At 42.1% G+C, this 287,585-nt stretch overlaps 10 protein-coding genes and 1 long non-coding RNA gene across 35 annotated transcripts in view; 10 read left to right on the forward strand and 1 right to left on the reverse strand.

The window, feature by feature from the left end:
* Positions 1–23,127, forward strand: part of LOC308234155 — a 94,145-nt gene extending 71,018 nt beyond the window's left edge. The window contains exon 3 of the long non-coding RNA XR_013959032.1: positions 22,173–23,127. This is a non-coding gene — a long non-coding RNA (uncharacterized lncRNA). The remainder of the gene's footprint in view (positions 1–22,172) is intronic.
* Positions 13,704–30,121, reverse strand: SCD (stearoyl-CoA desaturase). Its single transcript, XM_080641494.1, has 6 exons — positions 29,700–30,121; positions 28,875–29,169; positions 24,815–24,945; positions 23,140–23,345; positions 21,444–21,676; positions 13,704–18,137 (listed from the first exon to the last, which is right to left on the reverse strand). The coding sequence occupies exons 1-6, from the start codon at positions 29,724–29,726 to the stop codon at positions 17,938–17,940; spliced, it is 1,092 nt and encodes a 363-aa protein (XP_080497620.1). The 5' UTR covers positions 29,727–30,121; the 3' UTR covers positions 13,704–17,937.
* Positions 30,122–58,880: 28,759 nt separating this feature from the next.
* On the forward strand, positions 58,881–82,350 carry PKD2L1 (polycystin 2 like 1, transient receptor potential cation channel; the record flags this gene model as incomplete). Its single annotated transcript, XM_080687771.1, is given in 16 exon segments — positions 58,881–59,115; positions 59,601–59,714; positions 73,415–73,542; positions 73,990–74,243; positions 75,316–75,628; positions 75,630–75,932; positions 76,577–76,747; positions 76,926–77,107; positions 77,423–77,543; positions 78,644–78,742; positions 78,947–79,068; positions 80,254–80,380; positions 81,378–81,496; positions 81,745–81,872; positions 82,178–82,203; positions 82,207–82,350. Coding segments are annotated over 16 exon segments (2,586 nt in total).
* A 2,443-nt stretch (positions 82,351–84,793) lies between these two features.
* Positions 84,794–93,502, forward strand: BLOC1S2 (biogenesis of lysosomal organelles complex 1 subunit 2). The gene is made up of 5 exons (XM_080687772.1): positions 84,794–85,157; positions 85,527–85,643; positions 88,490–88,609; positions 89,315–89,419; positions 90,987–93,502. Exons 1-5 carry the CDS (start codon positions 85,037–85,039, stop codon positions 91,016–91,018), a joined length of 495 nt encoding a protein of 164 aa, XP_080543898.1. The 5' UTR covers positions 84,794–85,036; the 3' UTR covers positions 91,019–93,502.
* A 329-nt stretch (positions 93,503–93,831) lies between these two features.
* On the forward strand, positions 93,832–118,921 carry CWF19L1 (CWF19 like cell cycle control factor 1). Of its 13 annotated transcripts, none has more exons than XM_080642626.1 (14): positions 93,832–93,939; positions 97,054–97,138; positions 98,134–98,212; positions 98,709–98,810; positions 101,033–101,247; positions 103,374–103,492; positions 106,779–106,863; positions 107,955–108,095; positions 108,879–108,990; positions 109,948–110,027; positions 113,618–113,827; positions 114,643–114,762; positions 115,307–115,404; positions 118,483–118,921. In XM_080642626.1, exons 1-14 carry the CDS (start codon positions 93,917–93,919, stop codon positions 118,625–118,627), a joined length of 1,614 nt encoding a protein of 537 aa, XP_080498752.1. In that variant the 5' UTR covers positions 93,832–93,916; the 3' UTR covers positions 118,628–118,921. The 13 variants fall into 13 exon arrangements, with proteins under 13 accessions (XP_080498752.1, XP_080498760.1, XP_080498764.1 ...); XM_080642634.1 differs by having other exon boundaries at positions 93,841–93,939; positions 98,150–98,212; XM_080642638.1 differs by having other exon boundaries at positions 93,844–93,939; positions 101,033–101,219.
* Positions 118,922–121,217: 2,296 nt separating this feature from the next.
* Positions 121,218–160,376, forward strand: CHUK (component of inhibitor of nuclear factor kappa B kinase complex). Of its 4 annotated transcripts, XR_013959108.1 has the most exons (22): positions 121,218–121,416; positions 128,838–128,932; positions 130,872–130,986; positions 132,196–132,265; positions 133,038–133,126; positions 134,310–134,399; positions 134,539–134,663; positions 134,852–134,959; positions 136,235–136,370; positions 140,256–140,450; positions 141,410–141,512; positions 148,581–148,704; positions 149,101–149,252; positions 151,441–151,502; positions 152,459–152,568; positions 153,185–153,234; positions 155,135–155,231; positions 155,524–155,671; positions 156,157–156,293; positions 156,886–157,120; positions 158,357–158,456; positions 159,189–160,376. XR_013959108.1 is itself a non-coding variant. In XM_080642640.1 (21 exons), exons 1-21 carry the CDS (start codon positions 121,312–121,314, stop codon positions 159,216–159,218), a joined length of 2,241 nt encoding a protein of 746 aa, XP_080498766.1. In that variant the 5' UTR covers positions 121,218–121,311; the 3' UTR covers positions 159,219–160,376. The 4 variants fall into 4 exon arrangements, 3 of the variants coding, with proteins under 3 accessions (XP_080498766.1, XP_080498768.1, XP_080498767.1); XM_080642640.1 differs by lacking the exon at positions 156,886–157,120; XM_080642642.1 differs by lacking the exon at positions 156,886–157,120 and having other exon boundaries at positions 156,157–156,276.
* LOC308234402 (eukaryotic translation initiation factor 1-like) lies at positions 125,442–126,737 on the forward strand (the record flags this gene model as incomplete). Its single annotated transcript, XM_080642045.1, has 2 exons — positions 125,442–125,530; positions 125,804–126,737. The coding sequence occupies 2 exons, from the start codon at positions 125,442–125,444 to the stop codon at positions 126,057–126,059; spliced, it is 345 nt and encodes a 114-aa protein (XP_080498171.1). The 3' UTR covers positions 126,060–126,737.
* A 2,094-nt stretch (positions 160,377–162,470) lies between the features above and the next one.
* ERLIN1 (ER lipid raft associated 1) lies at positions 162,471–201,531 on the forward strand. Of its 2 annotated transcripts, XM_080642644.1 has the most exons (12): positions 162,487–162,579; positions 162,892–163,014; positions 164,645–164,726; positions 168,337–168,383; positions 170,345–170,406; positions 173,006–173,131; positions 175,869–175,942; positions 184,448–184,506; positions 187,275–187,366; positions 195,412–195,501; positions 196,409–196,488; positions 199,292–201,531. In XM_080642644.1, the coding sequence occupies exons 2-12, from the start codon at positions 162,902–162,904 to the stop codon at positions 199,514–199,516; spliced, it is 1,050 nt and encodes a 349-aa protein (XP_080498770.1). In that variant the 5' UTR covers positions 162,487–162,579; positions 162,892–162,901; the 3' UTR covers positions 199,517–201,531. The 2 variants fall into 2 exon arrangements, with proteins under 2 accessions (XP_080498771.1, XP_080498770.1); XM_080642645.1 differs by lacking the exons at positions 168,337–168,383; positions 170,345–170,406 and having other exon boundaries at positions 162,471–162,579.
* Positions 201,532–209,233: 7,702 nt separating this feature from the next.
* LOC308234159 (cytochrome P450 2C44-like) lies at positions 209,234–225,637 on the forward strand. 4 transcript variants are annotated; one of them, XM_080641504.1, is made up of 9 exons: positions 209,234–209,468; positions 211,305–211,467; positions 213,752–213,901; positions 214,834–214,994; positions 215,481–215,657; positions 217,380–217,521; positions 218,674–218,861; positions 223,583–223,724; positions 224,997–225,637. In XM_080641504.1, the coding sequence occupies exons 1-9, from the start codon at positions 209,289–209,291 to the stop codon at positions 225,176–225,178; spliced, it is 1,485 nt and encodes a 494-aa protein (XP_080497630.1). In that variant the 5' UTR covers positions 209,234–209,288; the 3' UTR covers positions 225,179–225,637. The 4 variants fall into 4 exon arrangements, with proteins under 4 accessions (XP_080497630.1, XP_080497632.1, XP_080497631.1 ...); XM_080641506.1 differs by lacking the exon at positions 211,305–211,467 and having other exon boundaries at positions 209,237–209,468; XM_080641505.1 differs by lacking the exon at positions 223,583–223,724 and having other exon boundaries at positions 209,251–209,468; positions 224,997–225,631.
* Positions 225,638–233,235: 7,598 nt separating this feature from the next.
* CPN1 (carboxypeptidase N subunit 1) lies at positions 233,236–262,188 on the forward strand. 6 transcript variants are annotated; one of them, XM_080641926.1, is made up of 10 exons: positions 233,272–233,754; positions 238,279–238,475; positions 244,002–244,157; positions 245,861–246,043; positions 247,583–247,694; positions 250,248–250,387; positions 252,504–252,603; positions 254,418–254,569; positions 255,146–255,264; positions 257,687–258,957. In XM_080641926.1, exons 1-9 carry the CDS (start codon positions 233,532–233,534, stop codon positions 255,230–255,232), a joined length of 1,350 nt encoding a protein of 449 aa, XP_080498052.1. In that variant the 5' UTR covers positions 233,272–233,531; the 3' UTR covers positions 255,233–255,264; positions 257,687–258,957. The 6 variants fall into 6 exon arrangements, with proteins under 6 accessions (XP_080498055.1, XP_080498053.1, XP_080498052.1 ...); XM_080641924.1 differs by having other exon boundaries at positions 254,418–254,756; positions 257,687–258,951; XM_080641927.1 differs by lacking the exon at positions 254,418–254,569 and having other exon boundaries at positions 233,237–233,754; positions 257,687–262,188.
* Positions 262,189–273,200: 11,012 nt separating this feature from the next.
* DNMBP (dynamin binding protein) overlaps positions 273,201–287,585 on the forward strand; it is a gene marked incomplete at its 5' end in the record, with an annotated part of 95,390 nt that continues 81,005 nt past the window's right edge. The window contains one exon of the mRNA XM_080640062.1: positions 273,201–273,306. The remainder of the gene's footprint in view (positions 273,307–287,585) is intronic.

The following is a 287,585-nucleotide window of genomic DNA, read 5'->3' on the forward strand; positions in this document are numbered from 1 at the left end:
AGGCATTTTATCAGTGTGGAGCAAATAAATCAATTCTGTGCAATTAAGTAAACATAGGTAATAGTTATAATTCTGTTCTTCCGGAAGTGCCATTTAGCTGAAGGCACTTCAACTCTATCATTATCATGATCAAATAACAGATTTGATTTGTAAAGTTAAGTTGAAGAAACCACTTAGAAAACCAAGCAAAAGAAAAAGCCATGGAAAAATAAAATAAAAAGGTTAAAAAGCATAAAGGATCAATTCTGGAGATTAGAGAGAGTGAGAAAGAACAAAGAAAATGAAGGTGAAGAAAGTAATTAATTTGTTCCCACCATCTCCACCACCACCTGGAATTCTCAGGACAAGCATTTCTAGACTGAAAGAATTCAAATGACCTTAATCCTGGATGAAAATGGATCCATACCAAAGCACATCACCAGGAAATTTTGGAAAACTGAGGACAAAGAGAATATCTTAAAAATAGTATTTTTAAAAATGAGACTAGTCGAGAATGGACTTCTTTTTTTTTTTTTTTTTAATTAATCCTCACCCAAGGATAGTTTTCCATTTATTTTTAGAGAGAGTGGAAAGGAGGGGGAGTAACAGAGGGGAAAACATTGATGTGAGACACATCGATTGGTTGCCTCCCACAGGCACTCCGACACGGGGATGGAGCCTAAAACCAAGGTATATCCTTGATCGGATTTGAACCCAGAACCCTTCAGTCCTCAGGCTGACACTCTATCCACTGAGCCAAACTGGCTAGGGGGGGAAATGAATTTCTTTAAAATAAGGAGAAACCAAGAAAGAGGAACACAAAGGATCCAGGAGCAGGGAATCCAACGTAGGAGGGTAGAAAAGAGCTTGTTTGTTTATTTGTTTGTTTGTTTGTTGGTTTGTTTTGAAAAGAGCATCTTTAGAATGATGTTGAAGAGAATTCCCAGGACAACACCTGGGCAGCAGGCTTAGCAACCATTCCAGGTTGGAGCAGGTGAGAAGGCTTCAGGAGAGATTTCTTTAATAAGATGAAATTGATAGAATACCCAAGGTGACCAAATGTATTGAAAAGAGATGTAGACAACTGGTTGATAAGTACATAGAAAACTTAAAAAAAAAAAAAAAGACGTATGAGATCCAGAGAAAACAAAAAGTTGTGTAAGAGAGAAATCACTTATCTATTACATGTCTATGTGTGAACAATATTTGCATAGTGATAGTAATATAAACACTGAATAGTGATATGACTAAAAATTACAACACAACTCTATTGAGAGGTCACGGAGAGTGAAGCATGCTCATGCCCATGTGAATGAGTGAGTATGTGGTAGTGGTGCTGGTGAAAAAGGTGAAATGCTCATCTTCCATGGTGGGCAGTCAATAACGCATAAACATTTTTAAAATCAGTTAGTAGCCATATAAGCATGTCATTTAGAGATACAGAGGTAAATGCCAAAAGAGTCAGCTAAGAAGAGTTGAAAATGGTTACTTCTGTCCAACTGGCATGGCTCAGTGATTGAGCATCAACCTATGAACCAGGAAGTCATGGTTTGATTCCCGGTCAAGGCATATACCTGGGTTGCCGGCTCATTCCCCAGTGGGAGGTGTGCAGGAGGCAGCCGATCAATGATTCTCTCATCATTGATGTTTCTATCTCTGTCTCTCTCCCCTTCCTCTCTGTAATCAATAAAAATATATAATTTTTTTAAAAAGAAATAAAATGGTTACCGCTGAGGGGCAGAAAATAGTGACAAGAGGTGGATTGGGTACTGTTTTCAAAATAAGCCTTATAAAAATATTTGACTCTTTAAACTATGTACAAGTGTAACTTAGGTATAAAATAAACACAAAATGCAAATGAACTATCAGAGACTTTTCAAGTAAACAGACCCCATTAGGTCACAGCTCCCACCCATCCAAATATCAAAACTAGATAGTCTCTCCTAATGTAATTCCCTTTTCTTACATTCCATTTAATATCTTGATTCCTAATGCAACTTCTACTACTGCTTTCTCTAGGTCTCCTCCTTTAGAAGCAGGACTGGTCTCAGGGTTCATCTGCTTTTGGCAAGTACTCACATTTGCCAAATCTTTAACACTTGGGTAACAGACTATTTTGTTACTCTTTCACCTCACAAGGTGAAACATCCACCTGCAGGTTAGAACATCCACCTGCAGACCGAAGGGTTGCAGGTTCAATTCCTGGTCAAGGGCATGTATCTCTGTTGCAGGTTCCCCAGCCCAGGTAGAGATGAGTCAGGGAGGCAGCCAATCAATGTTTCTCTCTATCTCTCTTTCCCTTCCTCCATCCACCTTTCCACTCTCTAGAAATCAATGGAAAAAATATCCTTGGGTGAGGATTTTCTTTTAAAAAGTCAAAAGACAACCCACAAAATGAGAAAAATATTTGCAAATTATATGTCTGATAAGGAAGTAGTATCCAGAATATACAAAGAACTCTCATAATTCAACAATTTAAAAGAATAATTCAATTCTTAAATGGACAAAGAATTTGAATATACATTTCTCCAAAGAAGATATGCAAATGGCCAGTAAACACATGAAAAGATGCTCAACATCATTTGTCATTAGGGAAATGCCAATGTGTGGGAGAAAGACATTTTCTTCTACCCTTCTAGGTTATTCAGGCTGGTCTAAGAATTACACTGACATGAGAGAGTAACAAGAGAAAATAACCAAGTTGGATTATATACCCACATGTGGGAACCCCCACATACATGAGAGAGTCAGAGGCCCCATATACAGGAGAGGTTCAAAACAGAAAGGTAAATGAAGTATATGTGACTTCCTGAGCTAAAGAGTGAGGTCAGGAGCCTGAGGCTACAGAGGGAAGGAAGGTCATTTGCAGGACAATAAGAAGAGCAGATGTTCAGTAATTAGATGTTTTCCATGCCTTATACAGATCATAAAGTATTTCTGGCCCTAGCCAGTTTGGCTCAGTGGATAGAACGTTGGCCTGCAGACTGAAGGGTTCCAGGTTCTATTCCAGTCAAGGGTACATGCCTTGGTTGTGGGCTTGATCCCCAGTAGGGTGTGTGCAGGAGGCAGCCGATCAATGATTCTCTCTCATCATTGATGTTTCTGTCTCTCCCTCTCCCTTCCTCTCTGAAATCAATAAAAATATATTTTTTTAAAAAGTATTTCTGGTGATAACTCTTATTATGGGCAAGGCCCCCAATTTAAATTACTTAAGGGAGAGGTAAAAGTTTCTCTTGAGCCTGCAGGGCCTTGCTTGCCTTCAGCTCAAAATAATCCATGTGCCAAGTAGCACAACTTGGAGAGGCCTGTTCTGAACTCCTTCACCAATCAAAATTGTCAAGTGGCAATCAAAACCATAATGAGATACTACTTGACACTCACAACTCAGTATTGCTATAATGAAAAAGACACTGACTAATGTTGGTAAGGATGCAAAGAAATTGAAATCCTCATACACTGCCGGTAAAAATGTAAAATGCTGCTGCATTTAAAAACTGCTTGGCAGTTTCTCAAAGGTTAAACATAGAGTTACCATATGACCGAGCAATTCCTCTAGCTATATATCCAAGAGAACTGAAAATATATATAAACACAAAAACTGATACATAAATGTTGATAGCAGAATGATTCACAATAGCCAAAAAAGTAGAACTGACCCAAGTATTCATCAACTGGTGAATGGATAAACAAAATGTGGTATATGAATACAATAGAATATTATTCAGCAACTAAAAAAATGAAAAATTAATATACGCTACAACATGGATGAACCTTGAAAATACGCTAAGTGAAAAAAGCTAGTCAGAGAGGACTGCATATTGGATGATTCCATTTATATGAATAGGGAAATCTACAGAGAAAAAAGTGAAATAGTGAGTAGGACTAGAAGGGGTGTCATTGGAACAATATAAGGAGTAATTACTAATGGATAGGGGGTTCTTTTGGGGAAGTAAAATGTCCTAAAATTGATTGTGCTGGTAGTTGCACAAACTCTGTGAATATCCTTCAAACCTTTGAACTATACATTTTAAATGGTTAAGTTTTATGGTGTGTGAATTATATCTCAGTAAAGCTGTTATGAAAAAATTGGAGGGCCCTAAAGAGTTTTTGTTTATGTGGGTTCTATCTATCAAACATTCACCACATTGGAAATTAGAACATAAATGTTTTAAGTATTTATTTGTTTGAAATAATAATAGACCTATTGGGATATAGCTAGATTGAAAACATTTATTCTACAGACTGGAAATAAAACTTAACGCCTATCACCTTCTGTTATAAAGGGCTTTAATGTACTTGAAATCGTAGTCTTAAAACTAGGTGGAACCTAAGAGGTAGTCCATTACTCACCACAGGAACCTCCTCACGCATTTGGGACAGGTTGGACAATTCTGGTGAGAAATGCTTACCCTTTCCAAGGTATCATAAAAGCTCAAGCTATTTTGACTTGAACTGGATCCTACCTTCCCCGTTCTCCACAGCCACTCTCATTCCTTCATTCTTCTTTATTCACTCCTCAGGAACAATAGGAATAGGTCTATTTCCTCTTCTATGGCATATTTTAAATCAGCTGCCCAGCCCTCCTAAACTTTCCTTTTTTCAGTCTAAAAGTACTCAGTTCTTCAATTGTCTTTTCTGTATGGACCCCCTCCACTGATTTTTGTTTGTCTGGTTTGTTTGTATTTTGGTGGGCCAGGTGTGGTCTTTCCACACCTTTCCAAGTCTTGCTTCCAATCTCACCTGCTCCATGCAGTGGTTCTGGGTCACCCTTCCCCATGGATTGAATTCTTCTTGTATACCAGGCACCGTACTCTCTAGTGTCATTTAATTCCCAGAAGAACCCTATGAAGTAGGTACCATCAATATCCCCCACCTTTTAAGGCGCTACAGTTTTAGGATTTGGGGTAATTGTATACAGTTAACTACTACCCCAACAAGATGTAGAATAGCTCCCTCACCCTAAAAGTTCCCTAATGCCTTTTTGCAGTCACATGTGATTTTTAAAAAATGAAACAATTTTGTACATACTATTTTTTAACCCGAATGCTTAACAAGTGTTGAATATGTTTTAATGGCAATTAATATATTTTTACAATATAATGTTAATGTCTGCATAGTAGTCCATTAAATGAATGTTTCATAATGTATTTAACCAATATCCTTTTGTCAGATATCTTTTTTCTTTTCTTTTTAATAATGTCCTGCTCCCTGTTCCTGGAATTTTCTACTTTTGTTATACCATTCTAGTGGCCTATTTTTCATATCTGATACTTTTTAGTCTGTTTTGCTAACTCTGTGTCTTCTTTCTACCTGTTAAGTGTTGGTATTTCCCACGATTCTGTCTTTCAACCTTCTTGCTTCTAGAATCCCTTCCTAAGTAATAGATTTTCTGCTTAGTTTCACTTTAAGCTCTTTGGATTTCATCTCTACTTTTCTGAACACCACAATCCTTATTCCCAACTGTCTACTGGGAATTATTTCCACGTGGATATTCTTCTTGCAACTCAAACTCCACATGTAAAAAATTGAACTATCCCACCCTACCAGAAATTAAACTGTTCCCTTTCCAAAATCTACATCTCATTATTTTTAAACTTTTACTACCTATTTCAGTTAGCAGAGTGCTACCCTTCCAGCACTCAGGCCAGAAACCTCCGTCATCTTTGACTCTTCTCCCCCATCTCACATATCCAATCAATTAAGTGCTATTGCTTTTCTGCCCAAAAGCCTCTCAGCGTGTGCCCTTCCTTTGCACTTCCACCAGTGCCACCCTAGATTCTAGGTCCCAGGACCTCCTTACTCATCTTCCAGTCCTATTCTGGTCCGCCTTTGATCTGCTCTTTATGTTGCTACCAGAGTTAACTTTCCAAAACATGGAAGAGAAAAAACTTTTTCCTCTCTTGCTTGAAAAATACGTGATGGCTCCCTATCTGTTACAGACGCAAGTCTAAACTTTCCACGCAGGCTTTCAAGGCTTCTTCTCCACGTTTCCCTCCCACTCACTTTCCTGCTCGGGTTACATCAGCTACGAACGTTCCTGAACGCACGTTCCAGCCTCTGCTCTACCTGTGCCTACCCAGTCTTGCTGGTTCTTTGCTCTCTCGCCTCTTCCCTGATAGATGTTTGCACTATTGCAGACAAAACAGAAAATCAGCCCTGCCTACTGGCCTGGCCTGGCCTGGTTAGCAAGGTCTCACCTCAAAGGCAGTAGTGGATTAAGAGCCCTTATGGATAATCCCGAGTTAGGGAGGGGCTCGGCAGGGAGGGAGGCTAAAATCTCGCTTTACACTTTTTTCTTCACAGCGGAGAAGCGTTGGGTACGTGCTTGGACGGAACCGTGTTCTCTATTCCGAGGTAAACTCTCCTGGAGTTCTATAGTGCAGATGTGTCTCCTCCTCAACCGGACGGTAGCTATTTCAGCATGTTCCCCATTCTAGAGAAGAGCACCATGAGAGAGATTTAGGAGAGCACAACTCTTGAGTCAGGCTCCCCTCCCCATCAGAGGCGACCGCAGACCTCTGATTCAAAGAGAGAGAGAGGCTGTAAAGATAGCACCTCCTGATTGGAGCAGACAGAGTCAGACAAGCTTGGGGGCTGCTGATTGGCTCCGCCTGAGTCAGGCGCTGTTGGGCTGTTGTAAATGTAAATAGCTCTGTGACCGGTAGTAACCCCGGGTGAGAAGGGTGGAGAGGGAGGCTCTGCCTCACCATTCACGTTTGCTATGCGAGCCAGGCCCAGACAGGCAAACCCTTTAGCAGAGGGGGCTGGGCTGGACGAGGCTAGAGGTGGTGTCTTTGCTGATCTTAAGCTTGAGCTGAGTGAAACACCCACTCGCAGGTCTGAGCCAGGGCTGGCAGCTTGCACACACAGCTGCTTCCTTCCTGCACTTAGCTTTGACTATTTAAGAGGGTTTAATGGCATGTTCCGTGTGAGGACGGAGGTGCTGGAGGGTGTTAGGAGGGTAGTTTTATGGGCTAACATTAATGGCTGTGGTGGGTGTGCCACAGGGAGATGGAGCCTGTCCTGCCTGTTCCTGGCCATGGAATCCTATTTGTGGAAAAGGCAGGAGGGAGGCAGAGTGTGAGGCCAGAGGGTTCCTGCTGCTGAGCTTTGCCTGATGATAATCTTTCTACTGGAGGTGCAGCTTCTATCCTCTACACCAAGGGCTCTGGAAGTAGGGAGGAGGAAAGGAACAAATGGGTTCAAGTTAAAAATAAAGGATGACCTTCACCAACTGTTGGTGGGAATGTAAAATGCAGCAGCCACTGTAGAAAAGTTGGGTGGTTCCACAAAAAGTTAAGCATAGAATTGCCACGTGACCCAGCAACCCCACTCCTAGCTATACATTCAAATGAATTGAAAACGTACTCACATACACACCAGTGTTCATAGCAACACTATTCCTAATAGCCAAAAGGGGGAAACAACTCAAATATTCATCAACAGATGAAGAGAGAAACCAATTGTGTCATATATATACAATAAAATATTATTGGGCAACAAAAAGGAGAGAAGTACTGATACATGCTAAAATGTGGATGAACCTCCAAAGCATTATGTTAAGAGGAGGAAGCCAGACACAGAAGGTCATATGTTGTAGGATTCATTTATATAAACTACCCCTGAATAGGTAAATCCGTAGAGATAGAAAGCAGACTGGTGGTTGCCAGGGTCTAGGAGAAAAGCAGAAAATGGAGAGTGAGCATTTAACAAGTGCAACGTTTTCCTTCGGGGTAAGGAAAAGGTTTTGGATCTAGATCAGGGGTGGGCAAACTTTTTGACTCGAGGGCCACAATGGGTTCTTAAACTGGACTGGAGGGCCGGAACAAAAGCATGGATGGAGTGTTTGTGTGAACTAATATAAATTCAAAGTAAAGGAGCGGAGGGGAGAGCAAGAGAACCGGATAGAACAGCCGGATCCGGCCCGCGGGCGGTAGTTTGCCCAAGGCTGCTCTAGATAGAGGTAGTGGTTGCAGAACATTGTGAATGAACTCAAATATCACTTTAAAATGGTTAATTTTATGTTATGTGAATTTTACTTCAATTTTTATATAGAACACGGAAAGACTGAAAGGGGAAGCCTTACTACTGTGCAGAATTCTCTTAGGAAGGAATAGACGGACAGTAATGAGACCTTCTGAGCCCTCCCCTGCCTTTCACTTTCACTTTCTTCTCAGGGCTCATTTGCTCTTGTTGAGCACAAACTCTAAAGCCTGGCATGGCGCTGGCTGCTCGCTGCTCCTATGGGAAATGGCCAGGGGGGAGAGGACCTCTTTGGCCCTTCTGAAACCATCCTCGCTGGGCCCAGAACCGTGGTGAGTCAGCACAGCAGACACTTGGCCTTTGTGAGTTCACTCTGGCTGGGCTGGACTGGATGGGGGAGGGACAGGCCTGGGTCCTGAAAAGGGGAAGGCTCTGCCTCACAACCCACTACAGAACCTCCGCTCCTTGGAGCCTGCAATTAAGGCCTGTGGCATTTGCCCCAAAGTCAGTATACAAGAATCAGCTCTTTGCCTGCAGCATAGAAAGTTAACTACAGGTCACCACTACCGCGCCCTGTGACATTTCCCACAATTTGGCAGAGAGAATTTAAAACAAGAGATCTTTCAATAATTTTATCAAGCATTGATTGTTTAGATGCAGGAGATATTTCTTAAGAAAATGCCCTGAAGGATCTCAAAACCTGACAGCAGGGTGGAGTATTGTTTGGAAAAGTATAGAGGAAATGTCAAGTACGTTTCTACGGTGTGAGAGGAGAGCCTAAAACTCAGGTGTGGTTGAATGTTAAAATGGGTAATCAGGTGGAGTGAGTTGGGTTCTGCCAGAACAGAGGCCACTTCTGAAATTTAACTTTGCATAAATTAAGCTCCCTGCCATTACCACCAGGCTTTGCCGGAGTATAATTAAATATCACCAGGCATCTACTTGAATGTATGAGGGATTATGCATACTGGGTTTATCTAGTTTGTCATCTATTCCACACCCAATATAGAATTCCTAAAGACAGTTCTCTCTCACAGCTTACTTTCTCTTCAAATAAACTCAGTTATCTCATCAATAAAATTGGGGTAATACTATCACCTGCTTCTGATACAGTGTGATAAGGCACTGCCAAGTGTGCCATACAATGCCTGGCTATGGGAAGTGTTGTTATTATCACTGTGTCCACAGGTCTGCTACACTCAGAGCTGGGATTTTTCTGCATTGAAAGGCTGTTAGATCTGTGTCTATGCGGTGGCCTCAATCCCTTTAACTAATGTATAAAGCAAGAATATCCTCCTAGACTCTCTAGTTTATAGCAGTTTGCCTTTTCTCATGAGGCTGGTATCTGTCTCCTTGAAGTTTGAGGGTAGAAACCACATCACTATATAAGAAAATATGGAGTGCTTCTTGATTATATTGGGTTTGAATCTTAGCTATTTACAATTAGTGGTAAAAACATTACACACATGGAATTTTTTTCTCATACTTTTTATTGAGATATATTTCATATCCCATAAAATTACCCTTTCAAGCAGGGGTGGGGAACCTCCGGCCCGCAGGTCATATAAGTCCTGCGAAATCATTTGGTCTGGCCCTGCCAAGACATTAGGGGTGAGTTAATTAAATGTTTGACCAAATATAGCAGGCTAATTTTTAAGTTGATAATTTAGTATGGCCCAAGAATGATGTTATAAATACCCAAATGGCCCTTGGCAGAAAAAAGGGTTCCCCACCCCTGCTTTAAAGTAATGATTCAGTTTTCACATGTTCAGAGTTGTGCAACCATCACAATATGTAACTAAACATTTTCATTGTCCTTCCAAAAATGGCCACTCGTTCCCTTCCCCCACCCTCTAGCAACACCAGTCTGCTTTCTATTCTGGACAGTCCATGTAAATGGGATTATACCATATGTGTTCTTTGTGTATGGCTTTGTTCCCTTAGAATATTTTCAAAGTTCATATATTTTGTAGTGTCATCAATATTTCATTCCTTTTTTCTGGCTTAGTAATATTTCATTATATGGCGATAACTGATTGTATTTATTCATCTGTTATAGACATTTAGGTTGTTTGTCCATTTTGGCTATTATATAGTATATGATCCTGCTACAAACTTTCATGTACAAGTGTGGACATATGCTTTCAATTCTCTTTGGTATATGCGTGGGATTAGCTGGGTCAAACTCTATGTTTTAACCTTTTGAGGAACTGCCAAACTGTTTCCCAAAGCAGCTGCACAATTTTAGATTCCCCCACAGTGTATGAAGGTTCCCATTTCTCTACATCCTCACCAACACTTAGCTGTCTTCTTTATTGTAACCATTCTAGTGAGTATGAAGTAGTATCTCATTGTAGTTCTAATTGGCATTTCCTTGAGAACTAATAATGTTGAGCATCTTTGCATGTGCTTATTGGTCATTTGTATATCTTCTTTGGAGATATGTCTATTCAAATACTTTGCCTACTTTTTTATTTTTAAATATATTTTTATTGATTTCACAGAGGAAGGGAGAGGGAGAGATAGAAACATCAATGATGAGAGAGAATCATTGATCGGCTGCCTCCTGCATGCCCCTACTGGGGATCGAGCCTGCAACCTGGGCATGTGCCCTGACTGGGAATTGAATGGTGACCTCCTGATTCATAGGTCAAGGCTCAACCACTAAGCCACATGTGCTGGGCAACTTTGCCTATTTTTTTTTTTTTTTATATATTTTATTGATTTTTTACAGAGAGGAAGGGAGAGGGACAGAGAGCTAGAAACATCGATGAGAGAGAAACATCGATCAGCCACCTCCTGCACACCCCCTACTGGGGATGTGCCCACAACCAAGGTACATGCCCTTGACCGGAATCGAACCTGGGACCCTTCAGTCCGCAGGCTGACGCTCTATCCACTGAGCCAAACCGGTTTCGGCAACTTTGCCTATTTTTAAATTGAGTTGTCTTTGTTATAAAAGTTCCTTTTATATTCTGGGTACTAGTCTCTTATCAGATATATGACTTGCAAATATATTCTCTCGTGGTTGTCTTTTTACTTTTTTGATAGTATCTTTTGAAGCACAAATTTTTAAATTTTGATGAAGTCCAATTTATTTTTTTCTTTGGTTGCTAAGTTTTTGGTGTCATATCTAAGAAACCACTGCCTAATCCAAGGTTATAGACTTATACCTTTGTTTTCTCTTCAGAGTTTTATAATTTTAGCTGATCCATTTTGAGTTACTTTTTATATATGATGTCAGGTAGTGGGCCAACTTCATTCTTTTGCTCGTGGATTTCCAATTATCCTAACACCAGCTATGGAAAAAATAAACAAACCCACTATCTTTTCCTCATTGAACTGTCTAGGAACCTTTGTCAATATCAGTTGACTGTAAATGAATGGGTTTATTTTTACACTCTTAATTCTATTCCATTGAGGCATATGCCCACCCTTATACCTGTAGTACATTGTCTCCATTACTGACCCTTTGCAGTAATTTTGAAATCAGGAAATGTGAGCCCTGGCGAGTGTGACTCAGTCGGTTGGATATCATCCTGTGCACCAAAAGGTTGCCTTTTGATTTCCTGTCAGGGTACATGTCCAGGTTGCAGGCTCGATTCCCAGTAGGGGTGTGTGCAGGAGGCAGTCAATTGACATTTTGCTACCCTATTGCTGTTTCTCCCTCTCCTTTCCTCTCTCTTTAATAAAAAAAATGTTTAAATCAAGAAATGTGAATCCTCTAACTTTTTGCTTCTTTTTCAAGTCTGTTTTGACTATTCTGAGTCCCTTGCATTTCTGTATAAATTCTAGGATCAGCTATCAATTTCTGTAAAAAAAAAAAAAAAAAAAAAGGCAGTTGACATTTTGATAAATATTGCATTGAATCAGTAGATAGTTTGAGTTGTATTACCAACTTTGAAGTATTCTAATCCATGAACATGAAATTTCTTTCCATTATTTAGGTCTTCTTTAATTTCTTTCAATAACATTTTATAATTTACAATATACCATTCTTATGTACTTTTGATTTATTTCTATTCACCTATTCTTTTTAATGCTATAAATGGAAATCTTTTAACTTTATTTGCATAGTATTTGTTTCTATTTAATATAAATACAATTGATTTTTGTATATTGAGCTTGTACCCTGCAACCTTACTGAACTTGTCCTAATAGTTTTAATAGTTTAATAGTTAGTTCCAATAGTTTTTTGTGAGGATTCTCTAGGGTTTTTTAATATAAAAAATCATGTCCTCTGCATACAGCAATCGTCTTACTTCTTCCTTTTCAATCTGGATGTCTTTTATTTCTTTTCATGCCCTGGCAGTTTTTTTTGTTTTTTGTTTTTTTTTAGGAACTATCTTGGTTTTTCCTCTAGGAAAAACTGGTGGCCATTGGGTATCAGAAATTTGATCCCTGTGCTCTTCCCTATTATTTCCTTACATTATTTTTGTTCTTTGTCGCATGATTAAATCTTGATTATTAAATAGAGCCTTAACCTCTTCATATACCCATACAGAACATGTCAAAAACAAGAATTCATTAGTTTGCCCCCAAGTGCTATTTTACAATTCACCCTTAAAGGTAAACTCATACTCATTTCATTTCTCTTTCCCTCTCAATCTTGAACTCAACTGAACATATTAATCAAGTTTTAAGAATTCTTCCCTTTTCTTCTTTCTTGGAACTTTTGCATATAGGAATAAAAAGACAGCTCCAGGGTGAAATAACAAACATGAGCTATAGAATGTCTGAAGAAAGCATAGCAGTCTGTTTAACCAGAGGGAGGACAGCCAGGTATAAAACAGGAGGAAATGAAAAGTAGCAGAGCTTAGTGAGGATAAATTATTTTAACTTAGATGCAGGTTAATTGGAAATAAAACACTTGGAAGGAACAGCGCAATTATAGAACTGAAAAAAAAAAAGAAAAGAAAAAAAAAGTCCAGCCTGAACATTTTAAGCAAAACAGGGAAAGGGGTGGAAAGCCAGATATTGATGAAGAAAATGCCACCATCAACTTAATTAAGGTCTGGCAAGACCTCAATGAATATAGATTTGACTTTGGACATATTGACATAACCTGAGAGAATCTTGCTTCTTGTTCAAGGTGAGGGCAACCTTACATTAGAAAGTAGGAATTGGTTCTAGGAAACTCTTGGAAGCCTAAGTATTGGCTCCTGTTGGAGGATAGGGCTTCTTCCAACTGTAAAATGTCAGCCTTCTCTTTTCCACCTGAGGATTCTCAGATAAAGTAGTAAAAGTTAAAGCCTTTTCCACCTTGTGTTTGTCCTTTCTTCCTGCTGTTGTCAATCAGCACTTCCAGGAAGCCACTTTATTCCAGGGTTGACTACATTTTGGAGGAATGACCTGGACAGCCCAGCCTAGGCTGCATGATAAAAACCTGCTTTTCCAGGGTGATTTTCCTGCTGCTAACTTCCTCTTGGGTCCATGTGACCATGTGACACACAAGAGACCTGGCCAGGGCCAAATGCCAGGGCCAAAGTGTCAGCTGGTATTAATGTGGTTGGTTTAATGGCAGCAGACTGCTGGTTTCCTGCTGCCAAGACTGAATTTAACCTAAAGTTACCCTTAGAAAAGACAGGGCGGGTTACTGGGGTATATGAGTCAATCATTGAGCTTTTACTTCTGTGTTACTCTTAAAGGTACAGGAACAGGACCTAGATATCATGGTGGACCATAGAGATAAGTCCCAGGAGACTTTGAATCACACCCAAAAACTCCCAGACACAATGCAATCAGATTCACTTCACTTTTATTATGAACAAACACAATGTTAGATAAGTACAACTAACTTCAGAGTTATTAATAGAAATTATTCCAAAATTATTCTTAGGTCACAAATAACTACTATCCCACATTAAAAAAAAAAAAAAAAAGGAAAAATCCCACCCAATCAAGGAAATCAAGGAACAGGTATCCTGTGTCTGTTTCCATAACAATGAGTTTATGCACTTTCAAATTTTGTCTGGCTAGTTATCTACCACTTATCCAATGGATTTATTCAATTTCTCAGAGAAAACCATAGATTAATGATAGCATCTGGGACACATGGTTCACGGTGGACACAAATTCATGGTGGATACTGCTACTATAAAAATACTCAGGACTTAAGAGAATTTCTCTGCTGAAGGGTCCCAAAATGCTTTATATAAAGCATTAGTCACACCTCAAAACTGCTCTTTGAGGTAGGTCAGTATTATTACCCCCATTTTAACAGAAGGAAAACTGAGGCACATTTTTGTTAAGAGACTTGCCCAGGGTCACATAGCAAGTCAGTGGCACAGTGGTAAGGAGAGGCCTTGGCCTTAACCACCTGGGTAAAGTTGATATCTTGCTTTCTTTAACCTTTCATGCTGACCCATTTGAGCTATACTTACAGAGAATACACTCAGGATACTAGAAAACCAAGGAGAAAAAGTTTCCATTTTAAATGCTACAAGCATCTTTTAATCTAAATAAAAAATCAAATACATTCAAATTACTTCCACCCTCCATCAAATGTGGGCACTTAATAAACACAGACCTAAGAAAAGTTTCCAAAATGAAGCCCAGGAGGGAATCCTGGGAACAGCTGTTCTGCTAATTCTCCAGCCAGGCCCCCTTTTCCACCAGCCACTTCTGCAAGCTCTCAGGTGCAAAGGAACTCCACAGAGGAGCGAGGAGGGAGTGAGAGCAGGCTCATATGCAACACTGATTAGAAAACATGTAAGGCACCCAAATAAGTTGTCAGCACACCCACAAAGCAAGGACTGTTAGAAATTCACACTTGATCAAATCCGGGTTTTTGAATCATTAATGCATTATTTGAATTCAGCTTTAGAATCTTGAGAAGTGTTCCTTATTCAGCAGAGACCTCCCCCCGTCCCCCTAACCCCCCACACACATCCACATATACACTAGGGCCCTCAGCCTGAGGACCCCAATCAGCCTTGTGTAGGTAGGGTCATGGTGTGGATCAGATCCATGGAACATGATTAGAATAGAAAGATAAAGTTGTTTTTGATCATAAATTATAAAGTAGGCATCTGGTGACCTGTGGAGTTAAAACTATCCAATAGACATTTCCCAGGGGTAGGTGCACAGGTCAACAGATCAAAACTATAGTGATCTTCCGTTTGATTCTTTTCTACTGAGAGGAACAGCTCAAAAGACAAAGATGCCTTTAGACCAGGCTTACCCCTGTAGCCTCTATCTATTCAGCAAATACAAAAGGAAAGGCCCTCCTCCCTTCCACCATTTGGTTTCAACAGTGGACAGAGCATTTGGTATCATACATTTCCAATCTTGATAAAGAAAAGCCAGGCTTCTGCATTGATGACTGAGGTACAGGGACAGGAGTGGCCCAAAGTTCTCAAAACACTGATTTTTTTTTTTTTTCAGACCTCTTCTACACTATTGTCTACTCTAGGCTGTGTTGTAGGGAATGCTGGTTAGTTTGCTGAACAGAGACGCTGTTCAGCAAAGTTCATGGCATCTCAGATCCCAAGTCCCAGCCAAAGCTTTGCAGTGTACCCTGGCTCCAGGGAATGAACAGGGCCTTCTTTCAAGTGAGGCACTTTGGAACTTGCCTTTGTTTCTTGTGCTTCCCAGTGAAGGCTAGGCTCCCTCCTACTTCTACCAGCATTGCAGTCAGCTGGGAGCACAGACTAAAGCTGGGCAGGGTAAATAAGCAAGCAGGGGGCGTCCAGTATGTTCTCTGGTTCTGACCCAGACAGAGGAGACTGAAAACAAACTCTCTTTTGCTCCAGGGCTGGCTCACTAGCATGATGCAAGCATTCGGCTTGGCTGTGCCTCATGAGAGAGAGAGAGAGAGAGAGAGAGAGAGAGAGAGAGAGAGAGAGAGAGAGAGAGAGAGCCTGAGCCAGGGATGTTTCTAGTAGGGTTTGCCAGCCTTGTCTTGAGTCATCACTGTGGCAAGGGATAATAGGACTGTAGGTGGAGAGACTCTGGAGGCCAGGTGAAAGTGGCAGCTAGGGCAGCTTTATAAAGAGAAACAGTGGTTCAGTGACCCTGAGCATTCTGTCTGCCTGGACAGCAATAGCCATCACTGCCTCTGAATACACAAAGGAGGCTGCCTGTCCAGAGAAAAAAGAAAACGTCAGGGGACAGATAGAACCGGTAGGAGAACTGGACAGATTGGTAGAGCCAGGAATCAATAACCAGGGTAAAGACTTGTACTTGCCCCCAGGCAGTTCTATATTTAGGCTTAGATCAGTGATTTTCAACCGTTGTGCCACAAGCATTTTTAAAACATGCAGCACCTGACTATTTAGTCAGGGGCACTGACCTCTTTTTCCTTAGATTGTCAAATATAAAAATGACAAGAGCCAGCACAACAATAGCCATCTGGTTTGAATCACTCAAAAGTTACCTTTTGTTGTTGTTAGATTGGCAAACATACTTTTTGGTGTGCTGCAGAATTTTAGTCATTAGTTTATGTGTGCCATGAGAGGAAAGAGATTGAAAACCACTGGGTTACCTGTTAGCAGAAGGAATGAGTGAAACAGTCCGACACTATGGCAAAAAGCCTCGTTTTCACTTATTCCAAGGAGAAATGGGAGTCAATGAGTGAACCTAACAACTAACTTGTTTGGATAACCAGCTTTCCTATTATGACACCCAATAATTTACTTAGTAAGCTTCTGAATCCAAATCCCCAGACAATGCATTCTCAAAGTCCTTATTCTGTAAAATAATCTCTCAGGAACTGCCCACAGACCCTGTTCTTCAACCTCTCCATCCCCTATCCTCTTCTTCAAGCATCCCTCTTTCAGAGGGAAATACTCTGAGTGAATTAATATTCTAGGCAAAGTATATCTGTGTGTGTGTGTATATATATATATATATATATATATATATATATATATATATGTATTTGTTTAACCTACCTCCTAAAATCCTTCTTTTTTTGGAATGCTCACCATTATACCACCAATACATTCCTTTTTTGGATGTCTGGAAATGCTGCAGCTACCTCATTAACTGAGTAGAGCTGACCAATATTCCAAGGGTCAGATGGCAAAGTAGAAAGATGAAAGAATTTTGATGATTCCATGAGCTGCTGGATTCATCAATTCTGGAAACAACCAACCTCAAGACTTTCTGATATATGAAATAAGAAATTTTCCTGTTATTAAAGGAAAAAAAAACGCCATTGAAGATCATTTGTATTACAAACTAAATGCTTCTTCTTTATCTCCAGCCTAGAGTCTATTGGGACCTAAGGTTTGCTCCTGTGGTCTAGCATTGCCAAGCTCCATGGCCATTCCCTACTCACAGTCAGGAGAGAAAGGAAGCGTGCTGGGTGGTGGGGCTCAATGGCCGCAGTGGGCGGGCAGCTGTATGTTTGATCACATCAGGAGCTTCTTCTTGCTTTGTTTCCCACCTTACTTATCAATCGTACCATACATGCTAACTCTCTCCCCTGACAATTTACCTGCTTTAGAAGCTTTGTGACAAATAAAGTTGTTTTTCCATTCCATCTAGCAAAAGTCTGAAATGAAAATAACTAAGAGGGGTCTTCCCAGAAGATTTTGTCAAATCTCTAGCTTAAGCCACCTACCTTGAAGCTTAGAACATCTCAAGGAAAGAGTTATCTGGGGCAAAGCCATTAGTTTGGGATGATAGAAAGGTTGTCTAGACTTCAGAAGCTGGATACCCACCTATGCCTCACCAGCTGCTTGTCTGGGAGGCAATGAGGGAGAAGAGAAAGGAAGGTGACAGGAAAAAAGCAAAGAAAAGGACAATGGGTCTAGAAGACAGGGAAGAAAAGAGAAGAAAGAAGAGTATCAGCTTAGCATCATGAAGGCAGAGTTGTTGGCTTTCAATACTTTTGAATTTTAAAAGAATACTGGAATGGGTTAACCTCATCATCTTTAGCATCCTGGTAGCATTATTCAGTAGTTAATAAAAAGAACATTAAAACTCTGCCTGGCTGGCTTTTGAAAAGGAAAATGGAGGACCCAAAACTCAGCCACTCTTGTAGCTTTCATCTCCAGTTCTTTTAATCTTGGCCAAGACGGCCGCCTTGGACACTTTCTTCCGGTCGTAAGCCAGCCCAAGGGCAGCCATGCAATCGATGAAGAACGTGGTTAGGTTGATGTGCCAGCGGTACTCACTGGCGGAGTAGTCATAGGGAAAGGAGTGATGGTAGTTGTGGAAGCCCTCACCTGAAACCGAAAAACAAAGAAAAAAGTTATGGAGCTCTACGGTGAATTGCTGTCTTCCTAATCTTGGAACATCAGTTACCTAGCAGAGTACCTCCAACCTAGTAGATAACTTGCTGTTGTTGAATGAATGAATGAAACTAGTCTCTTCTACTCTGAACCCCAAATAGATCCACTCAGAGGCTTCTTAAGAAACAAATGGGGAGCCCTGGCCAGTATTTCTCAGTGGTTAGAGCATCTATCCTCGCATCAAAGGGTCTCAGGTTCCATTTCCAGTCAAGGGCATGTACCTGGATTTCAGGTTCGATCTCCCTGCTGCAGCAGGAGGCAACCAATCAATGTGTCTCTCTCACATCTATGTTTCTCTCTGTCTCTACCTCTCTTCCTCCTTCCCTCCCTTCAACTCTCTCTAAAATCAATGGAAAAATATCTTTGGTGAAGATTAAAAAAAGAAAGAAAGAAAGAAATGAAAAGGGAGACCTTGGTCACCCATGGATTTCTGGGAGCCATTGTGCAAGGACTGGCAGTTTCTCTCAGAGGATAAGATGACTAAAAAGAAACTATCACTGGAAATGGATTTTAGATCGGAAAATCCCAGAGCTTCACTAAATATTGGTCTGATATCCTCAAGGCTCTGTGTGTGTGTGTGTGTGTGTGTGTGTGTGTGTGCATGTGCATGCTAGGGTGGAAGTGGAGAGAGTCTAGAATGAAGAACTTTTGCTGTGTTTCTTACAAAGGTGAGCAAGGGAGCACACCTGCACTGGAATTACCTACAAGCGTGAGAGAGAACAGAATTGGGCAGCAACAGCCGAAAGTCAAAAGAAAGGAGGCCCAGCCCAGGGCTCGAGTGTCCTCGGCCACTACTGGTTCAGGAGACTCTCTGACTTCGAATTCTTTGAGCTTTGACCCTGGTGTGGTGGTGATGCAGATAAAACAGAAGCTCTCTGAGGGAGTCAGAGGCAAAATGCTTAGAAACGCCCTCTAACTTCTGAGATGAGCGTTTCATTTTGCTGGATGGAGAACAAAACCAAAATTCTGGATTCAGGATAATTTCTGTAATGGATAAAACTTTGGAAACTCCACAGAGAGTTCTCCAATCATTGGCAGAACTCTTTTTTCTGAACCACATTCAACAATAACAATACTGACCCTTATGAGGCTGGGGTAAAGCCGGGTAAAAAATAGCTAGTAAAAGAGCATATCGAGTCCTTTGAAGATAAAAGAACCTCAGTAGAGCCATAATGATATTAATAACAAGCAAGTAAAGGAAGTCCTGCAAAGTAAATGACACCATCCAAGACACCTCAAGGTGTGTCCTCTCTCTCTAACATGGACCCTCTGTGACAGTGTGAACTGAGTAGGAGGATGGAATGATCCCAAGGCTAAAGGTACTGACAGAGGATTTCTCATTTCCATCAATGGCTTTGCACCAGGCTCTCTATATAAAGCACTAGCCAGGCCTATACTTATCAGATTGAAAACTGAATCAGACACACACATAGCCAACGGCGGGGGTGGAGGGGGGGGGGCGGGGAGGAAGGAGAGTCAACAGGGAGAAGAAGGACAAGACTTTGCAACTGGGGCAGCAAGATACAGCCCAAGAAAGGCTCAAGAGAGGTCAGCTTTGTCAGAGAGAAGATGAGCATGTGACTGGGGGAGGTAATTCAAGAAGATTAGAAAGGCAGGAAGAGAGCTAGAGGAGAACAAAAGGGGAGGTGATAAGGGAGGAGAGCAGCAGGTACAGAGAAATAAATAACTGAGACAAAATAAGATATTGGGAGCCACTTTGTTTTCTGTGGGGGTTGTTTGGTTGGTTGTTTTTTTGCACAAGGGAGCCACTTGGAACTAGTGATCAGAAAGAGGCTGCAGTTAGGGAAGCTCACTGTAGACCCATTTGCAGTACAGGACAAATCTCATTCCAGAAACTTCCATTTCTATGAAAATCTCAGACTTACATGCCGACCAGGTCAGTGGTTGGCAAACTGCGGCTCACGAGCCACATGCGGCTCGCAAGCCACGGTTTGCCACTCTGTTGACTAATGAGTTTGCCGACCACTGGGATAGGGGCTTAATCACAAGGAACAACAACAGCCTGTAACTATTGGAATCGAGAGTCTAGTAGGTCAGTGGTCGGCAAACTCATTAGTCAACAGAGCAGCAAACCGCGAGCCGCAGTTTGCCGACTTTTCTAAAGTTCTGAACTCGCGAGCCGCAGTTTGCCAACCACTGGCCTAGGTGGTTTATTTCAAACATGGTTCAGAGTAAAAACATGCACAATGGTAGATGGTGCCTGAAAGGAGAGGGGAGAGGCATGAAAGTTAAAAAGAGAGGGAAAAAATACTATTTGAGTACAGACAGTACCTAGTGAAGATGGTCAGGGTTGAGACTATAAAGAGAAAAGGGTGAATTTAGGCCATGATATGCATAAACACATGGAACAGTGAGGTTGCCTGGTTATATTGTGTAACCAATAGTACTGATCAACGGTGAGGAACAAGAGGCCACTGGGTTTCCTTAAGGAAGGCTAATTCCAGGCCTTAGGGATGGTCTCTATGTAGTTGAAAACAGTGACAGAAAACAACAACAACTGGAGACAGATTGTAGAACTCTGGCTATTAGAACTCAAAGTATAGAGAAATAACTTCATAAATAGGAAGCATTAGATCAGTTAGCAGGCACTTGTGATTAAACTAACTGCTTTCTCAGGGGTTCCCTAAGCCATTCTCAGCACAGAAGAAAGCAGAAGAGAGAAAAATCAAGGACAGGAGACAAGAATGGTATGGCCACCAACAGTTGCTTTGCTGTCCTTCAGATTGGCATCACCAGGCAATAAGGCATGGCATACACTTAACGTATGGCCTATCTGAATATAGCAAAAAGGTATATAAAAGAGAAGTTTACTGAATGAAATTACAAGTATTAATTCTACGTTTGATATGACATATACACCACTAGGCATATTGGCCACCCTGAGGGCCCTGTTCTATTTATATCGATTTATACTTCCCTACAGTCCAGCCTAGACGTGACTGGAAAAAAGAAAACCCAAAGGGGCTCATTATCTATAACATTTGGGAATTGTTTAAGAACATGGAATAAAGGCATTGTTACATTTAACCTTTCCTTTTTATATAAGACTTGTTGCCTGGCTCTCAAGAGTTTTCTAATATATTGCCCCTTAGTTCTAGAGTGGAAAAACAGATAGAAAGAGGCCATAAAACAAGTTAATCTGGTTTTTCTGGTTCCCAGCCTAATAATACCCAAACAGCAGACCACTAGATGTGGTCTGGCTGTGGACTGCTGACTTACCCACAGCTCCCAGTGAAACCAGGATATTCTCCCGTGGGTTAATGTTCTTGTCGTAAGGACGATATCCGTAGAGGTGGGCAGCACTATTCACCAGCCAGGTGGCATTGAGCACAATGGCATACCGCAAGAAAGTGGCAACATACAAGCTGTGTTTAAAAGTTTCACCCCAGAAATACCAGGGCACAAGTGTGGGCAGGATGAAGCACATCAGCAGGACAGCGGGCTTGTAATACCTACATTGAGAGATCATACACCAAGTCAGCAGAGAGGACTTAGACCTACCTGATTTCCATCATCACTGGGTTGGGCTGTCTTTCCTTCTACATTGTGAGGACAGTGTGGCAAATAGAGCAAGAGGGATGGGGTGGGAAATCTTGTGAGAATGTAGTGTCATTATCTCACTTTTTAGATGAGGTAATGAGGGGTTAAATGACTTTTCTAGGATTGCACCACAAGGAACCAGTGGAGCAAGGATTGGAATGCTGATCTCCTAATTTGAAAGTCATTGACTTTTTTTTTTTTTTTTTTTTACTATAGCACAATTTCATGTGAGTAAAATAGGCAAGTTCCAGACTACAAACGAATACACTGAATTCTCCTGCTGTTTTTCCATTCTGTCTTTGGGCTCCTTTCTCTTTCCAATCAATGTTCTTTGCAGAGTCCATGTTTAGTGTCTTGCCTCTATTTCCTGCCAGCCAGCCTCTAACCACTCCTTTTCTTTTCCCTCAGGATCTTTGATGCCTCCATATCTCCGATCCTCTGAAGGTCCTGTCCCATTACTCAATCTCTCCTTGAAGTTAAGGAGACCAGACCATCGACTTGATTTCCTGCGTCTCTTCAGCAGTCAAGCCTTATGCTCTTATACCATTGGTATTCCTGCACCCAACTCCTTTCCATTCTTGCCGCTGCTTCCCTAGCATGGGTCCTCACTGCCTCCTAATTTGTGGCCCTGCTTCTCACCTCTTTGGCTCATTGGTTTCTTCACCTGTCATGAGAGTGATCTTTCTGAAGCACACCTCCAACCATCACAGATTCCCAATCAAAAAACCTGTAATGGTTTCCTATTGCCTATCAAATTAAATCCTAAGTCTGCTTTTAATGGCCCCAGTCTCCCTCTCTAGTCTTAATCCTACCACACCCTGTACTTCAAGCAAAAGGACTCTGTTGCTAGAACATACTTCAGGCTTAGGTCATTCTGTTCTGTTTGTACTGTTTGTCCCTCTCCCATGACACCTGTGAAAATCTCTATCCATCAGTGGATTCCAAAGCTACTTGCTTCACACACCGTTCCCTAACGCTCCCCACTAAGCAGTCTCCCTCTCCTTTGTGTCTCTTACTGGTACAGAAAATATTTTGCCATGTATCATACGTATTCAGACACTTGGCTTATCCTTTTACTCGCCAGTAGGCTACAAACTCCTTGAAGGTAAGGACTATGACACAGTCATCTTTGTATCCATGACTTCCTAGGTCAGTAAACATTAGTTGAATTTTATTGGCTTAATTAAGAAGTTCAGAAAGAATAATATTCTATGGCTGTAGACTTGGGGACTCTTAAAAATTAGGGTTTTAAATTATGATTTTTGAATATAGAAACCCAGTAAATTTCCCAGCTTATGTTTCTAAGTCCTGGGAGAAAAGGGGTGAGGGGGTTTCCCAAACACCAAGTGTCCAGCTCCATCCCCACTCCACTCACCTCCTCTGGAACATCAGCAGCTTCTCAGCTTTTAGGTCAGACAAGTCTAGCAAACTACCCTTCTCTTTGACAGCTGGGTGTTTGCGCACAAGCAGCCAACCCACATGGGAGAAGAAAAAGCCACGTCGGGCATTGTGGGGATCAGCATCTGTTTCTGAAAACTTGTGGTGAACACGGTGATCTCGGGCCCATTCATAAGCATCATTCTGGAGGGACAGAGAAGAAGACTGTAGGCCTGAGGAGAGACACCCTCTTAGGGGAATCCCAGTGGATAGACATCTTCAAGAGCCCATAACTCTCAGCCCAACCTCACAAAATACCCAGGAGCTGGGGCTCCAAAGGAGGGTCACGGAGTAGCCGCCTCTTTTCCCCCAACTTGCCACTGAAGCTTAATTGGAAAAGCAACTTAAAGTCCCAGGACCATATAAATAGGACTGGTTGCTTCATAAAGATTATACAGTGGGCAGAATGGAGGTAGATCATAGAGCTCAAACAATTTCATTAGGAGAGAACCTTGCAATTCCTCCAGCAAGTAATGTTGGAAAAGGTCTTTGTGGGGTGCCCAATTCCTGCGCAGGGAGAACAAGGCAGACAGCCTTGCATCCTAGGGCCCTGGTCAGAGGATAAAGCTGCAGGGAGCTTCGTTCTGATGCCTTGGCAAGAGACAGCTTACAACTCAGCAAGACCAGGCACATGAATCATGAGCATGGCCACATTCCCAAATGACCTCTGGGACTCTTTCCATCCCTTAAAGAAGGTGTCAATATTTCTTTCTTACCTTTGTCCCAATATCAGGAGCCCTCAAGGTATAAAGTAATAAGGCACAGATGATTATGTAACTATGGTAAATACCTGGAATACTGCCATGAAGAAGGGAACAAGTTCGGTGGCCTCTTTTTCCCCCCTCTGCTCCGAGCTAAGCCCCACATCACAAGCTATCCTTTGCCCATTGCCACCACTTAATAGCTATGCGTTCCCTTTCCCCAGTTTCCTTCATTCTGTCTCTGCTATAAACTTTCTGACTCAACAAACTTCCATACTTGACTTAGTCAGCCTGGCAGCCCAAGACAGGACCATATTGTTGGCCTCCCTAACCTCTCCAATGCATAATTTTCTTATCTAGAAAATGGGAATAAGAATAGTTCCCACCTCCTAACAGAATTTAATGAGGTAATCTATGTCAAGTGCTTAGAATAGTACCAGGCACATACTCAGTGCTATAAGTATTTGCTGTCATCGCCGGAAAACAACAGAATTCCTGAGTCTGTGAAACATCCACTTCAGTCCCATCATGGTGGAACCCTAAGCTATTCACCTAAAATGGTAAGTCTATTGTCCAATGCCTACCCAGGAAATCAGCAGCATAAACTAAGGCTTATGCCTTGTAGACCCTGAGCATGAAGGACCCCAACAGCCAGACTGTGTGATAACAAAGGAACCATAGGAATAGAGAGGAATAAATATTTCCTAGTTATTTCCTATTTCTCTTTTCTAGACTCAGAAATGTGCCCATGCTTTATGGACTTAAGGACTGAGCCTGCACCTGAGGTGACCACCAGGAGAGAGGAAAGTGAAATGGTTGTCCAGGTGTTGCTCCTCTGCAGGTGCTGATCTCCTCCATCCGCCCCATCACTGATAGAGTGAAGGGAAGGGCTGAGCAGAGCCGGCTTCCTACCTGGAATGCCATTGTGTTGGCGATGATCAAGAAGACCCGCAGAGGCAGCCGAGCTTTGTAGCTCCGGTGACTCCACAGGCGATGGGCTCCTGCCGTTATACCCAGAGCACTGATGATGTAGTAGGAGAACCCTGCCAGGCAGAAACAGTGAGAGGTCAATAATCTGGAAAAACATCCACATGTGGTTCTCTGTATGTTGGCTGTGTCTTCAGAGGCTTTGGGGGAGGATCGGCTTTTCCCTGAAGTGCAGAGACACCTTGGCCTCTTAGGTCTCTCCAATTTTATTACTTGAAAAAAACCATCACCTCTCACCCTCTCCACCTAGGAATTGGAATAAGCAAAGAAGTTTCAGGAACTTTGATTTCAGAGAGGAACGGAAAGGGAGAGAGAGATAGAAACATCTACGATGAGAGAATCACTGATTGGTTGTCTCCTATGTGCCACATATTGGGGATCAAGCCCACAACCTGGGCATGTGCCCCAACCAGGAATTGAACCGTGACCTAGTTCATAGATTGGCAATCAACCACTGAGTCATGCCAGCCGGGCTGTTTAGGAACTTTAGAAAGGCAGGACAGGGAAGAGAGAGCTTGCTACCCAGCCACTGGTCACTCTCAGTCATGAGGACGGTTATCTCAAGTCCCATCTCCTTTGAACTTCAGCTAAGCTTCCCCCAGTTTTTAAGGACCACAGACCACTCCTACAGAGCTTAGGACCCATAACCAAGGGTGGTCTTAAACAATTTAATAGTCAGGATAGTCTGGGCACTCATCAATCCAAGGGGCTCTGGGTTCTAGAGGACACCCAGGGGCTCAGAACTATGGCTATTTACCAACTGGTACAAAAGCATTTCAGTATTTTAGCAGGCAGTGTGACCATATCAGGGGACAATCTGCCCTTCACATAAGTCTTATCTGCACAGCTTAGCTAAGAATTTTATATTCTCTGATTTTCTGGATCCTTTGAATGGCCTTTAATAGCCTCACTTTGCAGTTGAAAAAAAAAAAAAAGACGCTCAGAGAGGTTATGTTTATCTATGGTCACAGTAAGAAATTGAGCCATAGTTTGAAACTAAAAGTTCTGTCAACAAGCATTCATATTCCAACTATACCATCCAGCTCCCCAGGATATGTACATAGTTCCTGCGTCTCTCCTTTGCCACACCCCTGTCAGCCCCTACTCTCTCTGGCAAGGCTAATTTTAGATGATGGTGGGATATGCTCAGAGCTGCTGGTGGAACACCCCAACACTGTCCTCCCTCACCTTCCTGGAGGCCTGCCAGGTCAGGAGGTGCCAGCTATAATCTCTAACTGGGCAGTGGGTTGCTGGGTGTACCCATATTCCTCTGTTTAGTAGCTCTAGGAGGCAGGGGCTGAGTGAGGCCTTGGTAGAGCAGTTGACTGTTGACAATGTTTCATTCCTAGGGATACAGCTCAAAACAATGGATCCTCAGTGGCCACAGAATTTAGTTGCAGTTGGAGACACCCCATGTTGTAACAAACTGTCCTGTGTTCTTCTCCAGCCACAGATAGCAGTTTCCTAAACAACTCCCCCACCCCCACCCTATCTTCCTCCACCCTAACCCTAACCCTCCTACAGGATCCCACAGAGAGCCGTGGAGCCAGAGTCTAAAAAGTTCTGTCTCTAATCCCTTTGCTACGAGATTTGCTGGCCTTAAGCTATGTGATTGTATGCTCCCAGATGCAAAATCTACCTGCATCTGCAGCTGGAAGAATGACAGTTGAGCCACAACCACACGAATGAATGAGGAAGAAAAACGGCTTTGGGCAAGAAAACAGAAGCGCTTGGCTCAAAATGAAGGAAGCTACTAGGATTGTTTCATGCCACAGATGACCCTGTGAGCTAACTCAGAAAGCACTTAAGATCCTAGTGTTAACAGGGGAACTGGGAAAAGAATCCAAGCATTCTATTGCCTTTTCTATTAACACCTCTAAGCCTATCAACTAGAAGGAGGCTCATTCTCTACTAATGTCCAAATTGATGGTTAAGCAAAATCTCACAGCTTTGGCCCTAAGGGAAGGGAAATTTTGCCTCTTGGCCCTCAGTGATGCCAGAGATATGCCTTCAGGCTGCCCCTAAGGGCCCTTCTGGGAGACTCTCTAAATTGCTCAGACCCAAGAAATGCTGTAATCACAACCAGTTGTTAATTTAATACTGTCCTTGGGGATAAAAGAAAAGGCTGAGGCCAAGCTCCTAAACTCTAAAAGTGGGACCCCTGATGGTCCCTCTCTCTTTCTTGTTTCTTAAGACAGAGGAGTTCTGTTATCCCCATACCAGGATGGTTATCGGTCAGCTAAGCCATCTACCACAAGACCCAGGGAAAGGAGTACAAAAGGTCACCATCTGGTCTCTGTGTGCCACATTTCTCTGCCCAAAGGCACATGGCAGGGCACATAAAGGTAGTGGGCACAGCCTTGGATTGGGGATCGCACTCTGACCCCTGCTCCAGCAGCCCAGGGTGGGGAGCAAGCAGAAGCAGTCTGGCCAAACTCTGGACTTAACCAGGCCTACAGGGAGTGCTGAGGCTGGAAGGGACTTGCGGGCTACAAAACTACTTGTGAAGACTCCTCTTTTGGGTAGGAGGGTAGAGAACTGAAGTTTGGCTGGGAACTCAGAGGGGCTGGAGAACAGATGTGCCCCTCCCCTCACAAAGAGAAGAGCCCTTCCTGGTCTGCAGAAGAGCTCATTTCCTGCACCTGCGCAGCCTCAGCAATGAGACACCTGTAACCTAAGGAGCACTACCTTCCTGATCCTAAAAAAAGGACTGTTGTCCCCGTTTGTACCTGGAAAGATGGAGATCCTGAGAGAAGGGATCTACCCAGTTGCATTTCACTGTCTGAGGCACTGAGAGCATTTCCCAACACGAAGCTCTAAGGACCAGATCCCACCACCGTTAGACGTAAGGGGTCCTAGGAGATTCAGCTAAAACTCGGCCTACTAGCCCTTCTACACAACTATCCTCCAAGAGTGCAGCTCTCAGCAAGCACCCCGCACCCGAGACTACTCTGGAAACCCTAATGTAGTTTCCCAGAGAGAATTCAGTTCACCACCCTCAGAGAGTGGCCATGTGGGGCCCCTGGGTCCTTAGAGTTCCCTCATCTCCCCTCCCCAACTCAGGCTTATGATGGCAGAGGTGAAAATGCCTGCAAAGCGCATGTGTGTTCCCAGGGGGCAGGGCGCTGCTATCAGCTCATTCCCATGGATCCCTGAAAAAGCTGAGCTAAGGGCAGGTCAGGGACAGAATTGGGAACTGCCTCCCTCACTGCAGCAGCCTCAAGGCTGGGGCTGCTTAGGGCTCTTCTCTGGCCTGGTCTGGCTGTCCAGGCAAGGAGAGACTTCATGGCACCAGGAGACAGGAGCTGGAGCAGGCTAGATGGGGAGTGGGACATGAAACAGTGCTTCCACCTTATTTCAATCAAAGGACTTTTCCCTGAGTGGTGCGTACGGTGCCCTGGAGACCTACAGGGAGTCACAGAGCATCACATCTGTTTACCTTGTTTCTTACAGGAGCTTCATCTTTCTCTCTAACAAAGGAGGCTTGGGGGCCAAGGGTCAGGGCAAACACTTTTGTGGGTAATCACCTCTCGGTTCCTCCCTCTCCTACTCTCTTCCTGAGCAGTTTTTCTTGCGTTCCCACGTCTGTGTTCAGCATATACCCCTGAAACCACTGGTCTCACCCCATGTTCCTATGCTCCCAGCTAGGGGCCTTGATTCTTTTGTGGATGGTGGGGCTGGGACAAGCAGCCAAGCAAATGTCTTGAAACAGAAAAGCTCTTTCAGGGAAAGCTGACTCCATGGCACAGGTCTGCCCACTTCAAAGCCTACAGCACATGGTCTCAGGGCTCCCTCCCCAGCACCCGGTGAAAAGACCCCCAGCACTGCCACCCCTGCTTCCCCGCCCCCCTGGCCTCTGCTCCCAGTCCACTCAGCCTCTCGGAAATTGTGGGGGCCAGTACTTCTGTTCCAGGTAAGCTCCTATCTTACTAAAGGGTGGAGAGAACCTGGCGTCTTGGGTCAGGAGGGCAGGAAACACTCTTACCCCAGAGCCAGGTGTAGATCTTGCAAGTGGGGATCAGTATGATCCCGTACAGGGCTCCCAAGTGTAGCAGAGTCATAAGGATGATGTTCCTCCAAACATACTCAAGCTTGGGCCTCGGGCCCTCCTTATCCTTGTAACTTGGGTCATAGATGTCGTCTTTCATTTCGGGGCGGATGTCTTCTTCCACGTGTAGGAGATTCTTCTCCAAGTTGCCTTCTCCATTCTGCAGGACCCTGGCGGCAGGCTCTGTGATGGTGGTGGTGGTGGTGGTGGTGGCTGTGTAGGAGCTAGAGATCTGGCAGGGAGAGGAAGCGGAGGGTCAGGAGAGAGGAGACTGCACGTGGAGGTAGCAGGGGCCACGTCACTCTCTAATCCAGCTGGAGGAAGAGTGAAGGATTGGCACAGACCCTGCCCCAATACCCAGGGTCACCGAAGGCGGGGTCCAACCCAGATGAAAGAAAAGGAAGTCCCCAGGAACTATGCAGATAGATTGGGGAGGGGGTGAAACCTCAAGGTGAAGGGGCAACAGGAAGGAGTAAAACACTTTCACCCATTCGGACACACAAAGGAACACCCGCAGGCATACAGACGTAAGGGTGCCGCCACGATCCGGTTTTTCTTTTAAGCGTAGGAAACAAAAGTTCGGAAACCAAGTCCCCAAATTACAATGCAGATTCCCAACAAATGAAGGCAGTACAACTCGCAAAAGATGGCTCTGTCCTCCGCGGGGATCTCAACTCCTCCATCCACGAGTCACCCAGAAGCCCAGCCAGCTCCGGCGGCCCCATGGTCAGGGAGCCAAGGAGCCAATGCGGGGAAACTCACCTCCTCCTGCAGCAAGTGGGCCGGCATCTGGGCTCTCTGATGCCTGGGGTCACTCTCCCAGGGCTGAGGCTGCGGAGCTGAGTTCGGGACAGCCGGGGCAGCGGAGAGATTTCGGTGGCTGAGCCCGCGTTTGCGCTCGGATGGGTTGGCCGTGCGCGCTGGATCGGTGTCGGTGGACCCGGTGCGTGGATCTCCCAAGGCTGGGGATTTAAAGGCTAGAGCTGGCAGAGGATGACCGTGTCCCGTATTTCCTCAGACTCCTTTTATTCGCTGCCAACAGGGGCAAAGTGCGCAGAGTTGGCTCGCTGTGGGACCCCCGCATGGGCGGAGAGGGGAGGAGACAGAGACGAGGCGTGCTAGGGGCAGGACACGCAAAACCTGGATGCTGCAGACATACCGCGGCTCAGCAGCCGCAGCGCCAGCCCCTGGGGAAATGCTAATGGGCTTCTGTAGACTCTGGAGCGTCATTGGCCAAAGGGAATTTGGTGCCACCTCGTCCTGCCGTTGCCATTGGCTCGGCGCAATCTGCTGTTCCCTCTGCCGCGAGCTCCTCGCTCCCCCTCCCATCCCTTTCTTCTCCGCTTCTCTTCCACCGGCCGCCCGGCCTCTCCGCCCGGCACCCCGCGGCCTCGGAGGCGCTGAGGAGCTTTCTCTCTGCAAGACCGAGAGGACCCCGTCCGGGAATGGGGGGTGGGTACCAGCACTTCGCGAATGGATGGGCACTGGGGAAGTTTCACAGAAAACAGTAGAGAAGCCATGGGGGTGACCCCTACGCACAACTCCATTCTGCTTTCCCTACCCTTCCCAGAGACGCGTGCGGAGAGAAGACGTGGCTTTAAACCTGGGGGTGGGATCGCATTCGGGAGGCCGGTGCAGCCCGCCGCCCTCCGCAGCGAGCGCGGGGGACTGGGTCCGCCGCAGAACAACCGCTCTGCCCCTCCCACCGGCTCGGTGAAGCTAACCCGGGACCCCGGGACCGCGGGACCCCCCCGAGTCTTGGGGCGGGCGGTAGAGCAGACGCACGCCCATCCTCGTATGTGTGGACCTGCACGCGCGCACGAGGTTCAGCCGTAGGCAACGCCCAGCGGGGTCGGTCACCGCCAGGCACCAGGGAGCCATCCCATCCCTATGTCCACGCCTACAGACCGCGAGCGGGTGGGGGATGAGGGGGAATGTTTTGGAGATACTTCAGATAGTTGGGTTGTAATTTCCTTACTGGGAAAAATGCAGGAAGCATAGACATGTGCCTGTTCCCAAAGCAGGAGAAGGGGTTATATGAAGCAAGTATAGCTAACAGGTATGGAATTATTACTGCAAGCCAAGTCACACGAATCATTTTATTTAATCCTTACTGTGACCCTATGAGGTGGCTAGTCCATATCCCCGTTTACAGGTGAGAAAGGAGAGACACGGAGAGATTAAAATGAGTTAGGAGCTGAGCCCAGAAGCTTGATGCTGGAGTGCGAACTGTATTCCCCTGTGCAGAAGCCCAGGTTCTTGAGCTGCTCTGACCTCTCTGATGGCACATGCCCCTCAGGCCCCCCTGTCTTTTCTAGGCTGGTGGGAGCCTCATCGTGAGAGCAAGCTGAGAACCGGGCAGGCTGTGCGTTCTCCCAGCCTCCTTGGAGAGCTATGCCTCCCCAAACACTAGCCCAGGATTATTCTGGGAAGAAGGGAAAGTCAGACTTGTGTGTCAACAATTGGCTTCTCAGGAAGAGAGGCACCTGGGATTGCCTGGGAGGAGGACTAAGAAGCTTCTTGTTGGCCACTGGTCTCAGGGTCAGGCCAACTCTCTGGTCAGTCACCATATACATCCATTCCAGTCCTGGCTCCCCGTCCAGTACAGAACTTTTATTTCATGTATTTATTGATGGATTTGAGAGAGAGGGAAGGAGAAACACTGATTTGTTGTTCCACTTATTTATGCATTCATCGGTTGATTCTTGTACATGCCCTGACCAGGGATCGAACCCAGAACCTTGGCATATCAGGACAATGCTCTAACCAACTCAGCTACCCTGCCAGGGCCAGTGCAGAGGTTTTGAATGGGACTAGATATGGGCAGCTTGTCTTGTCATGGCTCAGAAATGCTTGGCATGTGGAAGAGAAATCTCCTCTTCAGACTCTCTCTGCATGTTTGATTTTGTCTAATTCCTCTACCAACTACAGGGTTACTCTTCTAGGGAGAAGACTCACTGTTTCTTTTGGGGGTATACTTTTAATTGTGGCTGAAGGTGCCTTTACCATTGAGACGAGCTTTCTTTCTCTTTAATGCCTAAGTATATTTGACCTTGCTTCCTCCAGACCCTGGACTTCATCAGGGAACAATCTGAAAAACTCAAGGTTTCCTGGAAACTGCTCTCCTCGCCCTTAAACTCTGATAGACACTATTGCTGGTATTGCTTAGTGCTGCTGTTAGTACTTAGTAATAATTCAGTTTCTGCCAGAGAAAGGGGAGGCCTGCCAAGACAAAAATGTAGAACTGGAGTATTTTATTTATCTCTAAAGATAAGATGCTACCCTGTGGGACAAACTCTGGGAATCTAGAGAAGGTCTGCCTTGGGGAGAGAGTTTCAGGGAGAAATGTTCAGAGCCATCTCACTGTTGATAACTACGACAGAAAGGTCACTGGTTTCCTAGCTTGCGTTCCTCCCCAAAGTTCATCCAGGGCATATCACATGACTATGAAATGTGCCACCCATTACTTTAAAACTCTCAGTAACTTGCTATTGCCCACGGAATACGCTGCATGGTTCAAGTAATATGGGAAAGCATGAGCCTTGATATCAAGAAGTATTAGGCCTGCCCTAGCTAGTTTGGCTCAGTGGATAAATTATCGGTCTGTGGATTGAAATCAATAAAAATGTTTATATAGCCCAGCCAGCATGGCTCAGTAGGTCGCGCATCAACCTATGAACCAGGAGGTCAGGGTTCGATTCCCAGGCGAGGCATATGCCCGGGTTGCAGGCTGGATCCCCAGTGTGGGGCCTATAGGAGGCAGCCAAGCAATGATTCTCTCTCATCATTGATGTTTCTATCTCTCCCTCTCCCTTCTTCTCTGAAATCAATAAAAACATATTTTTTTAAAAATAGTAAAAAAATATATAAAAAAGTATTAGGCCAATGGTAAAGTGGAAGCTGTAAATAAGTGTGTGGTTGATATTTGTATGCCATAGAGTTTCCATATAAGAGGATAGATAATTTAGTATATAAGTACAAAATATACTTGGGAGGTGGAGATTGGAACTAAAACCTTCCTCTATGAAAAGAGGTACAAGGCACCATGGCAATTTTTAAACTTCATTTTGATTCTTGAACTCAAAAGAGCAAGAAGAAACAGAGCCCCTTTAGCCATCTTACATGAATAAGGTGCCAACAGCAAGAAGTCACAGAGAGCCATCTCCCTGTTCATTCAGGCTGGCCCAAGTGCTTCTGGGCTTGGCTACTATAGACAAGGGATTCTCACATTCAGGACAGAGCCGGAAATGCAAATCTGTGCTTGGGAAAGTTCTCTGGTTCACCCCCGAGTCTCTGGGTGTCCTGGTGCTCTGAGCCTGAAAACCCCGAGGCCTTCTTATCCAGAATAGCCAGGTAACATAATGGACCCAAACCGGTATTTCACTGCATCCGTTTGCCAAAATTATAATGGTTTCTCAGCCATAGCCTTGGGAAATTGTCACTGCTTTTTAACATGAACCTGATGAAAACATAATTTAGAATGGAACGATACAGTGTTTGCGTTTGTTTCAGCTACCATGCCCTTTTTCTTTATTAGTATAAGAAAATGAGAAGTGCTTATGCTGAGGGGGAAAGCTACCTCAAATTAATCATATGAAAATATTTTTACTGTTTCCTTACCTGGGAAGTCGATTCTCCTTGGAGCACAGATCACCTCCACTCCTGTGGATTGGTAATACTATGGCTCTCAAGTGACAATGGTCAAACCAACACACTAACTTGTATTCTACATTTGTTTCTTGGTCTAAAATATATTTTATTGATTTTTTTACAGAGAGGAAGGGAGAGGGAAATGAAACAAATTGTCCCAACCGTTATCACAACAAACAGCCACTATGTATAAGAGGCTCATCCAGACTGATAAACTTCGCTGAAGCTCAGAATGATAAGAGAGCAAAGGAACTGGATGGGCACTTCATAAGAGAAGACATACAGATGGCAATCAAACACGTAAACGTTACTAATTATTCAGAACAAAATAATAATGATCTGTAACTCATCTTTGGTAGGAGGGTAAATTGATTCACAAACATATTCATCACAACATTATTTACAATATTAAAATAATTACAATATTTTAAAAACAATTTACAGTATTAAAATAAAATAAAACCTATGATACAGTTTTTTGCTTGTTTTAAATATATTTTTATTGATTTCAGAGAGAAGAGAGAAGGAGAAAGAGAGATAGAAACTTCAATGATGAGAATCATTAACTGGCTGCCTCCTGCACACCCCCTACTGGGGATCAAGCCCACAACCCGGGCATGTGCCCTTGACGGAATCAAACCCGGGACACTTAAGTCTGCAGGCCGACGCTCTGTCTACTGAGCCAAACCGGCTAGGGCTGTTTGTTTTTATTATTGGTAGTATTATAGATGTTTCCCATTGTCTCCCTTTTTGTCCCCCTCCACCCAAACCCTGTCCCATCCCACCTTTGCCATACTATTGTCTGCGTCCATGGGTTATGCTCATACACATATATGTTCTTTGGTTAATCTCTTTCTATCCCTTCCCACCCCACACCCCCACTGAGATCTGTTATTTTGTTCGATGCATCCATATCTCTGGATCTATTTTGCTCATCGGTTTATTTTGTTCCTTAGATTCCACATAAAAGTGAGATCATGTAACATTTGTCTTTCTCTAACTGGCTTATTCCACTTAGCATAATAATCTCTAGGTCCATCCAGGCTGTCTCAAAGAATAAGAGCTCCTTCTTTTTTACAGCCCCATAGTATTCCATTGTGTAAATGTAAAACAGCTTTTTTTAAAAATATATATATTTTATTGATTTTTTACAGAGAGGAAGGGAGAGGGAAAGAGAGTTAGAAACATCGATGAGAAAGAAACATCTATCAGCTGCCTCTTGCACACCCCCTACTGGGAATGTGCCCGCAACCAAGGTACATGCCCTTGACCAGATTCAAACCTGGGACCTTTCAGTCCACAGGCCGACGCTCCATCCACTGAGCCAAACCGGTTAGGGCTGTACCACAGCTTTTTTATCCACTCATCTGCTGATGGGCAGTTGGGCTGTTTCCAGATCCTAACTATTGTAAATTGTGCTGCTATGAACATAGGGGTGCATATATCCTTTCTGATCGGTGTTTCTGATTTCTTGGGATATAATCCTGGAAGTGGGATTACTGGGAGTTCCATTTTCAGTTTTTTGAGGAAACTCCATACTGTTTTCCACAGTGGCTGCACCAGTCTGCATTCCCACCAGCAGTGGACTAGGGTTTCTTTTTCTCCACATCCTCACCAGCACTTGTCGTTTATTGATGGTAACCATTCTGTCAGACATGAGGTGATACCTCCTTCTAGTTTTAATTTGCATCTCTTGGATGATTAGTGACAAGGAACATTTTTTCATATGTCTATTGGCCATCTGTGTGTCCTCTTTGGAGAAGTGTCTATTCTGGTCTTTTGCCCATTTATTAATTGGATTTTTTGTCTTCCTGGTGTTGAGTTGTATGAATTCTTTGTATATTTTGAAAATTAACCCCTTATCAGTTGTACTATTGGTAAATATGTTCTCCCATACAGTGGGCTCCCTTTTCATTTTGTTGATGGTTTCTTTTGCTGTGCAGAAGCTTTTTATTTTGAGGTAGCCCCATTTGTTTATTTTCCCCTTAGTTTTCTTTGCCCTAGGAGATGTATCCGTAAACCTTTTGCTAGGAGAGATGCATATGGTTTCTTCTGGGATTTTTTTGGTTTCACGTCTTACATTTAAGTCTTTTATCTATTTTTAATTTATTCTTATGTATGGTGTAAGTTGGTGGTCTAGTTCCATTTTTTTTTTTTTTTTGCATGTACCTGTCCAGTTTTCCCAACACCATTTTAAAAAAATACATTTTTATTGATTTCAGAAAGGAAGTGAGAGGGAGAGAGAAAGAGAGAAACATCAATGATGGGAGAGAATCATTGATTGGCTGCCTCCTGCACACCCCCCACTGGGGATTGAGCCCACAACCCAAACATGTGCCCTTGACTGGAATTGAACCGGGAACCCTTCAGTCCCTCTATCCACTGAGCCTAACCAGCTAGGGCCCCAACACTATTTATTGAAGAGACTGTCTTTACTCCATTGAGTAAACATACCATTGTATGCTCTTGCCTCCTTTGTCAAATATTAATTGAGCATAATAGCTTGGGTTGATTTCTGGTGTTTCTGTTCTGTTCCATTGATCTATATGCCTGTTCTTATGCCAGTACCAGGCTGTTTTGATTACACTGGCTTTGTAGTATAGTTTGATATCTGGTATCGTGATCCCTCCAACTTTGTTCTTCTTTCTCAAGATTGCTGTGGCTCTTCAGGATCTTTTTGGATTCCATATAAATTTTTGGAATATTTGTTCTAGATCTGTGAAATATGCCATTGGTGCTTTAATAGGGATTGCATTTAATCTGTAGATTGCTTTGGGTAGTATGGACATTGTGATGATGTTCATTCCACCAATCCATGAACATAGTATATTCTTCCACTTGTTTTTTCTCCCTTTATCTCTTTTTTCAATGTCCTGTAGTTTTCTGAGTACAGGTCTTTTATCTCCTTGGTTAAGTTTATTCCCAGGCATCTTATTTTTGTTGTTCTTGCAATGGTAAATGGGATTGCTTTTTTAGTTTCTCTTTCTGAGAGTTCATTATTGGTGTATAAAAATGTCGATGTCCAGGTGTTAATTTTGTATCCTGCTACTTTGGCAAATTTGTTTATTAAATGTAGTAGTTTTTAAAAATATATATTTTTATTGACTTTAGAGAGAGAGAAAGGGAGGGGGAGAGAGAAACATTGATCAGTTGCCTTTCATATGTGCCCAATCAGGGGACTGGACCTGAAACCTGGGCATGTGCCCTGACCGGGAATTGAACTGGTGACCTTTTGGTGCCTGGGATGACACTCAACCAACTGAGTCACACCAGCCAGGGCCTATGATACAGCTTTATGCAGCCAACACCAATAAAAACATTGTGTAAGAAATATTTCTAATGACATGGGAAAATGTTCATGCTATAATGTTAACAAGGTAGGACAAAAACATATATTTATGTGATCACAACTATGTAAAACAACATTGGTAAAGGGAGAAAATAAAGAACTATTAGGCTGAGATACTGGTCCTGAAAATTTACTGAAACACTCGCTAACGTTGGTCAATTTACTTTGTTCTGTGAGCTTCAATTTCCTCATTTTGTAATGTGAGGATAATAATACTATTTGTTTTGTAAAATTGTTGTGAGAGTCACAGGAATGTAAAATACAGCATAGGGAATATGGTCAATGATATTGTGATTATATATAGTGTCAAGTGGGTGATCACTTTGTAAGTTATAGAAATGTCTAATCATTATATTGTACACCTGAAACTAATATAATATTGCATGTCAACTATAAATAAAATAAAGTAAAAACTTTTTTTAAAAGATCACCTCTAAAAAGAACCCAAAATTGTTGTGAATATTAATGTATTAAGGTGCTTAATACACTATTAGATACATAGTAAGTTGCAATTATAGTATTCAAAGTGCTCCTGTTTCAGCTTTAATTCTCACTACCTGCTTGGTATAACTTATACCTTCATCAAACTGCTCTTTTATTGATTTCTAAACATGCTCCATTTCCCCAGCTTTTTCTCCCCCTCAATTCTGCCTGTCAAAATATTACTTATCCTTGCCCTGGCTGGTGTGACTTAGTTGGTTGGAGCATTGTTCTGTGGATCAAAGGGTCTTGAGTTCAGTTCTCTGTGGGGGCACATGTCTGGGTTTCGGGTTCAGTCCCCTGATTGGGGCTGTGCGAGTGGCTGGGTCAATGTTTTCTCTCTTGCATCGGTCTCTCTCTCTCTCTCTCTCTCTCTCTCTCTCTCTCTCTCTCTCTCTCTCTCTCTCTCCTGGGGTCTCCAGAGAGCTTACCCCATTGTTTACGGTACTTCTTACACAGATTTAAAAATAATTACCTGCATGTATCTTATTTCTCCTATCGAACTTCAAGCTCCTAGAGACAGGGCCCTGCTGCCAAAATTGTTAAGTGAATTTAGAAAACTCACAAATACAAAGTCCATATAAAAATTGTTTTATTCTATATACTATTACAGAGCAATTGGAGAATGAAATTTAAAATATACTGTTTGCAATACATCAGAAATATCAATACAAAGGAATAAATCTAACAAAATATGCAGGATACCTACTCTGAAACCTACAAAACATTGCTGAGAGAAATTTTTAAAGAAATGGAGACATAACATGTTCATGGATAGGAGGACTCAATGCTAATCTATAGATTAATTTAATCCTTATAAAAATCCAGCAGGGCCCTAGCTGGTTTGGCTCAGTGAGTAGAGTGTCAGCCTTTGGACTGAAGGGTCCCCGGTTCGATTCCGGCCAAGGGCACATGCCTGGGTTGCGGGCATGATCCCCATGTGAGGCGTGCAGGAGGCAGCCCATCAATGATTTCTCTCATCATTGATGTTTCTATCTCTCTCTCCCTCTCCCTTCCTCTCTGAAATCAATGAAAATATATTCAAATAAAATCCAGCAGGTTTCTTTGAAGAGACAGACAAGCTGATTCTAAAATTTAAATGAAAATGCAAAGGGTCTGGAATAGCCAAAATAATCTTGCAAAAGAAAAATAAAGTTGGTGGGATTAAACTATTTTATTTCAGGATGTACCATAAAGTTAAAATAGTCAAGATAGCGTGGTATTAGCAAAAGTGAACACAAATAGATTAATGAAACAGATTAGAAATTTTAGAAATATACCAACATATATATGGTTAACTGATGTTTTTATAAAGTTCCCTTGTCAATACAATGTGGAGGGGAAATTCTATTTAACAAATATTTCTGGAAAAACTTATTTTCATATACAATAAGTAAACCTCAACCTCTTGCTTACTCTAGAGACAAAGATTAATTGGAGAGGGGTCATAGAGGTAAATGTACAACCCACAATCATAAAGTGTCTATATTAAACCACAGGAAACATCTTGGTGACCTTGGGGTAGGTAGGCAAAGATTTTTTGGTCAGGACACAAAAGCAATGACCATGCCCTGACCGGTTTGGCTTAGTGGATAGAGCATCGGCCTGCAGACTGAAGGGTCCCAAGTTCGATTCCAGTGAAGGGCATGTACCTTGGTTGTGGGCACATCCCCAGCAGGAGGTGTGCAGAAGGCAGCTAATCGATGTTTCTCTCTCATTGATGTTTCTAACTCTCTTTCCCTCTCCCTTCCTCTCTGTAAAAAATCAATAAAATATATATATTTTAAAAAGCAATGACCATAATTTTTAAATGGATAAATTAAACTTTATGAAAGTTCAAATTTTCTGCTATCAAAAGGAACTATTCAGAAAATAAATACCCAAGCCAGATAATGAGAACATATATCACAACACATGAAAATATAAATGACTGAATTAAAAATGGCAAATGATTTGAACAGACATTTCACAAAAAATGATATAGAAATGGCCAATAAGCACATGAAAAATTGTTCATTGTTAGTCTTACATGTGACGCACAAAGCATAAGCAACAAGGAAAAAATAGACAGATTGGACTTCATCACAATTTAAAAATTTGTGCTTCAGAGGACATTATCAAGAAAGTAAAAAGATAACCCGCAAAATGGGAGAAAATGTCTACATATCATACCTGATAAGAGACATACCTAGAACATCTGAAGAACTCTTACAACTCAATTGTAAAAAGCCAATAATCTAATTAAAAATTGAATACACATTTCTCTAAAGAAAATTCACAAATGGCCTATCTATATCTATATCTATAAAACCCTCATATGCAAATAGACCGAACAGCAGAACAACCGAACAACCAAACAACCGGTCGCTATGATGTGCGCTGACCACCAGGAGGTGTGCGGAACATGTCGGGCATCAGCCGCAGTGGAATGGTGGAGCAGGTGAGTGGGGGCGCCAGACCAAGGCAGGGTGCTGGTCACTGTCATCAGGGCAAGCCTCTAGTGGTTACTGAAAATTCTTTGCTCCCACACACCACAGTCCCGCCAGGCGCTCGCCCCGTGTGCTCGCCTTCAGCAGGTGCGAGGGGCAGCTGCCAGCCCCAATCACTCCTCAGGGCTTCTCCACCTCCCGCTGCTCCTGAGGAGCAATTGGGGCTGGCAGCCGCCACTCGCACCCACTGCTGGCAACGGTCCCGCTCACTGCTGGTGCTGGAGCTGCTGCTTGCACTCACTGCCGGCGCCGGCCCCTTTCGCACCCGCAGCCGACGCCGGAGCCGCTGCTCGCACCTGCTGCTGGTGCTCAGTGCCAGTCCCGATCACTTGGCACTGTCAGCGGGTGTGAGTAGCTGCTGCCAGCCTGATTGCGCCTGAGGGCTTCTCCACCTCCCCCTGATCCTGAGGGGTGATTGGGGCAGCAGCCGCCACTCGCACCTGCTGACGGCACAGGCCCCACTCACGCTGTTGCTGGTGCCAATCCCAATCGCTCCACGCCGTCAGCAGGTGTGAGTGGGGCTGGCACCATCAGCACGTGGGAGCGGCAGCAGCAGGAGCAGGGCTGGCGGCAGACGGGACTGGGGGCCGTGGTGGGAGGGGCCAGGCAGGAGTGTGGAGGATGGGCTGAGACCCACCCCTGTGCCCACTGCAGCCTCGCAGCCCACAGTTCATTTCAAGGTGCACGAATTCGTGCACTGGGCCCCTAGTAAGCAGATGAAAAGATGCTCAACATTGTTAGTCATCAGGGAAATGCAAGTCAAAACCAAAATGAGATACTCTATACTCACTGGGATGGCTATATTAAAAAAGATAATAACAAGTGTTGGTGAGGATGTGGAGAAATTGGAACATTCATCACTGCTGGTGGGAATGTGAAATGGTACAGCCACTTTTGAGAACAATTTGGCAGCACCTCCAAAGGTTAGACATGAAACTACCATCTGACTCAGCAATTCTACTCCCAGGTATATAATTAAGAGAAATGAAAACATATGTCCACACAAAAACTTGTACACACATTTATAGCAGCATTATTTATAAGAGCCAAAAAGCAGAAACAACCAAATGTCCATCAACTGACTGAAGGATAAATAAGACAAAGGAGTATTATTCAGCAATGAAAAAAATGAAATGTTGGTACATGCCACAACATAAATGAATGCTAAGTGAAGGAAACAGGTCACAGAGGACCACATATTGTATGATTCCATTTATATAACACTAGAGGCCTGGTGCACAAAATTTTTGCATGGGGTGGGGGGGTCCCTCAGCCCAGCCTGCACCCTCTTGCAATCTGGGGCCCTTCAGGGGATGTCTGACTGCAGGTTTAGGCCCCAAACCTGCAGTAGGACATCCCTCTCACAATCCGGGACCACTGGCTCCTAACCACTTGCCTGCCTGCCTGCCTGCCCGATTGCCCCTAACCACTCACCTGCCTGCCTGATCATCCTTAACCACCTCTGCCTCAGCCCCTGCCACCATGGCTTCATCTGGAAGGACATCCAGAATGACATCCACAAGGTCATTCCGGTCTGGTCTAATTAGCATATTACACTTTTATTATTATAGATGTCCAAAATATGGAAATCTATAGAAATGTAAGGTAGATTAATGATTGCCTAAGGCTTGGAGGGCGTAGTGTGGAAGGTGTAGGGGGTGAAGAGTACAGGGTTTTCTTTTTGGGGTAATGAAAATGTTCTAACGTTGATTGTGGCATTGATCTAACAATGATTGATGCACAATATACTAAAAGCCACTGAATTGTAAAATTTAAATTGATAAATTTGTATGGTAGGACAATTACATCACCATAAAGCTATTAAAACAAAAACTATGAGATACCACTACACATTATAATGACTAATTTTAAGAAGACAGAACCACTAAGTGTAGGTAGTCATGTGGAACAATTGAAACTCTCCTGTATCGCTGGTGGAACATAAGATGGTACAACTACTTTGGAAATACTAGTAGTTTGGCAGTTTCTTGTAACATTAAACATTCATCTATGCTAAGATCTAGTGATTCTCTTCCCAGAAATTTCCTTAGGTGAAATAAAAATGTATGTCCACAAAATGACTTGCCCTAGAAAATTCATTGCAGTTAAGATGTATTATAGCCTCAAATGGGACACATCCCAAAACTTCACCAATAAAAAACAAATAAACAATTGATGGCATAGTCATACAATAGATACTCAGAATCAAAGAGAATGAATTATATATACATGCAACAACATGAGTGATTCTCAAAAACGTGCTCACCAAGGATGTTAATCACCACAGGTACATATTGACTGATTCCGTTTGTATGAAATCCAGTAGCAGGAAAAGCCAATCTGTAAGAAGAGAAGTCAGAACATGGTTCCCTAGGATAGTATGATTTGATTTGGAAAGGGACCCGAGGGAAGATTGTGGTGATTGAAATGTTCTATATTTTGTTTTGGCTGCTGGTTACCTGACTATATACAGTTGTCAAGATTCATAAAACTGAACACTATGATCTGCACTTTTTTTTTATCTGCACATTTTATTGTACGGTAATTATACCTCAACTTAACTAGAAGGGGTTGGGAACCAGAGTATGAGCCCAGGAAAAGGAGTCCTAAAATTTGCTTCATTCATTGCAATAAATATTTACTGAGCCCCTGCTATAGAGCAGGCACTGTTCTGGGAGCTGGGGACACTGGTGAATAAGCCCCAGGTTCTTGGAGCTTATATTCTGGTGGGACGGACAATGAAAGTAAATAGATATATAAGGTGAAGAGGAAAAAAAAAAAGGATAAAGGGATTTAGAGTAAAATGTTCTACTAAATGTAGAAACTGGAGATTCTAGGCATCATCTTTGCTCAAGAGAAACCCAAAATCCATTTGTGTTTTGCTTTTTTAATTGCTGCCCACTTGCCCTACAAGCTTGGGGCTTCCATGTTTGTGCCTAATAATTCTCCTAATAGTTCCCACTTGGCTGCGATTCTTCTAGCTCCCCTTGGGCCACAAATATGGTAATCAGGACTTGCACTCCAGCATGTTCCCAGGGCGGGGCTGAGTGTCCCTCAGGTGATTTCTAGAGTATTCCTTAGAGCAGGGATCACCAGAGAGGCCTGCCTGGTTTCACATTCCATCCTGACCTCTTCAAGGGGTGGGAGTCTTTCTGAGGAATTCTGTGGCCTAGCTCTTTTTTAAAAAATATATTTGTATTGATTTCAGAGAGGAAGGGAGAGGGAGAGAGAGATAGAAACATCAATGATGAGAGAGAATCATTGATTGGCTGCCTCCTGCACACCCCACACTGGGGATCGAGCCCACAACCCGGGCATATGCCCTGACTGGGAATCAAACTGGTGACCTCCTGTCCTGGGTCAACGCTCAACCGCTGAGCCACACTCAGCTGGGCTGTGGCCTAGCTCTTATTTAATTTTGCACCTGTGCAGTTGCATTGATCTGATCTTTGTCTCACAGAGACACCTGACCGGAAGGAGGACAGTTTGAGCAGTTCTCCACCTTTTCCCACTGCTAAGGAGGCAAACATGTTGATTGTCCTGTCAAAATTTCCTTCTACCTACAGAGAAAATATGTGACCCAAGCAGGTTACTGTCAAGACAGGTGAGAGAGAGAGAGAGAGAGAGAGAGAGCTATGCCTCTTGAATGCGGAGGCACTTCTCGGAGTGGCCTCAGCACTCTCCTCCCCCTTGCGGGGAGGCCTCTCTTTAATGACCTCACTGCTCCGTGCATGGATTGGGTTTCCCACTCTAAGCAGCCAGCGACAGTGACAGTGCGGTGGACTTCCTAGGATGCCCCGACCTCTTGGAATGGGGAGCTGTCCAGGCATGGTGGGCGGGGAGGGTGGCCCACTCCCAGAGCTTTCAGATGGAAGCAGATTTGTGGGACATTGTTGCTTCTCTCTTTCTCACTTCCTGTGGCTGTGAGTCACTGTTGCCTGTCAAATCATCTGCCATGTCTATTTAGTAAGATGTTCCCTTTTATTGACCCTGCCTTGGCCTGGGCAAGGGTTTCGAAATGTCTGGGCAGACTCACTTTATTAGGTGTCTCTGCTTTCTAGATTCATGTTGAAGGCCCCAGAATCCTGGGTGTTATAATACAGATGCTGCATTGTTTTGTGGCTGACAAAACAATCAACACCCTTTGTAGGTTTTAGTTGTTTTCCCTATGTCACAGTAGGCAAGGGGTGACACAGTAGCCGACCGTGCTCAGAAAATAAGCGGACACTTGGCAGGATGGAAAATAACAAGATTCCGGAGCCTGCTTCTTTCTCTTCCAACTGTAGTCTCTGACTTGCTTTTTCAATGCTTTCATCCTCAGTTTCTCTTCTGTGAAATGGGGGCAAGCTGACTTCAATGATCACGCATTGCTCTCACAGGTGGAAAATCAACCTATCTGGCTCCAGTCTGGGGAGTGGGGGAGGGCTGGGAGAAAGGAGGAGGACCCCTGTGCTAGGCTTTCTGCACGTAAGTGACCTTTATCCCAGGAAATCATGGGATTCTCATGAATGCCTACTTATGACCTACAGGGCCAGCACTAGGTACAGTTTTGGCCCCGCTTTTCTCTTCTCCTGACATGTTTGGGAAGAGGGAGCTTGGGGACACATGCCTGGGATTATGGCATGGAAGAGGGAGATGGAGTTGTTACAGCCCAGTGGCGGGGGATGGTCTTTGCATAACATCTACCTTCAAGGTCTGTGACTGTCCCCAGCAGATGTCAAAAGGAGGGTCGGATGTTCACTGCCAGCCCACTTAACATGCCCTTTCTCTTGCCCTCTGGGCTTCCTGCAAGGAAAGGCCAGCAGCAACCATAAGGCTCTGAGCCTGGGGAGGTAAGGCTCACAGAAGGACCTGCTGGGAACCTCAGAGGTGCTCAGGGACCCAGGACTGTCTCCTGCCCCAGCCACCCTCCAAACTCTGTCCTTCCTTACCTACTCTTTCCTCATTCTCTCACATTTTAAAACACAGATCTAAGCCAAACTTTGGGTGTCCATAAGCAAAGATAATACATGCCCTTCACCTATAAGGCCCTACCCCATGAGTGGCAGAAACTAGGCAATCTCCTCCCCCATGACTGCAGGTACTGGAGGAAGCATTCTCCAAGCCACTGTCAGTTCAGTCCCTTCAGATCCTGAGATTAAAGTGCCACCTTGCTCAAATAAACAAGCGTACTGAGACAATTTGAGATCTACTCAGCCCACATATCTGTCCATCCACGCTGTCCCAGGCATGGCAGTGTCAGGGTAAGAGGCCAGAGCTGTACAAACTGTCCTCACAGCCCCACCTCAGGCTTTCCCATGGAACAGAGGGCAGTGTGAACAAGGGATGGAAGCCAGCTCCTAAGTCTGGGCCAGCGCTTGTCCTGTGCCAAGTTAAAGGGGCAGGACCCTCCCTGGCTCTGGGCTCTTCTCTGTCTTGTGGTCCAAGCTGAGTCACAGGCAGGAAAGCTAGTGTGATTGAACTCCCCTCCTGCCCAGAGAGGGGATTAGGCTGGTCTGTTCTTCTCTTCTGGATCCCATCTGGGCACCACTGGCTTCTGGAGAAGACATAGTGAAACAAAGGATGGGGCCCCCACATCTCCATGAGTAAATTGGTTCATTCATTCAGCAAATGTTTATGGCATACCACGTGGACCAGCCACACCGGTAAGCGCTGAGGAGGTCCTGACCTTTGGCAGTTCAGTATAGTGGATGCTGGATCATGAAGCTTACTTAGCACGGAATGCTATAGACTCCAGACGCGAGGCATACAAGACCAGCTTCAGGGAGTCAGGGAAGTCTTCCTGGAGGAGGTGGTGGTGCTATATCCCTAGGGGCCATTGAGATATAGATGTGGAGCAGGGCAGTTGACGAGTTTAGAGGCCCAGAAGGAGGAAAGAGACTAAATTGATAAGCCACTGACTAGGACCCTCAACTATGGCTCCTCCTGGACTCCAGGCCAGACGGATGGTGTGGCAGGTCTTCTGCCCAGAGACCCTGGTCAAGAAGAGGCCAGTGCACTTGTCACACCAGCTCCCTGTGTTCCACACTGTCCAGAGAGCTATGACCTACCTCTGTCTCCAGCCCTTCTCCCCAAGGTGCTCCCCTGACAAGCAGAGAACGTGTGTGTGTTTGTGTGTGTGTGTGTGTGCACCTGTGCACACACTTGCATGTGCTGGTGTATGTCGCAGGGGAGGGGCTTCTACCAGGTTATTACTACCTATATCTCAGACCTGGGTGTACGTCTGCAGGTCAGATAGTGCATGTGACTGGGAACAGTTCATATCTTGGGGCAGAGTATATGGTTGACAGTCTGGGCAGGTGAGACTTGGAGACAAAATCTCCAAGGGCCAGGCTGGAGATTTCTGTGGTGGCTTGACCTCCCACAGGGAATCTTTCTCCAGCCTGGGAAGTCAGTCCCACACCAGAGTGTTCCATCTAGGATGGACATACGGAGAGGACAAGCAGATAGAGGCCCAGGGCCTTCAAGAAATAAATGAGCTGAAAGGAACCTCTTTCTTGCCCTGACTGCTTTGGAACCAAAGTGGGGAGAGGGGAGGGGCTTGCTCCAGCCTTGCCTTTGTGGTCAGAGAGAGATATACCCCATTTGCTTTCGGTATTTGCTAAGAGTGTCCTGAGGGAGGTCACAACTGGCTTCCAGAAGTTCACACCAGGGCCTATTCTCTCCCATCTGTGAAAGGTTATTAGGCCTTAGCCAGTTCTAACCCTTTACCCCTCACTCTGTTTCTTTCCTCCCCTCTTTCCCTCCATACAAGCAGGCCCCTGCCAGAACTCCCCCCTCCCACCCTCAAGGCAACCTTTTCCCAGTCCTGTAGCCTCCTGCTGAGGGAGGTGCACAGTCAGCCAGCCCACTTGCCCCTTGCCTTCCTTTTGCCTGACAGTAACCTCTTCCCCCGCTGATGTCACCCCTGCTTTGCACTAACACAGCAGCTGAGTGGGGCTCAGCAGGGTTGCAAGGTCCAGAGGGCAGCTGGCTGTGTTCAGATCCAAGCTTCCTTCTGTGTCCCCACCCCTCCCCCCCTTCCCCAACTCCTCTAGCTTTTACAGGCCAAGTGTCTGCTGCTCTTCCATTCAGTCTCTCTGAGCCAATGTATCCACCGGGGGATTGAGTGTTGACTGGGCCCTCCGGTGCCCAGGGGAGAGTCAATTAATTCCCTCCCAACTCTGTGGGAGGGAGAATGGAGCCAGAGTTCTGGGCCCACCCCTGGGGAGCTCACAGATCTCCAAGAGAAACAGGACAAAGCACAATAGCCAACTGAGCAGGGTAGTATCTGATGTCTGCAGAGGGTAAACATACCATATTAAGTAGGGTACAGGTTCTGGGAAGGGAGAGGGCCCTTTCTTATAGAGGGACCCCTAGAGTTAGTTAGGGGAAGAGAATGGGTTTGAAACAGACTCATTTGGAATTTTTAAAATGTCTACGTATGTGCACTTATGTGCTTTGACAATCTATTGACATTTACCCACATATTTATCCCTCTTTACCAGGCTCAGGAAAGTTGTACCAGCCTAGGGTTACTGGGGTGGGGGACCATGTGGTGGGGATGTATCAGGTACATCTGTTAGGTGTGTTGCAGCTACTTCACAGATTTTCTTTGAAGAGCACAGCAATAAACATGTTGAACAGACAGTAGGAAGGAGTTTGCTGGGTCCTAATCCTCCTCTGTCCTCCCATCACCCACCGCTGCCCCCATGGTCCCATCCATCCTCCATAAACCCTGGAACCTAGGGTCCTGGCCCCTGAGCAAGTTCCAGTCTGAATGGCCTCTGGGAATCATCTTCCTTCTGCTCCATTCCCCACCTCCACCTTTCTTCTCCACCTCTCCCTGCCCAAGAGAGGAAAGGGAAAATCCCACACTTGCCCGTAGCTTTACCTAAGATGTAAAATAATTATGTCTAAGGTGTAAAGTAATGTCATCATGAGGGATTCCAGGCTATTGCTCTGCTGTTTCCACACCAGGGGTTGGCTAGATTCCCTTTTACAGCCCCGAGTTATTTCCTCCTATTTCCCCAGGAGACTGGGTTTGCAATGCTTTCTGGCCCAGACATGCTCTTGCAGAATCCTTGGTTTCCCCATACCCTTTCAAGCAGCAGCCAAGAAAGCCAACTGTATTCATTCCATCCCTCCCCAAGCCTGTCTTTCAGCTAAGAACTGGCCAGATGGAAAGAGAGACAGCAGTGCCTTGAAAACATTAGGGAAGCCCGCAGAGGCTATTGACCCAGTCAGTCCCTGTCATGCCAGGCACCCAGCAGTCTTCTCCCTAACAGCCTCCTTACCAAACTTCTGCTTTCCCCAGACAAATGCCAACTTCTTCTTCCTGACCCAAGAGCTACCAGGCTTTTGGGACCATCTAGCAAATGTGTGGCTGCCCTGTCATGTACTAGGCTTTGACTGAGGTCATAACTTGGTGCCAAGGGAGGGTCATCTGAGAGAGTGTGATTTTAGTAAAGGGATGGGGCCTGGTGCTGGGCAGCTTCCTGTCACGGTAGGTGGGCCTGTGGGTCAGGACTGGAGCCACCACTGACGTAATTCCATTATCTCATTCACATTTCAGGGCTTATAAGCAAGAAGGAGCCAAAGGCAGAGTTATGGAAAAGGTAGGACTTGCTTAAGAAGGTGCATGTACCTGGGTTCATCCAGAAAAGCAGAAACAGAGTCAGATGCAGGGGATGGAGGAGCCTATTCTTTGTTCACTGGGAGGGGGGGCGGGAGAGGAGAGTGAAATCAGACATGAAGTGAGAGGTGGGGACTCAGTTGTCCCCTCAGTGGTGACGAACACAGAAGGCACTTGGTAGAGACTCCTGAAGGCTGATGCTATTCCTTCTTCACCAGAAGGTATGGAGACCACAAGAATGGGCCTGGTAGACCTACACTACCAGTGGAATAATTGACCAACAGCATTCACCTGGACCACCCTTCCAGGCGAGCAGCCTGGGAACATCCCTGTCCTAGGAGCAGCCCAACCAATAATTGAACTTAGCAGGGATACTAAGGTAGGCTTCTTTCTGGGAGACACAGAATTCCCCTGATGGTTTATTTTGGTTCCCTGAAGGTCTTGCAAACCTTTCTTAGGCTAACTACACTGCAGAAACCCACCCAACCTTCCTACCCCCTCTCCTTCAATCAGACTTACATCATGGTCTGACCGTTCTCCCTGCCTTCCTTGGCTCCCTGCCTATCTTCCCTCACAGGTGTTTTCCCCACTAAAACCATTATTCAGTCTTGGTGTCGGCTTCTCAGAGGATGCATACTAACATAGAAGCAGCCAGGTATATCTCCAGAATGATAACTACCCACAGCTTAAGACCTCTTAGCAGGGCCAGACATGAACCTTTAAATTTTTTTAAAAATATATGTTTTTATTGATTTCAGATAGAAGAAAGGAGAGGGAGAGAGATATAAACACCAATAAGAGAGAATCATTGATCGGCTGTCTCCTGCATGCCCCTACTGGGGATCGAGCCTGCAACCGTGACCTCCTGGTTCATGGGTCGATGCTCAACCACTGAGTTACACCAGCAGGGCGACATGAATCTTTAGAGTTGCCCAGAAGAAAATAATACATAACAGAAAGGGACTGGGAATAATAATAATAAAAAAAATGGTCCCTGGGTTGGGGATCCTCTCAGCACACAGGCCCTCAAACTGGTTCATCTTTTTTACTGACAGACAGGACATGGGTCCTGCTGCCACCTGGTGGCCATTATGGGCAAAGCAACCTAGGCTCCCATTCAGTTCTGTGATTCTGCTCAAGAGGGTGCGAGTGGAGAATTTGTTCTGGTGTTTGGGGTTCTCTCTCTCTCTCTCTCACTCTCACTCTCATTTACAGCATATATTATAGAAATTGATTCCAAACTTTAATCCAAAGCGTTTCTCCTTAAAATCAGCACCATCATTGCACATATCTGTGAATAGACTAAAAACCATTGAATTGTATACTTTGATTGGTTAAATTGTATGGTATGTGAACTATCTATACATATAAAAGCCTAAGCGACCATTTGACCGGTTGACCAGTCGACCAGTCGCTATGACACACCCTGACCACCAGGGGCAGATGCTCAATGCACAGGATTGGGATCCCTCCTGTCGGGATCGGGCCTGCGGAGATCGGGCCAAAACTGGCCCCGAGGGGTCCTGGATTGCGAGAGGGTGCAGGCCAGGCTGAGGGACCCACTGGTGCACAAATCTGTGTATTGGGCCTCTAGTATCTCAATAAAGCTGTTTTTAAAAATCAGCACCAATGCCGAAACCGGTTTGGCTCAGTGGATAGAGCATCGGCCTGCGGACTGAAGGGTCCCGGGTTCGATTCCGGTCAAGGGCATGTACCTTGGTTGCGGGCACATCCCCAGTGGGAGGTGTGCAGGAGGCAGCTGATCGATGTTTCTCTCTCATCAATGTTTCTAGCTCTCTATCCCTCTCCCTTCCTCTCTGTAAAATATCAATAAAATATATTAAAAAAAAATCAGCACCAAAAGAGAAATTGGAATGAAATGACACTTTTAGAACATAAAGATGAGAATGGTTAGTTTTAGTTTCATGGGACATCCCCAAAAGATATGTAAGAAGGTCATATATTAGGTGTTCAATAAATAATAAATTACTTGTGCAGTTTATGGAGCCACTTCTCTTATTTCCTCACTACACCCCTTTAACGTCTACACCCCCACTTCTCCAAATCAAGCATCTAAACCCTTCTCACTTTCCAAGGTCACCTGAAATATTCTAGTCTAAACATCCAAAGGCTTTTATGAGAACCCTTTACCTTTTAGCATCATTTGATACTGTCAATTGCCACCCCCTTCTTAAAATACTCCTCTGATTTTGTGTCTTGAAAATCCTTGGTTCTCCTCTGATTATGACTCATTCTCTCCCTTTCTGGCTCCTCTTTCTTCCCCAAACTCCTTATGCTCATTTCTGTCTTTATTTAACCCTTTGACAATCGCAACTGTTTCTGTGGCTCTAATAAATACATGATCCCCACCCCACTCTCCCCAGTCTCATTACTTTCTCAAGTTCTAACTCATCTGAATGTCCTATCCTCACTTTAGACTCAAAAATATCTAAAGCTGAATTTATCATCTTCCTGCTGAAACCTACTCCTTTTTTATCCTTCTCCCCCACCTCCTTTTAACAGAATCACTATCCTTTCAGTCACCCAGGTTTGAGACCTTAGACCTACCTTTGATTTCTCTCTCCCTTGTACCAAACATCCAATCAGGTGCTTATCTCAGTAGGTTTTGCCTATGAGATGTCTCATATATCTTCCCATTCATTTCTATTTTTACTTCCTCACCACAATTCAGGCGTTCATTATCTGTCCCTAAACTAGCACAACAACCTGTCAAGTGATTTCCTTGCTTCCAATTTCCCCCCAAACCAACCCATTCTATTGTCAGACTACTTTTCATATAATATTGCTTTGATTTGTTATTCTCTTCAGAAGCTTTCTTTGTCTTCCCGTTGCCTAATGAATTAGCTGTCTGACATTTGAGGCCTTCCATATTTGCTCCTAACCCTCTCTCCAGGATTCCTACTCTCTAGCCAAAGTAGAATTGTTCTTCCAAAATGGTATGCAGTGTTCCCACCTGCCTGCCTTTGCACATGCTGCTGTCCCTGCATGGATGACACATAGGAAGTCATTATCACTATAGTCAGACAGACCTGATTGGGAAGCCTGATTTCACCACGAGTTATCTCTCTGATCCTCAATTTCTTCACCTGTAAATGGAAATAAAAGTCTGCCTCATAGGATGGTGTGAGAATTAACTGAGAGAATGCACTGCTAAGTGTCTGGCATGGTGGTGCTTAATAAATGGTAGCTATACTTTATTTCTGTCTCTTAAGATATTACCCATCCTTCAAAGTCCATCTCAATTCCATTTCCTTCAAAATTCCTTTCTTGACTATCCCACTTCCAAGCCCAATCACCTTCCTTCCTCTGAACCTCTGTTAAATGTTGTACTTCTCATTACATTACTTCTCAGTGTAGCTGTTTTCATACTGCTTACACTTTTCACCCATAATTCTTCCCCAAATGTAATCTTCAAGGAAACAGAAATTAATACAAAGTCTTGGAGCAAGCAGGTGATAAGTAAATGTACTGCATAAATGATTTCCGTGTTAAGAAATGAAAAATTAATAATTTCTTGCTGACATGGGAGCTAGGGTAGTGAAAGTAACCAGCTAAGAGGTTCTCTGAGTCTGAGATGAAAATGAACCTCAAGTCTTTATGAATATAGCTACTGACTACTGGCTTTTTAAAAAATAATTACTTTTCTGAATATAAAAGTACTCATAATCATAGAAAACAACTAACAAAATAAAAAGCATTTCTAATCACACCATCCAGAGATACCATTACTAAATTTTATATTCTTTTTTTTTTTAAATATATTTTATTGATATTTTACAGAGAGGAAGGGAGAGGGATAGAGAGTTAGAAACATCGACGAGAGAGAAACATCGATCAGCTGCCTCCTGCACACCTCCTACTGGAGATGTGCCCGCAACCAAGGTACATGCCCTTGACCGGAATCGAACCCGGGACCCTTCAGTCCGCAGGCCGATGCTCTATCCACTGAGCCAAACCGGTTTTGGCTATATTCTTTAATATTAGTCTCTTTCTCTATGCATTTAAGTATAATGCACACATAAAATTTGGATTCTGTAGATGTATATGCTAGAATTTTTCACATAACATGTACTGAGCATTTTCTCGTGACATTAAATATTACTTTAAAATGTTAATTTTTACACAATAACCCATCATGTGAATGTATTCTAATTTATTTAATCTTTTTTTCTATTGTTGGATACTTGGACTTTCTCTTTTTCAGCTTTCAAAAAATGTATTAATTATGCTGATAGAAATATCAGGATAGATTTCTAGATATGGGATTAAAGAACCAATGGAATAAAAAACAATAAGGCTCTTGTTTCTGAATTCCTGTTCATGAAATTAAAAAAATTTTTTTGAAGTATAATTGACCTTTATTGAGGTATGATTGACATACAAAAGGTTGTATATACAGGGGTGGGCAAAAGTAGGTTTATAGTTGTGTATTTGTATTGCAGTTGTAATACAAATAAATAATACAACTAATTAAATAATAACACAAGAATAAACGCTTTGTTTTGTGTACTCATAGATGTAAACCTACTTTTGCCCACCCCTGTATTTAGTGTGTACACCTTGAGTTTGGAGATACATACACAGGTGAAAACCATCACCTCAGGAAATTCTTTTTCTTCCTCCCTTCCACTCTCTATAAAAATAAAAAATAAACCAATGGGGAAAATATCCTCAGGTGAGGATTAACCAAAACAAACAAACAAAAAACTCACACAAAACAAAACACATGCATTTGAGAAGTGAAAAAGGAGGGAACATAGTCTTAGAATACTAAGGAGAGTCCTTAAAAAGATATGGAAAAATCCACTGCACATAATCTTACTTATTTCATTTCATTGCAGACTTGGGAAAGCTTCCTCACAGAGGAAAACCAACTCAAGAATTTGAGAACTAGTAGATGAGTCCAGAGGAGCTTCCTGACTCTGAGAATTCCATGATTTAAATCCCACCACCTCAAAATTTCTAATCCAAATGGAGTTTCACCAGCTACTCTAGTTCTCTTATTAATTTCTATCTGTGTTCCAGGTGTTGAGGAGATAACCAATTTCAGGAGTGAAAATGTGGTTGGATTTCATGTCTTAATAAAGAATCTAATGCAAGAGTTCAAGTTTAGCTCAACTCACATTCCAGTGACCATGAGGGATAACAATTGCTTAAGTCTTAACATTTTTTGCTGTGTTGCAATTTTCTCCTTGTCTGGACTTTTAACTCGGTCTGTTTCTTGTGCATATTAGCAGTGAAACATTTCTTAATCTCAGAAAACCATGTTTGATGCAGGGACGAGAAGGGGGAAGAGAGGTAGACATCATTGTTTCATTTCTCATTAGCCTCAGAAATGCAGGTTTCCTGCTGTGCATCCTCATAGCACCCTGTACTTCTCCCTTGCAGAACTTTTTATGGTTAAAAATGATTTGTGTAGTTGTTCAGTGCCTATCTTCTTCAACGATTGTAAGTAGCTGGTTGTTTTATTTACTGCTTCATCCCTAGAGTTAAGCATAGTCCCTACTGTGTAGTTGGCACTCAATAAGTATCTGTGGAATGAGAACTCAGGGTAGAAAAATGTGTCTCCTGTAATGGGGCCCTCAGAAGCTGGAACTAGGAGGTGCCTTGGGTGATTGCCTTGAGTCCCTGACATGATGCTGGAAGAGTGAGCACTAGAGTGATCTGCCCTGGTGCTCCAATCTCCCCTCTTCATGGGGACATTCAGTCACCCATGCCCCATGTGAAATTTGGTGAGTGGCTCTGAGGGAAAGAAGGATCGCATTCTCTCAGATCCTCTTTCCCAAGTCTCTCTGTCATATATCTTACCTTTCTTTCTCCTCCCTTCCCCTTTCTTTCTAGCCTGGTGTCTCAAACTCACATGGAGCTCTTTCCTTCCCCATGCCACCGCCTCCAGCAGGTGCCCTGATTTAACACTCAACATCAGCTACAGACCTCAGATTGCCACAGCTGAAGTTTTGCTGATGGATTGCATCAGGACCACATGAGCACTCTATGTCAGGACTACACTCAGCAAGGGGACATGGTCATGGTCTCAGACCCAATTTCCAGGCAACTACAGATTAACTTCCTCATTTTTGTTGATGGTATTATCTGCCTCCCATCACCTGGGTTTGATTGGTTCCCTCTATCTGTTAATCTTTTGTAGAAGGCATAGACAAATGGACTTGGATGTCCAGGAGAGTCTTCTAGAATGGGAGGAAAGCTGAGGGTCTTGTTCAAAAAGGTTTTTTTATTAAAAGATGGCAGATGCAAATAGTATTCCAGCAGGACTTGTGAAATTGAGGAGGTGCTAGGAAGGAAGTAAAAGCCTAAAGTGGGGAGGGGGGTTACTTACAGCCTCTCTTTGAGGCCCCTGATGAAGTAGAACAAAATGCCATTTTCTTGGCTTCCTGAGCTGGGACAAGTGCAGCAGAACTTCTTTACACCCAAACCTTCCAATGGGTCTGGCTTGTCCATCCTGATGTTTTGAGAAGCTAGGGCTGGTAGAAGCCCTTGGTGCAGTGCTGTGGTGTTTATTACATATATAAAGGCAGGCAGGGGAGGACTCTCTTGGGCTTAGCCTACTCTGGTCTGCTTGCTTGGTCCAAACTCACACGTTTGTTGCTGCTGAAAACTTAGGCTACTCACATTTCAGAATTTTTGCTATGCAGATGACTCGGTGGTATATTGGTGAAGGTTAAGCTCTTATAGATAAGTGATTTCCGATGTCTTCCATTGAGAATAATTGCCATAGCGAGACAGCACTACTTATAGAGTGTGTCCTATAGTTTATATTTATTGGGGTGAAAAAGGTTAAGAGTCACTATGTGGAGTACAGAAGGTGGTTTGCAGCTTACTTCTCCCTGTAGAATCTGGACTGTAACTGATCCCAAAATTCCTTCCTCTAGATTCTAGAGCAGGCATCCTCAAACTACGGCCCGCGGGCCACATGCGGCCCGCCGAGGACATTTATCCAGCCCGCCGGGTGCCGCTGCCTGTCCTGCTTAGCAGCCAACTCGTCCCGGGCCCGCAGTGCGCATAGGAATTTGTTCATAGTTTTTTTTTAAAAACTATAGTCTGGCCCTCCAACCATCTGAGGGACAGTGAACTGGCCCCCTGTTTAAAAAGTTTGAGGACCCCTGTTAGAGTCTAGAACAAGCATGTCAAACTCTGGGGGGCCACATGTTTGACATGCTTGCTCTAGAATATGGGAGGTGACTTATTCCAGGGGAACTTATATGGAGAACTTCCAGGGAGGTGGACCACAAGTTTTTATCCTACAGACTTTGATGTCCCTAGGCTCTTTGTCAGGGCCCAGTAGATCCAAAGACTCTGTCTGGGAGGGGCATTGTGTAAAAAGGGAGCACAATGATGGTGGAAATGGGGTAATTCTCTTCTCGATGCCTGAACTGGGGCAGCATGTGACGAAAAGCTTTATCCCAGTGAAGCAATGGGACCAAAGCACCAAGTGGACTAAGAGGCATCATCACTAAGATGTCTTTGGAATTGGATGGGCAACAAGAAGGTGCTTCCGTTCCAGGACTTTTATAATACCCTCGCACTGAAATGCCCTTATTCTATTTCATTGGTGTCAGCTGAAGTGGAATGGGAGTGGATGCAGAAAGTTCTGGGACTCTTGTGCCCCTAGGAAAGCAACAACAGAGTCCTGGATGAAGGTATATACCTTAAACCTGAACTGCTGTGCGTGAGCGGAATGCGCAAGGATGGATGCTATGGTAAGATAAATTTGTTTTGTGCTTTATAGTACACTAAAAGACTTTATATTCTACTGTTTTACTCCTATAACAGTCCGTAGGGTAAGCAAGGCAGGCTTTATTATCAACATTTTGCAGGGTGGTAAACTAAGTCTCAAAAGGGACTTAGCCGGAACCAGATGGTCAGTAGTGAGCTAAGCCAAGAATCACACCCTGGAGTTTTGGTTTCGAGTTCAAGTCTCTTGGGTTTTGCAGCCTGAGCCATGGACTCCTCTGGAACTGGCTGCCCTCTTTAATAGGGTCACACAAGGAAAGTCAAGTGCCAGGAGAAACTTGAGGACATGGAACACTGCTAGACACAAAACCTTTCGGAGATCCCACTTGATTACAAGATCAGCAACTTCTTGAGTAAGACTAAATATGCTAGAAATAAAGAGCATTTGGGGAGGAAATTTCTCAAGCTGTTACATAACCTGTGCTCTCTGGGGCATTAGAGGTTGATCCACACACATGGAGAGTGCTCAAGACTGAGAAGCAAAAAGCACTGTTGTCCAGGTAGCTGACCATAAATAAAAGCAGTCCAGCTCTGGCCATAAGCTCTCAGGAGTATGGGGCCTGTCATATGATGAGTCCATCCAAAGCCCTGCTGATCAAAGACCTCCCTCAGAATATAGAATTACCGCAAAGAAATCAGAAACCATCTCCTGTTCCTCTCCCCACTACTGTGGACTATACTGCTAGCTTCCTCACCCTGTTCATCACCCCTGTCCCAATGTTCAGTTTTGCAAGCCAGGACGCCTTTTGCAATTGTTTGAAAGCTTGTGGGTAAGAAGCACAAAATCAGCTGATTTTACACAAAATAGTCAATACTGGCACCATTCCTTATTTTTTGTCTTCCCAAAGGAAACAAGCACCTTGGGATGTGTCTCACTAGCCAATAAAATGGAGAGATGGGAACTCCATCTTGGAGGACTCGCAGAGAGGCCTTAGCTCCAGCCCAGACAGAGAGTCAGTTCCTTTAACAGAGTCTGGGCTGAAGCAGGAGATCCATATAGCAGACCCAGTGGCAGGACAGCTGCTGCTTATTCAACCCTGCCTCAGACGTTGGGGTGCACTTATTGATCAAGGAGCTGGGCTCAGCCCTGGGTTGTCTATAGTCAGGATCTCTTTATGGGGACATTCAAGACTGGTGACTTCCACCAGGCTGATGTTTTACTGAGTGTGAAACTGGGGGGGCTTCGGGCCAGTGCAGCTATAGACTGAGAAGCAAAAAGCAATGTTGCTCTCTCATCCCAGATGGAGAGCCAGGAATTGGAGAAAGGGTAGCCCTGACTCCAGCTATCAAGGAGGAGGTAACTACCTGCACTCGGGGGGCCAGCCCCATTCTGAGCCACAGCACATTCCTGTATATGAGCCAGGGCAGGTGATCAGAGGCCACATGTGGGCCTGCTCAGAGGTGTGCTTGAGGGCTCATGCCAGGGTTTAAATTCAGACACCTGAGATTGGAAGGAAAGCAGATCAGCCCTGATCTCTCTCATATTTCCGTTTTGTGCTCACACATAGTTCCAGGTCCAGTAGAAGCAGAGCCATAGATAAGGTTGTCAGCTGAGCTGGGCCCAGAAATCTACTCCCCTTAAGGAGTCCCAAGTCACCCTGTCCTTTCCTATCCATCCTCCCAATCAGGGCTTAGCCTTCCCCCAGGGTGAGCCCCACATCCTTAAGGAGCACCTTTCTATCGGTATAGCACTCTCCAAGCCACAGCACCGCTGAGAAACGAGAACTTTCTATCCAGACCTCAGAGAAAAGGATACAACCTGAAACTCTGCAGACCTTCTCCCTTCCTCATCAGAGACCCTGTCACTTAGGTATCTGCAAACTGGGGGTCCTCCTGCCGCTGTCCTTTCCCCCCAGCTATGGGGTGAAGTGAGGGATGGGAGCTCCCCCTCTGCATCCCACCAGGGGACAGCTCAAGGTCAGACAGTAAAGCATCCCCAGACACCATTGGCTGAGCCTGTTAGGGAGGCAGCACTTTTCAGTCTCTCTTCCCTGGCCGTGGTCCGCCCCGCCCCGCGCCCGCAATCTGTGTCAGCCCTTTCAGGAGCTTTTAGTGGAAATGAGCTCAGACCCACAATGGAGTCTGCTAGCCTCCTGCTCTCCCAGCTCTTCCCATTGCTCTTTCATCCCCTCTTCTGTCTCATTGGGCTCAGGACCATCCCTCCATCAAGCCTCATCTGCAAGCAGCTCTCCTCTCCCCGCAGCGTTCACCTCTTTCGCCCCTCCTTCCTTCCACCCGAGTCTTCACATCTTCTTCGTTTTCCCTTTTCTCAAAAAAAGAGTTCCTTAAACCCCTGCCTCACAGATCCCTCCCACCCCTTTCTCCTTCTCCCCTGGGACCTGCAGCAGAAGGGAGAGAAAGAGAGTCCCTGACAGGATTGATGGTTCCCCTCCCCTCGCCCCTCCTTTTGTTCCCTCCCCACAGCGGCCACAGGTTTTCCCCTACAAAAGGCAGGAGGCAGAGGTTGGGTGAGACCAGCTGCTCTCAGACTCCCTTTGCTCTCTGCTGGCCAGGCTGGGCTGGGCCTTTGCTCCCTCTTTCTCAGGTGAGAGAGATACCTGAGGTGTCAGGTCCCCACCTCATTCCCCATGAATGCTGTGGAAAGTCCCGAGGGGCAGGAGCTGCAAAATCTGGGGAGCGAAGCCTGGGACAACCCCGCCTATAGTGGTCCCCCCTCCCCACACGGGACGCTGAGGATCTGCACCATCTCCAGTGCGGTGCCCCCCCAGCCCCAGGCCACGAAACCTGAAGACAGACCCCAGGAGAAGGCACACAGGACCCTGGTGTCCACCTGCTGCCTCCAGATTCGTCGGGGCATCAGAGGTAGCTGGCGGGGGAGGGTTTTCCTAGGATACTGGAGTCAGGGGAAGGGGTCACCAAGAGCTTTTTGGTGGGGGGAAATGATCTGAAGAAGAGGTGGACTCTCATGTCTCTGAGGTTTGTGAGTTGTCTGTTAGAGCTGCATGCCCTAGAACACAGGAGCCAGCCCATGTTCCCCAGAGGGGAAGCCTGGCACGGTCATCACCTGGGGGCCCAGAAGGGTACATGGGAGCTAGTTTAAGGAAAGACATGGATCTGATGATGCTCTGTCCCACCTGGACCAAGTGCCTTCTTTCCATGCCTTCATTTGGGGGCTTTGATGGAGGAGAATAGGCATGGTTAGAGTAGCTAGATTCAGCCAAGGGATAGATGATGAGTGAGGAAAGGGGCTGGGATGGAAATGGGAGTAAAATACAGGAACTGATGGGTGGGATAACTGGAGGGACCCTGCTGTTGAGGATCCTGGGCATCTCTCCAATGCCTCTTAGGACTTTGGGGGACAACCCTGACTGAGAATACAGCTGAGAACCGGGAACTTTATGTCAAGACCACCCTGCGGGAGCTTTTGGTGTACATCGTGTTCCTGGTGGACATCTGTCTCTGTGAGTAACATCTGTCTCTGTGTACAATAACATCTGTCTGTGAGAAGCAACTATGTGTACAGCATCTGTGTACGTACTTCTGCAGGCAACATCTTGGGGACGGCATCTACCCGTGTGAGCAGGCTGTGTCCTGGGATCTTGATATTAATAACAAAATTCTATTTATGACCTTTTCAGCTGAAGATATTATGTTTAAAAAGAACTAGTTGCTGAGTTTGGGAGAAGACCACTCCTTTCTGTTTGGGAAACATACTTTGGTGGGTTTCACATGGTTATTATACTATGTCTGTTCCATGTATCTTTAGAGGAAGGAAGAAAAAGATTCAGCAGGTCTTAGAGTTCAGATCCCTGAAAAAAAAAAAAAAGCGGGTGGAGGGGTGTGTTTGGAGATGCAAATAGTGTGGTGATGGTCGATGCAATTTAGGTTCTCCCATACACGAGACCACCAGGCCACAGGGAAGGTGCGAAGCTCTAGCTATAGACTCACACTGGGGAGATCTGTTTTTGAGAGAAGCAAGTGAAAAGATAAAATGGTGAATCACAAAAGGATAGAAGCAAAGAAATGTAAATAATAATAAAGTTGGACCCAAAAGATTCTGTAAAGCCTATAGATAAGGGTGCTTTATACTCAGGTAATTACTTCTTTAAAAACTTGCACAACAAGTGAGGTTTGGCTAATTTCATAGAATTGTGCGTGTGTGCGTGTGTGTGTGTGTGTGTGTTTTGATTAAAGCTGATCCTTGGATTGTACAACTAAGGTACCTCCATCAATAGGTACCTTATGCCCCACAGAAGACTCTGGTTTTTATTGTTGTTTTTAGGATGCATGACTCTTTTGAAAGTGGAATCTGAAGGTCTGATATCAGTGTTGATAGAAAAATTTGTTATCTTTGTGAGTCACCCACATTTGTGTGAGCCCTCCAGAAAGCTGAGCACTTGCATCTACCTGTACTTTGGGACTCACTCCATGGGGACAGAGGGGGCAATTCTGAGTGTTTACCATGGACCCTCATCACGGACTGAAAAGAGACAGTGCATGTGGGGAACAACGGTCAACCCCACAGGGTGCATTTTGTAGGGCTCATTTTATTGCTTTCAGCAAACAACTATCAGAAACTCATTTGTTGACATATTGATTTTTGTTTTCACCATCTGCTAGGAAGGAGTGTGTTCCTCTTCTTTTTCAGATCCCATGACAGCAGCTGAAACCCACAGGCAGAGCCTTTCTCTACAGTAAATGATTTGAACGTCTGTTTTTCCAGATTAGCCTTTGGAGCAAGATTGAGAGGTTTCTAGCTCCCCAGAATTATGGTGTGCCACTTCTGACTCCTCTGTAAGCGTGGGTTCTGGAGCCCATAAGTCCTATCTACCCATGTTCTCCACTTTTTAAGATCTCAATGCACTGCTGAATGCTAGGTGAGCTGTGACTTCCCAAAGTCTGAATCATAGACTCAGTCCAATAATTACAGGACGTGTGAGCTTTAGAGGTCATCAAGTTTAAGGATGCAAAAATCCCTTCTCTGTGATCCCCTCTATAGTGCTCTATCTAGTGTCAAACCAGCCCTATTGTGGGGAGTGTCCATGGGGATCTCGTTGTTTCATGGGGAACACATTCTACTGCAGGGCAGCTCTATTTCCATCCATTCATGGAGCCCCATCCTCTGTGCCAGATTTTGGACTGAGGGATACAGAGATGGCTGATTCTTGGGCCTTTCAGGGGCTTACCTTCTCCTTTTTAGAACTTTCTTCTCTTGAGCCGTTTACATCTATGTGACTCCCTGAAGCCCAAATGGGTTCAAGGTCTGGCACTTTCAATTATCAGCTGTGTGATCTGGAGCAAGTTTGCTAACCTCTGTTAGTCTTGGAGAATGATCATACCTGGCTGACGAGATTGTTGTAAAGGTTAAATAAAATGGCCCACTAATATGCTTAGTGCAGCACCTAGCACATGATAAACAATACCTACTATTATTTTCAACTCACAACAGACATCATAAAACTATACTGCAGTGTCATGAATCCAACATGTAATGGAGGGTGATAGAGAATTAATCTGATACCTTTAAACCTCTGAAAACCTCCAACTCCTATAGAGTTGGGCTCTTACTAAAGGACCTTGAAACCATTAAACTACCTGAGGGTGTGTCATTAACTGCCTTTGACTTTGAGAATTCCCTGTCCACAAAGTGCCAGCCCCCTCAAGAACTTTCTTATGAAAAAGAAATTGGAGGCTTTCATATTCTGACTAGAGTCCCGGTGCACGAAATTTGTGCATGGGGAGGTGTATGCCTCAGCCCAGCCTGCACCCTCACCAATCTGGGACCCCTCAAGGGATGTCCGACTGCCTGTTTAGGCCCGATCCTGGTGGACATCCCTCTCATAATCCAGGACTGCTGGCTCCCAACTGCTCGTCTGCCTGCCTACCTGATTGCGCCTAACCACTTCTGCCTGCCAGCCTGATCACCCCCTAACCATTCCCCTGCCAGCCTGATTGACGCCTAACTGCTCCCCTGCCGGCCCGATTACCCCTAAATGCCCTCCCCTGCCAGCCTGGTCCCCCCACAACTGCCCTCCCCTGCAGGCCTGGTTGCCCCTAACTGTCCTCCCCTGCAGGCCTGGTTGCCCCTAACTGTCCTCCCCTGCAGGCCTGGTCCCCCCCAACTGCCCTCCCCTGCAGGCCTGATCACCCCCAACTGCCCTCTCTTTCAGGCCTGATCCCTCCCAACTGCTCTCCCCTGCTGGTCTGATTGCCCACAACTGCCCTCCCCTGCTGGCCATCTTGTGGTGGCCATCTTTGACCCATGGGGTGGCCATCTTGTGTGTTGGAGTGATGGTCAATTTGCATATTACTCTTTTATTAGATAGGATGGTTCCTACAGCATTCAGTAAAAGAGTACTAATACTAGTTTCCTAGCTCCCATCCTCTCCAGGCCTCTTCATTTTTTTCAGGCAAATTTTCAGACACCATCCAGTCTTGTACATTAACCTCACCTCACTGACATCTCAACATCCTGTCAGCCTTCCTAAACCCTAAGGGGGTGCAAATAGTTTCTTCAAAGGCAAAATAACTTAAGTTTTACAATAGTTTTTGGCCCTCTGAAAAGGCCACCACACACAAGCAAATAAGAGTATATATGTGGTATTAAAAGTTAATTGGGGGAGGAACCAAGATGGCGGCATAGGAAAACACCTGAACTTGCTACCTCACACAACCACTTCAAAACTACAACTAAAAGACAAAACGGATATCATCCAGAACCACGGGAAGGCTGGCTGAGTGGGATTTATACAACTAGAAGGAAAGAGAAAAGCACACTGAGACTGGGAGGAGGTGTGGAGGTGCAGAAGTGAAGTGTGGAGGTACGGAGGCATGCATGCAGAAAAGGGCTGGCAACTGAGTACGCTGTTGTCTTTTTCAATCGGGAGGGAGATACAAGCTCCTGACTGCTCTGAACTCCAGTTCTGGGCGAGACTCTGGGGACCCAGACTCATACGGGGAGAAACTGGACTGTCTGGCATCAGGTTGGAACATGAGGGCAGCTTTCTCTCAGAGGTGCTTGCAGTGATCATTGTTCCTGCACGGTGCCGCGGGACACAGAGACCTGAGGACCTCTCTGGGGCAGGGCTGACAGTCAGCCATTGCTCTTTGCTCTGCCCTGGTGATTCTCTGAGACCCCCACCCCACCCAATTTACAAGCCCACCCAAGCTGTGAGCAGAGGCTTTTGCATATGGATGGCCTGGCCTTTTGCAATCTAAAACCAAATAAACTGTAGCTGGGTCAGAGAGCCCCAGAGCCTCTAAAAGAAAGCCCAAGGCTGGACAGCAGCTTGCATTGCTTCACAGCTGGGCCTCATCTGGGCACCTCCAAAACCCAAACAAAGAGGAGGAATCTTCAGATCTCTCTGTAGCTCCTGCTGGGTGGCCTCAGGCAGTGGCTGACTTTGCACCTCCTTGGAGATCCAAGAGCCAGTGTACCCAGTGGTCAGAGTGAGACTATCTAGATTACAACTCTTCAGATCCATAAGAGACACACTCAGGGGGCAGACTCAGTGAGCGCCAAAACCCCACTGAAGCAAGTCTTGCCCCATAAGGGTGTCTCCAGCATATAAGTTCTCCCATCATAGACACAACTGATCCTCACAGCCAATTGACCTGGAAGTCAATTCCTCCCAATGATACCAACAGCAATCAAGGCTTAACTACAACAAGACTGTGCACACAGCTCACAAAGGGGTACACCAAGAGTGTCCACCTCAGGTAACTGGGGAGGCTGAGCCACTGGGCCCTATAGGACACCAAGCACACAAAGCCACACTACCAACACAGGGAAGCAGCTAAAATGCGGAGACAAAGAAACAGGTCACAAATGAAAGAAATGGAGGAAAGCAAACGACTGGATATAGAATTCAAAACCATGGTTATAAGGTTACTCAAGAATCTTCTAGAAACCACTGAGACTGTCAAGAATATGAATTAGAAATTAAGCATACACTGCCGAAACTGGTTTGGCTCAGTGGATAGAGTGTCAGCCTGCGGACTCAAAGGTCCCAGGTTCGATTCCAGTCAAGGGCATGTACCTTGGTTGCAGGCATGTCCCCAGTAGGGGGTGTGCAGGAGGCAGCTGATCGATGTTTCTCTCTCATCGATGTTTCTAACTCTCTATCCCTCTCCCTTCCTCTCTGTAAAAAAATCAATAAAATATATTTTAAAAAAAGAAATTAAGCATACACTGACTGAAATAAAGAATAATATACAGAGATCCAACAGCAGACTAGAGGATCCCAAGAATCAAGTCAAAGATTTGAAATACGAAGAAGCAAAAAACACCCAACTGGAAAAGCAAAAAGAAAAAAGAATCCGAAAAATATGAAGATAGTGTAAGGAGCCTCTGGGACAACTTCAAGCGTACCAACATCAGAATTATGGGGGTGCCAGAAGAAAAGAGAGAGTAAGATATTGAAAACCTATTTAAAGAAATAATGACAGAAAACTTCCCCTACCTGGTGAAAGAAATAGACTTACAAGTCCAGGAAGCACAGAGAACCCCAAACAAAGAGGACCACACCAAGACACATCATAATTAAAATGCCAAGTGCAAAAGACAAAGAGAGAATATTAAAAGCAGCAAGAGAAAAACAGTTAGTTACCTACAAGGGAGTACCCATATGACTGTCAGCTGATTTCTCAACAGAAACTATGCAGACCAGAAGAGAGTGGCAAGAAATATTCAAAGTGATGAATAGCAAGAACCTACAACCAGGATTACTCTACCCAGCAAAGCTATCATATAGAATTGAAGGTCAGATAAAGAGCTTCACAGATAAGAAAAAGCTAAAGGAGTTCATCACCACCAAACCAGTATTATATGAAATGCTGAAGGGTATTCTTTAAGAAGAGGAAGAAAGGCCAAAACCAGTTTGGCTTGGTGGATAGAGCGTCGGCCTGCGGACTGAAGGGTCCCGGGTTCGATTCCGGTCAAGGGCATGTACCTTGGTTGCGGGCACATCCCCAGTGGGAGGTGTGCAGGAGGCAGCTGATCAATGTTTCTCTCTCATCGATGTTTCTAGCTCTCTATTCCCTCTCCCTTCCTCTCTGTAAAATATCAATAAAGTATATTTAAAAAAAAAAGAAGAGGAAGAAAAAGGTAAAGATGAAAATTATGAACAACAAAGTGACAATAAATACATATCTATCAACAAGTGAATAAAAAATCTGATGAACAGCATAAACTGGTGAATATAATAGAATCAGGGGCATAGAAAGGGACTAGACTGACAATTCTTGGGGTGAAGGGGGTGTGGGGGGGTGCAGGAAGAGACTGGACAAAAATCATACACCTGTGGCCCTAACCGGTTTGGCTCAGTGGATAGAGCGTCAGCCTGGGGACTGAAGGGTCCTGGGTTCAATCCCGGTCAAGGGCATGTACCTTGGTTGCGGGCACATCCCCAGTGGGGGGTGTGCAGGAGGCAGCTGATCGATGTTTCTCTCTCGTTGATGTTTCTAACTCTCCCTCTCCCTTCCTCTCTGTAAAAAACCAATAAAATATATTTTTTTAAAAAAATCATACACCTGTGGATGAGGACAGTAGTGGGGGGTAAAGGCAGAGGGTGGGGTGGCAACTGGGTGGAGGGGAGCTATTGTGGGGGCGGGAAGAGGAACAACTGTAATAATCTGAACAATAAAGATTTATTTTTTAAAAAAAGTTAATTGGGGAGGGGAATGATTAAAAAGAAAATGTCTAAAGAGGCTCTTGGGTTGGCGAATAATGCAAAATGGTTAAGAAGCACGTAACTAGACCCATCTAAGTTGGCTAGTAGTGTTCTGACAAGGTATACTGACTAAGCTCTTCTGCCTAAGAATAGGGATGCAAATCTGCAGGGTGGCTGCTGCGTTGGTCTATCAGGATGCTGTCTTCTAAGAGCTGCAGTGCCATGTGGTTGGACATGCACCCTTACCAGTGTGCTTTGCTCTGTCAGCTCCTGTGATGGGCTCAGATGCTCCAGGGCCCATGTTCGGTATTAGGGTAAACACTGTGGCATAATGGAAATATGTGAACACTGAAGTCAGGCAAACTAGATTCAGATACCAACTCTGCCATTTACTGGTTTTGTGACCTTAGGTAGTTCCTTTTTTGGTAGAACAAGGATAATAACACTTACTAGTATATTATGGAGATTACATGTATAAAGAATTTAACACAATCACTGGTTACTACTGGTTACTAAATTCATCTTTGTATTACCGAATGAAATTTCAAAACACTAACTTGAGCTTTTAGATGGTTGTAAAAATACCTTTCAAGGAAGAAGCCAATCTGAAAAGGCTATGTACTGTATGACTCCAACTATATAACATTCTGGAAAAGGAAATACTATGGAGATAGTGAAAGGATCAGCCATTGCCAGGGGTCAAGGAGAGGGAGAGATGAATAAATGGAGCACAGGGGATTTTTAGGGTACTGAAACTACTTGTATGATATGATAATGATGGATACATGTTGAACTTTTGTCCAAACCCATAGAATGTGCAGCATTAAGAGTGAATCCTGATGTAAACTATGGGCTTTGGATGATAGCGCTGTGCCAATGTAGGTTCATGATTGTAACAGATGTACCACTCTGGTGTGGGATTTTGATAGTGGAGGAGGCTATGCTATATAGGGGTAAGGGATGTGTAGGAAATCCTTGCACTTCCCACACAATTTTGCTTTGAACCTAAAACTGCTCTAAAAGGTAAAGTCTATTTTTAAAATACCTGGTTTGTAGTTTGCTCCACATATAGGATGGTGTCATTTGAGCAGCATCCACTTCTGACATTAGACCTTTAAGTTAAGGCATTTTCTCCAGAAGACCCTATTTTTTCACCGCCACCACCACCATCATCATTAACAGCACAAACAACAAGTCTTTATTGAATAATTTTTCAATGTGCCTAGCACTATGCTATCTACATTAGCTCATTGATTGCTCCAGATGAGCCCATGAAATTGGTTCTGTCATCACTCCCATTTTACATTTTAGGAAAGGTTTAGATATGTGAAATAGCTTGTCAAAGGCCACACAGTCAGTAAGTGGCAGAAGCAGGAATCCAATTCAGTGTCTGTTGGACTGACTCAAATTCTGAGGTTGTTATCTGCTAGAGTCTACTACAGTCTCTCTGAAGATGTGTCACACATTAGTCTCAACAACCCATCAACATCTTAGCAAGAACAGCTCCCTGCCCTACCATACAGAAGCAGAATCTTGATAGAATTCTACTACCTGATTGCTTTCTTTTCTTTGTATTGCTGTAGTTAAAAACTGATAAAGCCTTGCCAGTGTTGCTCAGTGGTTGGAGGTCACAGTTTGATTTCCTGTCAGGGCACATGCCCGGGTTTTGGGTTCACTTCCCAGTATGTGGCATGCAGGAGGCAGCTGATCAATTATTCTCTCTCATTATTGATGTTTCTGTTTCTCTCTCCCTCTTCCTTCCTCTCTGAAATCAATAAAAAATATATTAAAAGCTGACATAAACATTTTAAAAAATCTTAAAATACAATTCACCTATAATTTACCACCACAACACCAAAGATATTTTCACATTACCAATCCTTATCCATATATTTACACATTTTACCTAGTTGTATCATATTTTACACTTTCACTTACATTTATATCATAAACATTTCCTCATATTTGTAAGTAGTTTTTATATTTTCATTTTAATGATTACAGTCATTCCACAATTAACTAAAGCATTTCTCTTCTTATTTCAATATTTGCCTATTATAGGTAAATATATCTGTCCTTGTGGCTTTTTTTCACTTTTGTTGAATTATTTCCTTGGGAATTTCCAGGGAGAGATATTACTAGACCAAAAGGTAGGACTATCTTCTCAGTGCTTTCTATGTGTTGTCATTTTGCCTCTGTAAGGGATCATACACATTTATTATGCTGCTAGTACCAATTTTGTCACAAGCTCACTGACATTGGATACTTTCATTTATAGTTTTAATTATTAAATAAGCGTCAAATGGTGCAATTTGCCTTAATTTATTTGTCCTGATCACTAGTGAGGATGGACACTTTTTTCATGCTTTAATTTATTGGGTGCATTTATTTTTGTGTTAATTGCATAAGGAAGACAAGTGTTAAGAGGGGCAACTGAGCAATTGGGGGATGAAGTTCGGAGCATTAGACCCTAGGTGTGGGACAACCACCAGGGGGCTCATTTCCAGGATCTGGTTCCTGGGACTGAAAACAGCCAAGGAAGTTAGCCATCACTTGCACGGCACTTTGGCCTGGGATGGGCCCTCGAAAACTATAATGGTCAGCCATACTGACCACATTTCTTCTCCCTATGCTTTATTCTAGGAACTAGGTGGAACTAGACACCAGGGCTATTTGGTATCTCATCTGGCTAAAGTGGAGCTATCTTTTTAATGCAGGCAATGTGGGTGAACCATCAGTCTTCTCATAATAACCTTAACAGTATGTAACCCTTTAAACCTTACAAAGAGCTTTCACAACTCTTATCTCATTCGATCCTGACAACAGTCCTGTAAGAAATAGATATGATTATTTCTGTTCCACAGATTAGGAAGCTGTTATTATTGTCATTATAAATAGTTGAGTAATGATCAGTAATTCAGAATTGTCCCTGATAGGTGGAGTTGGTTCTATTCCCAGGCAGAGAAAGTGCTGGAGAATGATCTTTCTGCCTCCACCCCTCCCCTCTCACCATCATGACATTTATGAAACAGCTTCCAGTCCTTTGTCTTCTTGGCAGGATGGCTGTAGCCTTTTGTTGATGGAGAAAACATTGAAGGTCTTTGTGTGGAAACAATAGCTGTTTGTTTTAGGAGACAATATTGTTATCTCAAAGGTGCACCTGGAACTGGCCCTGTATAGGAGTGGCTCTGAGCCAGGACAAGGCTGGGTCTGATCACCATGGAGTTGGGGAGGTGGGCAGAGACCCTTGGCCTTTGTGACTTGTGACTACATGCCAATTAACATCAATTGGATGCTCTTTATCCATCACTGGTTATAAGCAAATTGCCTGCCTATATCACTCTATTTTCTTTTTTTAAAATATATTTTTATTGATTTCAGAGAGGAAAAGAGAGGGACAGAGAAAAATATCAATGATGAGAGAGAATCATTGATCATTGATCGCTGTTTCCTGCACGCCCCACACTGGGGATTGAGCACAACACAGGCATGTACCCAAAACGGGAATCGAACTATGGCCTCCTGGTTCATAGGTCAACACTCAACCAGTGTTGGCTCAACCACACTGGCCAGGCTCACTCTACCTTCTTTTAGTGGATTTTAAGGTTCTGTCCATCGATTGGTGGAATCTTGCATTAACAAAAGAGGTTGAAGTAAGCTTGGAGATCAGGAAGAAGATGTTTTTCTTTTTTTATTGCGATATAATTGACATCTAATATTGTATTAATTTTAGGTGTGCAATCTGATTTGATATATGTATGTATTGCAAAATAATTACCAAATAAATTAACATCCATCAACATGCATAGTTAAAATTTTTTTGTCATGAGAACTTTTAAGATAAGATTTACTCTCTTAGCAACTTTCAAATATATAATACAGTATTGTTAACTGTAGTCCCCATGTTGTACATTACATCCCCAGGACTTATCTTATAACTGGAAGTTTGTACCTTTTGACCACCTTCACTATTTCACCCACCCCCCTCACCTCCTGCCTCTGACAACCATCAGTCTGTTCTCTGCATCTATGAGTTTGGTGTTTTGGGGTGGGGTTTTTTAGTTTGTTTGTTTGTTTTTGTTTTTTAAGATTCCACATATAAGTAAAATCATACAGTATTTGTCTTTCTCTGTCTAACTTATTTTACTTAACATAATGCCTTCAAGGTCCATCCACATTGTTGAAATGGCAGGATTTCCTTTTCTGATGGCTGAATAATATTCCATTGTATTTATATACAGCACATTTTCTTTATCCACTTATCTGTTGATGAATATACAAGTTGTTTGGCTATTGTAAATAATGCTGCAGTGAACATAGGGGTGCAGATATCTTTGCAAGATAGTGATTTCATTTTCTTTGGATAACTACCCAGAAGTGGAATTGCTAGATCATATGATATAGTGGTTTTATTTTTAATTTTTTGAGGAACCTCCATAAAAATTACCTTTCTTTCTTTTTTTTAAGTTATCTTTCTTAACTGAGCATTCCTAGAATTGACAAGGGAAGGAACAGAAGTATATTGGAGGTTTAGGAAATTGTGGGTGAGCTTCTATTTCTTATGTGGTACAGCTACATAATGATGGCAGAAAATAATTGGTTATATAGAACTATGACATTAGTGAAGGCACAATGGTAATGGAGAGAGTATGGAATCTGGAATAAGATGCCTTGGTTCATATAATAGTACAACCTGTTAACCTGATATTAGCCATGTGCCTTTGGCAAGATAGGTCAAGATACTTAAATCTCTGGAAGCCTTGATTTCCTTATATATCAAATGAGAATAATGTGAGATTGGTGAAAAACAAATAAGGTGCTTTGTATAGTGCCTAGCATAAGTGAGCTTTCAATAAATATCAGTTGTCATTTCACATCAAGGCATAAATTTAAAAAATATTGAAAAGTAAAATTTAACCCACTAGAAAACTGAGATCTGTTTGAAAGCATCAGAATAATGCTTATGAAGGATCAGAAAGGCTAGCCCTCTAGAAGTGGTTGCCAAAGATTAGGAATGGCCATAGGATGACGATTTCATGCCTTTCCTAGCATACTCAGTTACTATGGCCCATTCAGACACAGAGAGTTACAAAGTTCTTTTCATCTGAGGGTGAAGTGATATGAGCCAGCTCAACCTTAATAATAGGGATTTAGCCCAGCCAGAGTGGCTCAGTGGTTGAGCATTGACCTATGAACCAGAAGGTCATGGTTTGATTCCCGGTCAGGGCACATGCAAGGGTTGCAGGAAACAGCTAATCAACAGTTCTCTCTCATCAGTGATGCTTCTATCTCTCTCTCCCTCTCCCTTCCTCTCTGAAATCAATACAAATATATTAAAAATAAATTTAAAAAATGAGTTGACAACCAGTTCAAAGCAATGTTAATTCTGAGCAGTAACAGATTTAGAGACTTAGAGGAAAAGCTATGGCAACGAGTACCACCTAGTGGCTATTGTGAAGGCGCAACAATTTAATCAGCCGATGGTCATTAGGAAAAGTTCAGCTCACTGACCATTAGCTCTAACTGTGTAATGGAATGGGCTCTCAGGAGGCAGAAATTTGTTTTCCAGCCCATTTTCCAGATCCAGAAAATTGAGTCTGAGTCTTCCAGATACTTAGAATGGGTAATCACAGATTTGGGTTAAAGAGAAGTAAAGTCATTTATTGGACTTCGTGGAATGAAATGGGAAAATGTGAAGTAACAAGCTTCCTTCTTTGCTGATGTGCCCCTTGGAAAAGTATGATGTTATTTGTGTCTAATGTGAGGCCATATTGGCCCCTCTACCCTCCAAGATTATGGACAAGCTCCAGTCCACCCCAAGTCATACCTTTTCCAGATGGGGTGGTAGGATAAAATGTAACCCAAGATTTGAAAAGGAAAATTCTTAAAAGGGAATTGCCCATTAGAGGCCAGCAAACCCTATTTAAACATTTTTTTATGTAATTACAGACTTACAGAAAAGTTGCAAGAGTAATACAGCCAAAACCGGTTTGGCTCAGTGGATAGAGCATCAGCCTGCGGACTGAAAGGTCCCAGGTTCGATTCCGGTCAAGGGCATGTAACTTGGTTGCGGGCACATCCCCAGCAGGAGGTGTGCAGGAGGCAGCTGATCGATGTTTCTCTCTCATCGATGTTTCTGACTATCTATCCCTCTTCCTTCCTCTCTGTAAAAAATCAATAAAATATATTTAAAAAAAAAAAAAAAAAGAGTAATACAAAGTATTCTTAGCTTCGTTCACCCAGATTTCTCAAATAGGAACACGTTACCATGCTTGCTTTCCCTGTATCATTCTCTCTAGATATCTATCTACATATACATACAACTGTTTGAGAGTAAATTGTAGATAAAAATGTCTCATTACTCCTATACTTCAATGTATATTTTCTGAAAACAAGGACATTCTTTTATCAAAGTCAGAAAATTATCAATGACTCAATACTATCATCTAATAAATAGACCTTATTATACTTTCACCAATTATTCCACTAATAGCTTTTATAGCAAAAGAAAAAAATTATGGTCCAGTATATAATCTTAACTAAATGCACACATTGCATTTAGTTGTCATGTTTCTTTACTTTCTTTTAATCTACCATAATTCTTTAATCTTTCTTTCTCTTTCAGGACCTAGCTAAAATATTTAGCAACAAAATAAATCATAATATTAGCAAATTAAGGAATCCATTAAGGATCAATCTGTAAAATAAATGGCTATACTCTTCAAATTCTGCCTTTTAACCAGAAAACTTATACTTTCCCTTGACAGCCCTGCTTTAGACTGGGTGTCTGTCTTAGGGTGGTTGGTAGAGATCCAGTTCTTCAGAACAAAGGTCAGGTCTCTTTTTTTTTTTTTTTTTTTTTTTTTTTTATCTGTGATGCTCTGAGTTCCTCTCTCAGGTGACAACTGTGCCCATCAGGATGCAATGGGGCCAGAGGTACCATGCTTACCTCTGACCCCCATGGCTGCAAACTGACTCCAGGGTCCAGGAGACCACATCTCCATTGTAAGGTGTTTGGCCAAGGCCTTGGAGTACTCTAGAATTTTCAGGCACTTTCCCAAGGGCATAAATATAAGACAAATAAAATGAAGCACTATCTGACGCAGAAGATGAAAATTTCTTGGCTCCAGGGAGTGAGAACTAGGAAGTTAAGCTGGTTCAGGAAGAGAAAAATGAATTTTCAGAATGGCAATGTCAAGAGACAATTACTGAGTGGAGTTCAGTCTCTCTGAGGTGAGTTAGGAGAGAAGGAGGAGACCTTGTAGCCACAACTCTTCCTTAATGCAGTCCCTGGTTTCCCCAGTGCCACCATCAGCCCCCCCAGTCAACTCTAGGGGGTGGGTCCGATATACTTCTATCTAGGTAGCATTGCTGGCCCAAGGGCAATGGAGTTTTCCTGTGTGTTGTTGTTGTTGTTGTTGTTGTTGTTGTTGTTTCTGGAGAATGGAGATGGGAACAGTGAGAAAAATGCCTTTTGGTTTCGTTTGTAGTGACCTATGGGATGACAAGCTCCAGTGCCTATTACTATACCAAAGTCATGTCTGAGCTCTTCTTACATACCCCATCAGACACCAGAGTCTCCTTCCAGGCCATCAGAAGCATGGCAGACTTCTGGGATGTGAGTATGACATAACCTCTCCTTCTCAATGGCCTGAGGGATGAGGCCACATACAGGCCAGAGTTCAGGTATGTCAGACAATGGATTAGACCATATCCAGAGACCAGATCATTCCAGCATCAGACTGAATCAAAGAGTCATGAAAGAATTAATGAGTCAGATGAGAGTTAAGGTGGAGGTAGGTGAGAGATCAGGATGATGATCAGGGCATCAAGCCAGTAATTAGACTAGTATGGGAAGTCAGAAGTAAGACTGAACTTCTAAATACATATTAAATAAAGAGTAAGGCCACAGGTCAAGATCAGATTAAGGTTCATGGGTCAGCTGAGGAGTCCAACAGAAGCAGACTAGAGACAAGGTGGGGGAACAGGGAGTGAGGGCAAAGGTCATTCTAAGAGTAGAGGTCAGGATGAGGCTGGGTCAGGCTCAACCCTGCTTGTGGTCTAGTTTGCCCAGGGCCCACTACTGGACAGTTTGTATTGGACCAAATGGTACAACAACCAGAGCCTGGGCCATGGCTCCCACTCCTTCATCTATTATGAGAACTTGCTGCTGGGGGTTCCAAGGCTGCGGCAGCTGAGGGTCCGCAATGACTCCTGTGTGGTACATGAGGACTTCCAAGAGGACATTGTGAGCTGCTATGACGTCTACTCTCCGGACAAAGAAGAGCAACTCCCCTTTGGGCCCCTCAATGGCACAGCGTGAGTTCCCACACCAATATTATAGGGCTTGCCCCTCTGGGCCTGACACCATCCCAAGGTTTGGAAACCACTTCCACAGAGCCATAGGGAAAAGTAGAGGCCGAGCCTTGGGGTACTCAGAGAAATGGGGAGGAGTATCTCTCTGAGTCCCAACTTTGGCTGTTTGGAGACTTTGGTCTAAGTCATTCAGGAACAGAGAAGGTACGTTAGCAGACTGAGCCATAGCCTCGGGACTTGTTTCCACACACAGGTTACAGTCACATTTGCCTTACTATGGAGGCATTCCTGCCAGAGACGGCATTTTTTTCTTGCCCAGAAGTCACTTGAGAATATGGAGAATTGATGGAGCATCAATACTGTCATATGAGTCATGGTTGGAAGTCTGACCCTTGGAACTGATAGGGAGAGCAGCAAGGAATCAAGTATGGATGACAAATTAGGGGAGAAAGGGGGAAAGTATGGCTAGGACAGGAAAGAAAGGGGGTCCAGGATAGAAAGTTTGTAATCAGAACAGTCATGAGGTTACCCAGCTAGGTACATGACCACAAGAACAGAAAGGGACTTTTTTGTATTATATGGGCCAGGTGATTCCTGTAAAGGGACTACTCAGGGTGGGGTCAAAAGTGGAGCTTGGGTATGTCATCCATAGTCTTGGGTGATATCATGAAAAATTAGGAGATTTACATTTGAGTTTCAGTTTTGCCACTAACTAGCTGGATAATCTCAGACACCTCTGAGTCTTGGTTTCCTCATTTGCAAAATGTGAATAATGTTTATCCTCAGTTCTATAACAGATGTTAAACACAAAAAAGATGATCTATGTGAAATATACATTCAGGGTGTCCCAAAAATGTATAATTATTAATTTCAATGGGTTAAATCAGAAAAGAAACATTGGAATTACTTATTCAAAGTGTGTATACATTTTTTTGGGAGACCTTATATATGTGATGTGTATATATAATATGTATGAAACTGTAAAGCCCAGATAATCATAAAGTATTGCCATTGCCTTGGGAGATCAGCTTTAGGTTGACTCAGACATCTGCTTAGATGGCTTCTTCCTCGGCAGGTGGACATACCACTCACAGGATGAGCTGGGGGGCTCTTCTCACTGGGGCCAGCTCACAAGCTACAGTGGAGGTGGCTACTACCTGGACCTTCCGGGATCCCGACAGGGCAGTGCAGAGGCACTCCGGGACCTTCAGGAGAGCCTGTGGTTAGACAGGGGCACTCGGGTGGTCTTCATTGACTTCTCAGTCTACAATGCCAACATCAATCTCTTCTGTGTTCTGAGGTGGGTCCCCTTTCCCTACTGCATCCCTCCATCCATGATTCCTGGTTCTCTTCTCTGCTTAAGACCTTCTCCTAAACGTGCAACCTGTGCTGGGGATAGGGAGAGAAGGGAATGGGAGTAACTGTCCCAGCCTAGGCCCCATCAGACAACTCTCCTTCCACAGACTGGTGGTGGAGTTTCCAGCTACCGGAGGTGCCATCCCATCCTGGCAAATCCGCACAGTTAAGCTGATTCGCTATGTCAGCAACTGGGACTTCTTTATCATTGGCTGTGAGATCATCTTCTGCATCTTCATCTTCTACTACGTGGTGGAGGAGATCCTGGAGCTCCACGTCCACCGAATTCGCTACCTCAGCAGCATCTGGAACATTCTGGACCTGGTGGTCATTTTGGTGAGGAACAGATACCTTGGACTTGGGACATATTGGGAGGAGATGGGGGATCTACCCTGATAGGGGCCCCAAGTTATTCCTTTTAGAGTCCCAAATCCTCCTTATGACTTCTGGTCAAATCCCTGTGTAACGGCTCTCTGAGCAAGAGGCTGATGTTCCCCTGACTCAGCCCTGGGAAAGCCTTGTCTCCCGCATCCCTTCTACCTCTAGTCTTTGATCCAGACCCTGCTCTTTTCTTTATGTACTTGATACTCTGTTCTGTATCTGTCTCTTGCCTTTATGATCCCCTTGAAACTCCTGCCTTTTCTCTCATATTAAAATATCCTGCCTCGTCATCTTTGTCTCATTCCTATTAATAGGACACATTAATTTCCTGACCAAGGCTGGGAAGTGGTGGGGGAAATAAACTTACTTGGCTCCAGTTCTCTATGGTCCTTTACAACCTAGGTATTTACCATTGGCCCCAGAACCTTCTCTTGGGCTTTAAGACGCTCCCCAATAATCCTATCCAGTTTCACTTGATAGTCAACAACTCAGCAATGAAGGATGTTTTGTTTCCCACCTGTGTTACCTCTATAACTTCATCGCTGACTTCCCTTGAGATTCCCTTGTCTTTTCTGACCCCTCAACCCCTGTGATGACAGCTCTCCATTGTAGCTGTGGGCTTTCACATATTCCGAACTCTTGAGGTGAATAGGCTGATGGGGAAGCTCCTGCAGCAGCCAAATACATACGCTGACTTCGAGTTCCTCGCCTTCTGGCAGACCCAGTACAACAACATGAACGCCGTCAACCTCTTCTTTGCCTGGATCAAGGTACCCTGGGACTCCTTACTCCCAGTTTCACCTCAGTGCACTCATTCTCCCTTCCTCAATACTTGTCTCATTTTCCTTGCCTGTTTTGGCAACTCCTGTGACCTCCAGAGTCCCCTGAAGTGGATTGTTTAAAGATTTTCTCTTTCCTTTCTTAATTGCTTCAACATGGTCCTTTCAGATATTCAAGTACATCAGCTTCAACAAAACCATGACCCAGCTCTCCTCCACGCTGGCCCGCTGTGCCAAAGACATCCTGGGCTTCGCTGTCATGTTCTTCATCGTATTTTTCGCCTACGCCCAGCTCGGCTACCTGCTTTTTGGGACCCAAGTGGAAAACTTTAGTACTTTCATCAAGTGCATGTGTGTGTCCTGTCCCCTTCACTCTTCCCTGGCCCCTCACCCTCCAACTCCATGAGTGTATGTATCCTTGGGGAAGCTGGGTATATTCATGTGGGCATGTCTGTGCTTAAAGCATCTGTGTGAGGGTCTCTGGAGGCCCAGATGCGTGCACTCAAGTATTTGTGCATCCTGTCCTGTCTCTATCAGATTGGGTTGGAGGTGCAGTGAGGGGTCTGTCTGAGTCCACTAAAGAGCAGTTAGGAAAGTGGGTGGGGTATGGGTTGGGATCAGGGTTATGGTTAGGCTCTGGGTAAAACTCAGAACCTGGTCTCTCAGTTTCACTCAGTTCCGGATCATTCTTGGGGACTTTGACTACAATGCTATCGACAATGCCAACCGCATCCTGGGACCTGCCTACTTTGTCACCTATGTCTTTTTCGTCTTCTTCGTGCTTCTGGTGAGGGTCCTTCTGAGAACAGGGTGGGGATTTGGGATCTGAGGGGTGAGATGTAGAAGGACTGCAAGGTGGGGTTTTGACACCCGCTCCCTGTTCTGCATTCAAGATTACAATGGGTTTTTTAAATCAAAGATGGGGAGTGTGTTGTGGGGTGGGCTGGATCTTCTGAGAGCTGGCTAATATGATTGGTCAGTGTGGTCAGCACGGTCAGGTAGTTTGCACAGTATAAGGGAATCTGCAGGCTACCTCACTAACATCAAACCTGTATTCTCCAAGGATGGAAAGAGAGAGAAAAATGCCTCATTAGAAGGGACTAAAAGCTTCCACGCCTATTCTCTAAAACTCCCCTTCCTGTGGGGATCACTAGCTATTTTTACTACCACTGTTGTGTATTTGTTCTTTCTTCTTGACAACCATAAAATATCTGGGTTTGATTTTTATTTTTTATTTATTTTTTTTGTTGTTTTTTTTTAAAAATATATTTTATTGATTTTTTTTACAGAGAGGAAGGAAGAGGGATAGAGAGTTAGAAACATCGATGAGAGAGAAACATCGATCAGCTGCCTCTTGCACACCCCCTACTGGGGATGTGCCCGCAACCAAGTTACATGCCCCTGACCGGAATCGAACCTGGGACCCTTCATTCCACAGGCTGACGCTCTATCCACTGAGCCAAACCGGTTTTGGCAGGGTTTGATTTTTATTAACAAAGTAGCAGGTTTCTTTATTTGATCAATGGATAGGGATACAGACATGGATTGATGATAAGGAGATCACAATTATATTAACACCTTGGAAAGTTTCTGGCTTCAGTGCTTGGTGGGCCCTTACATGAAGGGACTGTGGCATATGTTGTAGTATCTTTCTGGTCAGTTACTGTAGCAATGGAGTGAGGTCACCACTCCATGATCCATCACTAACATGACTGTGCTGAAAGGCTGGGCTCTGAGGACCTTGAGATTCAGGGGTTAGTGGGCTGCAGATCTGGGGTTGAAAGCATGGCCCCTTTAGAACATGTCTAGAACATTAATAGGGCCAGTGGGCTCCATGCTATTAGTAGGTCTGGGCATGAGGACCCACATCCCTGCCTTACCCTCCAGAACATGTTTCTTGCCATCATCAACGACACATATTCAGAGGTCAAGGAGGAGTTGGCTGGACAGAAGGATGAGCTACAGATTTCTGATCTCCTGAAACAGGTAACTATTCAATCTCTTGAGCTGCATATCTACATCAGGGCCCATGTCCAAGGCTCTATGTCCTGGTCTGTTCCTGACTAATGTAGGGGCCTGTGCTCTTGTGTCCTTTCAATTTGTCCCTGGAAGCCTGGAATCCTGTGGATGGGGGTGAGGGGAAGGGATGAGGAGGAGGCTGTGGGAACTGGTTCCTGTTTCCCTTTCCAGGGCTACAACAAGACCCTACTGAAGCTGCGTCTCAGGAGGAAACAGGTTTCGGATGTGCAGAAGGTCCTGCAGGGTGGGGAGCAGGAGATCCAGTTTGAGGATTTCACTAACACCTTGAGGGAGTGAGCAATCAGCGATCCAACTTTCTCTGATATTGGTCTATAAATCCTTGACCCTCAACCATACATCCTTTTCTATAAGCCTCTGGTCTTGGCCTATGGGTTTCTGCCCTTGGCTAATAGGCTTTTGACCTTGGCCTATATGGCTCTGATCCTGTCCTTCAGAATTGTCCCCTTGGTTTAAAGGTCTATGACCATGTTCTATAATGTTCTGGACTTTGTTGAACCAACTCTTGGGAGTAATGTAATATAATTCCATGATCATTGTATACATCGCTCACTCCCACAAAACTCTGATCTTGGTTCCATGCTCCCCAACAAACACTGGTCTATTTCCTTAGCTATTCTCTCCCAGCTTCCCAGTTAAACATATTAATAAATACTGAAGAAATATATTGTAAGCACCAGCTGTAGGCCAGACACTGAATAATAAGTAGTTGATCATTGCTAAGGTATCCAGTGAAAGGTGGGACATAGCAGGAGATGAGGCCATAGAAATGGACCACATTGGAAAAAGCCTCAAACACTACTACTCTATCCAAAGGATAGGATGCTCAAGAGGCATTTTAAGCAGGGAAGGGGTATATTTAGACCCATACTTTAGAAAGATTAATTACTCTAGTTGCATTATAGAGAATGGATTTCAAGTAGGGAGTAAAGAGGAAGCTGAAGAAATGGAGGGCAGGTTATTTAAGGCAAAGAGATTTTGCATTGTAGGAGAGCATAAGGGCCTGAACCAGGAGACAGGAATGAAAGAAATAGACTTAAGTGATTTCTTTTTTTTTTTTTAAATATATTTTATTGATATTTTACAGAGAGGAAGGGAGAGGGATAGAGAGTTAGAAACATCGATGAGAGAGAAACATCGATCAGCTGCCTCCTGCACACCTCCCACTGGGGATGTGCCCACAACCCAGGTACATGCCCTTGACCGGAATCGAACCTGGGACCCTTCAGTCCACAGGCCGACGCTCTATCCACTGAGCCAAACCGGTTTCGGCACTTAAGTGATTTCTTGGGGGAAAAATTGCTAGACTTTGGTGATCCCAGCTTTCCTATGAGGTGGTCCCTTTCTTCCCTAGAGAATGAGACTCCTGCCAGAGTCTGGCTAAAAGAGTAGTGAGTCCATAACCAAGAGATCACAGCCACAGCTTGTCAGAAGTTATTTCATCATCCTGTTCTCCGCAGACTAGGGCACAAAGAGCACGAGATCACTGAGCTCACGGCTACCTTCACCAGGTTTGACCAAGATGGGAATCATGTCCTGGATGAGAAGGAGCAAAAACAAATGCAACAGGACCTGGAGGAAGAGAGGGTGAGCTCAGCTGGGTGGTGGAGGGGTAGAATAAGGAAATTGCTCACCCCCCACCCCCCCCCCCCCACTCCCCACCCCCGTCTACTCACCCAGAACACAAACCCAAACTGAAAATCTTCCAATAGGTGAGCAGGAAAGAGCTCTCTAGAATAGTGGTTCTCAAATTGCTGCATATTAGAATGCATGAGAGCCTTTAAAAGTCCTCATAGTCAGCCCTGGCCAGGTGGTTTAGTTGGTTGGAGCATCATCCATGCACCAAAAGGTTATGGGTTTGATATCTGGTCGGGGTGCATACAGTAGGCAGCCCGTCGATATTTATCTCTCATTGATATTTCTCCCCCCCACTTCCTCTCTCTCTAAAATCAATAAAAAATATATCTTTGGGTGAGGATTAAAAAAAAATCTTTATACTTAGGCCACACCCTAGACCAGAATCACTGTGTGTGTGTGTGTGTGTAAAAGTTGGGGACCCCAGAAATCAGTATTTTTTAAAACATCCCAGGTGATTCGAATGCATAGCCAAGATTAAGAACATTTGCTCTAAAATAGTCTATAGGGGGAAAGGGTCCAATTGCTCAAGAATCCCTGATGATTCTTTCTTTTTGAGATTTTTCAAACTCTTATCCTTAGCTGTCCATAGTATTCCTGCTTCATCCTTATCTAGTGTAGACCAAAAAGTTAATGGCAGGAGGGACAGTACGAGGAATTCTGGTATTGTTCCTTCTCTCCTAAACTGAGTTGGCCTCTAGTGAACACCTCATTAATCAAGGCCTCAAGGAGCTCGTGTTTTATTTCTTTGGGTTGTGATTCCTTTCCAGAGGTTGGGCCAGCTTTGTGTCCAGTGCCACTACTCTGATTCCATTGTCTCCAGAGTTTGAGAGGGAAGGGGCATAGCAAGAACTATAGCTCAAGGCCTGTTCCTGAAAGCGAATTAGAACCAGAGCTGATGGCTTCCCAAAGTCATCTTCTCCTCTCTGACCTCTGACTTCTTGATCAGGTGGCACTCAATGCTGAAATTGAGAACCTGGGCTGGTCCCTTGTGAGGAGTTCAACAGGCAAATCAGATCTAGAGGCTACCGGAGCAGGTGACTGGGTTTCAGGAGAAGAATTCTACACGTACGTGCAGCCAGGGACCTGGGGCTGACTGTGTTTAAATATCCTACCTTGAACTTCTTTCACAACCTTCTAATCCTCTGTCCTAACCTAGGAAGAACTTCTGCCCCCATTTAATTCTCCCTAAAGGCTGGGTCTTACCTTCTTTTCTCCCATCTAGACACACGCCATTCTGTTCTCCTTCCTCTGCAGACACTCAATCCCCCAAGCACATATTTCTGCTTCCTTGGTCTCTCTCAAATCCTGAACAGGCTTACAAGAAGAGTTCTGCAGCTGGAGTCTGTCCTGGAAGGAGTCCTGGCCCAGGTTGATGCTGTGGGATCAAAGCTAAGAATGTTGGAGAGGAAGGGGCAGCTGACTCCCTCCCCAGGCATGGTGAGTGGCCCTTCACCTGAGTCCTCTTGGCTCCCCACAGTTGAACTCTACCATCTTCTCCACTCAGTGGGTGGAGGCAAAACATTTTTGAGAGATCTGTTTTCAGGCTATTGGGGTGACATGTTCTTCACAGTAGTCAGTATATAGAGGAGGTTAGGGGGTGGGGGCAAGGCCTAAAGGTGGTTGCTCTGGCCTGAGGGATGCGTTGGCCTCTAGGAGATGGTCTGGGATTGGAGAATCAGATTCAGATAAAAGGAAAGTGGACACAAAATCCTCTAATGACCTGTCTGTCCCTTTTTCTTCTAACAGGGGGAGCAGGCATTTGGGAACACCTGTAGCCCGCCACAGATGTGATTCCAGCCCCCTGGGGAGTCAAGGGTGGGCAGGACAATGGTGGGAGAGCGGTCCTAAAGCATCAGACAGCAGGCTCCTCTCTCACTGCCTTCCCAGAGGCCCCCTCTGCACATTCCCTCTATTTCTAGGGCAACAGTTCCCACCACTGCTGCTGCCAAGTCCTATCCTGTGTTTGGCCTTTTAAGCCCATGTTTTTGTGTGTTAACTAAGCATCATGCTTGGGCTTGTGACTCAGTGTTTCTGTGTGTAGCTATGTAGCTCTGCATAGCTCTGTGAAATAATATCTCCCACTGGGCCTCTCACACCCTGTGCTTCCCATCTGTGCTGTAGTGATTAAACAACCAAAAAGGTCAATAACAAACAGAATAAAGGAAGGGAGGGTAATGATTTCCCCAAGCATCTGGATAGTCATGATTTCTGAAAAATATAGCATCCAAGAGTAGCAATATCTAGATGTCTTCCTACTTACCAGTGAGTCTTATCCGTTGGACATCTAGAGACCTACTTCTAGAACCTTTTGGGTTCTTGTCTTCCCCATAGAATTTCCCAGGAGAAGAAAAGGGGAAGTCATATAGGTAAGGAGACTTTCATGTGGGGAGATTACAATGATGCAGAGGAGTTGGGAGGGATTACCTCCCCAACCTGAGGAGACAGTCCATGAATGCTCAGTGGAGGATCCCAACCACCTACAGAACACGGAACTGAAGGGGCTGTAAACCAGGATGAAGGTGGAGCCTGAGGAATGTCAGGCAAAGAAATGACCCCAGGCCCTAACCGGTTTGGCTCAGTGGATAGAGCGTCGGCCTGCAGACGGAAAGGTCCCAGGTTCGATTCTGGTCAAGGGCATGTACCTTGGTTGCGGCACATCCCCAGTAGGGGGTGTGCAGAAGGCAGCTGATCGATGTTTCTCTCTCATCGATGTTTCTAACTCTCTATCCCTCTCCCTTCCTCTCTGTAAAAAATCAATAAAAAAATATATTAAAAAAAAAAAGAAAGAAATGACCCCAGGATTCAGAGATCTTTGGATTAAGATGTGCTAGGCTCTGACTCTATTCTTCCATTGGACAGTGTGAGTTTCCCTGGTGACTATCAATAAAAATCCTTAGGAAAATCAAGAGTTTGCACTTGCTTCTGGGACTGTAAGGGGAAGAAAAGAGTTGGAACTGAGAGTCATCTTTGTGCTTGGGGTGGGGACAGCTCATCCCTGCTGGGAGGTCTGTGGTGGAGGCAATGGCAGTATGAAGGAGCTGGCTGCTCCAGAAGTCCTGAAATAAGATCTTCTGGCTCATAGCAATGGTTTGAACTGGTGGGCACTATGATTGTACCATTAGAGACTGGAGACAGTGACCTAGGGAGACCTGGTCCTCAGAATGAAGGGAATAAGGTAGCCCCCTTACTTTGGTGTGTGTGGGGTCGGGGGAGGAAAGGGTAGCTGGTATGTGGGGGAGGGTGACAGGGTGCAGATGGAAGATAACCAGGGATAAGACCGAAAACTTCTACACCAAGATTTTGGGTGTACAGGTCTGCATCTCAATGACATGGAATTTTTGGACTGGAACCCGGATTCTTTGTCCGCCAGAGTCGAAGAATGAATCTACGGATAGAGAGTTTTATAGCAAAGGTGGAAATTTATTGAAGAACAGGTACAGACTCCCACGTGGGGAGAGGGAAAGAGTCCCACAGAATGGACTCCCACATGGGGAGGGGAAAAGGGCCCCACTGAGTTCTTTTTCCCGATGGCTTATAAAGGCTGCAGATCCTGGTGCCTTGATATCCCCTCTGATTGATCACTATTCCCTTAGACTGGTTACTATAGTAACTCCTGAACTCAAGAGTCAAACATCACATGGGACAGGTGATGCCCTCCTCCTTCATTGTTCTTTTCTTTCTGGCTTCCTTCCTTCTTCTTTATTTTGTAAATATAGACCTTTTTGGCTACTTCCAGCTCCCTTGTCTTATGTAAATACAACTGTTGCTGCTCCCTGCACCTGGCTTCCTTGTGTTATGGAGATGTACCTTCTCCCAATCTGTAGCTCTGTGTTTTTCCATGGACCCCAATTCAAAAAATTCCCTAAGCCTGCCTGTATTCCCCTAAAATTCCTGTTTCATCAAGACTTCCTATATATCTCCTTTCCCTTCCCCTGTGATCTTCATCCCTTCCTCATTTTGCGCCTTCCATTGCTCCCCAGTCGCTTTTTCTTATCTATTTCCTTCACCCACCCCTGTTCTCCCATCCCACCAAGTACACTCTGTACACCTAGGAGACTTGTGAAATAGCAACACGCAGTAGAGAACCACAGTCTATCCTCAGCCCTAAACAAAGTTACGATCTAAGCTTTCTTATAGAAAGGCTGCATCAACAATAGAAGTAGGTGCCATCCTACAGTTTAAGAAAAAGGGACCAAAGAATAGGGGTTAATCCAGGACATTGGAAGGGAGAGTATTTCGGCGCAGGGATCAACGCCTGAAGGTTTCCCTAAACCAGAATGAGACTACTTTCAAAAGCATGGATTTTCTGAGCAGTCTTTGGCGACTAATACCAGCCTGGGCGCGGAGTCTCTGGGGAGGGGATAACCTGTCTCCGTGCATTTGATCATCAGACCAGACCCAGACGCGTCGTGAGTTTCCCTAGACTAGTGACCCCTCTAGGATGAGCGCATCCTTAGTTCCAGACGTCGCGACTCTTGGTAGTGGATTGACTCAGGATAACCTTTCTTAGCTTCAATTTTGGCTTCATGCTTACATTTTATTACTCAAACTTGGGTGGCAAGACTTAGCGGACAGTGCATTGGAAACCCAGCGCTCCCGGTGCGCATGCGCAGGCATCCCCAAACCGGAAGCAGCGCGGGGACTAGCATGGCGGCGGCGGCGGCGGCGGCCGCGGCGGTGGCGTCCGAAGGTGTCCCTGCGAGCCAACGAGAGGAGCCGGTTAGAGGTATGCCGACTGGGTGGGGATGAAGTGTCCAGAGGGAGGCCTGGGAATCTGGGTTGGGGCCCGGATGCCGGGGTCACCTGGCAGGAGCGGGCAGTCGGAGGGGCGGACCCATGGGCTCAAGTGTGTGTTCTGTGCCTTGTCAAAGCGAGTGAGATGGTTTGGCGGTGGAGTCGGGTGTGAGCTGAAGCCGGTGCGAGGGAGCAGAGTTGTGTCAGGTGGGGCCAGGACGGAGTGAGGGCCTTGAAATTATGGCACATGGAGAATGTAGCCGACTCGATTGAATGAGGACAGGTGGAGGGATGTGGGAGCAGATGCTGGGGCTGGATTAGGACCGGCTGTGGGGCACTGAGTCATTCTCCTTTGATCCAGACGATGCCGCAGTGGAGACAGCTGAGGAAGCGAAGGAGCCCGCGGAGGCTGACATCACCGAGCTCTGCCGGGACATGTTCTCCAAAATGGCAACTTACCTGACTGGGGAACTGACGGGTGAGGCGGAGTCTGGTTGATTTGGGTAGTGCGGTGCACCCCTCGCTGAAGCTGCGGTTTATCTTGGGGAGACCTGGGAGGTGCTTCCGCAGCATCGGTCTGCGCCCCCTTCTCCCTAACCCCACCTGCCCAGAAACATGCCAGTTGGAAGTTTGGCGCCATCATGAATGGGAAGGAAAGAGGTTCATTCCTTCCCTGGAGAAATTCACGAACTACCTTCAAACACACATAAGAATACTTAATAAAACTCTACAGGCCTCCGTATTGCAGACTAACGCTGAGAAAACAAAAAAGAATTAATCAAGAAGTGCCTCCTTGGGGGAAGTGCATTTTGAGCAGATTGTGAAGGGAATGATTGGCCCAAAAGGAGGGAAACAACTAGTGCGTGCGTGCGTGAGTGTAGTGGTGTAAGCGAGAAGTGTGTTTGGCCAAAACAGTTGTATTTATTGGGGCAAAGAGAAAAGGGAATGCGGAGTGACCTATAGATTTAGGGACCTATTAGGTTGGTCAGAGGATTTGGTGACACCCCTTGGGTGATTTAAGTTTTGGTGCATGGTGTATTTCCAGATGAACACATGATCTATGTGTTGAGGAGAGTCCAAAAGGTGAAGTCTGGTCCAGTGTGAAGGAGTGATTGTTAAAGGAATGGAAAGGAAGGCATGGGTGCAAGAACATTATAGAAGTGGGATTTATAGAACTTGTTAAGGTGGGTATTGATGGATTGGGAGCAGCCCAAGATGGATGTACTAGTATTTGAGCTATTAAACCTGGGTGGTACCATCAACCAAAATAGGGAAGTTGGAAAGAGGAACTATGCGTAATGTGAAAATAATATTTTCAGTTTTGGCTTGGATGACTTTAGATATTACCAGGACACTCAGTTGACTACTATTAAGACACTCAGGTGACTTGAACACATGAGTCCAGATCTCAAAGAGTGGTCAGAGCAGGAGAAACAGATTTTATTATGGGGGGCACCTGCATAGCGCTGTGAGCTGGGGCTGTGCAGGATGAGATTGGCAAGGAAGAGCTTAGAGGTAGATCAGAGCACCTTGACTAAAATCTCAGGGAATGCCGGTATAGGGCAATTAATTTGCTCTTAATAACAGTACTTTAGGTACCTAGTTTTCAGATGATCATTTTTTTTTTTCAAAATATATTTTATTGATTTTTTACAGAGAGGAAGGGAAAGAGATAGAGAGTTAGAAACATCGATGAGAGAGAAACATCGATCAGCTGCCTCCTGCACACCTCCCACTGGGGATGTGCCCGCAACCAAGGTACATGCCCTTGACCGGAATCGAACCTGGGACCTTTCAGTTCGCAGGCCGACGCTCTATCCACTGAGCCAAACCGGTTTCGGCCAGATGATCATTTTTTTAAAAATATATCTTTATTGATTTCAGAGAGGAAGGGGAGGGAGAGAGAGAGATAGAGGCATGATGAGAGAGAATCATTGATCAGCCGCCCCCTGCACACCCCCTACTGAGGATCGAGCTTGCAACCCCAGCATGTGCCCTTGGCCTTGGGACCCGTCAGTCTGTAGCTGATGCTCTATCCATTGAGCAAAACCGGCTAGGGCTGATGGATTAATTTTAAGCAGATTGTAATTTCCCCTGATTGTCATTTTTACTTGCATAAGTACTTTTTTGAGTTTGAAAGGAAATACCTTGGGAATGTGCCACCCGTGTAAACATCAGTTATGCGTCACAGTTGAGAAAAGTTGAGAACTGACAGTTAAGAAGGTTGATTTAAAAAGGATATGGCATAGAAACCTAAAAAGAACAGTTAGAAGGCAATTTAAAAATCATTGTAATACAGTATACAATTTTATAGCAGCCAAGGGAGAATTTCCTGAAGAGAGGGAGATCAAAGTGTCAGATACTATAGAGAGGTTCAGGAGAATAAGAACTATGGATTTCATGGTTAGGAGACTTTGAGGCACATAATTTCTCAGGATGGTAGGGGCAGAGGCCAGACTGCAGGGGTTCACATGAGTGAATGGTGAGGACGAGGAAGCAGTGAGTGTCAACTACTGTTTCAAAAGAGTTAGCAGTGTATCTCCTTTGCTTTCATGAGCAAATGAGTGCTTTTGGGCTGGAGGAAACCTGGATATATTTCCAACAGAGAGGAAGATCCAGGGTGGAAAAAGTTTGGAAATGCAAGAGAGAGGAGATGATTGAAGAGAGGCCCTGAAGAGGTGGAAGAGTTGGGGGTCAAGAACACAGCAGGTGGAGTTGTCTTGGCAGGAATAAAGCACTTCTGCCTCTTGGGAAGATATTAAGGTACAGAGAAATTTCTAAGTGAGGCAAAAAGGCTGAGGCAGCTTGAGAAAACTGGTGTAGAAGCCATGTGCTTTGAGTATGAATGGGGAAAAGAATTGAGGATATGAAAAGCCGGCAAATGGTTTGGAAAAGTCAGTGCATAAAATGCAGTGTAGAATCACATAGTAATAAGTGAGTTACTAAGAAGTGGTAAGGTCCTAGGTGACTATATATATAAGTAATATTTATGGTGCAGTTCCCCAGTTTACATGTTTTCACACTGTAGAAATACCAAGACTTTCACGTCCCTTTTCTTAGGGCATACGTTTATCATATCCCTTTCTTACCCAGATCCTGAAGTTTATGGATCTTATTTGGTTTAAATAATTTGCTGATTGTTGCCTGAGTTTCTACTTAGACATTCAGAGTACACAGGCTGAGTATAAATGTCATAGGTCAAAAGTGGCTTGCTCCTTTAACATTCTCTAGATCCTGCCTTGAACTACCATTTGGTCTCTAATTCCACATTCCAATGATCCAAGATAAATATTAAAGGCATTATATCTTCTGTTTGTTTTAAAGCCACCAGTGAAGACTATAAACTCCTGGAAAATATGAATAAATTAACCAGCCTGAAGTATCTTGAAATGAAAGATATTGCTATAAACATTAGTAGAAACTTAAAGGATTTAAACCAGAAGTGTAAGTAATAATTTTTATAATTACACATGTTTGTAATGTTCTGTTATGCTTGGGGCCATGGAGAAGGAGAGGGAACATGGCCCCTGTACTCAGGGAGCTCATTTTCTAAGTGAATTACAAAGTTAAGGTGCATTTCTTCCATTCTGAGGAGCAGCATGTTTTGGTGGTATGGTTATTTCTGCTTCTGAATCTTGATTTGATCAGTTTATTCCTGAAAAGGGCTGGGGAAAAGAAAGGGTGGCCAGATTCTGATTTAACAATGAAATCAGTGAATTGATTTAACAATGAAATCCATAAAGGATTACTCTATGAACAGAAAACCAGAACATCTATAAATGGAAAATGCTAATTTAGACTGGTAGACTATATTTTTTCCATTAGCTTATATTTGTGTTCCCCGTCTCTTTCCTAGTCTGGGAGTACCCAAGATGTGGAATCTGTAATGGAAAGACTGCTTGTAGAATAAGGAATTTAAGAGACAAAGTTAATGGATGAGAGAGACTTGTTTTGTCTAGGTCACAGTCATGCCTGATCAGCTAGCTACTTTCTTCTAAAGCGTTTGTCCTGCTAGTGATCAGAATCATGTCATCCCACCTTGTGTGTCTTAGGCAGAGCTGGAGAGACACTAGCACTCTTTCATTTTCACTCTTTTCTATTCAACTTGTTGAAGCCATATAAACATGTGGCCTGTCTTTGTTTTCAAAGATGCTGAACTACAGCCTTATCTGGATCAAATCAATGTAATTGAGGAGCAAGTAGCAGCTCTTGAACAGGCAGCCTACAAATTGGATGCATATTCCAAAAAACTGGGTAACCATTTTTATTTCTGTTTTGCTTAATAAGAGTACCTGCCGTTATGACCTTAGCTAATATGATAGTTAATATTTATGATGTGCTTATAATGATCTTCTTTTCTTTTTAATGCTCATCTGAGGATATGTTGCGAGAGAGAGTGAGAGAGAGAGAGAAACATTGATATGAGAGAGAACATTGATCGGTTACCTCCCATAGGTGCCCGACTGAGGATTGAACATGCAACCGACATATGTGCTCTGACTGGGAATCAAACCTGTCACCTTTTGGTGCACAGGACAACTCTCCAACCAACTGAGCCATCTGGTCAGGGCTACAATGATTTATTTTAATCTTCACAAAAACCTAGTGAGAATAATTTCTTAGTAGTACTAGTAATAAAAATAACATTTTCTGGGTATTTGATATATCAGGCACTGTTCTTAGTGCTTTACATATATTAGGTTTTTTTATCCTCTCAATACCTATGAGATAAGTACATGATTTTTATCCTTATTTTATAGAGGAAGAAACTGGTTGAAGAGGTTAAACAATTTATATAAAGATACAAAGCTAGTATGTGGAAGAGCTGTATTCCAAACCAGGTCTGATTGATTACAAAGCTCAAGCTCTGAATTGTGGTTCAGCAGGCTAGAGCTAGAGCATCTTTAATAATGTAGATACATATATCATAATAAACAGGATAGTTATTCAAGGGTTTTCTTCAAGAATTACTTTTTTTTTTTTTTTAAGGAGGAAACTGTACTTTTAGTGTTGGTGGCTTACTAATTGTTTCTGGCTCTTATAACCATGACTGAAAATAACAAAGTTGTTTTTATCCTAGATATAATTTACAGATTTTTTTATTTTTATCATAAACAATTATTGACTACTTCAAGAGAGTGGTTTGTAGCAGACTGAGATTTGATGTGGGTGGTGATTAACAGTTTCATTGTCTACAATTAAATTTACTGAATGGTGACCTTGAACCTCACTATATAGGCGGCATTGTACTAAGGTGCTTTTAAAGTTTTAAAGACAAAGGGAATCCATTCCATTAAAAAGCCTATTTGATGGTCTTTTAAATCTTTGTATCTTTCAAAGTTGCTTCCTGGGGATAAGACAATAAAAGGTAAAACATACATTTATACTTCCCAAGAGTTCCAGTCTGGCTCCCAGAGGGTGCCTGGCACAGTGCCTGGAGGCAATTCCCTATGCTCCTAGTGGCTCAGGTGCCCATAGATCGGCTTACTCCCTGTGGAGTCATCTGAGCAGGTGCTGTTGACAGGGTTAGAATATAGTGAACTTGTGTTGGGTTCTTTATTCTATGTGTGTGTGTTTGACTTCTTACCTTAAGCTGTGCTTATCAATAAAATTTAGATAGACATTCAAATATCTGTCCTTAGCTAATATGATAGTTAACATTTATGGTGTGCCTACAATTTGGACAGTTTGGACAGCTGAAGAGATTGGGGCTCATACAGTTTTTTAAAAATGTAATAAACATTTTTGAACTTGCTAGGAAATACTGATGAAGAAGTATCTTTGTAAGAGCCAGTTTTAAATATAACTCTCACCCTTGCAGAAGCCAAGTACAAGAAGCTGGAGAAGCGATGAAAAACTTATTCCTGTGGAACAAAGTCTTTTTTAGTGTGGAAGAATGAGACCTGAATCCTGAGGTTGATGAATTGTCACAACTCCTCAAAAGGAAACCATGCTGGCCGTCCCAAAAACATCCGACCATTGGAGTAAACTGGAGAACTGTGGCTACTCCTGAATTTCTCTTGGGGCAGTGGCCCTCAGAAACGCACACTTATTGCCCCCTACCTTTTACTTGAATGCTTAATTATCCATTTAGGACACCAAGTCTCTCAAAGTTCAGGATAAACCTGGGCTTTTCAGCTGAATCAAATGAGAGGGCTTATTTTCTCTACATTATTTTCTTAAGTGGCTGGATTTTGAGTTACTGTGTAAATGGTTGTTTTTTTTCTATTGAGCTAATGTGTTGCTAATAAGAATCTAAATTAAAAAAGGAAAATAAAACTTCTTCACAGTTTTAGCTTTCTCATCTTGTGTCAGTAATTTAATTTTCTGTAAAAGTAAATAATAATAAATAATAAAAAAAATCTTAAAATAATTTCAGGCCCGGTCTTTTAGACTGAGCAGAAACAGTGAAAGGAGTGTTGTGATAGTTTGGTGTATGTGATGGGCCCCTCCTGTCTCTTCTTTGTGTGAATCAGATGTCTCAGGATGGATGACATCTGGATATGTATTCCCCTTTGGAAATGCGATAAAGACAAAGACAGAATGTGTATGTGTATGTATGTATGAGGTGGGGGTGGGGCAGGTGGAGCTGCCATTCATAAAATAAAGCATTTTATAAAATATCTTCCTACTTGTGTTTTCAGGATGAGGGGGGCTCCTGAGGACCCGATCATCTTCCTCCCAGACTAAGGACATCAGTAGGTGGAGAATACTGACTGACCAGTGTAGTTTAGAAGACAGGCAATTTTATCCATAGTTGCGTGTTAGCAGCTAGGAAGGTGGCTGATTTAGAAGACAGGCAATTTTATCCATAGTTGCGTGTTAGCAGCTAAAAAGGTCCCCAATTCCATCTCCAAAAATAGTTTTTAACTTTGTTTCCATCATTTCCCACTATCTGTGTTCCAGACCACCTCTGTTTATACTTTGTTCCTCTGGACTATTTCTTTTATTCTGCTCTAATCTTAATTATTCCCTGCCTTCTAACTTCAGGCTTAGTTTACTCTTTTTCTAGTTCCTTGACGTGTAATGTTAGGTTGTTTATTTGAGATAGTGTCTCTTAATAAAGACATTTATAGCTGTAAACTTTCCTCTTCAAACTGCTTTTGCTACATCCATAAGTTTTGGTATGTTGTGTTTCCATTTTCATTTGTCTCAAGATATTCTTTTATATTCCTTTTGATTTCTTTTTTGGTCCATTGGTTGTTTAGGAGTGTGTTGCTTAATTTCCCCATATTCATCAATTTTCTAGTTTTTCTCCTGTTATTGAATTCTAGTTTCACACCTTTGTGGTTGGAAAAGATACGTGATATAATTTGTCTTCTTGAATTTGTTGAAACTTGTTTTGTGGCCTAACCCATTCTGGAGAATGTTCCAAGTGCACTTGGGAAAAATGTGTATTCTAAAGCCAAACTTGGCATGCATACAAGGCTCCTGTTTTTTTTTTTTCCTTTTTTAAAATTTCATTTTTTTGTTATACTTGCATTGTGTTTAACTGTCTTGATCTACCTTAATTCCATGGATGAGATTTCTTTTCATAAACTTTCTACTTTAGAATAGTTTTAGATTTGCAAAAAAGTTTTGAAGATAATGCAGAATTCCGTGGATGAGTTTTCATTTCTTACTGTTGTTTCTTCTTTCTGAAATTATTATCCGTCCATGTTTGGCAAACTTCTACTCTTCTTCAAAATTCAGTCTTGATCACCAGTTCTGAGCTGTGCTGCATTACCCCAAAGTGGAAAAACCTATGCTTAGTTTGCCAGCGAAGCTGGGGCATCAATATTTATGAGGCAGGGAACTTGATATTGCCCCAAAAAGCATTGCAGAAGTTGTGAGGAAAACCAGAACTTTGTTGTTCTTCCTTAAACTTATTTTACATTTTAGTTAATTTTGAATTGTTTGGCTGCCCTTGATGAGTTTTCCATTTCCTTCAATTGTAGGAACTCTGACCTTTGTTTCCATTTCTTTAAACATTGCTATCTCCTACCAACTGGCCTGAACTCTCCAAAAGGTCAATGTCATAAAAAACAAAACCAAAAAGGTAGGTGGGCTATGGGAGATTAAAGGAGACTAGAGATAGAATTGAATGTAATTGTGAAACTTGATTGGATCCTGACTGAAAACAAATAAAGGTATAAAATAAATGGGGGTAGGGGAGGCAAACGAAGAACTTTAAATAAATATGGATGTTTGAGTTAATGTTAATTTTCTTAGGTGTTAATGATGTTATGGTTATGTAGGAGAATGGTCCTTATTCTTGGGAAATGCACGCAGAGGTATTCTTGATGTCTGGAATTTACTTTCAGATGATTCAATGAGAATAAAAGTGATTGTGCACCTTGAAGGCGATGGCCATTCTTTTAATTTTTCAAAAGGTTCAAAACCTATGAAAAGTGGGTATGGAGGGAGCGTCTTGCTCTCCAGCGTGATGTGGTTAGGTTAGGTTAGGTTAGGGTCCAACATTGTGCTGGGAACTTTCTAGCAGCTCAGACACTTACTCCAATTGCCCGGAAATACAAAATCTTAATGGGATTTTTTAATGCTATTTCCCTTTTCTACCTCTTGACTCAATTTCTTCTTGAGGCGAATGTACCCGCAAGAGGCTTCTGTCCCTCGGCGCTCTCCGTAGATTGGAGAACCCTCATTGGCTGGGATGCCTTGACGTCTTATTGTGCTGCGACCGCCTTTTCCGGAGGAGTGCGGGTGCAGGGTCCTGAGTTTCGGTGGTGGCCCCAACCCGGGCTTTTGGGACCGATGGCCCAGAAACCGCTGCGCCTGTGAGTGACCCTGAATCGGAAGCCTCTGTGCGTGTGCGTGTGAGCTCACGTGGCTGCCTGCGGAGGTGGGGTGGGTTCTCCGACGGGAAGGGAAGACTAAGAGGATGGGAGCGAGGCAGCGGCGTGTGAGCTCCTGTCACATCTTTGCGGGTTGTGAGCTCCGATCCCATCTTTGTCCGGCGGGGAGGCCTCTTCCTCCGGCGGTTTCGCTTCCAGGCGGGAACTGTTGGCGATAGTCACCGAGAGAAGCTTCCTCGGGCCTCCTCCTGGTTAGGCCACTCTGGCCTCTGACACCTCATTTACCCCTTTTCTCCCGCACTCCATTTACTAAGCCAGAATTTCTAGGTGTGCGGCCGGTTGAGGGGCCCTGGGCTGAGGTGCGTGGATGGATAGGTCCTCTGCCCTGGCTCACTTTCTCTGCGAGGTGGAGGGGGCGGGAGCCGGGACCGTAAAGAGAGGACTTCCATTCATCCACTCATTCAACCCATATTTTCTGAACAATTGCAGTGTGCCAGGCACTGTACTAGGACAGATGGAGTGACTGCCTTAATGGAACTTACAGTGAAGAGAAACAGACAGTAATCAGTGAATCCAGATACATGCAAAGTTACGGTAGTGGTAAATGTCGGGAAGAAAAGATTCACAGTTCCGGGAGGGTGTATAATAGGAGTATTTGGCTTAATGTGAGGGATAGGAGAAGTGAGGATTGAGCCTTAATATTTTTGTCTTTATCCTAAGGAAGAAAGTCATTGAAATGTTTAAGAACAACTTGGCATGATCAAATTTTCATTTTGGAAAGTGATTCTAGTTGCTATGTGGAGAACAAATTAGAGCCGAAATAGAGGACAGCAGCTAGGATTAGATAGAGCGACAGCAGGAGGAAAGTGCAGGGATTCATGGCTTATTGAGGAGTTGAAATAACCGGGTTTGGAGATGCTTTGGTTGTAAGAAGGGGTCAGCACTGTTGGGGTCCTAGATTTTTTTCTTTCTTCAGTGGGCTAGGAGACACTGGAAACGGGCTCACACGAGGAGATGATGAATTTTGAGGTGTCCTATGATGTACAAACTGAACCTTGGCTCTCCCAGAAATATAATTCCATGTGACTGCTCTTATGATAGAGGAAGTGCAGGATCTTGTGGCAGCACCAAGAATTGGTAACTGATAGGGACCAGAGGGCTCCCTAGAAGAGGTGTTGCTCAGAAGGTAAAAATGTTTAATAGGTTATTACAGAGCTTGCTTTGGGTTTCTGAAGTTTTGAGAGTGACTTTCTGACCTGGTCAGGAAGACTTTAGAGATGTGCCAGGATTTGAAGCATGAGAAAAATTTAGACTCAGGTTGGATAGGGTGGGACTATTAGGAGAACTAACCATCCCAGGGAATGGCAGAGGGAGAGAGTGATCAGATTGACAGTAGGGAAGGTTTCTGTTAGGGAAACTTGGAGAAGTCTCTAGGAAGAGAGATGAGGGACTTGTGGAAGGCTGTGGCTCTGCACGCAGTGGAGTTCTCTTGATTTTTCTTGAGGAAAGAACATTAAATGTTGGCTGTATGTAGGATGGATAGGAAGAAGATCAGGCATTAGAAGAAATGTAAGGGTATTCTCTACTTTGTATCCAATACCAGATGCATTTTATTTCTCTGCTGCCCCTGCTGTATATCACAGGACTCAGTGCCTCAGCCTTGCAGCTGTCCTTCATCCATTCTTCCTTCTCCCCCATTTCCCATGCTACTTCTTTACTTCATATTGTGTTTAGGTCCTCAGAATTCTAAATTTCCCATCTGTTTCTCTCTTCCCCATCTTCATTTAACATTGCCCTTTACGCTGATAATTTTCTCCAGACCATCTTTCACTCTGTTACTGAAAGGATCTTTCTAAAACAGATATGCTTATGTCACTACCCAGCTTGAAAATGTTTGGTGATGTGGACAGTAAAAGCACACCAGAAAGAGATAATGACAAAACAAGAAGAAATATATTTCAAGATACATTATGACATTCATAAAATATGAGAAGTGGGAAAACCATGTAAATCAGAATTATAAAAATTCAGAAATGATATGATAGAACAAGTTAGTTCACAACTTAGGGCCAGTCTGCCTTACAAACCTTAGCTCTTGCCACTTTCTACCTCCCTGCCCCATAGCACTTTACATATACTTCCTATTGTAGTTCCACACCCCCCCCCCCGCCTTTTTTTTTTATTCCTCACCTGAGGATACATTTCTATAGAAATTTAGAGAGAGATAGAAACATCTGTATGAGAGATAAACATCAATTGGTTGCCTTCTACACACATCCCGACCTAGGATTGAACCCACAACCTCGGTATGTGCCCTGACTGGGAATCGAACCTGCTACCTTTTGGTGTTTTTGATGATGCTCCAACCAACTGAGTCACACCAGCCAGGGCTGTTGAAGCCCTTTTTATACAGGGTGAGACAAATGTAGGTTTACAGTTGTGAGTACGGGAAACACAGTTTATTTTTGTATTGTTATTTATTAATTATTGTAGTTTCCATACAGACAAATGTAAGCCTACTTTTGATCCACCCTGTATAAATTTATGACTGTGAGAGTATCTTCCCTTCCCTGATTGTAAACTCTGAGGTTTGAACCGTCTTACCCCTCTTTGTACTCCTAATACGTTCTTAGCATAGGACTTGGTATATTGCATTTAGCATATTATAGGTGTTCAGTATGTATTTATTGAATATAGATGATTAAAGCTCTGGACCAAGATAATGACAATGGAAATAAAAAGGACAGGATGGATGTGTAAGATGTTTTGAAAAAGGGATTGATGTGACTTGGTGATTGCAGGGGAGATTTTTGATTCTTAGTGACCTGCTTGGTGAATGACCAATCCACAATATTTGGGAAGTGAGGAGAAGTTGGTTCAGATTTGGAGGAAAAGATAAGGTGAACTTTAGGTAGGGTGAGTTGAAGGTGTTGGTGAGGCTTTTAGGTGAAGTTGCCCCTGGTCAGTAATAGTTCACATGCACTGAACCTGTCAGGTAGCCTCAGGAAGACTTGATCACGTCTGCCTGATCCAGGAAGACCTGGCAGGCCTGTTCGTGTTTCCTGAATTGCCTTAATGTTTATCTCTTGTTTGCAGCTTGGCTTGTGGAGATGTTGAAGGAAAGTTTGATGTTTTATTCAATCGAGTTCGAGCAATTCAGAAGAAAAGTGGAAACTTTGACGTAAGATGTTTCCTTTTTCTGAATTTAATTTTACTGTCAACATACAAAAATAAAGTTTGGGCTTCTTTATTCATTTCTTGATTTAACACATACTCCTTTTTTTTGTTTGTTTGTTTGTTTTTTGTTGTTAGATTGGGTACCTTTTGTGAGCATAGAAACTTAGTAGCTGCAGAGCAGTGGGGGAAGGAGACCTGTTTACCTTTTTATACTTTTAAAATTTCAATCTTGTTACTTTACTAATGTACACAAATGTGAAAACAGACTAGCAGAACATCCCTAAATGATTCTTTTTTCCTTTTTATTGAATTTATTAACAGAATTATACAGGTTTCAGGTATACAGTTCCACAACACATCATCTGTACACTGTATTGTGTGTTCACCACCCGAAGTGAGGTCTCCATCCATCACCATTTACCCCCCCTATACGTTCCTCCCCCGACCTAAGTAATTCTGACCACTGGGTTGGGAAGTACAGATGTATTTCATGAGTATATGGTGCATATTAAGTCAGATAACATGAGCAAGTGCTTCACAAACCGAAGAGCCTTAAGTGTTATGTGTGGTTGCCAACTAGACTGTAAACTCCTAGAGTACAGGAGAGTATTCTAGGTATGGGGGATTATATGCTCATTGGGTTAAAGGTTGAGTAAAGACAACAGGCAGCGCATGTGTTTTTTATGCCCTGTATTTCTCAAGGTATCTAATATTTAAAGTTTTATTTTTCACAAGAGGATTCTTCAAGATTGATTTCTCCATCTTCCCCTGGACCCCCTCTTCCCCATTCCCAACTTGAATTTGATAGTCAGTAAGACAAAATGTAGTAATTTATACAGCTGTTACTAAAGAATTATGTATTGAAATTCTGCAAGTTGATTAAGGAAAAACAACCTGGTTTGAGACCATTACTTAGGATAATTAGCTGAGTAATGTTATTATCAATTATGTACCATTTGATATAAAAAAACTCATATCTGTTTAAAAAACTCATTTTAGCTGCTGTTGTGTATAGGAAATTTCTTTGGCTCCACTCCAGATGCTGAATGGGAGGAGTATAAGACTGGCATCAAAAAAGGTATAGAAATTCTTTTTATTTATCAAATGATTTCTGACAAAGTTTCAAGACTACACAGTCTTTTTTGGGTTGTTTTCACAAATGTTGGTTATTTAAGAATTTCCCTTTGAGCTCTGCATTGAGCTGATTCACATTTGGAATTAGTTCCAGAAAAATCATTCTTTTTTAAGTAGGCAAGAATTGAATAAATGAAATCGTATGTGTTCTTTCCTTTTTCCAGTATCAGTGTTTTCCCCCCCCAGCTTTTTAGGGACTATTTGTTCCTAATTATACATTGACCATCCTCTTTAAGATTTCACTTCATCATCCTAAGGATACCATTTAATGATCAGGCCACAAGGTTGGGTGTAGGATATGTTAACTGGTGATCATATTCCACATGTAGGATTGCAGTCTCTTTACTTTTGCTATGATTATTTTTCCTATGTGGAAGCATTGCTCAAGTTCCAAAGCAGATCTGGTAACTCTATGGTGTCATGTCTGTTTCTCTCACTAGCTCCTATTCAGACATACGTACTAGGTGCCAATAACCAGGAAACAGTAAAATATTTCCAAGATGCTGATGGGTGTGAATTAGCTGAGAACATTACTTATCTGGGTAAGTTGATATTTTTTGTGTTTGTAGTGAACATAATAAAGTCTCCTAGGAAATTTGTGGCTAGATTCTTCTGCTATTACTGCCTGACAGAATGGGGATCAGGGGGGGTTCTTTCCCAAAGTCTGTGTCTATACCCTTAAGACTATAGTAATTACAGGAATGTTGGGAGAGGTAAGGGTATTAGCTAGTTCAGACCTTTTTCGTCTGTTCCACCTCCCTCAAATCTTGTGTTCCCACAACCAAATACATACTCTTTCAGCCAAACAGAGGAATAAATTACTTGACTCTGTATATATAGAGTATTTAAAGTATAAATTATGTTTAAAAAAATTCATGTATGTGGTCTCACCATATAACATACAGCTTACTTAATAGATTCCTTACTAGCTAGAGCTCTAGGTCTCACTGAGCTTTTTAAAACTGAAGTTTTTAGTGCCGATCCTTGGGTTTTTCACTTCCTTTGTCCTTTTTCTGGTTCCAGGTCCACTCTTTAGTTCCAGCTTAAAGTTGTTTCCTCCCACCCCCCTGCATCTCATTTAGTGGCTTTCTCAGTGTCTGGCCATTTTGTTTTCTCTTCACTTGTTGTCAGTCTACAACCTCTTGGATCAGTCAGCTCATTTCCCCCCTAAAATAGCTCCACTGCTCTTCACATTTTCTCTTTCTTGGTCTCTCATTTCTCTTCTACATTTTCTTTGTTGTAAATACCCTTCTTCTCCCTCCCCACCATAATCCATCTTGGCCTTTGATTCCCTATATCAGACTATGGCCCTCCTGAATCTCATCTTGTTTCAACCATATGAAATTATTTTAGGCAAAAAATTGAGGGACAGATTTTTATTTGTTGTTTTTAATCATCATTGTGAGAAATACATTTTGAGATCCTTTTGTTGTAGCTCTTACTGTGGGCCTGACTTATGGCAGTTCTCACTGTAGTTACTAGATTTGGATTAAGACCACTGCTGTAAATATTTATGACAGCCATTTTACCATATGAAGTTAGTGCCAAGAGTGGAAAAAGCAGCTGAGATATTTAGGTTATTTCTGTGAAAGAGAATTTTTGAGACCCAGTAGGTGGAGCAAACAATGAACTTAATAGTGAACATGTGATACTGAACTTGGAGTGCTGGCAGAACATCCAACTTATAGTGGGACGTGATTTTTCTTGAGTTTATAAATGAGGTCAGTGTTGGAGAGTATAGGTTTTGGGCAGCAGGTCCCACAAAGATGAGAAATAAAGCTGAGAAGAGGATCAAATTGTTAAGTAAGAAATATGAAAAAGGAAGCAGGCAGATGGTAGTATCTTGTGGTTTGGGGCATATATCTTCACCTAGAAAGCAGGCAGCCAGAGGTGAAAGTAATTACAGGTGTTTTGGGAGAGGTAAAGATATTATCTTTCATAGAGTAAGTGAAGAGAGAATAGTTCAGGAGTAGAGACAATTGGTGATTAGTGACCTTTAAGAGAATGAAGGGAGAGGGAAACTAGATTGCAGTCGGTTAAGCAGCTAATTAAGAGGTAAAGCACTTAGGACAGACTACTCTTTTGAAAAAATGTGAAACTGAAGAGGAAAAGGTTTTTTTATCATTTAGTATGTGTGTTTATTAATTAGTATGTGCCTTTATTAGTATGTATATTAATTAGTATGTTTAATATTCTGTTTCCTGAATGGAAAGAGCCAGTTGAGAAGAAGAGACTTAGTAGATGAAAGGAAGGTGAAAACTGATGGAGCAAGGTCTTGAAGGCACAACCAAGGAAGAAATTTAGAAGAGTCACTAATTTTTCCCAACTAGCGGCTCTTTTGAAACGTTTTCCTTCAATTGGCAGCTGCTGCCTGCATGAAGAGTACATCTATTCTAGATTATACCTTCCTCAGAACTGCAGATATCTTTTTCTTTTCATCACCTCTCATAATGTCGAGGTGTCTTTTAATCTATGCAGAATCTCCTCTAGAAGGCTGAAAGCCTTTTGCTTCCCACCTTTTTTCATTAGCACCTGGGGTAAACAGACTGACCAGTGGGCTCCAGCAGCTGCTCTTACTGAACAGGAGTACGTTGTAGCCAGCCGACACAGAGACCTAGCAGCCAGAAGGGCCGCTAGGGCTTTACAGTAGACATAGAAAGGCAGGAGGTAGCAGAATCGTGGCGTGGGGAGAGAGATTTATCCCCATAATGACATTTCATTTTGCAGTTTTGACTAAAACTTGTCCATTTTTCTTTGAACCCAGGGCGGAAAGGTGTCTTCACTGGAACCTCGGGGCTGCAGATTGTGTACCTCAGTGGGACAGAGTCCTTAAATGAGCCAGTCCCAGGTTACAGTTTTAGTCCCAAGGATGTCTCTTCCCTGAGAACAATGCTGTGTTCGACACCCCAGTTTAAGGGTGTTGATATCTTGCTCACATCCCCATGGCCCAAGTATGTGGGGAACTTTGGGAATTCTTCTGTGAGTAGTGCTTGTTCAGTTGGAATTTCTAAAAGCAAATGGCACTGGCTTAATTTGGGCTTTTTCTGCTCTTTATATTAAGTGTTTTAACTCTTAATATAAACTCTTAATATGACTCTTAATTTTTTTGTGAATTTTTTCAGGATACTTAAAGCTATATTAACTGACCAAAGCAAAAGTCGATCTTATGAAAGTTTGATTCACAGTTGAGATTGCTGAAATCTTAATTATAAATGAATGGTTCTTTAAATTATATTCTCTGCATCAGGTGCCCTCTTTCAAGCTTCCTCTTAATATGTTTTGAGGGTTCACTAATTTTCAGTGAAAAGATTTATAACAAGTGGCAGCTCAGCAGTTGTATTTTCTTCCCTTCCATTCCAGGTTATAGCTTTTTGGCTATCAAAATATTTTTTTAGATGGAATCATTATAGGATCAAAGGTAGTGACCTAAAGACCTAAAGATAGGAAAAGATGTGTTGAAAACTTGGTACTTCTCTAAAGTGAAAGCTTTAAAAAATTTTTTTATTTTATTTTATGTGAAAGCTTTAATGTTGGGATGCACTGGAGCTCACCATAGCATTTTTGTAAGCAATCTAAAAGAGGGTGTACATCCGGTTGGTGAATGACAGCTACCGGGAAATACTATATTGGTGGAAATCAGCCTAAGGAAGACCAGGAAGGTTGTGTGTGAGGACAGAAATCATCAGTGAGCTTCAGTGAAGGGAAATGATCCAGAAAAGGGTCTTGTAGAGCACTCTCTGCCACTTTAGCACAACGTGTCTATGACCAAAAAGGCCAACAAGATACCAGGTATTGTCAGGAAGGATGCTGAAAGGCAAAAGGACAATGCTCTCTTCCCCTTCCACAAATCCAGGGTTATTCTCCTGGAATTCAAGGGGCACTGCTGATTGCAGCATAGAGAAGATACAGCGAAGCTAGGGAGGATCCAGAGGACTATTAAGCTGATGATAGAAGGGAGAAAGACACGTGTGATGCTCTGTAAGGAATGAGAATAAAGAGGCTCCTTCATTTTTGGGGTGCTAACAAAGATTTTGATTCAAGTTTATAAATAACCATACAAGATACTTACAGGGAAAAAAATATAGTTCACCAGTCCCTAAGATACCACAGCTAACCTCAAGGCCAAATCCCTGCCCCTCAGTAGAAACCTGAAGGAGGCAAGCATAAAACAACAGGGAATTCTTGCTTTACTTAGTGGAAAATTAACTTTGGTAATTGATTTCCAGCTAATATATTCACATTATGGATGAGAGATCACATAATTTGTTATTTGAAGCTAGGGATTTTCTGGGAAGGAGCCTAACTTTTGGCAGACTTTATAACTATGGCATGATGTGCTCTTCCACAAACTACACATTCCTTAACTGAAGCAAAATAAAGGATTGCATGCTTATATGATGAAGTCCTTGAATATTTCATCTCAAGTATTCTCTAAGTTCTAGGGGCCTCTGAAAGCTAGCTTTAGTTCTATTTTGTGCATTGACTAACTATCTGCATTGTCATAACTATAGGTGCACAACAAAGCAAATTATAGAAGTATAGTCTGTGGGCTTCAGACAGAGAGCTTACTTTCCAAAAAAGATTTTTTGTTTTTAATCCTCACTCGAGGATATTTTTCCATTGATTTTTAGAGAGAGAGTGGAGGGGAGGGATGAGGGGGAGAGAGAGAAAGAAACATTGATTGATTGCTACCCACACATCCTGACCCAGGCCAGGGATCGAGCCTGCCACCAAGATATGTGCCCTTGACCAGGAATTGAACCCTGACCGTTTGGTCCATGGGCTGATGCTTTACCCACTGAGCCACATCGGCCAGGGCCCCCAAAACATTTTAAGATGTTTAATAAACCCTGTTTTGGGTATTAGTGTGGAGGACTTGCTTTTTAACCTCTAGCTTCCAGCAGTTGTTTCTGTTTCTGCATTCATAGTAACCCAGTTCCATTTGTATGTTTGAGATTTCATTGACTTCCATAGTATGGAATTAACTATGCAAATTCTACTGCCCACATTCGTATCCACATAAAAATTTCAAAGTGTCTTGTTATTTCTTTGCATTTCTTGGTTACTCTTAGGTCTGTTAAGATGACTGAATTTCTGTTTACTAGGGAGAAGTGGATACCAAAAAATGTGGCTCTGCTTTGGTCTCCAGTCTTGTCACAGGCTTGAAACCAAGATATCATTTTGCTGCTTTGGAAAAGACCTATTACGAGAGGCTTCCATATCGGTGAGTAGCATTTCATTCTTTTTGACTTTTTGAAGAATTTACCTCGGATCTTTTGTGTTAACTTCTCATGTTCCTTTCAGCCTTATAACATCTTGGGGTTTTTTAGTTACTCGGGCACTGAATGAGTGACTCTCAAAGTATTCAACTTTTCTGAGTTCGTTTCCTAATTTTAAACATAAGGGATTGCATTTTATAGAGCCCTTTAAAGGTCTGAGGGTCTGAAATAACAATGCTGTGTAATCATCTAGCTTGATGTAACAGTAATTCCCATTTTGATCAGGTCAAACTGTACTCTTTGTATAATCTTAATCTCAGTATAATCACTTTAGAAGTATTTCAATTTGAGAATCAAGAACTTGCTTCAATTTATTTATGCTTTTAGAGTTTAAAGATGAAATTTTTAAAGGATGTATTGCAGAGAAAATAAGCCCATTGATTTATAAGTGGTAGAACTAAGTAAAGTTAACTCTGAATCATCTTCACTGTATAAGGCATGGGTAATCCCTAAAATAATTTTTTACACTAAAGTAATACACGTATATGTTGTTGAAAGTTCAAAAAATAGAGCTGAGTGAAAAGAAGAAAATAACCTGCCTTTTCCCCAGAGTAGCACAGCATAAGACATAACCATGGGTAATACAGGCTTTTGTATTATCTCTCCATATTTGCATTCCTCTATGAATATACTAAAAATTATTAAATTGTATACTTTAAATAATATAGTATTTGAATTAAATCTTAATAAAACTTAATTTTTTTTAGCCAGAGCTGTAACAAAAACCCATATAATTATAATACAAATACTAATATAGCTAAATCTCCACTAACATTTGCACCTAGAATTATGTCAGTCCATGCTTTGCATCCCTGTATTCCTTTGAGGCGCTATTATGATTAAAAACACCATTCAGGGGTAGCATTCTGCATCAATCATTTTTTTATTTTTTAATATATTTTTATTGATTTCAGAGAGGAAGGGAAAGGGAGAGAGACAGGAACAGCAATGATGAAAGAGAATCACTGATTGGCTGCCTCCTGCACTCCCCCTACTGGGGACCAAGCCCACACCTTGGGCATGTGCCCTGACCAGGAATTGAACCTGTGACCTCCTGGTTCCTAGGTTGACACTCAACCACTGAGCAATGTTGGCCGGGCTGCATCAATCATTTTTATTTTAAAGTAATGAGGGAAACATCTTCCCAACATTTTATATGTACTTGCAGTTTGTCTGTGGTATTAGTTTTCTATTGCTACTATAACAAATTACCACAAACTTACAATTATCATACAGTTCTATAGGTCAGAAGTTTGACACAGGTCTCTTTGAGCTAAAATCAAGTGTTGACCAAGTTGTATTCGTTTCTAGAGGCCCTAGTGGGAGTCTGTTTCCTTGCCTTTTTCAGCTTCTAGAGGCCACCTACCTACACTCCTTGGCTCATGGCCCCTTTGCTCCATCTTAAAGCCAGCAACTCTGGTTGAATCCTTCTTACTACTCTTACCGGGTTCAGTAACCACTTCCCTCTGACTCTCTTCTGCTTCCCTCTTTTACTGTTAAGGACCTTCATGGTTATGTTGGGTCTACCCAGCTTATCCAGGATCATCTTCCTATGTTAAGGCCAGTTGATTAGAAAGTTATTAAATCTATATGTCATATTAATTTCTCTTTGCTATGTAAGCTAACATTCACAGGTTATGGGATTAGGACATTGACATCTTTTGGGGCCATTATTTTGCATACTACACCTGGATAGCTTAACAGTGGAAAATATTAGCAGTTCTTGAGCTCACTGCACTACATCCACTAAAAAAAATACATTTCTCAGGATATTTCTTAATGTCTTCATGTATTTTTAAAGCTTCCATTTAATTATGAGTAAACTTGTTCTAATCATTTAAAATAGTTGGAGAAAGTTGTATATGAAATAGCATGACTTTCACCTTAAACCGACATCATTCCCATTTATCAATTATGAATGTACTTATTAAAAAAAACCAAGTTGTAGCAGACTATATTTTGGTTTATTTCTTTCAATAATGTGAATATGAAACATGTATTTATGGATTTATATATATAAAACTAGAGTCCCGGTATGTGAAATTCGTTCAGGGGCAGGGTCCCTAGGCCTGGCTGGCGATCAAGGCCGACCTGCAGGGCGATTGGGGGGCCCTGCTCGCACCCACCCTGGCTGGCCAGGCACCGCCTGCTCGCTGGCCCCTCCTCCCGCTGCCAATGCCAGTTGGGGCCTGCGGGCTGGGGGCAGCTCCTGTGTTGAGCGTCTGCCCCCTGGTGGTCAGTGCGCGTCATAGCGACCGGTCGTTCTGCTGTTTGGTCGATTTGCATATTACAGTTTTATATAGATAGATGGTATACTAGATTTTTAAAATATATATATTTTTATTGATTTCAGAGAGGAAGGGAACCGGAGAGAGAGAGAGAAACATCAATGATGAGAGAGAATCATTGATTGGCCGCCTCCTGCACACCCCCTACTGGGGACCAAGCCTGCAACCCGGGCATGTGCCCTTGACTGGAATTGAACCTAGGACCCTTCAGTCCGCAGGCTGACGCTCTATCCACTGAACCAAACCAGCTAGGACTGCTATACTAGATTTTTAAAATAAAATTACATTTTTTGACAGATTCAGGAAATTTCTGAGGCATGAGGAAAGTAAAGAACTCTAAGGATTGGCATCTATATTAATGGTCAACTAACTCACTAAAAATAAAAAAATATGTATAATGCTATAACTTTAAAAAAAATTAAAAATAATTGCTTAATGTAGAATGCTTATAAACAGAAAAGCTAAAAAAATATTTTGGTATATGCGATTCCCATATTTTTTCTATGAAAAATAGACATTCATGTGTTTTTATATTTTTTCTAGGAAAATGAAATGATCCTATATATATCTATTCGAAACATGTTTTTTTCACTTAAAACTTATTTCCTTTTGATTTTCATTATTATAGCTTTTTATTACACTAGAGAGAATAGTATAATGAACCCTCCTATACCTATCACGTAGTTTTATCAATTATCAACCTTTTTCTAATTTGACAACTCTTTTAAAACCTAAAGTTGGAGTTTTATGCTTATTAGATTTGTGATGTTATTCTTCCCCAACAACAGCCCTGGGAGGTAGGAGTGATTATCCTATTAGATGGACAGGTAACATCTGAGATTATGTTATTGGTGGTGATGGACTTAGGACTCTTTTCATGGCCCCATGGAGTCTACATATTTTAAGTTTTTTGGTAACTTTTCATCTCTCTAATATATTATAGAAACCACATCGTTCTGCAGGAAAATGCACAGCATGTCACCAGGTTCATAGCACTGGCAAATGTTGGAAATCCAGAAAAGAAAAAGGTAAAGATTTTAGTATTTGTCCATAATAATCACTGTCTGCCTGATAAATGTTTCTCTTTCCCTGTTTAGCATTCATGTCTTCTCTCCTCCCCAATCGCAGTGTCCCAGCACCTCAGTAACTATAACATGCCATACGCAGTGTACATGCAAAAGATAAGCGAATATGTATTTTGTCTTTTCCATAATATCTTAAGCTTTTAAGCCCAGTGCATTCTTACCAAGTTTAGATAGCTAAAATTTTTTGCTGCCTTATAAAGACCGAGTGTCATTCATAGTATTTTCAGTCTATTGCTTTACTCTCAGGGATGTGTTAGCCTCAGCCCTAAGCAACTCATACTTCAGTCAGAGAATATGCACATTTTTAAATTTGGGAGGCATTATTAAATTCATCTCAAAATTATGTTCCCATTTACACCCCAGCAGCAGTGTATGAGTTTGTTTCCTATCCACATTCTTACTGGGTAGTGCCAAATTTTTATTAGTTTTTGCCATTCTGATAGATGAAGATGGTGTATCATTGTTGATTAGATTTCCGTGATCAGTAGTGAGGTTAAGCATCTATTCCTATCTCATCTAAAGTTCTCAATAACTGCACAATTAGTCTGAAATTCTAGGTATCCCTATGAATATTTACCTCTTTGCTACTAAGAAAATGTATCAGCATATACAGCAGAAATTGTGTAATGTCAGAGCGAACACTAATTTGTCCAATTTAGTTTTCATTAGAAAAAAAAAATGGCAGTGCCATGGTTCTGTTGAAGTACACAAAGATATAGGACTTAGAGACAGAAGCAGTATGTCTTCCAAGTTTATGGAGCAAATCCTTCTGGGATTTGTAGTGATGGTTGTTTTGTGTAAGGGCGGGTACTTTGACCTGTTGCTCATTACTTGTCAGCCTTTGGTTAGCCCTGCAGAGATCACTGAATTGGCATTTGATTTACTAAGTATTCTCCTAGCCACAGATGGATCAATTGCTGCTTTTCAAATTTTACTTAGTTTCAGAAGCCTCTGTGAAATTTTCACAATAAAATAGATTGACTACATTTGGATAAACAGTATTTCCCTTAATGTTATGTTGTTTTTCTCCAAAGTATCTTTATGCATTCAGCATCGTTCCCATGAAACTAATGGATGCAGCAGAACTGGTAAAACAGCCTCCAGATGTCACTGAAAACCCTTACAGGAAATGTGGGAAGGAAGCATCCATAGGAAAGCAAATTCCTGCCCCTGAGGTATGTTCTGATCGAGAGGTGGCATTTTCTGGGCAGGATTTCCCCTTACTTGTGTTATTGTTTAATTTATAAGATAATTTTAATCCTTAGAATTGAAATTTTCATTTCCTGTTGGGAAATCATGGTGGTGTTTAGAAAGCTTTAGCTTTTAAGTAAGCTCAGTGTTGTTTTAATTGTAGTTTGAGCTTAACTTTTCATAGTCTAACTTTTTTTTAAATCTAGTTGATTACGTATTCTTAACTTTTTAGGCAAGGATCCAACAACTGCTTGGTAGCAATGTAATTTGTGATTTTATGAGTGCTAGTAGGTAAATAAGATTCACTCTGAAGAAATTTCTAAATAGCAAACTCTCCTGAAATTAATTTCTCCTCACTACAGCAAGGAATGTCAAATGAGAGGAAAATTAGTATGCTTTTTCAGACATTTTTTCTTTATGAGCAACCTTATCTTTTTAATTAAATCTCAATTAGAGTTCTTTGACCTGGGGAGTGTAGGACTGCATTGAGAGAGAAAGGGAAAGGAATTTGGATGAGTTCATATTGTTTTAGGCAAGAATTGCTCTATAACTTGGATTTTAACTTGCCTTTCCAAAGCGATGGATTTGGTGGCAGCTGGGGTAAATGCTGAGAAATATGACTGAGTCCAGATACTTCTCTAGAATAGGCAGAAAGGGCTGGGAGAAAAGATAGACATTACATGGCAGGAATATTCCTTTGTATGTGAATGGTTGGCACTTGTCTAGAGGTTAAATAACATATACTTTTCTACCTTTGGCCATTCCAGGAAGAGTCAGCCTGTCAGTTTTTCTTTGATTTAAATGAAAGGCAGGGAAGGAAGCGTTCATCTACAGGCAGAGATAGCAAGTCTCCTCACCCAAAGCAGCCTCGCAAACCTCGTAAGTACCTCAGTTCCAGAGGTCTCCTCTGTGAGCAATAATTGTTATTGTGGGTCTTGTTTGGGAAGCAGCATTGCTAAGAGAGCCTCTTCTGGCAAAGGAAATTGTATAATGAGTCATTAGGACCAATAATAAAAAATGAAATAATGCAAAAACGGCCTGACTTTGAGGTTGAGACTATTCCTATGAGAGCTATGGAAACTGCTCCTTTCCTTCATGTCTGTAAAACAAGAGCTAAAGAGCCTATAAAAACTAATGTAGGTTCATAAAATAATAGGATAATCAAAATGATAAAAGAGACGTTAAGGCTATTTCATTGAGATCCTCTTTTTATTGCTTTAAAAATTTTTTAAAGTATGTTTTTATTGACTTTAGAGGGAGGAAGGGAGAGGGATAGATAGGTAGAAACATTGATGAGAAACCGATTGGCCCCTTCCTGCATGCTCCCAGCAGGCATGTGCCCTGACTGGGAATTGAACCTGTGAACTCTTGGTTCATGGGTCAGTGCTCAACCACTGAGCCATACGGGCCAGGTGAGATCCTTTTTATCCACCCCCTCATTTCAAAGATGAAGAAGCTGACCTTGGGAAAGCTTAGTGCCCAGGGTCATGTGGCTAGCTAGTGGCAAAGGTAGGGCTAAAATTGGGGTTCCTGACACCCAGTTCAATGTTCTTTCATTGCAGCCTGTTGCCAGTCACATGCTTCTTTAGTCAATACGTGGTTATCAATTATGGATTACCTACCTGTGGAATGGTTACAAATTCAGAATTTTTCTAATAGAGGTTTAGTTTCATCGATAGTGGTGATGGGGGAAGTGGTCATAGTGGGAGCACAACAGGCCCAGCCCATTTTGGCAGTGCTGAATACCAGTCTTTGCAGGGTATAAAGATCAGACAAGGGTGGTTATATGCTAGAGTGTTTGGACCACGGTAACATTCGGCTTTCTTTCACATAAAGCTCAGCCTCTAGGACCCTGCTGGTTTTGTCTCGCCAGCCCTGAAGTGGAGAAGCATTTGGTAGTCAACATTGGCACACATGTAAGTTACTTTCTTGGATCTTTTACAGAGAAGGCGACATCTGTTTGTTTTGTATCACTTTATTGAGTCCATAAACATATTGTAAAATTTACCCACTTTAAGTGTACAATTCAACATTTTTTAGTAAGCTTACCAAGTTGTGCAACCATCACGTAATACAGTTTTAGAACATATCCATCACTCCAGTAAGATCCCATGTGCCCATTTACAGTACAGTTAATCCCCATTTCCACCCTCATCCCAGGCAAACACTAATCTACTTTCTGTTTCCATGGGTGTACCTTTTCTGGACAGTTCATACAAATGGAATCATAGAATATGTGATCTTTGTGTCTGGCTTCTTAGCATAATATTCTTGAGGCTCATCCATGTTGTAGCATTGATCAGTATTCCTTTTCAAATAGTATCCCATTGTATACTACATTTGGTCTATATATTTGTTAATATATTGATATTTGGGTTGTTTGCGCTTTATGGCTATTAGGAATGATGCTGCTGTGAACATGTGCAGGCATGTGTGGGCATTTGTATTCATTTCTTTTGGAGAGACACCCAGGAATGGAATTTATATTTAACCTTTTAAGAAACTGCCAAACTATTTTCCAAAATGACTATACCATCTTAGATTCCCACCAGCAAAATGTTTTCTCACATCCTTGCCAACATTTGTTATTGTCTGTCTTTTTTTATTATAGCAGTTCTCTTGCGGTTTTGTAGTGCCAGTTGCACAAGGTTGCTCCCCACCTTCCTCCCTCTCTGATAAATAGATATGGATCTCCTATATACTTTTCAAACTATTTTTATTCCATACTACTAAAAAGTGATAAGTTCTCAGTGTTGTCTAGTAGTAGAGGCTATAGCTTCCTAATGACAGGAATCCCCATATCCACATTCCTGGCGTGGGTATCTGGGAACCCTAGTAATACTTATAAGGTTGCTTGGTGAGTACTGAATCAGACTATGATCTTAAAGATAATTTTACTTAGGCTGTGGAAAACGCTAATGAAGTATGTGTGTCTCACCCTATTTCACATTTCCCCAGTTACTTTTCCTTGGGCAGGGCTCAATTAGGTCTTGAATAATACTAGTCTTTGACCCTCATTTCACTGGGAACCATATAGACCATTATCCCTTTCATCTGCTTTGAATGAAAAAAGCTTATTTTCAGGGTTATAGTTACACCCTTGTCACGCATGACTAGAATTAGCTGTTTCCTGAGACTCCTGAAAGAAATATTTACAAACCATTTTTTAATGTGTGGTGCTTCTGCAGACAGATACTTTCATCTGGTTTTCATTAATTTATTCTAATTTTGGTTTCTGAATGTGATCTTTTCCTCAACTTAATCCTGACAATCTGAGGGCCCTTTATTGTGGCTTCCTATAGACTGACAGACTAGAATCTCAATTTCATCTTACACTTTAAGCTAGATCCCTTTCCTGCCTTTGTTGTTTCAGACTTAATAGCCCCAGTCTTTTACATTTAGTTTTTATGTCTTTATTGTTAGCACACTCCTCTCTCTAGGGGGAGCATTGATGGGTTCAAAGCCTGTGACACCATTGGACCATGGAGCCTATGGATGAACCCGTCAGTGAGAAGAAGAGCACACTTGAAAAGCTCTCGCTTTTTACAAGAATGCCCTTCCTCTTTGGATTAGTTTATGACATTCTTCTCTCCCTCACACATTGAATGATAAGGCAGGCTTGACACTGCCTTTCTATTTTGGAGGCTTCAATAGGCTCAAAATGCATGCAGGGAAAAAGAGATTTGTAATGTTAACTTATACCAACAGCTGCTCTAGGCCTCAGGAAGAAATGGCCTTCCTTTACCAGTCACCTTTCTATTGCCCAGGGCATGAACCTAGGGGATAATCAAGGAAACCTGTTTGTTTCTCATCTTGGCCTGAAGGTAGAAGGGGCAAAAAGCATCCTATGCCTTGATTGTGGCCCTGCACCCCAAGTCGGAGGCCACATGAGGATTTTAGCACCTACCTAGTAATCAAGTCTACACTTACCTGTACTGTCCTGTCTGGTGGGAACCTCTTGGGAACCTCTGGTGACCTGTGGTGTCTGGCAAAGGGTTTGCAGTAATCTCCTTTCATTACTTTTCCCCTCTGGCTTTCTGTCTTTGCCATGCCTTTTTCAAGAAACATACACATACCTATGCTAACGGCCCATGGCCGCAATTGGTAAAAGGAGGGGAAACTGCTAAAAGTCCGAAATAACTCCTTCAAAGTCCATACATTTTACTGTGGGGGAAGCATTCATTTAGGTCCTATTTATACATTTGAGATACATTTAGAGATAATTCAGTATAGAACAGATTAGAAGGTGAGAGTTTGAAAAGGAAGAAGGAGATTAGGCAAGTGAAACTGGAAGATACTACATTGGGGGTTGGTAGTTAGTGTAAACTAGAAAGCTTCAGTAGCCTCGATTCACATCACAATATAAAAACTTGCTGTTTATGACAGTGACCCTTGGATATAAAGAAAAGTCTAGAAGATTCAGGCTTCTGGAGTAAGCTTTAAAAAGAACCAAAAATGGTTATTGTAAAAATTAAGAAAATGCATTAGTGCTTAAGAGGTTTTGATGAGTTTTAACCATCTGGAAAGTTAACTGTAGAAGTACTCAATTCTCTATGCCAAGTAGATGATCATACTTTAGTTTGTTTCCATTACCTATATTGTCATTCTGTTTGACTTTCTCAGTAAATGAAAAATAAATGACTCCTACCTTCAGCCTTACCTTTGAACCCGCCACACTAAAAGTATACTTTGGATTGTTCTTTCTAAAGCGCTGGTACCTCCATTTGCCTGCATTGGTATGCATTGGCTTTTCTCTATTCAGTGTTTTTTCCTTTCAAAGAATGAGCGTAGAGAGGTCTCATATATTTTGGTTTTGACAGATATATTTTTAGTTGCTTTTTAGCTGCCAACATTCATTGCTGGAACAATAGTTTTCTACCTTTTTGGATACACTTGACTTTGAAGTTTCTCATTCTTCCTCCAACCCATTAGGTCATATGTTTGCTTTCATTTTGTAGAGGTTAGTCAGCAGCTTAAGGCTGTAGGACATTGGATGCTAATCATGTCATCTGAGCTCTTTTTGTGAGCCTGGGGGTGTATTTGCAGTGGGATGGATGTTACTGTGGGGAGAGTGGTCATTTTGGAAGCAGAAGTGGATGGGCTCTTTCTGTGGCTGAAGGTAATAGTAACTGAAAAATTGTTTTTTAAGTTTGGAGCCTAGAAAGGAAAACCAACTGTTTGTTCTGGTTCTTTTTGGCTCTGGTGTGTTTGAAGCCAAAAGTCTGTTTGTGTGCTGCTCATTTGCTCCCAGTTCATTTGATATTTGCATAGAAATTCGTTGCATCCAATCTCATTCTTCAGCAGGTACTTGGGAACATTATTGCTGTAATCTCTAAAATCAGATTTTTAAAAGTTGGAGAATTTCTATTAATAACTTCTTAAGCTGTTTTTCCACACACACCCCTCCCTCCCACACCACCACCAGGCTCACTCTTTGTATAGGCTTTCTCCCTGAAGAACCATACATGCAGTATTGATTTCTCACTTCTGTGTGCTTCATCTTCAGTGCTACCTTGCTCTGGCCAAAGGAGGCTTATCTGATGATCATGTCCTTATCCTGCCTATTGGACACTACCAGTCAGTGGTGGAGCTTTCAGCAGAGGTGGTGGAAGAGGTGGAGAAGTATAAGGCTACACTGAGAAAGTTTTTTAAGAGTCGAGGGAAACGATGTATTCTATTTGAGAGAAATTATAAGAGCCATCACCTCCAGCTACAGGTAGGTGGTCTCTGCCCAAGAACTTGGAAGGACCATATAGGGGCCTAGATATTGATAAATATTTAAGTAATGTTAATTTTAATAATTACTTTGATATTTAAATATTTGATTCCAATGTAAAACTAAATATTTTATATTTAAAATTTTAACATGAATTTTCATATTAATATTTAGGTAATGTTCATTTAAAAGGTTAAAGAGTCTCTGGTGATAACTCCAGAGAATTCACAGGGAAGTGCATGGTCAGTATAAGTGAACTGCACAGACAGTAAGTACTTTGTTTAGAAAAGGAATGGGTAGTTGAGGAAGGTTCCAAGAAAAATTTGGGCCTTGATAGGTAGAGTTTGGAACAGGTTAGGTATTTTATGTGAAGCCCAACGTGAGTGACTGCTCAGAGGTAGGAAACAGTCTCAGAGCCTGTGGGGTAGCAGCTCAGTCATTTGGAGATTGTTATGGATAATTTGTTTGTAGTTGTGGTGGTTTTCTTTCTGGCACATTTGTTAAGCTTTCAAATGGGCCTGACCCTGCCACATATATTATATAGGAGCTGGGAAAGGCTTGATGACAAAGAGATCTCTCTCTAGCCTTTTCCGCATCGGAGATTGGCTCCCACATGTGCAGGCTATCTCATAAGTTTAAGTCCTTACAGACAGGCTGACATGGACCTGTCTGGCCTGAGGAGAAGCTCTGCTGAGGGGTGTTTCTCCACCCCTGTGATGGATTTGCTATTTCTCAGGAACTGCAGGAGGCATGACTTCTCTGGGACCTATATGAAAACTTTTTCCTATCCGCCCCCACCCCCACCCCCACCCCAGGTCGTTCCTGTGCCACTCAGCCGCTGTGCTACTGATGACATTAAAGATGCCTTCATTACCCAGGCACAGGAGCAACAGATAGAGCTGTTGGAAATCCCAGAGCACTCTGACATCAAGCAGGTAAAACAGAAGGGCAAGGTGATGTTCAGGGAGAAGTAAAAACGTGGTTTCTGACACATTGAGCCTGAGGTACCATCAAGGCATTCAAAAAATGTTAAAGACAGGTGACAATTTGGAACAAGAGCTTGGAGTATTGATTAGACTGGAGACAAATTTGGCATTACAGCAATGCCTCAGTGTTTTCCTGGGAAAAACAAGAAATGAGAAACTTCCTAAGGCAGGAACTTAGAAAGATGAGTGCCACTGGGAGGGTCTTGCAATATCTGCCAGTTTGGCTTTTTAAACTCAAGTTCCACTGAATGGCTTGGGATCTATAGCTGCTTACATCCTTTGTGCTTCTAGACTGAATTCTTTGCCAAATTAAAACTTCGAAGAGTTGAGCCAGGTTTTCGATTTTTTTCTTTTTTGGTACCCTGACCGGGAATCGAACCAGTGACCTCTTGGTTCCTGGGTCAACGCTCAACCGCTGAGCTACACCCGGCTGGGCAGGTTTTCGATTTTTAAAGCACTATTGTATGTCCTCATGCAACTCTGTTTACTTTAGATTGCACAGCCAGGAGCAGCATATTTTTATGTTGAACTTGACACAGGAGAGAAGCTTTTCCACAGAATTAAAAAGAATTTTCCTTTGCAGTTTGGAAGGTTTGTATAGTTTTCTTATTTTAAATGTATTTTCACTAGACCTACTCTGAACAAAGTAGTGGGCTGCATGGACAGTTAAATAAAAAGCCAAATAAGAAAGAATTCTTGCCCCAAGGAAGTAATAGTCTTAGAGCAAGTCAGATATTTACATATATGACAATAATGTGAAAAGTACCTTAAGTTTTTAGGAACAATGTATTTCAGAAATTCAGAGACAGTGAGCTCATGTCTAATAGGTGAAAGGCTTCATGAAAGGGTTGAGGCTGAGACTGAGAGAGAGATTTAGAGGGTAACCTTTGGACTGTCAAAATTCTAGCCTGAGGGAATAAATGCCTCCATTAATTGAACATATGCTGTGTGTCAGGCATTGTGCCAAGAACTTTACATGCATTGTCTCATTTAATCTTCCCAATTCTGTAAGGTAGGTAGTGACATCTCAGTTTACCACTATGGAAAATGAGGCTTTAGAGCAGTACCCAACAGACTTTCTACATAATGGAAATACTCTGTAAATCTGCACTGCCTATGCAGTAATCACTAGCCACAAGTGGCCACTGAGCACTTGAAATGTGGCCAATGTGACTGAGGAACTGCATTTTTAATTTAATTTAAATTGGGATTAAAATTTAAATGTCTGTATTTGAGTACTGGCTCCTATAATGGACAGCATGGCTCTAGAGTGGTTAGTAGCTTGTCCATGGTCACTGGTAGGTTCAAATCCAGGCCTGTTGGACCACAAAATATGAGGTCTTAACCTCATTATTCTGTACTGTCCTGAAGGTTGGGATGGGACTTCATTTCTTCTCATATCAGGCAGAACATAACTGCAGAATCATACAGGAAGGGTATGAATTAGACAAAGACTAAAGACAGGAATTTGCTGACCAGAAGATACAGAGTATTGAGGGGAGTTGAAAATGTGAAGAACAGATTATTTGATGCTGGTATCTGTGATTTGCAGCTGTTTTCCTTCCCTAGTTAAAACTGAGCTTTGAGTCAACCTTGAGCCCTCTTGGTCTAATTTGGAAAGCCTCCAAGAGATTGCCACCATTACAAGTCCAGTAAACGTAATTGTTTGCATTTTCAAAAAGATAATTGACAAATGAACAAGTATGTTAAAAGCTTCAAACATTTGACATTATCTTTTTGCTGTTGCCTCAGCAACAGATGCATATGTGGACAGTGATGACATAGGTACATGATGGCAGATACAGGCACATAAGCCTATGAGAGATTTTCTAATTTTATGCTCACGGTAGTTGTATGGAGTATTTTAAAAAATGTGAACTTACAGTTATATAGTATTTTATAGTTAACAAAATTCATGAAAACACATTTTCCCCCATCTGTATATATAAAAGGCTAATATGCTAAGTGTCCGTCTGGGTAATGATGTCACGTAGCAATGCCCAGCTTCCTCTCCCTAGTGACTAGCCTCTTTGCAGTTTCTTCAGCCCAGGAACATGACCTGCTTTATAGCCAGGTGGAAACATTTTATATTTTAACCAAATGTCTGTGAAGCGTTTTCCCGTGCCTTATCTCATTTGATCCTCACAGAAGTCCTGGAGTAGGTAGATAGGAGATTCAGTAGAATCCTATTTTCTTTTCATTAGCTGGAAAATGGAGATTTAGAAAGCTTAGAAACTTTCTGAAAAGAAGTAAGAAATGGTGGACCTTAAAAATGACTTCAGGTTTTCTCACTGTGCAGAATATAGTCAAACACTGCTGCAGTTAAATATTTTACCCTTTGTTCTCCCTGCGTGATCTATAATAATATTTGTGTTGATATTTACTGCTGTGTTGCTGACAATTACCTGAAAGAGAAGTTGGGGTGCTTCACTGGGCTGGAAAAAGTTTAGTTAAATCAGAAAGCAGGTCTAATTAAGCAAGTTATTCTATATCTATAAAAGGCTAAGTTGACTTGCACATGCGCGATACATATAAAGCTCTCGCTGGCGTCAATCACACGGTGTGTTTCCATCTGTCATTGTCGATCATGAATTTGGTTGACACTTCTATTATAGAGAAAGGGTGAATAGCAATATTAAAATATTTCTTCTAATTAATTCCTTTCAGTGTGCACGAATTTGTGCACCGGGCCACTAGTTGTACAATAAAGCTGATTCTATATTCATTTTACAGATGAAGAAGTAGGTTCAAGGTTTGCATAGGCAGGTAGAAATTATGCTCAAGTCCTTTGAGCATAATTAGAAGATTCATGTCATTTGTTTACAGCTCTTCTATTTATTGTAGCTTCAAAGTGAAAAATAAACCATATAAATGCACAAATAAAGTTATTCTAATATAGCAAAATAAATAAATATAAAGCAGTGGCAATTAAAAGCTAGCTTGTTTATATGTGTCTGAAAGTAGTTATTTTTTAATTCTAAGAACCAAGACAATTGTGGGGTTTTTTTTGTTTGTTTGTTTTATTGAGCCTGTGATATTGTGCCTATGTAGGCTTGCGTCCTCTAAAAGGAGGCATAAAGTCAGAGTGGGTTATGGTACTAGGTGCTTGGCTCTGCACCATGCCCTTAGCAAACTCATGGCCCAATTCAGATGACAAAACTAGAGTTTAAGGCAGGGTGTAATAATCACAGCTAGTTTGGTGCTTTGATTGTGTTATCTCTATACCTCACAAAACCCTTATTTTGCATTTCATAGGTGAGAAAATTAAGACTCAGGGATGAAATAATTTGTTCAAGTCATAGACAGCAAGTGGCAGAACTAGGAATGGAATTGTCTCTGATATATCTGGCACCAGGGTCTGCCCTCATTTTCCTGTGCCATGTTGCTTCTCTAAGTACCAATGAATGTAGTACCAAGTTGTTCAGAGAAGTAAATGGGATTTGAGGGGTTAAGAATAAGGTAGGACCTGAGCTAGTCACTTAAAATGGGTATGATTTTGATAGAATGGCAGAAATGGCACTCAGGACAAGAGAAAATGGTATGAGTAAAGTCAGAGGAATTTGCATGCCTTCTTTGGGTGATGCTGAGGAAAGCTCTCGGGCAGGAGAGGAGGGGGGCGGGGGTGGTTTAAATTGATTCTGTTATGACTTCTTTGTGCTCTCTCTGTAGGGAGGTCTTGGCAAGTGAAGCCATCCTTAATATTCCTGACAAGTCTGACTGGAGGCAGTGTCAGATCAGCAAGGAAGAGGAGGAGACCCTGGCTCGCCGCTTCCGCAAAGACTTTGAGCCTTTTGACTTCACTCTGGATGACTAAGCAAAGGGACAGGCACTTTATGAACTTCACAGGAAGTAGTAGCAGCCTGTGTTTTAAAGAAACTAGTCTCCCATGGGGACTGTTTCCCTGCCTCTTTTTGGTGCATTCCCATGGAACCTGTCTGCAGCAAGAGGCCCAAGATGGAATATTTTTCAGAAAAAGTCACATTTGAGTATGAAAATTTTATGTTAAAAAGCATGTTTGTCATCCAGCTCCAAGTACAGCTTTTGTTTATCAATATTTTCAAAAACACTGAAATTATCAAATAAAATCCAGATACTTTTCTATGCTTGGGAGGTGCCTTATCTTTATGTTATCTATAACCATTGAAATGAAGTAGGGTGTGTGTCTAATAGGAGGAACCAGGGCTTTAGGCCCAGCTGTTATTCCAGGATCTCACAGGTGGCTTCTCCCTAAGCAACTTAGGATGGAGAAGAGACCCAGGGCCTTTGCCATTTTTTTTTTATAGCATTCATTTTATTGATATAAAAAAGCTTATTCAGTCTTTCAGCAAATACTTAACGCCTGTGTGCCAGACATTTTTCTAAGCTCTAGGAGTATAGCCATGTCCTAACATGGTCTCTGTTGTCCCAGAATTTATAGTCTAATTAGGAAGATAAGGAACAGATTTAAGAAGAGTTCTACTTTAGATATGCTGAGTTTTGGTGTGCTGTTGGATAGTTATAAACTCATGGAGATCTAGATTGGTGATAGGGCTTTGGGGCTCATCAGGGTATTGGCCACAAGTGAAATGATGAGAATGGAAGAAAAGAAGATAGAGTGAATACAGTCCTAAGCTGAAGATGACTACCTTGGAAGTAGAGTGACCCAACAAGTATATGGAGGAGCAGAGACAGACTTTACAGGAGAATGCCATATCTTGAAAGCCAGAAGAAAAGGAATTGATCCTATATATTGGGCACTTGTGGCCTAGACACTATTTCATTTAATCCTCACAAAATATCTGTGAGGTAGGTACTATTACCTCCATTTTATGCATGAAAAAAACAGATTGGCCAACTTGAATTTATGGAGCCCATCAATCAGCCCAGGATTTAAAAAAAAAACACCAACCTATGCAATATCCATGTGAATGGGGATGTGCAAAGAGTGAGCTATAGGAAACCAGGTTCCTGCAAAGATCAGGGTCAGTCCAATCATCAGAATCCTCAGGTCCTCAGCATGTCTCCCTGGCTCTTCCAAGTGATAATTAAATATCAGCCACACATATGGAGTTCGGACACTCCAGTGCTAGATATGCTGTACACCTAGCAAATGATAGTACAATCTACACCACAGTCATCAGTCCAGGCTGCCCAGCTCTAAGATAAGTATTCTTAGAGGTGCCATTTGCAATCACCTTCAAGTCTGATACTCCAGCTCCATGGCTACCAAGCACATTTGGGAAATCAGAATTTCCAATACCACACACATGACGGTTGAACTAGAACATGACTCGCTTTCTATCAAGCAGTGCTCAACAATCTGATTGCACTATTCAAGGATTTTGGTGACAAGAGACACATTTGCTCTACCAGACGCAGATTCAGTGCTTTCAAAGCACTGTGGTGCAAACAATGTACCCACCTTTAAACATCTGACATGTTACATCGGGTGTGTCACGAAGTGTTAGTAGGAATTCCAAGTACTGAGTTCAGAGGCCGAGATGTGCAAATGATGGTCCAAGTGTACATGATCTCAAAGGAGACTCAAATGACCTGCTTAACGCAACTGATACATTTCTTCAGAGAATTTGATTCCATGCTGATTGTCATACCTGAAGTGATTAAGGAGATGCCCCAATTATGGGAGTGTATGACCCACTCAAAGCAAAAATGGGGAGCTGGTTCCCCTAAGCTAAAGCAATCCGCCACTGGAAGGACTTCCTTTTGCACCAACAGTATTCCCGAACCTTCTGCATCCTGGATCACGCATGACACAATCCCCACAATGAGAAACTAGGGCACTGGCAAACCCATAACTTGACAGCAAGCTCTGTGAGGCATTTGGGGAAAAGCTACCGAAGTCAGAAGCAACATTCTTTTCTCTGGAACAGCATCACATCCTTGAGTCGTTTGGGTTTACAGGGGCTATCCTGGGACAGTGTATAAAAGTCAAGCAGAAGAGCTGAGCCTGACTAGTCTATGGAAGATGATTAATCATTTAATTTAAAAAAGGCGAACTATGAAGGCTAATGCATCAGTGGGCCTGTTAGCGCAGGATTCTTTCTAGTTCTTCAGATTCCTCAATATTTAAATCATTGAAGCCTTGGCCAGTGCCAGCTCAGCGGGTGACGGGTTGACGAATAGACCGTAGAGGTGTGAAGGTGGAGATGGTGTGAGGTGAGGAGACCGATAAGGACAGACTGGTTTGGAAAATGATTGGAAGGGAACGTACGGCCTGGAGAGATCTTACACTTTTGGAGACTGGAAAAAACAAGTGGGTTCTCTCAGCTAGGAAAATGTCCGGGATACTCACCGGGTGCAAAGCGCCCACCTTTTCTGCCCACCTTCACCCCCGCTGCGTAGCGGCGGCTCCCGGGGAAAACGTGGGCGGGGCTTTCCCTGTGGCAGTTACCGGAAGTGACGCATCGATATCGCGAGAAGAAAGACGCGCGAGCCTCCGCGGCCCGGAACCGGCCTTGGAACAGCGGTAGAATCCGAGGCCGCTCGCCCTCCCGCCCCATGGAGCGGCCCCCAGGGCTGCGGCCGGGCGCGGGCGGGCCCTGGGAGATGCGGGAGCGGCTGGGCACCGGCGGCTTTGGAAACGTCTGCCTGTACCAGCATCGGGTGAGGCGGTGCGCGCGAGGGAGCGGCGGCGGCGGGGGTTTGTTTGAGCGTCCGTGGAATCCCGCGGCTGTCAGTTTGTGAAAGATTGTCGGTGAGACCTTGGGCAGTATTGTGGGCCAGGGAGCGCGCGCGCGCGTGTGTGTGCGCGTGCGTGCGTGTGTGTTTGTGTGTGTGTGTGTGTGTGTGTGTGTGTGAGAGAGAGATTGTGAGCCTGTGTGTGTGTGTGTGTGTGTGTGTGTGTGAGAGAGAGAGAGAGAGAGAGAGAGAGAGAGAGAGAGAGAGAGAGAGTGAGAGAGAGAGAGAGAGAGATTGTGAGCCAGGTGATTGAGGTCCTAGGTTTGCGTGTGTGAGAACTATTAGGGAGAATTCATAGTATAAGTGTCAAGATGAGACAAGGTGTTTACGAGTGTGACAGTGTACTGTGTATGTGTCCCTGTGAATGTAGTGTGTCAGGGTGGGTGAAGCAGATGCACATCAAGAGTGTGCACGAGGGGATGAGAAAATGGGGCTGAAGAGGGGGCTTTCCTGTTGGAATGTGTGTGTACTTGTGTGTGCTTGGAGACCATGTGATGTCAGTGGGGCTGGAGTGGACAATGAAGGTTTCATGGTGGGGCCACAGTTAAGCTTTTGGAAACATAGATAGGCTTTGGAATTGGGAATGGGTTCCAGGTAGGGAACAGTATGAGGAGCCACTGTTGAAAATGATCATGGTTTCACCAGGTAAAGGAGATAGATTGAGAGTGAAATGCTCTAGTCTAGTGGATGGAAGACAGCTAACATCCCACTTGGGAATTTTGCATTGATTTAATAAAAAATGTTTAACCAGTTTAGCAGCAGTTAATAATCATGTTTGACCTTTTGATGCACCTATAAAAACAGAACCATTTTCTCAGAAAAAATGTACAGAGGCACATCCACGCAACTTTATGCATTGCCATTTGAGGAAGTTCATGCTTTAGACATTCACAGACCTTTTTGATGTATAGACCCTGGACTAATGACCCCTGCCATATACCCTTTGTTTGGGCATCTGTAAAATGGTTACAACAACGTATATGAGTCTGTTTGAGAGTTAAATAAGATAATGTGTGTAAAGCTAAGTACAGTATCTGGCCCATGATAAGCCCTTAGATGTTAGCTCCTGCTGCTGCTTTGTTGTTGGTATCATCGTCATCATCATCATTAATTGACATTAAAAAAGGAAATGCCAAGATAAAAGTGGTGTTCTCAGAACATTTTTTGTGTGAAAGGTAATCTGAGTGGAAAAATATATGGCACAAGATGAGCAGTTAAGATATTACTAAAATGCTTGCAATTGGCCTATGAATGGAGAAGTGAATTCAAGAGAACAAATCATGATTGATTGCCTTTTTTTTTTCTTGGAGTCTAATGATTTGTTGTCTTAAGAAATATGGTTGTGGGTAGAGAGCCCTTAATATAGGGTGGGAAGTAGGGGAGATGGGAGTGTACCTGGTAGGAATAGGCGCGTTTGTGTGACAGTTACAATGACATATGTCACTGATAGAACAGAAAATTTTGTGAGATTGGTTTCCAGATAGAGCATAGGAGGAAATCTTGGAGAGGGAGAATGGAAGGTGAGGACTAAGACATTAAGTACTTTGACAGTCAGACAACTAACTAGTAAATTTAGCAATTCTCACCATCAGAGAGGACATAAAGGCACTCAAAGAGAAAAGAGGGGGAAGCCAAGTATTTCCAGTGGATGTTGCCTGTGGCCTTTTTACCAAAGCCTGACCATCAGAAAAAATTGTATGCATGCTGGCATGCTTCGTTGCTGCTTTTCTTGGTCCTTGGCTGAGGGTGGATGAATATATCACTTAAAAAATTAAAAGAAGTACATATATATGACTTAAAGTTTGCCATTTTAACCGTTTTTAAGTGTACAGTTCAGTGGCATTAAGGACATTGTTGTGCAATCATCACCACCATTCATTTTCAGAACTTTTTCATCTTCTGAAACTGAAACTCTGTACCCATTAAACAGTAACTACCCATTTCCTCCTTCCTGGAACCCCTGTTAACCAACATTCTACTTTCTGTCTCTATGGAATTTATCACTTTTTAAATGGGAGAGATTTGAGTCCTCTAAAATCTTAAAATTTTTTCAGGAACTGTCTAGGTGTCCAGAGTGGACTTCCCCCTAAACTGGGGCATTTGACAGCTGGACATGTATTAAAAAGAGAAGAGCCTGGCTGGTTTAGCTCCGCAGTTGAGCATCAACCCAGGAACCAAGAGGCTGCTGGTTTAATTCCTTGGTCATGTCAGGCACATGCCTGGGTTGCCGGCTCCATCCCCTGTGGGGTGTGCAGGAGGCAGCCGATCAATGATGTTTCTCTCTTTTCGATGTTTCTCTCTTTTCGATGTTTCTTATCTCTCTATCCCTCTCCCTTCCTCTCTCTCTAAAAAAAATCAATAAAAATATTTCTTTTAAAAAAGAAGGATAAATACCCTGTCGTAAGACATGGAAGCAGCATCATTGCTTTTCCAAGCCTGACTTACAATTTGCATTTACAACTTTCAAGATCCTTGTGTTTTAGTAGAAGCCACATGTCAGTATTTCATCGACACCTCTTAAATCAATGAGGAAGAGAAAAGGATGTGAGATAGTTTATTTAGCTGATTACTGTGCTAGAGAATGCTGGTGCCCAAGTCAACAAAAACAGTATTTTCTTCCTTCAAGGAGATTTCCAGTCTAGAGGGAATGGTAGACACAGAAACACTTTTAAGTACAATGTGGTTACCTATTAACAATGTAATAATGGGAGAATGGCAAAGTAATCAAAGAACACTTGCTAGGGAATAGGGTAACACTTCTCAAGTGTGTTTGGAAAAACTAATCCCATGAAACGCTTTGAAAAAAGGGTACTATGGTCAAATAGTTGGATAAATGCTGCATATATAATACTAGAGGCCCAGTGCACGAAATTTGTGCACAGGGGCAGGGAGTGTCCCTCAGCCCGGCCTGCACCCTCTCCAATCTGGAATCCCTCTCACAATCCAGGACTGCTGGCTCCTAACCGCTCGCCTGCCTGCCTGCCTGCCTGATTGCCCCTAACCGCTTCTGCCTGCCAGCCTGATCGCCCCCTAACCGCTCCCCTGCTGGCCTGATTGACGCCTGACTGCTCCCCTGCCAGCCCGATCGCCCACAACTGCCCTCCCCTGCCTGCCATCTTGTGGTGGCCATCTTGTGATGATGTGAGGGCAGCCATCTTGTGGCAGCCATATTGTGGCTGCCATCTTGTGACGACATTGCAGTGTCGCGTGAGGATTCCTTCATTTGGAGCATCATAATCCATATTAGCATATTACAAGTTCTGAGAACTATAGTAAAGAAACTAATTTATTTATTTATTTTTTATAGTTTTATTCATTTCAAACATTTTTTTTTATATATTTTATTGATTTTTTACAGAGAGGAAGGGAGAAGGATAGAGAGTTAGAAACATTGATGGGAGAGAAACATCGATCAGCTGCCTCCTGCACACCTCCCACTGGGGATGTGCCTGCAACCAAGGTACATGCCCTTGACTGGAATCGAACCCGGGACCCTTCAGTCTGCAGGCTGACGCTCTATCCACTGAGCCAAACCAGTTACGGCAAGAAACTAATTTAGTATTTTCCATTTTTTATTGTGGTAAAATATAACATTTACCATTTTAACCCTTTTTAAGTGTACAGTTCTGTGGCATTAAATACATTTACATTGTTGTACAACCATCACTATCTGTCTCTGGAATATTCTCATTTTTTTAAAAAGAACTTTTTTTTTAAATTATTTTTGCTGGACATCTGTAAACTTTCCACAGAACATTCTTTGTGAAAAGGTAGAGTGAGGAAGGCCTTTAAGAGTAGGTGAAATAGCCCAGTGACTGAGCCGCCGCCAAGGACTCAGCAGCCTTCCCCTTGAGCCCTCCTCGCTTCCCGACGCTCCATCCCCCCTGCCCGCCTTCTCCCACCGCAGCCTTCCGCAGGTCGTTTCCACTGAGGAAAAGGAATCATATCGTATGTCCACTATCCAGAACCTCCACTCTTTTGACCCCTTTGCTGATGCAAGTAAGGGTGATGATCTGCTTCCCGCTGGCACTGAAGATTATCTTATCTAATAAAGAGGGAATATGCAAATGGTTGTTACACCGTGAAGCGTTAACAACTGACTGCGTAACGACCAGATCATCGATCAGCAGGAGGGTGGGGCAGCGAGCTACAAGTGGGCAGCGGAGAGCTACAGGAGGGGGCAGGGCAGCAAGCTATGAGGGGGGGCGGGGGGAGCTATAGGAGGGCGGGGCATCAGGCGGAGAACTATTGGAGGGCGGCGGCAAGCTACTGGCGAGCTACTGGCGCACGAATTCATGCACAGGGCTACTAGTATCCATATAAGAATTCAACAGAAAAACGGCAGGAAGATCCTTACTACTGTCCCAGGGATCGCTGATGATTATTACGATAAAAAGAAACTAGTGAAGGCCTTTAAGAAGAAATTTGCCTGCAATGGTACTGTCATTGAGCATCCAGAATATGGAGAAGTAATTCAGTGGCAGGGTGACCAGCACAAGAACATATGCCAGTTCCTCGTCGAGATTGGACTGGCTGAGGACGACCAGCTGACGGTTCATGGGTTTTAAGTGCTTTTGGCTCACTGAAGCTTAAGTGAGGATTTCTTTGCAATGAGTAGAATTTCCCTTCTGTTCCTTGTCACAAGTTTAAAAACCTCACCACTTGTATAATGTAACCATTTTGGGTCTGCTTTTAACGTGGACTAGTGTAACTCCTTCATGCAATAAACGGAAAAGCCATGCTGTCTAGTCTTGAAGTTCCTCATTTAAACAGAGGTCAAGCAGTAGGCGCCTGGCAGTGTCCAGCCTGAAACAGCAATACCGGGAGGTTTCAGCCAAGCCCATGTCTGGCCAAAGCTCCTCACCAGAGTTCCCTGCCCTCAGAGAATGAATGTCCCTGCCTGAACAGCCTTTGGTGAAGCTGAGAGGAGAGGGGTCAGGCAGCAGTGACATGTGGACCACTAGAGGGAGCCTTCCGTAGTCAAAGATCTACACCTGGCCAGGTGGATGGAGCTTAGAGCAGCCTGCCACCTTCCCTCCAGTGACGTGTAAGGACTTCGGGCTTGCCACCAAGGTCTTTCTGACCTGACATATCCTAGCTAATTGTTGTCCAAACACCATAATTTGAGGCCAATCTTCTATCAGAGTTAAACTTTTGACAAGGGAACAAATTTCAAACTGAAGTGTCAGTCATGTAGCTAGCTATAGAGCTTGCAACTTACTAGCAACAGCTGCCCAATGCCATGTGAAGTTAAAAAAAAAAAAAAAAGATTTTTGGGGTGTGTTTTTTTTTTCTTCCCTCCTTCAGTTTTAATGTTATGTTATGTATTTAAACCCTTATTTAAATAAAAGTTGTTTTCAGAAACAAAACAAAAAAGAAAGAGTAGGTGAAATGGAAACTGAGGAGTTGAAGGGTCTTACAGAATGAGATCTTTTTGAAATAGCTTCCTGCCTCAGTCATATGAGAATCTGGGTTTAATGTTTATGTTTGTACCAAATTATTTCCATGGTGGTAAAAGCTTACTTGGGACCTAGCTGCAATAAGGTACCTGATTAAAACAAAAGAAAGGTTGAAGGGCATGAGGACTGTGGTTAGGCTAGACTAGTGGTTCCCAACCTTTTTTTGGCCATGCCCTACATAAGCATCTCTAAAATCCTGATGCCCCGCTCCCCATGACATACAATTCTTATTATTCAAAAAGTGAACTCCTGTTCATGTGGAAGAAGCCTAAAAGGCCATTAACTTGATCTAAACAAAGAACATGATGTCCTTGAAAGAGAAAAATAAAAGTACAAAAGGACAGTTGAAGTGCAGAGGAAGAATTCACTAAGAAATTGTTAAAAAAATATGAAGGGATATGAAAAAATAGCAAGTAAAGTTTTAAAACAATAGAGAACTGAAATGCATAAATATGTCACAATATATATTTATATACTGTATGTGAGGCCCCTAAAACAATAAGAAATGCAAAAAATTCACTATTAATAACTCATCCTCAAATTGCCCCCCCCCTTAAAAATCAAATTGCCTCCCTGTGGGGCGTGTGCCCCACGTTGGGAACCACTGGGTTAGACTAGTTTTAGTTCCTTTCTTCTCTCTCCATACATCTATCTTATCTCTAGCTTCTTCCACCCACCTTCCACTCCTCACCCCCATTTAGACTATCCCATACAAGTTATGTCTTGCTTCCTCATCTATATATTTTCTTTCCTCCTGTTTGGTCCCGATTGCTGTTCCTGGGCTGGATTATTTCTGTTGCCAGAATGTGATGAAGTCTGGCTATTTCCTGTAATGCACATTAGGTTCGGTTTAATTTCAGTCTGACTTGGGTAAATTACTAACCATAAGCAAGAGCTGTTAGGTTCATTTTATAAATATGAAACAGAAGTACAGTTATTGGCCCTGGCTGGTTTGGCTCAGTGGATGGAGCGTCGGCCTGCGGACTGAGGGGTCCCAGGTTCGGTTCCGGTCAAGGGCATGTGCCTTAGTTGCGGGCACATCCCCAGCGGGGGGTGTGCAGGAGGCGGCTGATCAATGTTTCTCTCTCATCAATGTGTCTAACTCTATCCCTCTCCCTTCCTCTCTGTAAAAAAACAATAAAATATATATATTTTTAAAAAAGAAGTACAGCTATTGTTAGGATTTTTTATGTCATTTGAAATGCAAAGAAAACAGGAACTAATTTAGATTTTTTTGTATTAGGTTTGGTCATATTAAAACCTGGTATGGAGCCAAAACTGGTTTGGCTCAGTGGATAGAGCGTCGGCCTGTGGACTGAAGGGTCCCGGGTTCGATTCCGGTCAAGGGCATGTACCTTGGTTGCGGGCACATCCCCAGTGGGGAGTGTGCAGGAGGCAGCTGATCGATGTCTCTCTCTCATCGATGTTTCTAGCTCTCTATCCCTCTCCCTTCCTCTCTGTGAAATATCAATAAAATATATTAAAAAAAAAAAAAAAAAAAAAAAACCTGGTATGGAGGCCAGGAAGCCCTGAATTATCCTCTTCATTTAAGTTCTGCTAGAGGCTGGTGCCCTTGTTAGCTGTCTTGACTAAGCTCAAAGAGGGGTTTGATGGGGAGACAGAGTCTTTGTATTTTCTAGCAATATATTATGAGAGTGTTCTGAAGAGACTTATTATAGGATCAACCTCAGTCACTTTGCTTGTATGCTTTGGTTTGTTTGCTCAGTTTTAAAGCATTGGTTCTCATGTTTTACCTAGTAAAAGCATTGATTCAAGAGAGCTAAGCTAAACAATTTTGTTTCCCCAGGTTGGTATTTCTTTGATAGCAAGTAAGTCTGCACAAGAACCTAATTTGTATTATTTTCTGTTCATTTTCTATTTTGGTAGGAACTTGATCTCAAAATAGCAATTAAGTCTTGTCGCCTAGAGCTGAGTACCAAAAACAGAGAACGGTGGTGCCATGAAATCCAGATCATGAAAAAGTAAGTATACTTGACTTATATTTCTTGAGTTCTGCAGCCCAGCCAGAGAACATCATAGAGAAGAAGGCCAGGAATCCATTCTTCATAGGATCTTTTTAGGAGTATATTTTTCATTAAATAGATGTGTTCTATTTCAAATCATAACATCACATTATGAGTAATTTAGTTTAAAAAGTCAGCTAGGTATTATCAGATTCAGCTCTATGAGTACAGAATATGTTTCTTCTGGATCTTGGGCAGTGCTCATCTATTTAACTTTCTAGTTAAATAACAATAACTATTCTCATTTCTTACTTTCACCTAGTTTTGATAAATAGTGTATCTATTGCTTTGTAAAAAATTATCCCAAAACTTAGTAGCTTAAAACAACAAACATTTAGAATTTCACAATTTCTGTGGTTTAGGAATTTGGGGATGACTTAACTGGTAGTTTTAATGCAGATCTTTCCTGAGACATCCCAGAATGTTGAGTGGAGATTTAGTCATCCAAAGGCTTGAGTGGGTCTGGAGTATCCACGTCCAGGCTCATTTACTGTATATGGCTATTGGTTAGAGCAGTGGTCAGCAAACTCGTTAGTCAACAGAGCCAAATATCAACAGTACAACGATTGAAATTTCTTTTGAGAGCCAAATTTTTTAAACTTAACTTTTTCTAATGCCACTTCTTCAAAATAGACTCGCCCAGGCCGTGGTATTTTGTGGAAGAGCCACACTCAAGAGGCCAAAGAGCCGCATGTGGCTCGCGAGCCGCAGTTTGCCGACCATGGGGTTAGGGACATCAGTTTTTCACTATATGGGCTTCTTTATAGGGAAGCTTACATGTCTTCATGACATGGCAGCTAGCTTTCTCCAAAGTGAATGATCTGAGAGAGAGCAAGATGAAAGCTGACATATCTCTTAAGATCTTTCCTCAGAAGTTGTACTCCATCCTTTGTGCCACTTTCTATTTGTTAGACATGAGTCACTAAATACTGCCCACACTCAAGGGGAGGAGAATTAAACTCTTAAAGGGAGAAGTGGACATATTTTAAAACCTTCACGGGTAGTATGCCAGTTACTTCATAAATAATTCTTCTAGTTACCACAACAACCCCTGTATTTAGGTATTATTGCTATTTTATAGATGAGGAAGTTGAAGGTCAAAGAGTCATAAAATTGGTAGGTAAGAGATTCTGGCTTTGAAATAAGTACTTTCAGACTTCGGTATCTGTTCTCAATTGACTTTAATGCTTCTCAAACTCAGAATTGCCAGGAAAGCTTGGTAAAAGGATAAACTTTCAGGTTCTACATGAGAGATTCTGTTTCTTTAGGTCCCTAAGACCTGGGAATCTATTGCAGTTTTGAGATCCACTGCATGATGATGATGATGATGATGATGATGATGATGGCGGCTGGGATGATATATTTTAAGTTAAAAAAAGATGTTAGAAAACAATGTATAGTGTGGTGCAGTATTTATTGAAAAAATATATTTGTGCACAACAGATTAAAATATGGAAGGCAATTTGTCAAAATTTCTATAGTGTTCATCTCTGGGTAATTCTGTGATTATGGGAGAGGCAGTATGGTATATATATAGGCTTTGGAGTTAGACTGCCAGATTTTAATTGTTACTTGACCACCTACTTGCTGTGTGATCTTATGTTACTTAGCCAATTTTTGCTTCAATTTTCTCCTGTGTGATGAGACTATTAATAACTCTACACATAGTAGAATTATATGACAAGTAAGTGAGTTAATGTATATTAAGGTGCTTACTACTTGCCATATAGAAGTATAATTGTAGTAATAGTGACAGTATTTTTATTACTAATTTTTAATTATACAAATGATGCCAACCTTTCTTTCCTCACTGCCCCTCAGTTAACTACCATTTCAAACCCAGTCCCTTTTCATTGGAAAAAAATGTTGATTATAATTTTTTTCTCCTTTTTGTTAGGTTGAACCACTCCAACGTTGTAAAGGCCTGTGATGTTCCCGAGGAACTGAATTTTTTGATCAATGATGTACCTCTTCTAGCAATGGAATACTGTTCTGGAGGAGATCTCCGGAAGGTAGTGTGGATGTTTTGAGATGATGAGATAGTAAATCATGAACTTTAACCGTGTTTGAATCACATTCAATATGATAATCTAGAATAAGGTTCTGAAAACTATGGCCTGTTACCTGTTTTTATGGCTGCTTTTTTATTACAGTGGCAGTGTTGAGTAGTTGTGACAGATACCACTGGCCTTCAAAGCCTAAACTATTTATTGTCTGTCTCTTTACAGAAAATGTTTGCTGACCCTTGATTTAGAACATGCATTCTTTTGTTAGTGTTGGTGTTTCCAGGGTGGGACTATATTCGTGGTGTTAGATTAAAATATCAATGTTTAAGGTGTTTATAAAAAAGTCCTCCCCCTCCCATCATGTGTATTGTAAATAATGTTGCTATAGAACCAGAGGCATGGATACATGGAACAGACTGACAAATGTCAGAGAGGGGGTGGTGGAGGAGAGGACTGGATAAAGGAAGGTGAAGGGATTAGCTAAAGAATATATATGCATAGCCCTTGGACACAGACAGTAGTGTGATGAGGGCTAAGGGAGTAGGGGGCAGAGGCTGGGTGGTGGTGGGCAAAGGGGAGAAAATGGGGGACATCTGCAGTAGTGTCAACAATAGAAAATTTAAATAAAAATAAAGGTGTTTTTTTTTTTCAATTACAGTTTACTTTCAGTATTATTTTATATTGGTTTCAGATGTACAGTATAGTGGTTAGACAATTATATACTTTACAATCCCCTTGATATTTCCAGTATCCAACTGCCATCATGCATAGTTATCACAGTATTATTAACTCTATTCCCTAGGCTTTACTTTACATCCCTGTGACTATTTTATAACTACCAATCTGTACCTCTTAATCCCTTCACTTTCTCCCAGTCCCCCAACACCTCTCCTCAAAAAGTTTTTTCTTTTGTATTGCAAATCTTTCTTTCCCATCTTCTTTTAAATCTGCCACATGGATTTTTTATGTACATATCTGTGAGATTTTTCAAACTTTTCAATTTCAAATACTTTATCTTTACTTGTAAGCCTTGTCATGAAATTTACATGTTCTCTGTGTATATTTGGTAAATTTCCCCCTCTTGTATTTTCTTAATCATGACTTATTTTCTTATCTGAATATTCTCTTAGAGTATAGTGATTAATGTGTCACTGTTACTGCCCAGCAGCATTGGCAGTATACATTTTTAGTCTTTTTTTTTTTAATTTTCTTTAGCTACTCAACAAACCAGAAAATTGTTGCGGACTTAAAGAAAGCCAGATTCTTTCTTTACTGAGTGATATAGGTATGTAATCAATATGAAAATACCATCATGATTTAATGCCACCTTGGTTCATAAAAGACTCTATGTTACTATAAAGCATAGATTTTAGCATCTATAAGAAATTATCAGAAAAATTTAATTATTGTTGATGCTAAATTAAAACTAAGATATTTTGTTATTTTTTTGTTTTGTTTTTGGCTAGGAGTCAGTTTTTGGCTAATAGATGCTCCAGTTGCTGACAAAAATGGTGTTAAATTACCTAATTTAATTTTACTCTTCCTCCTTAATTAACATAGTAATTTCATTTAACAGTGGCATTATGTCTGTTAAATAGGTTCTCAAGTCCTCTTAGGGTGAAATCTCTTTTTAATCAGAATAATTCCTGAAAAATCCCTAAAATAATCAGTACATAGGCCCTTAAAGCAAGCTCAAAAGCCAAGAATATGTTTCCCTATGTATTTCCATTTTGTTTCTTTTCCTGGGTCATGGAGGCTAAAGCTTAGTTGAAAAGGGAGGGAAAGGCTACAAGGATAAGTATAGGATTTTTCTAAATTGCTTTTTCCATTTCTTTTTAATGTTAATTTTCATAAGTTAAATGAACATATATTTCTGTAGTATTTGTTAAGTATTACTGGATTTTCTGTGGAGAAAATATTAACTGCTATAATATTAATTGAGTAGTTATGATGGTCCCTATAAATTTGAGCTTTAGAGAAGTACAAAATGTGATATGATTTTTTTTTTTAATTCAGTGTTTTCTCTTACCTCAAAATACATTTTAAATTTTACTTAGGGTCTGGGATCCGATATTTGCATGAAAACAAAATTATACATCGTGATTTAAAACCTGAAAACATAGTTCTTCAGGATGTTGGTGGAAAGGTAGGTGAAAACTGAAGAAATTTTCCATGACAGTTGAATACAGTATCCTTGTGGTAGTTAGTCTTTGAAGTTTGGTGCCCTTCCATAGCACTCTTACTTTTTCTACACAACCCTCACTATACTGAACTGTGGTTTTGTGTTTAGTTGTTTGTCTCCTCTGCTGCTACAGTAGCTCCATTAGAGAAGGAACTGCACCTGTCTTGTTCACTTCTGTTTTTCCAGCACAGTATCTAGCAGAAATGGTAGGCAGTGAGTAAATAATTTATTAATCCTTACAAGGCACACTAAAAACACACACACATGCATCCTGGGTCTGCATTACTTAAAGAAAAAAAAAAAAGCACATTTACTTAAGTATGTGTTTTATATATTTTTTAAAAACTCATTCTCCTAAGTTCTATATTTAATTAAAAATCAAAACTTGATTTCTCAGATTCTTAAATGAGTCATCTTGAGAGGAACCAAAAATTGTGAATTGATTCCTGAAATACTTGTTTTTATCAGAATAATTTGAGCAGTTTGTTTGCTGTTAGCACTGAAGTTCCATCCCAGTAAAGATATAAAGCCAAGACTCTAAACTTTGAATTGGATTGTGTGGTCTTGTAGTTAGTTAAGATGGCGGTCAGCTGGAAGTGATGAAACCTCGATGATGCTTCTTCCCTTAGGAGGCTTTCATGTGTGCTTGGCACCAACTATCTCTCCCTTCTTTTGAATCCAAAGACTTCAGCATGTTTTTGAGGTTAGATGGGTATGTACTCACACTGATTCACTCTAAGATGGTATGCTGCTGCTTCCTTTGGAAGTCACCTTTACCTTTGCCTTTCAGTATAATGGATCAAGTTTATTTTGAATATACCAAAATAAAAATTGATAGCCAATCTATATTTAGTTTTTACCATGTACAGACACTGTGTTAAATTATTTTGGGGGGCTGTTTCTTTGAATCCTAATAACAGTTCTGTGAAGTAGGGATTGTTAGTAATATTATATAGGAAATCAAGAGAAGTTTAAGTAACCTGATCAAGATCATAAGGCTAGTTAAGTGGTGGAGCTCAGGCCTGAATCACATTTGTGTTATTCCAGAGCTCAAGCTCTTCACCATCACCCTCTCCAGAAGCTTATCAGGACATTGTTGCCTTTCCATTTCAAATTTCTCAACCATTTAATGCTTATTATTTTGTAGATTATACATAAAATAATTGATCTGGGATATGCCAAAGATGTTGATCAAGGAAGTCTATGTACATCTTTTGTGGGAACATTGCAGTATTTGGTAAGACATGTATTGTTTCTTTGAATTTAAGTGTTCCAAATTCTCTTATTTATGAAGGTCATAAATATACATAGTAGTTCAAAAATAAAGTACCATTTTCTTACAGTATGACATTTAAAGCATTTCTTTTCTTTTTAAGGCCCCAGAGCTCTTTGAGAATAAACCTTATACAGCTACTGTTGATTATTGGAGCTTTGGGACCATGGTGTTTGAGTGTATTGCTGGATATAGGCCTTTTTTACATCATCTGCAGCCATTTACTTGGTAAGAAATGGAAGAGTACTTCAGTGTGCTTAATGTGAATGAAAATTTTCAGTAACCTGCTTTTTTCTCCTCTCTTTAAGTGGTATAATTTCCTTTTAAATACATAATTGAATAAAATTAAATGGCAAAAATCTTAGAGTTTTTTTGTGAGTCAGGTTGTCTACTGAGGTAGCTTTTGTTTTTTATAGGCATGAGAAGATTAAGAAGAAGGATCCAAAATGTATATTTGCATGTGAAGAGATGACAGGAGAAGTTCGGTTTAGTAGTCATTTACCTCAACCAAATAGCCTTTGTAGGTAAGTATATTTCAGTTTACCTCAGTTTCTTCAGGGTTGTAAAAGGGCAGTAGAGTTGTCTGTTTCAAGTATTATCATCCAGTAGAATTTTCTGCTATGATGGAAATGTTTTATATTTGCTGACCACATTAGGTTCTTGAGCACTGAAAGGTGAGTGGTATGATTGAAGAACTGAATTTTAAATTTTATTTAATTTTAATTAACTTCAGTGTAAATGCAAATAGCCACTTGTGACTAGTGGCTCCCATATTGGACAGCACAAGTCTAGTGGAAACAATAACTGCTGCCATTCAATTGATTGGCTTAGGTGCTAAGAAGACCCTTGGGATACTGAAGTAAATGTGTTCCTTGGAGAATGGAACTGGGCTTGCCTCTGGAGTTGCCAGCAACTAACTTACATATGTGGGTTTTGGGTTGTTGTTTTTTCTTAGAGAGAGAGAGAGAAAGGGAGAGAAAAAAAACATTGATGTGAGAGAGAAACATTCAGTTGCCTCCCACATGCACCCTGACTGGGGATTGAACCTGCAATTTGGATATGTGCCCTGACCAGGAATTAAACCTGGACGGGACAACATTCCAACCAACTGAGCCACAATGTCCAGGCTGGGTTGATTTTTTATGGAAAAAGTTTGTCCCTTATCATTTCATGAATTATTTATTTTTATTATTATTTTTACCCAAGGATATTTTTTCCATTGATTTTCAGAGTGGAAGGGAGGGAGAGAGGGGAGACGGGAGGGAGCGAGAGGGGGTAGGGAGAAAGAAGAGAGAGAAACATTGATGTGAGAGAGACACATCAATTGGTTGCCTTCGCAAATGTCCTGAATGGAGCCAGGAAGAACCTGCAACCCAGGTATGTGCCCTTGACTAGGAATCGAACCCGCGACCCTCTGGTGCATGGGCCAGCGCTTTCATCATTGAGCCACGCCAGCCAGGGCTATTTTTATTTGTTTATTTTTTAGCCTCACCAAAGGACATGAGAGAGAGAAACATCGATCAGTTGCCTTCTGCACGCATCCCAACCAGGGATTGAACCCACAACCCAGGCATGTGCCCTGATCAGGAATTGAATTGGCAACCTTTTGGTGCCCAGGATGATGTTCAACCAACTGACCCACTCTGGCTGGGCCATTTCATGAATTATTTGAAAGTAAGATACAAAATGGTACAGACAAGTAATGAGAAAGGAAATAGACAACCTATAAAATTACCTTTTTTACAGTATTAAAGTAATATTGGAACAAGGATTTTCACCCATTTCTGTATGTTTTCTAGTTTAATAGTAGAACCCATGGAAAATTGGCTACAGTTGATGCTGAATTGGGATCCTCAGCAGCGAGGAGGACCTATTGATCTAACTTTGAAGCAGCCAAGATGTTTTGTATTAATGGATCACATTCTGAATTTGAAGGTTAGTTTCTTATGAATGGGGTCTATTTCAGAAGACTTGCATTGAAGTTAACAAGTATATTTGGAAAATTAGTATTAAATATATTTTAATAGTCTTTTCCTGATGCTTATTTGAAAAAGAAAATTATTTTTTTTAGAGTGGATGTGTTTTTATTTTTTTAGTAAGCCTTCTCAGTTTTACTTTTTTTTTTTTTTTTTAAATATATTTTATTGATATTTCACAGAGGAAGGGAGAGGGATAGAGAGCCAGAAACATCGATGAGAGAGAAACATCGATCAGCTGCCTCCTGCACACCTCCCACTGGGGATGTGCCCGCAACCAAGGTACACGCCCTTGACCGGAATCGAACCCGGGACGCTTCAGTCCGCAGGCCGACGCTCTATCCACTGAGCCAAACCGGTTTCGGCTCAGTTTTACTTTTAAGTGGTCTTTGCTTTAAAGCATCTTTTGGATTGTTCCCCTTCCTCAGATTGGTGCCTCATTCATTTAGGTCTGGATTCGGTTTGGTGAGAAAGGTTTCTACCTGCTTTACATGCCTCTATAGTCCTACCCATTTTATAATCCATGCAGCATGAACTGCCCATCTCATCTTCTAAAAATGCGTTTTTATTTCCCTGTCCAAGAAACCAACATAGATCTTCCTTGCTTACTAAGTCACGTCTAAGCTGATCTGCCTTGGTCTCGGGGGCTTTCCTATTGCAGGTCCACCCCAACCAAGTTCTTGCCTCATACCTGCTTCTCTTACCCTTTATTTCACTCAGGACCAGCTTGTGACTGCTTCTCATGCCATCAAGCTCCTCTTTCATGTTTGTGCTTGAATAGATACTATCCTCTGCCCAGAATGATCTCTATCTCTGTGTATCTCCTTACCTACACTGGTACATATTCAACTCTCCTTTTTTCTTAATGATCTCTGCCACAGTTTGTCATTTAGTCATATTTACTATATTTTCTACTTGTTTTTCATCTTCCACTTATTCCTCTCCTTGTAGATTGCCCTCTTCCTCAATGCTGGGATAGTTTTTACTATTTTTATTAACAATTGCCCAGTCTACCACTATGCCATCCCTTCCCTGGAATTCTATATAAAGCAGGCCTGTAACAGGTTCTCAGTAAATCTTCATTGATATGAATGAGAGGTTCTTTTATGCTGTTTACCCAGAAACAACTCTCATCTGCAATCTGCAGTCTTTCCGTGGAAATCATATATTAATGCCATTTGTGACTTACATTGAAAAGATATCTGGCTTTTTGATTTGGTTTTCTTCTATTGTGTCAAGGAATAAATCACCTCTCAATGTGTTAGCCAACTAGGACTTGGTGATACCTTTTAGTTCTCTTATCTCCAGTAAATTTTGTTTTTTATCTCAAGCTTTTTTCAGACTTGTCATGGTAATTGTAACATTATTTCTACTTTGAAGGGATCTGTGGTCATCTGCTTGTGTAGAGTGTGGGAAAAGAGTCCTCCCTAGGTGTTTGTGGTCTATAGACTTTAGTTCAATTTGTAGCATTACTATGTACCTATCTGTGAATCTAGGCAATTATTTGTTTGTTTGTTTATAGCTCAGATTCAGTAATAGCTTCTTTAAATGTTATTGTGAGGTTGTTTAGTATAAAGTATGCGTAGGGTACTATTCAAGTAGTTCAGGGATGTTTCCTATACAGGAATTTTGAAGGATAAGTAAGAGTTCATCAGAGGAAATGGGCAGGGGGAAAGATTAACAACTCAGTTGGAAACTTGAGTTGTCTTACTGTTCCTTCTCCTTCAATCTACATATTCAATTATTTTGTCAGATTTCTCTTTTGAATGTTTTAACAATTCTGAACTTGTCAAGATTCTTAATTTAGAAAGTTTTTCATAGTTCCTTTTTGCTTATTGAATGAAGTCCAAATCCTAACATTGGTATTCAGAATCTATGTTGATCTCATTTCATCCTACACTTCCAGCCTTATCTCATATTAGGCCCTATGCCAGCACTGTTTTAAGTACCTTTGAACTGGATTATTTATATTCTCTGATTACGTTCATCCCTTTCTACCTCTCTGCCTACCTTGTTTTCAAAAAACATAGAGAATATGAGCATAATCAGAGAGGTTTCTTTCAGTTTTTTTCTCATTCTAATCTTCCTTTTCAAAGTTTAGATCAAATAGTGCCTCTTTTATAAAAACAACCCTTTAAGTAATCTCCTTTGGGATTTGCAAAATACCTTATTATGTAGCACCTATTGCATTTTGCCTTGTATTTTAGTTCTCTTAATCTTTCTAATACTTCTTTTTTACTATTATCCTATGGAGGACAAGGATCATAATTATTCAATTTGCATACCCACTGTCACTACAACACAGTTAATAGTATGTACCATAGTAGTTACTCATTAAATGTTTGAGTGAACAAAAGGATAAATTTAAGTTATATTTTCTTTTTCTTTTTTTGCCCCCTTCTGTCTCAGCTTTGGTAGTAGGATGCTATGATCACTTACCCTAGTGTTAGACATATATCCTTTATAAAGGTAAATGTTCACTGTAGGGTTTTCACACTTGTATTGTATATCCATGTCAATTTTGAAGGTTCCCTTCTCTTCCCTTTTCTACCTTTTTTAAACATAAAGGGTTATTATATATTAAAGGGAAGTTAATGCTTTACCTATGTAATAAGCATTTCCAGCAGGTATAATTTTAATCATTTGTATACGGGGGTGGGCAAAAATAAGTTTACAATTGTGAGTACGTGAAACAGAGTTTATTCTTGTAATATTATTTCCTTATTAATTATTATACTTCTAATTATTGTTATTATTATTAACCCTTTTTCCCACCCCTGTACATTGTCAATGTAAAGCATTGGAGAAACAAAGCTATTACTCTATAGCTTATCTAAGGACAGTGGGAGGAAGAGGATTTAAAATCATGTTGTTCAAAAAACTGACCACTAGCTCTGTAGCCTCTAACTCTTGGTTATCTCACCTAACTCAGTTTCACACTTAGTTGGCCTGTATTAGGCTACCCCTACTTTCAGTGAGTCTTTAGGTAAGAGTATTTTCTTATCTAACTTTGGTCCCTTTAAGATAGATCACTGCTATGGGATTTGGTTTTCTTATCCTATATGATAAAAGCCTAATATGCTAAGTGTCTGACCATTCATTCAACCAGTCACTATGATGCGCACTGACCACCAGGGGGCAGACGGTCCGACCAGTAAGTTAGCTTGCTGCTGGGGTCTGGCCAATTGGAACTGGGCGAGATGACACTCCCTGAACAAATCCGTGCACCGGGTCTCTAGTCTGAAAAATAAGACTAATAATACTTCTTCCTGTTTAAAGAGAGGCCTATCTCTTCTATCATAATTATTTCTTGAGACAATGTAAGGTAGTCAGTTATCAGCTGTGTGATCCCTCAGAGTTCTGGTGTTTTTTTTTCCTGCCAAAATGGAGATTAGAAGATTTAATTCATGGTGTTATATTAAATATAACTTAGCTAATTAAGGGGATGTTATGTTAAGCATAAAGCACTTAACTCTGTGGTTGGCATCTATTAGGTACTTCATAAATGGGAATGTTTCCTTCCAGGTCTCTGATATGTTTCTCAGAATAAGTAAGTGTTGCCTTTTTAAATTGGGCTTTTTGTGCATTCCTAGGACTTTGTACATCCCTAGAACTTTGAAATTTTATTCCTTGGAACTAACATTTGTTGTAGTAGAAAAGTAAATTCTTGAGTTTTCACATGTCATTTTATAATTATAGAAGGGGATTACACTTTGGAAAATGATTGAACCTTGTGTAGAACAAAGATAATGCCTTTTGCTCATATTCCCTTTATTATCTTGGCACTGAATTTTTTATGTAGCAGGTGGTTAATAATCATTTTTCTTTCTTCTTATATATACAGATAGTACACATCCTAAATATGACTTCTGCAAAGATAATTTCTTTTCTGTTACCACCTGATGAAAGTCTTCATTCACTGCAGTCTCGTATTGAGCGTGAAACTGGAATAAATACTGCTTCTCAAGAGCTTCTTTCAGAGACGGGAATTTCTCTTGATCCACGGAAACCAGCCTCTCAATGTGTTCTAGATGGAGTAGTAAGAAAATTCTAATATATCTAAAATTCTAATATAAGAAATCTGTTTGCATAGAGGGATTGCATGCCCTGCATTTTTGGATGTGTATTTGAAATCCTTTGGGGGGTTATGCACATTTCATAATTCTTTTACTTTTATCCCATTCATTTCTCTTACTGCTTTGCAAGGTGAACAAGATAAAAGTGAAACATTTGGTATTATGAACGTGCTATGACTTTTTGTTTGGTGCTAACTCTCTCCTCCCTCTTTTTTTCCCCTTTTTGTAATTGAAACTTATAATCTTAAAATTATACCAGCAGTCTTGTAGGTCCTGCCAGAGGGTAGGTGGATGGTAAAATATGATTGTAGTCATGACTCTTTTTTCATTTTATTTGACTTTATTGAGGCATATTTAAATATTATATAACTTACCCATTTCAAGTGTGTAATTTAGTTTTTTTTGGTTTTTGTTTTAGCACATTTACTTAATTGTGTAGCCATCACTATGAATCAGCCTTAAAACACTTCCATCTCAGTAAGATTCTTCATGTCCATTAACTGTTAATCTCCATTCTGCCCACCCAAGGCAATCACTAATTTACTTTATATATCTATAGATTTGCCTTTTCTGAACATTTCCCATAAATGGACCATACAACCTGTAGTCTCTTGTGTCAGGCTTTTTGAGGTTCATTCTTGTCATAGTATGAATCTGTACTTCCTTCCTATGACTGAATGATGTTCCTATTACATAGGTGTATGTTGTTACGACTTTTTTTGCTTTTGTCCTTTTGGATCTGGTGATTGTTTTCACTTTAACCCATACTAAAGTTATTTATTTTTCCTAAACAAAAGTTTAGACCTTAAATCTGTAAAATGTATGCTAATGAACATTGACTTTGTTCATTTGCATTTCACTGGTACTTGGAGAACCTGTGATTATCAAGTGTCTTTTAAAAAATGGTTTCTTTGTTTTTCAGAGAGGCTGTGATAGCTATATGGTTTATTTGTTTGATAAAAGTAAAACCGTATATGAAGGACCATTTGCTTCCAGAAGTTTATCTGACTGTGTAAATTATATTGGTAAGTCTAGTCCATTTACTGACTGAGATTTAAACCTGAAATGTTATCGTTTTGATTGAACATGATTAGTAGAAATGGTTTTTGGTGTTTTTGTTTTGTATCTCATACTTTAGCTTACTATTTATGGTGAAAAATTTCTATAGTTTGGAATGTGAAAAGGTAGGTTTTAAATCACCACCAGATCCCTCCTTTGGGAAAAGACTTAATAGCCCTCTCACAGATGAATGAATCTCCATTATTCATTAAGCCTACTTTTTAATTTATTTTTCATTATTTAAGCATGTTCAAATATTTCATTTTATTCTGTGAATACTGCTTAATGTTCAATTTTTTTCATTTATTCTGTGAGAATTATTCTTTTCTTTTGAAGAAGATAGCTGTCAGTTTCTATCTACCCCAAACTAAAATCAAGCACAAAATTGCAAAATTAAGAACAAAGTTGTGCATAAGGGCTAAAATTATTTAATCTTTCTTCTGTTACCTTTTAATTAGTTTTTAAAGGACAAATTTACAGAAAAACATGATCAGATAGTAATACAGAGTTCTCATGTTATCCCTCTCCCCATTTGTAACATCTTACATTAGTGTTACAATAAATGAGCCAATATTTATTATTAAGTCCATTCTTTATTCAGATTTCCTTAGTTTTTATCTGGTGTCCTTTATCTGTTCTAGGATCTCATCCAGGATACCACATTGCATTTAGTTGTCATTCTCCTTAGGTTTTTCTTGGCTGTGACAGTTTCTCAGACTTCCCCTGTTTTTATGACTTTGACTGTTTTAAGGACTACTGGTCAAGTATTTTGTAGGATGCCCCTCTGTTGCAATTTGTCTAATTTTTCCCCCCCTCATGATTAGACTAAGATTATGGGTTTTTGAGAGAAAGATCACAGAAGTACCATTCTTATCTATAATAATAAAAGCGTAATATGCTAAGTAGACCGGACAACCTTCCAGACAAAGCCAGAGCTGCGATGGAATCCCGGGTCCCGGGTGCCTGCCGGCGGCCAGAGGGAAGCCTGGGTCTCGGGTGCCGGAGGGAAGCCAGTGCCAGCAGCTGGGGAAAGGAAGTCCTACTCTTGCATGAATTTCATGCATCAGGTCTCTAGTCACATTATATAAAGGGTACATACCATCAACATTATGTATGACTGTTGTGTTCCTTGATCACTTGGCTAAAGTAGTGTTCGTCAGGATTTTCCACTGTGTAGTTTAGTCTCCCCCGGCCCCCCTGCCAATGCAGCACTCTTTGGAAGGAAGTCACTATGCAGAACCCACATTTAAGGAGTGGGAAATTATACTCCCCTTCCTTTAAGGTAGGACATCTACATAATTTATTTGGAATTATTCTGCATACAAGATTTGTCTCTTCTCTTCCATTTATTAATTTATTCAATTATATCAATACTAGGGGCCCAGTGCATGAATTCATGAACCTTGAAAGGAACTGTGGGCTGCGAGGCTGCGGTAGGCACAGGGGTTGGTCTCAGTCCATCCTCTGCGCCCCCGCCCGGCCCCTCCCACCACGGCCCCTGGTCCCCTGTCTGCCAGCAGCTCCACTTCCACCGTCACCGTTTCCATGTGCTGACGGTGCCAGCCCCGTTTCCACCTGCTGATGGTGTGGAGCGATTGGGGCCAGCACCAGCAGCAGGTGTGTGAGTGGGGCCAGTGCCATCAGCGGGTGTGAGCGGTGGCTCTGGCACCAGCAGTGGTGTGAGTGGACTGGCGCCAGCAGCAGGTGCAAGTGCCAGGCAGGACCACGGCACACAGGAGGAAAGAATTTTCAGTAACCACCAGAGGCTTGCCCCAATGACAGCGACCGGCGCCCCGCCTTGGTATGGTGCGCCCGCTCACCTGCTCCACCATCCTGCCATGGCCGACGCCCACTATGTTCTGTGCACGCCCCCTGGTGGTCAGTGCACATCATAGCAATTGGTTGTTCATTTGCATATAAGCCTTTTATTATATAGGAGGATAGATTCATGGATATTTATTTTATACTAATCTCATACTAGTTTATTTATTTTATTCAAATTGTCGTAACTTTGGCATTAGTAGTTCTTTTATTTTTTTTAAATATATTTTTACTAGAGGCCCAGTGCATGAAAATGATGCACTGGAGCGGGGGTTCCCTCAGCCCAGCCTGCGCCTTCTCACAGTCTGGGAGCCCTCAGGGGCGGGAGGCGACGCGGCGAACAGGGGAAGGCGATGCCCCACCACACTTCTGCTGCTGCCACTGCCGGCAGTGCTAGCCTTGGCCAGCCCTTGTTACCTGAGCCTCGGGCGGCCCTGGGCGGCTGGGCAGCTGCCATCCAAGGCTTGCCTGCACCTCGGGCTGGCCCTGGGTGGCTGGGGTGCTGAGAGGCTGGGGGACTCTGGAGGCAGGTGCACGGAGTGGCTGGGTCCACCTGCTGCCCCAGCGGGGCTGAGGGGACTAGGCACTGCCATCTTGTGGCTGTGGGCGCTGCCATATTTGAGGGCATGGCAGTCAATTAGCATATTCCCTCCTTATTGGCTGTGGACGCTGCCATCTTTGAGGGCGGGGCAGTCAATTAGAATATTCCCTCCTGTTGGCTGTGGGCACCGCCATCTTTGAGGGTGGGACAATTAGTATATTCCCTCCTTATTGGCTGTGGGCGCCGCCATCTTTTGCGACAGTGTAAGGGTCAATTAGCATATCTATACTAATAAAAGAGAAACATGTAAATTGACTGTCACTTCGCAACACCCACAGCCAATCAGGCGTGGGTATGCAAATTAACCCGACAAAGATGGCAGCGGCCCTGCCCCCCGGCCGCTCTGGGTCTCTGGGCAGTGAGCCTCCTCAGGGCCTCCCTGCCATGCTCCACACCTGTCAACCATCCTTGCAGCCTCCCTGTGGCACAGCCCCCAGCCTCAGAGGCAACCCTCTGGTGCTTGAGGTTGTAGCTCCCGGTGTCTGGCATCTCCCTCTACCCCACCCCTGCCCCGCTGATCTGGTAAACAAAACCCTAGCGTTGGAGCAGCCCCGCAGGCACAGACACATGCGGGAGCTTGCTGGGTGCACAGTTAGCACGCCCCGGGAGCCCTGGGCCAGCCAAGGGGCGATGGTGGCAGCTCAGCATTGTTTTGAATAGATGAAAGAGGCCACCTACACAGTAACCCAAATTATCAGATCTCCCTCCTCCCTATCTCGCCAAATCCAGAGGGGAGGGGTGATGGGTGTGGAGGGACGGTGGGCGGGCAGGAGGCAGAGGGCAGAGGAGGAAGAGGATGAGGAAGGGGGCCAGTTGCATCCCACTTTCACAATGGGAAAGTGAAACGCACTAGCGCACCCAACCTCTCCAGTCCTCCCCACCTACCTCGCTCCCCCCACCTCTTCCCCTCTGCACTTCCCTGGGAGTGCCAGCGCTGCACAGAGGAACTCTCCGAAGAAGGAGGGCGAGGAGGAAGCGTCCCCGGAGTGCACAGTGCCACCGCCGCCACTGCACAGGCTGCCTGAGCGAGCCCGTGGGGTGCCGGCAGCCAGAAGAAGGAAGGCCTATTGCACGAATCTTCATGCATAGGGCTTCTAGTTCCCTCTTTATTAGATAAGATTGATTTCAGAGAGGAAGGGAGTGGGAGGGAGAGATAGAAACATAAATGATGAGAAATAATCATTGAATAGCTGACTCCTACATGCCCCACACTGGGGATCGAGCCTGCAGCTCGGGCATGTGCCCTGACCAGGAATGGAACCATGACCTCCTGGTTCATAAGTCAACGCTCAAACCACTGAGCTACACTGGCTGGGTGATAAGCTCTTTTAATTGGCTTCCTTGCCTTTTTTACTTGCCTCATCAATGAGAGTTTTCTTTTTTTAGTACTTCCTTACTTCCTGGCACTACACAATGTATTCCATGCTCAACTTGTATATTTCCTGCCCCAGTGCTAGAATCAGCCATTTTTCCAAGATACCTTGGTTCCTTTATTGGAGAACAGTATTGGACAATAATATCTGGACACTAGGTGTGCTTCTGGCTACTGGGCATGATTTCATAGGTCCTTTCAGACTTCACTGAGAGAGAGAGAGATTGAAATTGTTTATTTTGGCCAGGCTTCCCTTCAAGACTCTTTTTAAAAAAGTGTTTTGTTTACTGTAGGAAACCTCAGCAATAAGTGTGGTCATATAAGAAGAAAGATTAATTGAGGCTATTAATAATTATTAGGGAGGCAAAGATTTTTCTAGATATGGAACTTTATATATATGTGTATATATATATATATATTTTAATATATTTTATTGATTTTTTACAGAGAGGAAGGGAGAGGGATAGAGAGCTAGAAACATCGATGAGAGAGAAACATGGATCAGCTGCCTCCTGCACACCTCCCACTGGGGATGTGCCTGCAACCAAGGTATATGCCCTTGACCGGAATCGAACCTGGGACCCTTCAGTCTGCAGGCCGACGCTCTATCCACTGAGCCAAATGGGCCAGGGCGGAACTTGATATTTTTGAAGTCTGCTTTTTCATTATGAACCCTAGTGTAGCAACCTTTCTCTGAAGGTTTTCATTCGAAAAGAATCCTATCTAATAAAAGAGAAACATGCAAATCGACTGTACCTCCACTATACCCACAAGCCACGCCCACCAGCCAATCAGGAGCGTGTATGCAAATTAACCCAACCAAGACAGTGGTTAATTTGCATATCCAGGCGCAGAGTGAAGACTGAAGACAGCATAGAAGGAAACCAAGCACTACAGAAGGGAGCAAAGCTGTGAAGAAGCAAGCAAGCAGGGCAGCAGAGAAGGGAGGGAAGCAGGCTGGGCGGCGGCGAAGGGAGGGAAGCAGGCAGGGTGGCGGAGAACACGCAGGAAGCCCTATTGCAGGAATTTTCCTGCAACGGGCCACTAGTAACAATATAATTGCCACCTTAGAGTATAGGATGACTCTCACATCTACATAATTTCATAACATTAAAATGGGATTTCATTGAACTTAACAAACATCCACACCTGCCATGATTTTAGAAAGTAGTATTCCCTTTACCAAAGAAAGAGCAAGAGAATTATAAATAGACTAGTGGCCTGGTGCACGAAATTCGTGCACAGGGGGCTCGCTCAGCCCGGCCTGCACCCTCTCCAATCTGGGACCCTTCGGGGGATGTCTGACTGCCTGTGGGATGGGGCCTAAACTGGCAGTCAGACATCCCTCTCGCAATTTGGGACTGCTGGCTCCTAACCACTCGCCTGCCTGCCTGATTGCCCCTAACCACTCTGCCTGCTGGCCTGCTTGCCCCCAACTGCCCCCTCCCGCAGTCCTGCTCACCCCCAACTGCCCCCCGCCAGCCTGCTCACCCCCAACTGCCCCCCGCCAGCCTGATCACCCCCAACTGCCCCCCTGTGCCAGCCTGATCACCCCCACCTGCCCTCCCTGCTGGCCTGCTCGCCCCCAACAGCCCCCCCCCCGCCGACCTGATCACCCCCAACTGGCCACCCCTGCCAGCCTGCTCACCCCCAACTGCTCCCCTACCAGCCTGATCACCCCCAACGGGCCCTCCTACTGGCCTGATCACCCACAACTGCCATCCCATCCTGGCCTGATCACCCACAACTACCCTCCCCTCTTGGCCCCTAACCACTTCTACCTCGGCCCCGCCACCATGGCTTTGCCCAGAACAACATCCGGAAGGTCTCCCAGTCTAATTAGCATATTACCCTTTTATTAGTATAGATAGAGGTCTGGTGCACGGGTGGGGGCCGGCTGGTTTGCCCTAAAGGGTGTCCTGGATCAGGGTAGGGGTTCCCTTAGGGGGCGGGGCAGCCTGGGCGAGGGGCCTGTGGTGGTTTGCAGGCCGGCCATGCCCCCATTGGGGTGGGGGTCCCCATTGGGGATGGTGCTGGCCTGGGTGAGGGGCTGATGGCTGTTTGCAGGCTGGCCACACCCCCCAGCGGGGACCCTCACCCCAATGGTGGCATGGCCAGCCTGGGTGAGGGGCTGACGGCCGTTTGCAGGCCCCTCCCTCAGTGGCCGGCCCGGGTGACCCAAGCCTCCCGTGCGCTCAGGCTGGCTCCATGGCCACTTCCATCTTTGTCCTGCTAATTTGCATATCCCCTCCTGATTGGTTGTGGGCGTCACGGAGTAATGGTCAATTACCATATCTCTCTCTCATTAGTATAGACTAGAGGCCCAGTGTGGGGGTGTCCCTCTGCCCAGCCTACACCCTTTCCAATCTGGGACACCTTGGGGGATGTCTGACCACCGGCAGTTGGACATCCCTCACAATCCGGGACTGCTGGCTCCCAACTGCTCACCTGCCTGCCAGCCTGATCACACCCTAACCACTCCCCTGCCAGCCTGATCAACACCTAACTGCTCCCCTGCTGGCCTGATTGCCCCCAACTGCCCTCCCCTGCTGGCCCAGTAACCCCCAACTGCCCTCCCCTGCTGGCCTGGTCCCCCCCAACTTCCGTCCCTCCCTTGCAGGCCGGGTTACCCCCAGCTGCCCTTCCCTGCCAGCCTGGTCGCCCCCAACTGTCCTCCCCTGCTGGGCATCTTGTGGTGGCCATCTTTGACCACATGGGGGCGGCCATCTTGTGTGAGGGTGTGAGGGTCAATTTTATTATTACATCTTTATTATATAGGATAAGAAAGCATATCTTATTAAGCTGCTATTTACCCTCTATGTTTTCCTGAAGCTGAGTTGGTAGTTCAGGAGCTAACAATTTATTATTTAGAGGCAGAAAAGACCATAGAAGATTGTGGAAGAGATGGGACTTGATTTAAAAATTAAAAGAATAAAGAATTTATATTAGCAAAAGAAAAAACAGTATTCCAGGTTGAAGGAAAGAAAAAAAAAAGATTATAGGAATAATCTCAGGCTTTGTGATTATGTCTTATCTTTATTTTCCCTTGTATCAGGAGCAGGGTTTGTGTATTACAGTGCTCAGTAAATGTATATTGAACTGAATGAAACAGTGACAAGTGGTTCTTTCTAGCATCCATGGGAATGATATTTGTAAGGACTGGAAATCAAAGAATGATTAATGAACTCTAAAATCTAAAAAGTAACCCTTGTCTTCTTTGTCTCATCTTCTTATATATAGTACGGGACAGCAAAATACAGCTTCCAATTATACAGCTGCGTAAAGTATGGGCTGAAGCAGTGCACTATGTGTCTGGGCTAAAAGAGGACTACAGCAGGCTCTTTCAGGGACAAAGAGCAGCAATGTAAGTGGATTCTGTTGTTTACAGTGACAGCGTCATGCACATTAACGTTCAAGAATTAATCTTGCCAGTTTTCACAAATAATTTTCCATGCAATACTAAAATATTGGACCAATTTGAAATGTAATTTTCTGATCAGACTTGTAGACTTCTTACTAATGGTATGAAACCATTTAGTTGCAATGGCTTGAGAGTAGTTTTTGAACAGAACGTCCTAGTATGAAAGAAACTGTGTTGCCACCAACAGAAAGTCTTTAAAGACTAGATTCTACAGATCAGCTATTTCTCATAGATTGATAATAGAAACTTAGGCAATGGGCTTATGGCAATATAATTTTTAAAAATTTTGTTCAATATTTATGAAATGTTAATCTAAAATTTTTTTTGGCTATGGTTTAGGTTAAGTCTTCTTAGATATAATACTAACTTGACAAAAATGAAGAACGCTTTGATCTCAGCATCTCAGCAACTGAAAGCTAAACTGGAGTTTTTTCACAAAAGCATTCAGCTTGACTTGGAAAGATATAGTGAGCAGATGACTTATGGGATATGTAAGTTTTGGGGTAATGTATTTGAAAGAAGGGTCTAGTCTTTTGAAGCTGTCTGCTATTTTGCCTTCTTGCCTTGTACCAATTGTTTCTCTTGCATTCAACATTAGAACAAGAGACATGTTTGTTTTGAATATTAGCTTTTATTTTAACGTTTAGTTGAACAATTTAACAGGAATCTTCCCCTCCCCCAATTGGACTAAAGTTAAGTTGTTTAGCTCCTGAAAAATACAAAAGTGATTTAAGAATTTATGATTTTCAAGCTCCATATAAAAAACTAGAGTCCCAGTGCACAGATTCGTGCACTTGGGGTCCCTCTGCCTGGCCTGCGAGGATCAGGCCAAAACTGGCTAACATCCCCTGAGGGGTCCTGGATTGTGAGAGGGCAATTCTCGGGTGACGCACCCCAGAATCAGGCTCCCTTCTCTCTGGTTCCGGGTGCATCACCCAAGAACCGCAGCTGCCAAGTCACCGCAGCTCTGCAGCTCCTGCATTGAGCGTCTGCTCCCTGGTGGTCATTGTGCATCATAGCTACCAGTCGGACAGTCGCTTAGGCTTTTATTAAATAGGTAGATACAAAATCCATATTGGAGTGACTTCTTAGCCAGGGAAATCCTAGATTACTTATCCTTCTGTAAATAACAACACAAATAATTCTGTGTTTTTCCCCAAACCACCTACTGTGCAGGTCCCACTTTTTTATTTTTCAGTATTTGACTTCAAGCTTATCTCCCTTCAGATATACTAAGGAAATCTAAAGAGCAGAGTTAAAATCAAATAATAAACTGAAGAGGTCACCATTAGCATTTCTGTTTGTTTTTTTCCATCGAAACAGATCCTTTTTTTATCCAGTTTGTATACTTGTCTTGAATAAGGTGTGGATATCTTAGAATAAGTGATCAGCAGTGTCCAGGTGGGTGAATAAATTTACCCACTAGAGCTGGTTATGATTGGTGTTTTATTTATAGTTATGTATTACAGGTGTTCTGGTTAATGGCAAAACATTATTTCATCAAATTAGCTTGACTTATCTCGTCAGTTGTATATCTGATACAGCGGTTAAAAGAGAATGAGGTAGAAAGAATCCATATCAGCTCTATATAAGATTAAATACATAGGTATTGCTCAAAAAAAAAAAAAAAAAGAGGTAGACCTACGTGTGCTGATATTAAAAGATCACTTGGATCTTTAATGTCAGTAATATTTTAATTTGGAGAATAAAAGCAAAGAAAGGCAGGCATGTATAGATAGTCTCACTTGTGAAGGAAAGGGTATGGGTTTGTATCACATGATTAAGATCCCAAGGATGGAGTGTGGAGAGGAGGAAGAGTTTTCTTTTTTATATCCTTTTATAATGTTTGATTTTTAAAAAGTCATTTTCATGTGTCATTTAAATAATTTTCTTTTTTTGAAAGAGAAAACCATCTTTATTAGTGTCCTAATACAAATTAGTGTCCATAACAAATTACTATAAATTGGGTGGCATAAAACAACAGAAATTGCCCAGCCCGGTATGGCTTAGCGGTTGAGTATCGACCCAGGAACCAGGAGGTCACCTGTTCGATTCACAGTCAGGGCATATGCCTGGGAAGTGTGTAAGAGGCAGCCAATCAGTGATTCTCTCTCATCACTGATATTTCTATCTCTCCCTCTCCCTTCCTCTCTGAAATCAATAAAAAATATTAAAAAAAAAACACAAATTTATCTTCTGACAGTTCGAGGCTAAAAGTCTACTCTCAAGGTGTTGGCATGACCGTGATCCCTCTGAAACCTGTGGAGAGGAATCCTTCCTTCCTTCTTCCTGGCTTCTGGGATGTTTATCAGCAATCCTTGGCATTCCTTGGCTTACAGCTGTAGCACTTTAGTCTCTGCCCCTGTTGTCAAATGGAACTTGCCCTTCATACATCTGCATCTTTGTGTCTCTTCTCTTCTTTTAAGGACCCTAGTTATACTGGATTAACAGTCCACTTACTCCAGATTGACCTCATGTTAATTTAGCCACCTATCTGCACTGACCCTATTTCTAAATAAGGACACATTCTGATGTACTGAGTTAGGGTTTCAGCATAATTTTTTGGGGGACGACTCAACCCAGAACACCATATTTTATGTTGATAGTCATGGAGGTGGGTAGGTCAGTAATTAAAACTAGGGCTGTTTCTGAGATAACCAATTAAAATTTTTTTTTTAGCCTCAGAAAAAATGTTAAAAGCATGGAAGGAAATGGAAGAAAAGGCTATCCACTATGCTGAGGTAAAATCACTGAGCTTGTTCTGTGTGTTTATTTCTGAGGTCTCCCTTAGAAACTTCCTTTGGTTTTGATATGTAGAGTATCTTTCATGTCATTACTGAATATCAACTATCTAGTAGATGTTTTGTGTATATAGTGGATAAAAATAAAGGTGTTGGACAAATGAGACTACTAGTAAACTAAAGTCTTCATGAGCTTCAGTTTTCATATTATATTATGGGGACTATATATACCTTTTCTAGTAAGGTTATGCAGATTGAATGGTAATAAATGATAAGTGGCAGTTACCAACTGTAAAACAACAGTGATACACAACTGGTTTAGATAGGATGGCTGCACATCCTGGTTTACCTAGGTCGGTCCATTTGCACCTGTCTTGCCATAATTATCAATGGTACTTTCATTGTCAAAGTTATGCAGGTTTGGACAATAAATTATATGGTCACTTTAGGTATAGGTTGTTCTCTAGGTGACAGATTCCTTCCTTACATTTATCTATGGTCCTACTAAATTGTTGCTGTCCTTGGAGCGAAAACTTACCCTAAGGACACAGGTGGGACAGTTAGTATCCTGGGGTGGGAAATCCAGTGTCTTTATCATTCTTATTTCAAGGCAGTTGGGAAGAAGAAGCAGTGAAAATCATAGAACTGAGATGAAGTGGTTTTGATGGTCATTTTCTCTCTGTGTTAGTGACACATATTCTTTTACTTCTCAGGAGGAGAAAGCAGATGCTAGTAGTTTACTGTTGTTAGGAGAGAAAAGTGAGAAGCTAGGAATAAGTATGTTCTCGTGTGAAAGATAGTTAGAATCTGAAAGATAAAAGACTTACATAAAATCAATATTTCATATTAAATCATTTATTTCTCCTCTGCAGGAGTAAGTCATTCTTTGTCTGAGTTCTTCTCTGTATTGTGTGGTGGGGAGCCTGTCATTTCTTTTACATTTCATCATATTGTAGGTAGGTGTCATTGGATACCTGGAGGATCAGATCATGTGCCTGCACACTGAAATCATGGAACTACAGAAAAGCCCTTATGGCAGACGTCAGGGAGATTTGATGGAATCTCTGTAAGGACATACTCATGTCGTTGGTATTGGTATTTATAATTTTTTGTAGCAGATCACTCTTTCTATGTACTTCTGGCATATTAAGCCTGTATGTGGTTATTTTCTATAGTTTTCCTTTCCCCCAATATCTTGGCAGCATTTTTAAAAAGGAAGTTTTTCCTTCATCACTGGAGATTTTGGAAATAACTCTTAGGGTTGACCTCTGCTATTTTAGTCAAAGAATCTTTTCATGTGACTGTTAAGAATTTTTCAAGTATTCTAAGTTACAAACTATTTCCCTACTTACCATAGGTATTGTCTATTAAATGCCCTAAATGAGGTTAACTTCCTAAACGTTTGGATTAGAAACATCACATATTTGTCTCTAATCACAAGCCATAATTTTTGCACATTTAAGTGTTTCTGGTGCAAGGATCAGATATGTCCTGGTAGACCACAGCAGATAAGAAGCGTATTACACTTTGCATTTTAAGATCTTGCTTTCTGTAAAATATTCATTGGCAATATATACTTACTTTAAAATTGGATCATTATTCTCTTCAAATAATATTGTTCAAGTTGTGGATTATAAGAGTCATTAAATTATCTTCACATAGAAACATTTTCTCTTTTGTAGGGAACAGCGTGCCATTGATCTGTATAAGCAGTTAAAGCACAGACCTTCAGGTAAGACACTTTCATCACAGTACACAAAGACATTTTAAGAAACCATCCCCAGCCTAACAAATCCTAGGGATTGGATTTTAAACAAGCTGCAGAATAAGTTCCAGTTTTGGTATTTCAATTGAGATATTTATATGTAACAGCTTTTAGTTTGTGAGAATTTAAGAGATTAGGAAGGCAAAGTTACAAGAAAATTGAGAGAGAAAAATTTTTAAAGAAAACTGAAAGGAAGGAATAAAAGAGGGAAAAGGGAATTCAAAGAGGAGGAGGAAGCAAGAAAATGTGGGAAAGTTGGAAAAAAATAAGTGCTGCTTAAGATTAGAGAGGTTGGTAGGGAGTTGATGCTACAAGTTCAGGTGTAAAATGGTCAGAGGGAAGGCTCATGTGCTGGGCCAAAGCTACTGGAAAGAGCATAGGATTGGGAATTAGAAAGCTTGAATTCTAGATTGGTCATTTTCCTGGCCCAGTAACTTTGGGCAAATTACCTAATCTCTCTCCATCTCCTTTCCCTTGTCTGCAATATGGGGTTGAAAACTAGCTTTACTAACTTAGTGAGTGTGCATGGTATTGTATAATGTTTTAGAAACTATAAAGTATTATGTACCTGCAAGATATTAACCTTCAGTTAAAAATTGACTTGTTTTGAAGGGTATCTATGGGTCCTTTCATTAGTGTATGAGATTTGGCTTAAGTCAGTTAGCTTTTTCTAAGTTTTTATGGGCTGTGAAGAGATGAATAAACATGAAAATCCAAGCAATCTAGTTAGAGCAAGAGCCTCCTTCCTTTGAGGCAGTGAAAGTTAGATGAACTATCCTACTGTTTCTAAATCAATGATGTTTATTATCCAAGAAAGATTGATCTCTTAGCTAGAAGGCTGCATGTGTCTGAGGCTTGGGTTAGTATGGGCTAAAGATAGCTGATGAGCCAAAACCGGTTTGGCTCAGTGGATAGAGCATTGGCCTGCGGACTGAAGGGTCCCAGGTTCGATTCCGGTCAAGGGCACGTACCTTGGTTGCGGGCACATCCCCAGTAGGGGGAGTGCAGGAGGCAGCTGATCGATGTTTCTCTCTCATCGATGTTTCTAACTCTCTATCCCTCTCCCTTCCTCTCTGTAAAATATCAATAAAATATATTTAAAAAAAAAAAAGATAGCTGATGATACAATGATAAATGTATATATCTATGTATGCACAAACACATACTTTTATATATATAATTATAGATATACTAGTGGCCCGGTGCACAAAATTCATTCACGGGGGGTGGGAGGGGTGTCTCTCAGCCCAGCCTGCACCCTCTCCAATCTGGGACCCCGACCGGGGGATGTCCACAGGGATCGGGCCTAAACCGGCAGTCGAACATCCCTCTCGCAATCCGGGACCGCTGGCTCCTAACTGCTCACCTGCCTGCCTGCCTGATCGCCCCTAACCACTCTACCTACCAGCCTGCTCACCCCCAACTGCCCCCCTCTGCCAGCCTGCTCACCCCCAACTGCCCATCCCTGCTGGCCTGATTGCCCCCAACGGCCCCCCCACCCCGCTGGCCTGCTCACCCCCAACTGGCCCCCCCTGCCAGCCTGCTTGCTCCCAACTGCCCCCTCTCCCCCTCTGCCAGCCTGATCACCCCCAACTGCCTTCCCCTCTTGGCCTGATTGCTCCTAACCGCCTCTGCCTTGGCCCCGCCACCATGGCTTTGTCCGGAAGGATGTCCAGAAGGTCTCCTGGTCTAATTAGCATATTACCCTTTTATTAGTATAGATAATCTTAAAATCATCTCAATTCAGTTTTGAATTTAAGTGGAAATGTTATCAATTAAAACTAGTTTCAGATTTTTAGGAATTTTTGTTTGGAGGCTGACATGTTCATGCAGAAGAGCTATACCCACTGACTGAAGTCTTTTATAGATCACTCCTACAGTGACAGCACGGAGATGGTGAAGATCATTGTGCATACTGTGCAGAGTCAGGACCGGGTTCTGAAGGAGCTGTTTGGTCATCTGAGGTAGAAAAATAATTTTATTTCCTATTCAGAAGCCAGGGTATTTTTATCAGATTCCTTTCAAAGTATAATACTCCTTTTGGTAAATACATTAGATTCAGGAAGAGTTCTGGCAGTATCTTGGGTATCTTGACCACCGCTGTGTACATTTAGGTGTCCTGTCTTTGTGCACTGCTTTGGAGATCAGACATTAAATATGCCTCTGATTGTGGTTTATTTACTCAGTTGGCTTTGGGAGTATGGTGTACAGTCTTGGGGGATGTGTAAGGGTCTGACTCTGATTTCATCTCTCTAGCAAGTTGTTGGGCTGTAAGCAGAAGATTATTGATCTACTGCCCAAAGTGGAAATGGCCCTCAGTAACATCAAAGAAGCTGACAATACTGTCATGTTTATGCAGGGGAAGAGGCAGAAAGAAATATGGCATCTCCTTAAAATTGCCTGTGTAAGTAACTTTTAGTGAATTATTTAATGTGACATTGATATGCTCTTATTCCCTGCAAAAGGAATTTTTGTCAGCATAACCTGGGTCCTTTTGAATGTGTATATTGTGTTGGGTTGATGCTTGTGTTCTTTGCTTGGTGTCTGACAGCAGTTCAGATGAAGGACTTCATGATCACCCTTCATTATCTATCCAGTCTCCTGTTTTCATACTCCTCCAAGCCCTAGACCACTGTGGTATCCCAACCTGATTTGGGGATAGACATACCTGACTACTTAATAAAAAAAAAACTTTTGGTTTTAGGCAATGAAGAATGGGCCTGGGGACAGGATAGTGGTATGTAATACCCACTACTGGAAATAGTTTTGTGCAGAAATACTCTGGGTGTACATATAAGTTGTGATAGAAATTTAAGTCTTAGGAAAATGGTAGGAAATTGTTTAAATTAGCGGAGATGCTTGCCTATAATCTTTTTTTTTTTCCTTCAGACACAAAGTTCAGCTCGGTCCCTTGTAGGGTCCAGTCTAGACGGTACAGTAACTACCCCTCAGGCATCAGCATGGCTGCCCCCGACTTCAGCAGAACGTGAACATCCTCTGTCATGCGTGGTAACTCCTCAAGATGGGTGGGTTCACTTTGTAACAATAGATAGTTTTTATAAGCAGTGATAGGAATGAGGCAGTAGAGCATAGTGGTTAAGGCATAGTCTTCAGTGCCCTATAGACTAGGGTTGAGTCCTGACTGTCCTTTTGTAATAATCTTGTGCAATTAACTTGACTCTTTTAATGTTCACATTTCCTCACCTGCAAAATGGGAATTGCTGTAAAAAGTCAATTAGACAACAAATGTAAAGTACTGGGAAGTAAATATGAATTCAACAAATATTACTTATTAGTTCAATTCATGTTCTAAGTTCTCTCTCTGTTATTGGCTTATCAGTTCTTTTACCCAAACTTTATTCTTCCCATAATCATTTATCTCTGAGAAATTTTGCTGTCCTTTTGCATTTATCATTTTGGGGTCTTGATCACCCTTCTGATAAATTATTGAGTTTAATCTACTCTATTTTATAACTTAGTGTTTCTAACAGACTTTTTTAATGCCTTAAATCAGTTTTGCAAATAAGAACTGAAGTTTGAAGCCCTATATTTTCTTTTATTAATTTCTACTCTTCTGCTAAAAGCTGAATGACTATCCATTTCTGTTATTTTTCTCAGCATAAGATGTGCCGTATCCAGAGCCAGTGGCTCTTTGCTAGCTTGTGTATTGTCGCTTTTCTCACAACTCATGGAGACCTCTACAGCACCAGCATTTCCTGGAAGCTCTGCCCATAATTAGTTTTGCAGAAGTGCAGCCATGTTACATCACTGCTCAGGAGGTCATGCAGTTTGCATATTCTGTACTCTACTTATATGAGAGAAAAGCACATACAGGAAGGCAAGCTGATAACAGGTATTTTATTTTTTTAAAGAAAGCAAGTTCCAGGTTATATCTTGAGGTCATTGTAGATTTGACCCGGTATATAATACACCCACAGCTATAGCACAGGCTATAATCAATTACATAGACTTTAGGAAATAATCCCAGTAATCAGAGTTAAATCAAGTAAATTTTAATACATTACAAACCTTTTTGCTTTCATTAAAGGCATGTAATTTTGTTAGGGGATGCTAATGGTTACAGATGTCACCTTTATACAGTGAATTTCAGATTTGAGGTTGTGGTTATTTGCAAAACAAAATTCCTGTATCCGACAGGAATTTTAAATATACTTTTCAGTAGGAATACATTATAAAGAAAAACTGATTTCAGTTATTATGTGATATTTAACCACCAGGGATTGGGAACTGTTGGCCTCAATTTTTCCACCTGTTGAAAAGGAGCTGAATTAGAATTTAGTTCTAAGCTAATAGTAGCTATCATCCATAGCCTCAAACTGATTCTAATAGGGTAGGAACTCTGAGGGGTGGTAAAAGGCGAGAATAGGGGCCATATGGAAGAGGAAAGCATGGAAGGTGGAAGGTGGACACCAGAATCAGGATTTCCTTCAAATGTAAACTTCCAGGAATCTTCTCGGTTCTGGTCAGCTCCCATCACACTGTTTTCTTCTGCTCTCCTCAGGAATCAGCTTGCTTGTTTCATTTTTTCATTGCTGTCATCTGTAGTTTCCAACCAGCTTTTCAACTTCCCTGATCTTTGCAGAACAGATTATACTTTTGTGTCTTCTCCCCTGCATTTGTGTCTCTGAAAAGTCAGCATGGTGATGTTCTTCCTAATTGTCATGAAAGGGAAATATTCCAGAAACAAAAAGAGATCTTTCATCTGTCTGTGCCACAAAGACCTACCCCCACACCCCCATCCAGTTAGCATTTCTGGGGTGGGGTGTGTGTGTGTGTGGTATATAAGTGTCACTTTTATTGCAGAGGAAAATCAGATTGGAATTATAGTGGACTTATTGTTAAAGCTGGGCGGAGGCAACAGTTGGAGTAATAGGCAGGACTATGCCTCTGCATAGGAAGAATGAGGAAACTGAAGCCTACAGGAATCAGCTGCATTGGGGTGCAGGGGTGCAGGAAGGGCATTGGTCATCCTGACCCTGAAGACCAAAAAGTAGAGGAAATTCATATGTTCTTTTGCTGAATTTGAAAAGGCTTTTTTTTTTTTTTTTTTTTTTTTTCCATTTCACAGGGAGACTTTGGCACAAATCATAGAAGAAAATGTGAACTGTCTTGGCCATTTAAGCACTATTATTCATGAAGTAAATGAGGAGCAGAGCAGTAGAATGATGGTAAGTTTTATATGGACATGGATGTGTGTTTTAGGTATTTTGCAAAGGGTTTAACTTTCCATGCTAGCCTTAACTGGCATTTGGGATGCATATGAGGAACAGAACTGAGAGGAAAGAGAAAGAGCATTTGAGGAATATCCTTGACCTCAAATCCCCATCTTCTCTTACTCGTGCATATACTAGGATTATGTCATCAATAATCTTCAACAGTAGCATTTTTGGTCAAATGATTGGTGAGCTTTCTTTGCAATATGATCACTGAAATTAAATGGTTTGTACCTTTCTGCTTCAACAATGAATTTTCTCCAATAAGATGGGGCAGGATTTATATTATAATTCAAATATAGTAACTGTTGCATACAAATGAATACTGTAATTATAGTTGAAATTAATAGAACTATTTATATTAATAAGATTTAGTTATTGTGAATTGCTGATTTAAAACTTGGAGAAACTACAATAAAATGTTTACATTTAGTCTCAAGGTCAACTCTTTATATTTCCTCTTTCATTAATTATTTGCTTCAAATATTTATGAAAATTCCAAAGTATCTTTTTAATTAGCAGAAAATAAGGTAAACTAAATTCTAATTGCAACTTATTTATGCTTTTAATTTTTAAACTTTTGATTATAAAATGTACGAACATACTTAGAAAACTTGCAAAAATGAACACCCAAAACCTACCACTTACAGTCAACATCTAATTGTCATTTTTCATGCCTGCTTTTAGAATCTTGATTGGAGTTGGTTAACAGAATGACTTACCACTTATTCACTGTGCCCAAACCAATGGAAGTTGTTGCTGCACATGTTCGAAATTTGTTTTCTCCCATGAAAGCATTCTTCAAACACCATTCAGTGGAAGAAATGGCTGTGATCAAAAACTACATATGGTTTTACAAAGGCTATATTTTGGCTTTGGGTAATTTTAACCCCTGAACAGATATAATTGTATGTTGGTGAACTTGTTTAAAAACTACAGCTAGTTAGGAGCATCATTGCAATCTATTTGTTTTTAAACTTTGTAAAACATTACTTATTTAACTGACTGAAAACACCCTTTAACTTTTGGACATAAGGCCAAAAATAATATGTACAGAGAAGAAAACCTCAATTAATATGTTCCAAGTACACATTGTCTGCCTATGTTTCTGTGGCAAAGATTGCTTACAAGTAAAATTGTACTTCTTGAAGAAAAAACCCTACCTCCTTGTGTTGCGCTCAACAGTGCTCTTTCTGGCATCATAAGGAGTTGGGTCAATCCCATTTTTCAATTTTATTACACATTGGACAGTGCACCTGTGCCTTTAATATCAATGGACTGTCCTAAGTGTGCTATGTGTATATGTATTTAAGATGTACATTTAGTAATATCAAAGAAGAAATGTTAATTTATAATGTATTTGAAAACATCTGTTGTTTTTTTCATTTGTAAAAATGAGTCATTTGTTTTAGGAATCTTACATGTCTTGTCATACCAATATAAAGGTCTGCACTCCCTTATCTGTAAATCTAAAATCCAAAAAGCTCTGAAAACAAGGTTTTTCATAAGCTTGGTGACAAAACTCATTTGCTTTCAAATCTAACTTGAACTGACAATTGAATCAACTTATCCCATCTAGTGTGAATCTTCATTTATTTTGCTGTAAAAATATTAACATGTTTGATTATTTGGTGGGGGAGGCTGCTGCCATAGACCCTGCTGGGTGTTTATGTAGTATGGTATATGCACTGAATTACCTTTCTAAAATCTGAAAATTTCATAATTCTGAAACATCTGGCTTTAATGATTTCAGATAAAGGATTGTGGATCTATTATCTGTTAGGTAATTTAGAAGATACTTGTTTTTTAAAAATGTGAAATGCTTTTGTATTATAGACAGTTTTTCACTTTGTGTATTAAATGATTTTTAAATTACTTTTTGATTCTCTTTTCATTAAAATCAGATGAATATAGTTGAGCCGAAACCGGTTTGGCTCAGTGGATAGAGCGTCGGCCTGCGGACTGGGGGGTCCCGGGTTCGATTCCGGTCAAGGGCATGTACCTTGGTTGCGGGCACATCCCCAGTGGGAGGTGTGCAGGAGGCAGCTGATGGATGTTTCTCTCTCATCGATGTTTCTAACTCTCTATCCCTCTCCCTTCCTCTCTGTGAAATATCAATAAAATATATTAAAAATATATATATATATAGTTGACCCTTGAACGAAGTGGGGGTTAGGGGAATCAATACCCACACAGTAAAAAATTTAAGTATAACTTTAGCTTCTATAGTTGGCCCTTCACATCTGTGAATTCAGCCAACAGGTTGGGAATGCGAAAATACTGTTTCGAGTCATGGCTGGTTGAATCTGCAGACATGAAACCACCAAATAAGAAGAGTGACTTTATTTTACAAAAACTGTACAGTACTTTTGGGCAAAGTGGTGGCATAGGTAAACGTGGTACTTGCCTCCTCCCACAACCACATCAAAATTTCAATTAAACTGTAGAACCACCATCATTCAGAACCACCTGAAACCTGGCTGAATGAAGTCCTCTAACTAGGGAATGAAAGAAGCCACATCGAGACCAGTACGAGGAGCAGAGATGCAGAATGGGCTGGTCCCCCCCCACCCCCCCCCCCGCCCCCCGTGATGGATAAAATTGGGAAGGATATCTCACCTGCAGAGGTCCCCCTGAGGAATGAGAGTTCCCAGCCCCATACCGAGGGCCATTTGGATATTTACAACATCATTCACGGGCCACACAAAATTATCAACTTAAAAATTAGCCCGCTATATTTGGTCAAACATTTAACTCACCCCTAATGCCTTGGCAGGGCCAGAACAAATTATTTTGTGGGCCTTATATGGCCTGTGGGCCAGACATTCCCCACCCCTGGTTGATCTGGAACAGACAAGGTCCCAGACATTCCTAGGTAATAATAGGCAAATGAATGATACAGGTAAAGAAGAGGATAGAGTGGTCTGGGAGGGCTTGCTTTAGTAACTTGAAGTCTATTTACCCCTTCCCATTTCCAGTTATCACCATTATAACTTTGGACCTGCAGTTTCTAACCACTTTGCTTCCCTGCCTCCAATCTCTCTCCACTGTAAACCATTTTGCAGACTCACTGGCCCTAAAGCACTGTCCAAGAGGTTACAGAGTCCTCCTACCCTAGTCTGCTTGTACAGTTATGGTCCCACTGCTAGCCTTTGAAGGCTTACAGTAACCATTACTTACTGCCCAACCTACTCGAATATGCTGCCCTTATTTCCCTGTGTTCGTTCATCTCATTCCTTTCTCTGCTCTTTAACTTTGTCCTTTTTGTGTTTGGTAATACATGCACATAATGCATATTTTAAAAGAACAGAAGAATATGCAGTAAAAAGTCTGTCTCTATTTTCTAGCCATCTAGTACCCTCTCCCTACAGAAAAGGTGCTTTGAGCCTTTCAAAATCTGTGACTAGCCTACCATCCCACTCCTTTCCATCATAATGGCTTCACAGGAGCTCAAATGCTCCCTGTTCCTTTTCATTTTTAGAGTACCCGTTCCTATTGCTTGGGTGGCCTTCAAGTCCTCACTAGATTAGCTTTAGGCACATCAATAGGTGCTCAGAAAAATACTTGATGAATGAATATGCAATGAAATTGAATATCTTCTTCTTCAGAACTTACACTTCCAACAAGTCTGGTTGCCGCTGAATTCAGTGCAGGACCCGTGCATAAAGCATGTGCTTGCCACCTAGGCTTCGGTAAAAAACACACACACAAAAAGACAAACGGAACACTTGAGTGAGGGAGTGGGTTTTTACATAAGAACTGACCAGTTCCTTGTTCCAGAGGCCCTCTTCTAATTCGGCATCCCTGCTTACTCTAGATTACCGACTTGTTTTCCAGAGCAGGAAACCAGCAGTGCATAGAAAAGAGTCCGCGCACTTTTATAGGAAATTGCGCTGCAGGCAGCCGGAGAATTTTGTCCCCTCCGCTCCCCGTCTCTTTAGTCGCGGGGCGAGCACTGCGTCGGCTTGCGTGCCCGCGCAGCCGCAGAGCCGAGAGAGTGGGCGGGGTCGGCTGTTGGTGGCGGTTGGCGCGAGGAAGCAGCTGCACGTGCGGGGCGGGGGCGATGCGTCACTGATCGGTGAGGCGCGGTGGAGGGGTGGGCCTCCCTTCGGACTCTGCGGCTGGACCCCCTACATAGTACCTTCTGCCGCGGGAGCGGCCATTGGGAGAGGGGGTGTCACGACGCTAACTGAGCAGGGGCGGCCCGCGGGCCGTTTTGCGCGGAGGGGGGGTGAACGGGTTCTGCAAGGAGGAATGAATGAGGAAAAAGGGGCACAAGACTTCCCAGCGCGGCGTGCGGAAGGGAGCCAGTTGTGCGGACGCGGAGGGTGGAAACCGGACAGGATAGGCCTGTCTCACGGGGCTGGGGATCCTTTCCTCCCTTATTCAGGAGAAACAGGATGAATATGACTCAAGTCCGGGTTCTGGTGACTGCAGTGGTGGGTGTGGTGGTCGCCTTTCTCTATGCCTCCATCCACAAAATCGAGGAAGGACACCTGGCTGTGTACTACAGGTGAGCGGCATGCGCAGTCAGCTCAGGTAGAAAGCGGACTCCCGGTAGAGTTGTTCCCTCTGCAGCGTCAGGGGAGCCTTTCTGGTCCGCGGCAGTGACTTTCGTCCTGGCTCTTAGGGGCAGCGGCAGGCTTTTGCAGAGCACCCTGCAGGTGTTGGACAACTTTAGTGCTAACTGAAGAGATGGGTAAATGGTTGTATTCCATACACCTGTACAGACTTCCAGTTTGAACTTTACATGCTGTTTAGAAACGCTGGCCCTATTAGTGATGGTTCTTTACATCCTCTCTTCTCCCCCCTTAAAATCACCTAGTGTCTGGTTTTGGCTTATAAGGCCAAAACATGACCACCATGACAGTTGTTATATCCCTGGACCTTGAGACACAGAAACTCAGCCTTGATGGACCACCCTTCTCTCACCTTACCCTTTCTTTCAGGTTGAGGAAAGGAATTGTGTGGGATGTGTTGCTCTCTAGTTGGGCTCCAATAGCTTTTCCTTCAACATGGTACCACCAGTTCTTTTTGACCTAGACACAGAGAGGATAATCTGGAGAAATTGCAATAATGTATTTGAAAGGGCTTCAACTTCAACTTTTTGCTTGTTTCCATCATCCCCCAAAAGTGATATTTCTACTTTTAAATCCATCCTGTCTTAGAAACTGTCTTACCTGTGAAACACTAGTTTCAAATGCAATTTCAGTGATAAGTCTTAGCAGATGAATAACAGGTTAGTTCATAATTCCATCTAGTTCAGCATTGTCTTCCTGGTAGTAAAATCAAGGAAAGAGCTTTTCAAGGTGTGGATCTCAAAGAATTAGGGATTAACCTCAAACAGTTCATATTTTCTTAGTTATTTGTTATTAATCCTTTGCATACCTATTTATATTTTCAAACAGGAAGCTAAGTTCTATGAAGTTATTTTTCACTGTGTACAAAGGACTTCTTTTTAGTATTTGTCCCTCAAATGCCTTTTTTTTATAATTTCCAAGATGTGCTGTCATAGTTCACACATTCCAGAATTTGGTGAACAAGTTCACAGTTATATTCTCTCTGCTTTTAATCTTATTCCCTCACCCTTTATCTTGCCATGCTACTTTTTTCTGTGTTTTTAAAAATAAACTTTATGCACCCAGTATTTTCATTGCCTTATTATATAGGTAGATTAAAAGAATCTTGAGCCTCTGAAATTTTCTCCTTGAAAGTTAGTATTATCTTCTTTTTTAACGTGGTGATTAAATGTATTATGTTTTGAACTGGTTAGTGTTAGTGTTATGCACAATCAAAATATAGCAACTGAGAACCATTAGAATTCTTTTTACAAGTATTTTTCAGACAGTTAAAAACCATCGAAAATCCTTTGTACCTGTGAGCAGTGCTGGAAACCCAGAGGTATAGTTGGTTCATCTTATGAAACAAGGTGTAACATCAGCAGTTTAATGTGATTTTTTTCACCTTCTTAGCTGTGGCAGATATTTTATGGACTAGCAGTTGTTCATCATGAGTAATTCATATTAGTGAGGCTTTAATAGGTCAATAGCATGAGTAAGAGTGAATACTTACTACAGCATTTTAGATTTGGAAAGAGAATTTCTCTCTCTATAATTTTGTCAATTTGAAACATCTTTTTGCAGGGGAGGAGCTTTACTAACTACCCCCAGTGGACCGGGCTATCACATTATGTTGCCTTTCATTACTACGTTCAGATCTGTGCAGGTAAGTGATTTCTAAGGAAGCCCCTACACTGGATAGACAGGTGTGACAGGAACAGGTGTGGGTGGAGATAGATTTCCTTATTGCTTAATCAAATGGTGGTATTTACTTAAATGAAGGAGTTAAAGTACAGAGTACAGTTGTCACAGTACAGGTGTCACAGTACAGTTTGTGCTTTTGAACCACCTCACTTTCTTGAAGTATGTTAGAAGTAAGAGCTAGGCAACTTGGAAGAACTGACTTCTCACATCTATATAGTGGTATGCAGCAGGTTTTCTGTTGCTACTGTCAAAATAAAAGCAGGTCTTCCACGCACAACTAGAAAAACCAGTGATTACTGGTTTAGAACAGTGTTCGGTTTCCATAGAGGCAAGCTCCTGGACTACTGTTAACACAGAGGATCTGAATTTTTATACAAAGCTTTTCTGCCTCACATTTTTGCCTGGGGACATTAAGCACAATTTTATGTGGAACCTTAGGGAATGTTTTATTTTAATAGCATTTCAGAATATTTGAAGTAGCATCTTATCATTGAGAACAGTGTCTTAGTTGTGGGAAACAGTAAAATATCTTTTGAAATCTGTATATATAAAAGCCTAAGCGACCGAATGACTGAACGACCAAACCATTGGTCGACCGGTCGCTATGATGCACACTGACCACCAGGGGACAGATGCTCAATGCACAGGATTGGTCTCCCTCCTGTCTGGATTGGGCCTACAAGGATCGGGCCGAAACCGACTATCGGACATCCCCCTAGGGGTCCTGGGTTGCGAGAGAGCGCAGGCTAGGCCGAGGGACCCCACTGGTGCACAAATCCGTGCACCGGGCCTCTAGTAAGATGATAAAATAGGATTAGATTGTGACTGCTTTATCAGTATGATCAAAAATCTATGGATTCAGAAGTTTGTCTACTATCTGCTAATTTTTTAAGACTGAGGAAAATGTAATATAGTTAATCTTGGAATTTAAATCTAGTCTTCTTGATAAGTGAGAGTTTCATTATAAATACTTAAATCCTCCAGGTTTCCTTCCAAGTTGTTTTTCAATGGCGTAGGGCAAGAATTTGTATCTGTTGAAGTGAAATGTGTTCTTCCTTTACCTGGACTGATTTCCATATTTTCTCTATTTTATTCACACTTGCCTTGGTTCATGCCATCACCTCTTCTCTCCTCATCTTTCCCTTCATTTCTTCTCTCCTGTCTAAATCTTGCCAGCCTTAAGGCTTATCACAAATCCCTCTTTAATCTATAGCTCTGAATGTCTGTACTATAAATTTTGGCCCTTGATCTTAGTTCTTTTAATATTGTCTTATTTGTTCTCTCAGTTTTTGTGTGTATTTTCTTTCCAGAAAATCTCCAAGCTTCTTGAAGGCAAGGATTGTAACCCATTTATATTTATGACCTTTCTACTTGTGAAAATGGTTAAATTGAGCAGTAGGGTGTAGTGAACACATGGGGTCAGAAACCTGGAGACTTCAGTTTTGGCTCTAACACCAATTAATTATATGACTTTGCAAAAATCACTTCACTACTGTAGACTTCAGTTATTCCTCTGTGAAAGAAGGAGTTTTAATTACATGACCTCACCAATAGCCCAAATAGTTATAATGATGTTACCAATGGCAGCATCACACCCTTAGAGATTAGGGGATTTTGTAGATCTGTTCAAAGCTAGGCAAATCTATCTCTGCCTTCTTGGAGTTTAGTATGTTGAGTCATACTGATGCAGAGATATATAGAAGAGATACAGATAATAAACATTAAATAGGTTTTAGAGTTTAGTTGTACATATAACAAATACAAATAGTTTGTATACATGTATATTTATATATTGCTATAAACTATCATACTTAATGGAAATGAAATTAGTAAAGAGATTTCCATGTCAACAATATACTTTGAATTTACAAAAAAATTAAATGGTGGAGCCAGGGTGACTTAATAGGAATGTTCTTTTTAATATGTGAAGCAGTAACATTCCAGGAAAAAATTATATTAATAAAACCCTTTTTAAAAATTGTTCTTATTCAAATGAAACATGGAAGATTTACTTTTATGAAATTTTGGAACACATTAGAAGATATAGCCTTCTATGTTGGTGTAGAATATGACTAATGTTTTGAAGGAAATACAATAAATTGAGCTCATCTCTTCAACTTTTCTCTATCTACCTAGAACCTGTCACTATGTTTACCATCACCCTATTTCTCAACCCCTGAATTAAACTCAATTCTCTTCTTTCCTGGAATTTTATTTGCAACCAGTTTTTTAATCCCTTCTCTATTATGACTCCTGACTGACAGCTTTTAATTTCCACGCCCTTTACTAAATCAGCCTAAATAAATTCTTTAGCTTCCTAGCTGGTTTTCTTGCCTCTAAATATGATGGATACTGAGAATGGCACCACATATGAGCAAAGGAATTAAAGAAAAACATATTTTTGAAAGTTTTTTTTATGGCTGTATATAAGATAGATATATACAGCCCCTCCCTCCCTCCTTCGAACATGCAGGGCCCTCTACCTAGTACCACCATGTTCTCTTCTCAGAAAATCAACTTTCCTCTATATCCCCCCTTCTGCTGCAGGCAAGCCAATCTGCTTCCTGTCACTTGTACTAGTATGTACAGTTTGTTCTCAACTTTGTATATTTGAATAGGATATTTATTGAACCTAAAATGTTCCTCTGTCTTGTTTGTTCTTATTTCTCCCCCTGTAGACCTGGCTTATAAATACTTCACTTCAGAGAGCTTTTCAACCTATCATTTTACTCTCTGCCATTTAATACCTAACAATGCAGTTTATACGCTGTTATTTTATAGCTGTTATAGATTGCTTTGTAAGGATTTTACCTCCTGTGTTGGATAATGAGCTCTTTGGAAACAGGGACTATACTTTCTTTCTCCTTTGTATCCCATAAAGTAGTATGTTGCTGAGTGCTTAATAAGGTGCAGTGTGTCTAGAATATACTCATTAGGTATTTACCTATTGGAGGCCTTAGAGTGCAATAGAGAATCACTATGGATCCAAACAAAGGGACAAAGTAATTAAGTACCAGATTGTTGGAAAGAAGCAGCGCTGGTGGTGGCACTTCTGTTTAAAAGGAAATTGAACAGACCATTTGAGAAATTGCTAGGGCCTAAACTAAAATATTGACTATAGCTTCAGAGAAAAAGATTGCTTTTCAGTTCAAGGGTACCTTTGAGTTGTATGCGTATAATAGTTATCTTTTTACCTTTGCATAAGCAGTAATATTAGCAGTGGAATCAAAGTTCAGAGCACAAGTCCTCGTAGTAGTATCCTTGTGGGTAAGCCAGGTAGTTTGTAATCCCAGGCCAGCTCTAGGCAAATAAGGGACTCTGAGAAGTTGAACATTGAAACTTTCCTAGTGCATCCTGATTCAAACATTAACTGTAAAATATTTTGTCTCAAAACTTTCATGTCTGCTGAGATACAAAAAGAAATTGCTTTGATAGCTAATCATTGGTGACTAAAATTGTAATGGAGCTCTCCTGTATTTACCTCTCAGTACTTCTCCCGAGGTTTTCCCTCTGGGACCGGTAGTTCTTTGACAATATGTGTCCTGAGTATTGAGATGTTTTTTCCTCCCCAGACAACACTACAAACTGATGAAGTTAAAAATGTGCCTTGTGGAACAAGGTAAGCTTCCCCCTCACTTACCAACCTCCCTTTAGTTCAGATGGAGTTTCTGTTCATAAGCTCTAATCAGTTAAACATCTTTCAAACGGCATGAAAGTAACCCCAGGAGTTTTCTCTTCTGGGCATTATATGAGGAAAGCCCTGTCTCCAAACAGGAGCTTTTTATCTTAAGAGCCATTAGGGTGTTATTGAAAAGAACCAGCAGACCTAATTTCATACGTATATCAGCACTGCCATATCTGCTTTATTGAGGTTTTTTTTTTAACTAGACTTTATTTTTTAGTGCACTTTTAGGTTCATAGCTAAATTGAGCAGAAAGAACAGTGTTTCCCTATACTCCTTGCTGCCACACATGCCTATATTGACTTTGCTAAGCTCAGTTCCCTCATTTGTAAAAATCAGGTAATAAGACCTATCTTGCAGTTATACTAAGGGATAGAATTAGTGTATATGAAGTGCCTAACCTAGCACTTGATCCAGAGTAAGTACTCAATAACAGATAGTTTAAAATGAAATCATCTCACCTGTCATATGTAGTATTAAAAGCCATCTAGAGTTTCTGATTCAGTTGGTCTGGAATGAGGCCTGAGAATTTGCATTTCTAGCAGAAGTTCTCAGGTGATGGTAATGCTATTTCTGGTTTTAGGAACTTACTTTGAAAATCGCTAAAGAGTTTTAAGGAAAGAAAGGCAAGCAAGGCATATATTATTCCTAGAATATAATCAGTACATTGAATTGTATCAAAAGAATAATGTAAAATTGAAGGTATTTTTTAAATGACTAAAATATTTATTACAAGCCTATATAAAAGAGGCTTTGACATCAATGGAAGGACACATGCTTTTTAAAAGGGAGCAAATTTCCTGTGTTTTAAGTTATTTGATAAATTCTCCCTGGGTCTGTCTGTCACTTTTTTTTATGGATTCCCTTTAGAGATGACTCAAAATTTTTGGCAGCTGGTGAGATTTTTGGTAAATTTCATGTTAATCTTTTTGCTTTTCTATTTTTTTTTTCAGGTTTTTTTTGTGTTGTTTTTTTTTTTTTTTTTTAGTGAGCATGTATTACTCTTTTCTTATTGGGGAGGGGGCGGGGAAATGTTATTGTAAGTTGGTAGGAAGGCTTAGTTGTTTAGTTTCAAAATCTCTATAATTTCATGTACCTCAAGTTGAAGTTCACATGTCCCTCATGGTAGCCCAGGAAGTATAGGAACCACTAATTAACAAGACCTGTCTTTCTAGTGTGTCAGTTTTACTTGAGGGGCAAATTTTTTTAATACAAAAATAAATATGGATAAAACATAAAAACTCTTTGATTAATTATTAAGATAAAACAGGAAACCAAAAGGATTTTAGAGTGTGGCTGGCCTTCATACCTCCTGAAGAACCATTTTACTTGGTTTCTTTTTTTAAATATATTTTATTGATTTTTTGCAGAGAGGAAGGGAGAGGGATAGAGAGTTAGAAACATCGATGAGAAAGAAACATCAATCAGCTGCCTCCTGCACACCCTCTACTGGGGATGTGCCCGCAGCCAATGTACATGCCCTTGACCGGAATCGTACTTGAGACCCTTGAGTCTGCAGGCCGACGCTCTATCTATCCACTGAGCCAAACCGGTTAGGGCTTTACTTGGTTTCTTGATGGAAGACTTTGAGAAGAGCACTGCTTTATCTGTTGGCCAGTTAATAAGAGCAAAGTGCTAAGTAGCTTTAGGTTATAGGTTTGGTCTTCATGTGAGCTGAATTGATCGCAATAGTTACAGAGGTGAACCTTTGTTATGAGAGGAACTAGGTGAGTGTGTAGGGTTACTTGAGTAGTGATTAGTGGAGTCATTTTAATCAGTAATATATGTCTTTAGATTTTCCCTCTAAATTTCCATCTTGTGGGATATGTTTGATGATCTGCGATTATAATAGATTTGTATTTGGCTCATGCTTTTTCCTTTTTTTTTTTTTTTTTTAGTGGTGGGGTCATGATCTATATTGATCGGATAGAAGTGGTTAATATGTTGGCCCCTTATGCAGGTATGGTACTGATCTGTTCTGTTGTTTTATAGTTACAATCAGAGTATTTATAACTGAGAGATTCCCTGAAGAATAGAAAGGTACTTTTAAAGTTTTATGACCTCATTTATTTCTATATGTATAGAAAAATAATCACTGGAATAGTTTGCATTTTGAGAGAATGGTGGCAGAAATAGGTCATAAGTTCTAGACAGAGTTGACTTTTCTGCAACTGTATGGGTTACTCTTTGTTTTTAAAGAACAAGACAGTCATTGATTATTTCTAGAATTTCTAGAAAGTAGCATTTTATCCAGTCAGGATGAGAGATCATTTCCATGCATGCTAAAAATCTATAATTGATTCAGTCTTAGGCCACATTGATTTGTGACCATAGAAAAATGGTTTCTGGTTGTGAGATATGCTATGACTTGCAAAGCAATCTGAAAGCCTCATTGTGGGGGAAACATTTTCTTGGTAAAAGATGAAAACCTAGAGATGGAGGGGCACTGTTAAAAAACTTAAGAAAATCTGTCTCTGTTTGGCTTGATCCCTCCCCCCAATCTTTTTTGTAGCAAAATACACATAACATAAATCATCTTAACCATTTTTTTAAGTGTACAGTTCAGTGATATTAAATACATTCAGATTGTTGTGCAACCATCACCAACTCTATCTTAATAACTCTTTTCATCTTGTAAAATGAAACTATAAACATTGAACAATAACTCCCATTTCCCCTTCCCTTCAGCCCCTGGTAATTACCATTTTACTTTCTGTCTCTCTGATTCTGAATGCACTAAGTACCTTATATAAGTGGACTCATACGGTATTTGTCTTTTTGTGACTGGCTTATTTCACTTAGCATAATGTTCTCAAGGTTCATCCATGTTGTAACATATCAGAATGTCCTTTTTAAGGTTGAATAATATTCCATTGTATGTATATACCACATTTTGTATATCCATTCATCCATCAATGGACACTTGGATTGCCTTTATGTTTTTGCTGTTGTGAATAATCTATGAACATGGATGTTACATTGATCTCTTTTAGTGGAAAGATCTGCCGTTCTACCTTTATCCTTATTATTAAAATTGGCATGCCCAGTATGTACAGGATACTGTATTTGGTGAAAACAATTTAAAAAGGTGACGTTAGAACCTTTGCCCTAAGGAGTTTTTATTTTACTTAAGAAGACATAATACCAAATATATATTGGAATGTAAGGTCATGCTAAATTTCATGTCACTGGATCAGGCACAAATAGCAAAAGGATTTCATACCAGAGAACAGGTTGTATTACTGCCAAGTGGATTTGGATTCTATTTTTCAGTGTTTAAGTATTTTCATTGTCCATTTTCATCTACTTTCCCTGGCAACAAATCAGTGGGATGAATTGTGATTGGAAAAATAGAAGAAAGGGAGATTACTTTTCTCTAGCCAAAGATAAAGAGGAAACTATTGGTTCACCAGTTCATTTAGAAATGACCAAGCAAATGAATTAGTCAACAAATATTTATTGGTGGCCTGTCTGTCAAGGAAAGGTCAGTGGAGCAAGTCCTTGGGTCTGAACAGAAAGCAGCATGTGTTGTTGTTTTTTAATTTTTAACTTTTCAATTATAGTTAACATACAATATTAGTTTCAGGTTTACAGCCCAGTGATTAGACATTTATATATATTACAAAGTGATCACCCTGATAAATCTAGTTCGCATCTGACATCATACATAGTTAATAAAATATTATTGACTGTATTCCCTATGCTGTACTTTACATCCTGATGATTATTCTGTAATTGCTAATTTGTACTTCTTAATTCCTTCACCTTTCTCACCCATCCCTCAACCCCCATTTTTGAATAGTTAAAGCACAGTTTCAGCTATGGTCTAGTACAGCCGTGGGCAAACTATGGCCCGAGGGCCGGATCCGGCTGTTCTATCCGGTTCTCTTGCTCTCCCCTCCGCTCCTTTACTTTGAATTTATATTAGTTCACACAAACACTCCATCCATGCTTTTGTTCCGGCCCTCCAGTCCAGTTTAAGAACCCATTGTGGCCCTCGAGTCAAAAAGTTTGCCCACCCCTGGTCTAGTAGGTGCCCTTAAGCACATTTCTGAAATGCTCTGTTTCTCAGTTTCCTCAATTAGATTTTTTGTGATAATAAAATGCTAATGTATGTAAATTGCCTGGCATAAAGCCTGGCCCAATAAATGTTTGCTTCTTTCCCTTCTAGCCTGGTCTCTTTTTTAACAGCCTTTAAAAACTGCCGTTTTGAAAATGGTCTTTTACAGCTGCTTCCTTCTTTTATTCCCACTGTTCCTCAATTAGTTAAGGCCCTCCTTACCTCTTAGCTAAACTTTCGCTTTGTAGTAATTGCTTTACACTTTCCTGCCTCTGATCTTTGTGCATCCCAATTCATCGTCATACTGCTGCCAAAGTACAAATCTGATTGTGTCATGCCCTTGCTTGAAAACTTTCAGTTCCCTATACCTCCAAGATATATATACTCTTCTTAGTATGAAATTTGAAGTTTGCCTACTAGAATTATAATATCAGTGTAACTTTTACCTTGGCTGAATCAGAAGATACATGAGTAAACATGGATTGTACCTCTCCTTCAGTGTTTGATATTGTGAGGAACTACACTGCAGACTATGACAAGACTTTAATCTTCAATAAAATCCACCATGAACTGAACCAGTTTTGTAGTGCCCACACACTTCAAGAAGTTTACATTGAATTGTTTGGTAAGTGTCTTAATTTGTTTTGAATATGTAAGTAACCAATTGGAAATCTTGTTCAACTCGTTTATGGATGCTATAACAATATTACTAAACATGCTATTTGAGCATTCCTTCTGAATTTAAAATAGAGCAATTGTCTTTAAAATATTCTTTATCTTAAGCTTAAATTTCTTATGATTAGATCAATTAGTTGCTAGACAAGCTATTTTAAGAATGACGAAATTAGTGCACTGAGGCGGGTAGTCCCTCAGCCTGGCCTACGCCCTCTCACAGTCCAGGACCCCTCTGGGGGAGTGGGCCTAAGCTGGCAGGCGGACATCCCTTTTGCAGTCTGGGATCCCATGCTCCTTCCTCCTGGCTTGCTGCTCCTTAGCACTGCCGTGGAGGCCAGAGAGGCTCCCGCCACCACCTCTGTGCTCGCCAGCCCAGGCTGAGCAGCGCTCCCCCTGTGGGAGTGCACTGATCACCAGGGGGCAGCTCCTGCATTGAGCATCTGCCCCCTGGTGGTCAGTACACATCATAGCTACCGGTTGTTCCGCCGTTCGGTCAATTTGCATATTAGGATTTTATTATATAGGATACCCATTTTCTGAAATGCATAATACATAACTATATCCTGTTTTTACTATGATAACTTACTAAAATATAGCTTGGTTGCTATTTTAATAGATAATTTAGGGAAATTTAGAAATCTGTGTCCTGGAGTTTTCCAAGACCCACCTCCAAGTTTGATGATTTGCTAGAAGGTCTGACAGGACTCATTATATAGTTGTACTCTCAGCTAAGATGCATTAACAGCAAAAGGATAACGCACATGGGTGAAATCTGAAGGAAACCAGGAACAAGCTTTCAAGAGTGTTCTCCCAGTGGAGTCAAGCAGGATACACTTAATTACTCCAGCACTGAATTGCGACATGTGTGAAAATGTTGTCTACTTAGGGAAGTTCATTACAGAGTCACTGCCCAGGATTTTTATCGGGGGCTGGTCATATAGGTACCCTCTGCATGGTATATATCGAAATTCCAGACTCCCAGAAGGAAAGCAGGTATTTGGCATAAACCACATTATTTGTATAAACAATTTAGGTACAGTGAGTTATTCTTATCAATTATGGGGTTGATGAAAATCCTCTCTATGTCCCAGTTGCCAGGTGACAAGCCAAGGGCTAACTTGCAAACAGGCTTTTCTAAGGATGGCAGCTTCAGGCCTCCTACATTTACTGTTTTTCTGCATAAATTACCGTTTTTGTTCATTCTCGCCTGACAATATTTTTTTTCCCATTGATTTTGAGAGAGAGTGGAAGAAGAAGATAGAGAGAGGGAGGAAGGGAGGGAAACATCAATGTGAGAGAGACATTGATGGCCTTTAGCATACCCTCCCGCACCTGCAGTCCAGGTACATGCCTTTGACTGGGAATCAAACCCAAGGCCCTTCAGTGTGCGGGCCAGTGCCTAACTATTTAGCCACACTGGCCAGGGCTGCACAAATAACTTTTCATTTATAACAGTGAAAGTTCTGACCAGTGATTAGGTTGACCAGTGATTGGGTTGTTGCTATTGGCTCCTTACTTCTTCCTGGAATTCTTAGTGAATTTCTTAGAGGCAGGTATAGGGATGGTTAATCAGTTTGGAAATCTACCAGTTGATTCGTCAATGATTGACAACTATTGGGATGGTGTCTGAGAAAACTGTTCTATCCTGATTTGTCACATCACCCATCCTACCTAATAAAAGGGTAATATGCAAATTAACCATCACTCCGTCACAAAGCTGGTGGCGCCCATAGCCACAAGATGGCGGCGCCCAGTCACCTCAGCCCTGCCGGAGTCCCCCAGTCCTGGGGGGACAGCCGCTGAGAGTGGGCAGCGTGAGCGGCTTGGTGGAATGCTTGCTTTGTTGCTGTGGCAACAAGGCAAGTGTTCCGCCCCGGCCGCCGAGGGCCTCTGGGCCGCGCACGAGCCCACAGAGCAGTTGGGGTGGGGAGGGCCTCTGGGCCATGGAGAGCCTCTGGGCAGCGGGTGTGGAGTGGCCAGGCCCACAGAGAGCAGAGAACCACAGGGAGTGGGCCTAAGCCGTCACGGCTCCCGGATTGGAAAGGGCTCCCCTGAGGGCTCCCAGATTGGACAGGGTGCAGGTCAGACTGAGGGACCCACCCAACACCCCCCCCCCCCCCCGTGCACGAATTTTGTGCACCGGTCCTCTAGTCTTTACAATAATGGTGAATGTACTGTTGAGGTGGATCCAAAATTCATGAGTTATAAGACCAAGTGAAGTGACATGTTTGTTGTCCGTTTTTGTGGGCTTCAGAGACCTTCCTGTGAGCCATTCCACCCACCTTGTCCTCTCTGTTTTTAAATCCAAAATAATAGGCAGAGGTCCATGGAAATGAAATTTATTTGGAGGTTTGGGATAAAGATTGAAGAAAAAAATTTTTTTTAATGAGAATCAGGACATGTGTTAATTAAAAATAATGAATTGATATTAGAGACCTAGATTCTCTATTTATTGGATCAACTTAATTTCTTTGATAATTCTTCACACTTTCTTCCACACAAAAGGAAAACTAAATATATATAATATACATATATTTGTTTATATATATATGTGAAGCACTTTAAGCTCTATGAAAGAATAGTACCATGAGAACTTTAGGTCTAATAATAATTGGTTTTTCAATATTAAGACAATGTAAAAAAATTTTTGAGTGTCATGAGAGTTGTTGTTTTGGCTTCAAAAACAGATCAAATAGATGAAAACCTGAAGCAAGCGCTGCAGAAAGATTTAAACGTCATGGCACCAGGCCTCACCATACAGGTAAGCCTTTTTCCTAGAGAAATTCTCTGGAAATTTTGAGAGCTTTGAATTTAAAGGTCCTTTTATCATCTGTTTATTCTGCAATTATTTAATTGAAGTGCTGTAGTTGACTTTAGGTCTCTGCCAAAATAAAATACTTTTATAGCTAATCATGAATTCCTAGAGGGAACAGATAAGCTGAGGCTCTTACAAAGAAATAAAATACCCATACTGCTAGTGTGAAGCATTACTAAGTTACAGTAATGGTTATAAATCAGTATAAGAGTATTCCTTATGAAAGGAATTTCAAGTATAAGATTTGGACAATAATTCTACACAAAGTAGATGTCCTAAAGCATTAATTGACAGGCAAATTGATTGGGTTATTGCTATAAGAGTTTAAGAGAACATTTCAAGAGAGTCTGCCTAGAAATGAGTGTGATTGAGTTGGGATTTTAGTTATGTCTGGAATTAATAGGACTTATAGAGGGGAAAGGAGTAAAGAAGGTATTTCAGGTGGGTGGAATGCCCTGAGTAAAGAAAGGCAAGGTAGCAGCTGAAATTAATGGTGGTGGTGGCAGCAGTGGTGACGGCGGTGGCAGTGGTGGCAGTGGCAGCAGCAGCAGCATTGGGAGATAGAATGGTGAGAGGCAATATGCCTGCTTTTTTGAGTCAATAATTTTTTACATTGAATTGAAATCCATTAGTGGATTCTAAAATCAGTTTTAGTGGGTCATGACCAGCATTTTAAGTAAATTGGAATTAAATAGGAAAAGAAATCAGTAAATGCCATGTAGTAAGTTTAAGTCATTCTGTAAAATTTTTGTGTTACGTGAGTATGTGGGTAGGTTTTTATATTGGATATCACTGTAAAATGTGTCTTTGAGAGCTTCTTTGGAGGTTCTAGCAGGGGAGCGCAGCTACTCGTATACCCTTGACCGAAGACCGGTCCTCTCCTCTGGGGGGAAGGTCGTCCTCTTCGACCAAGCACTCAGCTTCAGGAGGGATGCACATGGATCGGTGAGGGAGGAGGGAGACACCCGCCTAGCCAGCCAGATCAGCTGAATCAACCCTGGTGATCATTGGGGTGACAGATGTCACAGCCAGATCGCCCTCACATCCTAAAATGTGTCTTTTACTGTGGTCATATCATGGTCAATAACATTTGAAAGCCATGGTTCCGGATATAGATTACCTGAGAAGTGGTAATATGGCTTCTCCAGTATCATTTCTCAGAGTTACTAGGAGACCAATTGATCGTTGTGGTGAATGTTACTGCAGCTAAAGATAAAGCTTTGTTTGGTGTCACATGTCTCAAGTGACTGTCTCATTGCTACTGAGAGTGTGCATTCACTGTTGAGTGATCGTGTGTTATCGTATAAACAAGACTGGAAAGATGGCTAGGGTTTTTCCTATCCTCATTTATATTGTGCCATTATCTCTGATGGGTGCCTGGTGGAGCCACCAAAGTTCAGGGGTCATTTGAAATGTCCAGAGTTAACTGCAAAATTCTCTTGGTTGTACATTCAGTTGTGGCTGGAGTAGCTTTTCAGGTTTAAAGGTGATAAATGTAAATATCACAGAGTCTTAGATTCTGCCCAGTTTGTTACTTGGAGATGTAGCTCATTCTTTTTAACAGCTGCCTAGAATTCCTTGTCATTATTATATAACCACTAGAGGCCCGGTGCACGACATTCGTGCACTGTTGTGGGGGAGAGGGAGGACGACGGTCCCTCAGCCCAGCCTGTGCCCTCAGCAGGCGGACATCCCCCAAGGGGTCCTTAGCGCTGCCATGGAGGCGGGAGAGGCTCCCACCACCACCGTTGCTCACCAGCCATGAGTCCAGCTTCTGGCTGAGTGGTGCTCCCTCTGTGGGAGCGCACCGACCACCAGGGGGCAGCTCCTGCATTGAGTGTCTGCCCCCTGGTGGTCAGTACGTGTCATAGCGACCAGTTGTTCCACCATCCCATCGATTTGCATATTAGGGTTTTATTATATAGGATTTCCCTATTGTTCTCCCCCACTTTTTTTTTTGCTGTTAATAAGCAATAATGTAGTGAACATTCTTGACACATTTCCTTGTATGTAAAAATTATTTTTCAATCGGCTGTACAATTCTACATTCTTACCAGTAGTATGTGTGAATACTTGTTTGTCTACTACACACCAGATTTGAAGCAATCAGATGTTAATTATTGCTAAATGGCTGATAGATTTGAAGTTATCTCTCTCTTTGATTTGCATTTCCTTAGTTATTAAATGAGGTCGAGCATCTTTATAGTTTTTATTTTTGTAGCCATCCCTATCTATTCTCCTCCCTGAATTGCCCATTTATCTGTTGGATTTTTTCTTTTCTTTTTTTTTTAAATATATTTTATTGATTTTTCACAGAGAGGAAGGGAGAGAGATAGAGAGCTAGAAACATCGATGAGAGAGAAACATCGATCAGCTGCCTCCTGCACACCTCCTATTGGGGATGTGCCCACAACCAAGGTACATGCCCTCAACCAGAATCGAACCCAGGACCCTTCAGTCGGCAGGCCAATGCTCCATTCACTGAGCCAAACCGGTTTCGGCTGGATTTTTTCTTACTGATTTGTTAGTAATACTTTGTATATTCTGGATACTTTGTATATTCTGTATATGTTATGCAGTATGTTGTAAAATATTAGATATTAGGAAAAAGATGAATAACAAAGTGAAATGAATCACTGATCTACTATCCAGAGATAGGAGTTCGTTGTATCTTTCCAGATTCTTCTTAATAAGTATATTGTTTATAAGTATAAATAATGTTAAACTAAAGTAGAATTATGCCATAGCTGTTTTTTTTCACTAGCAGTATATATAAGCATCTTTTCAAGTAAAAAATAAAGATTTGCTGCATTGTCACTTTTGTTTTATTTAATTTCTATGGCTTCCAATTTTTACTGTTATATGCATGTTGCAATGACCAAGCTTATAAATACATCTTTTAAAATCCTTTCCTTAGGATAAGTTCTTAAATGTAGGATTTAATGTGTAGGATTGACAGGTCAAAGTGTATGCCCTGTTTGGTGCTTTTTGATATATAATGCCAAATTGCCTTTCAGAAAAACTAGCAGCTTATACTATCTCCTGAAATTTCTGCCAGAGGAGTTTCATTATTGTTATTTTTAAGGCATATCAGATACCTCAATTGGTGTATAAGTTTTAAAATTGGGAGCATAGTGCCCAGTCAGTGTGTCTCAGTGGTTGAGCATCAACCCATCGGCTTTATCCCCAGTAGAGGGCATGCAGGAGGCAGCTGATCAATGATTCTCTCTCATCATTGGTGTTTCTCTCTCTCTCTCCCTCTCCATTCCTGTCTCTGAAATCAATAAAAATATATTAAAAATAAATAAATAAAATTGGGACCATAGTTTATGGTTTTTATGTAATCACATCATCATTTTTGTTTCTTTTAGAATTTCTGACCTAGATTAGAAACTCATATGCCACATTAAATTAATACTCATGAATTTAATGAGTCTTAATGCTGTTAAACATGTAGTCTTTTTTTTAAGCATTAAGGTATGCAAATGATTCTTGGTAAATTCACCGTCTTTACTAATTTTTTGGTTAATTTCCTTAAGGTGGGGTGTGTGTGTATGAGTGTGTTAAAAATATTTAACATGAGATGTACCCTCTTAAAAAATTTTTAATATATTATTATTGACTATAAGTAAAATGTTGTACAGCAGATCTCAAGAACTATTTATCTTGCTTGACTGAAACTTTATGAATTTCCTTAGATCTTTTTAGTTACATAATTATGCCCCAAAAAATCTTGATTTCGCCTTCTACAATCTAGTATTTCCCAGTCTCCAAATCATCCTATTTTAATTCTTTACATAATACTTCTAACTATCTGAAATTCTCTTGTTCATTTATTTGCTTTTTGTTGTTGTCTGATGTGTTTTCTCCTTAAATTTTAAATTTCATGAGAGCAGTCAGTCTTGCCTTGTTTATTAAATGAATATTCTCTGTAACAATCACTATTTTAATTTTTCCCTTCTCGTTTTTCTTGAACAACTACTATGGCAAATTAGAGTGGTGAAAATAACATCCTTGATATTTATTTAGTGGTGTGACTATATTATATGCTGACTTTTGGTTTAAAATACATGCTTATAACCCAGGGGTCAGTTTCAACAGATAAATTTATTTCATCAGTTTGTGGGGTTGTTTTTCTTTTCTTTTCTTTTCTTTTTTTTTTAATAAATCTTTATTGTTCAGATTATTACAATTGTTTCTCCTTTTTTCCCCTATAGCTCCCCTCCACCCGGTTCCCACCCCACCCTTTGCCCTTACCTCCCCCCACATTGTCCTCATCCATAGGTGTACGATTTCTGTCCAGTCTCTCCTTGCACCATTTCCCCCTGAGAATTATCAGTCCACTCCCTTTCTATGCCCCTGATTCTATTATATTCACCAGTTTATTCTGTTCCTCAGGTTTTTAATTCACTTGATTTTTAGGTTCACTTGTTGATAGATATGTATTTGTTGTTCATAATTTTTCTCTTTACTTTTTTCTTCTTCTTCTTCTTAAAGAATACCTTTCAGCATTTCATATAATACTGGTTTGGTGGTGATGAACTCCTTTAGCTTTTTCTTATCTGTGAAGCTCTTTATCTGACCTTCCATTCTGAATAATAGCTTTGCTGGGTAGAGTAGTCTTGGTTGTAGGTTCTTGCTGTTCATCACTTTGAATATTTCTTACCACTCCCGTCTGGCCTGCATAGTTTCTGTTGAGAAATCATCTGACAATCGTATGGGTGCTCCCTTGTAGGTAATTAACTGTTTTTCTCTTGCTGCTTTTAATATTCTCTCTTTGTCTTTTGCTCTTGGCATTTTAATTATGATGTGTCTTGGTGTGGTCCTCTTTGGATTCCTTTTGTTTGGGGTTCTGTGCACTTCCTGGAATTGTAAGTCTATTTCTTTCACCAGGTCGGGGAAGTTTTCTGTCATTATTTCTTCCAATAGGTTTTCAGTATCTTGCTCTCTCTCTTCTTCTGGCACCCCCATAATTCTGATGTTGGTACGCTTGAAGTTGTCCCAGAGGCTTCTTACACTATCTTCAACTTTTTGGATTCTTTTTTCTTTTTTTTTTGCTTTTCCGGTTGGGTGTTTTTTGCTTCTTTGTATTTCAAATCTTTTACTTGTTTCTTGCATTCCTCTAGTCTGCTGTTGGGTCTCTGTATAATATTTTTTATTTCAGTCAGTGTATGTTTAATTTCTAGTTGGTCCTTTTTCATATCTTCGAGGGTCTCGTTATATTTATCAGCCTTTTCTAGGATATTCTTGAAGAGCCTTATAACCGTGGTTTTGAATTCTATATCCAGTCGTTTGTTTTCCTCCATTTCTTTCGTTTGTGATCTGTTTTTTTGTCTCCCCACTTTTCACTGCTTTGCTGAGTTGGTAGAGTAGCTTTGTGTGCTAGGTTTCCTATATGGCCCAGTGGGTCAGCCTCCCCAGTTAACCTGCGGTGGACACTCTTGGTGCACCCCTTTGTGGACTGTGTGTACAGCCTTGTTGTAGTTAAGTCTTGATTGTTGTTGGTATCACTGGGAGGAACTGACCTCAAGGCCAGTTGGCTGTGAGGATTAGCTGTGTCTACACTGGGAGATTTTCGGTGCTGGAGACAGCCTTATAGGATTAGCCTTGCCAGATTGCAAAATCCTCTGTGCTTAGCTTGGAAGGGGTGGAGTCTCAAGGCGGGGCAGACAGTCTTGGCTTCCCGTCAGCCCTGCCCTTGCTGGAGTCTCCAGACCTCCGCCCTCCGCAGTTCCCGAGTTTTCGCCTTAAAGTCCAGACTTCCCCGGTATGAGTGTGGGTCCCCAGGGGCTTGCCCGGAACTGCAGTTCAGTGCAGTCGGAACTGCGGTTCAGTGCAGTCAGGAGCCCCCGACTCCCTTCCGCCAGGGACAGCCTGTGGTAACCTCCGCAGTCAGTCTTTGTGCACACTCGCGCCTCCAGACCCCTGCCACCGCGGCTCCCCTGAGTCTCCGAGTTTCCGAGTCTCCGGGTGCCTTTCTCTCTACCTGTCAGTCCAAACTCCCCCTGTATGAGCCTGGGTCCACAGGGTTTCGCCCGGAACTGAGGTTTAGTGCAGTCGGAACTGGGGTTCAGTGCAGTCGGGGACTTCTTTCCCCCTCCCGCCATAGAAAGCCAGCCAGGCACTCCACCGCCCTTCCTCTCTGCGCGCGTGTGTCTCCGTACCTCAACTCTTTGCTGCTCCTTCTCCGTGAGCTTTCCTCTTTCCTTTTAGTTGTAGAATTTTTACTCAGCCAGCTTTCCTGTGGTTCTGGATGGTGTCCGTTCTATCTTTTAGTTGTAGTTTTGAAATTGTTGTGCGAGGCAGCAGTTTAGGTGCTTACCTATGCCGCCATCTTGGTTTCCCCCTGTGGGATTGTTTTTCCTTGCTCCATGTGTATGTTCATTTTGGTCAGTGTTTTTGGATATGTTTTTCTTTATTTATATATGTGTGTGTGTGTGTGTGTGTGTGTGTGTGTGTGTGTGTGTATACACACACACACACACACACATACATATACATATATATATATATATGCTTTATTTCAGAGAGGGAGAGGGAAAGAGAGTTAGAATCATCAATGATGAGAATCATTGATCTGCTATCTTGTGCACGCCCCCTACTGGCAATCAAGTCCTTGACCAGAATTGAACCCGGGACCCTTCAGTCCGCAGGCGGACGCTCTCTCAAACCAGCTAGGGATTTTTTTTTTTTTTCTTAAATGTCATAATGCAACTTATTCATGGTATCTATTACAAGTCTTTATAATTTCATATATTTGAAAATGACAAAGTTTCCCAAGATTGGCAAGCATGTATGTTCTTCAGCCTCACATAGCAAGATAGACATCTATAGAAAGCAGTTCTATTTTATGCTTCTTTTTGTAAGACTAAAAAGATAGATGGCCAATCTCTTACTTAAATGCAATATGACAATGCTTTTCTTTGAGACATATTAAAATGTATTGGAAATCATCAGTATTTCTGATGGTCACATGGCATCTCTCACCAATTCTGGTTCTGAATTTTTGTCTCTGGATATCTCCATGAATTGCTCCTTATGGTCTTACATGCCTCACCTTCAGCTGGTAATGAGTGTTTTCACCACAGTCCCCAGTTTCTTAAGCCATTTCACTCTAATTTTTATAAGTTATGATAGTCCTCAAAATTATGTGCAGATTTGACTGTTCGCTTTCACCTAAGGAAGGCTGTTGCTTAAACATTATAAAAAGTTTTTTTTCAAATGCCTTAAAAGAAGGGCATGTGTTTAAAGTCTTTGTTGCTTTAAAGTTTAGCCAGTTGAATGAATGAATGAATGAATGAATGAATGAATGAATGAATGAGAAAGGGAGGAAGAAAGGAAGAAAAGAAAGGGAAGAGAAGGGAAGGCAGGAAGGGGAAGAAAAGGGGAGGGGAAGGGTGGGGCAGGGGGAGGGAAAAGGAGCCCTAGCCAATGTGGCTCAGTTGGTTGGGCATTGTCCCATGCACTGAAAGGTTGCAGGTTTGATTCTTGCACAAGCCTGGGTTTACAACTTGATCCCCAGAAGGGGACATGCAAGAGGGAGCCGATGGATGTTTGGCTCTCACATCAATGTTTCTCTCTCCTTCTCCCTCTCTCTTAAAAATCAGTTTTCAAAAAAATAAAAGTTTAACCAGTTTTCAGAGGAAAATTAACTGTCAGATTAGCAAAGTGTTTTGTGTATGCTTGCCGTGTAGGAGGGAGTGAGGGCTGTTTAGTAAAACCAAAATGTTGTGAGATATCAAGTCCTATATGTAGAAAAGTCAGCCTTCAAAAACTACACTTCCCAAGTATGTCAAAGTACACTGGTTAGGAAAACAGATTTTCTAGCAAACGGTGTCTACAAAGGCATATAGACTTTGTTCTAAGTGAGATTCTAGAAAGAATATAGGCTGTTAATTGGTATTTGTTTTCCTTCTTTCTTTGGCTGTTTGTCTATAGCCAGTACTGAGTGATTGCTGGTTTAGAAAGTGGTAAATTCATTTACTACTCACTTTGTTAAGTTGCATGTACCCACCTGGGTTTTTTGTTTTCATATTTGTTTTTGGTTGTTTTTTACTTAACAATTTAAATCTGGGAATTTTACCTGTCTTTTATTTCTTTGGTTTACAAATTGGTAAAGGAATCAAAATATCCAACTAAAGAGCTTTGTGAAAAGTCTTTTAAGAGAGAACTTTTTTTCTACGAGAGTTTATTTCCTCAACTGGTAGAATGGTTTTTCTTGTCAGGCTTTTTTTTTTTTTTTTTTTTGAAACAAGAAGCAGCTTATCCTTGATTATTGGTGTGATGGCTGAAAAAGTAGATTTTTCTCGTGGGATCCCCACGGGTGTTAGTAGGCAGCTAGCCATGTCATAGTTGTTTTGTTAGTTTCACTTGAGGAGCTCTTCTATAGAAGATTTAGTTTGAAGATTCATTTTTCAAATATACTTTGGCTTTTTCACTTTTATTTTTTAGGCTGTGCGTGTTACAAAACCCAAAATCCCAGAAGCCATAAGAAGAAATTTTGAGTTAATGTGAGTAATGTGCATGGGATCCCAATATTTTATTTAGGGCTGTCTACATATTAATATACCAGTCTAAAGGAAATGTCTGTGTGAGATATTACACTCTGGGGTGTGTTATGTGTTTGTATTCCATACTTTAATTCTAGTAATACAGTCAAACCTCGGTTCTCGAACGTCTCCCATCTCGAACCATTTCGGTTCACAGAAAATGTCTCAGCTGTCAAACAAAACTTGGGTTCTCGACCCAACAACCCTTTCATGATCAGTTACTTATCTCTCAGGCAACAAAGGAGAGAATGTGTAAGCTTGAGTCATTTTACCGCTAAACCTCCAGTTAACATCTCAGGAAATTGTGCTGTGAATATTTTCGTGTGTTTTGCTTTTGTGGCTGATTATTATTATTATTAAACACATATAGTAAGTCACTGTGGGTCCTAAGAAATTTAGTGATAGCAGCAAAGTGAAAGGAAAGTTGTGAGAACACGATAGAGTTTAAAAAAGACATAATTGCAAAGCATGATAGAAGTGTTTGCATGTCTGATCTGTATATTTCATTTCATTTCTGCTAAATTTTCACTTACATTTCATATCCTTTTTGTTTTTATAGTATTTCTTTATAGCTTAAACAGTAACTTAGACATGTACTATATGTTGTAACAAAGATTAAAACGGAATCATTGAGGGTCTGGAATGGATTAATTCAATTTACTTACTTCTAATGGTAAAAAATATTTTGGTTTTCTAATAAATCTCTTCTCGAACAGCCTTCTGGAAGGAATTAAGTTCCAGAACCGAGGTTCTACCGTATTGCCTATTCTAGAGTCCCAATTCCCACTAGACTCTTACTAGTTTTCTCCCTATGGACATTTCAGGAGGGGCTTCAGTGGCTAAAGGTGCAGATGGCTGTAGAACTATGGTTGGAAGCCTAAGGAGCTATAATTGTGTTGTGAATAATACCTTGAATTAAATATTAATAGGGGAGAAAAGGAGTTCTAGCTGTTAAGGTTGAAGAGAGTGCCTACATTTTGTTACTGTGTTATAATGGTAAGAATAGACTCCTTCTTGGTATAAGGTTTGGTTTGTATGTGGTTGCATATCTAAAGTTAGACCTGAGTCTACAATTTGCCCCTGGGGAAGCTTTTCCTGAGTTGACTCCTGAGTATTATTTTCTTTTTTATGTGTCCAGGGCTGACTGGGTATGAGAAGTTCCTTGCTTGACATGAAATTAGTTTCTAAGTGTTTTTAGAAGATTCTTTTTAGAGGAATACCTACCATAGTCAAAATGGCAATATTATTCTCATATGACAGTACTGAGAAGAAGAAACAAAGTCTAGGAAATTTGGCTGACATGTTAAGAGGAAAAATATGCAATGCTGGAAAAGTAACTTTGTAAAAGGAGTACAACAGATGTATAAATACAAGGGATCCAACATGTAATAATACTAATACTTTATGGAGTGACATACTTCTAAGTCCTATTGTTCCCCAGTCTATCTTTTATTATGCAGAGTTTTATTTTCCCTTTTTTCATTGTAGAAAAGGAACCCTTTTTAAAAACTGTAAAGCATTGCCCAGCTGGTGTGGCTCAGTGGTTGAGCGTCAACCTATGAACAAGGAGGTCATGGTTCAATTCCCGGTCGGGGCACATGCCCAGGTTGCTGGCTCAGGAGGCAGCTGATCAATGATTCTCTCTCATCGTTGATGTTTGTCTTTTTCTCCCTCTCCCTTCCTCTCTGAAATCAATAAGAATATATTTTAGAAAAACACACAAAAAAATTGTAAAGCACAGAGTGCTGCACTGAATAGATCATGGGTCTGATCCATTAATAGAAAAAAAATATTTATTGAAGGCTCAGTATGGTGTTAGGCTTTCAATATGGTGGCTTCTGGTGATGGAAAGATGAATACTATGTTTTCTCTGCTCTCAAATTCCTCATAGTATCCAGTATGTCATTTTATGTCTTTAATAGTGTTGGCAGGAGGAAAGTCAAGAGCTTTGGGTAAATGTTTTGGGGAAATCATTGGAGTTACTTTTCAGATAATTCTGGATCTTTCCTAATTTTATAGACTATTGTATTTCCAGAATTAAAGCCATCTTGAGATCATCCAAGCTAACCACTCACCTAATAGTAATTTTTAAAATATCATTCCTGCCATGTGGTCACCCAATTGCCACTTGTACATACTGTTAGTGATAGGTCAGCCATTTCCATTATTAGAAAATTCAGATTCTTAGAAAAACGTTTCTTACATTGAGCCCCAGTTCACCACCTAGTAAACTGCCATCTAGTTTTATCTTTCATACAGCAAATAAGGCCACTGCACAAGGGGGTGTCTGCCTGAAGAGGGACTGAAATCCAGCCCTGTTCTGCTTGCAAAACCATGCACCTAAGGACTGCATCTACCCAGAAGTCGGTGCCTTTTGCTAATTGGCCCAGAGATGCTGTATGGGCTAGACGGAGGCCTAACAGCAAAGGAGCATTTATATACTCCAGATACTTCCAAATCACAGGCCTTTCCATCATACAGTTAGAGGAAAAAGTCAAATTAAAATTCAAAGGTGCTAAATTTGATTCCTATCTCTAGGTAACTTTGGGCAAATCATTTAACATTTCAACCTCAGATTCATTGTATATAAAATAGGGTAACACCTCTCTTTGCCTATCTTAATGATTCAAAAAGTTCTTGTTGAAGATGGTTCTCTGACCCACTGTAGAATCAGAATTACTTCCTGTGACTGCATGTCATTTCTAATTTTTATAATATTTTGTCCACAGGGAGGCTGAGAAGACAAAACTTCTTATAGCTACCCAGAAACAGAAGGTGGTGGAGAAAGAAGCTGAGACAGAGCGGAAAAAGGCTATTATAGGTATTTGGATTTCTTTCCGAAATGGCTGTCTCTGAGTACATGTGTTGTGAGTTTGTCCTGTTCTTTGTCAGCTTCATATTAGATATTGATGGGTCTCAAATAAGATTGAATCATACATAGTTTAGAATTCTGGAAACTTCTTTATACAGTCATATTTTCTAAAGCCTTTAAAAGCAGATGAGGCCTGCCAAAACCGGTTTGGCTCAGTGGATAGAGCGTCGGCCTGCGGACTGGAGGGTCCCGGGTTCGATTCCGGTCAAGGGCATGTACCTTGGTTGCGGGCACATCTCCAGTAGGAGGTGTGCAGGAGGCAGCTGATCGATGTTTCTCTCTCATCGATGTTTCTAACTCTCTATCCCTCGCCCTTCCTCTCTGTAAAATATCAATAAAATATATTTAAAAAATAAAATAAAATAAAAGCAGATGAGGCCAGTATGTAATAAAGTTCTTTGGCTCTCCACCATGTCATTGGCTGCCACGACTGTTGTCTTTTTCAAGGACAGGGAAAGTAGACAGGATTTGGGGGCAGCTCTAGCCTCTGTGGAATAGGGTTTTTGTTTATACAGATTTAGGAGAGAGAAGTTTTGGGCAAAGCGCAGGATTATAGTATGTATCCTTGCTGTTGGCATGCAACTAGTTTTATCTGGATAGATGAATAATACCACCTCCGAAAGCAGCAAGATTGCTTACAGCTCACTTTGAACCAGTGACTTCCCTAACACTCCAGGATACTGTATATTAAATTGCCATTTTAGGCCCCCAGTTGTTTGTTCCTTAGATGCTGAAAGCTTAAGGAGTTTTTCATTGAATATTTCAAATATGCAGAATATACAGAGAACAATATAATGAAGGCTTAACTTTTTGCCATATTTTCTTCATATTTGCTTTAAGAAAATTATATATCTGTTTGAAGCCTCCTGTATACCCTTCCCTGGTCTTATTTTTTGACCCGTCTTCACAGAGTAGCTTGTGAATAGTAATTCTGAAGTTGATATATATCTTTCTACCCATATTTTTATACTTTCACTGAAAGAATGTGGTAATTCACAGATTCTTTTAAGCTACAAAAATGCTATCAGACTCTACCTTTTATTTCATAACTTGTTTTTTGTTAATTCTCACCTTGACTTTTAGAGAGAGTGGAAGGGATGAGGGGAGAGAGAGAGAAACATGGATGTGAGAGATCGGCTGCCTCCCACACACACCCATCCGGGGCCGGGATCGAGCCTGCAACCAAGGTATGCACCCTTGACTGGAATCGAACCCATGACCCTTCAGTCCTGGAGCCCACACTCTAACCATTGAACAAAACTGTCCAGGGCCTCAACTTGCCTTTTTAAACCAAAATTGTTTGAGTTTTATTCATATTGATACATGATCTATTTCGTTTTTAATTACTGTGTATTTTCATGAGTAAACCTTGATTTATTCTGATAGATCACTAATGAATAGTTAGGTAGTTTCTAGTTTTTCCTTATTACAAAGAGTGCTGCAGTAATGCCCTTATCCAGGTCTCTGTGAACACATCCAAGCATTTTCCTAGAGTAGTGTTACTCAGCATGTGGTGTGGATCAGTGCCCTGTCACCAGCTTTTTGTTTCTGATCCACAATGAGAGGAGTACAGAAATGGAGAATGGGTGTTTAAAAATTCCTACAGCTTTTTTTATGTCTGTTGAATCTAATTAAAAACTTGAGCTTGTGCTTTTGTTTTGAATATTTTTCTTAGTACTTCATTTTTATTATAATTTATAAAATATTGATTCCTAACAGGTTGAAATACCCCAAAAGAAGTGTGCTTTACCACAGATTCCTCTTAAATACATATCTCGAAGCAGAATTGCTGGTTCACAGGGTATATACATCTTCTAATTTATAATATATTGCCAAATTGCTCTCCAAAGTGATTTTTCCATTCCACCTTCTGTTCAGCAGTATTTGAATTCCAGTATATGTGTTGCCATATTGAATCTCATTTCTACACATCCTCCTCAACCCTTGGAGTTATCAAACTTTAAAAAATTTATGCCACTTTGATGGTGGACATTGTATCACATAATTTCAGTTGAATTTCCCTCAATACTATAAAGTTGAATATTGTTATTGATCATTCAGGTTTCCCCTTTTTTGTAGTATGTGAATTGCATGTTAATATCATTAGTCCATTATTTGATTACATTTTTTGAACTGACTTGTAGAAGTTCTTTATATCTTCTGGATTTTAATTCTTTCCCATGTTTATACACTGCAGATATCTTCTCTCAATTTGTGGCTTGTCTTTAAACTTTATGATGTTTTTGACATACATATATATTTAATTTTCAACTAGTTAAATTCATCAATTTTTTCCTTTCTGGTTTGTGCTTTTCCCATCTTGTTTAGGAATTCTTTCTTAGCCCCCAAATAATGATTTTATTCTAAAAGTTTTGTAGTTTTGCTTTTCATATTTAGGTCTTGAATCCATTTGGAATTTATTTTAGTGTTTAGTGTGACATAGGAATTCATGTTTATTTTTTCAAATGGCAAACCAATAGGCTTCGGACTTAAATAGTTCATTATTTCCTCTACTTGTTTCTAATGCCACATTGGTCATACAACAAGATTCTATATATGGTTTGTTCTGTTGCTTGAATCTGTATTTTGTTTTAATTTCTTGGTCTAGCTTCTCCAGTATTACCCTGTTTTAAATATTGTAAATTTTATGTTAAGTCTTTCTATATGGGAGAGCAAGTTTCTCCTTAACTATTTCTCTTAACTGTCCCTAACTATTCCTAAAATTGGCTTGAAAACTATCCCAGGTTCTTTATTCCTCCATATACATTTTAGAACCAGTGCCTCAAGTTCTGTAAAATATAGTATTGGGGTTTTGATTGGAATTGTATTACTTGTATATATCACTTTATAGAGAATTATAATATTTATGATATTGAGTCTTATAAATCTGTTGTATTTCTCCATTTATGAGAAATGTCTTTCAAAAACTGTCATTTTCTTCTTAAAGTTCTTGCATATTCTTTGTTAGGGATTTATTTCTATATGTTAACTTTTTTGCTATTATAAATATGCTCCTTTTTTGAAGGTACTTTTTCTAACTTTTTTGTTTTTGTATAGGTATGCTGTTGGTTTTTTCACTTAGCAATCTTGTTCAAAATGATATTTCTCATAGTCTTAGAATTCCCATGTAAGCAATCATACTGTCTTCAAATCAGTTCTGTTTTTTCCTTTGTAGTCCCACACTTTTTAGTTCTATCTTACTGCTTTAGGCTATGCCTTGTTGAAAAGAAAGATGGTAATGGGCATTCTTGTCTTGTTCCTAACTTTACATAGTCCCAATGATGTTGGCTGTACTTAACTTTTATTGGGTTAGTGAAGTTTCCTTCTGCCTCTTGCTTGCCAAGAGATTTTATCGTGAATGGCTGTTAAAACTTTTAGAATTTTTTTTGTATCTGTTGAAATGACCATATACTTTTTCTTTTTAAAGCTGTTAACATGGTGAATTATAATAATAGATTTTCTATTACTGGATTATTTTGTCTTCCTGGGATAAACCCAGTTGGTCATAATGTAGGAGGTTCACCCCAATACATTTCTCTATATGGTTTGCTAGTTATTTCTGTAAAATGTTTTTATTTTAATAAATGAGATCAGCTTATATATTTTTTCCTTCTATTCTTAATGTCAGGTTTTGTTTTGTTTTTGTATCATGGTTACATTAGCCTCAAAATGAGATGCAGAACATTTCTTCTTTTCTAGAACATTTTGTATAAACTACATATTATCTCTTCCTTGTAGATTTGGTGGAACTCACTTGTAAAAGCCATCTTGGTCCAGTGGGGTTTGCGTTTGTTTATTTGTCTGTCTTGTATGCTTGTTTTTTTGTGGTAATAGTTAACTTACTGTTTTAATTTCTTTAATGCATATAGGTCTACTCAGATACTTGTTTCTTTTTGAGTTCTGGTAGTTATATTTTTCTAGAAAATTGTCTATTTCATCTGCTATTTCAAATTTGGGGGCATACATTTGTAGAATTCTTTTTTGATTTTTAAAACCCTCTACCAAATTGGTTTGCTGCTCCCTTTTTATTTTTAATATTATTTACTGTGCCTTTTTTTTTTTTTTTTTTCTGAATCAATTTTGCCAGAGGTCTGTCTTATTTTACTCATCTTTTCAAAGAACTGGATTTTAATTTGGTTGGTTCTATTGTCACTTTTTAAAAAATAATATCACACTTAGTTTTATTATTTCTTTCCTTCTACCTTTTTGAGCTTACTTATTGGTTCTTTTCTAACTTACTGAGTTACTTAATTCTTTAGTTTTCAGTCTTTTCTAATGAAAATATGTAAGATTATATGTTTTCTTCTAAGTTCTGCTTTAGGTATATTTCAAATTTTAAAATGTTTATTACTGGTTTTCAGTTTTAATTTAAAAAAAACACATTTTCATTATGATTTCTTTGACTGATGAATTATTAAAAGGGTTTTCAGGGGGCTACCTTTTCAGTGTTGATTTCCAATAGTCAGAAAATATCATCTGTTATATCAATTCTTTTTTTTTTTTTCAATTCTTAAGTATTTGTTGAAATTTGCTTTGTGGCTTATCAATACATGGTCCTTTTTGGTAAATGTTCTGCCTGCTTACAAAGATTGAATGTACATTCTCTATATGCTGGATGCAGGTTTCTCTGTATAACCGTTAGATGAGGCTGGTGTTGTTCACATCTGTATTCTTCCAATTTTTCCCTTCTTGAGCTATCAGTTACTGAGAAAAGTGTGTTAAATCCCACTATGACTATGGATTTGTTAACTTACAATTTTTTTCTTTATGTGTTTTGGGGTTATATCATTAAGAGCATTCAGGTTTAGATTGTTATATCTCCTAGGAAAATTGCACCCATTATGTAGTAACCCTCTTTATCCCAAACATGTTTTTGGCTTAAGGTCTATTTTTTCTGATGATAATATAGCTATACCAGATTTCTCTTAATTAGTTATTTTCTTGTTGTATCTCTTCGCATCCTTTTACTTTCAACTTTTCTATGTCATTATGTTTTAGGTGTGTCTCTTGTAAACAGCATATAGCTGGATTTTGTTATCTTATCCAATGTGAGAATCTGTCTTTTAACTGGTGAGTTTAGTCTTTTTATATTTATTGTGGTTACTGCTATGTTTGGGTTTGTTTATATTATTTAATTTTGTGCTATTTATCATGCATCTTTTTCTCTGCTTATTTTCCCCCTCTTTTCTGATGGATATTGAATTGATTGGATTTTCTTTATTCTTTTACTTGATTGGAAGTTTTACATTTAGTTTTTAGAATTATAACTAGCCATGACCTGTAAAATGTTAACAAGCATATCTGACTTGACAAAGTCTAAAGTTATTCTATTCTCTTCTTGAATAATACCTTAGAATACTTTAATTCTTATCACTGTCCTCCAATTTTTTATATTACTGTTGTCTAGTATTTTAGTTTCATGTTGTTTTTATTCCCCCATTAATTATCATCATCGTTGATTCTTACAGTAAATATTTATTTCAATTTACATGTATTATGTAATTTTTTCTTCTCCATTGTTTCTGGCAATTCATTTTTTTTTCCTGCTAGTTCTTTTCAGTGAAGGCTTAGAGTGGAAACTTGGTCAGTCTTCCTTGATCTGAAATGCTTTTGTTTCATTCTTGAATGATAATTTAGCCTATAATTATAAACTCAATTATTATTCTTTGTTACTTTGGTGGTATTATTTTATTTTTGTTTTGCCTCTTCTTCTCTTTTTACTTTTAAGATTTTTCTCTTTGTCTTTGGGTATTCTCCAGTTTCACTATGATGTATCCAAGTAGTGAAAAGCTTACTTCTCATTGGGCTGGTAGAAAGAGTTTTTATTAATTAATTTCTTTATTTATTATAGTTTTATTGATTTCAGAGAGGAAGGGAGAGAAACATAGAAACATCAATGATGAGAGAGAATCAATGATCGGCGGCCTCCTGCATGCCCCCTACTTGGGGACCGAGCATGCAATCCGGGCATGTGCCCTGACTGTGAATTGAACCATGACTTCCTGATTCATAGGTTGATGATCAATCACTGAGCCATACTGGTCGGGCAAGATAGAGTTTTTTAGTCTCACTGGAGTTGCAGTTCTGTAGCTGTCTCTCTGTTGTACACAGGAGTCTCAGTTCCAACATCTCAAGACCTCATCTTCTGGCCCTGCCTAGGCAATAACCCAAGTTCTTCTCCCTTACTTGTCCAATAACCACCCCTGGGCTGCCACTATACAGACTCTCATCTCTCCCTTTGCTATGTCTCTTGAGGAGCTCCCATTTTTTCTTAGAATCTCAGCCCTGGGTTAAAAAAAAAAAAAAAAATTCTTTCTTAGACTCTCAGTCATGTGTTAAAAAACAAATTTGTTAAATTTTATCTAGCACTTTAAAGCAGTTATTTTCAACCAGTGTGCCGAGGCAGGAACACTGGTGTGCTGTAAGAATTTTTAATACCTGACTATTTAGTCAGGGCACTGACCTCTGTCCCTTAGATTGTCAAATAAAAAAATCACAACAGTGAACACAACAATAGTTGTCCGATGTGAATGAATCAATAGTATACCCTTTTTTGTCACATTGACAAAAAATACAGTTTTTGGTGTGCTGCAGAATTTTAGTAATGAGTTTATGTGTGCCATGAGATGAAAAGGTTGAAAGTTGCTCCTTTAAGGTGTTGTTAGCTGAAGGATTTTTCTCATTAGTCTACTCCACCATTTTTCTAGACTAGAAGTTTAGTCATACTCCTCATGGCTTTATCCACACACATCAAAGAGCAGTGTTAAATGAGGTTATGGCAGCAGTTCCCTTATGTTGAAACACCAGTCTCGGGGTTCTAGCTGCAGATGCCAGATCTCCCCACCTTTTATTCAAGCTTTATCTTGAGTTTCTGCTTGTCACTAAATTTCTAGCCCAGTTGAATATAGTCTATCTTTGGGATGGTATGATATAAATTGACTTTATGGCTGATAGGGAAATGTGCCCTGGAGTAGTTGAAAAAGGCTACTGTCTTCTAGAAAGAAAAAACCACTTGGAAGTTTTTTTAACATTATGCATTTCCCCTGGGAAGTGCATAAAATGTGTTAAAATATTCACCTTCTTTGTCTGAAAAGGAGAATTGAGAACGTTCTTCAAGAAATGCAATGATTGAAATAAAAGTTTAATTAGAGTCTTTCTCCCTTGGTCCTGGATCCTTGGATTAGGCCAGAGGTTTACTAAGAAGGTTTCTCATTTTCCCCACCTGTTACAGCCTGCTGCAGCTAACTTGTTCCCTCCCAGCACTGTTTTTACATTCTCAGTTGTGTTATCCTTCTTTCTCTTTTACCTTCCATGGCAGTCAAAACATTCTTTCTCTGATATTATTTTCATCGTGTCATTTCCTTTATGGCAATTTAACCGTTGATCCTAGCATATTAAACCCTAAATTCCTTAGGCTGTCACTCAAGACAGGTATCTTCTAGCCCTCTTTCTGTTCTTGCTTTTTGTTGTATCTCTTGTCAGTTGACTCTGTATTACCTCTCACTTGCTCATTCATACCTTCTTTGTTTACACCTTCTGCCTTGTCCACCTAGGTCGTCCATTGTTTTCTTTAAAATTTCTTCTAGAAGGCCTTCCTTGGTGTAGCTTACCTTTCTTTCTCCTGCCACATTATATTAATTGTCCTACCTTGCCATGCATTTATGTTGTTCTGTTTTTGTTCTGAGTACTTTGATGAAGTATCTTTTCCCCCCCATTAGCTTGTAGACCATTGCCATTTAATCCCTTGAAGGACTTGAACTATTACCTTTTGTATTCCCCTTCCTAGAAAATTAGCACTGTCAAAATAGAACAGTAAAGTAAGAAATAGACTCCCATTTTTTTCCATCGAATTGTTTACTATGTGGTTAGATAAACTTAATGAAACAGTCTATAACACCTTATGTAAGTAAATGTTAGACTGTGTGCTGTTGATTCTAAGAACCTGTGGAGCTAGGTAAATGTTTTTGAATGTGTCTTCTTTTGTGTGATTATAGAAGCAGAGAAGATTGCACAAGTGGCAAAAATTTGGTTTCAGCAGAAGGTGATGGAGAAAGAAACTGAAAAACGCATTTCTGAAATTGAAGGTACATCAAGAAAAAGAGGCTCTGACTATCCTAATCTGCCTCTCTGCCCCAGGGGTTGGGCTCTGTGGTGGGTGGGAAGGCCATAGACAGAATAGTCTGAAGAAAGTGACTGACTTGATATTCTAGATAAATTTTTTAAAAATTGCCATTACATATATTAGCTCTTGGTTTGGTGGCTAACTCAACCTTTCCTTTTCCGACTTAAAATAGGGCTTATTAGCTCCTACTTTGTTCTCAGGCAGTATGATAATTACCCATAATCAGTTGTAAAGAATGTATAAGATGAGAAACCCCAACACAACCATTTTCTTTCCTACCTGTCAACGAAAAACACACCATAAAAATTAGCTGGGAAAAAAGAAGCCACGGTTTTCACAGAGCTCTCAAACTCCTTGATTTCACACTGGGATGTTGCTGTTCTTAGCTCATAATCTTGGAGACCAAACATTCAACCTCTCTGCTTATATACTGCTGCTTTCTATTGTTTGGATCAAATGCGGGGGAAGGGGGAGGGAGAAAATGCAGTAAATAGAGCAGAGATTTTTTAGTCTGGATTTAGTTATTTCACTTGAAGCTAAGAGTGGGGTGGGGTGTGATGCTTTGGGTGATGGGGGTAGAGGAAAAAAAGCAATTTTAGGTGGAAAATGAAGTGGGCTCAGCTGAGCTGGGAGTTGTTCAACATTGACAAGAGTATTCCCATTTAAGTCCTCAGAAGCTATCTGAGGACTGGGATTTGAAAACTGCTAGAGTTGTTATTGGTATATGCTTTTAAAGTAAAGTAAGTGATCAAAATATCAGGCAGTGGAGAAAGGGACTGTTACCTAAAGTAGAGTCTGAACTTGTTACCCAGCTGAGGAAATAGATCACAAGTTTCCTTTGTTTTAAATACCCTATGTTGTTTTGCTAGATGCCGCTTTCCTGGCCCGAGAGAAGGCAAAAGCAGATGCTGAATATTATGCTGCACATAAATATGCCACGTCAAACAAGGTGACTGGCTCTCTGTGCCACTCTCCTAGTAATACAGTTTGGGGTTTTGGTTTCTCTTGTGGGGGGCTCTAATGTGATAAAGGAGATTTTATCTAGTGTCAAGAAAGGATAGTTACTGTCACACCCTCTAGAATCAGCCAATCACGTAGCAAGATACATTGTACACTTATTGGATAGGGAATTTTGTATATTTGCGTATAAAAAATGGGGAGCTATGACAAAGGCAAGCAGATATATAAAAATACATGCCATATAGTCGGCACGTCAAACTTGTGGCCCATGGGCCACATGTGGCCCACAACGAATATTTTTGCAGCCCAGCTAATATAACGGTATGCAAGAAACATTTTAATAAAAATTTCATAACTTAATTTTCACAATATCCTGTTATACATAATTATTAATAATGAACTACTACGTTCACTATTGTCTGATTACTATAATCGTGTTGCATTCATTTCCCTTACATGCCTTACGCACAGGCGCACCATTTCTCTCCACTAATACTAGCAGCGAATATTTTAGCAGCCGATTGCCATGTCATTAGTCTTGTACTGACTTGTTTGGTGTGCGCAACAGGAAATAGTTCGCTTTCAGAAAACAAGAAAAATAGAAATTTGTGTTACACTTTTTAATTTATGTAGTTATTCAGTGTCTGGTAAGTTAATGTTCAAGAAAAAATATTAATTTTTATTAAAATGTTCTATTATTTTATGTTAACAATTACTCATTTATTTCAGTCCTTTGTATTCAGCATGTCTCTATCGAAATAAACTTATGTTTCTATGAAAATTGAAGCTTTTGTTTTTTGCGGCCCACACAAACTTAAACCTTGTTTATTTGGCCCGTGTTAGCCTTTTGAGTTTGACATGCTTGCCATATGGCCATTCTTTTGTACTGCTATATAAGAATTCAGTAATCAAGAAAATTGAGGGGCTTCTGAAATGACAAAAAGAACAGAAGAGTAAAGTTTACTTAGAATTGCTTCCCAGAGAAGGTAGGTTTTTTGGGTAAACTTGTTTAAAGCAGTGTTTCTCATCAGAGACATTCTTGGCATTTTGGAGTGAGATACTACTTAATTGTTGAAGATCATCTCATACATTATGGGATATTTTGCACCCCAGGCCCTTGCCTACTAAATGTCAGTAGTGTTTGCCAACTATTTTAATAGTCAACACCCCTCCCCACACACACGTGTTTCCAAATGCTACCAATTGAGTATTGCTTGTTTGCTGGGCTTTTTAAATGCTCTAGTCCTGAGGCATTTTATGTGTAATAACTTGAGAAAGGAGGTTGGGTGATGTATGCATGACCAATTTTTGTGTAGGGACTAGGGTAAGTTTAGGTCTAGAGACTACAGGCCTAGTTAACAGGAATTATTTAATTAAGAGGCAGCTAGAACCCCTATGGCTTTCTGAGAAGGGAAGGAGATGACCAAGTAAGGTTATTAGTTGTAGAGTAGATTGGAGAGAAAGAATGGAGACAGAGTTTGCTAAGGTATAGGATATAGTTTCCAGGATTACAGTAAAGACTGAAGGTAGAGACAGAGCTTAAACTCTTTTGATTTAGAAAAGAGCAAAATATTCTGTATTCAGAAGAAATGGTAAGACTTGAAATTCAGTATGAATTTAGAAATACACTTAACATATTGGAGGACACAGCTCTATAGAAACGGAATGGAGTTTGGTCAAGATGAAGGCGAGATGAGAAACTTGAGTTTATAAAACTAACATTTCAAATCTGTCATGGGAGAGGCCAACCAGGCACAAATGTCCAGATCTTGTCGGGAAATCAGCCTATGCCAAAAGGGCAGCAAGTAGTTTTATGTCACTTTGAAAAATGCTATTCAGATATTGACCTATAATAATAAGGCTTTAGAAAGTAATTTGTTTATACATGGTGAGCAGATTTAATGGCAGTGTTTCAGCAGGGGATATGAGTCAACTGGAAAAGGTGTAGGTCCAGGAGTGGAAGATGTCAGACGGCTGTGAAGAACAAGATGGGCTTTTGCCTGGAGGACAGGCTGGGACTTGAGATGAGGAGAGAATCACTAGGGAAGGCTCTGAGAGGCTTTGGAGTATATTTTAAGGATAACTGGAAATGAATAAGTTTTAATCAAACCCAGAGAGATTGTGATCGGATATATCTTAGCATCAACATTTAAACAAGACACTGTGACAGGGAGAGATGGACAAACATCTGTCCATCACAGACAGATTCAACATCCAGTTTCTGCGTAGAGGCAAGAGGCCAGACCAGGTGATTTCTTGAGATATTTTCTAGTTCTGAAATGTGATCAAGAAAAGCAGACTCACAGGTGGTTGATTATAAGGTTCTGAGCCCAGGCCCTTCCTTTGAAGCTCTGCCACTCCCATCCATTGACCTGTTCATATATCAGGAGGGCCAGCAGAAATTACAGACTGATCCCAGGTTGATTCAGCTGGATGAAATGAACAAGTACATATGGAAGTACTCAGCAGCCACAAGTTACTATGGAAATGCTATCATCATTACTTAGTGAGTTATCATTCATTGTTCCTCAAAACCACACCCAACCTTTTCTTTTTTAATTAAAAAATAAACAGATTCTTCTACATTATAACAGCTTGTTGAAGGAACTTCAAGTCTGGAATATAGTTATTAATGTGATGGCCACACTTCAGAGTGAGAGAGGGTCATTGCAAAAATTCAGATTTGAGTAATGGTATCAGTAGAGCAATAGGGAAATCTGTGTAAGGAAATAGAGGGATGAATATTGCACCAAAGTGTCCTGATGCCTCTGCTTCTGTTTGCCCCCACACAGCACAAATTGACCCCGGAGTATCTGGAGCTCAGAAGGTACCAGGCCATTGCTTCTAACAGTAAGATCTACTTTGGCAGCAACATTCCGAGCATGTTCGTGGACGCCTCTTGTGCTGTGAAATATTCAGATGTTAGGACTGGAAGGAAAAGCTCTCCTCTCCTCTCTAAGGATGCTGCTGAACCCTCTGGAGAGAGCCCTGTCCAAAAGAAGGAGAGCATAGGTTGATGCAAGAGGTGGAAATGTTCTCCCATATCAAGATGTGGCCCAAGGGGTTCAGTGGGAATAATGGTTACGCGACTCCCTGTGCTCGTGTGTTCTGCCTCTCCTGTGGTAGTCCTGGCTTATCAGCTGATTCCAGGATAGAGCCAGCTGTCTAGCACCCAAATGGTCTTTTCAGCCACAGTTTTATCAAGTATGCTGTGTATGATCCTTGCTAAACTGGTACTCATGAAAGAAGGAAAGTCTAATGCTAAGATACTGCCTGCACTGGAATGTTAAACACTAAATACATAACAAGCTGTGTTTTCCTAAGCTGAGATCTATTGAATAATGTTTACATTGGTCCCGGGGGAAATGTGTGCTCAGCCACTCAAGAGATAGAAGGCCAGAGAGAAGACAGCCAGGATGTGGTAAGTGTAAAGAAGACTCACTACACCTGGGACCCAGGCCCTCTTTAGGGTCTGCAGTGTACATCCATGTGATTAGCATCTAGTCTGCTGAAGTTCCCCAGGAAATGATCTTCCAGTTGAGCAACCATTTACTTGATACAATTTGCACCTTTTTGTTTTCCTACAGTCAAGTTGGTGGCTTGCTGGGACATGAACCTTGCCACTCAACCAGATTCCTTGTAGAGATTCCTAATCACTAGTTTATTGCATTAGTAGGCTCAGAGATAGAGCTTGATTTGAAGTTTTGGATGAGATGAATCGTTGGCTTTGAATCAAAGTTCTGGGGACCTGAATTCTCCTCCATTGGGTAATGACTGTCTGTGTCACTGCCTCAGGCTGTGTGTGACTAAGGTACTTGGTTTCTTGTCACAGAAAACTCCTTATAAGTCACTTCTCAGCTCTGGCTGGCCAAGAGCAAGACAGGGCTTTACCAGAAATAGGAGCAGCATACAATTCCTAGCTATTCACTGCACAGTATTGTATCATAACTGCAGGAAGTTTTTAAACTGGATTTGGGGTACATTCATTTGCCCTAGTACCTCTGCCTAAAGGCTGTATTCTATGCTGCCATGGTTACTAGCACACTAATTCTCCTTCTCAATATTGTTCATCAGGAGCCTACATAGTGTGGAACAAAGAGTAACTTGGTCATTTTTGTCTCCTTCCCTATTGGCCCTGAGATGCTGAAATCAAAGTTGTTCTCCAGCTTCACCTTCCTTAGGAGATTAGGATTCCACTGACTTCCTGGGCAGCCAGTGGATTTAATCTTCCATGAGAGGATGACAGATTAATCTGTGGCTATGAGAGACCTATTTCACCTTTTTTTCCTTAAAGATTAACTTTCTTAAAATAGTGTGCCCCATAATTAGGCCTGAGTATGTGCAGCTTGTTAAGACCTTTTGTGTAGACTTTGTTCAAGCCAGACAGAAACGTTATGGGATCCTTCCAGCAACCTCTCAGCTGACTCTCAGTCTCATGACAGTTGTGAGTTGTGCCAAACACTTTATATGGGAATGGAATCCCAGATTTGAGTGGGTCTTTTCCTTGGGCCTTATCCTATAAAAGCATTTGTAATATGGAGAGAATCATTTTTTTTTTCATTTTTGCTCATTAATTGTATGCATTCTCTTTTGGAGTGAATTTTGTGTTCTCTAGCCCTCAAAAGAACTTTTGAACTAAAAATAAACTCTTCACCTGTCATATATTGTTGCTGCAGATAATGATTGTTGTGGGAAACTTGGATCATTGGTTTTTGTGCTTTCATTACTAGAGATGTTTTCTATTCCCATGAGCTAAAAGTTGCTGCCCCAAAGTGATGGATGTGGGTTATCTTACAAGCCACAAGCCCTGGTGGCAGAGTTGAGGAGCAGGGAAATCACATGGTGAAGTTTTAAAGAAAGTACTTCCACTTGAAGTGTGCTTCCCTGTGCTCACTCGAGCACTAGGTCTAGTCCTCCTTCAGGGATGTTCCTTTTGGCAAATATATACTGTAATCTTGAGTCTAAATTTATATGTGAAATGCTACCTTTTTTAAAAAAAGAGAAACTAAATAAAATTATTTTACTATCAGTGATTGTGTTTTCCATATGTGTCCATTCTTTCCTGTTGTCTTAATATGCTTCCAAGGCTTTCTTGCCCATTTCACTAGGTAGCCACTTTATTTAGTAGTTTTACTTAGCTATAGAGGCTTTTCTTATACCCCTCCCAGAACACTGCCTCCCTAGTATGAGAATTTTTAAATTATTTAAAAATATTTTTTAATTACAGTTGATATATTAATTTCAGCTATATAATAGCGAGTAGAAATTTCTATAACTTATGAAGTGATTGCTAGTACCTGGCATAAGAATTTTGAAAGCACAGTTTTCATTTTTCTTGACTCGTGGAATTTACTAGGTGTACAGGTTAATAATGCAGATTTTTTTCAATAGATGGAGTTACACATATGTCGATATATATGCGATTTGATATGTATGCTATTTTGTTGTATTGCTCCTTCAGATTACCACTTGTTCTGATCGATGGCACATGTGATTTCTGAGCAGCACTTCAAAACATACGAAGAAGTGGAAAATTGGGTCTCTGAATGGTCTGCCTCAAAACAAGAAAAGTTCTATTGGGACGGTATCCACAAATTACCTGAAAGATGGGGGCAATGTGTAGCTAGCAATGGACATTACTTTGAATAAAGCACTTTTGATGTTTCTCTTGAAATTATCGTGTTTGCTTTGATTACAAAATCCATATTAACTGGTTAATAATGCGGATTAACTATTAACTGGTTAATAATGCAGATTAACTGTTAACTGGTTAAAATGCGGATTAACTGTTAACCGGTTAATAATACGGATTAACTGTTAACCGGTTAATATGGATTGAAGTGCTGCTCAGAAAGTGCGTGTGCCATCGATCAGATCAAGTGGTAATCTGAAGGAGCAAGGTCTGGTGAATATGGTGGGTGGGTTAATACTTCCCAGGCAAGATCTTTTAATGTGTCTTTAACTGGTTTTGAAGTGTGTGATGGTGCGTCATCATGAAGCAAAATTACTTTGCCGTGTCTTCTGGCCCATTCTGGTCATTTTACGATCAAAGCGTGGTTCAAATTGATTATTTGTTGTCGGTAGTGATCAGTATTAACGGTTTCACCTGGTTTTAGAAGCTCATAATACACCACACCTTCCTGATCCCACCAAACGCAGAGCATTGTCTTCTTTCCGAAGCAATTTGGCCTTGCAGTCGATGTTGATGGTTGACCTGGATCAACCCATGATTTTGTGCATTTGAAATTCTCAAATCCACTTTTCATCGCCAGTCACAACTTGATGCAAAAAAGACTTTCATGCCGTTGAAGCAACATTTTACTGATGACTTTTCAGTTTTCCATTTGTCTTTTGTTCAGTTGATGTGACACCCATTTTCCTTCCTTTAAAATCTTACCCATTGCTTGTAAACGATCGGCAATTGTTTGCTGAGGAACGTTTTATCTTTCTGCAAGTTGTTTTTTAGTTTGACACGCATCTTCATCCAATAATGATTGTAATTGTTGGTCTTCACACTTTTTCGGTTGACCTAGACGTTATTTGTCTTTCACATCAAAATCATCACTTTTAAAGTGTTTAAACCAAAAATAATAATAATAATAATAATAATAATAAAGTGTTTAAATCAGCGTTCACAAGTATCTTGAGATGGAGCATGTTCACCATAAGCTTCCTGAAGTATATGATAACTTTCAGCAGCACTTTTCTTCAAAATAAAGTAATGAATTAAAACTTCACGCAAATGCTCTTTTTTGGGAACAAAATTGGACATTTTTAAGCATAAAAATACCTATGATCTTCACACCTTCAGAAAATTTGACATATGAAGTTTTGAAGCTTGCTGTCAATACAACGTAATAGCATATATATCAACATATGTGTAACTCCATCTGTTGAAAAAAGTCCGCATTATTAACTGGTACACCTAGTAAGGATGTTCTGATTCATTGTGGGATGCAGCCAGTTACAGAGAGGGGAAGGGGAAGGATGGAGTGTGCCCTGCAGAGGCTACCTGAGAGCTGGAAGGAAGGGAGAAGGCACTTACCTCGAAGCAGAGGAAGGACAAGTTATCCTAAATAATAAAAGGCTAATATGCAAATGACCGAATGGTGGAATGACCGATCACTATGATGTGCGCTGACCACCAGGGGTCAGACACTCAACTGCCCCCTGGTGGTCAGTGCACTCACACAGGGGGAGCACCACTCAGCCAGAAGCCGGGCTCACGGCTGGCGAGCACAGCGGCAGTAGTGGGAGCCTCTCCCGCCTCCGTGGCAATGCTAAGGATGTCCAACTGACAGCTTCTGTCAGACATCCCCCCAGGGCTCCCGGACTGTGAGAGGGCACAGGCCAGGCTGAGGGACCCCCCCCCTCCCCAAGTGCACAAATTTCATGCACCGGGCCTCTAGGATACATTATAACTGGCAATGATGTGGTCTAACTAACTTCACTAATTCAGATGTTAGCCAGGAGCCAGGTTGGACCTGCTCTTCCCATGCTCTCGACATTCCCTTCTGGGGACAATTTCATAGTAATGTTGGGAAAGCAGGGCTTGGTAATTGGGAGTTTTGAGGACAGCAGCACTTTACTCAGTTTCCTGTAGGATCCAACCTCATAGTATCCTACATCTGCTACTGCAGACCAGGGAAATTTAATTCGAACCAATTATCCTATAGGTGTTTGGTAGGTATTAAAATGAAGTCAGACTTTTTGCTGTGGGGAAGGAATTTGACTGACTTCTAATTGCTTTAGAATTAAGTCTCAAATGTGTGTATACAAGGCTTTTTGTTATTTTGCCCCCACTGACCTGCTTGCCCAGATCCTTGATTGTACCTTCTCTCAGTCTCTGCATATATTGTTCCATCTGCCCAGCTTACTTTTTCTTCCCCAAAGCTCCAACTTTCCTTTGCTAACTCCTAATGGTGTCTTCACTTCTCTAGACAGGTCACCCTGCATGCTTGCCCAGGTCAGTACCCCACATTTCCCCCTTTGTAACATTTCACGTGCCTCACATTTCCTGCTTAATGTCTTTCCCACAAATAATTCAGCTCTCCAGGTGCAGGAACTGTGACCATGGTCTTCCCTGGGGTAATAGTATTGCTCATACCTAACATAATACCTGCCCATATGAGTTACTCCTTTGTGTTGCATGAAAGAACAAAAGGATGAATGTGAAATGCAGGTTAAGTGACTAGTGGGGGGAAAGGACATAGAAGTTAGGTTAGAGTGTCCATGTCAGGACTTAATGTGAACAATGAGCAGTTACCTAACATCTCTGAACCTGTTGACCCATCCTTGCAGTGCTTGCTCTCCAGTGGATTCTGTAGTGGAGAGAGCACAGGACCTGATTTATAAGAATGCATCATAAAAGACTGAATTGTCTTCAGCAGCAGTGGGGTAAGCTAGCTAGATTTCAAACCTTGACCACAGCCCTCCAGTAAAATCTCAGCAAGCTGGCCCAGCCTCTCAACCTTCTCCTGGTTCTGAATAAGCATTTAGAACTGCAGGTGGCCCTTAAGCAACCCTGCAAGTCAAAATTCTGCATATAATTTTTGACTCTTCCCAAAAGCCTCACAGATAACAGCTGATTAACATATTTGTATGTTAATATCTATTACATATTACTACAATAGGTAAGGTAGAGAAAAGAAAACGTTATTAAGAAAATCGTAAGGGCCCTAGCTGGTTTGGCTCAGTGGATAGAGCATCAGCCTGTGGACTGAAGGTTCCTGGTTCGATTCTGGTCAAGGGCATATGCCAAGGTTGCAGGCTCGATCCCCAGTGGGGAAGTGCAGGAGGCAGCTGATTAATGACTCATTATTGATTTTTCTATCTCCCTCTCCTTTCCTCTCTGAAATCAATAAAAATATTTTTAAAAGAAAATCATAAGGAAAATACAGTTAGAGTATTTATTGAAAAAAAAAATCCATGTGCAAGTGGACCCATGCAATTCAAACCCATGTTGTTCAGGGGTCAGCTGTAGATACTGTTAATTCATTGCTCACACAGAATGGCATTTTACTTGTTTTCCTTACCATGTCTCTTTGGAATTCATACCTTTCTTTTTTTTCCTATTTATTTATTTTTCTACTTTCCATCGCCTATAAACTGAATGTGTCTCCCTGAAGCGTATATGTTGAAGCCCTAATCCCCAGTGTGATGGTATTTGGAGGGGCGGCTTTTGGGAGGTGGACAGGTCGTGAGGGTGGAGCCCTCGTAAATGGAATTGGTTTCCTTATAAGAAGACACACAAGAGAGATGTCTGTCTCTTGGCAATGTGAGGACACAGCAGGAAGAGGGCTCTTGCCAGACACCAGGTCTCTGGCACCTTGATCTTGGCTTCCCAGCCTCCAGAACTAAGAGAAATACGTTGTTTAGGACACCCAGTTTATGGTATTTTGTTACAACAGCCTGAGCAGACTAAGACACCATCTACTTCTATTTTTTATCTTCAATTTTTTTCTTTCCTTCCTTTCTTCCTATAAGTAATTATTGGGCATCTAGAATGTGCTAGTTGCCAAGGCAACAATAAGGCTTATAACCTTGTGTGGGTGGGGGTTAGGGGTTTGGCAAGCAAATAAAAGACACTTATAGTGTGGTAAATAACATGCAGAGTGAGCACTGGATGCAAGGGGCACAAAGAGGGTCAGACCAGCCTAGTGGTTTCTAGGAGGCAATGTCAGATTTTAGCCAAAATTTTAAGGATGGACAAGAGGTAGCTAGCCAGCTAAAGAGAGACGGTGATGGTGTAATGTGTTCCAGGCAGTGGGAGCACCAGATAGTATTTTAAAATGCAATTCACTGTGTCCCCTTGCCTCAACAGTGCTATGCCTGCACTTCACATGTGTTTCACTGCAGGGATCCTTCGCACTATGGAAGCTGCAGGCATTCTGCACATATATTCAACTCAGATATGCACAAAACTGTCTCCGGGAACAACCCTCAACCAGTGGGAGACAGGAGCCCAAGTGGTCAGGGAGGAGGTGACCTTTAAAACCTTTCCAATGGAGACAACTACCCTCCTGACACAATACGAGAAACAATGTGAATATCCAATATAATTCAACCAATGTTTGAGTGCCTGGTATGTGTCAGGAAACCCAAATCGTGTAAAGTATTGGACCAACAGTGAACAAACTAGGGAATAAGACAGATACCATCTCTGCTCCAAGAGTGAACAGTAATGTCAGCTATGGAGTTAGCTGTTGGTTCATGGGTTATAACAAATAACCACTCTGGTGCAGGATTTTGATGGTGGGGGTTGGGATATATGGGAACTCTGTATCTTCCACTCAGTTTTGCTGTGAATCTAAAACTATTCTAAAAACATAAAGTGTTAATAATAAAAAAAACAGTTTATTTAAAAAACAAAAGTCCTTTCAAGATTTTTAAGCAAGGGAATGATGTCTACATTGTTTTAAATCTGTCCTTTCCCAACATGTTTCCAACATCTCACTGTATTTCTTCACCTGCTTTCAACACCCAAAGCAACATTAAAGTCCTAACTGTTTAAGCATTTCCAAGTCAATAATTTACCTCACTGTGAAATGTCTGCAAATGAATACCTGGAAACAACTTAGCAAAAGTATCAGTGGACAGGTTCCACAGCAGGTGCTGGAGGGAATACAGAAACGTATCAGAGGCCCTTACACTGATTACCTTTGCCTGAGTTCTTCCTGTTTAAACGCATCAGGGGCTGTGCTCCATACCAGCTCACAAGCCCCAAAGCTAACGGATCCACTAATGCAGGCTAATAAGCAATTTTGTTCAACAGAAATAGTCTGTTATGAGAAATACAGAGATGGCTCTGAAATAAGTGGAACACAATAAAGTTTAAAAAAACCATTTAATGAATTTTTGTGCTTAATACATATTTAATGTTTGTAATAATAGGTAATAGAAAATCACAATAGACTTTTTAGATTTTAGAAAAAGATTTATTATAGTAAAAATTCCCCATAAAATAATGTATAAACATTATTGTTAATAGTAAGACTTACCTCAAAGAATAAATCAATAAGAGGATTAATTATCTTAAATGTAAATACAAAGGAGATAACATTTTTCAAAAACTACCTTAGTGAATGTTTTTTTCTTTATTGTGATAAAATATACATGAAATTTACAATTTTAACAGTTTTAAGATGTACGTTTCAGTGGTATTAAGAGCATTTACAATTTTTTAAAATATATTTTTATTGACTTCAGAGAGGAAGGAAGAGGGAGAGAGAGATAGAAATATCAATGATGAGAGAGAATAATTGATTGGCTGCCTCCTGCATGCCACACTGGGGATCAAGCCCGAAACCCAGGCATGTGCCCTTGACCAGAATCAAACCCGGGACCCTTCAGCCCACAGGCTGATGCTCTATCCACTGAGCCAAACCTGCTAGGGCCATTCACAATTTTTTTTAACCTTTATTATTTTTAAAAAATTTATTGATTTTAGAGAGGAAGGGAGAGGGAGAGAGAGAGATAGAAACATCAATAATGAGAGAGAATCATTGATTGGCTGCCTCCTGCACGCCTCCTACTGGGGATTGAGCCTGCAACCTAGGCATGTGCCCTTGGCCGCAATCGAACCTGGGACCCCTCAGCCCACAGGCTGATGCTCTATCCAGTGAGCCAAACCAGCTAGGGCGATTCACAATTTTTGATGAGAGCATCATTGTTCAGCTACCTCCTGCATGCCTCCTACTGGGGATTGAGCCCACAACCCAGGTATGTGAACTGGTTCATAGGTCGACGCTCAACCATTGAGACACACTGGCAGGGCTCCAGAACTTTTTTAATCATTCCAAACAAACTCTGTACCCATTAAACACTGACACCCCATTTCTTCCTCTCCTAGGCCTTAGCAACTTCTAGTCTACTTTCCATGTCCATGAATTTAATTTCTCTAAGTACCTCATATAAGTGTAATCATGAAATACTTGTACTTTGTGTCTGGCTTATTTCACTTAGTATCATGTCTTCAAGGTTCATTCATGCTGTAGCAAATATTAGAATTTCATCCCTTTTTATTTTTTTAAATACATTTTTATTGGTTTCAGAGAGGAAGGGAGAGGGGGAGAGAGAGAAACGTCAATGATGAGAGAGAATCATTGATCGGCTGTCTCCTGTACACCCCCTACTGGGGATTGAGCCCACAACCCAGGCATGTGCCCCTGACTGGAATTGAACCTGGGACCCTTCAGTCCACAGGCCTATGCTCTATCCACTGAACCAAACCAGCTATGGGTCTTCATCCCTTTTTAAAAGTGACTAATATTTTATTGTATGTATATATACTACCTTCTTTTTATCCATTCATCTGTTGATGGACGTAGTAGACTCTTAACTGATGAGAAACATGATAAAAAAGGATGTTTGAGGAAGACGATTCTGACAGCTCTGTTTTTCCAAATCGGATCTCAGGATATATGGTCTATTTTTTTTTTCAAATTTATCAATTTAATTATTTGAACAGTTTCAGAAAGTTATAAAAAATAAATGCAACTTTATAGTTAATAAATCATTCGTGCTGTAAGAAGAAAAGTACATGCAATGAAGATGCTTAGAAAATCCAAAGTCGCAGATTTTGTTAATGAGAGGGAGAAGTCATGAGTCTTTCTTGATCTCAAGCTTCAGCAAAGTAAATAAAGCCAAAATCCATTTCCAGGGTTTTTTTTGTTTGTTTGTTTGCTTAGTGTATTTTTTTCCAAATCCAAGAACTGCCAAGTCACACCCCTGCACAAGACTTTGCTTCCTAACAAGCACTCAAACAGTTCCTCACATCGAGTAGCTGAGATGGAGCTGCTGGGAATCACTACTCCTGTTTTTATTATTTTTGTCATTTGCCTGGTTTTCCTTTGGGTGTGGAAAGAAGGTTGCAAATGGGGACGGCTACCACCGGGCCCAACTCCCCTTCCCATCATTGGGAATCTGATGCAGCTAAACCTGAAGGACATCCCTGCATCTCTCTGCAAGGTAAGGGGGTTTCGTTCTGGGGCTGGCCATCTTCGGAAAAGGGGTCACCTTCATCTTCCGGCTCTGCACCTGAGACCATTGCAGGCTGGCTCTCCCACCTCAGTCTTTCTTAGTTTGTTTCACCACCGAGGCACTTTGGGGTGTCTACTTCGTATTACAAGACATATATCCTCTTTCTTTCTGGACTGGACACTTTCAAGCAGGGAGTGAGGTATGTTGACCAGAAATATAGGTTGGATTTTAGTGTATAAGAAAATTCTGCAATCAGAACTTACTTTAATTGAAAGGCTTCCAATCCCTTCAACATATAACACCGAAAGGCAAGCCCAGCAAATGTAAAAATGTGTCAGATGTCCTATGTGATTATTATTGGTGCGTCTATTTTACACTAAATGAGCTATAGGAGGTGTCGTGATCCTCACTCCCCTCCCCAACATCTCGCTCTGATACAGCCCAGCTCTGCCACCCTGACTGACATTCATTCCTTGGCAAATATGAGAAAAGATTTTATCACCAGCAGCTCATCGTGCAAGAATATATTCTCCAGAACAGCCTAAAGGTCTATCAATGGGTAAATAAAGAAATTGTGGGATATCTGTCATCTGTCTATCATCTATCACCTATTCTGTCTCACACACATGGAATATTATTTAGCCTTAAAAGAAGGAAATCCTGCTATTTACAACAACATGGATGAACCTAGAAGACATTATCCTAAGTAATATATAAGACACAGAAAGACAAATACGGCATGATCTCATGCATGGGATCTAAAATAGTCAAACTTATGGAAGTAGAGAGCAGAATGGTGTTTAAAAACCATACTCCAGGCCGAAACCGGTTTGGCTCAGTGGATAGAGCGTCGGCCTGCGGACTGAAGGGTCCCGGGTTCGATTCCGGTCAAGGGCATGTACCTTGGTTGCGGGCACATCCCCAGTGGGAGGTGTGCAGGAGGCAGCTGATCGATGTTTCTCTCTCATCGATGTTTCTAACTTTCTATCCCTCTCCCTTCCTCTCTGTAAAATATCAATAAAATATATTTAAAAAACAAACAAACAAACAAAAAAACCATACTCCAATTGTTGGCTGTTTTACTTTTTTCTTGTTTAAAGTATTACAAATAGTATTACATATGTCTCCTCCTGGCCTCCCCCCCCCCCCCGGCACATTCCCCCCCCCCTCCAGTGTCTGTGTCCATTGGTTATGCTTATATGCATGCATACAAGTCCTTTGGTTGATCTCTTACCCGCCCCCACCCCCACCCGCCAACCCTCCCCTGCCTTCCCACTGAAGTTTGATACTCTCTTTTTCTCCTTGGAACAATGCTATCGTAAATATATAGGTTTCTTCCTTTTTCATACCTGCTTAGTGAGCTGCCCACAAGTTCTTGTCCTGGCTGCTTCCTTCTCATCTTTAGTTGAACCTTAAATCTTACCTCCTCATAGATTCTTAACCTCTCTATTTTATTAAGTTTTCCCATTATCATCCAACATAGTACCCTCTATCACTTTCATAGAATTGTGCTCAATTTGTATTGCAAATATCGCTTGACTGTTTGCTGCCTGTCACTTTCACTAGACTCAGAATCAATGGGGGCTCCTGGGCTGTACACAGTGTCTGACACAGTACAGGTGCTTAGTAAATATTTGCTTAATGGTTGCATATTATAAATGAAGGGAAGGGTGAATCCATGACTATACCCTGGGTTAAATTTCTAAAATGCAATGGATGGGGCAAAGTCTAAGCTACATATAAATTATTACTTAATTTCTACCCAAGTCTCCAGTGGAGAGATTTTGCAATGGTGTTTACACAACTGCTTGACTCTTTTTCCAGTTAGCCAACGAGTACGGCCCTGTTTACACGTTGTATGTTGGATCCACGCCCACTGTGGTCTTACATGGATACGAGGCGGTGAAGGAAGCTCTGATCGATCAGGGTGATGAATTCCTTGGCAGAGGGCCTATTCCAATTATTTCAGATTTCCAAAAAGGACATGGTATGTTTCCAATCAAAATGTGGGTCCATTTTCTTTAGCAAAAAATGACTAACAATAAGTGTCTGAACTACACCAAGCAACTGATTAGATACTACAATACTGCAATGTAATTTTGAGTTAGTGCAAACTCCATAGGTTAAGGGCGTTATCCCAAAAAGCACTAAGCTCACTTCAGATGCTAGCCGTAAGTTCAGGGGTTCCCAGGTCATCCATACTTCTGACCAACTGGTGAAAAAGTCAGGGGTTCCCATGACCTCCTCCGGTTTGATAACTGGTAAAAGAATTCACAGAACTCAGGAAGGTGCTAACGTGTAATTACAGTTTTATCATCTGAAGGATGCAAATGAAGAGACACAGAGGGCAAGGTTTGAGAGGGTCCCAAATGCAGAGCTTCTGTTTCTGTGTCCTCTCCCTAGAAATCAGAATGTTACGCATGGATGTGTTCACCAACCAGGAAGCTCACCTGAGCTTTGGTGTCCAGAGTTGTTACATGGCCATGATGGATTGAGTGATTGATTACATGAGTGAACTCAATCTCTAGTTCTACTCCCTGAAAGTTGAGAGATCAGTTGATATCTTTCGGTTCAAAACCCCAACCTTCTAAATCCATAGTTGGTCTTTCTGGCATACATAGCCAGCTCCATCTTTGTTTTTATTTTTATTGTGTAATACTTGATATATGTAAAGAAATATATGTAATATATACCCCAAAACCACTTAAAATTATAAAATTGCAAGTCCCAGAGAAATGTAAACTTAATTCCATTAAAGAACAAAATTCAACTGAGTAAAGTTGAAGCTCTCATTGGTTTTATGAAGCTATTCATGTATTGGGCAAAATCCCATAGATGAACGAGGAGGACCTCTGAGAGGCTGTACAAAATGGAAGGTTTTAATAGGTGGGTGTGGGAGGGGAGTTAATAGCAAAAGGAAAGAAATCACCCTTTTTAGGCCAGGTTGCCTATTTTTTTGGAGAAAGGGAATGGCAGGCGTTTTATCATGCAGATTACCTTGCTGGACTAGATCAGGAAATACTGTGCTGATTGGTTTAAAATTCCTCTCCTGGGCCCTGACCGGCTCAGTGGATAGAGTGTCAGCCTGTGGACTGAAGGGTCCCAGGTTTGATTCCGGTCAAGGGCGTGTACCTTGGTTGCGGGCACATCCCCAGTGGGAGGTGTGCAGGAGGCAGCTGATCAATGTTTCTCTCTCATCGATGTTTCTAGCTCTCTATCCCTCTCCCTTCCTCTCTGTAAAGAAATCAATAAAAATATATTTTTAAAAAATAAAAATAAAATTCCTCTCCTGGGAGAGGATGAAACTGCAATCAGGTTATTAAGTTTGGGTTTAGTGACTGGCTTAGAAAAAGTGACTCCATTTCGGCCTGTATTTCTTTTATTAACAATTCCCCCCTTTTGATCAAACTTCAGTCTGCCAGGTACAGTCAAATTGTCAGTCATTAAGTGCCACTCTCCACTCCTGCTCTGTAGTTATGGGAGTTTTTATTGATCCTCTGTGCGATATTCACAGGTCATGATGTTTTTGTTTAACCCGTGTGATACTCATAGGTCACATCTTCGGATTCATAATCCTTAAATAGGTGTTGGTGTGTGTTTTGATGTTCCAGTCTTAGATCACTTGCTTAGATCAGTTAGCAGCTGCAAACATGCATTGACTTTTGAGAGGATACAACATGCTGATGAAACTGATGGCACATTAGGAGAAATATGAAATTCAGACTAAGTAACAGGTTTTGAACAGAGGAAGAAATTAAAAAGCATTGGTATGGGACATACTGGGTTCCTTTGCTCCTTTCTTTCTTCCTATTCAGATGAGGCTAACATTCACTGTAGTAAATTCAGGGAAGAATAAGATCTTAAATCCCATATTGCTTTGCTTTGCTTATCCTCTCATAGAGAAAATCACAGCTAGAACTAAACCACAAGTTGGAGGAATAGGAAGTATAAAAACAGACATCAGGAAAGGAGTTTGTGAGAACACATGCCACTTTGACCATTTTTAAGAAAACCAGACAGAGGGCTCTCCCACATTTGGGAATGTTTTCCACTGGCCAATGACTCCCCTGCCCCATTGCATCATCTCTGCCCGCTGTTGACCAGAGCATGGGTTTTCTTTTCTTTGTGACAGATATTTCACCCAAACCCCAAATAGGTTGTGCTTTTCAATTGCCATGTGCTGAATCCCTGCTAAGGGGCACTGGAAAGAGATCAGCTTTAAGGAAAATCCCCTCTGTGACACCAACTTTCCTGCTTCTTGCTTTTCCTAGGAATCCTTTTCAGTAATGGAGAGACGTGGAAGCAAATGCGACGCTTCTCCCTCATGACCCTGAGGAACTTCGGGATGGGGAAGAGGAGCATCGAGGAGAGGGTCCAGGAGGAAGCTCAGTACCTGGTGCAGGAGCTCAGAAAAACAGAGGGTGAATTCCACTGATCAGCCCTTTGGGGGAAAAAGGACTTCCTGCACACACTGCCCCCAGGCAAAGCTCCTCCTTTGGGAATCACTCTGTGGCCCACAACCTGCTCTATTTAATAGGGAGCTGGCTAGGAAAAAGGGGTGGGAAGAAGGTGACACAGAGCTTTTAGTTAGGACTCTCACGACCTTTAGTTTGGACTCATTTCCCAACTTCAGCACTTACTGGATATGTAAATTTGGACAAGTTTCTTAACTTTTCTAAGATGCACTTTCCACATCTGAAAAATGGTGCTAAAAACGTCAAACCTCCAAATGAGAGTTAAATAATAGTTTGCAAGACAGTTACACAGTATGCAGCATGTAAATGCTCTATAATATCACTTATTGCTCTTATGACTATTAAAGTACTGTATTCATCTTCCTAATAAAAGAGTAACATGCTAATTGACTGTACCTTTGTGATGCCCACCAGCCAATCAGGAGTGTGTATGCAAATTAACCCAACAAAGATGGTGGGCTAATTCGTATATGCGGGTGCCGAGCAGCCAGGGGCGGGATGCTTGCATCGTTACCATGGTGACAACACAGGCGTTCTGCACCACCCCAGCCGCTGGGCAGTGTGAGAAGGCGGAAAGGCAGCTCCAGGCCAGAGCGGAAAGGCAGCTCCGGCCAGAGTGAAGGCAGTGCCAGCAGCCAGGGGAAGGAAGGCCCATTCTTGCACGAATCTTCATGCATCGGGCCTCTGGTATAATAATATAATCAATAGTGTTAGTAGCATAGTGTAATACTATCTAGTATCAGCATTATTTGAAGGTGTTTACATCCTAATTTGGGGAAGTTTAGAGGAAATACATCCTGTGTATAAATCTGAGCAGGAAGAAGGTACTGTTCTTGATGAAAATCCTAATGTTAAGAGTTGTTTGTTTCTCATGTCAGCTCAGCCCTTTGACCCTACTTTCATCCTTTCACTTGCTCCCTGCAATGTGATCTGCTCCACCCTCTTCAATGAGCGTTTCCAGTATGACGATGAGAAGTTACTTTACCTGATGAGTTTGTTCAATGAAAATTCTAAGAAATTAGGCTCTCCGTGGATTCAGGTAAGGCCGAGGCTGCATCTGTACTTGTGGTTGATCTCATTGGTCCAGGCTGAGTAAAGGGCTGTGAGCTCACCTATTCCAGGAACAAGTGTTAACGTCAGCATTCATTGTCACTTCCCTCCACGTATGTCAAGTGAATGAGTGCAATGGCAGTTATCCCAGCACCGCTGGAAGGTTGCCCTCTGCTTGCCTCTGTGGCTTTACCCACACAAAAGGGGACAGAGAAAACATCCTCATTGCCTGTGTTTCTTTTAAGGGCCTTGTGCCCATTTTCTCCTGTATGACTCAGGGGTTGGCCAAAGCTGGGATGGGCAGGGGCCACTCTCCTGTATGTGGTGATTGTCCTCCCTTCTCTTCTGCTTGGAAGTTGGAGGAAGGGATTCCGTCTGGCCAGACCACAGAGCGGGTTAGACAGTCCATTCAGGAGCTCTGGTTCCTCTTAACAAACTGAATTGCCAGTGTATTTCCCTCTCTTCCCATTTTCAGATGTACAATCTGTGGCCAAAACTCATAAAGCATCTCCCTGGAGAGCACAGATCATTTTCCAAAAGGCTCACAAATGTTAAAAATTTCATTCTGAAAAAAGTGAAGGAGCATCAGGAGTCCCTGGATCAGAATAACCCTCGAGACTACATCGATTGTTTCCTCAGCAAGATGGAGCAGGTACTGTATGCACCGTCTCTCTCCACGCCATATCTTACCCTCCCCTGGGAGTGCATGAGAGCACAGTCACACCATGGAGGTAATTCTTGATTTTTATGGCAACGGGGCACATTATTATCAGTAATAATAGAACTTCCTCTCCACGTCTATTTTCCTGTAAAGTAACTATCAATAGAAGTTGTTTGGAAGTGTTTCTGCTTTCCTATAAGTTTTGTTTCATTCTATTTTAAATTAAGGTAATATTAAATCTCTATAATCTTATTGCATAATAGATTTGGCTCATGCTAAGAATTAAATAAAACAGTGGAGTTCACCCTAGTTAGTGAAATTATAGTTAGAACATAAATAAACTATATGTTAACATTTCCATTTTCTCCCTAACTCTCTTCATCAGCAAAGACTTTTAAAAACTAACTGAACTGTCCTGGCTGGTATTGCTCAGTTGATTGAACAGTGTCCCATGCACTGAAGGGTTGCTGGTTGGATTCCTGGCCAGGGCGCATGCCCAGGTTTCAGGCTCGATCCCTGGTCAGGCTCAATGTTTTGCTCTCACGTCGATGTTTCCCTCTCTCTCCCCCTTCCTCTCTCTCCAAAAATCATTAAAAATGTTTAAAACAACAATAACAACAAAAATGAACTGAACTTTCTCTTGTGAGAGACTTTTACATACTCAGTATTCTTGATTCCAGATAAAGACAGCAAGGACTATAGGTAGGAAACGACAGTGTGCCTAAAATTTTAGGTTTCCACATGCAGAAACACCTCCATTTTGAAATGCATAGAAGGGACGTAGTATAAAGACACTGAGTGAAGAAAAACTCGATTCAGAGTTTTAAAAATAAAGCAAATTTAAAAACAAGTACTCTAATACTTTCCTCAAATTTAAAAACCAATGGTATTAAAAGCCCACCAAAAATAATCAGCAATGAAAATGATTTAAATATATAGGAATACAGAAACTTTATTAACTAGTGTAATAGCATTAAACATTCAAATGTTCAGTGCCTGTTTTTATGCCAGGTGTGCGGGACACAGCCACAAAGACTTAATCCCTGTTATTTTTACTAGAATCATGTTAAAATAGGAAGCTCACTCACTATTTTTAAGTCCTGGATCAATTTATTGTCTAAACACTTTGTAGACCCCATGTAAAAATTATGAGTAAAAATGTCCTACAAGTACAGTGTTCATATTAGAAATGCCATTATAATGAGGAATGTCACATGGGAGAAGGTGTGGCTGAGAGCATCTAAGTCAGTGTAAGTGAAGGAAACAGACCAGTTATAAATCAGTGCTTTCTCTACATTTTGTTTGCATAGAGTGTATCATCTGGTCTTTTTCATTAAATATAATAAAAGAAGATACCATTCACTGAGTATTGGTATATATGAGGCATAGTTCCAAGAGCTTCCACCCATTAATTAACTCTTTTCACCTTTATAATAAGCCTATGGAGCATGTTCTTTTTTTTTTAATCTCCGTGTCAAGATGATGAAACTGAGTAGAGAGTAAAGTAACTTGCCAAAGGCGCACATCTGTTCATTGACTAACCTGGGATTGAACCTTGGAGTTTTGATCCACAACTGACTTTTTTTTTTCCTATCCACTACATGACAGTACACAAAATGAAGCCTATTACTAGTAAAGGAGTGTGATTATAGAGCTCTGATAAGCCATTGCCTTCTTTTTAACTCCTATAGCCATTAACTCTACCTTCTACAGGAGAAACACAACCCCATGTCTGAATTTGACTTGGAGAACTTGGCAATCTGTGGATCCAACTTGTTTGTGGCAGGAACAGAGACCACCAGTTCCACCTTGAGATACGGGCTCCTGCTCCTCATGAAACATCCAGAGGTGGAAGGTACAGCAAACATTTTAGTGATCAGGGCACTAGGCGAGGGTGGGAAGATGCTGCTGACAGTGACTGCGTCGCTTCCTCTGGGCTGCCTTTTAGAGCACCGTGCAATGGCCATGTATGTGGTTTTGCTTTTGTAGATTAGAACTCTAATAATGCTGATACGGAAGAAGCACCTTTAAGAACTGAAAGGCTGTTGTTTACATTGGAAGCAGAGGAACTGAATCCTGAGTCTTATAGATGAGGTGCAATGCCAAAGAGTAAGCCCTATTTAGATGAGGGACCAATGCTGGATGCTCATCCTAGGCCTGTCAATACCTGGCTGTGTGACCTCAAACAAGTCATTTAAGCTTTCAGGCCCCTGTTTTCCCAACTTGAAAATGGACCCTATTTCCCAAAGGGGGTTTTTAGCTGTGATACAACAACATTCAAAAATGAAATTTTGGTAGGTTCATTTTCTCAAGCGCATTTCAGAGCACAGGCCTTCTAAGCCAGTGTTTACACTGCTCAACAAAGTGGTATTTACCACCCCCACAAAGCTTGAAGGAGACTGGATGAAGGTGACAAAGGAGAAGCTCCCACTAGCGTAAGGATCAAACATTTCCCCCTACAGCTGCTTCCAGGGGTCCTCAAACTACGGCCCGCGGGCCACATGTGGCCCGCCGAGGACATTTATTCGGCCCGCCGGGTGCTGCTGCCTGTCCTGCTTAGCAGCCGACTCGTCCCGGGCCCGCAGTGCGCATAGGAATTTGTTCATAGTTTGTTTTTTTTTTAACTATAGTCAGGCCCTCCAACGGTCTGAGGGACAGTGAACTGGCCCCCTGTTTAAAAAGTTTGAGGACCCCTGGCTAAGCCATAATCCCTGCTACAAAGGTCCTTGCCTCACCTGTACATGAGAACAAACCAATGAAGCCAGGAGGCTGAGAACAAAGTTAATCCAGCCTTTATGTTTCCTTCAGCAAGTCTCTGGCATTTACAGCAAAATAGAAAATAGAAATTCCATCAGGAGCAGAGCAATGGGCTGTTTAACAACAAGTCTTTGACAATGGGAACCTTTTCTAGGCCATGTTCTGTTGCACGTGGCAAGCATTTCAGGTAATTTCCAGGTACCCAGGGAACACATCTCTTGAGTGGCATTCATGATTCATGTCTCTGCAGCCAAAGTTCATGAGGAAATTGACAGTGTGATTGGACACAACCAGAGGCCCTCCTTGAAGGACAAGATGAAGATGCCTTACACAGAGGCTGTGCTGAATGAGATACAAAGATACATCTCCCTCCTTCCTTCTAACTTACCACATGCCGTGACTAAGGACACGAAATTCAGACAATATGTCATTCCCAAGGTTAGATGTGTCTGGGAAAACGGACTGGGATAGAAGGGGTGGTACGGTCCCTCAGTGGGGCCTGTGAGAGGCTCTCAGTTCTATTGCAGGAAGAGAGGCAGTCGTGTGTAATGGAAAGCACGCAAGGTCCGAGTCAGATGGCCTTGGTTTGAAACCTGTCACTGCCACACAGTGCACCCCCAGGTCATTCTGCAGCCCTGTAGCCCTGTCTCTGCCTTCCGAGGATGGGGGAGGCTGACCTGGGGCTTCCAAGGCCCCTCCTGCTCTCATATAAAATGCATTCGGGAGCAGTGATTTCCATTAACGAGAATCTTATGGGAACTGAAACCTGATTTTTCAGGATAGATTATAAAAGGGGGGAAGTGGAAAATGTGTCTGTAGCTCTAGGTAATTAAGCCAGTGTCCATCTTCTTTCACCCAAATGTTCTCCTCCCAGAACTTTATGTATAGGACATTTCAGATATTGCTGCTCTTGACCGTTAACATTTGTAGAACACTTACTTAGCACTTACCAAAACTTACATGCTCACTAGAGATGTAGTCAGTCTCCTGTAATGATTAGGGGCTTAGGTTTTACATTTAAATAGTTCCAGAGCATATAAGAGGAAGAAAAGGTGCCAACCTGATCAAAATATTGCAAAACAGAATAAAAATACTACAAAACAGCCACCAATCTTACTTAAAAGTATCAATGCAAAAGTATATTAGTACATTAAGTCTAGCATCACATTACAAACCCCACATCACCAACAAATTGAGATCCTTAAGAACACAGGAATGGCCCTAACTGGTTTGGCTAAGTGGATAGAGCATTGGCCTGCGGACTAAAGGGTCCCAGGTTCGATTCCAGTCGAGGGCATGTACCTTGGTTGCGGGCACATCCCCAGTGGGGAGTGTGCAGGAGGCAGCTGATCGATGTTTCTCTCTTTGATCGATGTTTCTAACTCTCTATTCCTCTCCCTTCCTCTCTGTAAAAAATCAATAAAATATATTTTAAAATAAAAAGAATACAGGAACGGCCTAACACCAGGAAATCTAGTTTAATAAAATTCACCATATAAATAAAATTTGGGAGAAAAATCATATGATAATCTCATTTGTACAGAAAATGCTTTTGGTAATATTCAATGGCCATTTTAATTAAAAATTATTTTCAAATTACAATTGACATTTAATATTATCTTAGTTTCAGTCATTAGTATAGTGGTAAGACATTTATATAACTTACAGAGTGGTCCCTCTGATAAGTCTAGTACCCACCTGGGACCATACATAGTTATTACAATTTTATTGACTATATTCCCTATGCTATACTTTACATCCCTGTGACTATTTTATAACTGCCTATTTGTACTTCATTTTTGTTTTTTAACCCTTAATAAAGTAGGAATAGATGAACATCTCTTTAGCCAGACAAAAACCCTATTTCCCAATCATGCTTATTGATGAAAGATGAAAAGCATTCCTAAGTAGGAATAAAGCAAGGCTATTTACCATTACTAATATTATGCAAGTAGAATTATAAAAAAATAGTGAGCTAAAACATTTAAAAGAAAGAAGCAACTTTGTAAATGATATAATTATACCTGGAAATAAAAAAAAATTAGCCAAAGCACAATTGCAAAAACAGAATTATTCAGTGGTTAGGTACAAATTTATTATTTAAAAAATCCATTTCCACCTATATAAAATAAAGATGATTTTTAAAAATATAATGAAGATAAGTTTTCATTAATAAAAACAAGGATAAAATATTTAGGAATAAACTGACAACAAAATTCAAGATCTATAAAAAAAAACTGAAATGTTAATGAGAGATATAAAATGTTGGAATAAATTACAAGATTTATTCTGTATTTGGGTAAAAAAAATAGCAGTTATCCCTAAATAAAAAAATCTATACATTTATGAGATCTCAATGAAAACATCAACCAGATTTTCTTGGAACTAAGTTAGCAGATCCTAAATTTGATATGGAAGATAAAAAAATAAAACATAATCAGGGATAGGTCCTACCAAATGTTAGAATGTAATACCAAGTCACAGTTATTAAAGCAGTGTAATATACCTTCTTGAAAAGACAGATCAAATGAATACTAGTAAAGTCTAGAAATAAACTTAATTATACATGAAAACTTAGTACTTGATAAAGGTATCTTCCCCTTAGAGAGAAAATATGGAATATTCAACAGAGGTTGGAAAACTCTTGGGGGAATTGAAAAATATTAATAACAGATCCCTGCCTCATATCTTACATGAAACTTTATTCTTGGTGGCTCAAATATACACACTTGGAATATTAAACTGTAGAAGTACTAGGAATAAAAGCAATGACTAATTTTTTTTGAGAATTTCAGAGTTCTGAAAGACTTCTAACATTGACTCCCAACACCCAAAAAGAGAGGAATAAGAGGGCCCTGTATTTAAAAATTTATAAATTTGGCTATATGCAAATAAGAAAAATCTGCCTGGAAAAATAAACAAAGTCAAAGGACAAATGACAAACTGAGAGGAAATTTTGCATGGTTCATAAGAGGAAAGGACTAATTACTGAAAAATAAAATGAACTCCTATAGTCAGTTTGAACAAACTCAAAAACCAACAGATGCAGAACAAGAAAAACAAAATTAAAATTTGAGTAAAAATAGTTACAAGTGGTTTTTAAATGTGTAAAAATATACTCACACAATGAAATATAATAAAAATAATAATTCTAAAGAAAATTCTTTTTACTTATCATAATATGTTGGCAGGGTGTAAAAAGGCATATAGTTTTGCTAGTGGTATAAATTGGTATAACCTTTATGGAAGACAATGTGGTAATATCTATTAAAATTCAAAACACACATACAACTTGAAGAGTAGTTCCACTACCAGGAAATTATTCCTTTGTGTATTTTCTATAAAATAAGAATATTTACTGCAGCAATATTTGTGATATTTGAAGATTGGGAAACCCCCAAATGTTCATTTACAAAGGACTTTAAAACTTCCTTTATTTCTATAAAGTGGAATACTAAGCAAGTTGCAGCATACTATAGGATATTACTATTTGTGTGAAAATAGTGGGGCAGCAATTCCAGTAAATGTCATGTCTAGACAATGTGACAAACCCCCATTTATCAACAATAACTGGTTATCTCACATCGATCATAATATCACTCTTCACAAAGAGAATTATCTTATCCTATCTAATAAAAGAGTAATATGCAAATTAACCACCACTCTGCTACACCCACAAGCCACGCCCACAAGCCAATCAGGAGCAAATATGCAAATAAATCCAACCAAGATGGTTACGGCCACAGAGAGCAGGAGGGAGGCTTGGGTTTCCCTGGCAATGGAGGAAGCCAACCTTTCCACCTGCCCTTGCCAGCCTAGGCCTCCACTCAAGGCTACAAAGTTTCAATGATAGAAGATACATAAATCCAAACAGAAATGGCGGCAGCCACAGAGCTGGAAAGAGCAGGAGGCTAGGGTTGCCCGTGGCGATGGAGAAAGCCAAGTTTTCCGCACACCCTGGCCGGCCCAGGCCTTGCTTAAGGCTACAAAGTTTCAATTTATAGAAGATACATAAATCCCAATAGAAATGGCTGCCGCCACGGAGCAAGCAGAAGGCTTGGCTCCGCTCCAGGCTACAAAGTTTTATTGTAGAAGATAAATAAACCCCAGATCCCAGGGCCTCCGCTTGGGTCGCCAGGGGGCGTGGCCAGCCTGCAAACCACCACAGGCCCCTCGCCCAGGCCACCCCAGCCCCAAGGGAACCCCCACCCTGATCCGGGACACCCTTCAGGGCAAACCAGCTGGCCCCCACCCGTGCACCAGGCCTCTATCCTATCTAATAAAAGAGTAATATGCAGATTGACCATCACTCCAACACACAAGATGGCTGCCCCCATGTGGTCAAAGATCCTGCCCCCATGTGGACACAAGATGGCTGCCACAAGATGGCCAGCAGGGGAGGGCAGTTGGGAAGGACCAGGTCTGCAAGGGAGGGCAGTTGGGGGCGATCAAGCCTGCAGGGGAGGGCAGTTAGGGGTGACCAAGCCGGCAGAGGAGGGAAGTTGGGGGCAACCAGGCCTGCAGGGAAAGGCAGTTGGGAGGGACCCAGGCCTGCAGGGGAGGGCAGTTGTGGGGGACCCAGGCCTGCAAGGGAGAGCAGTTGGGGGTGACCAGGCCTGCAGGGGAGGGCAGTTAGGGGTGACCAGGCCTGCAGGGGAGGGCAGTTAGGGGAAAACAGGCTGGCAGGGGAGCAGTTAGGCATCAATAGGGCTGGCAGGGGAGTGGTTAGGGGGTGATCAGGCTGGCAGGCAGAAGCAGTTAGGGGCAATCAGGAAGGCAGGTAGCCGAGCAGTTGGGAGCCAGCAGTCCTGGATTGTGAGAGGGATGTCCGACTGCCTGTTTAAGCCCAATCTCAGTGGCATTGGGCCTAAACAGGCAGTCGGACATCCCTCGAGGGGTCCCAGATTGGAGAGGGTGCAGGCTGGGCTGAGGGACACACACCCCCGTGCACGAATTTTGTGCACCGGGCCTCTAGTTACTCAATAAGTATTGTATGATAATAGCATGTATAAAATAGCCATAACTCAAGATAGTCACTCACCAGGCAAGCTTAAGAGTGCTCAGTCCTATTCAATCCACTAATTAAGAGTGTTAGCCTTGTTAATGAAACAAGGATAGGCACAATAAAGTACAACTCCTCTCTCTTTTCTTGGTTCCAGGGCACCACGGTATTGCCATTATTGTCTTCCATCTTGTTTGACTGCAAGGAGTTCCCCAGTCCAGAGAAGTTTGACCCAGGCCACTTTTTGGATAAAAATGGCAGGCTCAGGAAAACAGATTACTTCATACCCTTTTCCCTTGGTAAATACAAGTAAATCCATCCAAACCATACACAGGCACATTTTGGACAACTTTTCAGCTTCGCTGAGATTTTGGCATAACTAAGTAATCCCTGGATGATAGCAAAGTTGATCATGTGAAACTGTTACAGTTTCTGATGTAACTGTATGGAGCCACTTTAGTCTGTACACCGGGAGGAGTGGGGAAGTCACCCAGGGACTGCTTTGTTGTTGGGTAACGGAGTATGATGCCAGTTTTTAAAGTAACCAACGTCAGTCGAGCCAATTCAAATGTCACATGTTACCAGATGACAAAGGGACCTGCTTTTGCAGACTCTTATCTGTTGATTTCCCCTTTGTAATATTGACTTTCCCAAAACAAATGTACAAGTTTTTTTCTTCTTTTAAAATTATTAATGATTATCAACTTTCTGATTCTTAGAGCCAGAGGCCATCAAAGAGACTTGGCGACTTCATATTTTTTCTTCCCCTCTGAAACCTGAGCCCCACATACCCTTGCCTCTTTTCAAGAGCTGGTTGGCTCCCAGTTACTATTTCCCATAAGGTTATAAAGATAATTTAGTATTGGTCAGCACACATTCTTTTTCCTTATTTTATCCAATCATTTGCTAAGTATTTAAAAAATAAGTTAAGATGTTTTGTTTCTAATTACAGTGATAATAAGTGTTCAACATAAAAGATGGAAAATGCAGAAAAGCAAAAAAAGAGAAGGAAATAAAAATTATTTGCCATTTCACTCTACAGAGATAACCACTGTTGTCTAAGTATACATAATAGATGTATATTTAAAAATAAAATTTGGTTCATTCTGTACAATCTTTGATAATTTATTTTCACTTAGTTTGTTGTGATAAAAGACAGACTGTGGTGTTAAATAATCTTCCACATCAACATATTTAGGTTTCATTGTGTGAAATGCAGAAGGATTTATTCCATTAGTTCATATAGGTGGATATACAGTTTTCATCTGACTCATCTATATCATAAATAACAATGCAAGTGACATCCTAATAAATGCATCTCTCATTCCTATGGCTAAATACCCAGAAGGAGAACAACCCAATTAAAGAGTGAACATTTCTTGAGAGAATTTTGATGTATACTGACAAAGAATTGGCTTCCAGCAGTTGATAAAATTCCCTTTTCTGATCAGTGTTTTCCATGGCTCTTAGGGGCATGTTGTATTTGCTGTCTTGTTTGGCATATTGTATTTGGATATGAGCTATTGTACTTGAGTCTGGAGCGAACTAATGGGAATGTTTCCTCCTTCCAGGAAAACGGGCCTGTGTTGGCGAGGGCCTGGCACGCGTGGAGCTGTTCCTCTTCTTCACCACCATTCTGCAAAACTTTTCCCTGAAGCCCCTGGTGGAGCCCAGGGAACTAGAGACCAAACCCCTTGTTACTGGGCTTCTCAACGTTCCCCCACCTTTCAAGCTGCGCCTTCTTCCAAGATGAAAGAACTTCTCTCTTTTAACAATTGGACTCAAAGTAATTGCTTTTCCTCTTACTCCCCAATAGTCTTTCTCTTCATTTTAAATTCTGTGTAGGACAGAAACACTACTCACTAAAAACTTGATGGACATTTGTTTAAATGTACAAATCACTTGACAAAAAGGAGCTGGGTCCGGAAAACTCCAAGGGCACAAACACTGTATTCATACCCTGTACAGTTCTTGATAAACCACGCTTCAGCAGAACCAAGACCAGGCCCACACAAGGCTTTTGTCGGGGATAATTAGCACGACAGTAGAGCCTTCACTCTTTCTGTGGCTTTGGACATATGCTGATTTTCTGTTGTTTTTCAAAACAGGGACATTACCATAATAGCCTATGTGTGTGATTTCTATTTCCAATTGAAAGCCTGTGCAGGATTTGTACCACATTCACAAAATAAATCCTTACTTCCACAATATGTTTTCTCTGTATGTTTGACTTTATTTCAAGTCTCAAAAATTTCTTTCTGTGAGTTACGGCTCTCCACAGTCAGGATAAGATAAATAGATGAAATTAAACGATAACCTATCACAAATCTCTCCCTGCCCCACCCTCATCTATTTGCAACTATTGATGTGCATGGGACTCAGAAAGCTTTCTTTCACTTTTTTAGAAATATTTTTATTGATTTCAGAGAGGGAGGGAGAGGGAGAGATAGAAACATCAATGACGAGAGAGAATCATTGATTGGCTGCCTCCTGCACGCCCCCTACTGGGGATTGAGCCTGCAACCCAGACATGTGCCCTGACTAGCAATCAAACTGTAATCTCGCCCTGGCCGGTTTGGCTCAGTGGATAGAGCGTCACACTGCGGACTCAGGGGTCCCGGGTTCGATTCCAATCAAGGGCATGTACCTTGGTTGCGGGCACATCCCTGGTGGGGTGTGTGCAGGAGGCAGCTGATTGATGTTTCTCTCTCATCAATGTTTCTGGCTCTCTATCCCTCTCCCTTCCTCTCTAAAAAAATCAATAAAATATATTTTTAAAAAACACAAAAAAACTGTGATCTCTTGGTTCATAGGTTGACGCTTAACCACTGAGCCGCACTGGCCAGGCTCAAAGAGCCTTCTTGCATAAGAAGTCACACGATGCATAGCCATCCCGTTCAGAAAGTGGTGAGAGGTGGATTTGCGGGTTGAAGAGTAAGAGGAGCTGCAAGGAAAGACTGAGCATTCCCAAGGGAGCAGAGACCCAGAAAATAGCTGCAACTCCCCCAGCAGTGGCCCAGCCCCCAGCAGTGGCCCAGCCCCCAGCAGTGGCCCAGCCGTGAGCAGCAGCTGCCACAAAGGGTGGTTCAAAACCCAGCAGGCAGCCCCACCTCCAGGGACCCTGGGAGGGAAAGGAGCTTTAAAAGTAGAGCTGAGCTTCTGGGTAAATACCCCAAAGAACTGAAAGCAGGGACTTGACCTGACATTTGTACACCCATGTTCCTACGAGCATAATTCACAAGAGCCAGAAGGTAGAAACCACCCAAATATCCATTGACAGATGAATGGATAAGCAAAATGTGACTATACATATATGTACGATGGGATATTATTCAGCCTCAACAAGGAAGGATATATATTCTGACACATGCTACAACATGAATGAATCTTGAAAACACTGTAAACGGTGAGAGAAGCCAGATATAAAAGACCACATATCGTATGATTCCTTTATATGAAATATCAGAATAGGGAAATCCACAGAGACAGAAAGTGGATTAGTGGTTGCTTAGGGCTAGAAAGTGACTACAAATGAGCACAGGATTTTCTTGGGGGGTGATGAAAGTATTCTAAAATTAGGCTGCAGAGCCTGCGGACTGAGGGGTCCCAGGTTTGATTCCAGTCAAGGGCACGTGCCTGGGTTGCGGGCTTGATCCCCAGTGGGGGGCGTGCAGGAGGCAGCTGATCAATGATTCTCTTATCATTGATGTTTCTATCTCTCTCTCCCACTCCCTTCCTCTCTGAAATCAATACACACACACACACATATAATAAAATTAGGCTGTAGTGATGATTGCACAACTCCGTATAGTCTAAAAACTACTGAACTGTATCCTTAAACAGGTGAATTTTATAGGATGTAAATTATATTTCAATAAAGTTGTCTTTTCAAAAAGTACATATGCACAAGCACAAAATCATTAATAATTAGCACAATTGTCCTGATAAGTAGAAGCATAATAACTAGTAAGTACTCTATGGCTAATGGGTATCTTTTAAACCCTGCCTCAGGGCACACACCAGTCAAAATTTAGGTTCAAGACAGCATCATCCCAGCTCAAGGCAATCTGGAACATCAGTTTGGAATTGGAACAGGCCAGTAAGGGAAAGGGGAAGATCCCAGCACCAGGCATGACCATAACTAGAGGGAATTGGCCCACTTATGGGAAGTGAACAATTCAAGAGTTTCCTAGGGGGCGGTGGGGAAACTCAGGCTAGATTGAGGCTGACGTTGAGATGGAAGAGAAAGACAGGTGAGATGAATTGAAAGTTATGCATAGGTCCTATCTGGTAAATAGTAAGTATTTCTACAAATTCACAATCACAGCAAGACAGGTTTAGAACAAAATACCTTTGATTTTAGTGATGTCAAATATTAAGTCTCAAAGACCTTACTTAACATAATCCAGTACAAAAAGTTATAATATATTCAGAGTGGTCAGTTCTAGCTCTGCATGTTTGGTGACCTTGCATTCAACTTCATATTTATGGTCATTTAGGATGGAAACCCTCCATAAATTTCCAGTTCTCAGGGCTCCTGTCGACCAAATCCACGAAGCTTGCTTAGGCTTCTCTTCCCTATGTGTCTTCTCTGTTAGTTTCTTTTTTTTTTTTTTTAATATATTTTATTGATTTTTTGCAGAGTGGAAGATAGAGGGATAGAGAGTTAGGAACATCGATGAGAGAGAAACATCGATCAGCTGCCTCCTGCACACCTCCCACTGGGGATGTGCCCATAACCAAGGTACATGCCCTTGACCGGAATAGAACCTGGGACCCCTCAGTCTGCAGGCCGACGCTCTATCCACTGAGCCAAACTGATCAGGGCTGTTAGTTTCTAACACATAAGAATATGTTTGATCTTCAATGATGACCTAGTTGCTCAAACTGGAAAAAAAAAAAAAAAAAAGGTCTTAGCTAATTATTTTTATCTTCAGGTCAGTCAGTGCTTGCTTCAAGATGGACATAGAACAGAATAAAGCTAATAGGTTTTGAAAGCTGATTATGCCTGACATTTTCTAGCTGTGTGGCCTTAGGCAGGTCCAAACTTTCTCTGATCTTCATCTACAAAAACTGAAATTAGCAACACCTACCTTTTAGGTTAGGGAGTTGAGGATGTATGTATTTTCCCTGTCAATTAGCAGGGGCTCATAAATGATGGCTTTTTTGTTACCAAGTCATTGAAAATTCTACCATAGTCAGTGCACATTCAAATTTTAACTTTTAAGCCAGTCATGCTTTTTTTCTGGTCTGTTTCAGGGTTTAATGTGAAAATTCCAGGCTTAGTCACTTTTCAATCAATTAATATTTGTCATATTTCTCTGATATAATATTGACATGTTGGATTCTTTTATACTTCTTATTATAATATTGAATTTCTCTGAATCTAAGATGCCACCTGTTTTAAAATATATTCCAGTTTCAGAGACTATAAAATGTGAAATAAACAGCACCTTAGAATTAATGAAATGTAGTTGTCACCTAGTATGTTTGGACTTATAATTTACCACTGGTCTGCTTAACGGCTGTTCAAAGTCTAAACTATGTTAGTCCTTTCTTTTCAATGACCAGATTACTTTGAGCCTTACTCTTCCAGTTAACCTCTGCCAGATACCCTGATACCCAATATGATGTCATATCAGAACACACAGTGCATTCGTTTTTCAAACTCAGAAAGAACCGCTTTACTTCCAGCAAGGAAGATTATACAGGTACAGGCTATTTACAAATTAGGCAACACTAGTACACAGAATGGATCCAGAGTCCATGCCACTCATGCTTTCCATTGGCTCGAGGGCAGTCTGAACCAACATGTCACTGAACCAATGAAGGCCCTGTTGGAACTAGGGTTAGTGGGGACATGTGGAGGAGCCAGGGTTACTGAAATCCCATTTAGTCATTTCCTGTCCTGTTCTAAAGTCAACAAAATGTCAATGCAGAGGAGATAGTTCATTATTTGTTACAACTTTTCAACATGAATTTAATACATGTTATATATCAAGTATAGGGGGAACTTGGAGTCCGGAAAGAAATACAATATTGTCTATGGTCTTAAGGGCCTTATATTTTAATCAAGGAAGATCTCTCACACACACACACATACACACACACACACACACACACACCAAAAAGTAGAGGAAACCCCAGAAGGATTTCCCTTCTTAGAAACCCCTGGAGGGCTGCATTTAGAGAAAGCATATTCAAGAATATTTGTTCCGGTTGAAGACAGTGGGAATGGAACATTGTGAATTGACTTCCCACTTTTGAAACCAACTGAAAGCAAAATAAAAGGTCAAAAAAGAAAAAAGGAACTTCCACCTTCAATAAATAAGGAAGAAGTTATAAACACAAAACTATGAAGAATGACTGCCAAATAAAGAGAATTTTGACCTTAATCTGTGAGAACACAGAGCCAACACATCCCTGCACAGACTCTGGGAAAGAGATCAATTTAACTGAAAGTAGGTGTCAGATTACTGAGCTTGGATTGAAAAATTACCATTTATAAATGAAATCTGTGGTTGAAAAACATAGGAGCACACCAATCCACGGCCCCTTAATGAATTTTGTGCTGTTTTATTAGGGCCATTATTTGGGTTTCCAAGAAGGTAAACCCTTCTGGGGTTTCCTCTACTTTTTGAATCCAGCTCACCCTCTCCTGTTGGATTTCCAATGCTCTCCATGAACAGGCTGCTCCTCCTGTCCAGATAAACGCCCCTGGGGCCCCATCCGCCTCATTGTCTTCTTCTTCTTCTTCTTTTTTAAAATATATTTTATTGATTTTTTTACAGAGAGGAAGGGAGTGGGATAGAGAGTTAGAAACATCGATGAGAAACATCGATCAGCTGCCTCCAGCACACCTCCCACTGGGGATGTGCCTGCAACCAAGGTACATGCCCTTGACCGGAATCGAACCTGGGACCTTTCAGTCCGCAGGCTGACGCTCTATCCACTGAGCCAAACCAGGTAGGCCCCCTCATTGTCTTCACTAAGCATGGCTCACTTTTCAGTAACAGTTTTGGATACGCTGTACAGTGCTATGTATATAGTAGTCATATTTATTATTTTCTTACTGCCTTGACTAGGATGCTTTCCCTTTCTGTCTATTCCTCGGGGACCTCAAATGCAATCTGTTTGAATCTAAATGCAGCATCTCTTCCCCCAGCAGCTCTTCTTGGGAAATGGCACCACCTGTTGCCCAAGTCAAGAACATGGGAGCCATTCTAAATTCTTCCTTGTCACTCATTTCCCAAATGCACTCGACCTCTGAGTCTAAGCCCACTCAGTTTCCACTCTTGTGGATCCTCATAACTAACTGTCTCTTGTTTTTCACCTCCACTGCCAGAACCTCAGTCCCGCTCTCATTCATCCTTACCTGGATCTGACTTCCTGCCTGGGTTCAACCCCCTCCCTCTGCACAGGTCCCACTGTAGCCAGCGTGGTCTTCCTTCAGCGCCAGCCACAGCCAATCACATCGTGTCAACTTGCCCCTTGCTTCCACTGTTCAGATTCTTTATTGGTTCTCCATTCTCCTTAGTTAAGTCCAAACTTCTCTCCCTCACCAAGGCTCTCATGACCTATGTTTATGATCTTTGCAACGTCAGGTCGCCTCTCTTCCCCAGCACCCCTCCTTTCTCCTCACCACACCAAACAATTTGCTATCTTTCTAAAGCCTCTGTAAATGTTTTTGCAATTTAAAAAAAGTATGGTAAAATACACCAACAGAGACGAGGTTTTGAACATATATATCCTCTCCCTCCGTTTGGCTAACTCCTATTTGTGTTTCCAAACTAAGTTCAGGCATCATTTCCTCTAAACTTTTCCTATCACTTACCCCTGGCCTGATTTCAGTGTCACTCCCTTGTGTTTCAAAAAAACTCTGTGCATACTTCTCTACAAACATGGCATCCTATATAATAAAGAGTTAATATGCTAATTAGACCAAACAGCAGAATGACCCTCTGGACGACCTTCCTGACGAAGCCAGAGCTGTGAGGGACGAGGCCCTTGCATGAATTTCGTGCATCGGGCCTCTAGTTATGCTATAATTGTGTTGTGTTGTGTGTGAGTGTGTGTGTTTTAACTTCCTTGATTAAAATATAAGGTCCTTCAGGCCAGAGAAAATATCTTATTTCTTTCTGGACTCCCAGTCCCTCCTATACTTGATATATAGCATGTATTAAATACATGTTGAAAAGCTGTAACAAATCATGAACTATCTTTGTTCTCTTGGATAAGGTACTCAGGAGTGAAATTGTTGGGTTGTGCAATAAATTTGTAGTTAACTTTTAGGGGCTGTACTTAATTATTTAAAGCTCTTTTGAGATATAATTTGTATACCATAAAATTCACCTGCTCTAAATATACAATTCAATGAATCTTTATATATTGAAGAGTTGTAAAATCACCGTGATCTAATTTAAAAACATATCTCTCATCCTGAGAAGAAACCTTGTGCTCATTTACAGTTGTTCTACATTTCTAGTCCCAGCCCCAGGCAACCTCTAATTTACTTTCCGTCTCTATATTCTAAGCATTTCATATAAATTGGGTCATATAATATGTGGTCTTTTGTGTGTGACTTCTTTCACTGAGCATAATATTTTTAAGATTCATTCATATTGCGCAATATATCAGTACTTCACTCCTTTTCATGTCAGTGATATTCCATTGTACGGCTAGGCCATATTTGTTTGCCCCTTCACCAAGCAATGATTATTTGGGTTGTTTCTACTGTTTTCTAGTGGGACTAATACTGCTATGAACATGCATGAGCGAATTTTTGTGCAGACATATGTTCATTTCTTTCAGGTAGATACCTAGAAGTGAAATTGCTGAGTTATATAGTAAGTACATACTCAATCTTTTAAGAAACTGCAACACTGTTTTCCAAAGTAGCGGCACCATTTACATTCCCGTTGGCAATATACAGGGTAGGCAAATGTAGGTGTGCAATTGTAACACATGCAAATAATAAAATAATTTACAAATAAAAATACAAGAATGAACTTTGTTTTGTGTACGCACGACTATATGTGGATTCTAGTGTATTCCTATTCTAACCAACACTTGTTACTGTGTCTTTTTTTATTATAGCCGTTCTAGTGGGTATGAAATGGTTTTAACTCGCATTTTCTTAATGACCAGTGATGTTGAACGGCTTTAAATGTGCTTACTAGCCATTCATATCTCTACTTTAATAAAATGTCTATTCAAATCTTCTACTCGTTTTTAACATGGGTTGTTTGTTTTAATATTGTGTTGTAAGAGTTCTTGATGTGTTCTGAATATATTACCAGATATATGGTTTAAAATTGTTTACTTCCACCCTGTGGCTTATCTTTTCATTTTTTCAGTGGTATCTGTTAAAAGATTTTGGGGGAGGAAAGGGACAAGACAGAGCTGTGCTTCAGAAAGATGGTCTGGCAGCAGTGTGTGTGATGGACGGAAAGGGCCAGAGAGCTCTCTTCTATTACTCTTCTTTAAATTGTAACACAGGTGGCAGTTGAGCAGCAACCTATGAACCGGGAGGTCACCGTTCGATTCCTAGTCAGGGCCCATGCCCAGATTGCAGGCTCCATCTCCCCTGAGGGGCATGCAGGAGGCAGCTAATCAGTGATTTTTCTCTCATCATTGATGTTTCTATCTCTCTCTCCCTCTCCCTTCCTCTCTGAAATCAATTTAAAAAATACATTAAGTTGTAACATAGGGAACAAGCATCGTCCAAGTTTTTCAAAACTCTCTGGGAATCAAAGGGTTATAAGCAGCTATTTATTGAAGCCAGTTTCCAGTGCAGTTAATCAGTAAACCAGAATCAGTGAAACTACCGAATCTGGGGACGTGCAAAACCCTTCAAAGGGTTTTCCTGCGTTCGGAGAGGCAGAGAAATGGGGGAGGAGAGGTGATTATTCCAGAGCCACAGAAATAATTTCCAGCTGTGGCCCGCGCAGCGCTACACTTCCTTCCCAGGTGCGGGCACACGGCGTTCCCTGCTGGGACGCTGGGAGAGCTGCTTCCCGGCCCTTGCATTTTCACTGGTGACGAAGGCAGGTTTGGGGGAGAGGTGTGGCTCATTTCCGTGGCTCCCTCGGAGGAAGCCCGGCGAGATGTCAGGCCTGCTCTCGGTCTTCCTCCACCTCTTCCTTCTCTTCACGTTGGCTGCCCCGGTGACCTTTCGCCACCGCCGCTATGATGACCTCGTGCGGACGCTGTACAAGGTGCACAACGAATGCCCCTACATCACGCGTGTTTACAGCGTCGGGCGCAGCGTGAAGGGGAGACACCTCTACGTGCTGGAGTTCAGCGACTACCCTGGAATCCACGAGCCCTGTAAGCCCCGAGCAGTCCGTGGAGAGTCGAGGGCAGGACCCTTCCTTACAAATCCAGTCATGGGGGGGCGGGGGGGGAGGTCCTGGACCCCTCCATCTATCAGATAGCACCTCTCCCGCAGCCTGTGCTGCGTACTTTTTCCTGCTTTAGCCCTCAGCTGGCCTCCACCTCTGGGGAGCTGCAATCTCAATTCAGGCTCCAGGCGGTTCCTCTTTTTTAGGTTCTAGTTGCTCAGGACCTTCTTCCCTGCTCCCATCCCCCATCCTGCCCATTTCCTTTCCTCCCATTGCCCGCCCCCCCTTATTACTCTGTTATCCTCTAATGCATCAGGAGACATAAGCAGAAACAATTAGCCCTTCTAATTCTTCCAGGAAACTGAGAAGGGTTTGGGGATATTTCTTTGGGGAAGGATGGTGAGATAGAGTGTGGTATCCTGGAGAGGGTTTGAGGTCTGGGGTATTAGTTTTATTCATTGCATTATTTGTTGTTGTTGTTGTTAGTTTTTTTCTATTATAAAAGCAAGTGATGTTTGGATTAAAATTAGAAATTAGAGAAGGAAAAAAACTCAGTCATAATCCCACCAGTCACAGATGACATTGCTAACATACTGATGTATATCCTTCCAGACTTTTTCTATGCATAGTTAAAACCCCCTTACACGGTTTATTTTATAATATTGGAATCATACTGCAACTGCATTTCTCATTGCATAGCCTTTTACAAATGGCATCCATGTCTGTAAGTGTAGATCTACATCATCATGTTTGGCTGTCTAACATTCCATTGCATGGTTGTATCTAACTGTTCATTTAAGGATGGACATTTGAGTTTTTTTCTAATTTCTCACTGCTTTACTTCTAACAACTGTGACTTTCAAGTTATGTCAGTTCCTCCTTCAAACTGTCCACCTCAAACCTCTCTTCTGCTTCACTTCCACACCCTCCACCCTAGCCCAAACTTCGTCCCACCTACCTAAGCAATTATACTAGGCTCCTAACTGACCTCCTAACTCCTAACTGCCACCACTCTCTGAGCCTTCCATTTAGCACAGAGATGCCAGGATAATTTTCCTAAATACTAATACAATCATCTCACCCCCCTGCTTAAAGACCTTCAATGACAGCCGCACACCAGGTGGATTCTGTCCGTGACCGCTTCAGAATATTACATGGCCAATGGGTAGAGGGCAAGGGTGGGAGGTGGCTAAAGGAAGGCAGAGTGAATGATTAATCCGTGGTTGGCAAACTGCGGCTCTCGAGCCACATGTGGCTCTTTGGCCCCTTGAGTGTGGTTCTTCCACAAAATACCACGGCCTGGTTGAGTCTATTGTGAAGAAGTGGCATTAGAAGAAGTTTAAGTTTAAAATATTTGGCTCTCAAAAGAAATTTCAATCGTTGTACTGTTGATATTTGGCTCTGTTGACTAATGAGTTTGCCGATCACTAAGTGAGGACAAGGGCCTTGCTTTGAAGCCTCACTTACATAGCAAGCACCTGCTTTTACTCATGTCGTGTGTTCATTGTGGAAGCCTGTGGGTGCTAATGGACATTGTAGAGCTAGCCCCTCCTTACTCCATGCCCTCTTCTGGATGCCCCCTCTACTTTCTAGCATTCACGCCTTCCTTCAGGCTTTTTCATTTCGGCCCTTCTTTTCTCTGATACCTATAACTTAGCTTTTCATCCATTCGTTATTCATTCCACAAATATTACTGATTACTACTATATGCAAGCACGTTTGTAAATTCTGAATATACAACAGAGAATAAAACGAAGACACTGCCCTCAGGGCCTTAATTCTAGCTGGGTAAGACTGGCAATAGATGGGTAATTACGTAGATACACACACACACACACACACACATTGTATTGGATAAAAATAAGTGCTTTAGGGAAAAATAAACTAGGAAAGAGAGATAGAGAATGTTATTCAGTACTACGGATAGAGTAGGGGAGAGGTCAGTGCTATTTAGAAAAAGCTTCTTTGTCAAGGTGATACTTCAGTATGTCCTAAAACTGATATTGGGAAGGAAAACACTGCAGGCGGAGGAGAGAGCAGGAGCTTGGCATGTGTGAAGAACAGCAAGGAGGCCCCTGCAGCTGCAGCAGAGTGAGCATTGGGAGAGCAGAGACAGGTCGGAGCAGGAAGGCCAGGGAAGCCGAACAGGAGGAGACTGGGTAGGGCCTTACAGGCTTTTGTAAAGATTTTGGCTTTTCCTTTTCCTTTGAGCAAAGCCAGAAGCCACTGGAGGGTTTTAAGCAGAAGAGTGACATGGTTTAACTTAAACGTAAAGATCACTCAGAGCAGTTACCTGTTTGGGTAAATAAAGTTTCTTTGAAACAACTATTCGTTTTTGTATTGTCGCCTATTTGTTTTTGTATTGTCTAGGGCTGCAAGAGTTGAGTAGCTGTGACATAGACTATATAGTTCACAAATCCTAAGTATTTACTATCTGGCTCTTTATAATAAAAGTTTGCAGAACTTTGACTCAGGGGAATGTACTTCAATGGAGCTGGGCAGATGCAAGGAGTTCAAGTAGGAGATTTAGTGTAATAATCCAGATGTGAGAGTGTAGGGGATTAAACCAAAATGATAGCAGGGGTTGTTATAAGTGGTCGTATTCCGCATACTATATTGAAAGCAGAGACAAAAGAATTTGACAGTGAGCACCTACTAAGTGCAAAGCACTCTGCTAGTTTCTATAGGTCAGTAGTTGCCCACTTTTAGATTTCAAAGAAGTTAAATTTTTTTTTAAATAAATAAGAGAGATTGGAGGAGACTAAAATATATTTTCCAAATTTTATTTTACTGAACAAGGATGTTGAAGATACTACCTGCCATCTGCTATCACCATCCTTTCTTAAAAGAAGGGATATTTTAACACTAAGAAACGTAAGAAAGACATAATCTAAGATTAAAGAAATGCACTAAGATTAAAGACTACACATTATGGAAAATTTACTACATGATCCTTGTGGGTTATAGACATTTGGGGGGGAAAGACTGCTGTAGGACTAAGATAAATGCCCTAAAATATTTGTTCAAATGTATATATATTGGAAAGGCCGGGTCCAGTAAAGAAAATAGGGCCTATGCAAAATTAGGTAAACCTCAGAGTGGAAAGTGGTAAGTACCATAAAAGGGGAGTTCAGCAGTGAGTTCGCTCACAGCAGAGAGAGCCCAAGATGACTTCCCAGAGCCTACAAGGATGTTGAGGGGGGTCTGGAAAGACAGAGATGAAGAGGTCCGGAATCAGAAAGATCACAGGGACAGGAAGATGGGTGGAGGGAAATCATGGAGGGAGGAAGACAAATCGCTTGGCCAGAGCTTTCTCCTTCCTTTAAAGAGGGGCACGAGTTATTTCCTTTAAGTGGTTCCAGAAGCTCTTTTCCTGACCTCAGTTCTTGCTTAAACTGAGCAGTTAATATAGCCACTGAGAAGATGAGGGAATGAGACGTAGGTAGATTCCTTCCCGCTCTGTGTCTCAAAACACAACATTCTCGGATACTAAGGAGAGATTTTTATTTCCTAAATATCAGGAAAATTAAGTGTTCAACCAAGATATTAGAGACTGTAGTGGTATAACCTAGAGCCATGGTCGGCAAACTGCGGCTCGCGAGCCACATGCGGCTCTTTGGCCCCTTGAGTGTGGCTCTTCCACAAAATACCACAGCCTGGGCGAGTCTATTCTGAAGAAGTGGCATTAGAAGAAGTTTAAGTTTAAAAAATTTGGCTCTCAAAAGAAATTTCAATCGTTGTACTGTTGATATTTGACTCTGTTGACTAATGAGTTTGCCGACCACTGACCTAGAGCATTTTATGTGAGCAGGTCTTGGGCAAACAATGCCCTTATCCTAAAAGACTTGTCTCTGAGAAGCAGCGGGCTGCTGTAAGTGCTCCCTGAGCTTTCTATCAGATTAACTAGCTAGGTGACTTCAGACAAGTTACTTAACCTCACCCCTCCCCAGGACCCTCATCCTGAGGCTAACAATGACCCCTTTACAAGGTTTCTGGGAAGGTTAGTGGTGGTGCCCTAGCTGGTTTGGCTCAGTGGATAGAGCGTCGGCCTGGGGACTGAGGGGTCCCGGGTTCGATTCCGGTCAAGGGCATGTACCTTGGTTGCGGGCCGTCCCCAGTGGGGGGCGTGCAGGAGGCAGCTGATCGATGCTTCTCTCTCATTGATGTTTCCATCTCTCTATCCCTCTCCCTTCCTCTCTGTAAAAAATCAATAAAATATATTTAAAAAAAAAAAAGATTAGTGGTGGTGAGCACAAATGTCTAGTACACATAGGGAGTCAATACGTGGTAGTCATTATTATCCCCGGCATGGATTCTTGTAGCTTTGGGGATTGCCATTTGTTGGAAAGGGGCTTAGGGATTACTGGAAAAGACCCAACGGAAGCATGAGCTTTTCTCTGATTCGCTGATGGAAAAGAGGGAAAAGGTCCCTTTGCAAAGTTAGGCATCCACGGCGCTTGCAAACGTTCTCCATCTTTGATTGTTCCGCGTGTCTTTCTCACGCTTGCAGTGGAACCTGAAGTCAAGTACGTGGGGAACATGCATGGCAACGAGGTGCTGGGCCGAGAGCTGCTGCTGCAGCTGTCGGAGTTCCTGTGCGAGGAGTTCCGGAACGCGAACCCGCGCATCCTGAGGCTGGTCCAGGACACGCGCATTCACATCATGCCGTCCATGAACCCAGATGGCTACGAGGTGGCGGCCGCCCAGGTACCGCGCTGTGCAGAGAATAAAGCCACCTTAAGGGATAAAGTAAAAGCCAGTAGACAACGTGTCCTCTCGCTGCCACTGTCAGTGTCACTATGTAATAGAGAGAGAAAAGAAATATAATAAAGTATGAAGATTTGGGTTCAGGGCTATAAAACCCTGTGCAATGAACGTGGGCTTTCTGAATTTCAGTTTCCTCAACACCTTTCCAGTTGACCTCCTGCTTTTTTCTTTTCCTTTTATATTTTTATTGATTTCAAAGAGGAAGGGAGAGGGAGAGAGAGATAAACATCAATGATGAGAGAGAATCATTGATTGGCTGCCTCCTGCACGCCCCACATTGGGGATTGAGCCTGCAACCCCGGCATCAGCCCTGACGGTGACCTCTTGGTTCATAGATCCAGGCTCAACCACTGAGCCACGCAGACCAAGGTGACCTCCTGGTTTTATTGGGAAGGTCAATGAGGCAATATTTGTGAGGACACTTTGTAAACTGGAAAATACTATGCAGGCATGAAGGGATATTGCAAAATAGACCTCCTTCCCTGAACTTCTAGCTTCGAACCCTAAATGCTCTGCTTCCTCCTTCAAGACACATTTGCATTGGGGTTGGGGACGGGGGGGGGGGGGGGGGGGGCGGGGGGGGGCGGGGGTGTGGATAGCAGAGAGATCAAGCTTTTCCCAGAACTAGGAAGTGAGGAGTTAATTTTAGACTCTTCATACTTTATTTCTGTAGGTTTTTTTCCTCTACTAGTGTAGTATTCAGCTTTTTAATTCTTTATTTTAGAGTTTCATTTGCAGAGGAGAGAGAAGAAAACTATGTCTATGGGTTTTTACTTTATGAACATAAATTCAAAATGTCAGTGTGCCTAACTTTAAAGTGGCAATTCTTTTGTGGCTGTACATTACAGTCATAAGTGAATATTTTGAAATACAGAGTCCACCCCCTTCCCCCTTCCTGCAACTGAATTTGAATATTCAAGGGTGAAGCCAGACACCTGCCTTACACAATGAATACGTTCCTGCTTTGTTTTGGGGGAGGGGGTTAAGGTGTAAAGTTTTTTTTTTAATTAAAAAATATGTTTATTTGGGGCAGTCTTGAAAATTTTTTTCATTTTAAAAACTAGAATTCACTGCTTTATTAAATTTTTTATTTTATTTTATTTTAGTGTGGTAAAAATACTCAAGATGAGATCTACCCGCTTAACAAAATTTTAGGTGTACAAGACAGTACTGTTAACTACAGGAACAATGCTGTACAGCAGACCCCCAGCACTTCTCCCTCCGCTCAACCAAAATGTAATGTCCATTGTTGAGAAGTGCCCACTTCCCCTCCCCACAGCCCCTGGCAGCCACCCTCCACTCTGACTCCATGAATCTGACCACGCTGAGCCATACAAGTAGAACCACACAGTACCTGTCCTTTCATGAGCAAGAATATTTTAAGCAGGGTAGGGCTGGAGGGTGAGCAGAGACAGGATGGGGAATGGAGCCAAGATATCGAACTCAACACAAATTTGACCTTTGCAATCTCACAACTTCCTGCTGGTGTGATATAACAAATGAAGAAGCAAAACCTTTCCCTTCACTGGAAACCAGAGAGGTGCCTCGAGACTTGAGTTCCCAAAAGAGCAGAAAAATTTGAAAGAGTTGGGGAGGGGGTGGCACCCCAGCCTGCCTACTCTCCTTCTCTTGACCCTTCACTGGCCACATCTTTTGTGAGATGAAGTGGGGGTGGGAGGAAGTGGGGAAAACCCCCGCCAGCTCTCTAAATCCTATAGGTATCACTGGAGAGCCAGTCCCTTTTGCTTGCCTGCTGTGCACTTGTTCAGAAGGAGCAGAACTTGAACCTGAACCCAAAGAGGACCCATTAGGTTATCAAACTCTCAGAGTTACCTGCCATACCCGGAAGAAACCTGTCTGCATGGAAGACCAGCCTGGCCACCAAACTTTAAAGCTAGCTTTGGCCCTAGCCGATTTGACTCAGTGGATAGAGCATCGGCCTGCGGACTGAAGGGTCCCAGGTTCGATTCCAGTCCATGGCATATGCCCGGGTTGCAGGCTCGATCCCCAGTAGGGGGCGTGCAGGAGGCAGCCAATCAATGAGTCTCATCATTGATGTTTCTATCTCTCCCTTCCTCTCTGAAATCAATTAAAAAAAAAATTTTTTTTTAAAGCCAGCTTTGGGTAAGGCAGAATAATGCCCCCTCCACTTCCTCGAAGATGCCCAAGTCCTAATCCCAGGAACCTGTGAATATGTTATGTTACATGGGAAGGGGGGATAAAGTTGCAGATGGAATAAAGGTTGCTAAACAACTGACCTTAATATCCTGGGTCATTTGGGTGGGCCCAGTGTCATCAATCACAAGTCCTTTGGGTGTGGAAGAAGGAGGCAGAAGGTCAGAGTCAGAGACTTGAAGATGTCATGCTGCTGCCTTTGAAGGTGAAAGGAGGGATCAGGAGCCCAGGAATGTGGGTGACCTCTGGATGCTGGGACAGATTCCCCTAGCGCCTGCGGAGGAAACAGCCCTGGGTTTAGTCCTGTAAGACCCATTTCAGTCTTCTCTCCAAAACTCCAAATATAATGAACTTGTGCTATTTGAAGCCACTAAATTGGTGACAAGTTGTTACAGCAATAACAGGAAACTAATATACCACCAGCCCTGTTTATGGGAACCTTCTGTTAAGGGGATTCCTTACCTGCCTGCTTAGCTAATGGCCCCATGTGAGCAGTAATACTGAGAGGTAAATTAACATAGCTGTTAATAGGAACAGGTAAGAGCTAGTTGATACTAATAGAAAAATAATGAAAAACCCCTAGAGCAGTGGTTGGCAAACCGCGGCTCACGAGCCACATGCGGCTCTTTGGCCCCTTGAGTGTGGCTCTTCCACAAAATACCATGGCCTGGGCGAGTCTATTTTGAAGAAGTGGTGTTAGAAGTTTAAGTTTAAAAAATTTGGCTCTCAAAAGAAATTTCAATCATTGTACTGTTGATATTTGGCTCTGTTGACTAATAGAGTTTGCTGACCACTGCCCTAGTGGCCTAAGAAAAAATCATTATTTCATGAAGTGAAAAATCAAACTCCAAACTGAAAAAATCAGATAAGTGTTTTTCACTGGATAAAACTGATGTAGAAAATGTAAGAGAACTTCAAAAAAACATTATGTTCTTAATGAAATCTAAGAATAAAATATAAGCAGGATGCCATGAAAATGAAGAAATCTGTGAAAAATAGATTTCTTGGAAAGATAGGAGACTGGTAGTACCTGTGTGAGGTTTTAGCTGCCCAGCACTGAACCATTCACCTTACTTCTAGGAATAACCACCACATGGGGCTCTACTCTGTCAGTCAGCAGGCTCAGTGGACACTATTCCCCTTCTCCAAGGCCACCCAAAACATTACATGGAATTTTTTTTAGTTATTTATATAAACATCTGTCTCCCCACATATAACTGTGAATTCTTAGAATGGTAAAATAATGTCTTATTATCTTTCCCCAGTGTCTATCAGAGATGGACTTAAGTAAGTGTTGGTTAACTAGATGGATGGATGAATGAATGAATGAATGAATGAATGAATACACGACCAAATAAGTGATAAAATCTGAAGTATAAGCATGAGGTTGATATTACTCAGAAGAAAGATAAGCAAGTATGCTAACTTTTAAAAGTGATGGTGGGGTTTTCATGGAACAGCCAGTTTAAAAAACAGTTTAGCTATTTCTGCAAAAGTTAAATATAGATTTACCTTATGACCCAGCAGTTCTACTAGGTATCTGCCGAAGAGAAATGAAAACATAGTTCCACGCAAAGAATTGTACATGAATGTTCATACCAGCATTATTCATGATAGCCCCAAAGTGGAAACAACCCAAATGTCCATGTACTGGCTGAAAAAGTATCCCCCCAAATTCATGTCTACCTGGAACCTGTAAATGTGATCTTATTTGAAAACTAGAGGCCCGGTGCATGAAATTTGTGTATGGGTGGGGTCCCTAGACCTGGCCGGCAATCAGGGCCTATCGGAGCCATCTCACCCAGTCCTGATTGGGGCCGGGCTGGCTGCCGGACGGGGCCTGCCGGATGGGGAGAGGGTCCATGGGAGGTTTGCCGGCCATGGGGAGGGACCGGGGGAAGTTAGCTGGCCATGGGAGACTGGATGTGGGAGTGCACTAACCACCAGGGGGCAGCTCCTGCATTGAGCGTCTGCTCCCTGGTGGTCAGTGCACATCATAGTGACTGGCCGACCGGTCATTCAGTCGTAATAGTCGCTTAGGCTTTTATATAAATAGATAAGGATTTTGCATATGTAATCACGTTAAGATAAAGTCATACTGGATTAGGGTGGACCCTAAATCAAATATGCCCGTTGTTCTTATAAGAAGAAAGAAGTCTGCCTGGCTGGTGTTGCTCAGTGGTTGAGCATGCTCCAAGTGGTCACCTGGATTCCAGGTCAGAGCACATGCCCTGTTTCGGGCTTGATCCCCAGTAGGGGAGGTACAGGAGGCAGCCAATCCATGTTTCTCTCTCTTATCAATGTTTCTCTCTCTCTCTCTCCCTTCTCTCTCTCCCCTCCTCTCTCTTTCTGTCTCTAAAAAAAAAAAATCAATAAAAACATTTAAAAAAAAAAAAAGAAGACATTTATACAGAGACACAAACAGATGGGGAGAAAGCTATATGAAGATGGAAGCAGGAATTGGAGTGATTCATCTACAAGCTAGGGAACAGCAAGGGTTGCTAGCAGCCACCAGAAGCTAGAAGAGACAAAGAAGGATCATCCACTGAACCTTTAGCAAGCACGGCTAGATTTCAAATTTCTAGCCTCCAGAATTGTGGGAGAACAAATTTCTGTTGTATAAGTCACCTAATTTGTGGTAATTTGTTATGGCAGCCCCAGACAACTAATATAGTCTATTAGTTGGTAAATGGGTAAACAAAATGTGTTCAATATAATGGAGCTATCCTATATAATAAAAGCATAGTATGCAAATTGTCCCCTCGACTGGGAGTTTGTCTGGGAGTTCGACCAGGCGGCGGGGCTGGCTGGGGGAAGGAAGGGAGGCCCCGGCCAGCAGCTGGCAACCACTAGGGACCCTACCAGTGCAGAATTTCGTGCACTGGACCTCTAGTTCACCAATAAAAAGAAATGAAGTACTAATACATGCTACAACTTGAAGGAACCTGAAAAACATTGTCTAGTGAAAAAAGCCAAACACATATGTATGATCTCACATATGTGAAATGTCCAGAAAAGGCAAATCTACAAGGGTTAGAGTAAAAATGCAGAGTGACTGTAAAAGGGCATGAGGTGTTTTTTTTTTAGGGTAATAAGAATGTTCTCAAATTAGATTGCAGTGATGGTTGTACACTCTGTCAACATCTTAAAATTAATTGAATTGTATACTTCAAATGGGTGACTTTTATGGTACATAAGTTTTATTTCAGTAAAGCTGTTTTTTTTGTTTTGTTTTTAAGTAGGGGTTCTTCAAATATAGGATTCGGTCTGAAACCTTCCTTTTCCCACTAGGGCCCAGATGCTTCTGGATATCTGCTTGGCAGAAACAATGCAAATGGAGTGGACCTGAACCGCAACTTCCCCGACCTCAATACCTACATCTATTATAATGAGAAGTACGGAGGCCCCAACCACCACTTGCCCCTTCCAGACAACTGGAAAAGCCAGGTATGGGAAGAAATTTATATACAGAAGCAGGTAAATCAACATCTGGAATTTCTTCTGGAAATCTTCATATCAACTAAAGAGGCAAGAATTAGGCATCAACTCAACTCCATGTTAGTATGCCCAGAGTAGTAATAACTGCCTCTTTGTAGTTATTCCCTCCCCCAGCATAGGGACCTCCAAGGGGCACCTGCTCACAAAATGTTTGATGTTAGTGGCCATGGTAGTGAGGGAAGTGAAAGCAGTATCATACAGTTGCACAGTATTTTATAAAATTATTTCAGCTGATCATCGCAACACTGTGTGGTGAGTGCATCATCAGTGTTATCAATCTCTGTTTTATAGATTTTATGCTTATAGAAAAAGTAATTTAAATTCATGCAGCTATAACTGATGGAATCAGGTTTAAAACCCAGGTCTCCCCACTCCTCATCCAACATTCTTTCTACTGCACTGTACTGTTGACACAGAACTCTAGCTTTCTATAGAGAAATCTCTCTTACATGTGGACTGTATGCTCATCAACAATGAGCTATAGAAAGAAATTCAGAGTCTTGCCCTATGCATAGTTTTCCTCTTTCCTTTCTATATGAGCATTGACTACTTTACCGCACTCTCATTTCCCTGCTCTCCAGTCAGAGGAGCCCATTCGATGGTCCCAACCTTTCTCCCCAGGAGGCCTGTCATGTCACCCCTGGTAATGTGAATGGTTTCATCCTGCTGGCGGGCCTGCTCCTGAGACACATTAACACCACATACCCCTAAGCACATCCATCCTGAGAGGAGGAAGAACAGTGAAGATGTAAATTATTTACTTGTCCTACAAGTCCAGTGGCTTTCCTTGGAATACCATCACTCATTAGCACTATAATATGCCATCAGTAGGGTGGGATTTTACTTCTTAGCCAAGCCTGGCCCATATTACACTATTCTAATCCATGAAATCGGGGTATGACCATGTCAACATCACAGTAGATGTGTTAGGCAAAGGAGGAGGTTGGAAAGCATTACTGTAAACCAGCGTTTTCCACATTTATTTACCAGAGCCCTAAATTTCTACAAAGGTGCCTCAGAAGCCACTGAAGCAGTGGGTAAATTGGAGGACGCTTCCCTAGGGGGCAGAGAGAGGTCAAGCTTGATGCATTCATTACAAGTGATGAGCCTACTTTGACTCATCGTTATTACACAAAGTCCATAATTTACATTAGTGTTCACTCTCCGTGTGCTACATTCTATGGGTTTGGCCACACGTATCCTGACATGTATCATACACAATGATTTCACTGCCCTAAATGCTCTCTTTTTATCTGTTTTATATATTAGGATTCCATATAAGATTTCGTTTTGAAAAAGGGTTCCGCTCAATTAATTTTTTAAGATAATATTCTTTTAATTATTGTTATTTAGAGGGGGGGGGAGAGAGAAACGTTGATTTGTTGTCCACTTACTTATGCATTTATTGGTTGCTTCTTATGTGTGCCCTGATCAGAGATTGAACCTGCAACCTTGGTGTATGAGACAACGCTCTAACCAACTGAGCTACCTGACTACGGCCATCCACTTAATTTTTTAAAACCATCATGCAAAAGATCAAAATTTCCCCACCTATACTTCTCATACCTGGTAGGACCTGTCTTATTTGGACATGCTATCTCCTCAGGCCACTTACTGACAAACTTATTCAAATGTCTCTCATCTCTCCTCAGGTGGAACCTGAGACTCGGGCCGTAATCCAGTGGATACGCTCCCTCAACTTTGTCCTTTCAGCCAATCTCCATGGAGGGGCAGTGGTGGCCAATTACCCGTATGACAAGTCCCTGGAACATCGGTTCCGGGGTTACCGCCGCACTGCCAATACCCCCACACCTGATGACAAGCTTTTCCAGAAGGTATGCAGAATGGTGGCTTGTCCAGCTGGGAACTTGGGACTCAGGAGAGTAACCCAGGTCAAGTCAGTAACACAGGACCCTGTTAGGTACAGACCACAGAAAATAACTGACAGCACTGCTTGCTCCTTAGGAGCTTACAGTCTAGAAAACTGCATTTTGTTTTGAGTGATAAGCAAAAGTGTCATGAAAAAAATAAGTATATAGGAAAGTTTTATAGTACAGTTACCACAGTGTAAAAAAAGTACTTAAGCTAATGACAAGCAAGAAATATGCCCAAAGACTAATAGTACCGGTGGTAAGTGAGTGGCACTAAGTGTGAATTTTGGGGGCTCTAATTTGCAATTTCATGATAGTAGGACTATATTAATGAAAAATAGACTATGCACATAGTTAAAAAATAGAATAAAATTAAGATTATTTTATAGTTAATATATCATTAATAACATTATTTATATAACTTAATAATATTTATTATTACAATTATAACATTAATTATTAATTCATCAGTTAATGAATTACATAGAGAATAATACCAGTTTTTGCTTTGCAAAGCAAGTATATCTCATTTTTTTCACTGATAGAATATAGTAATGAAAGGGAATTAATAGAGATTCTAAATATATTCCTTTCTTAACATACAATTCACCCTCAACACAGTTTTTTCCTGACGAAGTCCTATCTTACTTGCTTCTTTCTTTTACAAAACTCAGCTAGAAAATGGAACACCTAGAATGGATTAAGGAGTACAAACCGTCAGTTATAAAAATAGTCACAGGGATGTAAAGTACAGCATAGAGAATATAGTCAGTAATCCTATATAATAAAAGCCTAATATGCAAATCGATCAAACGGTGGAATGACCAGTCGCTATGATGTGCACTGACCACCAGGGAGCAGACACTCAACACAGGAGTTGCTCCAGCCCACAGGCCCCAACCGGTGGCAATGGCCAGCCAAGGTGGGTGCCAGTGGGGCCCCCTGATCACCCCGCCGGTCGCCCCAAAATTGGCCCTGAACACCAGCCAGGTCTAGGGACCCTACCCATGCACGAATTCCATGCACCAGGCCTCTAGTATTGTAATAACTATGTATGTGTCAGATGGGTACTAGACTTCCCAGGGTGATCACTTCATAAGGTATAGAAATGTCTGATCATTATATTGTACATCTGAAATACAATATTGTATGTCAACTGTAATTGAAAAATAAATTTTAAAATATAAAAATAAATAATTTAAAAAAAGAAATTGTACACCTAGAAGGGAACTTATATATCATCTAGTGCCACCCCTCACTTTACACTTGGAGAAATTTAGTCCCAAGATATTGGAAAAATCAGATTTCAGGTTGCTTAACTATAATCCACTGCACACACACACTCACACATACCATCTCTATCTTGGCTGGTATTTTCTTTCACTAAAGCAAATAATCAGTAGTTTATACCTAGGGTTTCTTGGCTTTACGCAACTTCTAAGTATGAATGTCGCAATGTGAGTGGGGAACACTCAAGGTCATTTCTGCCCACTTTCCCTACAGCTGGCCAAGGTCTACTCCTATGCACATGGATGGATGCACCATGGTTGGAACTGTGGGGATTACTTCCCGGATGGCATCACCAATGGGGCTTCCTGGTATTCTCTCAGCAAGGGTAAGAGGAGGCCTGGTTACAGCAGTGCTTCAAGCTGAAGTAGGGTGGGGCTCATTTCTCCTTCTGAATTACCTTTTTTATAAAATCCTCACCTGAGGATATTTTTCCATTGATCTTTAGAGAGAGTGGAGGGGAGAGGGGGAGAGAGAGAGAGAGAGAGAGAGAGAGACATTGATGTGTGAGAGACACATCAACTGGTTGCCTCCTGCACGCACCCGAACTGTGGCCTGGGATCAAACCTGCAGGGGAGGTATGTGCCCTTGACTGGGAATCGAACCTGAGACCCTTTGATCCTTAGGCCGATGCTCTAACCACTGAGAAAACTGGCCAGGGCTATCATTTTTTTTTTCTCAGAGAAGTGACAGGAATACTATAGAATTTTGCATTGGGGGTACAGATCTAAAAATGGCAACGTCTTATGTTAGCATTTAATGGCATTTTGTGGTTTATTAAAATGCAGGCAGGGACACCTTGTGGCCTTTTTAAAACTGGTGGTTTACACAGAATATTGGGGCATAGGAGGGAAATAATATAGTCAAGTGGTTAAAACGTGGGCTTCAACGGCACATTGGGTTGAAACCCAGCTTGCCCATTTACCAGTTATGTGGCTTCGGGCTAATTACTTAACCTCTCTGAGCTTTGGTTTCCTTATCTATACATTAAGAATAACAATATTTGCCCCATAATTTTGATATGAGTATTAGATAAAGTAATGCACATAAAACATTGGGAAATACCTGGCTTACAAATGTTAGGCTTTTTCTAACTCGCATAGAGTTATGCCTCACATAGCAACAGGTGAGGAGAGCAGCTGGCCTGAACACAAGCATTTCCTCTGGTATATGCTCTGTACCCTCTCTGCCCATCTCCCAAGATCAGGAGTTTACCTGGACATTGGTCATTGATAATGTAGCAGACACTTCCAGGAAGTGGCTTCTGTCTCTACACCCTGGGCCTTCTCCGTCACAGAGAGCTGAGACAGAACTTCGGCAGATAAGGAACCTAAGGATAGGGAAGAGGCTGAAGCAAGAAGCTGGGACCTTTTAGGAATCACGTGTCAGCAGTTGTCTTTCCCTGTCCTCTCAAATCTGACCTGGTTGGAGCCTAGGTAGCAGAATGCTCACGGTGAAGACTAAGCTGATAGTTGGTCCTGTGGAGAGTGGGGAAGAGGAAAGTTAGGGAGTCACCATGTACTGGGAAAGTGGCTGAAAACTCACTTGAATACAAAGCAAGAAGATTTTGTTGAACTTTACTTTCTTTAGTTTGCATTAGGAAAGCAATAGGTTATTTCCCCCAAAAAATAAAATATCAAGTATACCTTTTGAAATTATACTCGTTCTTCCCTTTCTATCCTTTGGGAAAGCATTGAGAATCATAGCCCCAAATTAAGCTGGCACCATTTCAAGATTATCAATTTCATTAAAACAATTGTTCCAACAGTGTGGTCTCTGGACCAGCCTCATCAGCATCCCTTGGTACTTGTTAGAAATGCAAATTTGGGGGCCCCACCCCATACCTACTGAATCAGAAACTCTGGGCTAAGGCCCAGCAATGTGTATTCGGCTGGAAGATGCAGCCTTCTTATTCTAATTCTGAGAGAGAAGTGATGGAACAGGCTACAGTTGTTCTCCAGCTTCCTATAACAGCTGCTTGCACACATTAGCTCAGAGAGTAGGTGAAAGTTACTATCATTTTATTAGGGAGAATAAATATACACTGAAAACAATTACAGAACAAATAAAGTACAAGATAATGTCAAATACTATGAATATGTGCCGAGTCACTAAATAATCAGAGTTTTCTGTATAAGCTTCTATCAGTTGCCAGAATTTTAAAACCAAAATTTAGGATTTCCATCTTAAATTGGCAAATTAGATGTAGGAGTTTTCTTATGTCCCCACATGGTAGGGGACCTGTTTTCCTGCAGAGTATAAATGGATAATTTTTAACTCAAATAAATGTGTGGTATAAACACCATTCTAATCCTCAGAAACATATTTTAAAGTAATTCAATTGAATAATATAGAAGGTAGAAACAAGCCAGCTTTGATGGAGGAAAAATACAGCTGCCTTCTGCTTTTTCAGGGTTGTTTTCCTTGGTTAGGGCTGTGTTCTTAGGTCGGAAGAGGAATGTGAAAGTAAGATATTTGTCTCATTTCTAACCTCCCAGCTTTGGAGGACATCGTAGTCCAAAGAGGAAACCTGTCCCCAGAAAGCAATATATGTGCATAGTCTAATGTTAAGGCACAGCCAATAAGCAGACTTTGGACATGCTAAGGGGGGCAAGAAATGAATTTAAGTCATTAAATGCAGAAGTAGTTGAGGGTAGAGATGACAAATGGGCACTTATGAAGAGAGAAAACTGGAACAATAGAAAGGCATGTGAACTGGGAAATTGGGGAAAGGTTTTACGGAGGAGGAAGTGACTATCAAGAGGCAGAATAGGAAGTAACGAGGTACTTCGTGTGTGGAGAGATTGGGATTAAAGAGAGTTCAAATCGCCCGTTGGGTGGGAAACTGGTTGTTCACATCTGCCCCTGCTCTTTCCCCTAGGAATGCAAGACTTTAATTATCTCCATACCAACTGTTTCGAGATCACGCTGGAACTGAGTTGCGACAAATTTCCCCGCCAAGAGGAATTACAGCGAGAGTGGCTGGGTAATCGGGAAGCCCTAATCCAATTCTTGGAGCAGGTAACATTGAATTCTTTAACTTTTATGGTTATGGAAAAAGAAGGCTTTTCCAATCGCAGGCAAGGTTTTCTGTGTGGCTCAAGTCTCACTTTTGCTCTGACTCACCAATATATCTGGGCTTCTTCTACCAATGAAACGTATCCATTCAACATTACTGAGCAAAACTGTCTACCAGAAACTATACTCTATGCTGGGGATTGTGCATATAAAGCAACAAATACCCCTGTCCATATGGAGTTTATATTCTAGTGAGAAGAGATATACGGACAATGAACAAAGTAATCAGATAAACCTTATAGCATGCCCAATGCTATGAAGGGGCCTTGCTGAGGAGGTGACATTTAAACAGACTTAAAGGAGTGAGGGAGAGAACCATGCACATGTCTGGAGAAAGGGGGTTCCTCAGTGAGGACACAAAAGGAACTGCAAGGCCAGCAACAAGCACTGCACGATGTGCAGCATCACCAGTCACTGGGGAAATACACCAAACCCGCAGTGAGACTCCAGCTCACAGCCTTTGGGACGGCTGCTTTGGAAAAAACAAACAATGACAGAAAATAGCAAATGGCGGCAAGGGTGTGGAGAAATCGGAACCCTTGTACATTATTGGTGGGGATGTAAAATGGTGCAGCCGCCATGAAAAACAGTACTACAGTTCCTCACAAAAATTAAAAATAGAACTACCATATGCGCCAACAGTCTGCTTCGGGGTAGATACCAAAACAAACACACAAACAAACAAAAACACACAAAACAAACTGGAAGCAGGATCTTAAAGAGATATGTGTTCATAGCGGCAGTATTTGTGAGAGCCAAGAGGTGGAAACAATCCACGTGTTCAATGAGAGATAAATGGATAAAAAAATATGGTATATACATAAAATGGAACACTGTCCTGCCTTAGAAAGAAGGAAATTCTGGCGGTAGCCAAGCTTGGCTCAGTGAAGGGTCCTGGGTTTGATTCCTGGCCAGGGCACATACCTTGGTTGCAGGCTCCATCCTGGCCCTGGTTGGGCTGCATGCAGGAGGCAACCAATCGATGTGTCTCTCTCACATTGATGTTTCTCTCTCTGTGTCTCTCCCTCTCCCTTCGACTCTCTCTAAAAATCTATGGAAAAATATTGTCAGGAGAGGATTAACAAAAACACACAAAAAAAAGAAGGGAATTCTGCCACATGCTACAACATAAATAAACCCTGTGGACATTACGCCAAGTGAAATAAGCCAATCACAAAAAGACAAATACCTTATAATTTCACTTATATGACGTATCAAGAGTAGTCAAGCCCTAGCTGGTTTGGCTCAGTGGATAGGGCATCGGCCTGAGGGCTGAAGGGTCCTGGGTTCGATTCTGCTCAAGGGCACATGTCTGGGTTGCAGCCCAATCCCCAGTAGAGGGTATGCAGGAGGCAGCTGATCAATGATTCACTCTCATCATTGATGTTTCTGTCTTTCTCTCCCTCTCCCTTCCGCTCTGAAATTAATAAAAATATATGTTTTTTAAAAAAGAGTAGTCAAATTCATAGACAGAAAGTAGAATGGTAGTTGCCTGGGTCTGGAGAGAGAAGGATATGGGACTTGTTTAGCGGGTATAGAGTTTCAGTTTTACAGGATGAAAAAGTTCTGGAGATTGCTTGCACAACAATGTGAATATATTTAACACTACTGAACTCTACACTTAAAATAGTTAAAATAAGAAATTGTATGTTGCGTGTATTTTATCACAATTTAAATTTTTATTAATTTAAAAAAATACGAAGCCAGAACACTATTGTGGTTGGAATAATCACAAGAGTAGGGGGGGAGGTAGCAGGAGATGAGATCAGTCAGCTAACTGAGGCTGTGGCTTTAGAGACCATCATAAGAACTTTAGCTGTTGCTCTCAGTTGGGTTTGAGTATGACACGATTTGACTTAAATTTTAATGGGATCGTTCTGATTGCTCTATTTAAAAGACATTATTTGGTATAAGGAGCGGGGACAGAGAGCCCAGTTAAGGGGTTATGAGGCTAATCTTTGTGAGGTTAAATGCACAAGTATATGAGACAGGGTGTGGGGACTCTAAAACACTGTACAATGTTTTATGATCATAGTTATACTGTAAGTTTTTTTTACAGGTACACCAAGGCATCAAGGGAATGGTGCTTGATGAGAATAATAATTATCTCCCTGAGGCGGTCATTTCTGTCAGTGGGATTAACCATGATGTCACCTCAGGTAGGTAGCCACTACCTAGTGGGGTGAGAAGGAAGCTTGCACTCCCTCTTCTTCAGCATAATCAGGAGGCCAAATTGTAAGCCAGTGAGACTCACAGGGACATCGAGGCCATTGGGGCTGGGGGACTGGAGGAGGCAAAGGTAACAGAAATGGAATCAGTGAATTAAGAGGCAAGGACCAGGAAAATGCAAATGTCACATCTCTCACAGCGTCAGGAGCCGCTTCCTCCTATCACTTTGTTAGGGGTGTTTTCTGGGTTTGCAGCTATTAATAGCTCTCATACTGGTGTGAAAAGGGTAGAAAAAGAAAGGACTGTAAACCGGATGCTTAGTCTTGTCCCTGACACAAGCGGGTCACTACACCTCCATTCAGGACAAAGCTAGCAAGATGCATCCTATAAACCTGTTGCAGGGCAAGATTGACAGAACCTCCTACATGGTACAGAAGATCTCATGCACGATGGTGTTGCAAACTGCCCCAGCCCCATTGGATCATGCACAGCTTGTAGGTTTTTTATTTTTTATTTTATTGTTTTGTTTTTAAAGCAACACAGTGGCTACCAGTGGTTAGGGACAAGTGAGACCTGCCTGCCTCTCACAGCCTCAATACAGCAAGGCCCAGCCACATTCTACCACACCAAGCAGATACCTTACAGCTCAGACAGTCTGTTGAAACTGGATGAAATCACAGCTTTAAGGAGATAACTCATGTTCTCTAAGATGATCCCAACACACCTTACATGGAAGGCTCATTCAAGACAAGGGCAGTATGATATTCTAAAGGCAGGATTCTGTAGCCTCATCGGGAAGCATCAGACTGGGACCAGGACTGTTTAGAGATCAAACCTCAGGCATCCCTAAGAGCTTCAGGGCTTGCTAGATAGACTCATACCTTATTTACGCCAAGGGTGGGAATGCTTCTGAAACATTCTAGCCAGTAGACATATATTGAATACCACTGAGTTTGCAGGTAAGGGCCCATTTCCAGGATCCATTATGCTGAACTAATCACTTGCTCATTTTACCTCTGGGGGAAAAACAACAACTCATTGCTAGCATTCATTATCCTACCTAGCAAAGCATCTAGTGTTGACTAGAGATAAAGAGAGCTGAAGCCCTCATAATAGCTGCATCTGGAATTGGGCCTTTCTTTTTTTCATTTTTTCATTTTGAGTAAAATGAGGATTTCTTGACCGATGTTATGGTGGTGCGTAGCAGGGAAAGAACAGGATAGCTGGATCAACGGGAAAGGAAGAAAACGAGTGGGGTGAGAAGTGCTCCCAGCAGTAGGGCCCATGGACTTACTTTTGGACGAAATCTATCAAATTATCTGTGGCGAAGGATATCTTTATCTGTGGGTTTTTAATTCAGTATTCTTTCTTTTAAATAATCATGTTGGTGCTGAGTGTATGACTGTTTATATGCAAACACCGTTTAATTTTTATTGGAATTGGGCCTTTCTGATACAGTCCTAGCCACCACACCTGAATGTGAGCCATTGGTTAAGAAAATGATAGCCCTGGGGTATGACTTAAACTGTCTAACCTAAGCATAATAAGATACGGATTTTACTGAAGTATTTTAAAGTAAATTACAAACGTTTAATAGGGGGCAGAAAAGAGACTTTCTCACTATTTATGGACTGTCTCATTCTTAATTGCATTTATTTCAATTATTCATTGCTGTACACTTAAAAATAAATTTAAAGGCCTGGTCACAACTGGTTCAAAAGCGATGTGAGGTCATTAGCCAAATTGCTACATCCCTGCCATAGAAAGACAGGCCTTCTTTTTGAACTTTATTTTTCTCTTTTAGAGGTGATGGAAGATATACTGAAAACAGGATTCTCAACATCAGACCTTCAGTGGTCATTCAGTCCAGCCCTCCCCCTCCATGTGAGATTGTACACGTACAACACCGCGGAGACAGCTGGTTGTCCAACCCCGGCCGCCACGCCCGTTAGGCAGGTTGTGCACCACACAGCTGTGTCGCTTCTCCAGCGCCCCTCATCTGTCCTGCCTCAGTCCTCACAACTTCATAAAGCAGTTCATTTCCTTTGCGGAAGCTCTGTGTGTCCCAGGAGTCTTTGCTTCTGTCTAGCAAAATCTTCCTCCCGGCAACTTAACCCCAAAGTTCCCATGCTTACTTCTTCAGGTACACATTTCTTCACGGTGGCTTTTCAGATATTGAAACAGAGGTCTCGTGCATTCTCTTTACCAAGCAAAAACATTTACAGATATTCAACCTTTCTCCCAGTGACCCTTTCCTGGACATGAGTTTTTAAAAACACAGGGTCTAGAGTTAAACACCATATTCACAGGGCAGAGCCCTGGGAAACTCCCACTTCTCAGAAGCTGAGGCCCATACTCCTATTAGGTAAAACCGCCTATGAGTGTTGTAGATCTTAACCAGTTTCGTTAACGCTATTAAGAAAAATCAAGCTTATGGTCGGCTAAAACCCTCAGATGGTTTTTTCATTTGAAGACTATGTACCTGGGGCAGTTTCTAATCAGCAGACTGAGATATATCCTTGTAACTTTTAGGCGATCACGGTGATTACTTCCGGCTGCTGCTTCCAGGCACCTACACTGTCACTGCCACAGCACCTGGGTTCGACCCCAAGACTGTGACTGTGACCGTGGGTCCCGGGGAACCAAAACTGGTGAGTTAGGCTGACTTTGACAGAGCGTGTAAAGGTCTCTTATCCAGAGTCACCAACAACCAATTGCATAGTTCTACTCTTTGCCAATCTTTCCTCTTTCCCCATAAAAAAAATCTCAGTGCTCTCATATGCTAATTTTTCTTCTGTCACTTTGCTATTATATCCTTCCCCGCTTCCTTTTGACTTTTCCTCTGTTTAATATAGCACACTGGTTAAAAGCACTGTCTGCTTCTGAATCTGGCTCTTTGTCCACAGATTGTAGACAGATTAGCCAATCACTCTCATCCTCAGCTTCTTCGTCCGTAAACTGGTGACAATAGCACCACCTTCACAAGAGATTGAAATGAGAACCTGCATGTGAAGCATGCGGTACAGTGACTGACACGTAGAAAGCGCCCAGCAAATGTTAGTTCGCAAGGTCCCCGAGACCTTGCCCAGATGCACGGGTTCCCAGGGGTTGCATTCTTCTGTGCCATCAGCAAGCACTACCACCAGATGGCACTCTGCCCCCTTCTGGTGCCCCATGTGCACAGACCCCTTCCTTCCCACTCGACTCAGCAAGAAAAGAAACAGCTGACATTCAACTTTCCATGGCATGTTTTACATGAGAAGCAAATAATTTTCATCTATAAGCCTAAATCTTTTGAGCTCTAGTCATATTAGATTAGGATCTTAAAGATAGAGAGGCTTAGTGATCACTCCCATCTCCTGCATATTGTAAATGACTTCCATGCAGAGGCAGGAAGCAGAGTAACTCTTCCATTGTAGCCTGTTCCCCGGTTCCAATTTCCCTCTTTTTCTTAGGATACCCTCTGCTCCTCATCTACCCTAAAATCAAATGACAGGCAGCTGTATGCATGTGTCTTGCATTAAAGCAAGTCTATTAGTTATGTTTATATACATGCATTCAAGTCCTTTGGTTGATCTCTTACCCACCCCCCACCCCCACCTCCCACCCCCCCGCTGCTGGCAACCCTCCCCTAACCAGTGGACACAAGACACTGCCGGAGGGGTATGTGCGGGGAGCGGAAGGAAGGGAGGCTGCAGGGAGGTCAATGGGGAAAAAAAAGGAGACATATGTACTACTGTTTGTAATACTTTAAACAATAAAATAAAAATTTTTTAAAATAATAAAAAATAAAGCAAGTCTATTCAGGGGCAAATACAACCAACTAAAAATCTTGAGTGACATGCTCTGCTTCAAAATATTTCAACTCCTGTGTCATATAGCCTTTAAATAAATTAACATAACCCATTAATATATTGTCTTTTGAATACAATTCCCAGATACCGTAACAACTAAGAATCCATTTATTGATCACAGTAGCGTCTTCCCATTCTAAAGCAGAGAACCACTTGGCTGTGGGGGGGGGGGGGGAAGATCCTTAACTGGATGGTTTGCTTGTTCAATTAAAACCCTCTCAGATACCTCCCAGCGTCCAGGGTTCTCCCCTCTGCTTTCCCACAGCCTTCTAGATGTCATGTTTCTTTCATTTCCCTCTTCCTCTCCTCATTTTGCTGTTTCTTGTTTCTTTTCTAAATTCCTGTATTACTGGAGTGCCATTGCTTCTGACTTCCCTGACTTCGGGGAAGTAGCAGAAAAGCTGACTGTAGGTTTTTGTGGAAGGGGCAAGAAATAACCCCCTGGAGAGCCCTCTTAGTCACCAGTTTTTCAACTGCCAGCTGGCTTCAGCAGCTCCAGCTGTTCCAGGGGCGCGGAAGCTGAGGGTGCCTCGGGGAAGGGTGGTTAGAACACTGAGCCCCTCTCCTCCCTGTGCTTCCCAGGATGGATCTGCAGCTCCTGCACAGCCAGTATATCCCAGCTTGTTGGTCAATACCATCGTGATATCTGTGTACACAGCCAGCAGGGAAGTTTCCAGGTATTCCTGGAAATGATGCATTAATGCGCATGGCAATTTTGAATTTAAGAATCCATACTAACAATCTGTCTCATTTCTCCTCTCTGTGTTTCTCAACGATGATGGCAGAAAGTTTAGTTCTAAGGATCTGAAGCGAGTGCGTGCCGGAGCACGCCACCTGTGATTCACACAGTCAGCGGAAAGGGGGTTATTATGACACCATCAGTCTTAGTTCTTGTCTTAGGCAACAGAACTGGCAAAATTGTGGTTTGAGTTGTAGGTATAGTTTTTTTTCAAATACATATAAAGTGAATGAATATTAAGTTCATCCAGATACACCTTATGTGTCACCTTAGGTAGCACTTGGGGGGGATATTAGCCAAGCCTCTCCGACGCCACCAGTGCTGCTTTGGGTCGTTGCTGTGACAATTCTCCGTAGTCCCCTGCACTCCGAACCTGCAACTGTGTGAAACCGGGTCCAGACAGGTCTCCCCCCAATTTCAGTTTCAGGAAGTCGAAAACCGCCTCCTCTACTCTCTTAGCGTCCTCTTCTTTTCTTCCAGGTTAACTTCCAACTCAAGAGCAGCATCCCTCAAGTAACCGAGTCCCCAGCGCAGCACCTGGAGGCAGACTCTTACCAGAGCAAGTCCAGCCCCGGGTAGCCAAGTGGAAAGAGACAGAGATGGCAGCGGCCGAGTCCCTGCCGGAAACCTGCAGCGATTCACAGCGGCCCAGGGAACACTTCAGAAAGGCTTTGGTCCTGATCTCTGATCACATGAAGCATTCTTTCTATTTTATTATCTGAGACATATTTAAATGTAAACATATTCAGAACAATTTAGAATGATCTCCGTCTATTCCAGATGTAAGCCCTCTCTGATGCAGTAGTACATAGATTCAGTGGGGTTCAGCAAGATTTTCTGATTATGAGCGAATGGGGTAGGTCCCGAAGGCTCCGTGCCAGTCCATACTGCACCCAGAGACTGGTTCTGGCTGGCTGGCCACTCTGTCACCATAGTCTCGCAACATCATAGGAAGATTTCTGAATGAACAGCTGAAATGCTGAGATGAACAAACCATCATTGATGTTGTTCCCACAGCAAGACCAGGGGAGCAAATCTGAAATCTCAAAGTACCCTTTCAGCAATAGCCAAGAGTTTCTTTTGTAAAAAAATATATTTTATTGATTTTTTACAGAGAGGAAGGGAGAGGGAGAGAGAGTTAGAAACATTGATGAGAGAGAAACATCGATCAGCTGCCTCCTGCACACCTCCTACTGGGGATGTGCCCGCAACCAAGGTACATGCCCTTGACTGGAATCAAATCTGGGATCTTTCAGTCCACAGGCTGACGCTCTATCCACTGAGCCAAAGTGGTTAGGGCAGCCAGTAGTTTCTTTATAAGAAAAGGATTTCACATACAAACACATCGTCCCACTGCTACCCATTTTTGTACATGGACATGTTAAATGATGTGCATATATATATTTTTTAATCCTCACCAGAGGATATTTTTTCCCATTGATTTCTAGAGAGAGTAGAAGGGAAGGAGGAGGGGGGGGGGAAGGAGAAAAACATCCATGAGAGGAAGACAATGATTGGTTGCCTCTCACATGCGTCCCTACTGAGTCTGGGGAACCTGCAACCAAGGTACGTGCCCTTGACTGGGAATCGAACCCTCCACCCTTCGATCCACGGGCCCATACTCTAACCACTGAGGAGAAATGTGCATCTTTTACACATTTTCTGGGTATGCAACTGGAATGCAGATGTTCCTGTGGAATGGCTCTGCCCTGCCCCGTGTCAGCAATACAGAGCACTCTTGCTCATTTCCCAGAATGAACTCATTTGTTCTAAAAGTGCTACTGAGCACAGCGGATGTTACTAAGGATTGTGAACGGATGTGTACTCTTTCATCACACACCATACAGCACACAAGTTCATAACCCCCCACTGGGCATGATGGGGTTCCAACCCCCAGGCCCCAGAGCGCGGTAGGATGTTTTTTGCCATGCACCCCATTTCAGGGCTCAGCCTCCGTTAGACGGGGCAGGTTCCGGTTTCCCCCACTTGCTTCACCACCCCCACCTCTTAGCCTCCCCACTCCCCAGGCCTAGCCTCTAACTAACCCAGCCCTGGCTTAACATTGAGCAAGTTAGCTCCTCACAACAAGTAGCCCTGCCTATCAGAAAACAGAGGTGCTCTGGCTGAGACCGCCCCCTGCCGGAGGCCATTCAAGATGAGGATTAACACAGGATTTATTTTTCTGTTACTCAAGCAATCTCTCCATCTCTGCTCAAAAGGGAAGCAGAAGAAGATGTATCTCTTCCCCATTTGGAACCGGTATTCTCCCCTCAGGCCATTAACCCTTTTCTCTACATTTTTCTCTGCATTTTTTCTTCTTCCTCCCTTGTGGACATGCGCCACGGGCACAAATACTAAAACAAGAGAACATGTACAGCGTATCCAGAGACTAGGGCTCTTCTCTCTTTTCCAAAGGATCAAAATCAATAAACAATAACACCCACCCTCTTCTATCCACCTTCAGGACACTGGGAAGGAAAAGCGGGAGCAGAAACCCTCTTACATGGCCAAACATCGTCTCCCACAGTTTGAAATGTGATTTATTGTGCAACAATGAGACCCCAGTACAACACTGCCAGGTTTTTATCTGTTAAAGACCCAGGATGTGAATTCACAGGGGTATGGGGATTTTGGAGTGGGACCCCGCAGTGGTCCCCTGGGCAGGATGCTTTTTCCTGGGCTCTTTGTCCATCGGAGTCGAGGAATGAAACCACGGACGGAAGATGGTATAGGAAAGGTGGAAGTTTATTGACCAGCAAGTACAGACTCCCACGTGGGAAGGGGCAAGGAGTCCCCCCAGTCCTTTTTCCTACAGTTTATAAAGGCTGCAGATCTTTGTGCCTTGATATCCCCTCTGATTTGGTCACTATAGCAACCCCTGAGCTCAAAGGTGAACCTCACGAACCTCACGTGGGACCTGTGAGGCTTTCCTCTCCTCCTTCCTTATTGTTTCCGATTCCCTCTGGGCTTTCTTCTTCCCTTTATGAATGAGGGGCTTCCTCCCCTTTATTCTGTAAATGCACACCCTTCTGCGGCTCCCAGCCCCTTTATTCTATGGAAATGTGCCTTCTGCATTTCCAGCTCCCTTATTCTATGGAAATGTACCTTTTGCAGCTCTGTAGCCCTGTGCTTTTTCCATGGACCCCTTAGTTCCTCAAATTTCCTAAACCTCCTTATTTCACCCCTAAAAACTTGTATTTTACCCCTAAAAACTCCTTTCAACAGCAGCCCCTGGATTGATTCATTCATTTGACAAACAGATGAGTCCTATTTCTTTTTTTTTTTAATTTCTTTATTGATTACGGTGTTACATAGGTGTCTTATTCCTCCATTACCCCCTTCAGTCCTATTTCTGAATCACACACTGTGTTAAGAGCAGGGGAGATAGCAGTAAACCAGAGAGACATGGTCTCTTCCTCTTTGGAAGGGGAGAGAGATGGAGAGACAAAAATAAAACAAGTTAATCAATAAATACATAACACGAATTAGTATCTGAGAAGTGGTGCTGAGAGAGGAAATATCAGGGGATCTATGTGAGATAAGATGGTTAGGAAAGATTTCTATGAAAGGTGATATTCTGGCTGAGATGTAAAGGATAAGAAGGAAGACTGGCAAAGAATAGGAATAAAAGTTCCAGGCATTCCTGGCCAGGCCGCCCAGAGCAAAGGAGGTCAGGGCGGCAGAGGGTCCAGGGAGTGGGTTCTGGGACCCCAACCTCACCCAGCAGATTTCCTGCACCTGGGCTCCATCGCCCTCCCACAGTTCCCAGACCAGGCGGGCTCTTTCCTGCCTCCCTGCCTTCCCACATGCAGTTCCCTCCACCTGGAATTCCCTCATCCTTCAAATCCCAGATCGACTTGAACTCCTCTGGAGAATCTTCCCCGAGTCCCTTGGGGCTCCCCTGCATCCTGCACCCACCGTGGTCACAGCTGTTTTCTGGATGATGCTCTCACAGGGCGGTGAGGTCTTGGGGGTGCTAGCTTTGCCTTTGTACCCCAGCTCCTGGCACAGACAGGTGCTCAGTAAAGCTGGAAGGAAGGGAAGGAGGAAGGGAGTGGAGGGAGCAAAGAAACACCTCTCTAGGATTGGAGACGATCTGGACCGTGAGCACCTGGCACAGGCCTGGGCACGGAGCAAAGCCCGCTCCCTTCCTGCCGCCTCCACTTGAGCCTGGGCTCCAGCACCTGCTGCCTCACCTGATTTGGAGCCGGCTCAGGGATCGTCTCATCTCCATACCCGCAGGCCTGTCTGTTGCCCATTTGGATGCAAGGTAATCACACCGGGATGCAGACTTGCACTTGATTTCATAGGAGCTAATGTTATGGCGAGAAAGGCCTCCATTCTCAAAAACCCAGGACTGTGCAAACCTGCCCGGGCCTGAGGGCTGACCTTGAGCAGGGGTTTTTAAACCGGTTTCCACACTGAGTACTTTCTGCGGACAAAGCCTTACCTGATGGCCATGACATAAAACAGGTAAAAACTAAGCTGCTTGGGGCAAAGTGGTGCATGCTGAAGGTACCTGGGAGACGGGACCAGAGACCCCTTTCCCCTGTAGCTCTAGGTTCTGGGGAGGTGGGGTTGGGGTTGGTCCTGGCGGTGGGATGGGGCAGCCAGGAGAGAGGGAGATCCCTGGGGAGAGTCCAGTGGCTGATATTTACTAACTGGTACAGAAGGACTTCAATATTTTCAGAACTGTGTGTTCATGCCAGTGTGTCTGGGCCAACGAACTCATTATTCACAGCAAGAAGTCAGTCTATACAAACAAAAATAAAAATATGTCCTTGGAAAAAATCATAATGACTTACAACCTTTAATGTTCTCACAGTTTCCTTTTTTTTTTTTCTTTTTTTCTTTTTATCTTGAAGGGATATTTTAGGGGAAGTATCTCTTGTCTAGAGAAAATATTTATATGAGGTCAGCAATTCCATCACCTTCTCTTTCTTTTTCTTTTGTGAAACTTAAGTAAAATTAAAATTGTATCCAAAATATGATTGTTATGGTTTTATAAAAGTATCTCTACCCATCTGTTCATTACCCATGCTTCTCTTTTCGTATTTGCATATTAAGTTGTCCAGAATGATGTTCACCTAATGTGATTGGTTATGCTGGTGGGATTTGGATTGTTTTTTTACTTCCATCTTTGAGATTTCAGAATGTTTTACTGAATTTTATACAGTGAACAAATGCCAGTTTTTATTTTAGTGTGATTTTTTTTCTTAAAAAGAAACACAGGAAGAAAACATAGCAATGACATAGTCATTCAACAAGTATTTATTGAGCAACTTGTTGCCAGGTTGCCATGTTTACTGATAACTTCAGGTTTTTGGTTACCACACCTTATAAATCTTTTCTCCTAGGTTTCCCTGCAATTATTGTAGGCTGCCACTAGATGGCAGCAGGCACAGCAGTATTTTTGGAGGTGCCATTTCCCCCCCCCCCCCCCCCCCCGCAGGTCTCAGATAAGACTTTGGATTCCAGATTTGTAAGTTCCCATTGACAACTTTTGTTGTTGCTGTTAATTTAGTCTATTGTATATATGTTTTAAATGCCACAAGCTATTATTTTAAACAGTCAATATTTATTTAGTCTTACCTACCTTTTACTCTGGCATCCTTTATTCTTACTATATTTACTCCCTTCCATCTGGGATAGTTTTCCCTCTGCCTAGTGAACTTATAATGTTTATTTTGAGTGTGGGTGAGCGGGTTAGATAACCTAACACCTGTTAGTGATCCAAAAACATCTTTATTTCGTGTTCCCTTCTGAAGGGTCTCCTAGCCTAGTGCAGAACTGCAGCGCTTCGGACATCCATTGTCTTGGGCTCCCATCATTTCTTTTGAGAAGTCATCTTTTAGTCCCTCCTTGCTACATTTAACATAATTGTGTGTTTTCTCCAGGCTACTTTTAAAATTTTCTCCTTAACTTCATTTTTTCATCAGTTTGGTAGTAAGCGAATGGGGGTTCTTAGAGCTTCTTGAATCTGTGGCCTGATGTCTTTTGGAAACACTCAGCCATTATTTCTTCAAGTATCACTTCTGCTTCACCCTCTCCTTTCCTCCTAAGACCGTAATCTGACATAAGTTACACCATTACACAGTGCCTCACATTTCACTAATGTTCTTTCTCTGAAGCGTGTCCTTTCCGTGTTTCAGTCTGTGTATCCCTACAAAGCTAAATTCTAGCTCATGAATCCTCTTTCCAGCTCGCACGGGTAGCGTCTTATTTCTGAGTGGAGCGCCTGGCAGGGTGTCCCTGCAGCGTGTGGAGGAAAGAGCAGAGGACTCCAATCCTAGAGGCTGCGTACAGGTCCCGGCCACCAGGTCCCAGCTTGTGCCCCGAAGGGATCTCTGGTAATACAGCGACAGTTACAGATGCACAGAGGGCCCTGGAGCCTCCTGGGTTTCGTGAAAATGGGGACCACACACATCCGCTGCAGAGACCGTCCTGATTCCCCATCCAGCTCTGCTCCATCCCAGCCGAGGGAAGCTCCGAGGCCTGGTTCTGACCTGGGACATGGGAATGATGTGTTGGCCTGGCTCCCAGTGGGCAGGGGCTGGGTGGCAGGGTGCCTCTTACTTTCTGCAGTAACAGGAACTGGCCAGCAGAGGGCGACAGCCCCTGCCGCCTCCCAAGGCAGGCAGCTGGGCTGGGCGGAAACCACACCTGGTTCCCCTTCAGGAGGCTAAGGGGGAGGCTGAAGGATGGCTTTGGAGCCAACTGGGCATCCAGCTGCCCCTGGAGGCCTGTTCTGCCTAACCCAGTGGTCGGCAAACTCATTAGTCAACAGAGCCAAATACCAGCAGTACAACGATTGAAATTTCTTTTGAGAGCCAAATTTTTTAAACTTAAACTTCTTCTAATACCACTTCTTCAAAATAGACTCACCCAGGCCGTGGTATTTTGTGGAAGAGCCATACTCAAGGGGCCAAAGAGCCGCATGTGACTCGCGAGCCGCAGTTTGCCGACCACGGGCCTAACCACCCCGCAGACGGGTCCCCTCTGGTGGCCGCAGTGCTCAGGCTGCGCTCTCCAGGAGCCCCCCACCCCACCCCCTCTCACCCCCAGACTAGTCTGAGGACCCTGGGGCTGCAGGCAGGACCTGGGGAACTGGTGACCGGCTGGGGCCCGGGCTCAGCAGGTCCCTGGAGCTACAGGGTGCCGTGTGCTGACTGGGGGCCCAGGGGATGAGAGATGCTGCCATGGAGGTGGGGTGGCATCGGGGACTTGGACCAGGAGGCGCCGGGGCAGAGCCACGTCTCAGAGAGCGAATGCGGGAAGCCTGCTGGTTTGCGGACCCCGAATCAATTTCACTTCGAGGTAAAACAAAATCTGCCAGGAGAGGCAGGCGGTGTAAGCCAGATGGGGGTGGGAGTGGGGTGGGGGGGGGGGGGGAAGAATGGCACCTTGTAATCTAAGCCACAGGCGGCGAGGGGAGGCGGGATGTTCTCCACGCAAGGCCCTCGCCCCAATGCAGCGGGACTCCGCCCAAGTTCCCAGCTGGAAGGGACCTTGGGACAAGAGAGGCACTGGTACCATGACAGGACCCCTGTCTGCTGGGGTGGAGGAGGGGGGTGAGGGGAAGGGTGAAGCCCATCAGAGCAAATGGCCACAGGGTGAAGGGGCGCTTCCCCAGAGGTCACAAGTCAAGGGGACAGAGGCTCTGGGCAGCCCAGGCTTCCATTTTCATCTGTCCTTTTACTGCTGTGTACCCTCAGAGGAAGAAGCCACTCGCCCTCTCTGTGCTGCCGTGGCTTCACCTGTGGGCAGGTGCAGGGGGGGCGGAGCGGGGCCATGCGGAGAGCAGGTGTGGGCGTGTGATGGGGACCGGGCCTCGTGGACAGCACACTTGTGCACGTGATCAGGGGGCGGGGCCATGTGGACAGCTGGAAGTGTACACGTGTCAGGGGCGGGGCCACGTGGGCAGTGGAGGTGCGCAGGTGACCAGGGGCAGGGCCATGTGATTGGCTGGAGGTGCGCTCGTGAACACTGTGGGCTTCTGTGAGGACGGAGGAGGGGGGCCTGGAGATGGAGGCGGAGTCAGGTGAGGATGGCAGGAGAGGCCAAGTGAAGAGGAGGGGACCTTGAAGGGATGGGGCCAGGAGCCCCTAGAAGCTGAGGAGGCAGGAAGGACCCTGCCCTGGAGCCCTCCGAGGGAGCACAGCCCTAGACGCCCTGATTTCAGATTCTGGCACCCAGATGGGGACAGCGCATGTTCCTGTTGGTTTAGGCCAGTCTGTAGCCATCGGAGCAGCAGACCCCTCCTTTTGGGGCTTTGACAGGGTTCTGGGGACAGCTGAGCCCTGTGCCCGGACAGGGGAGACCCCGCCCCCCGCCCCCTAGACCTCTCACTGCGGGGCTCACTGGGAGATCCATCCTTGTGTCTGTGCCTCGGCCCTGTCTCCTGCTTCCTGGGGCTCCTCCGCAGTGACAGTGCAGTGGGCACACCAGGCAGGCTGCTGGGTGGGAAGCGCAGGCCCCGTGGCTCAGGGACTCCCCACCGCCTTGCCCAGGCCCAGCTGCAGGATGAGGCAGGGCACTCCCCAGCCCCTCCCTCACCTTCCACCTCGGCCTGGGCTTCCTGGAGCACCTGGGTTGACAGGAGCCCACAACTGGGTTGCGGTGCCCATAGTCTAGATGCCAAGACTGAGGCTCAGAGAGGGGGAGCAGAGGTCCCTACCCCCAGCCCACCTCCCCCTCAACTCAGCCCAGCTCATAGGTGGCTTCCCCAGCTGTCTCCCGGTTGCCATGGTGTCAGAGGAGGAGGAGGAGCAGGGGCAGATTTCTGAGAAGCAATCCTCAAACACACATCAGCTGGCCCCTCCTTCCTCAGTCCTTCTCTCCAATGTCAAAGCATCCATTTGTGCAGCTGGGCCGGGGCCTCTTCTTAGGCGGGAGCAAAGGAGGTCAAGAAGGCAGAGGGTCGGGTTCTGGGACCCCCAACCTCACCCAGCAGATTTCCTGGACCTGGGCTCCATCGCCCCCCCCGCCCCCCCACGGTTCCCAGACCAGGCGGGCTCTTTCCTGCCTCCCTGCCTTCCCACATGCAGTTCCCTCCATCTGGAATGCCCTTCCTCAGCCTTCGGGTCCCGGCCGGCTTGAACTCCACTGGAGAATCTTCCCCAAGTCCCTTGGGGCTCCCCCTGCGTCCTGAACCCACCCCAGTCACAGCCGTTTTTTCTCGATGATGCTCTCAGGGGGCGGTGAGGTCTTGGGGATGCGAGCTTTGCCTTTGTACCCCAGCGCCTGGCACAGACAGGTGCTCAGTAAAGCCAGAAGGAAGAGAAGGAGGGAGGGAAGGAAGCAAAGAAACACCTCTCTTAAGTTTGGAGACGATCTGGACGGTGAGCACCTGGCATAGGTCTGGGCACGGAGCAAAGCCCGCTCCCTTCCTGCCGCCTCCACTTGAGCCTGGGCTCCAGCACCTTCTGCCTCATCCCATTGGCAGCCGGCTCAGGGGTCCTCTCTATACCCACAGGCCTGTGTCTGTTGTCCATTTGGATGCAAGGTAATCACACGGGGATGCAGACGTGCACTTGACTTCATAAGGAGCTTGGTGTGTTTGGGAGCATTGGGAGAAAGGCCTCCATCCTCCGAAATCCAGGACCATGCATGCTTGCGAGGGCCTGAGGGCTGACCTTGAGCAGGGGACTTCAAAGGGTTTCCACACTGAGTCCTTTCTGCAAACAATGCCTTCCTTACCTGATGGCCATGACATAAAACAGATGGAAACTAAGCTGCTTGGGGCAAAGTGGTGCATGTGGAGGGCGCCTGGCATAGGGGACTTGAGTCCCCTATTCCCTGTGGCTCTGGGTCCTGGGGAGATGTGTTTGGGGTTGAGGTTGGTCCTGGAGGTGGAATGGGGCAGCCAGAATGAGGGAGAGCCTTGGGGAGAGTTCAGTGGCTTATATTTACTAACTGGTACAGAAGGGCTTCAATATTTTCAGAACTGTGTGTTCATTCCAGTGTGGCTGGGCCAATGAACTCATCTTTCACCACAATAAGTCAGTCTACTAGCATACAAGCAAAAATGAAAATATGTCCTTGGAAAAAATCTTAATGACTTCAACCTTTAATGTTCTCACTGTTGTTGTTTTGTTGTTGTTGTTGTTTTTTTTTTATCTTAAAGGGATATTTTTGGGGAAGTATTTCTTGTTTAGTGGAAATATTTATATGAATTCAGGAATTTCATCCAATTCTCTTTTTCTTTTGTGAAATCCAAGTAAAATTAAATTTTATCCAAAATATGACTGTTTTGGTTTTATAAAAGTGTCTCTACCCTACTGTTCATTAAATAAATAAATAAATAAATAAATAAATAAATAAGTAAGTAAGTAAGTAAGTAAGTTTCTGGCAGAAGGAATAGCCAGCTCAAGTAGTCTGTGTCAGGGAAGAGCCCAGTTGGTTCTAGCCACAGCATACCTTGGGCTTAAGTGTGTGTGTGTGTGTGTGTGTGTGTGTGTGTGTGTGTTTAGCTACCCGACAGGTCTAAGAAAGAGGATAACATCCAAACCTCATTAAGTCTAGTTATAAGTGAGCCAAAGAGATTCACTTTTTCCATGCTCACAGAAAATGCCTCTAATCTGATTAGCCATTTCAAATACAAGTATTGAGAAAGTGGGACAGTCTGGCTTGGGACAACTCTGCCATCAGAATGGGAGAGTTCATGTTCAGGTGTCTGGAGTATCATCTTCGCATACGTTGTACTATGATTTGCCTAATACACACCCTCCCAACTCATCCTGCACTGACAGTCCATCATGCCCACCTCCTGCCTGAAATATTTCCTCGTTAATACTAACTCCATTCTTGTTCAACCAGGGGTAAACATTCCCCCTGAACAAGTGCCTAAGTAAATATCAATCATCTTCCTCCTCCAAAAAGTTAGTTTCCACTATTTATAAAGGCTTTTTTCCGCTCTTACTTTCTCTAATTCCTTCCCTCGCCATTTAATGTTCCTCCCTACGCTCCTTCCCCTCAGGATCTTTCCTTCTCTTACTTTCTTTCCAATTTCCACATGCTCCCTGTGCTCCTTACCCTCCCCCCATGAAGGCCCTGCACTTATGGGATGAAACATCACCTAGAAGCAGGGACCTTGGTTCATTCCTGGGTAGATGGCCAGCGGTGGAGGACAACCTCTCGGGGCTGGTGCTTGTTTCTGGGGACCCACTGCTTCCTATTGCACAGTCCCAGGGAGGAGGCAAGTAAAGTTATCACTTGGATCCATGTCTGCTCCCCAGGAGGAGGGAGGAAAGGCCTCCTTGACTTCCTTTTAGATCGTCCCACGTGAGGCCTCTGGAATGAAGAGTGCATCCTGGGCTTCAGCTCAAAGGAGTCCAGTGAGTTTCTCTAAATCCCTTCTGGAATCAGATGAGGTATAAATAAACTAAGAAATAAAAAGATGACAATTTTATCATTTTTGTTTGTATATCCAAATAAAGTATTTTTCACACACTGGACATTATAGAAAACTCATTTCAGACTGGTAACAAAATTTTAATAGAGGATGCTATGGACTGAATATTTTTGTGCCCCAAAGTTTATATGCTGAAGTCCTACTGCGATGATATTTGGAGGTGGAGACTTTGGGAGGTAATTAGGTAATGGCAGTGGAGGAGCCCCCGCGATGGCATTTATGTCCTTATAAGAAGAGGAAGACAGTTACCCCTTGCCCTCTGCCGTGTGAGGCTACAACCAGAAGAAGGCCATCCACCAGCCAGGAAGCAGGTCCTCACCAGGATCCGCCCATGCTGGCATCCTGACCTCAGATTACAGTCTCCAGTGCTATGAACAATTCGTGTTCACTGTTTAAACTACCTTACGATGATTTGTTACAGCAGCTGCAGCAGGCAGAGGATTAGATATAGGGTTCACTAACTTTCTATTTTGGACTTTCTAATTTTCTATTAAGGACAATTAGAAAAATACAATTACTACCTACTATCACCATCAATTCATAAGTACTCTATTGCTAAGAATGAGGAAAGATGTAATCTTAAAAAAAGTTCTCATTTTGCTGGAACAGCCAATATTTCCATCTCAGACGGGCATTTGTGAATGAGTAGTTTAAAAATGGGAACTTTAGTGGCTCAAATAAATAAAAATGGATAAGAGGGGTTTCCGACACAGTTGGATCTCCTATAGGTGCCCTAGTTATGTAGTATAGAATCTCCATTTCTGGATTTCATTGTCTTTGGTGGTGACGTCAGCCTCACACTGGCTCTCCCCATGAGGGGACTAGTTGAGCAATAGCAGCATCTACCTTGTATTCTACCAGCCTAGCAACAAACTACTGATTCTTAGACCTGACTCAATAGCACAAATTGGGTTATGTGTCTGTCCCTAAAACTATCATTTGACTATGATTGATCAGTCGGGGGTTGTATGCCCCCTCCTGGGAGGCAGGTGTGAGTATGGAAGACTAATAGTACAGGAGAGTTGGTTCCCATTTAAAGAAAAACAAACAAAAAACCAAATGAAACAAAACACTGTAACTAAATAAAGGAGAGTGGGTGGTTATGGACAAAAACAACAAAAGGGCATTGCAATTTTATTAAATTTAAATACCATTTCAATTTTACTGTGACTCTTAACTCAAGCAAACTCAATCATTCAACATTTATTAGGCCCACCTATGTGCCAGGCTGTTTGCTAGGCAACAGGGACACAAAGATAAACTCACTCGTCCCTGAGAGGTAGACAACTTTTTACAGTAGTGTGTGAAGCAATTGAAATCAGCCTTGTCACAGGCCCAAGAATCATAATCCATATTATTATTGGATTATGATGTAGGCTTGATTTAGTATATGAATTCCCCATGCTCATGTATTAAAAATTTGATTTTATTCTGTTGTGCTTTTTCTTTTTAGCAAAGGAGGAAAACAGCAATTCCTCAAAAAATGAAATATAGAATTACCATGTGGTCTGGCCATTCCATTTCTGGGTACTTACACTGTGGACGAAAGGGGCCACATGCTAACCTGACAAGCTCAGGGGAGGCCTGCATGGCAGTCTTGCAAACTCAAAGACCTAAAGTAACCATAAAGGATGGTCTGAAATTAAACTTTAACTAAAAGCAGTTATGGTGGGTAGTTACATCCTGGACCGGTATCTTCACTGACAAGGTCAACCCTTACCTTAACTGAGCCTATCTGTTTTTTTGCATCCATAATAACATATCCTTTGAAATGTCTGGGTAACATGTAACTTCCCTTTTTCTGGACCCCTTGGGGCACAACCTAATGTGCTGGGCACCAGGACAGATACCACAAATTCCTTCATTATCATGTTAATTATTCCTGATGTGTCTATCATTTTACTTTTTGTCCAGTCCAAGGGGTTTCCCTGCTTTGCTTTCTCCCGCCTCTCTAGCCTATCACCAATGGATTTCATGTAACCCACCTACGTCCCTTTCCTATGATTGCCATGTATAAATACAGATGCAACCCGCCATTCTCCGGAGCATTATCTCAATTCGTTGAGGTTCTGCTTCCCTGCATATGTCGACAGTGTGGCTCAAATTCACAAAAATTCTTTACAGGTTTAAATGTTTATGTTAACAACACAAAACAACTGAAAGCAGAGATTCAAACATATCAGTAACACCCATGCTCATAGCAGCATTATTCATAACTAGAGGCCCGGTGCATGAAATTCGTGCAGGGGGGGGGGTGGGGGTTGTCCCTCAGCCCAGCCTGCACCCTCTCCAATCTGGAAACCCCTCGAGGGATGTCCGACTGCCCGTTTAAGCCCAATCCCACTAAACGGGCAGTCGGACATCCCTATCACAATCCAGGACTGCTGGCTCCCAACTGCTCGCCAGCCTGTCTTCCTGATTGCCCCTAACCACTTCTGCCTGCCAGCCTGATCACCCCCTAACCACTCCCCTGCCAGCCTGATTGATGCCTAACTGCTCCCCTGCCAGCCTGTTTGCCCCTAACTACCCTCCCCTTCAGGCCTGGTCACCCCTAACTGCCCTCTCCTGCAGGCCTGGTCACCCCTAACTGCCCTCCCCTGCAGGCCTGTTCCCCCCCAACTACTCTCCCCTGCAAGCCTGGGTCCCTTTCAATTGCCTTTCCCTGCAGGCCTGGTCGCCCCCAACTTCCCTCCTCTGCCGGCTTGGTCACCCTAACTGCCCTCCCCTGCAGGCTTGATCGCCCCCAACTGCCCTCCCTTGCAGGCCTGGTCCCTCCCAACTACCCTCCCCTGCTGGCCTGATTGCCCACAACTGCCCTCCCTTGCTGGCCATCTTGTGGTGGCCATCTTGTGTTCACATGGGGGCAGGATCTTTGAACAGCCATCTTGTGTTGGAGTGATGGTCAATCTGCATATTACTCTTTTATTAGATAGGATAGAGGTCTGGTGCACAGGTGGGGGCCAGCTGGTTTGCCCTGAAGGGTGTCCCGGATCAGGGTAGGGGTTCCCTTGAGGTGTGGGGCGGCCTGGGCGAGGGGCCTGTGGTGGTTTGCAGGCCGGCCACGCCCCCTGGCGACCCAAGCGAAGGCCCTGGTATCTGGGGTTTATTTATCTTCTACAATTGAAACTTTGTAGCCTGGAGTGGAGCCAAGCCTTCTGCTTGCTCCGAGGTGGCAGCCATTTCTGTTGGGATTTATGTATCTTCTATCATTGAAACTTTGTAGCTTTGAGTGGAGGCCTAGGCCCACAAGGACAGGCGGAAAGCTTGGCTTCCTCCATTGCCAGGGAAACCCAAGCCTCCCTCCTGCTCTCTGTGGCCATGGCCATCTTGGTTGGGTTTATTTGCATATTTGCTCCTGATTGGCTGTTGGGGGTGACTTGTGGGTGTAGTGGAGGTAAGGTCAAATTGCATATTACTCTTTTATTAGATAGGATAGCTAAAAGGTGAAAACAGATGTGGGATAAACAAAGTGTGGAATATTATTCTAACTTAAAAAGAAAGGATATTCTGACACATGTTACAACATGGATGAAACTTGAGGACATTATGCCAAGGGAAATAAGCCAGTCACAAGAGGACAAATACTGTATGATTTCACTTATATGACGGATCTGACAGTAAGTAGCATGATGGTGTCAGGAACTGGGGGAGAGAGGAATGAGGAGTTAGTGTTTAATGAGGAGTCAGTTTAGGAAGATGAAAAAGTTCTGGAGATGGATGGTGGTAATGGTTGTACAACAGTGTGAACGTACATAATGCCACAGAACCATACACTTAAAATGATAAAGTTTATGGTATATATATTTTATCACAATTAGCTAAGTAAAGTAGGGAACTGAATGATAATGGGATGGCCTGTGACAGGGTTGATCGCAATTGTAAAAAGTTGTCTATCTCTCAGGGACAAGTGAATTTATCTGTGTCCCTATTGCCTAACAAAGGAAAGGAGAGATGATAAACCGGTGAGATTTTTGAGACAGAGGTTTATCTCTGTTATGCATACACAGTAATAGACTTCTTGCATTCCTAAGAATCTCCTATGTAGATATCAGAAACTTAAGGCACAGAAATTCAAGCAAGCGTGACTTCGTGGCCATTTAATACACAGAGGAACTCACCAGTTCTCGCATTCTGTTATTCCTTGCTTTTAGATTCTCAACGATGTCCTGGGAGACTTCTCTCAGGGAAAAACGGGACAGAAGCGAACGCCACGTGTGGCGACGGTGATAAAGGAAGCTGCCCGCGGGTATCACAGCGGATAGCACCGCCGACGCGAATGGAACTGGCCTTCTCCAAACAGAATTGTGACTTTTTTAGGTCGGAGGTGGGTGTGGGGTGAAGGAACTGCAAGGGAGAGGAACTTGCTATTAACCGGAGCTGCGCGAAGGACTGCCGCCCCGCGAGCAGAGGGCGCCCGGGTCGCACTAGCCGGGTCCGTCTCCCCGGGTGGAGGTCCCCGGAGCACCGCCCCTTTACGTCACCGGTGGGCGGGGCCTGGGGGCGGGCCCGGGCGAAGTGTGTTGCCTCGGGCCCCACGAGGCGGAAGCCTGGGCGGGGGGCGGGGCGGCCGCTCTGAGTCACATTGGATGACCCGCCCGCCGCTTCCAGGGGCGGAGGTGACAGCGGCCCCGGACGGGCGGCAGCAATAGCCGGCGGCACCGAGGGATCGCGGGACGGCGGAGAGCAGGTCAGGGGCCGGGCGGGGCTGGGCGGGAAGCCCTGGTCCTTGTCTGGGGGCCGCGGGCACAGGGCACCCGCGCCCTGAGGGACTGCCGCGCGGCGCGGCCCGGCCTGCGCCGCCCCTTCCCCGCGGCGGCCGCTGCCGGGGCCAGCGCGCCCTTGGGCGGTGGGGCTCCGGGCCCTCCTTGGCGCCCTCAGGTCCACGATCAGCTCGGGTCCTGTGAGGTCCCGGGGAGCTGGAGGGGCTGGGTGGCCTGCAGTCGGGGGGATGCGGACGTGGGCTTTCTAAATGGTGTCTAGCAAGCCCAGGGCTCCTTTCCCTGCACCGCCCTGCCACTCCGGCGATGAGGCGGAATTTGAAAGCTGGAAAAGAATTCAGCCTTCGCCCAGCCTCCTTATTTTACAGATGGAGACATTCTTCTGCATGCCCGGAGTCACATCCAGTCGATATAGGAGTTAATGAATCTGGGTCAGGGAGGCTGGGAGGGGTGATTTCTAAAGCAGGAGTAAGACCTGTTGGGCTAGAGGTGCTAGTTTGGTCACGGGGGGTTTGCAGTTACTGTCAGACACCTGCGTTCTTGCCACAGGTACTGATGTCCACCAGGCATCAGTTTCTCAAAGCACATAACTCTGAAAAGGGTGACGATGCTGGCAGTTGAATGAAAAAATATTGGGGTTGCGAACAGGCTTAGGTCTACTGCAAATTAGGCGCTGTGGAGAATACTTGGGGTATAGAGTTAAATTTTAAATGCAAGAGAGACCCACTCCACTTTAAAAGCAATCTCATGATCTTTGATATGTAATAATGTAGGATACATTAATCTGTAATGTCGGTAACTTGTCTCTCGGTGTGTTTTACAGTAAGAAGGGCATTGTGTATTGAAACTTTTCATGATTGTATATGGCAAGCCATTGGTAGCACTAATATTTAGAGTTTGAGCATACTTTAGCCTTAACTGTTAGCGTAGCTGAGTTACAGGGGGCGAGTAGGACTGATTAATCCATAACTGTATTTTGCAAGACTGACGTACCTGTCAGCATACAGGCATGATTTCTCTGAGTTAGTGCTGTATTTATTACTCGCAACATTAATAGACTCCATGTGGTAGGCAAGTTAATCTCCTAGTACCCATTTTTTCTCTAAATTATTGAATTAAAGGATCTCTAAGCCCCCCTTCCATCTCTAAAGTTCCCTGATTTTACGTGTTAATTTGAAACATGTCCCTCATTGTGACAACAAAAAGTTTCAAGAAAACAGGTTTAACATTCTGCACGATGCATAGCGAATGTTCAAGTTCATTATTTTTCTCAACCCTCCCAGTTACTTTATCAGTGTTGGGCTAACATAAGCGAAAAGTGACTTTTCCAATTACAGATCCTGCAGTGTTAAATTCACTTACACTCGGAGGCGAGATCGGAGTGCTTTGTGTATGGTAGAGAAGAGCTAAAGTCGGACCTGAGAGTGGGGCCTGTGCGTGCTCAGATATCTTCTGCAATAGGATGAGAACATTCTGCCTCAGAAAATGTGATAAGATGCCTTTTCAACAGTGTTCGTATTATGTGTATTTTCAGCTGAGATATAACAATCTTTGTAGATAGTCTGTCCGAATGTGTACACGTTACTTATTTTGTCTTGCAGCTCCAAACGCAGTCTTCCCTGCCTCCTGTTTCTTCTTTTCTGGCTCCTTTCTTCTGAGTTCCCCTCTCACCTGCAGAGACCCTTGTCACATTCCTTTCACCCACATGGCAATATTCACAGCACTGACTGAGTTACATTACATTTTCTCCACTCAAAGGATGGAAGTCGTCATTCTTGAGTCACCCTAGATGCCCTAGAAACTAATGATGGTTATTCATTTTTAGAACAGAGTGCAAGGCACCAGGAGGCTCTGGTTCAGGTAGGCAGTGTTTAGATTCTGATCTTCCCTCTGCCAATAACAGTTATTTATTTCTGCCTCAGAGGGAAATCCTTTCTGCAGAATGCACAAAGTCCTTATTACTCTCAACCTTCCCAGGCACTTTATCCATTTTGTGCTAAAATAATCGAAAAGTGATTTTTTAAAAATTACAGATACTTCCGTGTTAAATTTTTTATGGAAACTTTTAAAAAATGATAAACACAATTAAAACAGAATGCAAATGGAGGCTTACATACCTATTGTCAAGTATAAGGCTTGAATTATTTTTTAGGTTTATTATTCTGTCATTTCCTAAAGTCATTTAATTACTGACACCATAGCATTATTACCAGATTATCTGCTCTGAAATTTTCAAGTGTGCTTGGTCTTCAGCTAAAGCATCCTTAAAATTCATTCAGAATACTTGCAAAAAGTTTAACATCAATTAATATTAAATATTTTTTTATTATTCTTAGCTCAGGAAGACATTTCAACAGACTAATTTTCAAGATTGGATTACTTAGTCTTGTTGGTCAGCAGTTAATTATGAGATAATTAACTCTCACCCCTGGAAAGGTAAAAAGGTCTAAAGTTGCAGCCATAAAATCAGATTATTACAACAGCTCTATAATGAAAGAGCCAGTAAATAAACCAAGGTCTTAACTTTTGGTTGTATGCTTTATCCTCGCTGCTCTAAAAGTCAGCCATAGGAGGAGGTAAAATAGACATAGGGCAATGAAAGTGTATTATTTCATTTATAGATTTGTAGGGTTTTCTAACATGAAGGATATGACCAAGAACCCAGGCAGCACCGTGGAGCATACAGGGCATTGTGCCAGGAAGTTCGAAGGCCTGGGTTTTGCTCCTGATTTGTTCATTCATTCACCGAATAGTCACTGAGCACCTGTATGTGCCAGACAGTGTTCCAGGTGCTAGGGATACAGCTGTGAATGAAACAGACAAAACCCTGCCCTCATGCAATAGACATTCTAGTGGAGTGGAGGCAGACTGTAAACAACTATGTGAACAGATAGAAGGTCACATAATTACAAGTATAATAGAGAACTTCAAAGAGGTCTAACTTCGAAAGGGTGTGTGTGTGTCAGGGGGCGGGGGGGCAGGGTTACTTTTTATACAAAGAGGTTAGAGAAGGCCTCTACTAAGATCATTTTTGATCTATGACTTGAAGGTAAACCAGGGAGAGAGCAGGGGGCAGAGGGATGAGCAAGTTCCAAGCTCCGAAAGCAGGCGCCTGTTTGGCATGTGTGAGAGACTGTGAGGTTATGGAGGCCAGGCAGTGTCAATGTGGGTGAGGGGTGAGTGGCAGCAGAGGAGAGGCGGTGGGAGTGGGAAGGGGCACGTCATTGTAGGCCATTGAAGGACTTTGGCTTTTACTCTGAGTGAGGGGGAAGCAAGCCATTAGAGGGTTTTGAACAAAGGCACTCATGATGACTTAAGTTTTAACAGGATCACTCCAGCTGCTGGGCAAGAATAGACAGAAGGGGTCAAGGGACTACCCTTTCATACTAGCTGTGTGACCCTAAACCAGACTCCATTTTTATGATTCTTAGTAGTATGGAACATTTCCATGGGGAGCCAGAGGATTGTATGCGAAGAGGATCTAAAATTAAAGAGCTTCAAATGACCTGAAAACGTGACACTGCTGACACACCTGTAGCTGAATCACTGCAAATCAAGAGGTAATCAGGTCTTTCCAGTCAGGTTGTCAGGTCATGAGAACAAAAAACACTCGTGAATATTCTCTGCTGATCCCTTTAGTACCCTGCTGATCCCTGAATTTTTCCCTTCCTGCTTGAAAAAGGATGAAAAGCTGTTACTCATCAACAGAGCTGGCAACCACAGTAGCTTTTGTTGTTGGGAAAGCTGGAAATTTGGGGGAAGGAAACAATTCTAATTTTCTATTTATCATAGGTCATTTGAATTGTTTTTTAACATGCAAGGAGCCCAGAAGATTTATTTTGTTTTTAATTCATCTTAACCTCTTCCCATTCACCTTGTGCTTCATAGGTACTTATTCTAATGAATTTAATGTGGGTTTTTTTTTGTCGCTCATTTTCTGTTGGAGTTGCTATCTGTGTTGTTGCCTTTTGCTTGTAGAAGTAATTTTATAATATAGATAATCACTGTCACATATAGACTTTGCAGATATCTTCTCATTGGTCACCTATTAATTTTGCCTTTGTTATCCTTTGATCAAGAAAAATTCCTTAATTTTGATATCATCATATAAATAAATTCTTTGTTTTATGTTTGTCGACTTTTGTTTAAGAAGCCCCTCCCAACCCCATAGCTATATCTTTAATTCATCTAGAGCCCACCTTGCATGTGATGTTAGATAGTGATCCAGCCTCTATTTAATGAACCTTTCCTTCCCACTCCCCCCCCCACCCCCCCGCCAATAACATCTCCAAAAAGTCCACGCTTTCCTGCATTGAATTGTGGTACCCTCTTTCTCATATGGTGTCCATGGATATACTGGTCTGTCTCTAGGGCTCTGTTCTGTTCCATGAATCTGTCAGGTTTTGCTCCATATTTTTTATTGTTCTGTTTTTATTACAGTGATTTAGTAATATGTCCTCATGACTAGCACAGCAAGTGCCCTGTTTCATATTTAAGTTTACTTAGCTCTCCTGGAATAAATGATTTGTTTCATATAATTTTCCCGTATAATATTTGGAATAAGTTTATCAGGTTCTTCCAAAATTATATTTTTGAGGATTTTTTTTATTGGGATTACATTGAATTTATAAATTATTTAAGAGAGGCTTGACATCTTTCTGATATTAACATAGTTCCTCCAAGAGCATGTAATGTGTGTTTCTTTTTTTCAGGTCAACTTTTAAAAATAATTTTTGTTTCATTGGAAAAGACTTAAAACTAACAGAAAAGTTCTAAGATTAGTACAAAGAGCTTCTGTATATTCCTCATCTAGACTCACCAATGTTAGCATTTTGCCATATTTGCTTTATTACTCCCTTTCCACATTTCTATGCTTTTTTTTTTTCTTGGCCCGTTTGAGTTAGTTGCAGACATGTTCCTTTATCCCTAAATACTTCATCAGCTCATTTTTAAGTTCTTTATTAGAACTTTAAGGTTTTCACTATAAAGGTCTAGAAGGATATTCTTGGTTAAGTTAATTTCTAAACAATTCATAATTTTGTTGCCATTTTGAATCATGTCTCAGAGGATGCTTGCCAAAATCCCAAGCCTATGCCAAGGTTAAGTTTCAAGCAAAAGACGATTAATAAGTCTTCATTATTTCTGAACCCTATATATAAGTTTATGGTAAACATCTCATGATTCCAGTATAAGTTTATTTCACCATTAAATCAGCTTTTCATCCTGTTGTTAAGAGTAAAAATTTAAATAGCTGGTGTGAAGAATGAGAGAGAGAGAGCCATATTCAGCATCATAACTATAGTCGTCAGCATGATTTAAATATAAGATATGCAAGGCTATAGTTTTCTTCCTCTGTGGATCAGTCTCTACTCTGGGTATAAATCTAACCTAAGTATATTTCACAAAATATTGAATAGTTCAACAGGTAGTTCTTCAGCAATCATAATTGTTAGGGTGTTGAGCAATTGATTCTCATGGCCATCTTTTGGTCATCTCTCAAGTATCTATATGGTTGGGTGGTTTTTTCCTAATTGTGAAAATTATACATTTTCATTATAGAAATTTGCAAAATATAGAGAAACAAATATTTACTCTTGCCTTTTAGCACCAATCCCCATTTAAACATTGTTTCTCTGTCTCTCTCTCTCTGATCCCTGTGTGTGTGTGTGTGTGTGTGTGTGTGTGTGTGTGTGTGTGTGTGTGCTGGGAGGACATGTTTGTGGAAGGGGAGAATGCACTTAAAATTGGGCTACATAATTTATATCACCCTCCTTTTTCAGGGTTAGGCCATTAACTCTTGTTTGCCTTGCTTTGAGTGATCCTCTGGGAAAAAACACACAAAACAATAAGAAAGATAGCATTAGTTTATAGGAGTTGGGTAATAGCTTGCTAATTACTTGGCAATTCCCAACAGGCTATGCCTGAGGGAGCCACTGTGCATAAAGGCTCCAGGCTCATCGTGACAGCATGGACCAATCATGACATAAATGCCAACAAACCACAGACTATGGCAGGGGAGGAGGTGGGGAGGAGAAATCTATTTGGTATCACTTTGCTTCAGTTCAGTTAGTGCCTTCCTTCTTTAGACCACATTTGCTTTCATTTTTCAGAAAAAGAGTATGGAGAAAAGAGTTGAATTTATTTATTTATTTATTTATTTACTCTGAAATAAACCCAACCATTGTCTTGTTTCCCTGATCACCTTTGCTAGTGTGATGAGTGGTGAGGGAGAGTGGTGATAGAGGACAGTGGCAGAATTCCAAAGTTAATAATTCCATCAGCTGGTAGATTCAATATCAAACTGCCCTCCCCTCTGCACTCTCCACCCTTCACCTTGTTATGTTTCGATCATTTTGCAGGAACGCCTGTCAATTTCCAAAACGCACTTGTCTGCCTGCCCCTCCCCTCAAGAGAAAAGTTCTTCAGGGGAAGGAATCTTTATGTTATTCCCTGATGGCTCTTAAGCACCATGAGCTGTGCCTGGCACACAGTGTGCCCTCCACAAATGGATCCATAAAACAAATCAACCATTAAAGAGGCAGCACCATGATACAGAGAAGGGAAATCTAAGGGAGGGGTTGGAAAGAAAGTTCTCGTAGCCTCCTTGAAATACATGGGTTCAATAAGCTAGTAGAATCCTCATTTCCACATTGACCTTGTAAGCATAACTGTCAACCCAGCCACTGGCCTCATTTCTCTACATCTGTTTTAGCCGCTCAGTCTATGGTTTCTGAAAGTGGTGTGCGAGTGTATGTTGCTGACAAGCATGTGGTGGGAGTAGGGCCCAGGAGAATAATCGGTGCTGACGTTTTGGCCATGGGTTCTAGGCCCAGCACACATTGCATTGTTCTGATGAGGTGATTCTCTTAGGATAAATGATGTGCCCCATCAGCAGAAAAAGTCGCAATGGATGTGCCGAGCTGTGCTGAACTCCCTAGCCTCACGCCCTATGTCCTCCCCCTTTCTGGTTTATTCTTTCCTCCCATTCCCAGCAGTGCAGACATCTTTTGGCTTTTCTGTCATTTCTGGATCTGGTTCAGGATTGTCATGATGAACAGCCATGCCATGTGTACCCGGTCACTTTATTACAAAGCAAGGCCTCAGGTCATCCATGGCACTGTATAGGGCGCTAAAAAAAATAAGGCTGCCACAAATACACCATAATGCTATCCGGTATAGACTATTATTGGATTGCTTTAATTTCTTACTCTGTGGCCGGACACTTGTTACCCAACAGTTCCCCCAACAAATCTTAAACTCTGCTGTCTGGCCCTTAACTCTGATCCAAATCTACCATATATTCAAATTTACTTCCCTGTCTCCACTTTTTCTCTAATTAGATGGATCTCTTTTTCTTTCCTACAGCAATAATGATAGCAATAAGTATATTATGAATTATAATTATGAGTATTTCTTTTTTCCATTTTACTGGGTTTCATTGAAAAATGGATAAAAAATATTAAGACAAATATCCATGTACCCAACACTCAACTTAAGATCTATAAAACTGAGTTGGTTTCTGTATTCTACCTCCCATTCCCCTTTTGTAGACTCTGGTTCTAATGACTTAAAGGAAAAAAAAGATTCCCTTTTATTTACATCCAACAACAATACCATGATTGTCACCTCAAAAAGGGAGCAGTCATTAATGTAATCAAGAATCTAGTTAATGTTCAAAATTTCCCCATTCACCTCAATTTTTTAAAAACAATTTATTTGTTTGAATTGGGATCCAAGAAACGTGCACACCTTGCATTCAGTTTATGTGTTTCTTAAGTAGCTTTTAATTGATAAGTTCCCTTTCCTTCCTTTTTAATTTGAATGTTTTGATTACAAAACATTTGTTGAAGAAACTGGGCCTTTGTTCCCACATTCTGGAATTTTTAAATTGGCTTTTGACAAAGCTTTCTTGACCTATGGTGAGTTAACTGTCGATCATTATAGGAGGTTCCAAGTTATTCAGCTTCCATAAATAGAAAGGATGTGCTGACCCACATAGCTTGGTCTGGCTCAGAGGTCATTTCTGAGGAGTCTTCCAAAATGTCCTAGGTGTTAGGAATGAGATCAACAGCAGACCATCTCTATTTAAAAACATTTGCCTCTGAAGAAATTTTATAACTTTTATTTGGCAAGGCATTCTTTATTCCCTTGTGTTAGGGCAGAGAGTTGAGGAGTGAGTGAGTAGTCTGGTTTTCTTCTTTTAGACAGCATTTGTTGCTTTAAGGATTGCAGGGCTCAGTGCCAGAACCTCCTTGGGATATTATTGTCTTACAGTTAGATCTGCTTATCAGGAAACAGAATCCCTGGAGGGTCAGGTAAGAGGAGAATGAGTTTACATTAAAACCAGACTTTTGTTAGTGCTTGTTGGGGTCCTGTATAATTCAGCAGCTAGCTGGACTGTGGAGCATCATACTAATACATATGTTTTTTTAACCCATAATTTGTATTAACTGTTCTTTTTGCTGCCTCTATGTATATGTTGTTCAGTCATTATAATATTTGGACCACTGTAGACATGAAGAGAATCAGTTTCCTTTTTTTTTTTTTAGTCTTGTTGCCTTGACCTGTTAGTCAAATATGATAGTTCTGCAGGGTAGTGACTCAATATTAAAGTAAAAAGAAAAAAAAATTGTTGCTTGGATTTACTTTTTAGTGATTTACAAATTAAAATATTATTATTATTCACAATAAAAGTATTAACTAGAGGTGATTTGCTGGTATATTATTCTTCCTTGCAGTGATCCGTTAATAATAAAAATAGGCACTTCTTATTCATATCCAATCACAGGTAGGAACAACACACACATGAGATAATATGTTTGAAAAGCAATCTGTAGATATAATTGTGTTGTATTATAAAGCTGTGCCCGCAGAGAACTGCCAGGGTTTGGGGGAGGCTAGAGCTTCAGGTGTGTGGTAGGGGGAGAGTGTTCAGGAATGAGGCAGGGACCAGGCCATGATGAGCTTTGCATGGTCTGCAAAGGTTGTGAGACTTTGTATGTGAAAAGGGATCCTAGTTGCAGCGTGGAGCAGAGGGAGATGAGACTGGTAGGTAACTTGCCATTTAGGACGCTATCACAGTAGTCCCAAAGAAAAGATGGCTAGCGTCTCAAGTAGAACACTGCCAATCTCAAACTGGTAATTTTCAGGCCCCAGAGAACAATTTTTAAAAGACCAGTGCACTTAAGGGATATAACAGTAGTGCCACTAGTTTTCCCAGAAGTACGGGATAATTCTTTTTAGGAGGGTACATCAGTTAATTTCGTATCCCTCTTCTATCCCTGGAAGGCATTTGGCAAAGGTTTTCTTGGACCCGAATGCCAGGATCCCATTTGTAAACTGCTGCCAAATCGTTGTGGGTCTGTTGTGAATACGCAGCTCATTCAGGGCTTTGAGTAGAGGGGGATGTCAATTGCTTTGTCCTTGTGTCCAGTAACCACAGAATTACTTTACTCCCCCTTCCTCTCAAGAAGACAATGGCAGTTTTGAGCAGTTTGCCCCACCCAGAAGTTGCTGCCTCATCTGTACTATTTTATGTTATAATCGGTCTGGGTGATGATGACAGTCTTCCTCCTCCTTCCTCCTTCCTCCTCCTCCTCCTCCTCCTCCTCCTGCTCCTCCTGCTCCTGCTCCTCCTGCTCCTCCTCCTCTTACATTGTCATCAGACCTTTCTCGTAACCAACCTTTACTGAGTGCTTACTGTTTGCCAGGAACTGTATTAAATGTTTCACTGACATTATCTAATTTAATCCTCATAACTGTCCATGAAGTAAATTACTATCATTTTCTTCAGTTTACAGATAAAGAAAAGAAGGTTCAGAGGGTTTAAGTAACTTGCCCAAGGTCACTTAGCTTGAGAAAAGGCAGACAGCAACTGTACCTAATTCTCTCTGACTTTAGAGTCTGAGCTCTTAACTGTTATGAATATAGTTATTACTTAATATAACTTAATAGCAAATACGATTTCTCTTTTTAAGTTTGCCCTTTATGTATTCCTGCCCAGTGAAAGTCCATATAATCAAACACTGTATTATCTTCCCCCTATTCCCAGCTTATAGCCAGTATAAAACACAAGTGTAGAACATTTTTAAAAACATTAAGTACAGCCGAAACCGGTTTGGCTCAGTGGATAGAGCGTCGGCCTGTGAACTGAAGGGTCCCGGGTTCGATTCCGGTCAAGGGCATGTACCTTGGTTGCGGGCACATCCCCAGTGGGAGGTGTGCAGGAGGCAGCTGATCGATGTTTCTCTCCCATCGATGTTTCTAGCTCTCTATCCCTCTCCCTTCCTCTCTGTAAAATATCAATAAAATATATTTAAAAAAAACAAAACCAAAAAAAAAACATTAAGTACAGGAAAACTTCACAGGGTGGGGGCGGGGGTATAGAATAGATAACCTATTTAGATTTCTAGCTTTTTTCCAAGGCAAAATACTTATGTGTGCCTTCACTGTTTTGCTTGAAGTATAGCTATTTCTGAAACAGATACTCATTTAAAAAAATTGATATAATTCACATAACATAAAAGTTACCCTTTTAAAGTATATGATTGAGCGTTTTTTTAGTATATTCACAAAGTTGTGCAATCACCACCACTGATTCTAGAACATTTGCATTCCCCTGAAAGGAAACCCATACTCACTAGTGGTCATTCCCCCTTTCCCCATCCTGAGATGTTCATTTTCAAACCTATTATATACCAAAACCCATCCCAAAGCTATGAAAAATATTTTGAGACTATCTACAATCCCCCCTCTGTTTAATACAACACCTGTGAATAGTTTAGTATGGGTAAGGTACTGTTCTTTTTTTTTTTTTTTTTTTTTAATTCCTACCCAGGGATATTTCTTTCCATTGATTTCTTTCAGAGAGAGTGGAAAGGAGGGAGGAAGGCGGAGAGAGAGATTGGTTGCCTCGCACACGAGCCCCAACCTTGCAACCCAGGTATGTGCCCTTGACGGGGATTCCAACCAGAGACCACTTGGTGAGTAGGCCAAGGCTCTAACCACTTCACACACTAGTCAGGGGGTGTAAGGTACTATTCTAAGTGCTTCACATATATTTACTCATTTAAATTTTACTATGACCCTATGAGGCAGGTTCTGTTATTATAAAACCTATTTCACAAATGAGGAAATGAAGGTGTAGAGAAGTTAAATAAGTTGCCTCAAATCATTTAACTCTAATAAGGGATGGAGCTAGCATATAAATCCGAGCAGTCTGGCTTTGTAATGTGTGCTCTGAATTATTACATACTAGAGGCCCAGTGCACGAAATTCCTGCACAGGTGCAGTCCCTAGGCCTGGCTGGTGATCGAAGTGTGAGCATCTGGTGTGGAAGGGCTGGTCCCAGCTGACCTCTGGGCCCTGGGCAGCACCTGGGCCCTCGGACCCCCACACGCCCCTCTCCATCTGTGTCATTGGGTCCCCGTCTGGCTCCCTCAGCGCCTGGGAGCCAGGTGGCGGCCCTGCCCCCTGCCGCCGCCGCTGGTCACTGTCTGTGGGGGCTTGCACCTGCCTTGGCCTGGTGCTGCCTGCTTACCTGCTCCACCAACCCACTGCGGTCCTGCTCTCATCAGGGCCCACTGTGGCCAGCAGCACCTCCAGCGCCGTGTCACTAATGCCCGCCATGTTCTGCGCTGCCCCCTGGTGGTCAGCGCACGTCATAGCGAGCGGTCAAACTCTTGGTCGAACTCCCGGTTGAGGGGACAATTTCCATATTAGGCTTTTATTATATAGGATGTTTTAAGCTGGTCATATTCATATTTCAGAATGGTATGAGGGCCTTGAAAACATTATGCCAAATGAATGTAGCCAGTCACAAAAGACCCACATAGTGTACGATTTCATTTATATGAAATGTCCCGAAATGGCAGGTATATAGAGACAGAAAGTAGACTAGTGGTTGCCTAGGCCTGGAGGTGGTGGGGGACTACTGTGGAAATAGGAGCCGTGTGCTAATGGAAATGGAGTTTATTTGCAAGATGATCAACATGTTCTAAGATGGACAGCGCTGGCCCTAGCCGGTTTGGCTCAGCGGATAGAGCATCGGCCTGAGGACTGAAGGGTCCTGGGTTCAATTCTGGTCAAGGGCATATGCCCAGGTTGTGGGCTTGATCCCCAATTGGGGGTGTGCAGGAGGCAGCCTATCAATGATTCTCTCTCATCATTGATGTTTCTATCTCTCCCTCTTCCTTCCTCTCTGAAATCAATAAAAATATATTTTTAAAAATAGAATAAAATTGATAGTGCTGAAGGTTATGAATATACTAAAACCCTATGAGTTGTACACTTTTCAGGCGTCCTCAAACTACGGCCCGCAGGCCACATGTGGCCCGCCGAGGACATTTATTCGGCCCGCCGGGTGCCACTGCCTATCCTGCTTAGCAGCCGACTCGTCCCGGGCCCGCAGTGCGCATAGGAATTTGTTCATAGTTTTTTCGGCCCTCCAACGGTCTGAGGGACAGTGAACTGGTCCCCTGTTTAAAAAGTTTGAGGACCCCTGCTTTAAATGAATTGTATAATATGTGAATTATAACTCAAGAAACCTGTTTTTAAATTATGTTATGAAGAGAAACCATCAGAATGATATTTTTCAGACTACCTTTGTCTTCACCTGAAAAAGAATTAGATGTGTATACATCCATCTAAACACACTTTTTTTCCCTTTTTATTTAGGGTGCTCAGTCACTTGCAAGCAGTTCTAATTCTAACCATTATACTTTCCTACTCAAACATTTTGGGTGCTTCCAAGTGCCTAAAAATCAAAGCCCAACATTCCTAACCTGGAAGTTCGGCCAATGGGACCCTAAACAGCTCTGTGGGAAAGAGTAGCATGATCGCTGGGAATGTGAATACATATTTTTATATATAACTTAAAGTAGTTCAGTGTGTTAAATCATTCGTTCTGCAAATGTTTATGGAGGACCTTCTATGTACCAGGCAGTGCGTTAGGTCCTTGATATACATCAGTGAATAAACTAGGCAAAATAAATAAATAAATAAATAAATCCCTGCCCTGTAGGGCATACAGAGGATAAGGACTAATCTTACAGGCTTCATAGAGGAAGTATTATTTGAATTGGATCTTAACAGATAATAGAAGTTTATCCAGATGATGACTTATGTGTATATTTTATAGGTTTTTTTTTATTGATTTTTAGAGAGAGAGGAAGGGAGAAAGAGAGAGAGAGAAACATTGATGTGAGAGGGGAACATGGATTGGCTGCCTCCTGCAGGAGATAGGGTCTGCAACTTGCAACCTGGGCATGTGCCCTGACCGGAATCAAACCAGCAACCGTTGGGTGCACAGGGTGATGCCCAACCAACTGAGCCACACTAGCCAGGGAGACATACTAGTATGTGTATTTGATGGAAGAGTGAGGTGTTCAGCTATCCCAGTCAAAACATCCAACATCTATATTGTTCTCTCTCTCTCTCTCTCTCTCTCCTCTCTTTTCTTTTTGGTTGTAAACAAATAACTACAAAATCTCAATAGCTTATCACAACAATCATTTTCTTTCATTTTTATAGGTCTGAGGAACAGCTGCAATTTGCTTGCTCTAGTCTGTGCAGGCAGAACTTCATAGGCTTCCATTCTGGTTCAAGTCTTCTCCCCCTTGCCTTCAGACTGGGGGCACAGACTGAAGGGGCAGTGGCTTCCCAAGGCATGCCCTTCTTATGACAGCTTATAGGAACACAAGAGGACAGGCTAAACCATAAAGTGTGGTTTAAAGCTCCTGCTCATGTCATCTCCACTGACACTTCATTTCTCAAGTCACGTGGCCAAGTCCAACAAAATGTTTCAGGGAAGTTCACTCTGCCCACAGTGGAAGGCACTACATAATTATATGGCAAAGGGTATAGATATATAATTATATTACAAGAAGGTGAAGATTTTGAATAGCAATTTGAACTACGGAGGGTATAAGCACAAGAAGTAGCTGAACCTCACATGAACACGGATGTGAATGGACATGGGTATAGGAGTGACTAAAAATTGTCAGGGGATGTCAAAGATGTTAGACAACTGGGGAAAATTTGTGAATTATGGTGATTTACTGATTCTTGGCTTATTTTAATTCAAAATTGAAGTCCCCCTAGCAAGACTAAGAAAAAAGGAGAGAAAATACAAATTTCCATATATATTATTCTAGATCATCCTATATAGTAAAGAGGAAATATGCAATTGACCGTCACTCCAGCACACAAGATGGCCACCCCCATGTGGTCAAAGATGGCCATCCCCATG

This window comes from Plecotus auritus (genome assembly GCF_963455305.1).
Source record: "Plecotus auritus genome assembly, chromosome: 9".
In the NCBI taxonomy this organism is placed as follows: domain Eukaryota; kingdom Metazoa; phylum Chordata; class Mammalia; order Chiroptera; family Vespertilionidae; genus Plecotus; species Plecotus auritus.

Coding starts and splice junctions, on each gene's coding strand:
- CWF19L1 (XM_080642626.1), top strand. CDS start 93,917: ATGGCCCAGAAACCGCTGCGCCT. Junction 101,248..103,373: donor GGAACTTTGGGAATTCTTCT/GTGAGTAGTGCT, acceptor TCTGTTTACTAG/GGAGAAGTGGATACCAAAAA. Junction 106,864..107,954: donor GAAATCCAGAAAAGAAAAAG/GTAAAGATTTTA, acceptor TTTTCTCCAAAG/TATCTTTATGCATTCAGCAT.
- SCD (XM_080641494.1), bottom strand. CDS start 29,726: ATGCCGGCCCACTTGCTGCAGGAGGAG. Junction 29,170..29,699: donor CCCACTTGCTGCAGGAGGAG/GTGAGTTTCCCC, acceptor TCTCCCTGCCAG/ATCTCTAGCTCCTACACAGC. Junction 23,346..24,814: donor CCAACACAATGGCATTCCAG/GTAGGAAGCCGG, acceptor CTGTCCCTCCAG/AATGATGCTTATGAATGGGC.
- CHUK (XM_080642640.1), top strand. CDS start 121,312: ATGGAGCGGCCCCCAGGGCTGCGGCCGGGCGCGGGCGGGCCCTGGGAG. Junction 134,664..134,851: donor CATCTGCAGCCATTTACTTG/GTAAGAAATGGA, acceptor TGTTTTTTATAG/GCATGAGAAGATTAAGAAGA. Junction 156,294..158,356: donor GTGGTAACTCCTCAAGATGG/GTGGGTTCACTT, acceptor TCCATTTCACAG/GGAGACTTTGGCACAAATCA.
- BLOC1S2 (XM_080687772.1), top strand. CDS start 85,037: ATGCGCAGGCATCCCCAAACCGGAAGCAGCGCGGGGACTAGCATGGCG. Junction 88,610..89,314: donor AAAGGATTTAAACCAGAAGT/GTAAGTAATAAT, acceptor TTGTTTTCAAAG/ATGCTGAACTACAGCCTTAT. Junction 89,420..90,986: donor TGCATATTCCAAAAAACTGG/GTAACCATTTTT, acceptor TCACCCTTGCAG/AAGCCAAGTACAAGAAGCTG.
- ERLIN1 (XM_080642644.1), top strand. CDS start 162,902: ATGAATATGACTCAAGTCCGGGTTCTGGTGACTGCAGTGGTGGGTGTG. Junction 164,727..168,336: donor CTACGTTCAGATCTGTGCAG/GTAAGTGATTTC, acceptor TTTCCTCCCCAG/ACAACACTACAAACTGATGA. Junction 196,489..199,291: donor AATATGCCACGTCAAACAAG/GTGACTGGCTCT, acceptor GCCCCCACACAG/CACAAATTGACCCCGGAGTA.
- LOC308234159 (XM_080641504.1), top strand. CDS start 209,289: ATGGAGCTGCTGGGAATCACTACTCCTGTTTTTATTATTTTTGTCATT. Junction 213,902..214,833: donor GGAGCTCAGAAAAACAGAGG/GTGAATTCCACT, acceptor TTCTCATGTCAG/CTCAGCCCTTTGACCCTACT. Junction 223,725..224,996: donor CTTCATACCCTTTTCCCTTG/GTAAATACAAGT, acceptor TCCTCCTTCCAG/GAAAACGGGCCTGTGTTGGC.
- CPN1 (XM_080641924.1), top strand. CDS start 233,532: ATGTCAGGCCTGCTCTCGGTCTTCCTCCACCTCTTCCTTCTCTTCACG. Junction 254,757..255,145: donor TCCCATGCTTACTTCTTCAG/GTACACATTTCT, acceptor TGTAACTTTTAG/GCGATCACGGTGATTACTTC. Junction 255,265..257,686: donor GTCCCGGGGAACCAAAACTG/GTGAGTTAGGCT, acceptor CTTTTCTTCCAG/GTTAACTTCCAACTCAAGAG.